At 36.2% G+C, this 288,358-nt stretch overlaps 2 protein-coding genes and 1 non-coding gene across 3 annotated transcripts in view; 2 read left to right on the top strand and 1 right to left on the bottom strand.

Moving 5' to 3' along the window:
- The first annotated feature begins 42,981 nt into the window (after positions 1 to 42,981).
- On the top strand, positions 42,982 to 43,088 carry LOC126026642 (U6 spliceosomal RNA). Its single transcript, XR_007501866.1, has one exon. It is a non-coding gene; the product is annotated as a U6 spliceosomal RNA (small nuclear RNA).
- Positions 43,089 to 53,662: 10,574 nt separating this feature from the next.
- Positions 53,663 to 230,086, top strand: MORC1 (MORC family CW-type zinc finger 1). The gene is made up of 27 exons (XM_049785605.1): positions 53,663 to 53,727; positions 56,011 to 56,064; positions 60,964 to 60,998; positions 65,510 to 65,578; positions 70,869 to 70,959; positions 71,719 to 71,827; positions 80,769 to 80,928; positions 82,924 to 83,029; positions 107,516 to 107,641; positions 114,238 to 114,317; positions 114,981 to 115,054; positions 118,472 to 118,536; positions 120,214 to 120,357; positions 122,998 to 123,152; positions 135,525 to 135,653; positions 138,824 to 138,929; positions 144,755 to 144,893; positions 167,041 to 167,106; positions 169,053 to 169,298; positions 172,777 to 172,881; positions 204,011 to 204,080; positions 209,805 to 209,871; positions 215,336 to 215,482; positions 222,050 to 222,137; positions 224,167 to 224,220; positions 227,240 to 227,434; positions 229,985 to 230,086. The coding sequence occupies exons 1-27, from the start codon at positions 53,663 to 53,665 to the stop codon at positions 230,084 to 230,086; spliced, it is 2,847 nt and encodes a 948-aa protein (XP_049641562.1).
- Positions 230,087 to 270,367: 40,281 nt separating this feature from the next.
- The window catches only part of LOC126025873 (T-cell receptor-associated transmembrane adapter 1), a 181,400-nt gene continuing 163,409 nt past the window's right edge, over positions 270,368 to 288,358 (bottom strand). The window contains exons 8-11 of the mRNA XM_049785604.1: positions 287,458 to 287,476; positions 286,241 to 286,327; positions 285,962 to 286,034; positions 270,368 to 270,482 (exon numbers count right to left, since the gene is read on the bottom strand). Coding sequence (XP_049641561.1) covers positions 270,368 to 270,482; positions 285,962 to 286,034; positions 286,241 to 286,327; positions 287,458 to 287,476 — 294 coding nt within the window. The remainder of the gene's footprint in view (positions 270,483 to 285,961; positions 286,035 to 286,240; positions 286,328 to 287,457; positions 287,477 to 288,358) is intronic.

Genomic DNA, 288,358 nt, shown 5'->3' with positions numbered 1-288,358 from the left:
AACAAAAAGAGAGATTAGAACAAATAGATTCAACATGATCAATTTCTAATAAAATATTTCTCAATGAATTATTATTAGGCTATAATTTCTACCCAGGGATCAGGACTTATGCTTTGCATGCTTCTGACCTGGGTTGATTCCTCACTACCAGATTTTCTCCTAGGAAAAGCTGAGTATGATCCTGGAGGCTTTTGAGAACCTTCTGGCTAGCCCTGATGATCTCTTGAACCCAAAAACATAAGCACTGAGCAGACTGCATTCACTGGGCCAAGTCATGTTGGTCTTTCAAATACTGAATACTGCTTGGAAGCTCCCCCCCCCCCACCTTGATTCTGGAACTATTCAAAAGCAAAAACACATGCTCTATGTATACAAGTACTGGGGAAATACAAAACTACTTACATAAGCCTTAGCAGAGAAACTTACTTTAAAATATATGACAGACATATATTTTGGATGGGGTTGGCCATACTCAGAGATGCTCAGGGGTTACTTATGCCTCTGCACTGAGAAATTACTCCTGCCTGTGCTCAGGATGTCAGGAATTGAACCCAGGGTGGTCCTGTATAAGGCAAATATCCCACTCACTGTGCTATTGCCCCAGCACCAAGTTATACATATTTAAGTTCAAATAATTATGTATATTGTAAGTTTCTTTTTGATCATGGTTAATGCTCACCAATATAACCTCTTCCCTCTACCCCAACTAAAGAATCTACCTCAATATTGAGTATCAAACAAGCATCAAATAAATATTAATTGATGGTGATAATAACATCACCCAAGAGAGACAGAAAGCAGTATTTATTATCCTACTTTACAAATGAGAAAATTGACACACAATGAAATGACTCATTCAAGGTCACATAGTAAGTTAGTGGCAGGGCTTGAAATAAAATGCAAGTAATGTAGAAGGGCATGCTATTATCCTCTCTGCTTGAGGAATTTCTCCTCCCTCTTTCATTCTGTCTGATCAACCTTGAAAGTTAGTGAGAACAAGAACAGAGTTTTTCATTTGTAAGCATATATAATACTGCTGGGGTTTCGAAAATTGAACCCTGAGTTTTATTTTCTTGTTGGTTTTTAAATAGGTATTTTAAAATAAATATATATAGGCAATATCATTGAGTCTAATTCTTTTTAAAACTTTATGACAATAAGCTATGACAAATCTTTCTTTTATTCAAACTCCCTACCTACTCTCTTTCCTTTTGTCCTACATAGTAACCAGTTTTAGCAAAAGGTGTCAAGTTCAGTTCACTAAGCATTTTATAGATCTCTGCAGAAAATTCTGTAGAATATAAACAAATCACATACTTCAGAGTATGAATCTATTGGATAGCTCTCTAGTCCAGAACTATCAGAAATCTCAAGTCTTTTGCGCCCTGCTAGTGAATAGATAGTCCACTTCTCAACTTCTTATTCACCAACCTATATTGTTTTTATATTGCCTATTGTCCTTTACTGCCTTTACTGTCCTTTACTTCTATATATGATAGAAGTCTAAAACAGAGTCTTTAAGTTAAATATGGAGAAATAATTGAGTAGTCCATACTACACACAACCATGAAAGTGATACCTGTGTTTTGAGACTTTATACTAAAAATGATAAAAAAAAAACCTAACATAAAAATTTAAATACATAATTAAAAAACTGCGTCTGATGGCATATTCTTGTATTTTTTTTTTTTTTGGTTTTTGGGCCACACCCAGTAACGCTCAGGGGTTACTCCTGGCTATGTGCTCAGAAGTTGCTCCTGGCTTGGGGGACCATATGGGACACCGGGGGATCGAACTGCGGTCCGTCCAAGCTAGCGCAGGCAAGGCAGGCACCTTACCTTTAGCGCCACCGCCCGGCCCCATATTCTTGTATTTTTGACAGAAAGAATTTATTTAATTTTAGGATTCTATCCTCTCACCCTGCCCATAGTCTCAACTCTGGAGGGGAAAGGATCTGATATGATTAGAAACATAAGCTCTTCTTCTTTCTCTTGAGCATAAGTTGCTCTCTAAAAACATTCATTTTTTATTTGCTTTGTTTTGGGGTCACACCTGGCCTTACTCTTGGCTTACTTTTGGCTCTGTGTCAGGGATCACTCTTGGTGGTATTCATGGGACTATATGTGGTAACAGATATCAAACCCATATCAGCAGTTTACTAGACATATTTTCTTCCTACTGTAATATATTTTCACCCGAGTACAACATTTATGTTCTGGTTACATACTTGCATTTAATATGAAAATTTGAGAAATACTAGAGTCCTATCATTAGCACCTTTAAAGACTTATCCTGTACTATTTTCAAAGTTAGTCTTTTGTTTGTTTGTTTTGCTTTGTTTTGGGGCCACACCCAAAGGTACTCAGGGTTACTTTTAGGATGCCAGAAATCGAACCGGGGTATGTCCAGGATTGGTCTCTTGCAAGACAAACACCCTACCATCGTGTTATTGCTCCTTCTCCCTCAAAGTTAGATTTAGAATTAAAGGGAATGTACCAGAGCAGTAGTATACTGTGTAGGGCACTCACCTTGCATATGTATGTGATTGGTCTGGGTTTAAATCATAGCCCCATAAGGTCCCCTGAGCCCCTCTAAAAGTGATCCTCAAAAACAGAACCAGAGTAATCCCTAAGAGCTACTAAGTGTGTCTCTTCTCCCAAAAAAGACCACCAACAACAGTATGTTCCATAAAATTTATGGGATTATCTTCCATAAAACCAAATTTCATTTCTTGGGATAAGCAGGATAAAGAAGAATATGTGGGCTGTTTGCTTAAACGTTGTCATTTATTGAAAACTACCAGGCCATTTTTCTCAGAGCTTCACTAAAAAAAAACTGGAAAGATAAAAGGACAGACTGGGCAATTGTAATCAGTATGAAGCTAACCATTCTTAGACAGCCTCCACTGTGATTTCCTGTTTGTGTAATCTTTAATGTCACCTATGTCTGTAAAAATAAACATGGGTGAGAGTCATTAGAGAAAGAAGATTCCAAACTTTTTTCAAAATCAACTACACAAAACAAACTGCTAGATGTTTCTTTTAGGGATTGGGTAATACTGATATTTTTTGTCTTACCTAATACTCAGTACTAGAGGCAGAGAAGCATTATTATGTTATGCCAGAGCTAAAAATATTTGAATATGGGATTTAGCAAATTACTTAGCACTCTGTATAAGAATGCATACATTTATGATTTGTGATATTTTCAATGTGAATCTGAATCTTCATCCTTTCAATATTTTCTTTAAAAATTAAAAAACTTGGGACCGGCGAGGTGGCACTAGAGGTAAGGTGTCTGCCTTGCAAGCACTAGCCAAGGAAAGGACCAAGGTTCGATCCCCCGGTGTCCCATATGGTCCCCCCAAGCCAGGGGCAATTTCTGAGTGCTAAGCCAGGAGTAAACCCTGAGCATCAAATGGGTATGGCCCGAAAAACCAAAAAAAAAAAATTAAAAAACTTATGCACATAAATGAAGTACTGAAATAAAGAATAAATTTTCAGTAGGTACGACGGGTAAAGGAAAATCAAGAGGAAAGGATAAACAGTTTTCCTAGTAATATGATAAATTTATCAAAGATTTCATAAAGTATGGGAAAATAATTTTGTAAAATAGTTAAGTACTCATGATTGGAGTAGTTTTAGACTTGAACAAGTACTTTTCTGTTGTCTTAACAAATAATGAAACATTTCATTTTATTTTAACTAGGGATTTTGTTCACTGGCCTAAAAATTGATATGAAGGGTGAAAGAGTCACATTAAGTACAATGAATTCTTGAAACTGTAGTGATGTTCTACTCATGTTAAAATTAGCAAGAGAGATATAATGGGAGAAAAGAAATTTGAATTATTTTTTATTATTGTAAGAATTTATTCAAGAGACAAAATTGATTAACATATTGAGGTGAACTAGCATAACATAATATAGTAACATAACATAACATATAATATAATTAATATCATATAATAATACATGTAAGTCAAAGAACATTTCTGATTAAAACACAATTTTTTTTTATCATAATGGCTTACATATCTTTCACAGTAGTATTTTAGGTACATATTAACTTTGAATCAGGGGAATACCCATCACCAAATATGTCTTCCCCCCATCCCAGCTCCCTTTTTGCAACCCATATCCCCCACCATCACCCCCTGTGCTGCTAGAGTAGGTGGTCCCCTCTTTGTCTAGCTTACTATTAGTGATCACATATCTGTTTGGTCCTGTTACCCTCCCTTGTTTCCCCCTCTATTTAAGAGGTAGAGTTAGATAAATCGAATTGTGTGGTTTTGTTTGAATGAAAGAAAAGCAATAGATTAGGGTACAAAATAAGAAAAGAAAAAAAAAAAAGAAGTCAAATATGCTGAAAATGGGCGGAGTCCTTCTAGAGGTTTTCAAACTCAGTTTGAGAGAGGATGTGAGAAAGGTAATTGAAACACCACAACAATACAGGAAGAAATATCAAATTAAATATCCAGTGAGCACTACAGCAATAAAGACAAGCATCACTCAATAGTCTCGGTTCTAAAATCAAATCATGCTGGAGTGCAAAAAGAAAGAGAAAGCTAAGATAAAATAAAATAATATTGGAGACGTCAACTTCAATCTCTACACCAAAATAAAGACGTCAAAAAATCGATCAATCGCTAAATAAATATGTGGAAAAATGATTGTTTTGTGCTTTTTTTTTTTCCCTTTTCTTTTCCCCCCTGCATAGGCACAGTAACTATTGGAGAAATTGTAGAGGGAATTCCCTTGGCCTAGGAGATATAGGGTTTCTCCACCCCTGAAGTATACTGTCATGGGATTAACTATAGACTCCTTGCATGATCATTAACTCTACCCTTGGTGCTTTCGTGGTGTATGGAAGACTTCTGCTTCGTCTTGGATAGTAACATCAGACTTCTGTATCTAGAGATCTTGGTGACTGTGCAGCTCAAGGAATGGAGCTTATGATGAAGTCTTTTTTTGTGGTTCTAGCAGTTATGCTTCTTCAGTGTTGTTTTAATCCATCTTCTGTAGTTGGTGGTCTTGGTCATTATGTTGCTCCTAGGATGGAGCCTGGGATAAGGTCTTTCGTTATGTTTCCGGAAGACCCGTTCAGTTGCGGTTGTCTCAATCAGACCTATGGAATTGGAGATCTTGTTTGTTGAACAAGTCTTGACCAAAAGGTAGGCTAGAGCTTTTTGCTGCTGTTGTGTTGTTGTTGGTCCCTGGATGTGTACTGTCCAGTCCTGGTTGTAACAACCAGTCATCTGTATATAGCGATCTTGGCTTTTGCACAGATTAAAGGGTGACATGTTTTCTGATTTTGTCTTATCGTTATCTGATGAAGAAGGACAACTTGCTCTTAGATTGTGAATGCCCTGGCCGGGGGGGGGGGGGGGGGTTTGGCTCCTGGAGCTGTTGTGGAGAACTCTTTCGTTTCTATGTCTGGGATCCAGGAGTCAAAGCTGGACGGTTGGTGTCTAGTTCCCTGGAGCCCAAGTTGTTTCCACAGGACATACGTTCAGGATGGGAGATGTACCTGTGTTGTAAACAAGTATGAATTTTTATCCCTAGTAGATAAGAGCTTATTTTACACATACAATTTCCCCTTTGTTTAATATGTCTTTGCAGGAGGAAGTGGTGCTACATTATATTGCTGGTGGATTTGGGGGTGGAGAGAAAAGACACCTGACAAAAAGTAAGAATATATATGCTCACACATATCTAAAGGAAAAAAAAGTTTCTTTAAAAAAAAAAGATTAAATAAAAGACGTAATTAAAGGAAGAAAGTGGGGCCGGGAGAGATAGCACGGAGACAAGGCGTCTGTCCTTCTGTAGAAGGACGGTGGCTCAGATCCCTGCATCCCCCATGGTTCCCCGTGCCCTCCCAGGCCATTCTCCAAGCATAGAGCCAGGAGCACCCTCCGAGTGCCGCCAGGAGTGACCCAAAAGAAGCAAAAACAAATCAAATCAAATAACAAAAACTAAAACAAAAAACAAACAAAAGAAACTAACAAGAATAAAAAAGAAAATAAAAAAAGAAAACAAAACAAAGAAAAAGGGAGAAAGTGATACCGGAGATCACTTTACATTTGGGGAGAAACAGGATAACAGGTTGTGTTATATAGGTTTATACTTATGATGAAAGTATAGGCCTCCCCATTGTCTTTTGAGTTTTCCTTGTGAGGTGTGGGGCCCAGACAGGGAGGTCTTGGGTAGAGTTCTTGCAGTGGAGGTCCTTTGGAGCTAGTTCCGATATCAAGCCACAGTCCACATTAGGGAGAGGTGATTAGGAGGACCACAGTCAGTTGGGGCATTGGTTGTATTTTCTTGCCGGGAGCGAGGTGAGAGTTTGAGTGTGTGTTTCTTCACTTGGGTAGTGGGTACTGGCTCGTTGGGGTAGGAAGTTGGTCTTGATGCCTACTGGATTAAGAACTGAGGGTGAAGAGTTATAGTGTGGTGGGGATATTGGGAGTGGGATTGAGGGGTGAAGGAATAGTCAGATTTCTGGAGGAGAGAGAGGAAATAGTATATGGGAGGGGTTATATAAGGTATAGGTATGGGCTGTTTGTGGTTTAGGTTTGTCCCTTAAGGAGGGTTCTCCTATCTCTGTGTGCTCCTGTGCACATATAAACAGATAGAAGTTAGCTTAGGTGTATATTAATGTAGAGAGGTGTGGGAATTTGAGTTCTAAGAGCAAAAATGATGAAGAAAAAAACAAGGATGAACAGAGAAATTAAAAAAATAGTTCAGGAGGAAAAAAGAGTTTGCAACTTTTTTTAACTGCTTATTTGTTATTATGATACTGTGGTTTACAAAGTTATTTTTAATTGAATTGTAGGCCCTCCATATTTTAGCATTACTTTCACCACCAATGTCAACATCCTCCATCAGTGTCCCCAGGTTCCTTTCCAACCCCCACCTCCCAAGTCTTCCTTTTTGACATCAATTTTTTTGGAGGAAGGGTACACTGGCAGTGCTCAGGGCTTACTCCTGGACCTGACCAAACTCAGGGATTAGTTCTGGAGGTCTTGGGGGGACCATATAGGGTGTTTGGCTTGAACTCTGTTAAGTTTTGTGCAGGGCAAGTGCCCTACTAGTTGTAACTGTATTGCTCTGGCCCTTTAAAAATTTGGGTTTTTTTTTTTTTTGTTTGTTTGTTTTTTATGGGCTACACTGGTGACGCTCCGGGTTTACTCCTGGCTCTACTCTCAAAAATAGCTCCTGGCTTGGAGGACTGGGGATCGAAAAGAGGTCTGTCCTGGGCCAGCTGTATGCAAGGCAAATGCCCTACCACTGCGCCACCCCTCTGGCCCCTAAATTTTGGTTTTAAAATTTGGTTGTGGGGCTGAAGAGATAGCATGGAGGTAAGGCTTTTGCCTTGCGTGTAGAAGGTCGGTGGTTCAAATCCAGGCATCCCATATGGTCCCCCGAGCCAGTCAGGAGCAATTTCTGAGCATAGAGCCAGGAATAACTCCTGAGCACTGCTGGGTGTGACCCAAAAAAATTTTTTTTTGCTTGTTGTAGTTTGGATCATTTTTTTTTAGTGTTACAGACTCTGTAGTGATAGAAAGATAGATGGATAGGTAGGTGGATAGATAGATAGATAGATAGATAGATAGATAGATAGATAGATAGATAGGTAGATAGATGGGTAGATAGATTAATAGATGGATTGATACATAAATACGAGGATAAATATATAGATTTATAGAAATACCAATACATTGGATATAGGGACACTTGCACACAGGCATATCAATAAAATCATATCATATCATACCATATCTTATCTTATCTTATCTTACCTTACCTTATCTTATCTTATCTTGTCTTGTCTTGTCTTCCTGACATGTTCTGTATATAAAATGTCAGTGGTACAGAAGAGTTGGTACAGCAGGTAAGGCAGGTAGCTTGTATGCAGCTAATGCAGGTTTAGTACCCATGAACCTATATAGTCCCTGAGCTTCTTCAGAAGTGATATCTGAGTGCAAGACAAGATTAAGTACTGAGCATAAATATGTATGGCCCTCAAAACAAACCCAAAAAAGAGTACAATTATTGTGTTATTTTGTTATAAAATTTATTACATTATTGTTGCTTTACTAAAGCTATCCTTGACCCAGGTAATCTTAAAATAATGACTTGCAAAATTGTTTTCAGTGAGCTTGAGGACACTCCCAATCATACTCAATCCACTGGAGCAGACAATTCAGTGCTTTGGTCAGTGATGCTGTTTCAATATGCAGTGTCCTCCAGGACTGTACCTAGAAGTGCCAGGGATGCTATGTATGTTTGTAGGAGCAATGAGTTGAGATTAAATTTAGGTCTGCATTTGCAAAGCATGTATCACTGTCCTCTCTCTCATCTCCTAAATGCCTTTTAAAAGAGGTTTTTTCAAACCTGCTTTTTTTTTTTTTTCAAATGGATCTTGATACTAGAAATCTATTTTTCTGACCAGGGAATCAGTTGCAACAACACACAAGTTACTGTTCTGAGAAAATCAAAAATGAAAAACTTTGGGACTCATCATAAATTGAATTGCTTAAGTAAGGCACTTCTTCATTTTTTGGCTTCAGCATTTCCTTTTGGGAAAAGACTAATGGGATCTCCCTTCTCTCTTCAAATTAAGTTCTAAACAAAAGTAGTTTATCAAGCAACTAAACGGTAACAGAGACAACTTTTTTAAATAATAAAAACAAATGTTTGAAATGTTTGTTTTTAAAAAATAGATGTTTTATTGTAAATATAAATCTGTCAGGTCGTATAGATAAATAGAATATATTCACAAATAATTATTGGGAGGGAGTAAAAGATATCAATAATTGAATTAAACTGTTATATCCTGCTTTAGAGCTATGCGATTGAGTTAACTTGTTATTAGTATAGCAAATGAAATTTGGCTCTAAATAATTTAGCCTTATTAGTTCTCAAACCATAAATACTTTTTGCTTGAAATTTGAGGGTTACCTAATCCTTGTCAGTGTTTCACTGAACTTAGATATTTGGAATTAAACCCATTGTCTTTATAGGTTGAGAAATTTGTATTTTATTTGTCACAAATGTGAATGCAACCACAGAGGTAATTTTGTAGTGCCATTTTCCTTTTGTTAGGTAATGCTCTCAAATAAATATGGGTCAATATCTCTGTTATTGGCCTTGCTGTCAACCACATTATATAGTTCAATGGCTTGGATCAGTAGTCAATACAAAGCATTAACTAACTAATGAATTAGAAGCAGCCTCTGATTTTAGTTTACAGTGTGTTTCTTAGATTATGAATTAAACCTAGCCAGCTCCACTTTCTTCATCTGGAAGGAGATATGAACTATAACCGGTTGTGACTGTATATGCCCAAATGATTATTCTTTAACAATAATTTGACTAAAAATTTCCAATTTAACCATTTAAATGTGTCCAAAATGCAAAGTAAAATATTGATGAGCTAAACATCATTTAAAAAATTCTTGGGGGGCCTGGAGAGATAGCACAGTGGCATTTGCCTTGCAAGCAGCCGATTCAGGACTAAAGGTGGTTGGTTCGAATCCCGTTGTCCCATATGGTCCCCCATGCCTGCCAGGAGCTATTTCTGAGCAGACAGCTAGGAGTAACCCTTGAGTACTGCTGGGTGTGGCCCTCCCCCCCAAAAAAAACCAAATTCTTGGGGTCAGAGCCGTTGGCGCAGTGGTAGAGCATTTGCCTTGCACATGGCTGACCTAGCATGGACCATGGTTTGATTCCTCTGGTGTTCTATATGGTCTCCCAAGTCAGGAGCAATTTCTGAGTGCAGAGCTAGGTGTAACCCCTGAGCATCACTGGGTGTGGCTCCAAAACCAAAAAAATTTTTTTCTTCATACATAAGTCCAAGGCTGTGACCCAGTGGTAAAGCTCATGCTTTGACAGTCTCATGAACATTGAGTGGAAATAAAAATGATCAGACCTAAATACTCAATCCAAAGTCAATGACAATAGAATCAAGAGACCCAGACCACAACAAGCTATACACAAAAGAGACCTGTTACACTAGCAGTTCAGGGGGCTAAGAGGGGAGGTATGGAACGCATGCTGGGAACAGGGACAGAGGGAAGTCAACACTGGTGGTGGGAATTGCCCTGATTGACTGTCATTATGTACTAAATATAACTGTGAAAGACTTGAAATTCAAAAATTAAATAAAGCAAATTTAATTTTTTGAGACAATTGATCTTAATAATTTGTTTCAGGAAGAACAAAGGCAAAGTTATTTAAAAAATAGAAAAACTAACAAGATGGAAGAGAAAGAAAAGATTCAGTAGCAAGTATATTTCTGAAAATCATTGAATGATCAATTAACTCAATAAAGGACCAGCAGAAGGTTTAATAAGCTTCTTCTTCTTCTTCTTCTTCTTCTTCTTCTTCTTCTTCTTCTTCTTCTTCTTCTTCTTCTTCTTCTTCTTCTTCTTCTTCTTCTTCTTCTTCTTCTTCTTTTTCTTTTTCTTCTCTCTTTCTCTCTCCCTTTTTAAGGATAAGACTTAAAGAAGTACAGTAAAAATGGTGTTAGAGTGGCAATTGTTTGCATAGGCCCAGCAAAATATGGGGGACATGAAAAGGAAATGCCTTGGCCTAAATACAAGGAGACCTTAAGTTTTTGGAAAAAGAACAACTCTAGGCTCCAGGCATGCTAGGTTGTCCACCCAAGTCATTGTCTGTAGTGCCAATACACATTTTTTTTTCACACAGTCACTGTTGTTGGTGTCAGGTTTCTGTAGTTAAAAATCCTGGAATATTTGTATATCCTACATCGAAGTCAGGATGATGTGGAGCATCCTATAGTTTCACCTTACAATTAGAGGGCAATGCAAAGAATCCTGTCCTGAAAGCAGGACGTTGTTGTTAATTCTTTTGGGTGTTAAGGGAAGTCTCTTTTGAGTAGGTTGATGCCAGAGCCATGGAAGGGTCTTCCCTTGTAGAGGATTGCTTCCAGATGATGTTATAGACAACTGTGTTTGATTCATAGATGGCATCCCTGGTTCAGGGGTGAATGGACAATGCCCGTTCTTCTGAGGCCTGAGCCAGGTCATTATGACAATGTTCAGAGTATAAGGTCCCACTGCATCACAAGATTCATGTGTTCTTATCTCTAATAGATAAGAACTTGTTTGTATGTATGTGTATATATATATTTTTTTTTTCGGGCCACACCCGTTTGATGCTCAGGGGTTACTTCTGGCTAAGGGCTCAGAAATTGCCCCTGGCTTGGGGGGACCATATGGGACGCCAGGGGATCGAACTGTGGTCACGATATTTCCTTGGCTAGCGCTTGCAAGGTAGACACCTTACCTCTAGCGCCACCTCGCCGGCCCCGTGTATATATATATTTTATTTAAACACCTTGATTACATACATGATTGTGTTTGGGTTTCAGTCATGTAAAGAACACCACCCATCACCAGTGCAACATTCCCATCACCAATGTCCCAAGTCTCCTTCCTCCCCACCCGACCCCTGCCTGTACTCTAAACAGGCTCTCCATTTCCTTCATACATTCTCATTATTAGGACAGTTCAAAATGTAGTATATATATGTATATGTATATATACATATATATACTACATTTTGAACTGTCCTAATAATGAGAATGTATGAATATATATATATATATATATATATATATATATTTTAAAGTACATGCCTTGGGACCATGAAAAATTATGAGTGCTGCCTGTGTGTGTCTGTCTCCTGTCCTGTCGCGTGAAACTCTTGGGAGTGGGCCAAAAAGAGGCTCCAGAAAACTCGCTCTCCCAGAAACTCATTTTAGGGCGGGAATACCAAGAAACTGCTTCATAACGTGAAAACCGGCTATAAGCAGTACTTTGCAGAAGCCAGGTCCCCTGTTTGTGACATCAGGCTGGGAAAATCTATGAAACTATGCTTGCCCAGTGGGGCCCGACTATGAAAAATTGTGAGTGCTGCCTGTGTGTGTCTGTCTCCTGTGCTGTCGCGTGAAACTCTTGGGAGTGGGCCAAAAAGAGACTCCAGAAGAACATAGCCAGAAGCGAAGCAGAGCTCTTTCTAAGGAAAGAACACCATTGCAACAAGAAGAAAAAATCACACTAAGAACTGTGCTGAAGCCCACCATTTCTCTCCGGACTGTCTTCTCTGCTGCGTGCTCGGGCCTAAGATTTGATCCTATGAGAGGCTTCATCCATGGAGGACTCCCATCCCTTGGAGGCAAGTCGACCCACCCAGAAAGGGTGGAGCCAGAGGAGTGTGGCTGCGTACATCATTTAGCCAATGAATACCACCACAACACGTAGAAAAATCCACAATACAAGTGTGACATTGGGGAAACAATGCAGGCCAGCATCAGACATAGAGAATGAAGATGGCAATTCTGATGACCAGATAATGACCAACCAACTAATCAACCTCTCAGATAAGGACTTTAGACAAGCAATATGGAAGATGCTCAATGAACTCAAAGAAACCATGGATCGAGTTGAATAGAACACTAACCAGAACCAAGAAAATATGAAGACAGAATTCACAAGCTCCAAACTGAAATAACATGTCAACTAACAGGCCTGAAAAACTCAGTAAATAAGGTGAATGACAAAATGGATAAGCTCTGGGACAGCGTAACAGAAGCTGAGAATAGAATTGGTGCTGTGGAAGATGAGATAAATAACAATCCCATACAGCGGGAGAGATTGGAAAAAAAACTTAAAGCAAATGAACAGACAATGGAAAAATTAGTCAAAGAATGGGAACAGATGAAAATAGAAGTCTATGATAAGCTCAACAGAAATAACTTAAGAATCATTGGAGTCCCAGAGACCCAGGAAGAAAATTTCCAGGAAGAATCAACCGTCAAGAAGTTACAGCTCACCCTATGAAGCTCACCACAAACAGGGATGAGTTTAGTTAGAGAAATAACTATGTTTTGAACTATCCTAATAAAGAGAATGTACGAGGGAAATAGAAAGCTTGTCTAGAGTACAGGCGGGGTTCGGGTGGGGAGGAGGGAGACTTGGGACATTGGTGATGGTAATGTTGCACTGGTGATGGGTGGTGTTCTTTACATGACTGAAACCCAAACACAATCATGTATGTAATAAAGTTGTTTAAATAAAAAAATAAAGTACATGCCTTGACTGTGTTAGGTGTGGAGCTTGATTTCTGACTCTGCATGCTCTCCTGAGCTCAGCTGGAAAGTGACTCCTGAGTACGAAACCATTAACAACCATTGATCAGAGTTCGATGTGACCAAACAATCAAAATTTAAAAATAAAATGAATAACTATGCATATGTTTAGAAATCAAAGGCCAATAAATTTCAGAAGCTGGTACCTCTATGACATTCTCAGAAAGGAGATGGCCAGATTTTTCTTTCTGCATGAACTAAAGCAGCCAAATCCCAAGCTGAGACATTCTGACAGAAATAGCTCTGATCCCCAACTTAAATCTACCAAGTTCCCAAATCATCAAATTTGTTTTAAATATATAAATCTTGGGCCATGTGGCCAAGTGACACCTCAATATTTTGCAGAAGTGTCAACCCAGTAGTATCACAGGACATCTGTGGGAAAGTTACATAGTGACTTACCAAGTTCAGTGAACCCTAGCAGGAACTAGAAAGCTCAAGTAGCACCAATAAATAAATAAATATATAAATAAACTAAAACACCAATAAAGTCCAATAAATCCTTAGATACCAACTTTAGTAACTCCATGAGAGGTATCACAATCACTTACTTTATTTATTTATTTATTTATTTATTTATTTTTGGGTTTTGGGCCACACCCGGCAGCAGTGCTCAGGGGTTACTCCTGGCTGTCTGCTCAGAAATAGCTCCTGGCAGGCACGAGGTACCATATGGGACACCGGGATTCGAACCAACCACCTTAGGTCCTGGATTGGCTGCTTGCAAGGCAAGCACCGCTGTGCTATCTCTCCGGGCCCTCACAATCACCTTAAATTAACTTGTGTTAGTCTAAATTTTGATCATTCTATTTGCCTTTGAGAATTAATAATCACTATGAACTTCATGATAAGGTCACACTGGATGTGGGATTGGTGTTTAAACATTTAATGCCTTTAAGGACTGTGTGAACAACTTGGTAATTTCCAATGCTATAATAAAAATTAGAAAAAAAAATAAACTGATATATGAAAAAAATAATGCTCCTCCCAATGACACCAGGATTTTGACATCAAGTATCTCTTATGGTCTAAACTAGGGAGGGAATGACAATAAAAACAAAATCTCCCTTTACTTGAAGCTTAAGAAAACAAGTCAAATATGTATACGTATTTATACCTATCTAAATTTATATGCTGTATCTACTTTTATCTGCATATATGTACTTTTTATTTGTTTTTTTGTGTCATGCCTGGCAGTGCTCAGTGGTTACCCCTGCCTCTGCACCCGGAAATTACTCCTGACAGGCTCCGGGGACCATATAGGATACCAAGGATAGGACTCAGGTCAATCTTGTGCAAGGCAAACACTCTATCAGCTGTTCTATCTCTCCAGCCCCTGCATCTTTGTGTACTTCTGCATCTCAAGAAAAATACATATTTGGGGGGGTGTGGCTTGTCAAGATTCTCATATAAGTAGAAATTGATTCATATTTAAGCATTACCATATGAAAGTGATTATTTTATTGTTTTTTGGGTCAAACTTAATGGTACTCAGGGTTTACTCTGGGCTTTGTGCTCAAGGATTATTCCTAGTGGTATTTAGTGGGCCATATGCCGTGTCTGGAATCAAACCCGAGAGGGGGGGGGAGGGTTGTGCACAAAGCAAACAAATTATCTATGGTACTTTCTCTCTGGATCCAGAAGTGTTTATAAATGATATAAGTAACTTTGCAAATAGGCTATACCTTTATATTTGCAGTTTTCGTTACAAGTAAAACAAATAACTCTTTAGTTTATTCCAGATAACAGCCATTGAGTTGCTAGGTCAATTTGGTAGCAAATCATCTGGCTTTTGTAGCCTTCCTTGATCTGTCTTCAAAACACCACTTCTCTGAGCTACAGCTTGCCCTAAAGGTTAATGAATTCATACTCTCAAAGAACCTTGAGGTCTTCATATAATAGAACTGTGTAGTGATACAATTTCTAAAAGGCATTAAAATTTTTTCTTTGTTCAAGGACACTAGAACACATCTTTGGTAGCTGTAGTGAAAAGACTTTTTAGCAACTGTAAGATTCTACCATTTTAATACATAAATATGAATAAAATTATCACACAATCAGCACTGGAATACCCAAAACCATTGTATGTTTCCACTAATGCTTTAGAATTGGTGTGGATAAAAAAAAAGGTTTGTTCATTTAATTTTTTGAACAATTAAAATGAGTTTTCAATCTCATAAGTAGTAAAAGCATGATAAAAAGAAGTGATTTCTTTTTTGTTTGTTTGTTTGTTGTTTTGTTTTGTTTTGGTTTTTGGGTCACACCGGCTGTGCTCAGGGGTTACTCCTGGTTCTACACTCAGAAATCGCTCCTGGCAGACTTGGGGGACCATATGGGATGTCAGGATTCGAACTGCCCTACCTCCATGCTATCTCTCTGGCCCACGAAGTGTTTTCTTACCTATGAATAATGTTGAATACAGAGCAACTAAAAGCATTTTATGTCATGATCTTGTACTAGAAAGAAATCATTTGATTGTTTTAAGTCAGAGTGTCATTTGGGGCATATCAGCTACTATCCAGGGTGTATAAAAACACTCACTGTGTACCTGAAAGCCCTATTTGCTGTGATAAGTCTAAGAGAGGCCAAACCTTAAGATGGATTTTTTTAATATAACCCTGCCTTTTACCCTCTGGACTGACTTTTTTACAGTCTCTTATATGGGCCATGCATTTCTTTACTAATTTTTATGTTCACATAGGTTACAATAATAAAAGAGGTAGAAAAACTGGATCCCTCATTCAATGCTGGGGAATAATAAGATGCTACAATCACTTTGGGAAAAGTCTGACAGTTCTCATTAGTCTGATATTAGTATACAATCCAGCAATTGTACTGTTAGGTTACTCAGAGAAATGAAAATGTTTGTGCACACAAAAACCAGTAGAATAATTGTAATCACAGCTTTATTAGCAATGGTAAAATGCTGGAAACAACCCAGATGTTATTCAAAAGTTGAATATTAAATAGATTGTTCTATCTATGGATTGCTATTCAGCAGTAACAATATAATCAAAATTATCCATAGACACAAAGTGAATGGGTATCAAGAATGAAGTGCAAAAGCAAATCTCAAATGACTTTGTCTTTATATGATTTTTCTCACATATCTTGAAATGACATAATTATCTAAATGAGAAATATTTTAGTAGTTGCTAGGAATAGGGAGAATGAGACAGGAGGAGTGTAGTTATAACAAGCCAATATGAGTCATATTTTATTTGTTTATATTATTTATTTTGTTATTTGTTTTTCAAAAATTTTATTGATTTTATTCTCATATTTTACAGATCACAGATATAATCTTTCCTTTTGAGGTGTTTCTAATATTTAGTTTCTATTTCTTTTTATTATAATAGTATGATTTACCACATTGTTCATAATAAAGTTGTTTTAGACATTCAATGTTCTAACAACAATCCCACCATCAATGTGACCTTCCTTCCACCAATATATCCAATTTCTCAACAACTATTCAAATCTACTCCAATAGTGACACCAACAGTTACTATATATATATTGCTTGTTACAATAGAAAGGCAAATGGAATTATCAAAAAGAACAATTATAGAAAATTTGTGATTATCTGTTATCTCACATTGGTGTTATTCAAGCTATTATCTGAGGACTTACTGAACTGATTGGTTCTCTTCGAATCTTCTGCTCATTTCGATTGATGGCTTTATTTTGTTTTCTTTCTTTCTTTTTTTTTTTTGGTGGGGCGGGTTGGACCACACCCGGTGACACTCAGGGATTACTCCTGGCTATGCGCTCAAAAATCACCCCTGGCTTGGGGGACCATATGGGATGCCAGGGGGTCGAACCACTGGCTGTCCTGGGTCAGCCTTACCACTGCACCATCACTTCGGCCCCATTTCTCTCTCTCTCTTTCTTTCTTTCTTTCTTTCTTTCTTTCTTTCTTTCTTTCTTTCTTTCTTTCTTTCTTTCTTTCTTTCTTTCTTTCTTCTTTTCTTTTTTCTTTCTTTCTTTCTTTCTTTTTCTTTCTTTTTCTTTTCTTTCTTTTCTTCTTTCTTTCTTTCTTTCTTTCTTTTCTTTCTTTCTTTCTTTCTTTCTTTCTTTCTTTCTTTCTTTCTTTCTTTCTTTCTTTTCTCTCTTCTCTTCTTTCTTCTTTCTTTCTTTCTTTCTTTCTTTCTTTCTTTCTTTCTTTCTTTCTTTCTTTCTTTCTCTTCTTTTTCTTTCTTTCTTTCTTTCTTTCTTTCTTTCTTTCTTTCTTTCTTTCTTTCTTTCATTCTTTCTTTTTCTTTCTTTCTTTCTTTCTTTTTTCTTTCTTTCTTTCTTTCTTTCTTTCTTTTCTTTTTTTTTTGTCAGCACTCAGAACCTATTTCTGGCAAGATCTGGGGACCATACAGGATGCCAGGGATCAAACCCGGATTGACTGAGTACAAGACAAACACCCTACCTACTGTGCTATCACTCCAGCCTCTGTGTGGTGGGTTTCTATGTAATTTGGAGCAACTCATACTTATGTCAGTGTCAGTAGTTTGTCTAAGGAGGTGGATATTTAAAATAAACATGTGAAATTGCATAGAACTAAAAAATAGCCATCCCTCATACATGACACACAAATAAATACATGCTTGTGGAGCTCTGGGGGACCAGAGCAATGGTACAGGGAGTAAGGTGTTTGCCTTCCAAGCAGCCAACCCAGGTTTAATCCCTGCCATCTGTATTCTCCCTCAAGCATATCATGAGCAATCCTTGAGTGCAGAGCCAGGATAAAGTCCTGAGCACTGCCAGGTATGGCCCCAAAACCACCACCACCATCACCACTACTAACAGCAAATAATAAAGTGGAGCTCTGCATAAAATCAGTAGTGTGAAATGAACACTAAATTGAATCAGTAAAACTTACCACTGCCAACAAACTCTTTGTAACATTTTATTATAGTTTTGTATGTTAAGCATTGGAATAAGCTGAGTGTAGGGGGCAAAGTGTGCATATAAAAGGTTATGCATGTGGCATGTCTGTATAGGACACAATGTGTGTGTATTTGTGTATGAAAGAATAGGAAAGAGATTCTACATCTTAAAATAAGTTTAATTAAAAGCAAAGGAATTTTTAACTACATAGACAACAGTTGTTTCAAAAAAAAGTACATAGTTATTTGATAACCCATGTGAAGCTGTTTCTAAGCTGCCTGGCAGACTGAACCCCTTAGAGCAACTCTTTTGGCAATTCTCCTTAAAGTGAAATCTTTGGAGACACTACTCTTGAGATAGGGAAAGAGAGCACAAAGAGGGACACCATTTCTCCGTAATTAGTGGTTACTCTCAGGCTTGACTCCAGGCTGCCTTTCCTCCCAGAGAGTTAAGGGAGATAGAAGTGCACTGTGTTAAATACAATACAAAAACCTCTTCATTACACCTATATTCATTGCAGCACTATTTACCATAGCAAGACTATGGAAACAACCCAGATGCCCTTCAACAGACGAATGGCTAAAGAAACTGTGGTACATATACACAATGGAATATTACACAGCTGTCAGGAGAGATGAAGTCATGAAATTTTCCTATACATGGATGTACACGGAATCTATTATGCTGAGTGAAATAAGTCAGAGAGAGAGAGTAAAACGGAGAATGGTCTCACTCATCTATGGGTTTTAAGAAAAATGAAAGACATTCTTGCAATAATAATTTTCAGACACAAAAGAGAAAAGAGCTGGAAGTCCAGCTCACCTCAGGAAGCTCACCACAAATAGTGATGAGTTTAGTTAGAGAAATAACTACATTTTGAACTGTCCTAATAATGAGAATGTATGAGGGAAATGGAGAGCCTGTTTAGAGTACAGGCGGGGGTTGGGTGGGGAGGAGGGAGACTTGGGACATTGGTGATGGGAATGTTGCACTGGTGATGGGTGGTGTTCTTTACATGACTGAAACCCAAACACAATCATGTATGTAATCAAGGTGTTTAAATAAAAAAAAAAAAAGAAGTTCACTGTGTTGCCCTTGAAACATTTCTAAGCCCCAAAATTTAGGCTTATCTTCTCCCTGGAACCACACTCCCCTCTGGCTATGCTTATGCTATGTTTGTGGCCTGGAAACCCTACTCATATCCCATTTCCTCTTGTCCTAAATAAGTATGGTTGGAATAAAATAAAGTTTCTCTGGTCATCAGTCCAGGACCTGTTCTTTCCTGGTCTTCAGCTGGGGAGCTGTTCGCAGTACTGAATGTACCAGGATGGAAGTTGACTTTTGCTGATTGACTGGGTCTGTGCACATAATAATGAAGAAATAATACTTTTTCGTTTCATTTTAATTATTTAACAAATTACCTTTTTATTGCTATCATTAACACTTAGCTCAAATAAACTAATCATGATGCAATATATGCATGTGGAAAATACCAACCAGTGCTCCAGGGCTAGGAGCCATGCCTGGTAATGTTTTCCCAACGGTGCAGCTTGTTAGTTAAATGTTCCTATGTGCATTGGACCAAATGTGGCATGGAGAGGGGGTGGATTTGGCTACAGATTCATAGCCAGCAATGCTCAGAGGTGCTAAAGGCTAGAAATCATACCACTATATATGCAAATTATCTGCTCTGCCTCATACAATATATTCTTTTAAAAATGTAAACTTATAGTTTGGTTCCAACTATAAGTTTATAGCATTGATATATTGTTACTGCATATCACCACCATTCAAGTGCCCATGGCCCTATACCAATGCCCTTATGTCAATTCTGTTTAGATCTTTCTTATGTCCTCCTGTTTCTGTTCTCATATTCATAACCCAACTCTTCCTTCCACTGTTGGTCAATAAATTTTGCAATCCAAGGCATTATTTCATACTATTTTATAGTTTCTCTATTTATAATACACAGTTGGCTAAGATAATCATATATTTGTTTATTTCCTTTGATTTACTTTGCTTAACATTAAACCATATAGGTCATGCCAAATTGCAGTAAGCTACATGATGACATCTTTCTTTTCTCCTGTTGTATTCTTGCTACTTACATAGTTTCTTCTTTTTTAGTTTTTTTTTAAATTGAATCACCATGAAATACAGTTAAACATTTTTCATGATTGAGTTTAAATGATACAATGTTTAACACCCATCTCTCGACTAGTGTACATTTCTTTCTTTCTTTCTTTCTTTCTTTCTTTCTTTCTTTCTTTCTTTCTTTCTTCTTTCTTTCTTTCTTCTTTCTTTCTTTCTTTCTTTCTTTCTTCTTTCTTTCTTTCTTTCTTTCTTCTTTCTTTCTTTCTTTCTTTCTCTTTCTTTCTTTTTCTTTCTTTCTTTTCTTTCTTTCTTTCTTTCTTTCTTTCTTTCTTTCTTTCTTTCTTTCTTTCTTTCTTTCTTTCTTTTCTCTTTCTTTCTTTCTCTCTCTCTTTCTTTCTTTCTCTCTCTCTCTCTTTCTTTCTCTTTCTTTCTTTCTTTCTTTTTTCTTTCTTTCTTTCTTTCTTTCTTCTTTCTTTCCTTCTTTCTTCTTTCTTTCTTTCATTTTATTTCTTTCTTCTTTTTCTTTCTTTCTTTCTTCTTTCTTACTTACGTTCTTCTTCCTTCCTTCTTTCTTTCTTTCTTTCTTCTTTCTTTCTCTCTCTCTCTCTTTCTCTCCTCTCTTTCTTTCTTTCTTTCTTTCTTCTTTCTTTCTTTCTTCTTTCTTTCTTTCTTCTTTCTTTCTTTCTTTCTTTCTTTCTTTCTTCTTTCTTTCTTTCTTCCTTCCTTCTTCTTCCTTCCTTCTTCCTTCTTCTCTTTCTTTCTTTCTTTTCTTTCTTTTCTTTCTTTCTTTCTTTCTTTCTTTCTTTCTTTCTTTTTCTTTCTTTCTTTCTTTCTTTCTCTTTTCTCTCTTTCTTTCTCTCTTTCTCTCTTTCTTTCTCTTCTTTCTCTCTCTCTCTTTCTTTCTTTCTTTCTTTCTTTCTTTCTTTCTTTCTTTCTTTCTTTCTTTCTTTCTTTCTTTCTTTCTTTCTTTCTTTCTTTCTTTCTTTCTTTCTTTCTTCTTTCTTTCCTTTCTTTCTCTCTCTTTTTTTTTTTTTGTTTTTGGGCCACAACTGGTGACACTAAGGGATTACTCCTGGCTATGTGCTAAGAATTCGCTCCTGGCTTGGGGAACTATATGGGTCCCTAGGGGATCGAAACTTAGTCCATCCTAGGCCAGCAAGGGAAAGACAGAGGCCTTACCACTTGCGCCACTGCTCCAGCCCCACCAGTGCACATTTCTCATCACCAATGACCCTCATGCCCCTATATTTCCCCCAAGTTCATCTCTATGGAAGATACACACTCTATTATTCACTTTTCCCTTTAAGCATTATGGTTTGAAACACTGTTACTGAAAAGGTATCGTGCATATCATTTTACTTGTTTCAGCACCGAGTTCTTTTTGAAATACTACTTTTTTATTTAAGCACCATAGTTACATGCCTGTTGGTAATTGGATTTCAGCTGTAAAATGCACAGCCCCATTCACCAGTGCAGCTTTCCCACCACCAATGTCTCCAATTTCCCTCCTCCATCATCTCTTGCCTGTCTTTAAGACAGGCATTTGATTTCTGTCTCTATCATTGCCATGATAATTGTTAGTGTAGTTATTTCTCTAACTACTCTCACTATTCTTTGTGATATGCTTCATATCATGGACTGGTCGTTCCAGTCCTAATCTCCATTGTCTCTGGGTATTATTACTATACTGTCTTTTATTTTTCTTAAATTCCACAAATGAGTGAGACTACTCCGTGTTTATCTCTTTGTCTAATTTATTTCACTCAACATAATAGCCTCCATATGTATCCATGTAGAGGAAAATTTTGTGACTTCATTTTTTTCTAACAACTGCATTAATGGTATTCCATTGTGTAAATGTACCACAGTTAATTTAGCCACTCATCTATTGGGCATCTGGGTTGTTTTCATATTTGGCTATTATAAAAAGTGTTGCTCTGAACATAAGAATGCAGAGGATATTATTGTGTGCATTTGTCCCTAAGGTATATCCCTAAAAGTGGTATAGATAGATCATATAGGAGCTCATTGTCCAATTTTTAAAGGAATATCCATATTGTTTTCCAAAAAGACTAAATTAGATGGAATTCCCACTGGCAATGAATGCAGTTTCTTTCTCCCCACATCCATGCCAGTACTGTTTGTTCTTGTCCTTTGTGATGTGTGCCAATATCTGTGGTGTAAGATAATATCTCATTATTTTGACTTGCATCTCCCTGATAATGATGTGGAGCATCACTAATCATGTCCTTTTAGCCATCTGTATTTCTGATTTGAGGAAAGTTTGTTCATTTATTCTCTCCATTTTTTGTGGGATTATATGTTTTTTTTTCTTGTTGAATTCTGTCAGTATCTTGTACATCCTGGATATTAGCTCTATATCAGAGGGTTTTGGGTGAATAGCTTCTCCCATTTCATGGGGAATTTCTTTTTACCATAGTCATTGTTTTCTTTGAAGTGCAGAAGCTTCTCAGCCATGGATTTTTGTTTCTTAATTGTATAGCTTTCCACTTTGCTATTTCAGTAGCTTTTTTTGTAGTGTCTTTAGGATTTTCTTAGTATAGTATCATGTCCTTTGCAGACTGAGAGCTTAACTTCTTTCTTTCCTATCTGGATGACCTTGATATCTTTTTCTTGCCTAAATGCTAGGGCAGTACAATGTTGAATAGGAGTGGCAAGAGGGGAAAGCCTTAGCTTTAGACAAATCTTCGGGGAAAGTCTTTCAGTTTTTCTCCATTGAAATTAATATTTGACATAGGCTTGTGCTAAATGACCTTGACTATATTGAAACAAGTTCCTTCTATTACCATTTTTTCAAGTTTATTTCTATCATGAACAGGTGTTGGAACTTACTTTCTCTACATCTATTGATATGATCATATGTTTATAAATTTTTCTTTTATTGGTATGGTGTGCTATGTTTGCTAACTTACTTATGTTGAACCATGCTTGCATCTCCAAATGAATCCTTCTTGGCTATGATGATGAAGCATGCAAGACAAATGCCCTACCACTGTGCTATCTCTCTGGTCCCTGGCCTCTAGTCTCTGGGATGTGGGTTTTACAACTCTGGTTCCCTGCCTCTGATCTTTTCAATTTTTGTAGAGAATAATCATTTCCAACTGATCATTGTCATAGTGGTCCATTCTTTATGTTTTTAGACATTTGAGTTCCTTCCATATCTTATGCTTGGATTCCAATAAACATAAAAATAAAAAGTATGTATTTTCAAATTAGCATTTCTGTAGAATAGCTGGATAACATGTGGCCTCTATTCTCAAACTACTAAGAATAGACAACAAGGTCCTCTTTCTTTATTTCTTGCAAAATATATATTATATAAAACTGTGCATATTATATACATAGGTGTATGTATGCATAAATATATGTATGTGTATTATATAATAAATACTATATATACATTGTTATTGATTGCAGTGGGTGGAGGTTTGTGCCATATCTGGCTGTACTTAGAAGCTACTACTAATTCTGTGATCCGAAGTTATTCTTGCAAGCACTTGGGATCATATGGTACCAATGATAGAGTTGAGATTGGCCAAAACAAACATCTAACCTCTATAACTCTCTGTCTAGCCTATTACATGTATATGATGATTTTTCTAGCTTATACCATGTATATATACATATATATGTATTTGATCTTAACTTCAAACTGCATTTGTTAGTCTGTCTCGTTAAAATTATACATTGTGTCAAGTAGACTCAAATGTGTAAAGTTGTAAAAGAAAGTTTCCTAATTTATCTTTGAATTTTAGAGTGTGTTTAAAAACCTGGATATGCTTAACTGAAAGCTGTGCCTCCTGTTACAGATGCAAGTTTTCAGAAGATAAACTGAAAACAATAACTTGGCTGCCTATTCCATTTGTCCTTCTGTCATAGCATTTGTTATGACAGTAGCAGCCACGGCCACATTCCTAATCCTCACCCTCCATTGCCATTTTTATTTTATAGAGAGGTAAAAACATGCAGTTTGTAAAAGAGTAATCTCCAAGGAATTTAAGAAAGGCAAATTTTTACATTTGAAATTCTCAGAACTGAAGGATTTACCTTCTCTTTCTTCCGCTGTTTTTCAACTTTGGGGCCTGAAGTGAGGGTTACCAGGAGAGAAAGAGAAGCAATGTTATATATTATATCTTATATTTTTCTCACAAAATGCTTTAGTAGTCAATTTTGATAGATATATAAAATAATGATAGTTTTCTATAATTTCATACATAGTGTGCTTTAATTCAAATGACAATATAGTGATAGATATCATTTTACAGGTGAGTAAACTGAGCCTCAGAAAAGTTGCAAGGCTTTTTTGAAGGAGTATTTAGACTTTGTAGGGTGGAGCTGCAGAAATAAAGTGGCAACTCTGCATAGAAGTTCATACCCTAGGGAAATGAAAAGAGTGTGATCCAAATTTAGAACATAGATCACAGTCAGATCACAAAATGGCTTGGCCAATAAAATTTTACAGGGACAATTAAAGTGTTTCCCTTTCAAATATTTCCCTTCTGGTGAATAAAGTCTTTTATAGCTCACTAAATAAAATTCAGTTAAACTGTCTTATGCCTATACCTTAGGCTTTGTATAGATTCTTATATTCTTATATATACCTTAGGCCTTATATGTATATAATATACATATTATATCTGTATATTTAGTGTATCTTGTTTAATTTCTAAGCACATTAGAATCTTCCTGAAGTCTTCTACTGCATAATAATCCTATTTGTTCAACTTGTTTATCTAGAAAGTGCATAATATATAATAACAGTCATAAAACACAATTGAATAGAATAATATCAATTGCTTCATATTGTTATAATACCCTTATTTATGTCAATTTTTTCCTGCCCATTATTTTCTTTCTGGACTGTCAGTACACAATCTTGTCTTACTGGTTTCAAAAATAATACATGTAAGGTAGCAGATTGTTTTATGCTGCTATTGAAATTTACTATTCACCGGTATTTGTCTTTTCTTTAGGTCTAGAACAGAAAAAAATTGACACCATGAAAAATGTCATTAATAACTCAAATCTCTTTGCAGTGAATTTATATTGTCTGCTTATTTGAATGATCAAATGACAGGAAAAAAGGAAAATGACAGGAAAATATTTATTAATGGAGTCTGTTTTATAACAATTATGCTTTAAAATTAGAAATGGTTAATTTAATATGGTATAAAAGACTTTTTAAACTCTATAGTATTTTTATATAAACAACATATAAATTGTAAAAGAAAAAGTGAAAAATTAGTTCTAAGATCAGAAGAATTTTAAGAGGAAAGACAAAATTTTACTTTACTAATTAAAGTTGAACATATTTCTGCTCTGACTCATACTATCAGTGTAATCAGATCCAATAATCTAAAAAACTTTGCAAAGCGCAATGTTAATTTAAAAAAATCTGATAACTAGTGATAGAGGGCATGGTTATTGCATGGCAAAGTAAACAATATTTATCAGTGTTGGTAAAAGGTAGAGAGTCAGATCAATATGTTGGCAGAGAAGAAGATACTAACATAAACACAATACTGAAAGTTTAAGAGCATTCAATGTACTAGCAATAAGTTGTAGCACTTAATTTTTTGAAGGTGTTTGATACTCTTGGTGAATATCTATTTAATAGAATTTTACCTTAACACTTGGTAAAAGAGTTGTGTTTTTAAACTCTTAATTTATTTATTAAATCACCATGAGATGGCTTTAAAATGTTGATAGTTGAGTTTTGCTCATACAATGTTCCAACAGCCAGTTTTCACTTCCCACCACCAATTTTCTCAGTGACTCTTCTTCTTCTTCTTCTTCTTCTTCTTCTTCTTCTTCTTCTTCTTCTTCTTCTTCTTCTTCTTCTTCTTCTTCTTCTTCTTCTTCTTCTTCTTCTTCTTCTTCTTCTTCTTCTTCTCTCCTTCTCCTCCTCCTCTTCTCCTCCTTCTGCTCCTCTTCCTCCTCCTCTTCCTTTCCATTTTCTCCTCTCCTCCTCTTCCTCCTCCTTCTTCTCTTTATCCTTCTCCTCCTTCTCCTCCTCCTCCTACTTCTTTTTCTTCTCCTCCTCCTCTTCCTTCTCCTCCTCCTCCTCTTCCTCTTCCTCCTTTCCTCCTCCTTCTTCTCCTCCTCCTCCTCCTTCTCCTTCTTCTCTTCCTCCTCCTCCTTCTCTTCTTCCTTCTCCTTCTTCTACTCTTCTCCTCCTTCTTTTCTTCTTCTTCTTTCTTTCTTTCTTTCTTTCTTCTTCTTCTTCCTCCTCCTCCTCCTCCTCCTTCTCCTTCTTCTTCTTCTTCTTCTTTCTTTCTCTTCTTCTCTTCTTCTCTTCTTCTTCTTCTTCTTCTTCTTCTTCTTCTTCTTCTTCTTCTTCTTCTTCTTCTTCTTCTTCTCCTCCTCCTTCTCCTTCTTCTCTTCCTCCCTCTCCTCCTCCTCCTTTTCCATCTTCTCTCCTCCTCCTCCTTCTTCTTCTCTTCCTCCTCCTTCTCCTCCTTCTCCTCCTCCTCCTTCTCCTTCTCCTCTTCCTCCTCTTTCTCCTCCTCCTCCTTCTCTTCCTCCTCCTCCTTCTTCTTCTTCTTCATCTTCTTCTCAGAGAATTTGTTTTAGTTTATATTCTTTTTAAAATTAATATCTATATAATAGATATCAATATCTATATTATATTATAATATCTATATTATATTCCTAATATTTAGGAACCATATTACAAACATGTTTGTTGTTGGGTTTTTATTATTAAAAAATCATACCCCCTTCACCAGTGCAATGTTCCCACCACCAATGTCCCCCACATTCCTCTTCCTCTACCCTCTGCCTGTATTCAAGACAGTCATTTTATTTCTCTCATTCACTGCCATTGTCATGATTGTTGTCAGTATACTTATTTCTTTAACTGAACTCACCACTCTGTGGTAAGCATATACTGTGAGTGTTTTAGTTTATATTCTAATGATATAATAGATCATTTCCCTCAAGTGAGAATTTGTAAGGGTGCTATTTCCTCTGAAAAATTATCTACTATATTCAGGGTTATTTAGCAGCTATTTGGAGAGAGAACCGTACAAAAATTTCATCCAAAGAATGTATAAGCTTTATTATAAGTCATTTTTTACAGTCAACTGGAACATTCGTATTTTAAATTTTTTAATGTAATCTCAGTGTCTACAAAAATCTTGATACTGTACACCACCCTTCACCAGTGTGAACTTCATGCCACCAATATACCCTCATTTTTCTCCCCCACCCAAGCCCCCCATGTCTCAGACAACTTCTGCCTCTCTCTCTCACTATCATTGCTATGGCAGTTATGATTGTTGTTAGTACTCTAGTTGCACTTACTGCTCTTTGTGGCAAGTTTGATGTATGAGCTGGTGCTCCTGGCATTCGGCTCTATTGATTCTGAAGATTATTGTCATAACATCTTTTATTTGTCTTAAATCCCACAGATGAGTGAGACAATTCTATGTATATTCCTGTCCCTTTGGCTCATTTCATTCAGCATAATAATCTCCATGTCCATGTATATATAGGAAACTTTATGACAATTTTTTCTGATAGATGCATAGTATTTTGTTGTAAAAATGTACCACAGTTTTATTAGCCATTCATCTGTTTCTAGGCACCTGGATTGTTTTCAGTTTCTGGCTATTGTAGATAGTGCTGCAATAAACATAGGTGTGCAGAGGGCATTTTTGTATTCTGTTGTGTGTTCTTAGATTATATCCTTACAACTGGTATTGCTGGATTATAGGGGACATTAATTTCCAGGTTGTTGAGGACTATCCATATTGTTTTCCAGAAAGGTTGGAAATGATGGCCTTTCTACCAGCAGTGAATGAGAGTTCCATTCTCCCCACTTCCATGCCTGCACTGGTTATTCTTGTTCTTTGTGATGTGTACCAGTCTCTTTGGTATGAGTTGATATTCATTTGTTGTTTTGATTTGCATCTCTCTGGGTATTAGTGATGTGGAGCATTTTTTAAATATGTTTTGGCCATCTGCATTTCTTTTTTCAGGACATGCCTGTTCATTTTTTCCTCCCCATTTTTTGGTGGCATTAAATGTGTTTTTCTTGTTAAGTTCTGTCAATATCTTGTATAATACCTTGGATATTAACTCTCTATCAGAGGTTTTTTGGTGAATAGCTTATCCCATTCTATGGGTGGCTTTTGTCTCCTATTTACTGTTTTCTTTTAGGTGCAAATGCTTCTTAGTTTAATGTAATCCCACTTGTTTATCTCTGCTTTCTCTTGTTTGGACAGTATTGTTTTTTCCTTCTAGATGCCTTTATTCTCAATGTTATGAAGTGTTTTGCCTATGTTTTATTCTACTTGCCTTATATTTTCAAGTTTGATATCAAGGTCTTTAATTCATTTTAATTTAATTTTTGTTTATGGTGTTATATAGGGGTCTGAGTTTGGCTTTTTTGCATGTAGTTAACCAGTTGTCCCAACACCACTTGTTGAAGAGGCTTTTCTTGTTCCACTTTGAATTTCTTGCTCCTTTGTTAAATATTATTTGAGTTATTATCTGGAGTTCATTTTCTTAATACTCCTGCCTATTGCATTGATCTGAGGGTCTGCCTTTGCTCTAATACCATGCTGTTTTGATGACTATTGCTATGTAATTCCTCCCATCTTATTTTTTTCCTTAAGGTTTCTTTAGCAATTTATAGGTGTTTGTTATTCCAAATGAGTTTCATCAGTGTTTGATCCACTTCTTTGAAGAATGTCATGGCTATTCTTAGAGAGATTGCATTAAATCTATACAATGCTATGGGAGAGTATTGCAATTTTAATAATGTTGATTCTTCCAATGCATGAGCAGGATATATGCTTCCATTTCCTGTGTCCTCTTGTATTTCTTGAAGAAGTTTTTTTGTAGTTTTCTTTGTATAGGTACGTCACCTCTTTAGTTAAGTTGACACAAATATATTTGCATTTCTGTGTTACTATTGTTACTAGGATATGTTTAAATATTTCTTCTCTATCATTATTTGCACAGAAGAAGACCATTGATTTTTATGTGTTAATTTTGTAGCCTGCCACTTTGCTATACAAATCTATTGTTTCTAGAAGTTTTTTTAATTGAGTTGTTAGGTTTTCTAAATATATTATCATATGTCATCTATGAACAGTGAGAGTTTGACTGCTTCCTTTCCTATCTGGGTGTCCTTGATGTCTTTTTTTTTTTTTTTTTTTTTTTTTTGCCTAATTGCTATGACAAGTATTTCCAGTACTATGTTAAATAGGAGTGGTGAGAGGGAGCAGCCTTGTCTTGTGCCAGATTTTAGAGGAATGGCTTTCAGTTTTTTCCCTTTGAATATAATATTGATATGGACTTGAGGTAAATGGCCTCGGTTATGTTGAGAAAAGTCCTTTACATTCCCATCTTTTTGAGAGTTTTTATCATGAGGAGGTGTTGGACCTTATAATTGCTTTCTCTGCATCTATTGATATGATCATGCATTTTTATTTTTCCTTTAATAATGTGGTGTATAACACTGAGTGACCTGTGTATGTTAAAACATCCTTGCATCTCTGAGATGATTCCTACTTGGTTATGGTGTATGATATTCTTGATGAGATTTTGTACTCTGTTTGCTAATATTTTATTTAGGATCTTTGTGTTTGTGTTCATCAAGGTAGTTAGTTCTCTTTCTTGTGGCATCTCTGCCTGCTTTTAGCCTCAGGTTGATGTTAACTTCATAAATATATTTAGGAGTACTTCTGTTTCTTCTATTTCTGGGAAGAGCCTGCAAAGGTTCTATTGAGTGATTTGAAAAAATTGGCAGTGAATCTATCTGGGCCTGAGATTCTGTTTGTGGCAAGATTTTTTAATTACCTTTTTGATTTCCTCAATAGTGTAATGTCTGTTCAGATATGCCAGATTATCTTGTTTTAATTTTGGATATCCAAAAATGTATCCATTTCTTCCATGTTCTCATGTTTTTGTGGGGTAGAGTTTCTCAAAGTTATCTCTGAATACCCTTTGAATTTCTGCAGTATCTGTAGTAATGTATCCCTTTTCATTTATAATTCAGTTTTTATTTGTTTGTTTTGTTTTTGGGTCAAACCCGATGGTGCTCAGGGGTTACTCTTGACTCTGCACTCAGAAATCACTCCTGGCAGGCATGGGGAACCATATGGGATGCCGGGGTTCGAACCACCTTCCATCCTGCATTGGCTGCATGCAAGGCAAACACCCTATCAATGTGCTATCTCTCCAGTCCCCTCTAATTCAGTTTTATTTTTTTTTCTCTCCCTTTCTTTGTGAGTTTGGCGAATGGTTTGTCAATTTTTTTTATTTTCAAAGAACCAACTCTTGTTTTCATTGATCATTAGGATTGATTTTTGTATTTTTAGTTCATTAATATCTGCTCTAAGCTTCATTATTTTCTTCATTTTGCCCATTTTTGGTTAATTTTGTTCTTTTACCAATTTTTAAGCTGTTTCTTTGAGTTATTGTTATAGGCCCCTTCTTCCTTCCTGATGAATGCTTGTAAAGTTACAAATTGTCCTCTTAATACTGGCTTTGCTGTGTTCCACAAATTTTGATAATTTTTGTCTTTATTATCATTTGTTTCAAGGAAGCTTTTGATTTCCTTTTTTCATTCCATCTCTGACCCACTGGTTTTTCAGTAGTAAGTTTTTTTAATTTCTAATTTTATAGCTTTTTCTGTGTCTGTTTTTGTTTCACCTCTAATTTCAGTGCATGATGATTTGAGAAGGTAGTTCTTATCATTTCTATCCTTATGATTTTATGGAGGTATGTTTTTGGCCCAGCATGTGGTCTATCTTAGAGTATAATCATACACATTGGAAAAGAATATGTATCATGTTTTCTGTGGATAGACAGCTATATATATATATATATATATATATATATATATATATATATATATTAAGCCATTCTCTTCCATTCTTCAGAGTTAATATATTCTTGTTGTTTTTAGCCTAGTTGATCTATCAAGTTGTAACAGAACAGTGTTGAAATCTCCTTTTATTTGTTGCTATTGATGTCTTTCTTAAGATCTATCAGCATTTATTTTAAATATTTTGCTAGTCCCTCATTGGGTGTAATTTCTTCCTTGTGCACCTATTCCTTGATTATAAAGAAGTGTGCGTTTTGTCCCCCGCCCTTTTTTAAAATCTGTAGTCTATAATCTGATATAAATATGGGAAATCCTGCATTTTTAAGACAGTTCTTTACTTGACTGATTATTTTCCAACCTTTGACTTCAAGTCTATGTTTGCTCTGACTATGCAATTGTGTTTCTTGGAGGCAGCAAAACATTGGATTAAACATTTTGATCCATTTTGGCATTCTGTCTCTCTTTTTTTTTTTTATGTGTTTGTTTTTGGTTCACACTCAGCAATGCTCAGAAGTTACTTCTGGCTCTGCTCTCAAAAATCGCTTCTGGCAGGCTGGGGGGACCATATGGGATACCGAGATACAAATCACATCTGTTCTGGGTGGCTGCATGCAAGGCAAATGTCTTACTGCCGTGCTATCTCTCCAGCTCCCATTCTGTGTCTCTTAACTGGTGCATTTTGTCCATTGACATTGAAACAGATGATTGGTATGTGATTTAGGGCCATCTTTTTTGTAAGGGTTTGGTATGTTAGCCTGCCTTGCCTTAAAATAGACCTTTCAGTAAGGTTGGTTTTGTGTCTATTAAGTTCCTTACCTATTGCCTATCTGAAACTGTATATATTTTTTCAAACTTAAATGTAAGTCTGGTTGTGTGAAATATTCTTGGCAAAGCACTCATTTTATTGAGTTTTGTCACTATATCCCACCACAGCCTTCTGATCTTAATAATTGCTCTTGACAAATCTGTTGTAAACCTTAAGCATGCTCCTTTGTACATAATTTCACTTTTTGACATTGCTGCCTTCATTATTCCATCTCTATCTGTGGGAGTCATCATTATGACTAAGATGTGTCTTAGGGTGTCTTTCTTTTGATCTATTTAAGGTGGTACTCTTGGTATGTATGTTTGGTTTCATGCACTCCTTAGCTCTGTGAGTTTTTCTGCAATGATGTCATTGTATATTGATTTTTTTATGGAAATTTTCTTCCTGAAACTCTGTTTATTTATTTATTTTTTGTTTGTTTTTGGGTCATACCCGGCAGCACTTAGGGGTTACTCCTGGCTCTATGCTCAGAAATCGCTCCTAGCAGGCTCAGGGGACCATATGGGATGCCGGGATTCGAACCAGCAACCTTCTGCATGCAAGGCAAATGCATTACCTCCATGTTATCTCTCTGGCCCCCTTCCTGAACCTCTGGCACTTCAATGATTCTTTTTTTTTTTTTTTTTTTTTTGGTTTTTGGGCCACACCCGGTAACGCTCAGGGGTTACTCCTGGCTATGCGCTCAGAAGTCGCTCCTGGCTTGGGGGACCATATGGGACGCCGGGGGATCGAACCGCGGTCCGTCTCCTAGGCTAGCGCAGGTAAGGCAGGCACCTTACCTCCAGCGCCACCGCCCGGCCCCTGTTTCTTATGTTGTCTCTATTGAGTCTATCACAGACCTCTATTTTTATCTGTTCACATTCTTTGAGGATCTTTCCAATTGTCTGATAATTTATTTTAAGACTCTTTTCCAGCCTCTTTTGTTGTATGGAGTAATTATGCATCTATTTTTCAGCTCACTGATTCTGTCTTCATTAGCTGTTACTCTGTTAGTGAGACTTCCAGTGAGGTTTTCAATTTGGCTACCACATTTTTCAGCCCTGATATTTCAGGTTGGAATTTTCTTGTTTCTACTTTCATGTAGTCTTGCTTCTTATTTGTGGTTTGTTCAGTTGAATATCTTTAAATCAATTTAATTTTTTTAAAGTCTTTCTCAGAAAATCTATGTAGGTGGCTAGTACTTGGATCTTCTGATCCATAATCTTCATGATCTAAGCATGGTGTTTTTCTGCAGTGTTTTCCCATAGTATCCTTTACAGTGTGTTTTTTTTCTACATATTATGCTTTGATTAGTAGATAGATGCCTCTGTGGAGCAAAGAGGAGCAGTTGAGCTTCTCTGCTTTTGTCTTTTTTTTTTTTGTTTTTTTTTTTTTTTTGGTTTTTGGGCCACACCCGATAAGGCTCAGGGGTTACTCTTGGCTATGCGCTCAGAAGTTGTTCCTGGCTTGGGGGACCTTATGGGACACCGGGGGATCGAACCGCGGTCCGTCCAAGGCTAGTGCAGGCAAGGCAGGCACCTTACCTTTAGCGCCACCGCCCGGCCCCGCTTTTGTCTTTTTTTTTTTTTTTTTTTTTGGTTTTTGGGCCACACCCTGTGACGCTCAGGGGTTACTCCTGGCTATGCGCTCAGAAGTTGCTCCTGGCTTCTTGGGGGACCATATGGGATGCCGGGGGATCGAACCACGGTCCGTCCTAGGCTAGCGCAGGCAAGGCAGGCACCTTACCTCCAGCGCCACTGCCCGGCCCCCACACTTTTGTCTTTTTTAAGTCTGTTGTTACAGTTCAAAAGTTGCTCTTTGGTGACAATAAATATCAGCTTATGATTTAGTAGTCATATTACAGAAATTGATTTTTAATTGCTATGTAGAAGATTATTTCTATCTTTGAAAATGTCAGCCTTGTTTTAATTTTTATCAATTTGTGAATAAAACAAAACCTTGATCAGAACAAAAAAAAATAGATTCTTTTTACTCACATTCTTCTCCACAGAAGCATTATATACTTATTATACTTTTGAGATTTCAATGTTGTTTATCCCCAATATAAAAAGGAAGCTACCATGCACTGCCATTAATGTATTAATGTAGGGACCTGGTATCATTTAGAAACATTAGCTAACGTCATCAAGCTTTTATTCATTTTTAGTATGATTAACATAGATGAATAATCTACAGTTTGAAGCCTAAAGATATCATAAAGGGTGAAAAGTTTCCTTGTATATGGATGATGGTGCTTTAATCCCCATATCTGCTTACTATTTTTCAGGAATTGTCGAGAATGATTCCTGAGCAGAGTCAGAAGTAAACCCTGAGCTCTGCTGAGTCTGACTCAACCTACACCTTTGACCTAAGGAAAAACTCAAATCCTCAGCTCTAAGCTTGAAAATGTAGCATAAGAACTGGTTATTGTCTCCTTCTTTTTGTTACTGATGCGTCTGTTCTTTTTATTTTGGAATCATACCTGGTGGTGCTCAGGGATTACTCCTGGAAAGACTCAGGCACCAGTGATTATTCTGTTTCTGTCTGTTTCCCTCTGACTTATTTAACTCAGCATAATAATTTCATGTCTATACATGTACAGGAAAATTTTATGACTTCATTTTTTTCTGAGGGCTGCATAGTATTCCATTATGTATATGTACCACGGTTTCTTTAGCCACTCATCTGTTGTTGGGCATCTGGGTTGTTTCCAGATTCTGACTATTTAAATAGTGCTGCAATGAATATAGGTGTGCAGAGAATTTTTTTTTTGTATTGAGTTTTTGTGTTCCTAGGGTATTTACCTAAGAGTGGTATGGCTGGATCATATGGGAGATCAATTTCCAGTTTTCTGAGGAATCCTCATATTGTTTTTAAGCACCAGTGCTCTTGTGCAAGGCAAGAATCCTGCCTGGTGTCCTATCTTTCTGAGTCCCAGGTCTAATCATAGTTTCCTTACTTTATATAAGAAGTTTAGGATTTAAAAAATTGATATATTTTTATTTGGTTTTAAGAGGAAAAGAACAGTTTCATTATATGAGGGCTTATTCTCTAGATAGGTAGATCACTGGGTGACTTGGGCTTATTTCTCTTCCCTTTTTATCACTGATTTGTTAATTTGTATACCAACCAGGCATTATTCAGAACCATAGGGCTTTTTATTTATTCTCAGGACAGAAAAAAATTTATCCAAAAAGATGTGTGCACACAACTATTTATTACAGCACTCAATACAATAGCCAAGACTTGGAATTAAGCCAGATGTTCACCAACACATGAATGGATCATAAAGATATGGTATATATATATACAATGCAATACTACATAACTGTGAGGAATGGTGCAATCATGAAATTTGAAGCTACATAGATGGAACTGAAATATATTATGTTCAATGAAGTAAACAAGAAGTACAAAATAATACAGATTATTACTTACAAGTAATATTTAGAATAACTGTCTGAAGAAATGCAATGATCTTCATGAGAGTTGCCTCAAACACCCTTGGCTCCAGAGTGTAGGGAGGAGAAGGAAAGAAACTAAGTGGAAGATGAGAAACACAAATATGAAAGGATGGGAACCAGGGGCCAAGTGGTTTCAGGTGCATCAGTAGTGTTAGAAAAGGACAGAACTAAATATCCAAGCCCAAAGCACCAGCAATGGAATCAACAGTGCCAAATCTTAACAATCTTAAACAAACTTAAAATGGGCCTGTTATAATGGCAGACTGGGGGTTGGAAGGGTGATATAGGATGCACTTGGGAACATTGATAGAAGTAGAAAACTGGTGGTGGGATTTGCCCTTATTCATTGTATGTCTGAAACCCAACTATGAAGGACTTTGTAAATCACACTGATTTCAAGAAAATTAAAATAAAAACAAAATATATAGAAATATAAATTAAGTGCAAAAGAATGAGTTAATTTGGAATACATTTCTGAAGCAGATATGCTTCTAATGGGTGTGGTATTGGAATCATGTTTATGATATGAAAAAATACCTTATTACTAGTATTATAAATCATAGAATTTCAATGAAAAATTAAAATAGAATTAAAATTAAATTAATCCTTACATCATATTCCACATCTTCATTTATGAGCCTTAAGAATCAAGAGTCTCGGGGGCCGAAGAGATAGCATGGAGGTAAGGCGTTTGTCTTTCATGCAGAAGGTCATCAGTTCGAATCCAGCTTCCCATATGGTCCCCCGTGCCTGCCAGGAGCAATTTCTCAGCATGGAGCCAGGAGTTTCCCCTGAGCATTGCTGGGTGTGACCCAAAAACCACACACACACACACACACACACACACACACACACACACACACACACACACACACAAAGAATTAAAAGTCTCAGAATGTAAATATTTATAAATGAGTCAAATAAATACATTATTTTAATTAAGTAATTTATTTTTTTAGCCACACCCATTTGATGCTCAGGGGTTACTCCTGGTTATGCTATCAGAAATACCCCCTGGCTTAGGGGGGACCATATGGGACGCTGGGGGATTGACTGCGGTCCATCCTAGGCTAGCACTTGCAAGGCAGATGCCTTATCTCTAGTGCCACCTCTCCAGCCCCTAATTATTTTTATTTTTAAAATTAAACAAAATGGGGCTTTAATAGACATATTTTAGGTATTATTTAATTATTTAGTAACTATTAGGCATTTCCTATATTCCTTCCAAAGACTTGTCACTTTCCAATAAAATTTGTTTTTTTGTTTTTTTTTGGGGGGGGGCACACCCGTTTGATGCTCAGGGGTTACTCCTGGCTAAGTGCTCAGAAATCGCCCCTGGCTTAAGGGAACCATATGGGACACTGGGGAATAGAACCGCGGTCCTTCCTTGGCTAGCGCTTGCAAGGAAGACACCTTCCTCTAGCGCCACCTCGCCGGCCCCTAAAATCTGTTTTTAATACATTTGATAAATACTTTTTTAAACACTAGAATTACAGAGATATATGGAAATCCTAATTTTGTGAGGTTAAGAAACTTGAGTGGGGGGAAAAGATAAAAATCAGCAAAAAATTTCCCAGTGAAACGAGTTGGATTTCAGAAGACCAAAACATGTCAGAAATGAAAAACATTCAGTTTAAGGGACTTAAATGTCAAGTATCTTTTACTCAGCCTTGATTTGTGAATACTGCTGGCCTATTGAAAATATTCTTTGTGTTTTTATCATCATGAATTGAAATGATGTTTTTTTATTAGTTCTCACCATAAACAAATTAGAGTGTAAAGACATGGGATTAATATAAACACATACAATCTAACAGTTTAAGTTAAACGGCCAATCTGTTTGATGTTATGGTGTTGGAATCACACAACTTCTTGATTAAGGTTTTGGGTAATGCATGCCAAGGCATTTTCCTCATTATACTCTGAATAATTGATAGTTGACAATATGTGACATTTATTGAGCATCAGCAATATGCTTGCTAGTTTACAGTGCACCAAATTATCAAGGAGCCCTGCCCAACTGGCTCACTACCAAAACTTAGTCTGTCATTTGCTAAGTCTTCTATATTTTGCCAAGCTGAAGCAAAGACAGCAGTTCCAGAAATTCATCGCAGAAGTAAAGGGTCCATATTTTCTCTGCAGGTAACTCTGTGGGTATTAGTATTAGTTCTATAGGGAGGCAATCTGTTCCCCTCGTTGATAATCTAGCAGAGATCTGAAATAAAGGCTATTCTCTCATTTTATGATACCTTTTCCCCTGCTGTAAGCTGTAATTGAACTTTAACCAGTGCTACTCTGTACAGTATCAAAGTTTAAGTACATGGGTTTCTATCTAACACATATAAAAACAATAGTTGTTTTCTCACAGGGAACAGAGCTTTAAAGGATTTAAAATATTTACTGAAATGCTATTTTGTCGAAGAAAAAGATGGGAGAAAAATATAGGACAAGTAGATAAAAATAAAATACTGTGGATAGATAGAGGCTTTGGAGATAGCTAACACAGTTTGAGTTCTGTGTTGGAAGGAGAAAGGTTAAAGGTAGCAAAAAAATGCTTTTGGGTGGTTGTATTAGTTTGCTAGGACTGTCAGAGTAAATGTCACAGATTTGGTCACTTCAACTCTATAAATTTATTTCCAACTATTAAAGGCTTGAAGTTCAAGATGAAGTGTAGATCAATTTGGTTTCCTTTGTGATCTTCCTTTTCCAATTGCTTTTGTTTGCTTGCTTTTTTGTTTGTTTAGCTTGTCTTTCTCTTCTGTTTTGCTTATTATTCACATGGTTGTTCTTTCCTACACATATACAGACGTGTCACTCTGTAATAGACATACTTTAGTTATTATTTAGTTATTTAGTAACTATGTCATTTGTAAGCTCCAGTTATCACCTCTGATAAATAAACCAGTCACATCAAAGTAGATAATAATACAACAATAATATAATTTTTAAACTTAATTGCTGGTTTTTCCTATGCTCTGTAAGAAAATATTCTATTGAGGGCCTGGAGAGATAGCACAGCGGCGTTTGCCTTGCAAGCAGATACAGGACCAAAGGTGGTTGGTTCGAATCCCGGTGTCCCATATGGTCCCCCGTGCCTGCCAGGAGTAACCCCTGAGCACTGCCGGGTGTGACCCAAAAACTAAAAAAAAAAAAAAAAAAGAAAATATTTTATTATTTTATTTATTTAATTTTGTTTTTTGGGTCACACCCGGCGGCGTTCTGGGATTACTCCTGGCTCTGCATTCAGAAGTTACTCCTGGCAGGCTCGGGGGACCATATGGGATGCTGGGATTTTAACCTGGGTCAGTTCTGTATTGGCCGCTTGCAAGGCAAAAAGCCCTATTGCTGTGCTATTGCTCCAGCCCCTGAATATTATTTTAATGGGCCACTTTCAGATGCTTTAATATGTTCATAAGAGGCCATAAAATTTATCACTAATTTCCTACTTAAAGAGAAAAATTTTGAACATATTCTATTAGGACCATACTTGTACTTATTCCTATACTACATTATTTTATTTGTTTCAGGTCATAAAACAGGTATCAAATATAGCACTATTTTTTCTTTAAATTTATTTACTTTCTTTAAAGAGCAAATATCACATAGATGGACATAGTTGATCGTAAACATTTGTTTTCAGGAAAGTGGGATCTAAATAATTAAAAAATAAAAGCCAGGAAGTAAAAGAAGGAAGACAACAAAGAGTACAGCGACAAGAAAATTTGTGAAAATTATTGTATCTCCAATGAGTTCATTAAATCATTGTCAGAAGATATAGTAAGCTCTTTCTGCTAGTTGACCATTATGTTACTTCATTTGTTTCTAAACAGTAGGTGGATTCAGATACCCAAATACTAGCATAATTGGTGTTTTTGTCAGATTGGTGTCTTTGCAGAGAGTCATAGAGGAGTGTTAAGACAGGGCCACTGGCAAAGCAGCAATTGTGGATGATGAGTGCAGCAGGCTTGGATTTGGGAGGGTGAAGACTTGGTCCAATCTCTCCTTTTGAGATTGCCAGTTTTTAGCTGTGTGTTTCAGCTGGTGTACTCATAAGTTTTTATGGGTTGGTATACATCTCTTTCAATAACAGAGTAAATATTTGGAGCTAGTGATGCCTTTTCTTATAAATTATATATTTTAAGTAAATCTGAGAACACTATCAAGGAAATAAACCTTCCAAAGTTCTTGAAATTATATCTCATGCCGAGAGAGTTAACTTTTTGTAATTCGGTGATTATAAACTTTGAAACATTTAACCTTTTCCTCTATTCTTGCTCTTTTATGTTAAAAGAAGATCGCATTATTTATTGCTACCAATAAGAGTTATGTAATTATTAGTTAACTGTTAAATTATATTATTAAGATTATTTCAATTTAACTATTTATTTACTTATTGATTCCCCAGAATCAATTATTTACTGGTCATTACAGATGAGAATTGAGATGGATTAGAAAGAGAATTTTGAACACTATACTAATGAAGAGATGGTCTTGAAAGAGAATATTTAAGAAAGAGATACTACAAACTTAGAACGAATAAGCAGGGTCTGGAGAGAAGTAGAGAAGCACTTGGCTTGCTTTAGCCAACCTGGGTTTAAGTCCTGACTTCACACGTAGTTGCTCAGGTACTGCCAATGGTGACTTCTGAACACAGAGTCAAGAGTAAACCTTGAACACAGTTGGATCTGACCACCTATAAAATGAAAGAAAACAATAACCAATATTAGCTTTCATCTACATTTCTTTTTTTTTTTTTTTTTTTTTTTTTTGGTTTTTGGGCCACACCCGGTAACGCTCAGGGGTTACTCCTGGCTATGCGCTCAGAAGTCGCTCCTGGCTTGGGGGACCATATGGGACGCCGGGGGATCGAACCGCGGTCCGTCTCCTAGGCTAGCGCAGGTAAGGCAGGCACCTTACCTCCAGCGCCACCGCCCGGCCCCTCATCTACATTTCTAATTAAATGAAGGTAATTCCTGATTGAGAACAGATATAAAGATGTGATTATAACAGGAATTTGGGTACTCGTGTATATCCGTAGAAGGTAAAAAAAAGGAAAGGTGATATATGACATCCTTTATGTGATATCTATCTATGTATATATATGATAACCTATATACTATCATATTAACATATGATATTACATATATAATTATTATAATCATTGATATCATTAATAATGTGTAATTATTCATATATTACATATATCATATTATATCATAATATTATCATATTATGCTCTGTTGAAGAAAGTTTTGACCTGAGTAAAAAAATAACACCAATGGAAAATAATAAATTCAGCCAAGTCTATTGAGCCCAGTTCCTTCAACTTACCATATAAGAGCATGCCACTTTTTGGGGGAAAGTGGGACATTTCAAGTGGAAAATTTTCAAGTGGGAAATTCATAATAATTTTTCAATGTCTCTGGTATTTATGCATTTTAATATGAAGAATTAGAAGAGAAAAGAAAATAACACATTTTAATAATAACAATAATCTAAATAGCACAATTCATTGGTGAGCAGCTGCTGAGTGCTGTGGATTTCTTAAATTAGTCCTGATAAAATTTGATGGCTTAAATGGCAATGGCATTCCAATCAATGTCCTATTTGATTGAAATTCATCAGAAGGCAGAGACTTTTTTTTTTCTAGGACTGGAGAAGACAAAAAGAAGAATTGAAGACAAATATATCATCCCCAAAAGAAAAGAGGGTTTGAAGCCTTCTCTATCTTGGATATTAACCTACATCTCAACCCAAGATATATACTCAACATTCTACCCTCTGGAGAAGCCTGCTTTTTTTTAAAAAAACATTTCTATTGCATATATCTCTAAGTAAATTTTTCTTAAAATATAAAGTATTCAATGCCTTTTTTTGGAAGGAAAGGTAACAATTCTTAAATAACTGGGCAGGGGTAGAACTTACTTTTCTGTTCTGGCATTAAACATTCCTCACTCCAGCCTGAGTTTATGGCTTGCCAAGAACTCAGGTGGTGAAGATCAATTTCTATATTGATCATATCATAGATAGTGGGCTTTGAATACAGTTTGAAAGCTGATTATTCAAGCTCATAGCAGACTTTTTTATCCTCAATAGCAACATGTAATTTTATTGTGATTACATAAGTTAATCAGACTGCAATACCACTGTAACCAGGACATTTACTATATCTCAAGTTCACAAATAAGCAGAGGGCCAATCATTAATAAATACAACATAGAGGTTTCAGAAATGAAATCCAGGTACAAATGTACTCATTTGGCTTTTTTTTTTTTAAATGTGGCAAGGAATCAGGGAGCTAGCTCTTGGGGCTGGAATGTGTGACTTGCATAAATGAGGCTCCGTGTTCAAAACCTATCACCTGCATAACCATGTCATAGCAGACATTTTTAGATCTAACCAAAAGCAGGGACTTCCTGGGGTGACGAAAGTGTATTGAGAAGAGAGGTAGATGGAAGATGAAACTTTTTTCTTAAATATCACTTACATCATATGCAATACTTGGCTAGATCACCAAGAGTCAGTTGATCTGGAACATATGTAGAGAGCTAACCACTTCCTTTAGTAAAAGCTAATTTTTATTCATGTATTATTAAGGGACTGTGATTCACAAAATTGCCTATGATTTTGGTGTTTTTTTAAGATAAGATCTAATCCTTAATTTTGGCTCTGCACTCAAAGATCACTCTTGGTGGCTTTTGGGGGACTATAGGTGGTGATGGGAATCTAACCATGATCAGACATGTGCAAGACAAATACCCTACCTGCTGTACTATAATTTTAGTCCCTGTTTATAATAGAGTTTTAGGTATATAATTTTCCAACACTAATCCCAGCACCAGTATGAATTTCCCTTGTTTAGAGGCTTTTTCCCTTTTTGGAAGATCATGTGCTCTCTTGAACATCTCTCTCTCTCTCTCTCTCTCTCTCTCTCTCTCTCTCTCTCTCTCTCTCTCTCTCTCTCTCTCCTCACATATTTTTATAAGCAAACTTTTCCAAATAAAATCATTAACTTCTTTTAAAAGACCAAAGCAAGAAAAAGTAAGAGAATTGCATTATAGGAAATGATGCAAAGGTAGAAAATCATCATGGTGGCAAGAATTTTGTTTCAAACATACAACACATTCCTTACTCTCAACCTCACTGTGCCATACCAAAATAGAATGAGTTAAGGCAAGCAGTGTGCAATTTAGAAACCAGAAAAAAAATTATGGACTATAAATATTAAGAAGCACATTTTATATAAAAATCTGTTGACATGTTTTGTTGACTCAAAGTTGACTAATATGATATGTTCTCATTCATAAAACTCAAGAAAATGTTCTATTATGAATCTAAGAGTAGGCCAGTCCTTCAGGACTAGGCCTGAGACACATTCAAAGGTAGGGAGAACAAATGTCTCTGAGACAGAAGAGCAAGGTACCATCAATGTTCCAATTTTGAAAACATAAAAGCAGTCATAAAACTAGCCCTTTTAACATGCTTATATTGTGATTCTCTTCTGCTATACCTTATTTATCCCTGTAGGATGTATGAAATGAAAGGCTTATGCATTGTTGAAGAAGGGTTAGGTCAGAAATATAGTGTGCTAGAATGCTGGGTTGATTGTGGAGAATCCCTGAAATCAATGGGTCATTTCTTTTTAATGTTGCTTATTTTCATTTGGGGGGGGGTCAAATTGTATTTGGTGAAACCAAAACACTCGTGCTCGCTTCGGCAGCACATATACTAAAATTGGAACGATACAGAGAAGATTAGCATGGCCCCTGCGCAAGGATGACATGCAAATTCGTGAAGCGTTCCATATTAAAAAAAAAATAAAGAAACCAAAACAATCCAAAGTCAACAATAAAAAGAAATAAAAATTAAATTCTTTATCCTTTGTAGATTTGAAAATAGATAAAATCTCTACCTGCCATACTTTTATTACAACATTATTTGATCTAACCTCAAATAACAGTAGGTGGTCATTTTGACATGCAAGGAATATGATAAAAGATTTTTTAGGTGATCACAACAACCCTGCTGTGTTCAGGGTATACTCCTGGCTCTGTGTGCAAGGATCATTTGTGTTAAGTTCAGTGAGTGCTGGAGATCAAATCCGGTAGACTGTATAAAAAAGCAAGCACCTTGTCTGCTGGCTGGCCTATCTCTCTGGCCCCAGGAGAGTAATGTGATAATAATAAAAAATAAATATATTGAGTAGTCAACATATTTTATTTTAGGAAAAGCCTTTTATTATAAAAATATGCTCATGTAAAGTAACTTTAATTTTTTTTTTTTTTGCCACAACATGCTGCTCAGGAACTACTCCTGGCTCTGCACTCAGAAATTGCTCCTGGTTCGGGGGGACTATATGAAATGCTGGGAATCGAAACCACATCTGTTCTGGGTCAGCTGCATTCCAGGCAAACACCTTACTGCTGTGCTCTCTCTCCCCAAATAACTTCAAATTTTAAAGTGTTTATATGAGTGCTTAAAATATACTGGGCATTTTCTCATTTTTTGACATTGTTGTATAAGAGAAAACAATAAATAAATTCATAAATAAATTCATAAAATAAAATTCATAAATAATAAAAAATAAATGATAACTCAGGAAGAAAGTTTCCTATGTTGAAAATTGTCTATTGGTGAACATACAGGATCATTTCCTTCCTTTTGTAGGTCTCCAATTTGACTTAAATAAAATCATTTAAAAGTCATATCTTCTTTCACAGAAGGATAAAATGTGCTTACCTCATTTTTTCGAATTTCCAGTGATTCATTGCACATCTCTGCCCAAGTGCTCTGTACAAAGGTCAAGGTACAATCTTTCTTACCTGTGTGAGGAGTTTTTCCACCTATGAACTTTTAAAATCTTTTTATTACAGAGTTCCCCAAAGATCAATGTTTCTTCTTACCTTACTTTGCATACTAATAATGCACTAAAACCGATTTCTTGGAATGTTTTATTTAAAGGGTTTCGCTAAAAGAAGAGGAAATAAATTTGAGAGGTATCTGGATGCATTATTCCCTCTTTATATTCAACGAATGTTGATCATACACTATATGTGATAACTTGTGCTGTTTAGTTCCTTTTTAATAGTTTACTTCTTTAGTCCCTCCTGCTCCCTCTTCCTCCCTTTGTCCCTCTCTCCCTTCCTTCCTACAAATATGATTGTAGTTGGGTTTCAGTCATGTAAAGAACTATACTACCAATAACTTTATTGGTAGTAACTTTCTCCCCCTCCTTCCCTCCCTACCTTCCTTCCTTCCTTCCCTCCCCCCTCCCTCCTCCTTCCTCCTTTCGTTCCTCCCTCCTTCCTTCCTTCCTCCCCCTTCCCTCCTTCCTTCCTTCCTTCCTTCCTTCCTTCCTCCCTCCCTCCTTCCCTCCTTCCTTCCTTCCTTCCTTCCTTCCTTTCCTTCCTTCCTTTCCTTCTTTCCTTCCTTTCCTTCCTTCCTTCCCTCCTTCCTTCCTTCCCTCCTTCCTTCCTTCCTTCCTTCCTTCCTTCCTTCCTTCCTTCCTTCCTTCCCTCCCTCCCTCCTTCCCTCCTTCCTTCCTTCCTTCCTTCCTTCCTTCCTTCCTTCCTTCCCTCCCTCCCTCCTTCCCTCTTTCCTTCCTTCCTTCTTCCTTCCTTCCTTCCTTCCTTCCTTCCTTCCTTCCTTCCCTCCCTCCTTCCTTCCCTCCTTCCTTCCTTCCCTCCTTCCTTCCTTTCTTCCCTCCCTCCCTCCCTCCCTCCTTCCTTCCCTCCTTCCTTCCTTCCTTCCTTCCCTCCCTCCCTCCCTCCTTCCCTCCCTCCCTCCTTCCCTCCCTCCCTCCCTCCTTCCTTCCTTCCTTCCATCCATCCTTCCTTCCTTCCTTCCTTCCTTCCATCCATCCTTCCTTCCTTCCTTCCTTCCTTCCTTCCTTCCTTCCTTCCTTCCTTCCTTCCTTCCTTCCTTCCTTCCTTCCTTCCTTCCTTCCTTCCTTCCTTCCTTTCCTTCCTCCCTCCCTCCCTCCCTCCCTTCCTTCCTATTGTTCTCACTTTTGGGTCACAGGTAGTGATGCTCAGGGGTTACTCTTAACTCTGCACTCAAGATTCACTCATGGCCTGGCTCAGGAAAATATTTGGGACACTAGAAATTGAACATAGTGTAAAATAAATGCCTTAACCAATGTACTATCTGTCTGGCACAATTAGGGATATGTTTAATCTTTCTCTCCCTTAACATCAAGATTCTCTGTGGCCAGAATACAATACAAAAATCCCTTCCTCACAACTATATTTATTGTAGCACTATTCACAATAGCCAGGCTCTGGAAACAACCAAGATGCCCTTCAACAGATGAATGGCTAAAGAAACTGTGGTACAAATACACAATGGAATATTATGCAGCCATCAGGAGAGATGAAGTCATGGAATTTTCCTATACATGGATGTACATGGAATCTATCATGCTGAGTGAAATAAGTCAGAGGGAGAGAGAGATGCAGAAATAGTCTCACTCACCTATGGGTTTTAAGAAAAATAAAAGTCATTTTTGCAACAATCCTGAGATTGGGGGTGGGGTGGGATGGAGGGAGATTTGGGACATTGGTGGTGGGAATGTTGCACTGGTGAAGGGGGTTATTATTTCTTTACATGACTGAAATCTAATCACAATCATATTTGTAATCAAGATGCTTAAATAAAGATATCATAGAAAAAAAGATTCTCTGTGGCCTATGCCCTTTTTCTACTTCCTATCAAAATCATCTAACTAGATTCCCTGCTTTTAGTTTTGCATTCAGATGCTTCCAGGGTGATTCTTACACAGCAAGTGAGTTTATTCGTGTCACACTACTACTCAAAGCCTGAATCTGATTTCTTACTCCTTATAGGATACATTCCATATTCTTCTGCAGAAAATGTGGAGCCCAACTTATTTGAATCCTTCCTTTTCCTTCCTGAGTAAATTTGTATGCCTATCTATTTTGCTCTACTTTATACTTCTTCTGTAAAGAGCTACATACAGAGCCTTTTTTAATTTAGAATTCTACTTAGAGAAAATTGCAGTTGTGCTCACCTAGCTAACATACGTACATCTTTAAAAGGCAATATACAGTGCTGTAATTTCTTTGACATTTTTTGCTTTTATTTTCTTATTTGAGCTTAAATTTGGCTAACAGGACCTATAATCATCTAATGTATTAACAGATGCTTTTAAAAGCACACACACCAGTGTGGTAGGAAATGGTATTGCCTCCCTTAATCTATATGTATCCAATATCTCCACACAAAGAAAAAAACTAGAAGCATTACATAGCCTTAGTAGTCAAGTTTATTAGTATGGAACAATAGTTTTGTTTTATTTTATTGTTTCATGTCAGGCATAAAATATAAGTATGTAGAAGCAATGGGCATCCCCAATATACTTTTAAGCAGAAACCATCCTAGTTCTGGGTAAGTGTAGAAGTGGAATAAATAGATCACTATCTTCTGTTCTGTGCTTCATGATCTAATGGCACATTTGTGGTTTGAATTTTCTATGCTTCTCAATAGTCTATAAATGCCCATTTCCCTGTATTATATATTTTTCTGATTGCTGTACCTGGAATGGATTCTGCTTCTTATGTTAAAATCCAGTTTAGTATGCTTGTCTTAAACTAGATTTCTCTCACAGTAACAAGATATTGCAGTATATTCCTAGGATGTATCATAGTTCTGGCTTTTGTGAAGTTAGGGACTTCTACACTGGATGAGCCAATTAGGGCTCTAAGAATATAACATTAAAAATAAAGTCCTCCTACTCTTTCCCTACACATCTTTAATACTTTCCTGCTTTATCTAGCCAAACTATCTCCACTTATGCTTCAGCTAATGATTAGTTTTTGTATTTATATCTATTTTTCTCTTATGAATAATGTCTCCTCTATGAAATAACTTCCTTCTCTGCAACTCATATTCACTGCTGTTGGCAATAAAAAACACATGGCAATCCAAAATAAAAAAAAAATCTTCTGCCGGGTTGCCCAAAGATGGAAAGAAAACATGTCACTAATATTCTGATAGGTTTTATTGCATTTTCTTTATATTGGTTAGGAATTTTTAATATAGATAATATAGATGATAAAATTATAATGAATCAAAACAGTAAAAATTTATTTTAGCCTTTTTTTCATAACAAAAAAATAAAAAAATAAAAAATAAAAATAATCTGAAGATTAGTGACTATTAGTATTAACAATTCAAAAATATTTAGGACAATTTCATGTGATTCTCCTGTTTGTTTTTTATAAATGCATATGGCACTCCAACATCTAGGTATTCTGTTTATATTTAAGACAAAAATAAAAAAATAATGGAGTAGAGTCAGCACTGTTTGTCTCTCTTTATAAGGAAAGCAAAGATTTTTCTAAAAATAATTATATAATTCTTTGTATATTATATTTATAAAAATTGAGTCAGGTTGGGGCTGGAGCGGTGGTCAAGCTGTAGGGCGTTAGCCTTGCACACGCTAACCTAGGACGGACCATGGTTTGATCCCTGGTGTTCCATATGGTTCCCCAAGCTAGGAGTGATTTCTGAGTGCATAGCCAAGTGTAATCCCTGAGTGTCTTCAGGTGTTGCAAAACAAACAAACAAACAAAAACAAACAAAATCCAAAAACTGAGTCAGGTGGACTTAACATGCTATAAAAGTATGTAGAAAAACAAATTTCCATCTCTGAGAGCAGTAAAAAGAGAATTGATAAAATGACTCAATGGTGAGGTGATCCCAAGGATCTGCCATACATTCTAATATACATCTGCCATTCTAATATGCCATCTAAAGAATAAAAATATATTCTTTTATTTTTTCCTTTTTATTTTTTAAAATATTTTATTGACATTATTGTGATTTACAAAGTCCTTTATAGTTGGGTTTCAGACATATAATATTTCAGAGCCAAATCCACCGCCAGTGTCCACCTTCCTTCACTAATATTCCCACAGAGCATCCTATGTTAGGTATACCTTATTTTACCCAAAACAAAGATCCTCCCTGGTATCTTTGCATATTTATTTACAACCCCAAAACAGAGACTGTCTTGTAAACCTGGGTGGGTTTACTGCCTCATCCAGGGTGATCGCTGTACTCAATAAAAACAGTAGTTCTGGCAGGCAGCAGGAGCTCCATACTAGGAAGAAGACTGCCAGACTACAGGTGTTTCACATTCAGCCTGGTTTGGATTATTTTATCTGTGACCTTACTCAGACTCATTTAACTAGGCTTGGAAATAAGGCGTGTGGGGTGATACTACAACCACTCTTTTGCCTCCAGCATTCCAGCATCACAGGCACATTTTAAGTTTTGATAGTTAGGAGCCAAAGTGGTGGTGTGGAACAGTAAGGCCTTGCAAGTGCTAGCCTAGGATGGATCTTGGTTCGATAACCCCAGAGTCCCATATGGTCCCCCGAAACAGGAACAATTTCTGAGCACATAGTCAGGAGTAACCCCTGAGTGTCACCGAGTGTGGCCCAAAAACCAAAAAAAATATTTTGATAAAGTTTGGGTCTCATGATTTCATTGTTGTTGACTTTGGCTTGGATATTTAGTTCTGTCCTTTTTAATACCATCAACGCAACTGAGCCCTCTTGCCCCCTGGGCTCTATTTTTTTTATATTTGTGTTTTTCCTCTTCCACTTAGTTTTTTTCATTCTCCTTACTATAGTTTGGGGCCAAGGGTGTTCAAGACAAATATGATTTAGGCCATTGCATTTCTACATGCAGTTATTCTAAATACCACATATAAGTGATATAATTTTGTATTTTCTTTCTTCTTCTGGCTTACTTCATCTAACATAATATCTTTCAGTTCCATCCATGTTGCTGTAAATTGTATGATTGCATTATACCTTATATCTATGTAGCATTCCACTGTGTATATGTATAACATTTGTATGATCCACTCAACTCATTTGTTTTAGGGCATCAATAACAGGTTGATTCCAAGTCTTGGCTATTGTACTGAGAACTGCAATGAATAGTAGTGTGCATACATTTTTTGGATCAATGTTTTTCTGTCCTGGGGATAGATAACCAAAAGCAGGATTGCTGGGTTGTAAGGCAGCTCAATTTTGACCTTACTGAGAATGCTCCATACTGTTTTCCATAGGGGTTGGACTAGTCAGCATTCCTATCAGCAATGGACAAGAGTTCCTTTCTCACCACAATCCAGCCAACACAAATTGTTCCCAATATTATTGATATGTGTCATCCTCACTGGTGTAAGATGATACCTAATTATTGTCTTGATTTGAACATCCCTAATAATAAGTGATCTACCATATATATATTTAAGACCATCATTCCTTTTCACTTTGTTTCTTTCTTTTTTTTTTTTTTTTGCCACTCCCTCAGTTGTACTCCTGGCTCTGTTCTCAGGGACTCTTCCTGGTGGGGTTCGGGAACCGTAAGTGTACAAGGGATCTAACTGGGTTCTGCCATTTGCCAGGTAAGTACCTTACCCTCTGTACTATCTCTCTGGCCACCCTCGTTATTTTTGAAAAAAATTATACATTTTATTTTCCACAGTCTTCAATGATGCTTCATACATGAAATATAATAACTACCTATTACAATAATAACTGAGAGCTGACATAACAAAAGCCTCATTATAATCTAACATGGACTAGATTGGAAGAGATGAAAATATTTTACCCAGGTTGTCTTGAATCAACAAAGAGAATAAGGTGAAGATTATTTGTTTTCAGAGATACTTAAATATTATCAACTGAAATATTAATATTATCGATGCAAAAGCATTTTCTTTTTGAGCTATTGTAACACTTATCAGCATCACTTTCTTCTTTAAGTTCTTAAGAAATGGCTCCTTCTCTTAGCTAGTATTTCATAGTTGGTAGACACAAGAACCAACTCATGTTTATGCACTTTATCTCAAATATAAACAAGTTAAGAACAGTAATAAAATCTTTATTTGTACATTATTATAGAGCATCACTTTGATGGCTCACATTTGAATGTGGCTTTATTAATATAAATTGAAGTGCCATCGACAACAGAGAATGCATTTAATAAGAGAGGGAACCTAGTTTTAAAATACTTCCTCCAAAAACTGGAAATTGAGCTCCCATACGATCCAGCTATACCACTCCTAGGGATATACCCTAGGAACACAAAAGTATAATTCAAAAATCCCTTCCTCACACCCTATATTCTTTGCAGCGCTATTTACAATAGCCAGACTCTGGAAACAACCAAGATGCCCTTTAACAGATGAATGGCTAAAGAAACTGTGGTACATAGAAACAATGGAATATTTTGTAGCCATCAGGAGAGATGAAGTCATGAAATTTTCCTATACATGAATGTACATGGAATCTATTATGCTGAGTGAAATAAGTCAGAGGGAGAGCCATGCAGAATAGTCTCACTCATCTATGGGTTTTAAGAAAAATAAAAGACATTGTTGCAATAATTTTCAGAGACAAATGAGAGGAGGGCTGCAAGGTCCAGCTCACTACATGAAGTTCACACAAAGAGTGATGAGTGCAGTTAGAGGAATAAATACATTGAGAACTATTATAACAATATGAATGAATGAGGGAAGTAGAAGGCCTTTCTAGAGTACAGGTGAGGGTGGTGTTGGGAGCAGGGAGACTTGGGACATTAGTGATAAGAATGTTGCACTGGTAAAGAGGGGGCTGTTCTTTCCATTACTGAAATCCAACCAACCACAATCATGTTTTTAACTTAGATGTTTAAATAAAGATATTAAAAAATGGTCTCTCTTTTCTACTTCCCCAATATTCTAATTATAAAATTATAAAAAATATAATAATAAATTGAATATAAAATTTAAACAAATATAATATAAATTATAAATGATATAGTTATAACTATATAACATATATGTATAATTATGTGAAATAATATAATTTTATTACGTAATAAAATGAAAATGAATCTTGAAGGTGATTCAAATAAGAATTAAAAATAATTTTCAAATAAAATAAATTTTAAAGAACTTGACATAGGGCCGGAGAGGTGGCACAGGGCGTAAGGTGTTTGACTTGCCAGCGCTAGCCTAGGACCGACTGCAGTTCCATCCCCTGGCATCCCATATGGTCCCACAAGCCACAAGCGATTTCTGAACGTATAGCCAAGAGTAACCCTTGAGCATCACTGGGTGTGGCCAAAAAACAAACAAAAAAGAACTTGACATAAAAATTTTTTGACATAAATAATTTTTAAAAAGAAATGAAGAACTTGTCTTCAATTGTGTTGGTGATAATCAAATAGGTTTGTAAATGAAAAAAAAATTAAAAATAAGCCTTAAAGGGAAACAAGATTTGCCTTTATAGCAGAAGAATAGTTTAACAAAGTTGACATGGGGGAAAGGCAAAGTAGATTTTGTAAACTGTGTGCAATTATTCTCAAGCCTTTTTTGCATCATCTAACAAATCCCCTTGCATGCCAGCCATCAGAGCTAACCAGTGATGTCTAGTGCTTTGGATTGGCCCTTTACTATTGTATAAGAGCTCTGTGAGGATTATTAGAATGAGTGCTTCTGTCATAATCACATCCTTCCCCTCTCTCTGGTAGAAATTAGATATTATAGCCTTTACTAATTACAGACTAGTGGCTCCTGTGCCCTCCCCAATAGTAAATTGCTTTGAGATAGCAGCTGGAAATTGAGGGTAGTAAAAAAAATCCAGAAGAGGCCCATCAAGATTTTCTTGCCCATAAAATGAAAGTAAACTATCTTATTTGTAAAATTCAATGTAAGGAAAAATTGGAAAGCAGCTCAATTTCATAGTAAAGAGAATTCTGCTCTCAAAACACCACATATCAGCTGCTGGGAAGACAAACATGCAATCAGGAAAATTACTCGAGGTGTTTATGTTTACTTTTAGTTTTCAAATTAAAGTTAGAGCATCATGTTCCCTTGGTTTGCTATTCATATTCTCTTTTTCTTTCTTGATTATTTTAAATGTAGCAGCTGAAAAACTTTCTTCAAGAGCAGAATGGCTTTCCCAAAATTGACTCTTTTCTTTCTTTCTCAAGGCTTCTAGGCCTTTAAGATATGGCCAGAAATCATAAGCACATCTAGTTTAAGTTCTTTATCCAGTAGATGTTTATTTCTGATTTTAGAACTGCATTGTTAGACGACTTGTTGAGTTCTGTCTTTATTTGTGACTTATACAGTCCTAATTATAGTTTGAAACTTTAAAAGTTTACCAGATAAACCCGTTTTCATCTCAATCAAGATCTTTTCATACAATATTTTAGAGGAATTCTGTTTCCCTTGAGTCTGGGTTCTTCAGTATTCAGTGCTATGTGATAGACACATCTGGGCAGTGGTCCTATTCAATTCTTTCTTATATTATTCATCTTCAATCCACTCTACACCAACATTCTTTAGTCTTTTTGGAAGATATAATATATCTGCTTTTTGTGCCAGGCTTTGACATCAAATAGTTGCGTAGCAGTTGATTGGTGGAAATGATTCTTATGGATTTTAAGTGTCCACAAAATAGAAAATAGCAAATTCTATTTTGGTTGCTTTTAGACGGCTAACTTAAGAGGCACAAGGTAAATCCTGGTGTTAAATTACAACACACCTTTGTACCTTTGGTGCTGAGTTAAAAAAAAAAAGGCAAAACCAAAATGAAACTATTCATTAGCTTCCCTACACTCTTTTTATTTTAATTTTAATTTTTTTATTTATTAATAACTTTATTGTGATACAATTAACTTTAGCATAATTTGTTTTAAAACTTATATAATCCACCAATTTTAAGTTATATAGCCCAGTGCTTTTTAGTAGAGTCATAGAGTAATGTAATTACTATCCTCTTCATTTCAGATTCCAAAGAAAAATCCTATATTCATTAGCCATTACTGTTTACTTCTGTTTTTTTATATAATTTTATTTTTTATTTTATTGCTTAAATATATGATAATGAGAAAAAATGTCATATTCCCTACACTCTTGATTTACAAGCTCAGATTCTCATTAGGTGGGAGTGGAGGAATTGGGGTGTGGGGGATCAGGGATGGGGGGGCGCATGCGCATGTCTGATCAAATGCCAACTTCCTCTTTAGATTTTGTTTTCCAGATGGGGAGTGATGGAAAGACCTGTTGAGAACATGAATTGCTCAAATGTGGGAAGAGGAGTGTGTGTGTGTGTGTGTGGGGGGGGGGCAGAGTTTTAAGCCAGTGGCTTCAGGATCAGAAAAAAGGACTTGAAAACTGGTGCTGGGGGTGGGGAGGTAAGGGTGGGGTGCGGGGGTGGGAACTGAGTAGGGTGGACTCACACTCCCTGAGAAGGGGCGTGGGTGGGAGTTGGAGTGTGGGCGTCATTGTGGGCGTAACCAGCTGCTGCCAGGTGTTCCAGAGTGTCTCCGGGGTCCATTGGAGGACAGACAGGAGGACATGGGTGACAAGTATGCGTCTCTGCAGAGGGCCCAGCTGCACCTGGATTTCATCCATGCCAACTCGTGAGTGTTTTCTATATATATAGAGAGAGATAGCAAAGGATGGCATCATGTAGAATTTTCTAGAACACTTAAACTTTTATCAGTTTGGGATCTGGGATTTATTGAAATATTTGAGTGGTATTTATTGACTGTAATAATGAGTCGTTTCAGATGGCAATCTCTCTCTCTCTCTCTCTCTCTCTCTCTCTCCTCCCTCATAATGTAGAATTTTTTCTAGAACACTTAACTTTATCAGTTTGATTTATTGAAATATTTGAGTTGTATTTCTTGACTCTAATAATAAGTTGTACCAGATGGCAATCTCTCTCTCTCTCTCTCTCTCTCTCTCATTCTCTCTCATATTGCAGAATTTTCTAGAATACTCAAACTTTATTAGTTTGGGATCTGTGATTTATTGAAATATTTGAGTTATATATATATATATATATATATATATATAAATATTCAAATGATAAGTATTTCCAGAAAGAACCTCTCTCTCTCTCTCTCTCTCTCTCTCTCTCTCTCTCAATGTAGAATTTTCTAGAATACTTAAACTTTATTAGTTTGGGATCTACAATTTATCAACATTTGAGCTGTATTTATTGACTTTAATAATAAGTCGTTCCAGAATGCAATCTATCTCTCTCTCTCATTTGTTTTTGTTTTGTTTGGGGGTCACACCCATGACGCTCAAGGTAACTCTTGACTGCACTCTCCTGAGAGCTCCAGGGATCTCTCCTGGCGATTCTCTGAGGATCATATATATGGGGTGCAGGGAATCGAACCCAGGTTGACTGCGATGCAAACATTTTACCTGCTGTGCTATGGCTCTGCCCACCCTAAGATCAGAAACTCACGGTCTAGTCTATTTCTAAGGCACTCTTGCTTCTTGGTCCAGTTCATTCCTGTCTTCTCACTTGGTGTGGCTTCCAAGACAGATTAAAGAGGCAGGTCTCGGAGGGTTTTTATAGGGATTTTACTGGCTCTGTGCTTTAAGTCAGTCTTGGTGGTGTTGAGACAATCATATATGTTGCTGGTGATTGATCTGGGGTTGGCCACATGCAAGGAAAACAACACCTTACCCTGTACTATCTTTCTGGCCATCCTACTTTTGATTTAAATGTACAAGATAATTTTGATTGAGATGACTTTTTGATTAAAAAAAAATTTGGTACTGCTTTTAAAATTTAGAGATTTGAAACTAGCTTGGGTCTACCTCCTCATTAAAGTATTTGACTTTTAAAATCCCAAAGAGATTTTTAAGTACATTTTTAAAAATAATCTAATAATTTTATACCATTTGTAAACATTCATAATCTACTATGAATAATGTAGTAAAAGAATTTAAAATGTATTTTAAAAGATACAGTTTAAATGATCAAGCTGTCTTATGCCCTAAAGCCTCTTCAGCCTCTGGGTCATTAGAGAGATGATCTATCTTTATGTATGAATGAGCAGATTTGTTTGTTCTTTCTTTGTATAAGTAGGTCTCTGTTGCTTCTGTTACCTGTTTACTAAGTCTAAAAAAAAATCACATACTGAATCTTCTCTTAATGCTATAAAGATTGCTTATTGAAATATTCATATCAGGAAATGAAAAGCAAGCATGGCACCATGAAGGCATACTAATGGCACCCACAGTTTGGTGTTAGAATGAGTGATATGTTTTAGTATGTTCTCTTACCCAGCACGAGGTTATAGAACAGAGTGACTGTAGGGAATCCACAAAGTTGTTTAGGTAATAGATTTCAGAGGTGAAATCATTCTGCAGATCTGAGGTACAAATAGGGAACTCTACTAAATCCTATAGATTTTACAGCCTTTTGTGGGAGCAAGGGATGTTTTATTTTACGGCAGACTGAAGATAGAATCCAAAGGCATCACATATACAAAACATATGCCTTACTATTGAGCTACATCCCAGGCACCCCTGGGCCAGATTCTCATAAAATTTTCAGAAGCAATTTGACCTTAACAATTAATAAAAATTCTGCCATGTGCTGAATGCTTATAAAGAAATTTTAAAAACATTTACATTTTCTCTACATGTAGAAAGTTCTTTAAAAAAAAAAAAACTCTTATCATTTACAGGCTATTTTCGACCACGTTGATCTTAGTTTTGTAATAAAATGAGCCTAACTTCGAATATTCAGATTCTTGACTATGCTGAGAAAGCTTTTTCTAGAATAATCTTTTAATTGATTTTATGTCTACAACTGGGGAACGTTTGTTTACAAGTATTTACAACCTGTTATACTTTTACAGAATTCATCCAGCTTTCCTTTTTTCTTTCTTTATTAGCACTACTCACAGTTTCCTTTTTGGAGCACTAGCTGAGTTGCTGGACAATGCAAGGTAAGGCTTATCTGTGAAGAAAGATTATGGGTCTAACTAAAATCTAGCTACATTTAAAATTAAAAATATAGTGCCGGGGCCGGGAAGGTGGCGCTAGAGATAAGGTGTCTGCCTTGTAAGCGCTACCAAGGAACGGACCGCGGTTCGATCCCCCGGCGTCCCATATGGTCCCCCCAAGCCAGGGGCGATTTCTGAGCACATAGCCAGGAGTAACCCCTGAGCGTCAAACGGGTGTGGCCCAAAAACCAAAAAAAAAAAAAAATAAAAAAAAAATAAAAATATAGTGCCAAATTTACCCCTTACCTGGAATGTTTTGTGGCTTGGTGTTCTAGAAAATCAAGAGAAGACAAAAAAAGTTAGAAGGAATTATTCATCTTCATATTGTATTTATGATCAAACTGAAGTACAAATTATATCTTTTTTAAAAGTGATATCTTTGTTTGAATAACCATGTATATGAATAATAGGCTTACATGTGAATATATAGTTATTACTTAATCTTTACAACAATGCATTGAAATCATAATTTCAAGTAGATTATATGTAACATATAAAATAACTATATATATTATATATGAAATTTTGCTATAATATGATATAATTATATATAATTTATATATCTAATATGTAATTTATTATATATAATTGCATCAGATTATAATGTAGTTCTACAGATGCGGAAATTAATTTATAGAGAGATTTCTTCAGTTATACTCAGTTAATATTTGACATCTATAATTTAAATTTGAGCTGTCTGGCTATAGAAGGACATTAACATAGCCCATTGTCTCTTTCATTGTTACTAATGTTTAAGGAAAATTTTTAGCAATTTAATAAATTCCACTTACACTTGAGTGTACATTTTTTTTAAAGCTCACTTGAGATAGAGGTTAATTTCTTTTTGTATTTATATGTCCCTATAACAGAGGACTTTATCAACTTTCTATGCAGAAATCAAATTCAGCAGAGAAATATTTGTGTGGAAAACACAGTGGTTTCTAGGTCAGAAATCTCAGGGAATCCAGGTTCCCTATTGTGGCTGATAACTATGATTCAGTTTTTTGCCTTTGTCCCATTTTATAATGGAATGATAATTTATGATCACTTACCAAGCCACTAAGAACTTCTTGCATAGTAATGCTCAATATTATATAAAAAGTCACTTGTTTCTTCTATAATACTTCTTCAATGAAGAACTAAAAGCATCACAGCTATCAAAGAAATAAAGAGATTCAAAAGAATAAAGCTGGTTGGTCAGGAGAGGTACAAACTCGACTTAAAAGGAACTAACAGAGATGGGGCCAAGAAAGTGATTCATGGCTCCTTTTGTACATCTATTTTCAGCAACTTGGCTTTTGTTACTCTGAAAGAAAGCATGTCTGTTTTGCCTACTGTCTTTTCTTCTCCAAAGTTATCTTATTATACAAAGGAGAATAGATGCAGATAGATACTAATGTAGAGGAAATCAAATAATGGGAGCATTTTAAATAGCAGAGGTGAATGGGAAAGATAGATTTTAGATTCAGGACTATAAGAAATGTGATCAATAAAGACTTCTTAGAGCAGCATTTATAATCTGACAGCCCCTAAGCAAGTCCAGTCTGGCTAATATTTGAGTTGTAGTGAAAGTTTACAGTGTGTTCATAAGAAAAAAGGAAATGGTTCTCAAGTTTAAAAAAAAAGCAGTACCAAATTTAAAAGAATCTGCATCTACTGATTTTTTTAAAAAAAAATGATCAGATGTAAATTTTTGCTTTATTGTTTTGGTTTATTTGTTTGTTTTGTTTTTGGGCCACACCTGGTGACACTCAGGAGCTACTCCTGGCTATGCACTCAGAAATCGCTCCTGGTTTCAGGGATCATATGGGATGCCAGGGGATCAAACTGAGGTTCGTCCTGGGTCAGCCACGTGCAAGACAAATGCCCTACCACTGTGCAATCGCTCTGGCCCCTGTGTTTAATGTTTTTTTTTTTTTTTTTTGAGACCATATCTGGTTGTGCATAGGACAATGCCCTACCTGCTATGCTAGATTGTGCTATTACTCTAGCCTAAGAATAGTAATAATCTAAGGCCACATTCCTCTGTAAATTCAGGTGTCAGAGAGTAGCAGGTTATCTCTGAGGTTCAACCTGTTTCTTCAGCCCTGTTTCTGTACTGTCTTTAGTTTGCTACTACTACTGAGATGCTTGTATCTGACATCATGAAGCTATTTAACCAATTTACTCAAGATGTAAAGTTGTATTGTCGTAGTGTTTTCATTGTGTCCCTGTGTACCTAAGACATGTTATAAAAAATTTTTTTTGGTTTGTTGGACACATCCAGCAGTGTTCAGGGGTTACTCTGGCTCAGCACTCAGGGATCACTTCTGGTAAGCTTAGGGGAACATAGGACATGCTAGAAATGGAACCGGGTTGGACACATACAAGGCAAGCACTCTCCACCATGCTATCTCTGAAGCCCAATTTTAACCTATTATATTCAAGATTTTGGTAAGTCCCTGTAGTTTATTAAAATTAAAACTTTCTGTTGTAATATAAATATAGAGAAATAAAACTGTAGAGTGAGGAGGGAAAATTCTGGTGGTAAAAGATTAGGGGTATCTTCCTAATATAATAGCTATTTAGAAAGAAATTACCTTGTCTAACATACAAGCTTGTTATGAAATGCCTTAAGTTGCTGTAAAAGTGAATGATTGTTCTGTTCCTTATTTCAGTAAAATTTCTGTATGAATAAAACTCTTCGAAAATGATTTCAATATAGTGAAGCTTATTTATTGCTGCTTTGTATAATGCAAAATTATATAATGGAAATAATGATACATCTGTGTCATGGGATTTTTCTAAAAGTGGAGAGAGGGCTCAAATACGTCATTCACAAGAATTGAGTCCTGAAAGGAAATAAAATGATATGCTTAATACCCCTTCAATAACAATATTGCAAACCACAGTGCCTAAAAGTATAAAAAATGTGAGTGACATATAGATAGAGACAGAGAGAGATGAAAAATGTGTGTCACAGAGGCAGACAGGGAATAGGGTAGGGGATATGGCAGGGGTGAGTGCAGGAGAAAAATGGGACATTGGTTGTGGGAAGTGTGGACTAGTGAAGAGTTGAGTATTGGACATTGTTTGACAGAACTCAATTATGAACAAATTTGAAACTCTAGCTCCACAGTGATTCAAATAAATAATTTGTTTATTAAAATATATCTTCTGGTATCTTGTTGATACATAGATTTAACAGCTTATCTAGAATTTCAGTGATAACTAGAATTTCATATGGTAAAGCTTAAATGAGGCAGTGGGGAAGAAAGACAGAGGGGGCTAACTTTGAAATGATGGTGGTTAGCCAGTCTAGTGTGCCTCTTAGATTTATATATAAAAAATAGTTTTAGGTTAGAACTGATGAAAAAGTTTAGAGAGATTCATCTCTCACACAGACTCCCACTATATGCTTTTATTTTGAGCTTCTTTTTGGAATCTCACCTTCCTTCAACATTCTTTCCATATTAGCTAAACTAAATCTTATAGTTTTCCTCCTTTTCATACTCTTCAGATTAAAACTAGAATCTCTTGATCTTCTTGCTAGAATCTGACTCTTCTTGCTCTTTTTTATGTAACTTTTTCCCTTGAAAATAATTTTAAAAGTATAGTTTAAAAATTCATTAGAAGGTATTTATAAAAATCATATCTGTGAGTTATAGACAATTGAGATAAAAAGAAAACTCACCAGTAATCTCATCACAAGAGTGGAAATCATGTGTAAAGGACCAAGTAGTGAGTGGTTTTATCTTTGAGGGTCATGTTTTCTCTGTTGAAACTGTTCAGTTTTGACACTGTAGAGTGAAGACAGTATAGGTACTATGAATAGACACAAGTATAGTCCAGTGAAAGTAAATAAACACTGCTGAGAAAGGTTGGGGAGATATAGCACATAGGTCAGGAGTACATGTTTGCATGAGCAAAAATATGGTTCCATCCTCAACATAGATGGTTCTTAACCAGCACTTTGTGGTTCCAGTGCTGCATGTACCTGAGCATTGTAAAGGTAGTACCAAGCACCACAGGCCTAACAGCACCCGTCTTTGAATTCTTTGATCCCAGTTTACCAAGTATTGCCAGGAGTGGTCTCTGGACCCTCAGTGTATTTATATGGAGGCCCCCAAATAATGAAATGAACAAACAACAACAAATTACTGAGAGGAGAAACTTGTTATATGTTACAATTTGTAAGCTTCTACCTTGGGAAAAATAACATTTTTATTTCTTTCCTTAAAGATATGTATGTCATATCATAAAAGTTCTTTAAAATGTGACAATTCAGTACATATTATCTAAAAATTGGTACTTCCGAGTTTTTTTTTTTTACTAAAATGTGTCATGAAAATCTTTTAATAAAATTTAGCTTATTGTCCAACTAATAAAAATTCATACATGAGGGGCCGGGAAGGTGGCACTAGAGATAAGGTGTCTACCTTGCAAGCGCTAGCATAGGACGGACCACGGTTCGATCCCCAGGCGTCCCATATGGTCCCCCCAAGCCAGGGGCGATTTCTGAGCGCATAGCCAGGAGTAACCCTGAGTGTCAAACGGGTGTGGCCCAAAAACCATAAAAAAAATCATACATGTTTTGATGAGCTTTTTGTGTAACTCCTATGGGTCACATCTGTTCTTGTAATTATATGAGTTTCAGTCGTAATAATCTCAAATTATAAGTTCTCACTGATTTTGATATATAAATGCACTGCAACTGTCTTAGTGACTGTGTTGAAAGCAATTTAAATAAATCACTCTGTTGTTTGCCACCTGACAATATACCTTACATAAACTATTCGGATTAGTGTAATTTATTCAAATACAATTTAATACTGAAGCAAATAATTTTTTTATTGTTTCTAGAGATGCAGGAGCTGCAAGAATTGATGTGTTCTCAGGTGAGCAAGTTTGCTTTCTTAGTTTTTTCCTCTTAATGGAAAAGCCTGTCGTTTATTTTTGCTTTTTATTTTACTTCATGAAATCAAGCCACTTTTCATAGATTTTTAATGCAATCTAAGTGCTTTGTGAGTACAGTAACCCTATGGAGAGCCAGGTTGAGCAAAGAACACTCCAAGGGTGAAATTGTTCACTTGTTGGAGGTCCCATTTGCAAAATTAGATCTTCCAAGATTTTGTGAAAGCAGCAGAGTGATTTGGAGTAGTCAATTTGTCTGTGATGAGAAAACAGTTTTACTTTTAAAAACATATTAACTTAATGGTTGTTCCTAATGATGTATACATCACTCCCAACGTACCACAGGTTTAAAATTCTTAAGTGGCTGTGCAATATGAATGTTTGAAAGCTATAAAATACGGACCAAATATGCTTTTTATGAACTTTATTTTTAGTCACCAAGAATTTATTGCAGCTAGTAGTTCATTTCATTAAGTATGATACAAATTAAGTTGAGTCCCATGATCCAGTTCTTCAGCTAATGATAAAGAAAAATGCCGGTGATATAAAAAAATGATCCCCTATCCCTCACACTATCAACTCTCCCATAAATGCTAACTATTGATCATAGATAAGAGGATATAGTCCAAGAAGTCAATCACTATCTGTCTTTTAAAAGAAATTTAAGTTCACTTTGTTTTCAATTTCTTTAAGATCCCATGCTAGGTGGATAATTATGATTCATAAAGGAGTATTTGAAGAATTAAATAACCAATAAGCCACTCTTAACTTTCTTTTTATCTATCTTCCAAAATAAAGGAGTTGGCATTAATTACTGATAAAATCTTTAGCTAGAGAATCAGTTTAGTGTGATACAGTAAATGAACATGATTAAATCTAAGAATCAAACATTCACCCACTCAGTGGAGTCAAGATATTACCCTCAGAACTGGCTTCTCTGGGAGCAGTTTTATGCCTGTTTACAGAAAGTCTGCTTCTAAAAGACATGCACAATTCAAACTGAGCAGCCCCAAATTACCAGGCAAATGAATGATTTATTTCTCAGTAGAAAAGTGTAAAGGCTTTACACTTTACTGTTGATGCTTTCATATAAAAAGAAAGAAAATTGTGAAGAAGTGGAATCCCCTTACATATCCATTAAATAGAGAAAAGAAAAAAGGAGCAAACATCATCTCTTGCTTTGAAGAAATTCAAAAATATGAGAAAACACAGAAAAAAAGGTTTTATTTTAAAAAACAAGAATATGAAATATTTAGGTCATTTTTTTTCAGGCAATAGCTAGAATAAAAGAATATTACTGGGGCCCGGAGAGATAGCACAGTGGCGTTTGCCTTGCAAGCAGCCGATCCAGGACCAAAGGTGGTTGGTTCAAATCCCGGTGTCCCATATGGTCCCCCGTGCCTGCCAGGAGCTATTTCTGAGCAGAGAGCCAGGAATCACCCCTGAGCAACGCCGGGTGTGGCCCAAAAACCAAAAAAAAAAAAAAAAAGAATATTACTGTCTTAATAATTATGTGAGAAAAGAATTTAGGTAGACTAATTTAAGGATGAATTCATTTATATATAACAATTATGTATTATGATTGAGCTAAGTAATTACTGAGAGTGCTAGGGACAAAATTTTGATTGAAATTCAAGCTAAACATGGGGTTTTTGTTTGTTTTTTGCTTTTTGAGGTTACTACTGGTTATGTGCTCAAAAATCACTTCTGGCTCAGGGGACATATGGGATCTAACCCAGGTTCATCCTGGGCAGCCGCATGCAAAGCAAACACCCTACCATTGTGCTATTTTCAATAGCCAGAATCTGAAAGCATCTTAAGTTTCCAAGAATGATGAGTGGATAAAGAATATGGTAGTTATATACAGTAGGTTTCTACTAAGCTATGAGAAAAGATGAACTCTTGCTACAACTTGGATGTAATCAAAGGGTGATGGTAAATTAAATAAATCACAAAATAAATAAACTCCCACTCATAAAGAAAGTATAAAGAAAGCAGAAGAATAGACAGTTCATTGGGTGAGAATGCTTAGAATCTAGCAAAAAACTAGGATCCCAAGGGTGTTGTTGTTGCTTATCTGAAAAGCTCCAATGAATGATACAGGCACTTTGGTGATGGGTGTGGTACAGAACATTGTGCACCTGAAACATAGAAGTTTACATTCTTGTATGTCTTGCATGTTTAAGGAGCATGTAGGAACATGTATTTTAATAGGGAGATAGACTTTAAATAAATGAATAAGTTAATGATATATCTGACAATGTAAAGTACTAAAAAATTAAGTTGGATAGGAGAACATAGAAAATATCGAAAACCATAATATTTTTTATGGCATTACCAGGGACATTTACTTAATTTAGTGAGATGCCATAAGAGATTTGAGGGATATGAGAGAATTAGTTATGTAGATACTTGAAGAAATAACACTGAGGGAATAATGACTGGGCTAGACAGACTAGAGTTAACTATTAGAGAAGTATAGATGAACATTCTAAATAGTGTATTAATTTTTATGTAAAGTAGGCATTTGGAGAATTTTGAGACATATCATTTTAAATATTAAGATGTAATTGAAAAAACTAAATTAAAAAAACTATTTCAGCAAGGACAATAGAAAGTCTAAAGATGTGTGAGAAAAGAGAAACAGTAGACTGATACTGAAAAATGATCAATTTGAAAGAGAAAAATGGTTTTAGAAATGGAGAAGGAAGAATAGATTTAAGCTTCATTTCATTTAGGGCATGTGAAGTATTGACTACTTGAAAAGAATTATTTGGAATTATGATATATAATAAGTGCAATCAGGATTTTGGATTTTGTGGCAGCAGGGCATTGTCTATTTACCCATTTTTTTTAAGCTTTTGGCATTTGTCACATAAAAATGAATCTGCATCTTGATTTGAAGGAGTCATATGTCTTTTTTCATGATATGTATTTCTCAAAAGCCACATTGAGGGGTTTTCATTTTTTTTAATTTTTTTGATTTATTATTTTGTTAATTTTAAAATTTATTTATGACGTGAATATTTTGGCATTTTTTTTGTCTTTTTGTTGTTGTTTTTTATTATTATTTTTTATAATTTTTATTTTGGTCGTAGTGGTTTACATATTGTTGACAATAATATTACAGGTTCACATTTACATAAAATCAGGGGGGTCCCCATCATCGATTTGTCCTCCCTACACCTTCGTGTTCGTCCTACCTCCCATATCCTCCTCCCTCTCCCCCGGGGTTGCGAGAAATTGTGGTCCCCTCTGTACCTAGCTTACTACTTAGTAGTCTTGGTCTTGGTAGGGGTTTTCATTTTTATGACCTTCTTTAGTCAAGGAAAAAACTGAGAATAATTTCCTACATGTGAGAAGGTATGTTCTGTAACACAATTTGAGGCAAGCAAATCAGGATCAGGTAGAAAGAACTAGAATTGTTAAATGGGAGGATACAAAGAATCTATAGACATTAAGTGAATCAGAAAAGGGAAATTGTAAACATCTGCCCATTGACCATAATTATAGTTATGAATTTCATACTTTTAGGTATTATAAAAATCTTTGTGGTTTATATGAACAAAATTTTAATTTTTTTAAATATGAATTATAAGCAACCAGTAAACACAGGGGTTCACTTAATAGATATACTAAATGAATAAATACAAAGTTAGCAACTTAATGGTTGCTTGGAGAAGAATTAAGGGAGAGCATGGAAGGACCTGAGAGACAAAAGAGAAGCATATAGAATTAGAGATATGTTCACTTGTTTGAAAAATTCACTATTTTGATTGTTTTATAGGTATGTACATAAGGTAAATTTACGAGGTTCAATATTTGAAACATTAGAGAAAGAGAGAGAGACAGTGTCAGCATGCTAAAACTCATAAACCTAAATAATGAAATTGTTTTCAGAGCCAGACTACATACTGAGTTAAAATTAAATTTTAAGAAGGCTATTAATAATTATGCTTATAATTATCAAATTGATTTCAAATAGGTTTAGCTCTTTTCAAAAATCAAATATATCTCCAAAATACAGAAGCTCACACAAATTGTTCTTATTGGGATTAACTATTTAAAACGGATCCCCTGAAGGATGTTTATTCAGAATGGCTTACATTGATTTTAGAAGCTTTGATAGAAGGGCAGAAAGGTTGATGAGTTTGATAGAGGGATGCTGGGATTACATTTTCATCTTTGGTTCCTTTTTTAAGGAGGAAATGCATCTTCCAGAGATGACATGTCTTGCTATAAATGTAATTTACCAATGTATATATGTTTTATATTTATTTTAAAGCCCTTTTAGTTGCATAAGTGTTTTTTCTTTGCAGTTTTTTTTTTTTTATGAAGCTATGGCCAAGACGCCTTTCTGTGCTCCGTCACCATGCCATAACTCTGTCACTCTGTGGCTGCATTTGAGGAAGACGAATAATTATGTGAGCAGCATGCCTTTCTGATGAACAAATTAAGCCCAATATTTATTAGTAATAACTGCTTTCTTTTACAGTGGATAATGAAAAACTGCAGGGTGGATTCATGCTGTGTTTCCTGGATGATGGATGTGGTATGAGCCCTGGTAAGTTAATTATCTAGGTAACTAACTGGCTGTTAGAGAAAATAGTCTAAAAAATCCATAAAGTAATATAAATAAATTGAGTTCTAGATGCCCAAACAGGTATGGCATTATTATGGGAATCAAACCCCCAAAATTAACAGATTGTTGAACTTTTTTATTGAAATATCCTGACAGTAAATTCACTGTAACTATACCAAACTAAGGCGTCAATTTAAGAAAATATTGCCATAAAAGTGAAAGACATAGCTACTTATTACTTCCAAGATAAATATCTGGGAAGAAATAGCTTCTGGTTGAACTCCAGATTATTTTTAGATTGCCCTTCAGGTATTGTTTGGAAGAGCCCTAACACAGATTCCATTGCCTTTATGCTATTTTTAATTTTCTGCTCAGCCTTGAGGTAGAGGTTAACCATTCTTATTTCTAACAGTTCCTGGACTGATGTTGATTCTCTGTGGAACCAAAGATTTTAGTGGTTGCCTTTAGATGTTCTCTTTATAACAAATATATCAGTAATGTGTTACATGACGACTCTTTATCTTCAGGATTAGCAAAAGTCAGCACGTACTAGGTATGCGATACTTGTTTGCTGTGGATTTGAAATGTTGTTGCCTTGGAAAAGAACTTTGAAGTTATTTGGATTAATTTATCCCAGCATGTTTATTATACTTGCCTCTGTACCCCAAGCCAGAGATTTTGATCTCTAGGCTTTAGAAAATGGTAATATGCAAGTCAGTCCCATGCCAGAGGAATGATGACTGGTGCTGATAGAAATTAAATACAAAAGCAAGCAATTATCTTCTTCCCAGTTTCTGAAGTCTCCTTCTTCAGTCTGAATGATCAAATGCTATTTGTTAGCAACATTGAGAAGATGCTAAAATATTTCACTCAGTTCTTGCTCTATTTGGAAATGTGAATTTGTCTGTGTCCCTTAAATTATGAATATTTCTGGTTCCTTAGTCTTTAAATCAGAGATAGAACAACTTGTGAAAAAACAACTCTGAGAAAGCAGCTTCATCTCGATCTTTACATTCATTCTCCCTCATTCTTAAAATAGCTAATAGGTAATGTGGAACATTCTCAAGTAATTTATTTTCCAAAAAAGTAACTCCTTTAGTGTTATAGCGAAATATCCAAACCACAGACTCAACAACCAAGAAAACAAGAGTCCATACATTACCAACCAGACTTACAATATGTCTGCCAATGTAGCAGACTGGGGATCAGAGCTAGGGTTAGGGGTGACAATCATAGGGATTTAATAAAATTTCTAAAAAGTACCTAATTTTTTCTACCATAAGAATTACCTTTTCCCCCACCAAAGATGGGGAAAAATGTCTGTGCATTTTATGGAGCAAATACTGCCTGGAGTTGAAGCCTGAGTGCAGGGAACTTTTTTTATATTAATAAAATATTTTAAAAATGTCTTTTTTATTTTCTGAAGTATAAAAAAAAAGTTAGGTAAATGTATTTAACCCAGCTGTGGACTGGTGTATTGGAAATATGCTTTGGCCTCACAGTCTGGTTCTTAGCCCCAGATGTTTCCTGATGGTGTCTCAAGTTCCATTTATTAAATAAATATTTTAGTACACCATTTGCTTTATAATATTTATTTCTCTTGTTTTCCTCAGACCGGCTCACAATATGAAGCTCACTGCAAAGAGTAGTGGTGCACTGAGGGAAATAACTACACTAACAACTATCATAATAATCTTAATGAGTGTGAGAAGTAGAATGCCTATCTGAAATACAGGCAAGGGTTAGGAAGGATGTGGGGGGCATTGGTGGAGGGAATATTGCACTGTTGAAGGGAGATGTTCTATATATGACTGAAACCCAACTACATTTATGCTTATAATCATGGTGCTTAAATACAGGTTTTATATATTAAAAATACCCAAACATGTTAAAAACAAACAAACAAACAAACAAAATCTCTATGTGTCTTATGGTTAGCTGTGTCTTAGAGAGTGAAAAATATGGTAACTCCTTGTATATGAACTTATGAATAAGATGACCAGATCTTCAGAAGAAACTCAATAATAGTAGTAGTTAAGAAAATCCAGGGTGCTAACATAAAGGACTAGTGTTTATTCATTGGATGCTTGAGACCTGGTACTATTTCTAGCACCTCATGCACTCCTCTGTACCTCAGTACCCCAAAGAGGAACCCCCAAGAACAGAATAAGCCCCAATTACTGCTGGTTGTTTCCTTCACAAAGCAAAACAAAAAGTAAAGTTCTATCAGGGTTGTGATGAATTCTTTATTTAACTTTGTGGTAGAGAAATATTGCTAATCTAGTGGTGGTTGTGCTGTGGTAACATAAAACTTGTAGACATTCCAAAGTCTCCTCTGAAACACCACATTAAGTGGTGTAAATGCTACCTAAACAGAAAATAATTACAGAAAATTGATTGGAGAAAGTTTTAGTGAGGAGTTTATGGGATTTATCTATTTTCAGAAGTGAGGAGGATCAATCTTGATTTATAAAAGATGGCAGCGATCATTTTCAGTTCATGTATCATTGGGAATCAGGAAATTTTTTTTTCATGGCAGTCTTTTTTTTTGTTGTTGTTCTTTTTTTCTTTTCATGGCAGTCTTAGGATACCAGTTCCTTGCTTAAAACCCTTAGTAGTTTTTTATTATTTTACAATAAAATACACACTGCTTGAATAATGGGAAAAATGTTGACATTAATACCCATATTCTACAGATAAAGAGTTCAGTTTCATAAGACTGCCCTCTCCAGTCTTTGAGTTGTCCATTAGAAGAGTCACTTATTGGGGCTAAAGAGATAATGCAGTGGTCAGGGCCTTTGCCTTGTATACAGGAACTGGCTTTGATCCCTGCCACCCAACATGGTCCCCTAAGTCCATCAATAATAGTGAGCCCTGAATGAAAAGCCTGGAGTTAATACTGAGTACATCTGGATGAACTCCTTTTTCCCAAGAAAAAAAGTGCGGATTGTTATTCATACTTTTAACTAGATATTAACTGGGTTCTTATGACTCCCTTCCAGGGTTTAATTAATATTCTAGATTTTATAAGCAACCTTTGAACTCAACTCAATAAGTTTGAACTCAATAAGTTACCAACTTATTTTAAAATGTATTAGATATTAAAGGATGTCACTGGTGGCATGATACATATAGCTAGGTACTAAAGAGACTTTGTATTCTTGTGGATTTTGGGGTATTTCTTGGTGGCAAATAGAAGAGTTATTCTCTTAAACTGTAAGTTCTCCTCACTCCAATTTTTTTCCCAAATGAAATTTTAAAGATTAATTATATATTGGCCATTGGTTATTGATACAACTTCTTAATTTTTTTCCCTTTCTTTGAAGTTAAGAGATTGAACTGAAAAGTTTCTACTCTTATCCAGGCTGAGGTTACCTGACATTTTGTTGCCATCATTAGCTGCTCTCAGGAAATCACCCCTTTAACAAAAACCAGGTGGTAGAAAGATATTATAAGTAACAAGACATCAGTTTTATGTTTGTATTTCTGAAGTGCTAGACTTTGAGGACAGGAGACCAGTTATATAACATAAGATGCTCCCACTATTTTGGGGAGAAGTGTTGTTATTTTTATTGAAATAACTTTGCATTTAAATAAATATATACACATTCCAGATATCTGTCATTATAAAGCAATGTCTATATATAAACTATGTTCTATTTATGTAATTCTATAGATATTGGGCTTGAAATTATGGATGAGGACAAGATATGAGAAGTATGCCTTGAAGAATGATGAAATTTGCATTACAAGTTATAACACTGTATCAATAATTTTTGTGTTTTTTTGGGGGCCACACCTGGTGACACTCAAGGGTTACTCCTGGATATGTTTTAAGAAATTGCTCCTGGCTTGAGGGATCATATCGGGTACCAGGGGATTGAAACGCTATCCTAGGATAGCATAGGCAAGGCAGACACCTTACCTCTTGCACCATTGTTCCGGCCCCTGCATCAACAATTTTTAATTGTATGCATATATAGGGCATGATATATATAGGCATGTATGTATGTATAGGTATGTAATAGAACATTCAAATAGTCCAAGAAGAGTGCCTGGAATCTTTGCCTGCTCCTTATATTACACTACTGAGCCATATTTCATATCTACACCCAGGCTAACTTAGGGACATCAAGACAATTCTAGAGCATGTATTCAGATATTCAGACAGCCCCAAGAATTCCTTTTCCTGTTTTGTGGGAGCATTCCTATTTATAGAGGTAAATTTTGAAGTTCAGAGATTCTTCTCTAGAGTTTATTGTTCAGGAGACATTAGGAGAATGAATCTGAGAGTTTGAAACACATGCCTTTCATTCTCCAGTTTATATTATACCAGAAGCCATTCTGATCTTTCTAATCTCTCTAAGATTGAATAAGGACCAAATCAATGGAAAATTCCTTATAGTATAAGAATCATACTTAACTGGTTTTGTTTTGAGTCCCACATCTTGCTGTTCTCAGGGCTTATTCCTTGCTCTGCACTCAACAATCACTCGGCATGGCTCTGGGGATCACGCGGGGGTACCTTGGATCAAACCAGTGTTAGTAGTATACAAGGCAAGTTCTCTGTGCACTGTAATCTCTGACCCCAAAACAGTTTTTAAAAGACATATTACCGAGGGCCATTTATAGCTCTAGGGTTTTACAGATTCATCATCTAATTCACTTTATTTATCTGTATCAATAGCTCTAATATAGTTTCCTTTCTGAGTTGAATAAATGAAGGATCAATATGTCTTTATTTGTATTTGAAGTCTTTATTTTATTTCATATATTTTATTTTTTGGTTTTTGGGCCACACCTGGTGATACTCAGGGTTTACTCCTGACTATGCTCTCGAAAATCGCTCCTGGCTTGGGGGACCATATGGGACACCGGGGGATGGAACCATAGTCCATCCTGAGTCAGCAGAGTGCAAGGCAAATGCCCTACTGCTGCGCCATCACTTCGCCCCTGGATTTTTTTTTATTTTTTTTTTTTGCTGGGGATGGTACATCTGAGAGTGCCTAAGACTTACTCCTGGCTCTGTGCTCAGGGGTAAGCATCTTAACTTCTCCATTATCCTCTGGCCCATACTTAAGAGTTTTAAATTCTATTCACACAAGTTCATTTGACTATGTCTCTATGTCCTTTAAGTGTAATATTAAGATCCTGGTCACCTACTATGGAATTCAGCAAGAATTCTTGTCTTAGGTCTGACCTAGAATTATAATATTTTCCCATTCTCACTGGTCGTGATTTCTAAAGAACTAAATATCTCTTTCATTTATAGAGGAAGCTATGGATATAATTTATTTTGGAACATCCAAGAAACGGGTATCAAACCTGAAGTTTATTGGACAGTATGGCAATGGGCTCAAAAGGTGAGAATTTTTTAAATGTATGTATTGTTAATATTGGAATACCATTTAAAGATAGTGCTATACAGGGAATCCATGTTTGGAAGCTTAAAATATAATTTGAGAATTCTACCTTGATTTGGAATTTTTATATCCAAAGCTATCTTCAATCTCTAAAAAAATGTAATTATCAGATAAGGGAGTGAATGACTTTCAGAAATTGCCTAGGCAACCTCCTTGTATTTTAGAGAGCTTCTTATATCTTTATGTCTTGATTCTTTTCAAAGAGTATTTATTGTAATTCTTATATGTATCTACAATTTTTTCAGTAGTCTGCTTAAATGTAATATGAGGATTCTAGGCTACTATCACCTTTTTGATACCTGTCAGGAACAGATGATATTTTTTCTTGAGCCTTGGATAGTATACATCTCAAGCAAGATCGTAGGTGTGACCTAAATCAAATCTTGATCAATTTTTGTTGTTTTGGGACCATAACATAGGTGCTCAGGTATGGTATACCTGTAAGGTATACTGGACCATATGGGATGCCATATGGGATGTTGGACCTGCACCCTACCCAATTTAATATTACTCAAGTCCCCATGTGCTTGACTAAAACAACAACAACAACAACAACAAAAACCTTCAACCATCTTGGGGATAGGTTGCCAAACGAGTGGTTATTTTTGTGAAAATAAAAAAATCAACCCATTACAGTATCAATCATACAACTCCGTTTTTGTGCTTGATATGTAAACATTTGTATTCTTTTTTCTATAGTGGCTCCATGAGGATTGGGAAAGACTTTATTCTTTTTACAAAGAAGGAAGAAACAATGTCTTGTGTGTTTTTCTCTCAGACATTCTGCAAAAAAGAAGGTCTTAATGAGGTAAGAGATGAGGTCTGCTTTTGGTTTACATCATAATATTGTTTACCTTTGTATCTCAGGAAGATATGTGTCTCTCAGTTATTTTTTTCATTATGATATATAAAATATAGGAATCATTTTATGGATAAGAGCTGATGGGTGAGTATTCTGGGTATTTGAACCCAAAACAGTTTTTAGAACTTGACTTTGGTATTCATGTGTCAGAATAATAAACACCCTTTCATTTAATCAGCCTTTTAAAACAAATGTGTAAAATGTATTTTCCATTTGTGCCATCAATGGTTAATATTTAAAAAAAATAGAATATCAGATTCAAAGCTGTGGAATACAGAATTGAAAGAAATTAAATACAGACTATAGCTCTAGTGACTATAATTTCCACTCTGTTTGGTGACTTAATCATTTTAGTGAATTTCTCTGTTTGAATTTTATAATTATAAAGGTCAGTTATAATTCAATATAGCAGAAACATGTGGAGGAACCCCAGTTCTAGCCAGACCCCAAGGAAAGTAGAAAAGAAGTAGAGCATCTGAGTATTAAAGTGTTTTTAGTCTTGTCACAAAATAGGCAGATAGTAACAAACTGGGTGGAAAAAAATACCCAAGGGGATTAACATGTTATTCTTGTCTAAAACTCAACAGGGAATGGCTTTGTAAATCATGGTTTCTTTAAATAAATTACATTAAAGTGTTTTTAAGTGAGTATATGTATCTCCTATTGCAAGGTTATAAAATACAATTCTATATATTAAAGCACCTTCAGTGTCACTTAAGGTTTTATAGAGAGCACAACTTAAGACTAGAAAAGCTGGTATGAAGAGAGAAATGTCAGCAGCAAATCTTTTACCTGCAAATGTATTTGAGGTTTTCTCGGAGAGGATAGAGATTTGGACTATTTAGCAAGAGCCAGTCATGGCCACAGGCACCAATGTTAAAGGATGGATAATAGAATAGTTTGTAGGCATTAGGGAGCACCTGAGTGGGATTCTCATACATGGGAAAGTGGCCTGGGAAATTGGCTCAAAGCTGATATTTAGCTTTTTAGAAGTAATCTATTTCCTTTTATTTACCTTTAGCTTAAACTAGAAATCCCTCTCCATTTTTACTTCCGGAGAGGGCAAAGTCTTTCAACTAACAAAATTATCTTATTTTTTTCATCTTTTTCCTACACAGTTCTGTCTAACATGCTTATATTATTACTTTGATTTGTGCATCATCTATTAAACTCCCACTATAACAAATAAGGATTTGTTTTTCTCTGCTCTTCTATTTTTGTTTCTCGGGCACTCACTCTCTGACTTTCTTTCTTTCTTGGCATTCTTTCTCTCTCTCTCACATACACACATACAAAATGCACACATTTTTCATTCTTTTCCCTTAATTCAGCTCAGTTGTAACATTGGTTATCTCCACATATCCTGCTTGCATTATAAGGTTATATACTCAAAATTTTATTATGTCTAAAATATTATCTCTGTTCCTTCATGAATTTTTCCCTAAATTTATTATTATCTTTTTAGTGTTTTATGTGCATATCATTATCACTAGGTATGTGCTTTTTATGTCTTTTTATCATTATTAAAATCAAAGCCTTGAAGAGCTTTTTATTATTTCTTTTTTTTTTTTTTTGGCCACACCCGTTGGATGCTCAGGGGTTACTGGCTTGGGGGGACCATATGGGACGCCGGTGGATCGAACCTCGGTCCTTCCTTGGCTAGCTAGCGCTCGCAAGGCAGACACCTTACCTCTAGCACCACCTCTCTGGCCCATTATTTATTATTCTTGAAGAACTTGTATCTGTAGTCTTTTCATGTGCAGATCCTAAGCCTCATGTCTTTCTTAAGTTTGCTCTATTCTTGGTTTAGACCTCAGTGATGGAAATATTTTCCTACTAGAACACTTAATGATAACTTGTCTTGGTGTTTTTTTCTGGGTTGGAATGGTTTTGAAGGTATTTATCCCAAATCTTCCTAATTTGTCATAGCACTATCCTTGTTTTACTATGCTTCAAAAATACTGTACTTTCTTGCTTTATAAAATGAAGTTTTGTAGTAATCCATGCCAACTGAAATTGTGATATATGTTCATTTTATGCCTCAGTGCCACATATAAAGAAGGGGTATACCTTTTTGTATTATAAGGAATGTTTATTGTTGTTTAAATATAAATTAAATTTATGTTTAATTCAATTGTTTAATTAATTAATTAAAATATAAATTAAATTGGGATGGGCGAAATGAAGGTTTCAGGGTTAGATAGTGGCTGGAGATTTTAAGATTAGCATAGTTTTCGTTTCTAAAGTACTAAGCAATGTGGTTGTGAGGACTATAAGAGGTGGTTACACTCTGTAACCTCATCTTCTGAATCAGGGTTCCTTTCCTAAAGAGGAACTGACAGTGTGGGGTTTATTTAACATAGATTAAATTGATGAAGAAGAGGAAGAAAGGAGAGAAGGAAAGAGGAAGTAGGAAAGAAAAAAGAGAAAGAGAAAAAAAAAAAGGAAATGGCAATTTGCAAAATGTATTCTACGAATGAGACCTGTAATCTAAGTCTGTGGTGCACCATTGACTGCTTCAGTGGTCTGAATGATCAATAGCTTTAGGTTTTAATAGAAGACATAAACAAAAGGAAATTGGTGTATTGGAGTATTTATCGAGTCATTGTCATATGAGCATTGTATATGGTATCTAGTGTGATTTCTCACCAAGGTGTAAAATTAGGGTGTCTACCCTTTGTTTCTAAGAACCACTGTGGCAAAGAAGCTGAAGGTTTATTTTATACCTAGTAAAATTAAGCCATTAAAACAAATTGTTAGTTATCACTGCAGTGGGAGTCCCTGGCTTTTAATCATATTCTGCACCTGGTTCTGTGGATAAATATATTAGGACATTATAGACTTTTTTAGGTAGAGGTTGATTGCATACCTGTTCACTCAAAACTGATATTTCTGTTGTTCCTGGTTTCTTTATGGTATAATGGATAATCAAGGCTTTCTATTGCCCCTCTTCCACTTGATTTGAGCATTTCTTCTAGCTATATGCTGAGATCTATGGTGCTTGGAGTTTCTACCCTTAGAACATTGTATTTGTTCATGGTGTATTGTATGTATATATGGTATATATTCTAATAACTCAGATAAGTGCTATTGTTCTGTTTTTATCCTTCTTCTGGCTTACTTTATTTGACATAATATTTTCTAGATCCATCCATGATGCTGCAAGGTTCATGATTTTTATTTCTAACTGCTATGTAGTATTCCATTGTGTATAAGTACCACATTTCCATGATCCACTCATCTGTTGTTGTGCATTAAGATTGGTTCCAAATCTTGGCTATTGTGTTGAGTGCTGAGATAAATAATGGAGTGCATACATATTTTGGAATGAATGTCTTGGGGATAGATACCCAGGAGTGCTATTGCTGGGTCATATGACAACTCAATTCTTAGTTTTCTGAGCATCCTCCATACTGTTTTTCATAGGGGTTGGACTAGGCAGCATTCCCACCAGCAGTGGATAAGAGTTTCTTTCTTATCACATTCCTGCCAAAAGAGATTAATCACTTTGTTTTTGATGTGTGCCATCCTCACTAGTGTAAAGTGGTACCTCGTTGTTGTCTTGATTTGGATTTCCCTAATGGTGAGTGATGGTGAACATGTTTTCATGTGTCTATTGGCCATTTGTTGATCTTTCTCAGAGAATTTCTTCTCCCCATTTTTCTATGGCTTTATTAGATTTTTTGGAGCTCACCTTTCTGAGTGCTTCGTATATACTACATATCAACGATTTATCTGATGTGTTGAGTGAAAAATGTTTCCCCATTCCATTAGCTGTCCTCTATTTTTAACCAGGATTTCTTTTGCCATGAAGAAACTTTTTTAGTTTGATGTAGTCCCATTTATTTAAGTTTGATGCTAAAGTTCTTGCTATTGGCATTCTATCTTCAAAGGATTTTTTGATATATAAGTCTTGAAGTGTTCTGTCTATTTTTTCTTTCTTTTTTTTATAATTTTTATTATGAATTATGACAACAAAAGATGCAAAGAAAGAGGATAAGGTAAAGTTACAGTGGAAGGACAATCACCCATAACATAATTATCAGAAGAAGTCCCCTTGCTGATATCTTAACTTTGAATTTTCACCAAAGAAAGTTAAGATAAATAAAACAGAATCCATGTGCAATTACTTTTTCCCTCAAGTCCCCAGATTGTAGCACATTATAATATTTCTTAACAGCACACAAGGCAATCTAAAGCCATCAAACTTATGTAACTCCTTAAACATTAGAGGCATGGTATTTTTTACATTTCCATGTACATGCATATTAGCTTAAGTTAACCTCGAATTTTAAGTGGGTGTGTTTTAAGGATTAGAGTCAAAGGAGCACAGTAAAAACGGTGTTAGAGTGGCAATTGTTGTTTGCATAGGCCCACCAAAATATGAGAGGCATGGAAAGGAATAGCCTTGGCCTAAATACAAAGAGATCCTACCCCTGAAGTTTCCTGGCATAAGACCAGCTCTAGGCCTCAGGAAAGTTATCGTTCGCTCCAAGACATTGTCCGTAGCGCCAACACACTTATCACACAGTCTCTGTTGTTGGTCTCATGTTTCTGTATTAAAGATTCTGGAATCTGCATGTCCTACATTGAAGTCATGATGTGGAGTGCCTTTTCGTTTCACCTCACCATGAAAGGGGAATGCAGGAAGCCCTGTCCTGTAAGCAGGTTGTTAAGTTGTTAAGTCTTCTCAGTGTTAAGGGAAGTCTCTTTTGAGCAGGACGATGTCTGAGCAGTGGTAGGGTCTTCCGTGGTAGAGGATTGCTTCCAGGTGATGTTATAGACAAACCTCACCATAAAGGGGCAATACAGCAAGCCCTGTCCAGTAAACAGGTCATTGTTCTTGTTGTCTTCTCAGTGTTAAGGGATGTCTCTTTTGAGTAGATCGATGTCTGAGCAGCTGTAGGGTCGTCCCTGGTACAGGAATGCCTCCGGGTGATGTTATATACAACCTTGGATGTTTTGTAAATGTCTTCTGTAGATCAAGGGGTAAATGGAGAATGCCCATTCTTCTGAGGCCTGTGCCAGGTCTTTATGTCAATGTTCAGGGTGTAAGGTCTCATTGCACTACAAGATTTGTGAGTTCCCATTTCTATTAGATAAGAACTTATTGGTATGTATAGTATTTTCCTATGTTATTGTGCCTACGCAAACAAGATATAAAGCCATGTGGTGCTATCAGATATATGGGGGCATAAGAACATTTCCAACAAGACCCATGACTTGGTTCAAACATAAGTATTAAACTGAGGGATTCTTTCACACCAAATTCCATATTGAGCAGTTCATAAAGAGAAGATAAAAAACATGGGGGGGGGATCATCACTGTATAAGAAAGTATTTAGCAAAAGTTATAGCCGTCAAAGAAAACACCCATAAAATGTTGAAAAGATATGTGTCCTTTTTATGCCTTTTAAAATAGTTGGGTGGGTGTTAACTCTAGGGCACCACTTTGGTCTGTGAATTAGGACTCAACAGTACTTAAGTTAGAAAGGGTAAAAAAGGAGTAATGATGATAGGAGTTAAAGAAGTTAAAGAGAAATATGAACTTATGAAGGGGTATGCAAAAGGGCAGAGTACAAAATGGACATTCTGCATACATAAAAACATAATTCAATGATAGTGAGTACTATTAATGTTTCTTGTGCGCGCGGGGGCTATTGCCCCCGCGCGATTTTGAAAATGTAGACTGGACAGAGATTACCAGTGCCAGCCAAACCTCCTCCTGCTAGACTCCCGGCTCCCAGGAAGGAGAGATCTTTCAAGAAGCTGGGAGAACAGAAGTTCAGAGCCCCACCCAGACCCTCCCTAAGGAGCCGCATGGATAGTGGGGGAAGGCCTAGGGTACCTTCAAACTCCACCAAGGGACCCAACTCACCGGCTTGCCCAGGGGTGTGGCCCGGGGAAGCCCTGGAGATCTGGAGCAAGGCGGCAGAGGGGTGCTGGGGTTACCCAAATCCCGCACCCCCCCTAGGCCTGACCAAGCAGGCCTCCGGCATGGCGTGGGCCTGCCAAACCTCTTCCTGCTAGACTCCCGGCTCCCAGGAAGCTATTTTTTCTTAATGAACTTTATAGTTTCAGTTCTGATTTCAAGGTCTTTAATACATTTTGAATTGATTTTTGGGTAAGGTGTGAGGTATGAATCAATCATTAATTTCTTACAGGTGGTTATCTAGTGGTTCCAACACCATTTGTTGAAGAGACTGTCTTTGGTCCATTTCAAGTACTTGGCTTCTTTGTCAAATATTAGTTGACTGTATAGTTGGGAGTATATCCCTGGATATTCTATTCTAACCTACTAGTCTGAGACTCTGTCTTTGTTCCAGTACCATGCTGTTTTGACACTATGGCTTTATAGTAAAGCTCCAGATTAGGTAAAGAGATGCCACCCAGCTTCTTGTTTTTCAGAATGGATTTGGATAACCTAAGTCTTTTGTGGTTCCATATAAACTTTGTAATTGATTGTTCCAAGTCCTTAAAAAGTGATGTCTAAATTTGGAAAGGGATTGCATTGATTCTATATAGAAGTTTAGGAATGATAGTCATTTTGATTATGTTGATTCTAACTACCCATGAGCATTTGATGTTCTTCCATTTTCTTAGGTCCTCTTCAATCTTTTTCTGAAGTGTTTTGAAGTTTTCATGGTATAGATCCTTCACGTCTCTTGTAAGGTTGATTACTATATGCTTAATATTTTTGAATACTTTTTAAAATAGAATTGACTCATTAATCTCTTTCTTCTCTGCTTCTTTATTTGTATAGAGGAACGCTACTATCTTTTGTGTATTGACTTTGTAGATGGGCACTTTGTTGTATTAGTTAATTGTGTCTAGGAGTTTAACCGTGAACTCTTTAGGGCAGGGGTCTTAAACTCGAGGCCCGCTGGCCATTTGCAGCCCTCCATACAACATTTTGTGGCTCGCGGCCAGCCTTCAAATATCACAGTATTTGCAATTATTCGCTTACTGAATAATCACAATAAAAATCGCATTAGTAAGAAAAAAATCGCATTAAACATTCACATACCCCAAGCAGTTCCCTTCAGGGTATGCAAATGTTTAATACGATTTTTTTTCTTACTAATGCGATATTTTATTGTGAATATTCAGTAAGCGAAAGCCCTTATGTGGCTCTGCCTCACCCCAACTTTGCCTCCTGCGGCCCCCAAGTAAATTGAGTTTGAGACCCCTGCTTTAGGGTTTTCGATGTATATCATCATATCATCTGCAAATGAAGAGATAGTTTGACTTCCTCTTTCCCTATTTGGATTCCGTTGATTCCCTTCTCTTGTCTGATTGCTATCCTAGGATTTCTAAAACTATGTTGAATAAAAGTGGAGACAGTGTACATCCTTGCCTTGTTCATGATCTTAGTAGAAATGCTTTCAATTTTTCTCCATTAAGGTTAATGTTGGCTGTGGGCTTTATATAGATAGCTGTAAATACCTTTAGGAAGGTTCCTTCCAGTCCTATTTTGTTGAGTGTTTTCATCATGAATAGGTTTTAATATTTTGTTAAATGCCTTTTCTGCATCGATTGATATAATCATGTGATATATTCATTACTGTTGATGTGTATGATGTTGAATGTTTGCATATGTTAAACCATCTTTGCATCCCTGGGATGAAACCCACTTGGTTATCATGTATAATCTTTTTGATATATTGTTGGATTTGGTTTACTAAAATATTGTTGAGGATTTTTGCATCCATGTTCACTAGTGAGATTGGTCTGTAGTTTTCTTTCTTGGAGGTATCTTTGCCATCTTTGGGAAAGAGTGTGACATTAGCCTCATAAAAGGAATTAGGAAGGATCCCTGTATTTTCAATGTTTTGAAAGAGCCCGAGGATCAACAGTAGTAATTCTCAGAATGTTTGATAGAATTCACCAGTAAAACCATCTGGTCCTGGACTTTTGTCCTTGGGGAGTTTCTTAATTACTGTTTCAGTTTCCTTAGATGTGATTGGCCTGTTTAGGCTTCCTACTAAGGACAAGTTTTCAGTTTCTTTTCTCTTTGAGAAACTGCTTTCTTACTATGTTTGTTTATATCCCACATAAGAGAAAACTCATTCTTTATCTTTTGAATTTCTTCTGATTAATTTAATTTCACTTGGAAGGATTTTCTCTAGATCTATATATTTTGTGCTCAGGGACTACTCCTGGTAATGCTCAGATGGCCATTTGTGGTAGTAGGAGTTAAACTACGATTTCCTACAGTTTTATGCTTCAAGTCTAGTGGATATATTTCTAGGATCCAAATGGGCAAATCCTTAGTTTCCAATAGATATATATTTACGAAATTCCTCTAAGCTCAGTAAATTCTCCTGTACAACTGTGTATGGTACGTCATCTAACCTGGAAACATTATTTGGGCAATTTCCTTAAAACAAACATTGAATCTTTTTATATGTGGTGAAGGAACTTTTGACAAATGGGAATCTAGATGCTACTTCTATCTTTATTCCTTTGTTATTTGACCTCCAGAGTTAACAGATCCCATTAATCTCTGAACCTTTAGGGGATTCTAAAATAATCATAAATCAGGTTGTATTGCAAATAAGGTTTAGTATTTTCTTTATAAGTGTTCTTAGTAGGTTTTCTTCAATCTATTGTCATCTACTTTTTAACTTATAAAATGCTGAGACACTGTTGTTTCTTGTTCTGCCACATTTCAGTAAGGAATTGCAATTCTTATCTGCTCCCCACATCCTATAATGGAGTAAAACCCTGTGTATCCACATATATTTTATATCTTTTCTTTATATAATAAGACTATATAAGAGAAATTTATTTTTTAATTTTGTTTCTTCGTCTGAAGAGTGTACTGATTCAGGATTAAACAAGAGAATGATGGTTTTTATTGTATATTTATGTGTTTACTTTTAAGGTCGTTGTCCCTATACCTTCATGGGTAACGAGAACCAGAGAATCTCTTACAGATGATCCTCAAAAAATGTCATTGGAGTTGTCTATAATTTATAAGTATTCTCCATTTAAGAATAAAGATGAATTGATGCAGCAGTTTGATTTCATCTATGGGAAATGTGGTAAGATGATCAAAACTTGGATACTTTAATTAAAGCATTTATTTTTACACTTTGTGAATCATACATTGTTTTATGTTTTTCTGTTTAAACCTTTGTGAAAGCTCACATGGACACAGTCAGCTTTTTATCTATATTACTTTTGTCTTGAGAGTAAACATGATGGATTCTAAAATCTCTGACACAGAAAAAGGTTTGTTTTTACATGGACTTACTGAAACTGGGTGCAGGCTATGACCCGGTGGGTAATAATACACAGTTTCTACAGCAAGTAGCAAAGTTGGGAGATATTTTTCTCAGTGTCCAAGATTAGATGCTTCCTTCTTTATTAGGTATTAGGGTTAATGAAATGTAATGTAACCAGTCTAAGTAAGTTTCTTTGGAAGAGATAGAAAAAGCCATGTAGCCAGATACTTTCACTTTAATTTAACAGCAACAATTTTACTTTTATCTCTTTATTTTACAGTATTAATCTTGAGTTTATGTTCTCCTAATATATATATAATTATATGTGCTTTATATTTTTGTGACTCCATGATTAATATGGGGTGAAGGTCTGATAAATTTGTCTCTAATTTGTCATATCTTGTCTTCATATTTTCCTTTCTAACCTATACATTTTTCCAATAAGAGTGATTCTTTTATAAGTGCCAGAATGATAGTAAAGTGGATAAGGCCTTGCATGTGGATGACCTGGGTTTGATCTGTATTATCCCATATAGTCAAGCACCACCAGGAGTAGTTCCTGAATTGCAGAGCCAGGAGTAACCCCTGAGGATTGCGAGTGTAGTTCAAAAACAAAAAATAATGGAGGGAAGTGATGCTTTATGCTGTTAATTTCCCTTTCCTCACAGAGGTGAAATGGTAGCAATTTAATAAATATTTATTGAATTAATATATTCTCTGTAGTTTGATATAGTTATGCAGGCTCTGACTTCTAATTATGAAGTGCTCATATGAATAATGACATATATTCTTTCTTATATAAAATTTTTTCTTAAAATGGTAAATTACGAAAGATTGAGATTTGTAGAAATTTTAATTTGACGAACTATGATGATTCTCTATAAAATGAATCCCCTTAAAATTCAAAGCAACCTTATTATGTCTTGCTCATGACCTTCATTATATAAACTAGAAAATTTAATTTTAGAGAACTTAGAAAATTTATGTGGATCTTTACACCAGTAAATTGTGATGTAAGTAGTAGGTGCAGACATTTATATTATATGTAAATTATTAGCCACTGTATGTTTCTCCCATGTGTTTAACAGCTAACTGTAAAGCAAAGGTGTAATTGACATCTCTTTTAATTTCTATGACAGTCTTTGTTGCTTCTTTTAATAATTAACCTTTTGGTTAGATTTTTAAAACAGCTAACAGGAGTCAAAAAGCTAAGGGTCACATGCCAAAGAGTTTTATTCTTGTTTTTATAAAGGCAGTTTATTAAAAGAAAATCACACACACCCATCCATGTAATCACTGCCCAGTTTTTATCTTATAATATTAGAAAGATCTATGAACAATTGTGTTCAGGCAATAATGGTCTGCAAAGCAAAAATATTCATTACTTGACCATTTAAAGGAAGTTTACCAACACCTCTAATAGGATCTAAATGCCGATTTCATAGTTTTACAAATTAAAAAAAATAACCTTTACTCTTACCCATCAATGAAAACATTGTCTATAATATAAATTTGACTAAGACTCCTAGCATTTTATGTAATGTGAAACATGAAAAGAGTGCCCAGTTTAAGAATTTACTCTGAAAGACATTATGGAACTGTATAGCAGTAAGAAGCTCAATATTGCAGAAATTAGCATCTTTGGGCAGAGAGTTGAATTTACTGTAAGAGATATGGAACATTACATAAACATTATTTACTAATGTACAAAAATGAAATTATATACAGCAGAATTCTATAATGAGACAGTAGCACCATGTTTAACAGTCCATGTAGTTAAATTATTGATAAGCCAAACATCTTTTATACCAGGTACTTTGCTGGTTGTTTTTAATTTGAAACTTCTGCTTAGCGGAGAACCAGAGTTGGATGTTAAAACTGACAAAGAAGATATCCTGGTGGCTGGAGCTCTTGAGGAGTGAGTACTGCATATGTCTTGACAAAATGACTTACTAGAACAACTGGTTTCAAGTCTGAGGCCACTGGACCCTTGTGTGGTGACAATTCGTTTCACTCTACATCAAGCTAGTCTGCCGATTCCTAACCAGGGATTTAAATAACCAAGAAACTTCTGTTGTTGTTGTTGTTGTTGTTGTTATTGTTGTTGTTGTTAGGAGGGTTGGCAGAAAAGAAGGGAAGAGTGGAATTATTGTGACATTTTGTCTTTGCTTTTTATTATTTTGTGGAGACAGAGATTGAACTCAGGGTTTCACATACACTCTGACTCTGAACCATATCTCTGCTTCCTGGGTAAGATGTGTAGGAACCTGTTTGACCCCATATCTATACTGGAGCAGAATCTGTAGATATCAAGTCTGTGAATCAATATTTTTTATTATTACCAGAGGATTTGGAGCTGCTCATTGGAATGTAAGATCTCTGTTTTCTTTCTTTTTTTTTTTTACTTTTTTATTTTTATTTTAATCATAGTGGCTTACATATTGTTCACAGTAATACTTTAGGTACATATTAACACTGAATCAGGGGAATTCCCAACACCGAATTGTCCTCCCTCCACCTTCGTTCTGTCCTGCCTCCCATATGCTCCACCCTCACCCCTGTGGCTGTTAGAATGAGTGGTCCCTTCTGTGTCTAGCTTACTACTGAGTGATCTTACAACTGTTTGGTCATGGTACCTCCATTGTATCCCCTCTAATTGGGAGGTGGGACTAGATAGTTTAAAGTTATGTGGTTTTGTTTGAAGAGGAGAAAATTAATGGGGTAAAAATCATATACCCTGAAAATGGGCTGAGTCCTTCTAGAGGCTCTCATCCTCGGTTTGAGAGACAAAGGGGAAAAAGAAAGTGAAACACCCCAACAGTATAAAAAGAAGTATTGAATTAAATATCCAGTGAGTACTACAGCAATAAAGATAGGCACCATATAATAGCCATGGTCTTTAAATATAAAACATGACAGAGCACAAAACGGAAGAAGAGAAAAGAAGAAAGAAAAATAAATAAATAAAAATGGAGAAAACAAGTTCAATATCCACACCAAATCAAAGAAATCGACAAAAACTAGATAGATAAATTAAAAAAAAAGATTATTTTGTGCTTTTTGTCTTTTTGTTTTCTCCCTCCTGCATAGTCACAGTAAACATTGGGGTCATTCGAAAAGGTCCCTTGGCCTAAGAGATACAGGGTTTCTCCACCCTTGGAGTATATTGACATGGGATTAACTATAAACTCCTTTCTAGTTCATTTACTCTCCCATTGGTGCTTTTGTGGTGTATGGAAGACTTCTGCTCTGTCCTGGGTTGTAAAATCAGATCTCTGAATCTAGAGATCTCGGTCTCTGCACAGGTCAAGGATGGAACTTATGATGAAGTCTTTCTTTGTGGTTCTAGAAGTTCTGTTCCCTCAGTGTCATTTTAATCTGTCTTCTGTGGTTGGTGGTCTTGGTCCTTGCACTGATCCTAGGATGGAGCCTGGGATAGCGTCTTCCGTTATGTTTCCAGAAGACCCATTCAATTGCTATTGTCTCAGTTAGACCTCTGGAATTAGAGATCATGGTTGTTGTGAAGGTTGTAAGAATCTCTGTTTTCTAATTCCAATTCTTTGATATTTTTATTTTAAAGTATTTCTTTAATTTTTATTTTTTGTATTATGGGTTTATTTTTTTTATAAAATTTTTATTTACATACCATGATCCACGTAGTTGTTTATAATAAGTTTTTAAATATATAATGTTTCTGCTTTAAATCCTATCACCTCATGTCCCTATCCCTTCACCACTAATCCCAAATTCCCTCCCACCACATATACATTTTAAATTTAATTTTGGGAGTATGAGTCTCATGTTTATAAACATGTTGGATCTAGTGGTTTATATATAAACACAGATATTTTTTCTGTATACCAGATGATACTGAGGGGTTACCATTCTCTGTGCTCAGAAATTACTCCTGGTGGTGGTAAGGGAACATGTCAGATACTGACACTGAACCCAGATCAGCTACATACAAAATAAGCGTCCTACCCACTGTAGCATCACTCCTGCCCGGTTTTTAACTATTATTCATGCAATGTGGTATTTACATATGTATAATACAATCCTTTTTTTCTAGTGTCTACTAGCCATTCATGACCAATTCACTCATAGCCATTCATGTCCAATTTAGGGATTGGACAGGACAGTTTTAGACAAAGGTTTTGAAACCCATTAATTAAATTATTTTTATTTTGCCTTTAAGGCAAAAATTCTAAAACTTTTTTTTTCCAGTTAAAGGATTTGTTTGAGAACATACACTTATTTTTCACTGTAATTTGGAGTGTCTTGTGCCAAACATGGTATTGTTTCAAGGCTCCTCCTGGCTCTGTGTTGAGGGACATGCTCAGGGGACCACATGGTGCTGGGGATTGAACCATGGCTGGCCACTTACAAGGTGGGTACATTAACCTCTTTGCTGCTTCTTAGGCCCTGATCAACTACTTTTAGATGATACTTTCTAAATTTTTCTTTTTTTTTTTTTTTTTTTGGTTTTTGGGCCACACCCTGTGATTTGTAAAATTTATTCCAGCATAAAGAACTGCTGAGATTACACAGAAAAGATTACTTTTATTTTTTTCTCTGGAATAAAAATATACAAGCTCTGGTTGTTTCATACAAATGTTGGGATCATTCAAAAAAAATTATTTGCCATTAACATGCCAATATAAAACATGAGACCAGAATCGTTCTAACACATTGTTACTATCTTATTTTCTCCCTGGTCCTGCCTTTCTACTTAAAAAGTTGCATCCAAAATCCAGTATCTCATGCTATTTAAAAGCTTTGAATATATATTTTCAAATACTTATCTGTCAGAATGCCTTGCCATTTCAACTCTAGCATAAGGAAACAATACAGTATTGTAGGAATAATTTGACAGCTGTCAAATTAGCCAATTATATGGGGAAAAGTTCTTACTGTTCCAGATTATTTAATAAAGCCAGAAGTTTCTTAAGCTGCTTCAGCAGCTAATTACAAATAAAAGAAACTATATCAATCCTGTTTTTTCTTTGAAACATGACATTAGAGTTGTCTTGTTTTTAAACAATTTTTTTCTGAGATTTCATAAGATATAAAGTCTCTTAAGACAGAGATGAAAGGTTATGAGGAAGGATTATTGTTAAAGAAATTTATTTATCCTATATGTTTTCATGGGTACTAGTATTAGTATTAATGTTAGATGGTGTCTGAAGAAGAGCAGCAGTAACATCTACTGGGGAGTAAAGCCACCTTGGTTTTTTTTTGTTTGTTTGTTTTGTTTTAATATGTTTTTGGTTTGGGGGCCATACCTAGTGGTGCTCAGTGCTTACTCTTGACTTTGCACTCCCCTGGTGGGGCTAGACCAACCATATAGCATGCTGGGGATCAAACCATGTCTGAAGCTTGCAAGGCAAATACCTTACCTGCTGTAGGCTAATGCCCTCTGTGGCCTCAAATTTGCTTTTCAGAGTTAAGTGGGTTCAGACTTAACACCTAATTAATCTGATCTGAAGAGGGACCAGAGAACATTAAATTTGGATATGGAAAAATACTGTTTATGTAAAATAAATTGTATTTTGTTTCCTACTCTTTTTATAACTTATGGTAGTAGTACTTATGTTCATCAGGAATAGTTTATTTAGCCTAGGTTTAAAAAAATGTCTTGCTGAGGCCGGTGAGGTGGCACTAGAGGTAAGGTGTCTGCCTTGCAAGCGCTAGCCAAGGAAGGACCGCGGTTTGATCCCCCCAAGCCAGGGGCGATTTCTGAGCGCATAGCCAGGAGTAACCCCTGAGCGTCAAACGGGTATGGTCCAAAAACAAAAACAAACAAAAAAAAATGTCTTGCTGTAGTATAATAATTTCTTTACTGTTTGTTTTCTTTGTGGTTCTATCCTCGTAAAGTGCCTAAGTTAGTACATCTGTCCAAAAAGTCGGTTTCAAATCTTGGAACTGTAAATGGTCCCCTTTGATTGTAGTTTGTGTGGTTCTGCTGATCGTAAAAGCAATTTAATTTTTTGTGCAGTAATAGAGAGTCAGGATTTCAAGCTTTTATTCTCAGAGAGAAACTTTTTGGTATTGTTTATTTTCTCTCAATTTTGTTTGTTACAGAACAAAAAGTGAAATTCTAGTTTAAAGAAGATAACTTGTGTGATTATTATTAATATTTTTATTTCATTGTATTGTTCCTCAATTGCAATTTTTCTTTGTCTGTTCATCTATTATTTGCATGTATATTTTATCCTAACATATATAGTTTTGGGGTTTTTTTTGGTACCTGGCAATGTTTAATGCTGTGATAACTGAAGCAATAGAAAAAGTAGCCAAGTAAAACTTGGGCTTTCCTCTGTAGGTTTTTTTTTTATCTTAAAAATTTTTTTAAAAAACTTTACTGTCACTGTAAATTACAAAATTGCAAAGTTATTCATAATTGTATTTTAGACACACAACCTAATATATATAAAGTTAAGATAAAGTTAAGGTATTTAAGTAAGTGGCTTTATAAAATTATATTGAATTAACTCATCAATAGTTAGGTAATTATTTATAGATTGTAGAAACAATGTTTGATATTATTTATAGAGTTTCTTAAACATTTATGCAGAGGTGGGTAGTGTTTTTATATTATTTTTGGTTCATACCTATTGGTGCTCAGGGATTACTACTGGCTCTGCACTCAGGAATCACTCCAGGATGGCTCCTGAAACCATATGGGCCACCCAGGATTAAATTTGGGTCTGCTGCATGCTGCTAGCTCTTTGCAGATGTGTTTTGAAACTTTATTTTTAAATTATTTTTAATACAAACTTCTAGAAAGTGAACTACTGAGTAGTTCAGTGTTGAAATTTTATAAATCCTGTGAGTATATGACAAGAGTTTTAAATTTAGCATTGAACTTAAATAAACCCTTTATCTCTCACTTTGGGCTGAGGTTCTCACAGTAGTAGTCAGATCGCTAGCATAGTTTTACTTTAAAATGATAGTAATGTAGTGAAAATATGATTTAAAGTTACATTCAAGCACAGAGACAGCGATGGTATGCTTTGGCAGAATTAGTCTAAAGACTATCTACTTTTCATTTTTAAAAATGTGTGTATAGTCATGTTAGAATTCCAGAATGCAGAAAAAGTTGAAGTTTTGCATTTAACATGTGATATATTAAATCAGAATTTGAATCTGTAAGGGAGGAATGTGAAAAATGCCAAGGCATCAAATACAATTTTCAAGGTTATGAGCACAAAGTGTTGAAGTGCCCTAAAAGGGAAGAGATAGCATAAAAATAACTGCACTGAGGAGATAATAAGGCTGATAATGCTGAATATTAACAAAGCATGAGCTTATAATAAGAAACAGGAGTGCTCTTTTCAGGACCAACTTAGACAATGTTTATTAATTTAGGTTGTGTTAATTTTAGGAACCTTGGACCAAGTTCTACCTACGTGTCAACTCTTTTTACTTACTTGTAAACTTTCTTCTTAACATTTTGTACTTTTTTTTGAAATTGTTCTCGTGTGCTACACAAAAGCTTTAGTTTATTTTTCCTTCTCACTTGATAGTAACCTCCAATCACAGTCACACAGATGATTATAATTTAGACTCATTTCCAATGATCTTATGTTGATTGAGTGCAGAAAGACTGTGAAAAGAAGGATTACAGGCTGGTGGGATATGCTTTGAAATGAATCAGTGTCCATCATAACGTCATGCCTGCTTTATAGAAGTTTGCATCTGCCAAGTCTACAGGGTTATAATTCTGTTTCAACAGCTTTCACCAGATAGTTTATATAGATACCAGGTCAGAATCGCATTTGTATAATTAGGATGTTTTAAAATTTATTCTTAGGGCACAGAATTCTTAACGTAAAACCAGAATCCAAATTATAATTTCATAATGAAGGCTTTACATTGTATGAAATTTCTTTTTAATGGATTCTGGATCTAAATATTAGTTTTATTTATTTTATGCTGTATCTCATTCTTTTTCTATTTTGCCTGATAATTAAGTACCTGTTTTGGGTGTTCTTAATCTTTGGAATAGAGGCTAGAGTAAGCATGAATAGTGGAGCTTAAAATACAATACAAAAATCCCTTCCTTACACCTATATTCATTGCAGCACTATTTACCATAGCAAGACTCTAGAAACAGCCAAGATACCCTACAACAGATGAATGGCTAAAGAAACTGTGGTACATATACACAATGGAATATTATGCAGCTGTCAGGAGAGATGAAGTCATGAAATTTTCCTATACATGGATGTACATGAAATCTATTACGCTGAGTGAAATAAGTCAGAGAGAGAAAAACTCAGAATGGTCTCACTCATCAATGGGTTTTAAGAAAAATGAAAGACATTTTTGCAATAATAACTTTCAGACACAAAAGAGAGAAGGGCTGGAAGTTACAGCTCACCTCATGAAGCTCACCACAAACAGGGATGAGTTTAGTTAGAGAAATAACTAAGTTTCGAACTATCCTAATAATGAGAATATACGAGGGAAATAGAAAGCCTGTCTAGAGTACAGGCGGGGGTTGGGTGGGGAGGAGGGAGATTTGGGACATTGGTGATGGGAATGTTGCACTGGTGATGGGTGGTTTTATTTACATGACTGAAACCCAAACACAATCATGTATGTAATAAAGTTGTTTAAATAAAAAAAATAGTGGAGCTTCAAGTAAACATAAACACTACTTAATGAAAATATGTTAAACCTATATGAATAGACAAGCCAATGTAAATAATGCTTCTTTATTATATTCTACAGTTTCCTTAGTCCTCTTAGGTAACCTCAGTTCTTTTATTGAAGTCTAATGATTTCTTTTCTTTGTTTCTGTTTTCTTTTCATTATATTTTCACTCTTTCCTTTTCATTATATCATTATTTCTTTTCTATTGTTTTTATGTTTCTTTATATATTGCCAATGGGTGATATAATTATACATTTATATTTTATGATTTATGTATTTTGCTTATCATTACATTTTTTAATTCCATGCAGTTTTCAGAAAACTGCACAGTTACATTTTATTACTCATACCTGAGTAAGATTTCATTGTATATACACGCCTTAATTTCTGTTTCTGAGCACTTGGGCTTTTATTTTTAGATCTTGTCTATTGTATTTATTGCTGCAATGAACATAGGTATGTATATCTTCTCAAATACTGTTTTTGTATATTTTTTTGTATTTTTTTGTTTTGTCTTTTGGGCCACACCTGGTGATGCTCAGGGGTTACTCCTGGCTATGTGCTCAGAAATCTCCCCTAGCTTTGGGGGACCGTATGGGATGCCGGGGATTGAACCAAGGTCTGTCCTTTGTCAGCCATGTGCAAGGCAGATGCACTACTACTGTGCTATTGCTCCAGACCCTGTTTATGTATTTTTTGGATAGATATGTTGGAATAGAATTACTTGATCACGGGGCCGGAGAGATAGCACTGTGGTAAGGCATTTGCCTTGCATGTGGAAGGTTGCTGGTTTGAATCCCAGCATCTCATATGGTCCCCTGAGCCTGTCAGGGGTGATTTCTGAGCATAGAGCTAGGAATAACCCCTGAGCATTGCCGGGTGTGACCCAAAAACCAAAAAAAAAATAATAATAATAATAATAATTACTTGGTCATAGTAATATTTTAAAATATTAGTTCTATTTTAAATATTTTGAGAAATTTCCATACAGAGTTCTTGTAAATTTTTCTTTGGGAATGATTTATATTTTTCAAAAGGTTTGCAAAGTTTATTGTAAGAATTCTAATATACATTTTACTTAGATTTTCCAAAATTAATATCTTATCACACTTGCTTTGCAATTAATTTTTTCTTTCCATTATATATGGTATTGAACTCATGGGTTCTATTTTTAAATAATTATTGTATCATTATAAAATAATTTAATTTTGCTTATTTTGTTAATTAAATAAAACTTAAAATAAAGTTAAATTTTAATTTTTAATTCAAATATATTTATTTAATTAATTATTAAAATAATTATTTTAAATAATTATTTTATTTAAAGTTTTGTGATTTACAAAGTTATTCATAGTTAAATTTTAGTTTATCTTAGATAAGGTTACTATTTTTATTGTAAGCAATATAACCCATACTTTTTTTTGCTTTTTGGGTCATACCCAAAAACGGCTGCGCTCAGGTTAATCCTGGCTCCAGGCTCAGAAATCGCTCTTTGCAGTCTCAGGGGACCATATGAGATGCCGGTATTCGAACCACCGTCCTTCTGCATGCAAAGCAAATGCCTTACCTCCATGCTATCTCTCTGACCCATAACCCATACTTTCAATATTACTTTTGTGTTCTAAAGTTGCCCTGATTTGGGTAACAGGAGTCTGTTCAAGCAGTAGCATGTGATTTGTTGTCAAAATCTTTTTTGAGCATATTGTGCTTGCTGGTACCTAAAAATCTTCTAACTTGTCTTCTATTTATACTTACACCTGTTTATTAATACTACAGTCTGTAGTTTCTTCACAAACCTAAATTCATTTGATTAATAATTCTATACCTTACTTTTGTTTATGTTTTATTTTGTTATATTGTTTTGTTTTAATGTATTTTGGGGCTTATACCCTGCTGTGCTCAGGGTTTATCCCTACTTTTATGCTTTGAGATTAATCTTGATTAGGCTGTGTTAACATACATTTTAAACATACATGTTAACATACATTTTAACAGACATATTAACATACATTTAAAACAGATATTATATATTAAAATGTATGATTTTCTAAAATAAATTTTGGTAAAGTTGACATAAAATTTTATATTTTTTTGTATATAACATAATTTGACATCTGAATATCCTAAATTGTCTTTCTCTGATTCAGTATTTTTGTTTTGTATTGTTTTTTTTAATATAATTTTTATTTTGATTATAGTGGCTTACATATTGTTGACAAAAAAAAAAAAACACACAACGGGGAGAGTAATGATCCTGAGCAAAGACTAGAGCTGATCCCATGACAGTATACTCCAAGGACGGAGAAACCCCATATCTCATAGGGCAAGTGAGTTCCTTTTCGAATGACCCCAATATTTACTGTGCCAGGGCAGGAGGGAAAAAAAATACAAAAAACACAAAACCTTGGTTATTTATATATATATATATATATATATATATATATATATCTTACCTTCATTTATTATTGTTATTATTATTTTTATTTACCTAGCTATTTTGGTCGATTTCTCAGTTTGGATGTGATTATTGAAATTGTTGTCCCCAATTATTCTTATTTTTTTTCTCTTCCTTTCTTTTCTTTCGTTATGTGCTACGCCATGTTTCTTATTTCAAGACCACGGCGTGTTATTTGTTTGTTTGTGTTTGTTTTTTGTTTGTTTTGTTTTGTTTTGTTTTTTATCTGTTTTTTTGTGGTGCTTATCGTTATAGCTGGAGTCCTCACTGGATATTTGACACTTCTTTTGGTACTGGTGGAGTGTTTCAACTTCTTTTTCTCCTTCATTTCCCAAATCGATGAAGAGAACCTCTAGAAGGATTCTGCCCATTTTCGGGGTATTAAACTCTTACCCCAGTTTATTTATTTTCTCTTTTTCAGGCAAAACCACACAACTTGAACTAGCTACCCCTGCCCCTACTTAGAGGGGGAAATAAGGGAGGCATCAAGACCAAACTGATGCAAGACTACTAAGTAGTTGGTTAGAGACAGAGGGAACCACATATTCTAGCCGCCCTGGGGGTGAGGGAAGAGGAAATGGGAGGTAAGACAAAAACGGAGGTGTAGGGAGGACAATTTGGGGATGGGAATCCCCCCTGATTTTATGTAAATATGTTTTGTATTGTTTTGTTTTGCATTTTTGCCTACACACAACAGAGCTCTGAAATTACTCTTGGCTCTGTCAGGAATTACTCTTGGCAATGCATGGAGAACCAAATGGGGTGTTCATTGTTGAACCCAAGTTGGTTGAATGCAAGGCAAGTTGCCCTGTCAGTTGTCCTATCACTCTGGCCCCTGGCTGATTCAATTTTTATGCCCACCAACAAATTTTCTTTTCCTTGACATCCTCACCAACATCATTTATAATTTAATACCATTTGTTTTTTAACAAAAACTTTCCTCATCAGTGTAGCTCATTGTGGTTTTAATTTACATTTTCTTAATAATGAGTAATGTTGAGAATTGTTTATCTGTCTATGGACTATTTATATTAGTAATTAGAAATTCTGTACAGATCTTTTGCCAATATTTAGATGAGTTGCTTGCTTTTTAAATAATTTGTGTCAATTCTTTATGTATTTTGATTATTAAATACTGTCAGACATTTGATGTGTAAGTATTTTTTTCTAATAGCTAAGTGGCATTTTTGTTTTTGTGGTAGTTTTCATTTTTGATTTTGTAGAAGCTTTTAATTTGATGCAGTCAGCTTATTTCCTTGCCATCAGATTTGTTTTCAAATAATGTCAAGTTTATGTTTAGGAATATATCTCCTATTTTTATCCACATATTTTATTTTATTTTACATATAAATATGGATTATTTTTAGTTTATATTGGTAAATAACATTAACTTAAATTTATTTTTATTGTTTATCTTTACCTTCATTTTTTTTGCTACTGGGGACTGGAATTTCAAAACATTCTCAGACTAAAACCATGAAATGTAGGGGCTGGAGAGACAGCATGGAGGCGGCATCTTTGCCTTGCTTACAGAAGGACGGTGGTTCGAATCCCGGCCTCCCATATGGTTCCCCGAGCCTGCCAGGGGCAATTTCTGAGCATAGAGCCAGGAGTAACTCCTGAGCGCTGCCGGGTGTGACCCAAAAACAAAAAAACAAAACGAACAAACAAACAAACAAAAAACCCCATAAAATGCTTCATTTGTATTATAGGACATGCTGTAGTATGTGTATTATATGAATGTTTCACCTGTATGATATGATATGCATATGTATTATATGCTTTTATGGTACTATCACTAGACATGCTTAATAGTAAAGTAATGGTATTTTGTTTATTTCTCATAAATTGCACATGGATATTTAAGGACTTAAATTTAAGGACTTCTGTCTTTTATTTGAAAATATATTTAGTTTATATGAATTTGACATATGCTGGGCCATTACTCAATCTTTTTATTTCATGTTTTATACTAACATTGATTTTTTTAATTTTTTTATTTGTGCATACTTTTTTTTGTCATTTTCTTCAGCTTTAATTTTACTTTCCCTGACTTTGATTAGTTGAGTTGTGGTTGTTTTTCAAGGAGGAACAATTTTTCTCCATTGTCATAGTTTGAAGAACATTTATTCCATTACATTATGTAAATAGGTTACCTATATATCTTAAATAAACTATAGTCTTTTTCTATAAATTTTAATATTATTTAATAGTTTATATAATTTCATAAATAAATCAATTTATTTTTCTTTCTTACCATTTCTACCATATTTATTTAATTTGCATATGTTCATAAAATTCTATAATATTTTCTCATGCTCTAAATAGTTAAATTTTACTATATTTTTTTATTTTCTTATCTTAAGCTTTTATACTATGTTTCTATTTCCTTAAACTTGATTTTCTGAATTATAACAAGAAACATTTCAGAGACATTAAAATCTGAAACACATCTTTGTATAAGACTATATAATGATTTACCATTTCACTCAGAAAAATTCAAAGCCTTTTACATTATTTCTGATTTAAATCTTGTCTCTCTGATCTCATTTACCTTCTCCTACTCCTCTTTAGGACACAGGTTTCCTTGTTGACTAAGGAAACTAACCTAGTATATTGAGCTGATTCTATTCTTTTTTTTACTTTTGTATTTGTTTTTTTTTTTCTGTTATATACCTTTTTAAAAGGCTGTTCATTGTCATTATTTTGCATATTATAACCATATTGAAGTACTGGGAATCTTAACATCACTACTGCCAGGATTGTACTCCACATGTGAGTTTACATTTCAGACTCTGTCCTCTCTGTCTCTGTCTCTCTCTCTCTCTGTCATTGATTTAAAAATAACCCTAAATTTATTCACATGAAATACACAGAAAGAATATTGGGTTAATAAAATAGTTGAGGGTACTGGTAGTTCAATACAATGTACTTTATTCTGTGTATATTAAGGTCTGTATGAATTTGAAAATGTGTACCAAATCCTTGAAATTAGTCCTATGACTTACGATGAATGAGCCAGATCCATAGGCTAAAATATTTACAAGACTAGAAGTGATGAGGTTTCCAGACCCTTTCTTAGGTCTACAAACTTACCAGCTTTGGAAATAGAATGGTACATTATAGATAGAGCAGACTTTGTGTGGCTCAGAACTGTTTTCTAATCCTGCTCTATTGATTAGAAGGCCTCTGACTCTACATAGGTTCAGTTTATATTCACTCATTATAGGAACATTTATAGAGGATCCAGCTGTTTTGGGGGCTGGGAATAAAAAAAAGGGAACAAAATACACCAAATATCTGCCCTTTAAAATTTTGTTTCGGTATGGCCTTTATTTTAACAATTAGTTATCTGTAGACTTTAAACTTGTCATCTTAAAAAGCAGGCTATCACTTCTACTTCACATGATTGGAAGAAAACATATGGCACTAAATTATATGGGTACTAAAGTTCTAAGAGAATTTTCCTTCTCTTTGTAATGTATTTTTCTTCACACTTTTTCTAGCACTTACTATCATACTCAGGAAATTCACTCAGTATTTGGTACATAGAAAGCCTGAATAAATTGCATCCAGGTAGACTGAATTCAATACCAGTGTTCTGGAATGTTCTGAAGATACTGCAAATAATTTCACTAGAAGGTGCAGCATTACTAGTAATGTGTTTTTCACTCCTTCCCTAAAGATAATGGATTTTTTTTAGTAGGGTAAAATAGAAAATTTTGGAAAGTATTGTAAAATGTTCTTGCAATCTCTGAAGTTTATCTTAAAGTTTCTAACAGTGAGAACTTGATTACTCTTTTTTATTTTTTCATTTAAAGTATTGTGATATACAAAGTTATTCATGGTTGAATTTTAGACATACTATGTCTTTGCACCAATCCCACACCAGATCCCACACCAAAGAACTTTCCATGCTCTTTCCCTTCCCCCAACAACCCCTAGTCTGCCATAATAATAACAGGCACCATTTTAAGTTTGATTGTTAAAGTCTGGATCTTTTGATTTAATTCGTGGTTTGAATATTTAGTCTTGTCTTTCTTTTTTTTTTGTTTTTATTTTTTTTGTTTGTTTGTTTTTGGGCCACACCTGGTGATGCTCAGGGCTGGCTATATGCTCAGAAATCACTCCTGGCTTGGGGGATCGTATGGGACGCAGGGGGATTGAACAAAAGTCCCTCCTAGGCTAGCGCACGCAAGACAGATGCCTTACGCCCTTCAGCACCATTCTGGACCCTCTGTCTTCCCTTAACACCATCAGTGTACCTGCATTTCCTGGACTCCTGTCTCCTTATTTCATATTAGTCTCTCTCTCTCTCTCTCTCTCTCTCTCTCTCTCTCTCTCTCTCTCTCTCATCTCTCTCTCCCTTCTCTCTTTCACTCCCTTCTCTCTCCTCTCTTTCTCTCCCTTCTCTCTCTCCTCTCTCTCTCCCTCTCTCTCTTTCTCTCTCTCTCCTGTGTGTTTCTTTCCTTATCCTCATTGTCCTGTGGACAAGAGTGTTCTAGGCAACCACATTTAAACTATTGTATTTCCTCATGCAGTTATTCTAAATACCACATATAACTACCTAAATAAATAAATAATAAATCTAAATACCACATCCTGTATTTATCCTCTGGCTTATTTGATTTAATACAGTATCTTTCAGTTTCATCCATCCATGTTGCAGCAAATTGCAATGATTGCATCATTTCTTATAGCTATGTTGTATTCTATTGTTATATGTATCATATCTTTATGATCTATTCATTTGTTGTTAGAAATCTAGGTTGTTTCCCACTCAGCTGTGACCCTGAGGACTGCAACATATAGTTGTTTGCATATGTTCTTTTGAATGTATATATTTTTATTCTGGAGATAGATACCCAAAAGTAGAATTGCTGTGTCATAACGCACCTCAATTCTGAGTTTACTGAGAAACCTCTATAATGTTTTCCATGGTGATTGAACCAGACAACATTTCCACCAGCAGTGCATTAATGTTCCTGTTTAGCCACATCTCTACCAACACACATTGCTCCTAGTATTTTTCATATGTGTCATTCTCACCGGTGTAAAATGATATCCCAGTGTCTTGATTTTTATTTTCCTAATGATAAATAATGATGAGAATTTTTTTCTTTTGCTATTGACCATCATTGTTCTGCTTTGTATATTATGTGTTCATTTCCTTTCCCCAATTTTAATGGGGTTTTTAGATTGGGGAGGGTTAATCTTTGTGAGTATTTTGTTTATTCTGAACTTCAAACCCTTTATCAGATATATTTAGTGCAAATATATTCTCTCACTCCTGTCTTTTGCCATATAGAAACTTTTAATTTGATATAGGCCCATTTGTTCAGTTTTGGTTCTGTAAACTTTGCCTTTGTAATCCTATTGTTAAAACCTCCCCAGAGATCTAGGTCTTGGAACATTCTGCCGATGTTTTCCTCAGTGTAGTTTATAGATTCAGGTTTGATCTCAAGGTTTTTGAGCCACTTTGAGTAGACTTATGTGAAGGTGTGAAGTATGGGTCCAACTTTAATTGTTTTACATTATCTTTTTTTTTGTTTTTGTTTTTGTTTTTGGGTCACACCCAGCAGTGCTCAGGGGTTACGCCTAGCTCCACACTCAGAAATTGTTCCTGGCAGGCTCGGGGACCATATGGGATGCTGGGATTCAAACCAATGACCTTCTGCATGAAAGGCAAGCACCTTACCTCCATGCTATCTCTCCGGCCCCGTTTTACATTATCTTAGCTTCTTGAAAATGTTTGCCATAGAGGCGGTGGTGGATGTTAAAGGGAATGATGGGAAGGAAACGTGGGGGACATTGGTGGTGGAAAATGTGTACTGGTGAAGGGTCAGTTGTTGGACATTGGATGACTAAAACTCAATCATGAACAACTTTGTAACAGTATCTCATAGTGATTTAATTAAAAATTTTAATTAGGGGACTGGAGCGATTGCACAGTGGGTCTGGCATTTATTTGCCTTACATGTGGCCAACCTGGGTCTTATCCTCAGCATCCCATATGATCCTCTGACTCTGCCAAGAGTAATTTCTGAGCACATATCCAGGAGTAATATCCCTGAGCTCCGCTGGGAATGGCCTAAAAACAAAAGAAAAAGCTTCTTAAAAATTAGTTGACCATAAATGTGGGGGTTTGTTATTGGATTTTCTACTTTGACCCACTGGTCAAAAAGACCCCATTGCCTTTATCCAATACCATGCATGCTATTTTGATGATTATAGATTTCTGGTAGAGCTTCGAGTTAGGTAATGAGATGCCTCACAGTTTCTTGTTTTTCAGTCAAATTTTGCCTATTCTGAGTCCTTTATGATTCAACACAAACTTTGTAATTGACTAAGTCCTTGAAAAATTTTGTCTGAATTTTAATAGGGATTTTGTTCTAGCTCTATAGGAGTTTATTTTGAAATATTGATTCTTCCAGTCCATGAGCATGCAATGTTTTCCCATTTCCTTAGGTCTCTACCAATTTGTAGTGGGTATTATTCAAAAGTGTTAATATCTGTAAAGTAGAATAAAGTTTTAGCAGCAGTTATAGTTCTCTTAACTCCATATAGAAAACCTTGACTTCCTGTAATTTTAGTGTTTAATTTTCAAAGAACACCTAACACCTAAGAATATTTTTCTGTTTTGATCATATATTTTCTTGCTTAAAACACAACTCTCAATTTTTTTACATATTCCTTACATTTATTCTGTTATAAACCTTTATTCCAACTCACACCAATCTATTTTACTTTTTTTTGGGGGGGGTGTCATATCCGGCAACACTCAGGGATTACTCCTGGCTCTATGCTCAGAAATCACTCCTAGCAGGCTTGGGGGACCACATGGGATGCCAGGATTCAAATCACCAACCCTCTGCATGCAAGGCAAATGATTCACCTCCATGCTATCTCTCCGGCCCCAATCTGTTTCACTTTTAATCGGATTCCTTTCTTTTCCAATATTTATATTTTCATCAATTATATTTTTTTTGCTTAAAATAATTATCTACATTCCTTATAGCTATATCTTGTAAGCAACATATAAAGACACTGAGGACAACTTGATTTTTCTAAGAAATTTAGAAGCCAGTTGCTTATCATTCTCCCATTTAACAAGACAAAATGATACAATTCAGTACTTGTTCAAGATTTTTTCTGCAGAACATTTTTGTTTTCTTTGTTTTTTGGGGGTCACACCTAGTGGTGTTCCAGGACTACCCCTGGTTCTACACTCAGGATTTACTCCTGGAAGGCTCAAGGAATCATGGGATTCAGGGGATGGAACCTGGATCTACTGGGTACAAGGCAAGTGTCCTACCTGCTGTACTATTACTCTGGCTCCTATAGAACTTTTCTGCATTTAAGACATTAGCACAGTCCTATAAATTGCATAAGGCTTCAGAATACTCACAACCAAAGATGTTATAATATCTACTATACTTGGTAAAAGGTTTTCTTCATATTGTAAATTAACCAAGAAGATATTTTTTAAGAGTATTATCCTTAGCATTTTGTTTTCTAGAAAAAATAAAGACATTAAATAGTTTAAAAACCCATATAGGGGTCCGAGAGATAGCAAGGAGGTAGGGCATTGGCCTTGCATGTAGAGGACGGTGGTTCAAATCCCAGCATCCCATATGGTCCCCTGAGCCTGCCAAGAGCAATTTCTGAGTGTAGAGCCAGGAGTAGCCAGCCCCTGAGCACTGTCGGGTGTGACCCCAAAACAAAAACCAAATAAAACAAAACAAACAAAATGTGTAAAACACCCATATAGATTGCCATGAAACAGCAAGAATTTTATGCCTGTAGATAAGTTTTAGTTTTCGTAAGGTCAAGAGTAGGTTTGATACCTGGAGACAAAGCTGCCATGAAATAAAGTTATCTTAATAATAGCTTGCATTTTCATATACTGGGCAGACTAACAGTATGGTTTGAAAAAAATTTGATCACAGTAATTTAGCATATTTCTGCCCAATTTCCATTCTTAGAAACTACTCAAGTTAAAGCAATTTTTTCTAGCAATGGGGATAAGAGTTTTAAAAGGCATATTATTTTTTCTTCTTTAGTTATCAGCATCTGATTCATTAACATACAAATTATAACTTCTCCTGGTTGAAGGATCCCCTCTGGAGGGGAGGGTTAGAAAAGAAGTGTTAGTGCAGTTCCTAGATACATTTGAGTCTCTGAAACTTCCAGTGTCTTTCTTTTACATCTTAAAATAGGAGTATTTTGAAATTGAGGTCTAATGTCCATACTACTTATGTGTAGCAGCAACTTCTGGAAAAAAAATCGTAAAACAGGCAGTCTTTGCCATTCTCTTTCTTAGATTTTCTTTAATTTATTTTCTTGAGGGGATTTTATTTCTTTCTGATTTAACTTCTCCAGTGTAACGTTCCATTACCTGCTGTAACTTGTGTGGCTAGGAGCTTTTAATCTCTTAAAGTTGTAGGAAGGGATGTCACCCCAATCCCTGCAAAGGTTACCTAATAGATACCAGGGAGTCATTGAATTGCATGTCTCCATCAAAGACCTTGGCACTGCACCCCAGATAAGCTCTGGGTTCTGATCTGGCATCGGACATGGGACATAGCTGTATGCCAAGCCCAGTCTAGGCTGTGGCTTTTGGAGGACCTTGCTTCTGGATAGTGAGAGATAAAAAGTTCTAAAGTTCAGCCTCAAGAGATCAGCAAGTTAGTTGTAGTTGTTTCTGCCAGGTCTTGTGGCTCTTTCAGAGGAGGCCTGCTGTGCAGGCTTCATTTACATCTCAATTGTCGCCTGTTGGTCTCTGTAGTTTGTTCCCCCTAGTTGGGCTGAGAGTGAGATATGAGAAAGGATTCTTGGCTGATGTTTATTTTATTAGATAATCCCCACCAAAATCTTAAAGTTCTTCCACTAGTGAGACTTATAAGGGGGGTTGTCTTCTAACGAGGATCAAATATTCACTGAGGTTATTACAGTCCTCCCACAGCCCCTTAGATGTCCAAAGAGAGCATACAATCTCAGCAGATTTTTAGTTACTTCCTTTCTCTTGAGGATCTTCACTGCAGGTCCCTTCCTGGTCACCAGTTAATGATTTTGGTTGGAGGTGCCTGAGTTACTTACGTGAAGTGGGAAGGAGAGAAGTGGCCATCCTGAGAAGAATTACTCCTTCTCTCTCTCCACCTTTGGTCATCCAGGGAATGGCTAGTTAGATCAAGAATTATGGGCCTTGCTGTGTCAAGGAAAGCCAAATCAGTCCTAGATCTTTTCAGGTCTTTTGAGTTGTCTTCCATCACTAAAAAGAATTTCAGGAGGAGATGTCAATGAATTTGGAAATTCTGAGGAAGGGGAGGGAAAGGAGAAGAGAGAGAAAGACATGCTTAACAGAAATTACAGGCTTCTCTAAAGGTGGGGAGAACCCCAATACACAACCCAGCATGTAAGTAGGAAAATACAAAACTCAAGAGGGAAGATACAAGCAACACTTGCATGCAAGAAATATGTCCATAGACCCAAGGAGTACATACATGTACAAAACTCTATCCAATGGCAGAGAAAGCCCTTGTATACATTTCAGAGTGAAAGTATGAATGCGTAAAAATACACATCTCAAGAGGAGAGATGTGAGCAACATGTGTTCAGGTACCACGTGTCCAGGAAATACATTTTCGCCGCAAAAATACATGGTCCCAGGAAGCTTATGTAAACCACATTTGACTCTTGCAGCAGTTCTAAATGTCCATTTAGTGGGTCAATAAGTACTGTGTGTACATTTTACCTGGTCTGTTGTGCATTTTATCTCCTTGTGTGTCCATGCTGCTTTTGATGAAAGTCTCTTATTATTGTAAATACTTCACATACTTAGTTTTCTGAGAAAAATACTAAAGAAAAGTATAGAGTCTAGTTTTATTAGAAAGGGGCATGTCATGCCATCAAAGGGGGCTGCTAAATCTCCCATGTGGTGGCTATTAATCTCAGGCAGCACAGGGACTCCACACAAAATAACAACTCAGATGATAAAAAAATATGAAGTAATGGAGCTGGAAATTTTTGAAGTCAGGTTTCAAAATTCAAAATTTGGTGCTGCATTGCCAACATATTTCTAAAATGACAGTCGCTGGGCAATATTCCATAATTTTTATGATTTATGTCTTAAATGAGATGACTGGGAACATATCAAAATTTATAGCCTCAAATTGTTACATTGTGCTGCTCTCAATACTGGTTTATATGATAGAAATACTTTCACTGCTTAGCTTATACTTTTCTTTTTAAATTACCTTTTTGAGTTTACATTTCTTTTATATATAACCTTCCCTAAGATTAAATTCAGTTAGTCTCTTCATATTTCAATATAATACTTGTTCTTTTCAACTGCAAAAAATCCTCAGAGATTTTGTAGGTACTTTCACAATATATTTAGAAAGTGAATTTGGTTGTAGTACATAGTATTTTCATGACAAATGGCTCTTGTAAGATATTTCAAAATGAATTTGATTTAGTTGGTGCGTGGATTTTCAAGTTATTTTCTCAATTCTGAGCCTTATCAGTGTTGAATAATAGTTGACTGAATGAGAGTATATTGTCTTTGTAGCCAGTAGGGAAACATGTAGAAGATGTCCTATGTACAAACAACCTAAGAGAATGTTATACTTTCTCTTTTAGATGACTTGTTTTGCATATGAACTTTGTTCAAAAGGTTTGCCAAACAGTGGTTCTTAAGCAGGGTTAAAGTATTCACCTGGGAAGGTTAAAAAAATTATATTATCAGACTCCAATCACAGATAACATGAATTGCAAAATAAAGTCACCATGCTTCCAGATTCTCTTTTCTGGCTCATCTCCTTCCATAATGCAGTTTAATGACACTCACACACCAGTCCAATCGTTGATGATGCAGATTGTGGAGCATATTCTAAAACAGCAGCAGAACAACATGAGAAGGTTGGGAGAAGACTACAGTCATATCTTGAAGATGAATTCAGAACTTTGAGGGGGAAATGTTGCTTATATAGAAAAAAAATCTTTCATTATAATCCACAAACATTCAACCTAGTTTCTAGTTTCTGTCTAAGGAAACTCCCCCCCCCCCACTATATATCCCGTGACTGTATGCTTCTTGTAGTGATAAGGGTGTGTGTGTGTGTGTGTGTGTGTGTGTGTGTGTGTGTGTGTGTGTGTGTGTGTGTGTGTTATTGTTATGTAGTAAGGGTATTTCTCTTCAACATCTAAGTATATTGTAGCTTATAAAAAGTGAGAGCAAGAATTTTATGCGGAAAGGGATCTGAGCACTTCTGGCAAAGTTTAAGAAAGAAAATAGATATTCAGAAAGAAGAGCAGAAAACCTGTAAATATCTATGTGAAGCAGTTCCTGATAGGTGGATAATAACTGGTGTTTTTAAAACAACTGTAAGTAATCTAGGTTATTTAGTACATTTTATGTTTGTTTTCTTAGTGAATTATTTTATTTTTAAAGACTCATAGCATCACTGAAGACTATCAGTGATTTAAAAATGTTTTTACATAGCCAACTCTCTACGATTCATTCTTTTTGTTTTGTTTTGTTTTGTTTTGTTTTGAGGCCACATCCAGTGGTGCTCAGGTGCTCAGGGGTTACTCCTGGCTCTGGGCTCAGAAATCACTCCTGGCAGGCTTAGAAGGACCATATGGGAACTCGGGTCTGTCCCAGATTGGCTGCATATAAGGCAAACATCCTACCACTGTGCCATCACTCTGGCCTTACTGCAATTCATTCTTAATTAAGCTAAGGAGGTTATGAATAATATGTATAATATGTATAAACAATAAGAAATCATTTATCATATGAATCACTCATACTGGTAAATAGAACACTTATTGAAAATCATGTCTTACTTATGAAATAATATATAGAAAGCTTTATGTATTATATTGAGTGATATTTAATATTTACATCTTCTATAAGTCTTACTTAATACTTTATGCCACTAAATTGTTACTCCTATTTATCAATAAACTTTGCAATAGCAATTTTTAAAATGTTTTCAGTTTTTGAGAACTTATCTATGTTTATGTATTGTATGTATGTGTGTACATATCATAAATCTTTGTCCATTATCCACTGATGGACTCATAAGCCATTTTTAATTTCTTCTTTATTAGAAATAATGCTACTATTGCCATTATAGTACAAGCATAATATCAAGCTAGTTTCTGTTTTTTATTGTTATATTTCCAGAAATGGGTTTGCTACATCATATTGCATTTCTAGTATTATATTTTTAATTACACACAATGTTTTCCATAATGGCTATATGAATTTATAATCTCATTAACAAGGGTGAGGTTCCACAAGGGTTCCCTGAACTATTCATACATAAATAACAAAAAAAAATGACAATTTTAAGTATCAAGTTCTGTAATAGGAAGATGCAAAAGACAAGAAAAAGATAAGAGTAGAGTGAATCATCCAATTTGGGATGTAATAAATAGTTTTTTTTTCAGTTTTACAACAATAAAAGAAATTACCAAAGGCTTGACTATAGGCAAGAAAAAATATATTTATTGAGTACCTTTCTAGAGGGCAGTGGGCAAGACTGAAAAAGACAATTTGCACAGCTTGTGGGGTTGCTGGATTTAAACAGCCTTAGAACAGAGATGTTGCCTGTTGCTTTTTTCAAGATCTAAGTTTAGTGGAGCTTATGGAAAGGGAGATATAAAAATTAGGAGTTATAAAAATTTTACAGGGAATTTTCTTGATGTGAATTTTCACAGTAGACAATGTTCCCTCTGGTCAAAAGATGTTTTGAGAATGTGACTGTGTCAACTAGTCTGCACAGTTTAGTTCAGGATGTTATTTTGTGGTTGATATTGAAGCCCAGTTTTGGGGAGTGAGGAAGATTGAGTGCAAGTGAGAACTAAGAGAGCATCTCTAGAGAGAAGTGGAACTAAGCACCAATTTGCAAGGAACTGAATGTGCCATAGTGTGAGATTAATAAAAATGATCTATGTTTTTTTGAACATTACATTGGATGGGCCATGCTGCGTGCAGATTTTATACTTAGGCTTCTTTGTTTTCTCTATATCACATACATCACAGTAGCATAATATTGCCATTCTGTTTGTGACAAATAAATAAGAATTCTCAAAAGAAGTCATGTATGAAGAAAGTTTACTCTCAAAACTTGTTTAAGATAGGCTGTTAAGAATTTGGCTGGTAAATAGTTTTCACACCAATATAAGTCTTTCCTAATAAGTAAGGGTAGATAGCTTATTGCATATAGGCTAGCATTGTGAACTATGCTGAAAAACTTTCTTTGAATCTGGAATTTTGATATATGCTAAGCAGAGGGCTACAGCCCTCAGTTAAACTAACAAACAAGCAATCAAAAGGAAGCAACCTTTGCTACTGAGTATATAATAGGTTTCCTTAGGCATAAACAACACAAGATGTTCCTACAATTTTTTGTAGTCGGGGTGAGTGTGCTGTGTAACTTAATGAGAGGGAAAATCATACGTTGATTCCTTCAGAATCTAAATGTTTTCTTTATGATCCAGTAAAGCCTTACTGCTTGGCAACCATAAATATTACCTGAGTGCAATTATATGATAAGGGTAATCATGAGACAATCTAGAAAATTTTGTAACACGGTAGATCTTAAGTATTTCCAGTGTATATTCTTTGAATATCTAGTTATAAAATTTGTTGATCAAATAAAAGAATTGACTTAGCAATAAGTAGAAGCATTAGTGTCCTTATTTTTGTATGATCTTTTAAAAAGTTGGAAAATACTCAGCCCAGTTTGATGTTATAATATATCTCAAGTTCTCAAATTTGGCTCTGAATTACTTTTTTTTATTTTTTTAAGTTACTTCAAATGACAGATGTGTTGACTTCGAGGGGTGTTGAAACAAAGGTACTAGCTGCAAGGTATTTTAACTCAGAACTAGAGAAGATTCAATAATGAACTATTACACAAGCTTCAGAATATTGTAGTTTGTATTTCAAGGTGACCTTTTTTTTAAATGGATGAGAACTTAACTTGATTGTCTATGACACATGAAAAGCCAACCATAGTATTGCAGAATTACACTTAAAAAATGTATTATTACTTGCAAGTGACCCAACTGGGGTTCAGCACCACCAGGAATTTTCCCTGAATACAGAAACTCCCCCAATTATATTATGGAATAATACCACACACCAGATATTTTATATAATTTAAGTAAGAAAATTCTATACAAGGCTTATTTGAAAAGAAAGTCCTAAACAAAAGAAATTTCTGAAATTTTAATGAGCTTCAGATCCTACCCAAAGGAATTTCTGATCAACAGGGGAATCTTTGAATTTTGTATGGACTACATCTTTGTAGTTTTATAATTTGCTTGACTTTTTTCTCTGTTTAACTGACTAGTGTTGTTATGATCTTCCCAGGCAGTCAGTCCCATTAGGCAGGTTTTATGTTTCCTTTTAATTGTTATCTCACTCTGGAATGAGACAGAATCATGAAAATGACTATTCTGATTTCTCCTGATTATTATTATTATTTGTCTTAATAACACCTCAAATAGCCTTTTCTAAGACTCAGTAAATTTAAGAACAATGCTTCTTAAGTATGGTTGGGCTTGGATTTAGCCTTTATTTCTTGTATAACAGGAGAGGATTTATAGTTCATACATGGACTTTTCCTGGGAGTTGTTAATAGATCTCAAGACAGTGACTCCACGACAATACAGTATTTTAAGTGTGGCTTGCTTCAGAAACTACATTGTTTTGTTGTGCTTATATCCTTGTATGTTTTTGTGCTTTTCTCATATTATTTTCTCTTAGCTAGCGATAAATCTTACAATATTTATTACATTTGCAAAACAAATTTGTGTTATTTATATTTATAAAAGCAAGCAAAACCTTTTTGTTATATTCTTTGTTTATGATAGAGTCATGAAAATGTGGGCCTTATACATGTGGCCTAGATCTTTCTGTTATGTTAGAGTTAGGGTAAGAAATTGTTTTGTATGACAAGTTTAATCTTTTGGACAAAAGCTGGAATGGAAATTTCAGTTCTATTGCTGATATAAATCTACCTAGACAGTGTTACATGCAGATTTAAGTTCATTTTTAATCATTGTGTAGATTACTCATGTAAGCTTTTGTTTTTAGAGGCACATTTAAGGCATGTGAGTGTTGTTTGGATATGCTGGTATTTGTTTGTCATTACGTTTAAAAGTAAAATTCCTGAAGTAGTAGTGGTAACCATCATAACCTGATTTTTTCGACCTAAATACATGATAATATTTTATTTTCTATAGCATGATATTTGACATCTTGCTTTTCAGTTTTCCAGAGAGGTGGTCACTCAGAGCCTATACGTCTGTTCTGTATTTTGAACCTTGGATGAGAATATTTATTCAGGCCAAAAGAGTAAAAACAAAACACTTATGTTACTGTCTCTACAGACCCAGGTAATTTATCTAGTTTTGATTTTTTATCATGTAGAGTTAATGTGAGGACTGGAATAAAAATATATTGTTTTTATTTTTGCTCTTTTTTGGTCTTTGGGTCACATCCAGCTACGCCCAGGAGTTACTTCTGGCTCTGGGCACAGAAGTCACTCCTGGCAGGCTCAGGGTTCCATAAGGGATGCTGGTATTTGAACCAGGGTTTGTCCTGTGTTGGCCTTGTGCAAGACAAACACCTTACTGCTGTGCTATCTCTCTGGCCCCTAAAAATATATTGTTTTTAAATATGAAGATGTTTAGCACAGTCCCTGCCATGTTGAGAAGCAAGTGTGGTTACTATCTTAGAGTAGTAGCAAGTTGATGGGATAAACACCAGGTATAAGTCAATCTTGTAGGAATTTGGGGATTCAATAAAAGTCACAACAAAACAATGTCAAAAAATGTTCTGACATCATAAAGCTTACATTCTAGTGTGTGTGTGTGTGTGTGTGTGTGTGTGTGTGTGTGTGTGTGTGTGTGTGTGTGTATTGTAATTAGCTGGAGCGGTAGGATAAAAAGAAAATAATAGGTAATCCAAAGAACCATGGGGAAAAAAAGTCAGAGTCAATAAATCAGGAGTTGGAAACATAACTGGGACATTTGACTCTTAGAAAATAGTTACCTTAGAAATTTTGAAATTCTGGAAGTTAGAGGATTCTCTCCAAGATGGATGATACCCATGTCTAGAAGACTGGCTTCTGTTTTCTAGGATTTCTGCATCAAGTCTCTGAGAGTTTTTTATATTGCAGGACTGGTTCCAATTAAAGTAAATAATTCAGTAGAATGAGGTAGAAACTACAGTCTTTTAGAAGATCCCCAAAAGTCTTTTAAAAGACATAGTCACGCAGGCTAGCCTAAATCTCATCTGGATGGTTACATAAAGGCCGATCTATAGTGTCTCTTACCTAAGAGGTTGGATACCACAATAAGTCAGGTGAAATTTTTATGAAAGCTATTTGACAAGAAGAGAGGAAAATACATGTAAAGATTGGAGAATGGCTAATATTAGCAGTCACAGTGACTGGAAAGAAATTAGGCAGATGAAAGCAAATCCAAGAGGGCCTTAAGCAATATGGCTGTATTGACAGTACAAAGATTTTTTAAAAGGGAATGAAAGTCGTGATTTATACTTTGTATACTTTGAAAAGATTACCCTGGGTGCTGAGTATAAAGTTGATTTTTATGAGGCAGAAAAGAAGAAAGTAAGATAAGATAGATACTATTATTATAGACAAGCTTAGAAATTATATAGTCTCTTGAACTAGACTGATACTAATGAAAGTAATTACGAGAAGTGCTCAGATTACTGATATGTTATAAAGATAGCACCTAAAGAACTTGCTTATGGTTTGGATATGGGTGGAATGAGATTGAATAATGTCTTGGACTTTTCCACCCTGAGCAGAGCAAAAATTGAGAATGATCTAGGAGGTGCTGGTTTGGGGCAGGGTTTTGGAATAATGATGTTCTCTTTCCTTATTCTGGATAAACTAATTTGAGAGATACATTAGATATTCACATATAATTGTCAGCATTAGATTACCCCCCAAAATTCATGTCCATGCAACACTGCATTGAGTAACTCAGAGTTATAACTATTTTCCAGTGTGAATGAATGAGGTAAGCTTTCATAATTAAAAAAATACTGAAGATTATGCATTTTTCAAGTGTAGCTTTGGTGGTTAGGATGATTTTTTTTTGTCAACATAAATGAAAGTTTATAACTAGAGCTTTCTTCTAATCTTTTAAATCAAATTAAACTTTTTTTTTGGTGTTTGGACACACCTGGTGACGCTCAGGGGTCACTCCTGTTTATGCACTCAGAAATCACTCCTGGCATGGGGGATCATATGGGACACTGGGGGATCGCTAACTGACCTAAGTTAGCACATACAAAGCAAATGCCCTACCACCTACACCACCACTCTGGCCCCTCAACTTAAAATTTTAAAGTAGTATATGTGCTAAGCAAAAAATATTTTATAAAGTTTTACTAATATGAAAGTTAAATGCTAATAACAGTCTGAAATTTTTCAGTGGGTTCTGATTGTGATAGGTACTCAGGCTTCTCTATATGCTATATGCTGACTTCCACATCCAAAAACCTTCACATTTAAAAAATTTAAATAATTTTATTTCCATTGAAAAGTAGTTCCTTATAATTTTTAATACAGTGAAAAGAAATAGAAATTCACAATACAGAGTTACATATTAGAAAAATGCAAAATGACCAAAGCCCCCTTTGCTACCTGCCATTTACTTTGTACTCTAGCCCTTATCTCCCTGTAAGGGAACTTCTGTTGAGTTGATAAACACAATTTTGGACTGTCTTCTTCACACATACACACATTTTACACACACACACACACACACACACACACACACACACAGACAAACACACACTTGATAACTACCTTTTTTTGCTTATTTGTTTGTTTAGGGGCCACACCCAATGACGCCCAGGGGTTACTCCTGGCTTGGGGGACCATGTGGGACTCTGGGGCGATCAAACTGAGGTCCATCGTGGGTCAACCGTATGTAAGGCAAATGCCCTACCACTGTGCTATCACTCCGGCTCACACATACACACATATACTTTTTTATAAAAAAAAATCATATATAGGGGCCCGGAGAGATAGCACAGCGGAGTTTGCCTTGCAAGCAGCCAATCCAGGACCAAAGGTGGTTGGTTCGAATCCCGGTGTCCCATATGGTCCCCCGTGCCTGCCAGGAGCTATTTCTGAGCAGACAGCCAGGAGTAACCCCTGAGCATCGCCAGAAACCAAAAAAAAAAAAAAAAAAAATCATATGTAGCTTGTCTTCATTTGGCAATTACTTTGAATTCATTATGTCATTGTTAAATAAAATACACATACACAAATATACTTAAATGCACACATACACCATAGACTTTTTTTTAAACAAGATCATGTAGATCTGTCTTCATTTAGCAACTATTTTGAATTCATCATCTGTCATTGTTAAGGGAAATTCAACAATGACATTTATTTAAACATTGTTAAATGTTTAGTTTATCTCTGTTGATTTATATTTAGGAGTTTAGGGTTTTTATTGTTCATACTTTGCAATAATTGGACATACATATACTTGTGCTAATATGTAATAATTTCTACATAGGTAATATGCAGAAAAATATAAAAATTAATTTGTAGGTAGAAGTTAGGTGCACTACTAATTTTGATGGTGCTATTAATTATCCTTACTACAATAAGTAAAACCCCAATTTAATTATACACAGATAATATATTAGTGTCATTTATCCTGGTTTCGAAACCAAAGTTCCTATTAACATTAATTTTATTTTTCAATTTTTACTACTCTAAAGAGCAAGCCTTTTATATTGTTTTAATTTTCAATCCATTCAATATTTTTCATTGATCTTATTTTTAAAGCTCTTTATAAAAAATATTCAGTACTTTGTATAGAATGTAGAGATAGCAAAAAAAATAATGTTATTAAACTGATAGAATAAGGTAAGAACTAGATGTGAAATGTCCTAGTAAGAACAGAGTATGTACTAAAATGTGACAGAACAAAATGGAGTTTAGAGAGAAAAGAAACACAGTTTGGAGATGGAGGCTGAACCCAAGGATTGTGGGCAGCAGCAAAGTAAATCAGTTTTGAAGATAAGTTTGGAAAAAACCATCTGATTGCAGAAAAACTGGAGGCCGAATTCTCGAGAAACACAATTTCTTTGACTTCGATTGCCAGCTCTAAGACACAGAGTCAGGTGGATTCTCTTCCTGTCTTTCAGTGCATTTATTGAAGGCGTTCTCAGTTCACCCAGAGGAAAAATAGGTTTCTTGGGCTGATGGATGCCCCCCATTAGGATGGGTTGTAACTGAACTTATTCTTTTGTAAGAATGGGCTTAATAGATTTTTTTTAGTCTGTTTTAATTGCTCTGCACAATAATAAAATGTTAAGTTGTAAGCCAGCATGCAATCATCTGAAATGTATAAATCATCTTAAATCCGGTTAGCTCAATAATGTAAACATGCAAAGTCTATTTCTTTTGGTCTTTCTTGTTTAAAATCAATGTAGCACTAGCACTTTTGCTTTCTGCCTTTGCTTTCTGTGATTGCCAACACATAGTCTGTTTGCAGTGCCTTAATTGATAGCGTCTTGGAAGGCTGTCTCATTATTTCATTTTTCCTTATTTTTCACTGTGGTTAAAAAATTGATTTTGATCAACCATTTTAACCAGCTTATGTTATTAATATATAAATGTTTTTGGAATTTGCAGATATAGTTTACTTTTTTTTTTTTTTTTTTTTTGGTTTTTGGGCCACACCCGGTAACGCTCAGGGGTTACTCCTGGCTATGCGCTCAGAAGTCGCTCCTGGCTAGGGGGACCATATGGGACGCCGGGGGATCGAACCGCGGTCCGTCTCCTAGGCTAGCGCAGGTAAGGCAGGCACCTTACCTCCAGCGCCACCGCCCGGCCCCTGATAGATATAGTTTACTTTTATTTAAAATATTTAATTAAAGTATGATGATTTAAAATGTTTTTCATACCTAGATTTTAGACATGCTGTTTCAGCACCAATCCTACCACCAGTGTCTTCTCTCCAGTAGGGCTCCCAGGTTCCTGCTCCCACCTCCCATCCCCAGCCTGCCATCTTAACAGGCATTAACATGGGTTTTATATGTATATGTATGTATATATGTAAACAAAAATAACCCCCAGATAATTCCAATGTTATCTTAGATAATAGAAACTATAATTTAATTAAATAAGTGGTAATTCCAGTATATAATGGCCAGAAATTTGTTCTTCAAAACATAGAAAAAATGTTTTTAAAATGTTCTGTTAAATGTAATGAAGTTAGGGCTGGAAAGATAGCATGGAGGTAGAGTGTTTGCCTTGCATGCAGAAGGATGGCATCGAATCCTGGCATCCCTTATGGTCCCCCAAGCCTGCCAGGAGTGATTTCTGAGCATAGAGTGCATAGACCACTGCTGGGTGTGACCCAAACCAAAAAAAAATGTAGTGAAGATAAATTAAAAATAAACATAGGTTTTGACCTAAGTGAATAATATTTATTGTAAAGGAAAATTAAGACAACAAACTGAGTTACTTTAACTTGAAATGTATGAGTCTTTTTTAAATATAATCTTAATCTAAATTTGAACATTATTAATAGCAAATAAAGGCAAAGTTATTAATATTGAATGGTTTATTAAGCCATTAAAATGGTGAATACAGAATGACAGTCTTGTTTTGTTTTTAACATTAACGGGAACATTTTTACAAATTCTCCAGATTCTTGAAAGAAAATGAATTTATTCAGTTAATCACTTTATTTTCTCTTTTTTTGTTTTTTTTTTCTTTAAAAAACAAATTGAGCAAATGATTACTCAAGATGCTTATTAAATATCAGTATTTTGTACTTTGAATCAGCACTGTTCTGAGTTCTTTAACTGTATTGACACTATTAATAAAATTATGGAGTTTTCTCTTTTGCCTAAACAAATGCCACCTTTATGCCTTAAGATACTTTGACATCAAGGGGCTGGAGATATAGTATAGCCAGGAAGGTGCTTACCTTGCAGACTGCAGACCCTAATAGCCTAATTGGTCCCCTGAGCTCTGCCAAGAGAGATACCTGATTGCAGAGCCAGGAATAAGCCCAGAAAATCCTGAGCACAGCTGGGGCAAAACAAACAAAAGGCATTTTGACTTCAATCTATGTTATATAGCTAATCATATACCACTGAGAATATAAGAGAATGGTGCAAACAGTGAGTTTAGAGTGTTTTAGGCAAAATTTATAGACTGAAGTATGTAGACTTGAGAGTTTTCAAGCTAGATAACCTTTTGCTCTGTGTGTGTGTGTGTGTGTGTGTGTATGTGTGTGTGTATGTGTGTGTGTGTGTAAGAGAGAGAGAGACCAACATTTTAAATCCTGCATTCCAGGAATTCAATATAACAAATATACATAAATAACAGTATTTCAAAATTATTCAATTTTGCTTCATTGAATTGATGAGTACAAAAATATATAGCTCTTTTAAAAATGGTCTATTGTATCTTTGTGTCATTAAACAATGTACCTAAAAAAAGCCTTCCTATATCTCAAACAAAAAGATAATAAAAATAAATTGTAGTAGTAAAAATATATAGTAATGTGTGTGTTTCTGAGCATTTAAGTTACAGATAAATATTTTATAAATTATGAAAAGCAATCTATCAAGTGATGACGATTTGGTAAGATAGCTACATATATAATAAAAATTCCAATATAGTAGTTGCATAGAAAAATGTTCTTTCAAAATTATTTTATATCATAAGTTAATATTTGTAAAAGCTGGAAATTTTATGTTTCCTGAAATTCCCCTACAGAAAAAAAAACTGCCTTATGTTAAATTACAAGGCAAGAAGCATCTCAGTAGGTGATTTATTAGCTAGATCCAACATACTTCAAGACTCTATTAATAATCACATAGCTTTGATATTACTATCTTCTTAAGGATGATTCTCATTTTATACTTTACATCGATGACTTTAGATTGTATTATTTTCCCATTTTCCTTTCAGAAAGTATCAGTATGCCACATTTTCTTTTAAGGGAGCACTTAAAAAAGAAGTTCAAAAGGCTGAAGAAGCAGTAAAATTTGGTATGTCATTACCTACCTATGATTCCACCATTATTAGACATCCAGCAAATAATTGAGTGATTATCCAGAGACATAGCACTGCTCTAGGTATTATAGGAATGACTGTCATTAATCAAAAGTACTTCCTGCTTATAGGAACCCTTGTATTCATTTTTCCATCCTAGATTTGTTTTATTATGATGTTATTAATTATTATAGGAATAATCATGAACACACTGACATGTGATATCTATTGAAACCCCAAAGGTCATAATGCTAACTTCGATCATTTTAGAGACTATTGGTATATTAGCTTTAAGGTAAAATCATCTATAGACTGATTCCTGTCTCAGCTAGGACAAATCTTCCCCAATGATCCTGAGTGTGAAAGTACCTTTTGAAAACCCATTCTATGGAATGCTGAAGATTTTTAGTCACCTAAATTATCAGGTGGGACTTTTGCTTGTGTATAGAGATTTTCATGTTCCTTTCATTGCCATGTCTAGACAATGGCCCAGGAGGGTCTTCTAGATTTAAAATGTGTTAGAGCTATGAAAGAAATGTAGAATTTTCTGCTGCTATTATCTGTAAGCCATTTGTTTCCAAGCGTGGGTCTTTAGATAAAAAATCTTCACTTAATTAAAAAAATGTATTCCGTTGTAATTACCTTGCTTATATTTTTAGCGGAACTCAAGTTGAAAGAAAAACAAACGGAAGTTAACCAGCCGGGTAGGACATCTTTGTGCTCTCTGACCAAGGTATGACACAGAAAGCGGTGTTCTTAAAAGGTTATTTCTTTCCATGTCCCTCATATTTTGGTGGGCCTATGCAAACAAAAATTGCCACTCTAACACCATTTTTAATGTGCTCCTTTGACTCTAATCCTTAAAAAGAACCCACTTAAAATTTGAGGTTAATTTAAGCTAATATGCATGTATATGGAAATGTAAAAAAAATACTATGACTGTAATGTTTAAGGAGTTATGTATGTTTTATGGCTTTAGATTGCCTTGTGTGCTGTTAAGAAATATTATAATGTGTTACAATCTGGGGACTTGAGGGACAAAGTAATTGTACATGGATTCTGTCATATTTATCTTAATGTTCTTTGGCTAAAATTTCAAAGTTACGATATCAGCAAGGGGACTTCTGAGATTATGTTATGGGTGATTGTCCTTCCACTGTAACTTTACCTTGTCCTCTTTCTTTGCATCCTTGTTCTCATAATTAAAAATAAAAAAATTAATAATAAAAACAAACAAACAAAAAAAAAAACCATCCTCTTTTTTTCCCTTATTGCACATGGTGTCTCATAATTTAATTCTTAAACTTTTAAACACAGACAGGCTTACAAGATTATGTGTATTTCAACACAGGTAAACAGAATAGATGAGGGCAGAGAAAAGAGAGGAAACAGCAAGTGAGGGTGAAACTGAGGCAGAGCAAAGAGAAGTAGAATTGGAACAGTGGGAAAGAGCAGCACAACTTATTTCTTGACACTGAAAAGTAATATGGGAAAAGGAGAACATAACGAAAAGTTCACAGAAAAAATGGCGTATAAAGTTTCTTGAAAATATATTTTAAAATTAGAGCTCCCTCTGGTCTCAAAACTTGAGGAGAGTAGAAAAAAGACTAATAAGTGATCCTTCTTGCTTGTGCTCGGAATTATGTACTATCATTATGAATATTAATAACAATGCTTCCAGCTTACAAAGCTCTTTTATAAGTTGCTCCACACAGTTCATAAACATTCTGTGCCATCCTTGTCCTGTGCCCATGAGTAAAATGGCTTAGAAGAGCTATTATTATTAATCATGCTGCGTGGCACCTAAGAGAAAAAGAATGTTGCTGCAGACATGTATTGCAACTTTGCTAACCTTTACCAAAATATAGCACGAAGTTTCTACATTGGCTGTTGTTTAACATTTATATGCTACATGCGAAGTGGTAACTAGCAATCTAGAAAAAAAATTGCATCACTTTCCTTTCCTTCATCCTCTTATTTGATTTTACTCAATATGCGAATTACTTCTGTGATTTGCCAGTGACCTTTCAAGGACTAAAGTTGTACCTCATGAAGGGCTCTCATATCTAACAATTAGGAACAGGGGATAAAATCAAAGTGTAGCTCATGACAATGCCCCAAAGCTATCGATGGCTGTCCTAATGTTATCTTATTTTTTCTTTTCATTAGTTTTAAGTTAAAGGCAGATCTAGCTTATTGTTATTGATCCAGTTATAAGCTTTTGATAGTTTGTCTCTAAGAAATCAATTTGCTGGGCTTTATTTATTTGAGTGACAAGAGAACCAGATTCTCTCAAATGGGTCAGGAACTTGCTTTCTTCTTACCTTAGCCCATTAGTTCTTACTGCCCTTTTGCTTTATGGCTCTGAATACATTGACAAGAAGGGCAGGTAAGTCTGTGCCCAGCTTTCTTTGTGTGACTCTAAAGCAGTTAGTTTCTTTAACATAGAGAAGAGAGCAAAGTAGAATGACCTCAACTTTTGACCTTTCAAATTCCTCTGGGCATTTAGGCAGTTGGATTAAACGTGAAATACTTACCAACCATTTACCGTTTTCTTTTACGTTTGACTTTGTGGAAATGAAATGCCTCCACCGTGAAATACTTACCAACCATTTACCGTTTTCTTTTACGTTTGACTTTGTGGAAATGAAATGCCTCCACCTCTTTTTGTCCATTTTAGGAAGAGGGGGCTCCTTTAAAGTTCATTTTTACTGATTTCACCAAGTTGAAAGAGAACTTAAGCAGAATTGGGCCCTCATAGAACTTCTAAAGGGAGAAAGTATGGGATGTTTTAAAGAGAGAGGACCGGAATTATTCGGAGTTTCTGGAACTTGATATAAATGAGACATTTTATTTTGGCTGCTCATACATATTTGGGCCAAACTCAGTATAATATGGGTTCCTCCTGACTCTATTTTGGGCTCTTTTCCAGCTAAACTTGGGATACCAGGTGGAGTAAAAATTGAATCAGGGCTCCTGAACAGAAAGCATGTTGTCAGCCCATCACAAAACTTTTTGGTTTGGGTTTACACATGGTTGTACTTAGGAGTTACTCCTGACTCTGCCCTCAGGAATTATTCCTGGTGGGCTCAGGGGACCATTTGGATATCAGGGATGAATTGCAAGTTGTCTACATGAAAGGCAAATACCCTATCTACTTTATTATCCTTTCAGTCCCTGTTCACAAAACTTTGTAATTGAAATATTTTCAATCTGTAAAACAATGATTATCATTCAATTTTCTGTTCTTATAGACAAAAGTAAGAGCATAGGCACATTAATAGTTTACCCAAGTGTAGTCTGTGGGAAGCATATTCTGTAGAATATATACAAAACAATGGACTACAAGTATTTATTGAATAGAGACTGTGATAGTATGCTGTCAGATATTGTGATCTATTGTTACCATTTTTCCAGGTCACAGAGACTAGAAGACCAGTGGATGTTTTGTTTTATTGTTTCAGAAGAAAAATTTAAAATACAAAAGCGTTCTTTCTAATGATATGGAATTGAAGTGGGTTGCTGTTGGAATATAACTGGGATTTTTTTTCTTTTTTTCTTTTGGGTCACACCCAGTGGTGCTCAGGGGTTACTTCTGGCTCTGAGATAAGAAATCACATCTGGTGGTACTTGGGGACAAGATGGGATGCTGGCGATAGAATTTGGTCAGCTGTAATGCAAGACAAGCACCCTACCCTGTCCCCTATTACTCTTGTTCCTGACTAAAGGTTTTACTTATATGCGTTTTCTTATTTTCTTGCCTTTGCTTCAGATGTGATTATGTGGTTTTACTGGAAGTTTATTGGTTCAACACCTAGTACAGTGTACTTGAAGGTTCAATTCGAAGGCTGGGTACATATTTCTACCTTCTAAGAAAATTTCTTTCTGTCATGTGTTTCCTGAAGGCATGTGTATATAAGGAAGAAGTTGTTAAGAGATTGTGTTTCTAGTATTATGATATCAAGCCATCAGAGAAGATATGTTGATGGTGGACATGGCAGGCATGAGCCTTGAGCATTTTTGCCCTGTGCACTGTCCCTACCTCATTATCATTGTTGGCCTATGAAATCTTCTAATATTAATATTATGAATGATTGACTCTTGTTCATTTTGGTATTTTATTATCTCCTAACTAAATGTACTTTTCCAGGATGTACTGCAGAAAGCTTTGGAAGATGTAAAAGCAAAGCATAATATTCTCAAAGAGAAAAAGAGGTAAGGGTAGAATTTGGGTTTGCTAAAATCCTGTGCTTCACGTCAAAAGAAATTCTGTGTTTGACTAGACAGACATGGTGCTTATTTTGACATTTTCTGAGTCTGTGACATCTTATGGTATTATCAGTCAAAATTTCCCAACAAATTTAATCATCATAAAATATATGTGTTATATACTAAGACTAATGAATAGAGAGAAAAATAATTTTGCTCTCTGACTGGTCTGGTTGAAGACATGAGCTACCAAGTATCAGCTAATAATTTCTCTTTTTTTTTCTGTAGGATTTAATATTTAAACTCTGAAGGATCGGTCTCAACTGCAAAATCCTAATATTGCTAAAAATAAAGATGAAATATTTCTAGTCAACATATTGTCACATAGAGTTAAAACAAAAAAACAGCAAACAAATTGTACAAAATCCTTACAAATATTTTTTGTTTTGAATTTGGGTCACACCCAGTGACACTCAGGGGTTACTCCTGGTTATGTGCTCAGAAATCACTTCTGACTTGGGGGACCATATGGGACCCTGGAATTGAACCCATGTCCGTCCTGAGCAGCATTGTGCAAGGCAAGCAGCCTACTGCTGTGCTATCGCTCTGACCCCATCTTCATTATAATTTAAAGGCAATTTTGACATCCATGTTAACATGTGAAGCAAATTTAAACCCCCCAAAATTGATGTTGTTCAGAGAAAGTTAGATTTGGAATATAGCAGTAACTTTGGAAAAAATAGGGGAATTAATTTCTTTTTAATTTTAAAAATAGAAAGGTTTATTGCAAGGTAGAAAAGAAAGACACTCTTTATCTGGTGAGGAAATCAGCATATTTGTGAATCATGAAGTTTTGCATCTCAGAGTTTTTCTTAACTTAAATTTGAATTTTATATAATTATCTACAGTAATATTAGGTTTGTGTTATAGAAATATTGAAAGAGCAAAGCCTTTAAAAGGTCTTCATAAAAATTTAGATTTATTTGTAATAATAAGGTATATAAAAAGTAAACAGCCTTTGATTTTAGCAAAAAAAGCTAAATTATATATATGACTTAAATATATAGATAATGTATGTATTTATATATGTCTGTCTATCTTTTTATCTATCAATCATCTATTTGTCACTATCTATTAATCACATTTTGTATTAGAAATATCTGTTTAAGACTAGTCAAATTACTATTTTTCAGAAATTCTGTAATGTACATATTAGAGCAGTTAATATTTTATACCTTCTATATTCTGTAGTCCTTTTAATTTTAGATTTACTATGTAGGTAGGGTATTTGCATGTAGTCAACACAGGTTTGACTCCTGGCACTCTATCTGGTTCCCAGAACCCAGCAGGAATGATCCCTGAGCTCAGTGTTAGGAGTAAGCCCTGACCACTGTTGGGTTTGACCCAAAACCAAATGTCAAACAAAAATTTAAATTATAAACTCATTTTATAATCAAGGACTGTCAAAGGCTGATGTATTTGGTATGGTTATTAGTAAATATCTTTATGTAAAATACATGGTTATAAGGAAATATTGAGTGTACCCACTGAATTTTGTAAAATATCTAAAGTATTTTGCAAAAATTTTTATTTAATAGATCTTTAATTTTGGAGATTAAATTTTAGTAATTAAAATGTGTATTTTTATTTAATATACTTTAATGTTTTTTTTAAATATTTTAGAGAATTAAAGAAAGCGAGAACTCTCTCTCTGTTCTTTGGAGTAAATTTAGAAAGCAAAAACCAAGATGGAATGTTCATTTACAGTAATAATCGCTTGATCAAAATGCATGAGAAAGTGGGCCCACAGTTGAAACTGAAGTCCTTGTAAGTATGTTTTTATTTTCAGAGTCACACTGTTAGAGGGGAAATATGGTAAGATTCTATCTGTGGAGTTAGATGATTAATTATAATGGGACCAGGCATCACGTCCTCCTTTCACCCTTGCCATCAGTGTGCTGGCATTAATCTACGTAATTTATAATCTCACTAGCACTTGCATGTGTTCCATGAGGAGAAAACACAGTTTGAGAAATTCATTATATTTCCTAAACAATTTTATTATTTTATTATTCAGGTTAAGTTTTTAATATTTCCCCAATATAAAAATAAGGCAAAGAAACCTCTGCCCCTGCAATGTTCCAGAACCCAGGAGGCAGCTGAATGGGCTGCAAAGGATATTCCAGAGCATAAATCAGATAACCCCTTTTCACCACAAGCAGTGTCATACTCCTGTGATGCTCCTAAATCCCAAGAGCTTGAACACACCATAAACGGACACCCAACAAGCCAGCAGTGCCACCAAGAGATACTTATTTGCTACTGCAAGAAAACCAACATACCCACATCAGCATGATTGGTACCAATTACCCTGATTGGAACCCTTTCCCACCACAAGGATACCTCCACATCTATACCTTCCTGGACTCCTCAGGCAGGTAGCTTGGTGGAAAGAGTATAAGCAAATCCTCAGGTTTAAAGTAAAACCATAAGGCCAGAGTGATAGCGCAGCAGTAGGGCGTTTGCCTTGCACGTTGCTGACCCAGCTTCCCATATGGTCCCTCCAAGCCAGGAGTGATTTCTGAACGCATAGCCAGGAGTAACTCCTGAGCGTCACTGGGTGTGGCTCAAAAGCAAAACACAGACAAACAAAAAGTAAATAAAATAAAGTAGGACCATGTGGTTTTATAAATAAAGTTACGTTATGGGAACTAGTCACTTCCTGGAGCCCTGTGTGGCCAATCTCACCATGCAATTAGGGAGTTGGTCTTTAAAACATTTCCGTCCGCCCAGACCCTAACTATGGAGAGAGTTGAGATCTACATACAGAACAGAAATTCTCCAGAGACTTTAGTAACCAGTCTTCTACCCCTGCTGATAACATAGTATTAGGGATTCAGCTATATGGTGACAAAGGTCCAAGAAAATCCCTAACTCAGTTGCATTGGATTCCCAACTACTGTCTGAATGACACTTTAGAATGGCAAACCTATTGATGTTTAATGATCTGGGAAAATTGACTAGATAACAAATAAAGTTGAAGAGGGTCTGATTAGTAAATGAAAGAACTCATTCAAGTAGAAATAAAGGGTCAGGAATCTTTAGCAAGTTTTAGTAGCAGAATGAATGAAACTGAAAATTAAATCAATAGCCTCAGAGACAAGTTACACAGCTCCTTGAATTAAGAGGTAATAGAAAATAGATGTGGGAAAAATGAGATATTCTTGTTGATACCAAAAAGAACAGCCTGAGTATCAGGAACTCTAGAGAAAGAAAAGGGTAAATAAAAGAACAACCATCTATCTATCTATATGTGTGAGTATATATTTCGTAATGGGGACTTTCCATTTCTTGTTCATTGCTGTATTCCTAGAATAAGACCAAATATAATCTTAAATGTATTGGTAGATGAATGTATGATTATAGATATGAAGTAAGCATTGGCTGTAAAAAGAACATGTTATATGGGGTAAACAAAACCAGGAGATGTCAAGACAGACTTCCTAGAAAAAATGATACCAAACTTAAGCCTTAAAGAATTAATAATGCAGGGCTGGAGAGATAGCATGAAGGTAAGGCATTCATTTGCCTTGCATGCAGAAGGTTGGTGGTTTGAATCCAGGCATTTCATATGGTCCCCTGAGCCTGTCAGGAGCAAGTTCTGAGTGTAGAGCCAGGAGTAATCCCTGAGCGCGGCAGGGTGTGACCCCAAAACCAAAATAAATAAATAAAATAATTAATAGTGAAGGACAAGAGGATTAAAAGAGGAGACTGGTGAGATATATGGTAATTAAGGGCTGCAAACTGGAAGTTTTTAATTTGCATACCATGTCGATGACAGTGGGGAACCTCTAAAGATGAACATTCTCAAGACAGGTTGTATCAGTAAGTAGTATATACCAGCTGTATCTATCATGCAGGAAAATGTGGAAATAAATATAATTTACTGATCTCACTAACAATCAGATATCTGTTACTTTCTTAGACAATTTCTCTTTAATTTTCTAGTAGAATTCACTGAATACCTTGTGTATCTCCACAAAGATGAGGAGAAATCTGTTCTGGAAAACAAAATTAGGATGAAGAAAGTAATTATTGGGCCATTATGTTTACAATGAGCATGAAATTTTATTTTAGGATGTAATTTATCATATGTATGGCTAAATGGTCTTCCCTTCCCACCCATCCTGATTTCCCATAGAAAGTGATAGGTTTGGGAGAGGATTAATGTACTTTCAGTAATAATGTATTAGAGTGGGTTGTATTTGTATAACGAAATCATTGATTTAGGTAATAAAATACAATGGAAATATAACTAGTTTTATTTTTTTCCCTTCCCTGCCCCACTAGTTCTATTTTTAAATGGATAAATTCATTTAAAATTTATTTCTGAAGACAGAATATTAACTATTTCTTTTTTTTTTTTGCTTAGATAAATTTTACAAAATTATGTATTTATTTTTCCAGACTTGGTGCAGGTGTAGTTGGAATTGTTAATATACCCTTGGAGATCATGGAGCCATCTCACAATAAACAAGATTTTCTCAATGTTCAAGAATATAATCATCTACTAAAAGTCATGGGACAGTACTTAATCCAGTACTGTAAGGACACTGGCATCAGTGAGTATCCATTAGTTATAGGTAAAAGGTACTAATTTGGGGATCAACATGCACTATTTCTTTAAGCTCATTTGGTTAAACTGTAAGTGTAAAAGCCAGAAAGAGAACACTTGTCTTAAAAACAAAAGGGAATCAGAGGAAAATCAGTGTCAGGATCTTTCACAGATTAGTATGTGAAAACTCAGAAAATAAATTAGAAATTGTAAGGCCAAAGGCAGTGAATCAGAGAACAAAAATAGCTGGAGGATGTGGCTGAAATTTGCCTCAAATAGGTCAAGAAATTCTGAGAGCACTCAACTATTAGGAACACAGTCTGACTTAGACCTGAGGAGCTTCTATACATTTGTATATTATGTGAAAATGATCATCATTGATTTTGGACAATTGTATTTATGTTCAACTTTTTGGTGTATCTAGTCTTGATTATGCTAATTCTAAAAAAGATTTTGAATACAAATACTTAGAATAAATATGTTCAAAAACTAAACAAGTTGTTCTGGAAATTTGACTTCCCACATTATCTCATTCCCCAAAGATCTGAGCAATTAGGTACATTGATATGCCTGAATTAAATAAGCTTCTTTCTATTTAGCTAATTAATTTACTTTTTCAATATTTATTCAAATACTGTTAAGTGTCTTCTGTGCTCCTAATAGTTTAATTATAGTCTGTCAGTGTACTAAAGAATTTGGATCTAATAGTAGTAGTATATTTGATTTTTTTATTTTTATAGTTCAACAGTTTCCTATCGCTTTATTTAGTGAATGTGTTTGTTTTTACTTAATGAGGGATTGTTCAACTATAAAGAAATATGAAATTCAGCCATTTGCAATAATATGGATAGAACTGGAGCAGAAATAGGAAGCATCATATAGTACTTTATAGGATTGCTTAACATTCTTCTTGATTATTGCAGTCCACCTGCCTCAATTTTACAACCCAAAATAAATATATAAATAGACCTTATCCAAAAAGTTATCCGTCCCCTGAGTCCTAAGGGTATTAAGTGAAATGAGTCAGATTGAAAAAAGGGAAATATTATATGATCTTACTGTTATGTGATATATGTAGAAAATCTACAATAAACTTCTTGTGAATTACATATTAGTCATAAGACTTCACTTAAGAAAATACATGGGATAGTATACATTTATTTTATAGTTTGCATTAAATATGTATAAATCACAGTAGGATAGATTAGTACAAGGGTTAAGACATTTGCTTGCACACAGCTGACCTGAGTTTGTTCCCTGGTACCAGTTATGTGCCTTTTAGGAATGGTCCTTAAGCAGAGTCAGTAGTAAGCACTGAGCTCTTAAGGGTGTGACCCAAAAACAAATAAAAAAGCTTATATTCTTTTATATATATAATTATCTCTACTCCTGAAGACAATTTAAACTAAAGAGATATTCTTAAATATTAACTATAAAATTATTACTGTCACTAAAAATTTTTGTTCATATTTATTTTTATAATCATATTTTTATCGATTAAAATTTTTATAGGATTGCCATTTACCAAGTTGTTCATACCACAGTTATTTCAGGCATTAAATGTTCAAACACTAAGCCCAATACCAGTGTGACCTTTCTTTTTCCAGTGTCCCTAATTTCCCACTCACCACTATAGCCTGCTTCCCGATGGGCACAAACAAGTTTACTTCACATTGTCTATTATGCCACAAGTCAAATGGAATTATCAAAACTTAGATAAAAGAGGGTCAATTTGAAATAATTTTTTTATCTCTCCATGATGTCACTAAAATCAATGTCTAAGGATTTACTGGGCTGTGGTTGGTGCTAGTTGGGCCTTTTGTATTCCTGTTTAGGGATCACTGAGGTTGGTAGGTTACTACGTAACTTTTCTATCAGATTTTTGGTAATCTTACTGGACTGATACTACTATAAAATTTTGAGGTGTTGACTGAATGTTCCAGAATGTATAGACCTGAAAAAAATTTGGTGCTTAGCAGTTTGATAAGGTTAAGTCACTGAACTAGACCATTTTTGTCATAAGGTATAGGGCGTGGTGCTTGACCGATGTGGCTCCTACAGAAAGGAGAATCTATCCCCATCCATTCTGAGAATTCCTCAGAAGTATCAGCCCTTACCAGACTATCTGGGAAGTATCAGTGTCTATTATTTTCTTTTTGAAAAAGGAGATTTCTTTTGGGTGAGGAGATAGGCTCTTTTTCTGCAGAGAAGATGGTGGGTAGTTTTGGAGGCTATTGTTTTCAATAACAGGATGAGTGTGTGTGTGTGTGTGTGGGTGGGTGGGTGGGGGCCCTGAGGGTGAATGAGTTTACTTGCTGTAGAGTATCTTTTTAAATACATTTTTATTTTTTATTAATACTGCTCAGTTTTGAAATTTCTCTTAGCAGAGTGGAGGAAAAGCCCTGTCAAGATCAAAACTTTTAACCCGGCCCTGAAAATCCAGATTCTTTTTTTGGGGTAGGGTACACCCGGTGACAATCAGGGGTTACTCCTGGCTATGCACTCAGAAATCACTCCTGGATTGAGGCACCATATGGGATGCCAGGAAATCAAACCATGGTCTGTTTTAGGTTAGCACATGCAAGGCAAATGCCCTACCACTTGCGCCACCACTCTGGCCCCGAAAATCCAGATTCTTGACTTGTTATCAGAAAAGAATTCAAAGAAAAGCAGAAAAACAAATACATCAAGAAATTTAATAAAATGAAACAATATATTCAAGAATTTGAGTGGTAGATATAACTAAAGAGAAACATTGCATATAAGTGAATATGCCATATGTTGTCTAATTTCAAAATTTTAATATTTTAGGTTATAAACTATGTGAAAAATTTTGTCCACAAATGGTGATTTTCATGACTTACTCTCAGCTCTGGGCTCAGGGTTCTTTCCTGAAAGGACTCAGAGAAGTATTTGGGATGTCTGTGATCATAATCTGGTTTGCAAGACCAGTGCCTTAATCGCTATACTATCATTCTGGACCCAATTTTTAAGCTCTTTAAAGTTGTAGAAATGTGGTTAAACAGATTTCACAGTCAAGAAAAAGATCTGAGTAGTTGCAGAGTGGAAGCAAGGAGAGAAATTTTTCATATCCCTCTGCAGGTAAGCTGTGTTTTGTTATGGAGGTTATTACCACATGCCTACTGCTGATAACACGAGTTAAGAGGGATCAGTCAGGTAACACCCACCTGCTCTTCATGTATTCAGTTCATGCCAAAGAATTAATCTGGGCCAATGTCTCTTAAACTTAGGCAAAAAGGAGGCAATATAATCTACTGAGGAAGTTTCAAGCCCAACTGCCCAGGACAGGAGGCAAACAATGAGTTTGATCAACTCTGTTCATCCCACTTCTCAACCAAATTTCTCCCCAGTAGCTTTATTGGCTTTAACTTTGTTGTACTGCATTGGCTAATTGCTCTGACTATTGGAAATTGGATAAGTCTTGGTTATTCAGGGTCCAGGACATTCTTGAATGACTCATCAGAAGAAGATGTTTTAGGAAAAATCTAGTCTGAGTTGGAACTGTTAGTCCTTCCTTGGGAATTCAAGCTTTTGAATTCACTGCAGGAAAGAACTTAATGGTCAGATAGCTAGAGTTGGAAAAGATGTTTACTGAAAGCTTAAAGGGCAGATTCAAGAATCAGATTGCTGACAAGATATTTACTTAAACAGAAAAGTACATTCAAAGAATCAGAGTCTGAGCATGCTCTGGAGAGAGTAAGGAAGTTTCTGCACAAATTGCTAGGTTTTATAGGCAATCAAAATAGTATCAATTCAGATGGGGCAGAATATGCACGAGATATAAGAAAAAAGGGAGACTTGTATAGTGATTGCTCAGTGGCACCATCTATAGCTTATATTTGATAATTTCCTTGAGTTGCCATGGTAATTATAAATTGTCAGGGTATGCTTGGTGATTTATATTTAATTTAAATGCACTATTATATGCTTAAGAAGAAGTTGGGGTTATTTGTGGTCCTTCTTGCTGATCCAGAATAGAATAATGCATAAGTATTATTATTTTCACATGTCAGTGTCCCGCATTGGAAATTTTGTTAGCAGAAACATACCACACTTCAGAACTTTGGTATGGGCTTGCAACAAAAATCTGATCAAAGATGCTAATTGATCAAAGGTCACTTTCCATTGAAGTTGATTTGTTAAAGGCAGGGCACAACATTTATGGGTCTTGGTGTCATACTATAAATATTACTTTATTTGATTTGATTTTATAGTTGTTTAACTTTGCAGTGTCTGCACAAGTGAACATTTCCCCATGAAAAGCAGCTGTTTTTTATTTCTTCCTTTTAGATCAGTTGTATACCACATTCACTCTGGCCATTCTCTCGTCACATGGAAATGACTGCAGAAACTCAGGACCAAGGGGGAATGAAATGAGGTTGAGGGCACAGATTTTCTATCAAAACTATATTTACATGAGTAGTTTAAAACTTCCTCAAAGTATGTCCCGTATAACAGATGCACTTAAGAGCTAATTAGAAATCAGACTTTAGAGTTTGGAGTGATAGGTTACAGATTAGGGTAAAGCCTTGCATATGCCTGTCCCTGGTTTCATCCCTGGAACAACCTCGTTTCCTGGTCATTGCCAAGCATGGCCTAATTGTCCCCAGCTCTGGGGCTTTAGGGTATCATATCCTTAGACATAAAAGCATTCAGCTTCATTGTTGGTTATATATTGTTGGAAGTGATCCCTGGTTTTCTGAGAAACTCTTGAAGACCCACCTTCCAAAAATAAAAGAGAAGAAAATTTAATGGGAACTCATGCCCCACCCAAGTTTTAATGGATTAGAATCTTGTTAGCATGACCTCTCAAAGTCTCATAATTGTAATCGGATCCAAAGCAAAGATACTATATTTTAGTTATTGCTGGTTAATTACATATTATTTCCTGAAATGCATAATTATCTCTGAATTGATTTCGGGCCAGAGGATGCTGTCATGGAAAGATGCCTTCTTTGAAAGAAGGAAAGTAAAAACTCCACTATTATGTGTTCGCATATCTCGCAACTTCATCCCCAAAGTATCAAGCTGAATCAAGTAATCAAGGTCAGAATTGATCATCTCAGGAACTGTGCTGAGGAGATTGGCCTTCTTCATGGTCTTTGCTTATTAATTCCCAAAGGAATAACCAAAGTGCTGTAATGCTTGATGATTATTCTGAATGCCATATTATAGGGCACAGATTTTAATGAAAAGTATTTGGGTAGAATTTTTTTTTTGCCTTATAAATAAAAGATGCAATCTTTGTATTTGCTGTAAATCTGATCTGTTTCTGTGGAAATTGTACCCTTATAAAAATTGAATCAGGAGAAAGGAAAATGGAGAGCTAATGACTTTGTGTCATTAATCAAATCAGCATTTACTGTTAGCACAGTTGATGCTAAGAATCTCTAAAGTATTTTTTTTTGTCTTTGTATCTGGCATACATCAACTTTCTATATTTCCTAAAGCTTTATACTTTCTTATAGTAAGATAGATATATTAAACATTAGCCTTTTATAAAAGGGGAGAAGAAAAATAGAAAAAATGATATTTAAGTTTGAACAGAAACAAATATGTATACATTATCAATAAAGCTTTCTAAAATGGTCAGAATACAGCTGCTATGCTCAAATAAAATATATGGAATAATAAGCATAACATCTCCAAACAGAATTCAAATTATAGGGCCTCGTATTGGTAAGGAAATTAAAAATAACTTGTCATCCAATATCCCCTCTACCTCACTCACCCAAGGCAACCGAATTGCAGGTCGAGGAGCCCCACAAAGGAAAAATTAAAACTGTTATTTCTTGAGGCAGCTTGTACAACTATTAGAAAATACATTTTTGTGCTACAATCAAACATATTTGCCGTATGTTCTTTTATTCATCTATGTTAGGGACTTCATATTATATAACTAACAAATCAGGCATGGTAAACTCTCTGGGCATTATAATATAGTGGGGCTAATATAACTTGACAAGTAAAAATAGGATTGCTACCCAGAAGAGAAGCATGTATGCTGGTGAAAGATGCAGCTCTTTCACAGTAGTCTAGAAGCTAGAGAAACCTCCACAGGAAGTAATATATCCTGAGGGATGGGAAGGGCTTAGTCAGGCCAATTTAATTCTTCATTTAACTTCATTCTCAATCCTTCTTGGATCGATGAAGCTGATAAGCCTCTAGTCTTACCAAATGATAGTTTTTGCAAATTTTCTCCTCTATTTCAGTCTTATAACTAACATTTCCAAGTTCAATTGCTATTCTCCATTTGAAATGACATTAATATAGCCGCTATGTAATGTTTTAACATTTATACTTTATAAAGAATCACATCTGGGAAACAAAAATTCCAGATGAAATCCGAGCAGCCTCAAATAAAATGAGATCATACCTCAAATTTAAGTTGCAATTCTATTAATGTGGTAGTAAACATACTATTTACCTCCTGTGTTTTATTACTAATAAAAATTCTTAATAAAATGTTTATTGGATATTCTTATTAAGCCAGTCTTGTTAGTATTTTCAAGTATTTTTTTGAACCTTTGGGTAGAATTTATTTCTCTTTAATTTTATCACTATATTGAGTCCATGCTTTAAGTTTATTAGTAAGTACCTTTTGGAAATTAAGTGTTGACTTCTAACTGCTGTGCTATTTTTCTAGATATATTAAGCTTGCCAGTATTTTCTATTATTTTAATCCCATTTTTCTGCATAGTACTGGGAAATCAAATAGTTGGTCTTCTACTGAACACCTTTACTGAATCCTGAATGAAAGAAATTTACCAATCAGAAATTTCATTTTTTTGGGGGGTGGCTACACCTGGAAACACTCAGGAGTTACTCCTGACTGCGCTCAGAAATGGCTCCTGGCAAGCTCAGGGAACCATATGGGATGCTAGGGTTTGAACCCAGGTCCATCCCGGGTTGGCTGCATGCAAAGCAAACACACTCTATCATTGTGCTATTGTTCCAGCCCCACCAATTATAAAATCTCTTAATAATGTTCTCCTCTAACTGAAAATTTTAGTTTGTGTTTAAGTTTTTAAGTGACAGATGGCAATTGTTAGGTGAAAATTTCCTTCAGAAAACAGACAAAAATTTTTGTCTTAGTTTGGTTGATATGACAAAAGATCACAAGTGAGGTCACTTAACAAAAACAATTTTCATCATATACTGGAGGCCTTAAGTCTAAGATCAGGATATGAATATGGTCAAGAACTGGTTTGCACACTGTTCACTTTCCCTGGATCCTCACAGGTTGACCAAATAGTGACAACACTTTGGTCTCATCTTATAATGGGATATGTACCATATACCATTCATTATTAGTCAACCTTAATTTTATAAATATATAGCCAAAGGCCTAATCTTTAAATTTCACAACACTGAGAATTGTTTTTAATGTCAGAAATAGAAGTGGCACAAACATTCAGTCTATAATCTTATAGTTCATATGACTAACTGCACACATTTTATTTTCATTATGATGCATATTAATATTAAAGATCTCAGCAAATATTATAAGAAAATAAAGCATTTATTTCTGCTATGAATACCCATCAAGTGATTAGGTCTGTGTAAATATTAAAAGATGAGACTATTTGACAACTTTATTTGATAATGTGGCCTCAGAAACAATCCATAGCCTTTTTTTGTTATTAAAGTTAGAAATTGTATTTTTAAATTTTATATATTTAATATTAATTTTTAATTAAGAGAATTTTATTATGATCTTATGCATTGAATTGTGTCATATGAATATGTTTTAGATATAAATATCTCAAAAGGTAACTTTATTTGAACTTTTAGTGAAAATTATTTCATTATCAGTGTGGTGAAATTGGTGTTGCTAGCATTTATTATCTTTTTTAGCATATCATGAATTACGGTGTTTTACAAAGGGTTTATTTGTATGTCCTTTGTTTTTATTAATATCTTTATTTAAACACCTTGATTACAAATATGATTGTAGGTGGGTTTCAGTCATGTAAAGAACACCTTCCCTTCACCAGTGCAACATTCCCATCACCAATGTCCCAAATCTCCCTCTTCTGTTATATTTCATAGCCCTTTTTCCTCATCCCCATGTTTTTTCTTTATTCTTATTCTTACTTCTGGCTCTGCATTTAGGAACTGCCCCATGACAGTGCTCAGAGGACCATCTGGAATACCAGGGATGCAGGCCAAGTACCCTACATGCTATGCTATCTGTCCAGCCCCATTGTCAGAATCACTTCTATTTAAAGAAAGAAGATAAAAGAACATTATTAGTTAAAAAACAAATTTCTGAACACCACAGCCCCAATCCCCAGTAAAAAAATCTGCTGAATTTCTTTGCCGTGATAGCTAAGTAGAGTATCTTTTTTTTATAAAATATTTTATATTGCTTGTTTATAGGTAAGGATAAAATTATTTTTAAAGTACAATAATAAGAAATTTGTGAAAATTAATGCATCTCGCAACAAAGTAATTAAGTTGCTGGAAGGTTTTCCTTTCTTTTTTACCTCCATAACTTTTTCTTTTTCTTTTTATTTATTTTTAATATTTTTTATTGTGACCAAAGTGAATAACAAATCTTTCACAGTAATATTTAAGGTACATAGTGACAATGAATCAGGGCCATTCCCACCACCAGTGTTGTCCTCCCTTCACCCCTTTTCCCAGCATGTGTCCCATATTTCCCTCCTTTGCCCTCCAGACTGCTAGTGTAACTGGTCCCCTCTGTGTATAGCTTATTGTAGATTGAGTATTGATTCTGTTGTTGTTGACTTTGGGTTTGGTGTTTAAGTCTGATCATTTTTATTTCCACTCAATATTCATATGGCCGTTTGGTCCTGGTACCATTCTTTTAATCTGGTGATTAAATATTCAGATTGATGAATGCTGCCTTGGATACATTCTTTGGTATTATTTATTCTTACAAATAAGAGCAAATGAAGTTTTATGTGTCAATTACGGAAAACGAGCTCTAAACATAGCCACCGTCTTTAAGGATTTCACTCTCCAAAAGGACTAAAGTGAACTCAAATGCAATGTGTCAGCATTATGAGTGGTGTGATCACAGAGCAACTATCACCCCACCAGTGAGGAGTGTATGTGTTTATATTTCTAGCATCCCAGTAGTTTTAGCACTTTTAAAATGTTTATATTGGGGGTTCACGGTTGGTATTCGTTTTATGTTAACTAAACACAATATTTTCAGGGAGAGTCATTATTTCACCTTCATTTTGTCCCAAATAGCACAGTAATGAGATATTTTGTCAAGAGAATCAGAAACAATGTTTTTTTGAAGGTTGTTAGGTACAGAATGCTGAGTTTTATGTTCAGAGCATGCTTAGTTATAACAGAATTCTTCTTTTGAAAAGTTATAGTCCTCTCAAAATAACATTTGGAGAGAAGAAAATACAATACAGCAAAATTTCTGCAAGGCAGAATTGTTTTTAATGTGCTTTCACTCTTATTCTTTTATATAAATAAATGAAACCATTTTGATTTACAAAGTCCTTCATAGTTGGATTTCAGACATACAATGAATCAGGGCCAATCCCATTACCAATGTCCATACTTCCACCAAATTCCAAGAGTACATCCTATACCACCATCCTTTGCCCCATGGCCTGCTAGTATAACAGACCCACTTTAAGTTTAGGTTGCTATGATTTGGGTCTCTGATTTTATTATATTGACTTTGGCTTGGATATTTAGTCTGTCCCTTTATTTTTTCTCCACCAAAATGCTCCTGAGACCACTTTCCCTCTGGCCCCCATCTTTCTTTCCTTCTTAATTTTATAGAAAAATACAGAAATATGAGGTAATACACCATAATCTGTGTCTCCAGGTTCTATGAAAAAGGTGGGAGCCCCTATCTAAAAGATAAAAAAGGAGGTGGCATTTTTTTTTTTGCATAGCTGCAGCAAAAGTTGAGGAAAAAAGAAAGGAAAAAAATCTTTGGCCTAAAAACAGGCTGTCCCTACCCATGAACCATCCTGCCATAAAACCAACAGGCTCCTGGCATACTAAGTTGTCTAACTCCAAAGGCTTTCATCATGCTCCCAGGAAATGTTCTCATTTAAGATGGTTATAGTCAGACTTCTGTAATTAGAGATCTTGTTTTTATGCACAGATCCTATGTTGAAGTCATGGGTATCATGGAGCACTTCTGGTTTCATGGAAACCTGCCCTAAAAGCAAGTTGTTGGTGTTTCTAAGTTGTCAAGGTATCCTATGAACCACTTTGGAGAAAGTTGGTGACAGGGCAGCATTAGGGTCTTTCCTGGTAGAAGTTCTATTTCTGCTGTTGATGCACAAAACCAGGCCAGTTCCAAAGATGGGATCCAAGGTTTAGGGATGAAGGCCCCATGTTTAGTCTACTGAAGCCTAAGTCAAGTCATTATCACATATATTCAATCACCATTATTCTTTATGATAACCCTACTAGGCAAGTTGCAATGCTTTGTGGGTAATAAAATTTAGTGGTTTCTCACACAGTTACACCTTTGCTATGTGGCAGGGATGGCACTTGAAGCCTCCTGGCTTTAGTTTGTAGCACCTTCTGCCTTAATTTAGCTAGTAAGAACTAGCTTATGTGGAGATCTGTAAAAAAGGTTTTAGGAATTCTGTCCCAATTCCAAGAAATTTTCATGATCTGATGTGCACAGAAGTGGAGTTAGGCTGGGTTAAGACCAAAAAAACAGAACAAATAGCATAAAATTGAAAGTCTGAGTTCAGAAAAATTTAGGGAACTAAAAGACTTTAGAGGAAATCCCAATCAAGTCCTATTAAGATTTTTGTGAAAGGGCCAAAATGAAGGCTTGGGAATGGTGAGAGAAGTGTCTAAACTATCTCAGTCACAATGATGAGTTTCTTTCTTGCTGGTCGTAAGGGTATGTAGTATTCTGAGCCCAAACTTAAATAGAATAAGAATGTGTGCTAGGAATGTGTAAATAGGATGTTTATTTGTATTTTGTATAGAGTGAAGTTTTTATGTTAGGTATTATAAAAGACCTTTTATTTCACATATTTTATTCCTAAGGTTTAAACATTAGAACCTCACTTCTTGTTCCTGTGTGTTGGAGAAAGATTCTAAAATGTCTTTCAGGTGTTTATTTTAGACGTTGATTAGCTACATATGTTTCAGGATTACCATATGAACAGTAATATGTATATATATGTACATATTAAAATGTTCAGGTTAAAAGTTAAAAACAAATTCATTGTCTTCCTCTCAATCAGTTTCTCTATTGGAAGCCACTATTAAACACTTACTTTTCTATATTTTCAGAAAAATATAAATATATATACCCACAAAGTTTTATGCATATATGTTTATTATAAATTGTAAAAAAATTTTACTCTAGGTATGGTCTTTTATTTTTGTTATTAAAAATACCTTACAAATTTTGACACTGCTATACATTGAGTTCTAATTCCCTGCTTGAAAGGTTGATTATTATTTCCTACCTAATTTTAAAATGTAATTGAATCAGTTGCCTAGTGTAGACTTTTACATTGTTTTTCTTTTTATCTCCCTGCTATTCAAATAGTATTGTGATATTCTTGGGTATTAGCAGTGCAATTCTTTGGGGGGGGGCACACCTGGAGGCACTCTGGTTACTCCTAGCTCTTCACTCAGAAATTGCTCCTGGCAGGCTCAGGGACCATATAGGATGTCAAGGACTGAACACAAGTCCATTTGTCCTGGTCGTCTGTGTGCAAGGCTAGCACCTTACAGCTGTGTTATCGCTCCAGCCCCAAGCAATGCAATTTTTGAATCAAATAGTAACATAACCCCTCAAAGACAACTCATGAATTATATTCCATAATATATGCTGTTTTAAAGCAGAGAGACACTATAGAATCTAGGATGAGCATAGGGCTTACATAATAAAAGCTCAAAGGAAAGTGAACAGGAGATAAAAATAAATACAAAGAAACTTTAACTGTGAGACAAGGTTGATATATATTTTTATCAGTCTTAAGGGTGACCTTTTAGTTTAATCAGTACATTTCCTCTTTGGAATACTTAAGGAAATGTGTCTTAAATGTCAATGTATTTTATTGAAACAATAAAAATATATATATGTATTTATAGCTGCTGTTATATTTTAATTTTATCACAGTTATTGCATGTATATGTAGTTTAAAATTGTAAGAAATTATAAAGTAAAAAACAAAATTCACTATTCTCAGAACAAAAATTAATATCTTAATTTCTTATTTTTATGTATGGATTAGTTTTTACTTAGTTGAATTCAGATGGCCTGTTCCTGTATTTTTATTTAACTTTCCTATGCTTCCATTTTTATATCATTTAATTTTCTTTCTGTATAGCCTTCTATATGTTAATATTCCTTGTATGCCTTCTTTATTTCTAGGTAACAGAAATCTCACTTTGTTTTGCAATGTTTTGAAAAGCCAGAATAATGAAGATAAAGGAGAATACTTAGATTCTATTAACTGTCAAAGAAGAGAAGCAATGACTATCCCATCCATTATTCAGTGTGGTAAGTGTTGGGTTCTATTCTAGTTAGCAGCATTTTGATTTATTCAACACACATTCATTGGGTTTTAAAGAAAGGAACTGGAAGCAGACAAAGGTATTAGGAAAAATATGCTTATTTTCAAGAAAAGTTTGGTCCAGGAAAGAGGTTCTGATAAATATAAAAGGGGCCAGAGAGATAGTGTAGCAGGTAGGACACTTGCCATACATGCAACTTACTTGGATTCTACCTCTGGTCACCTGCAGTGATTCTTGAGTGCCATTCCTTGAGAATGACCTAAGCTTGTCCAGGTGTGACCCAAAAACCAAAACCAACATTTTTCCTCAAAAAAATTTTTTTGAAAAAAGATATGCATGAAAAGTTAATTTAAAAGTTATAAGAAGATCAGGAGAACTGACCCTTATAGTGAGAAGGAGTAGGTTGGGGAAGGAACCATAAGGACAATGATAGAGGAAAGAGGTCATTCTGGGTGAGAATGAAGCGTTGAAAGGAATTGAAGTGATATGCATGATATCTGTCAAAAACAGTAACCACAGTGCCTAAAAGGAAAAAAAGAAAAAGATAAAACTGCCTGCCATAGAGGCAGGCTGGAGGTTGAGAGGGAAATTGGAGACATTAGTGGAGGGAAGTGGACATTGATTCATGGACTGGTGTTGGTAAAATTGAAATTCAACCATGAATAACTTTGTAATTCATGGTGATTCAATAAATAATAATAATAATAATCAGGGGCCAAAGCAATAGCACAGCAGTAGGGCATTTGACTTGCACGCTGCTGACCCAGGATGGACCTACATTCAATCCCCGGGGTCATATATGGTCCCCCCAGGAGCGACTTAGGAGTGTATAGCCAGGAGTAACCCCTGAATGTCACTGTGTGTGGCCCCAAAACAAAACAAACAATAAAGAAATAATAAATGTATGATATATTATATTAATATATATTATTATATATAGTAAATAATAAATCAATTATGATAGAAAAGGTAGTATGAGAAATGACATAAAACAGGAATAAGTGGTCTTTAGATTTTCTTTTTTTTTTGCCCCAAAACAAAACAAACAATAAAGAAATAATAAATGTATGATATATTATATTAATATATATTATTATATATAGTAAATAATAAATCAATTATGATAGAAAAGGTAGTATGAGAAATGACATAAAACAGGAATAAGTGGTCTTTAGATTTTCTTTTTTTTTTCTTTTAGTATGGCTCTTATAGTGATCTGGCTCTTCTCTTAGTGATCCTTCCTGATTTTGTTTGAGGGACCATATGGGATGGTGCAAGGGATTAAAATACCTTGGCTAGCCATATGAAAGGCAATTTTCTTATTAACTGTTCTAACTTTCTGGCCTCTGAAGTTTCAAAGAAAAGGAGGAGGAAAAAACAGACAACCTTTCTTATGGCCTTTAAAACAAAATTTTGATAGAATGTAGTAGGTATCTTGCACTCTTCTCAAGTAGCTACTTCAGCTAAAAGTTTTGTCATAAATTATAAGAAGCAAGTTTTTCATCATTTTTAATACCTAGAACTGTGTTTAATATATTCAAAGTTTTTAGTGATTGAGTCCTGAATGAATGATGAATAAGTAAGATGAAATAAAATTATCAGTTGAGTAAACATGTTAGAGGATCTCAAATGCCAAGATAAGAAGTTTTTATTCCAAATAAAATGTAGAGACAATGGAAGTTTTTCAGTAAGAGAATAACATCATTGAAACATTGAGCATTTATTGTGAGCTTCAGACACATACTCTAGTCATTACACAAAGGATTATAGAATTAAATATAATCTTCCTTATATGCAACGAATCTGCCATCAGTGAACAAGATAAACAAAACTACATGTAAACTTGCAGTAAATTATAGTCATAGTCCTTGAAGTCAGTTATTGCATACAGTAGTTGATTTCCTAAATTATACCTTGTAAGTACCTATCAGTCACTTTTCTCTTAATTTTACTACCATGCCCATATTCAAACATTTAAAATGTTTACCTGGATCCTACATTATGACAGAATTCTGTCTCTACAAAGGCCTGACACATCTCTTGGCTGTGCTTTTCTCCATAACATCACTGATATCAGCACAGAAGCCTTACTACTACATCTGATCATTTAGATTCTCCTTAGGCAATCTCAGTTAAGGCTTAGAAGATGGTTCTCTTGGCACTAGATAAGTAATGTATTCATGCTCTTATTTATTATACAGACTTCTTTAAGAGGAACAAGTAATTACTTAAGAACTATTTGTGGGAATCTAGGATAAAGTTAAGTGTAGCTTAGAGAGAATAAAATACTTTAGGTAAAGGTACATAAAGGTAAGGAAAAATTATAAGGGAGACATGGAAAAAGAAGTAAAACTATGAGCTGGAGAATGTGATAGAAACGGAAACTGAGAAAAAGAGGCCAGAATAATAGCACACCAGAAGGGCATTTGCCTTGCACACAGCAGATTCAGAACAGATCTTGGTTCGATCCCTGGCTTCCCATATGGTCCTGAGCCAGGAGCGATTTCTGAGCACATTGCGAGGAATAACCCCTGAGTGTCACCAGGTGTGCCCCCCGCCCCCCAACCAAAAAGGAACTAAGAAAAATATAAAAGAAGTAACTGTGCAAATGTTTTTGAGAGTTAGATTTCCCTGTGCTATATATGTGGTATTTTCAGAAGATTATAGGTACGAGAAAATGAAGAGATAAGTCATTGGAAGTCTATATAGATCAGGAAGTAAAATTCCCTTTTATTTAAGAATCTTTTGATGGGGCCGGGAAGGTGGCGCTAGAGGTAAGGTGTTTGCCTTGCAAGTGCTAGCATAGGACGAACCGCAGTTTGATCCCCCGGCGTCCCATATGATCCCCCCAAGCCAGGGGCGATTTCTGAGCACATAGCCAGGAGTAACCCCTGAGCGTCAAACGGGTGTGGCCCAAAAACCAAAAAAAAAAAAAAAAGAATCTTTTGATAAGAACTTTATTATCCAAATGTTTTTTGGTGGTTGCTCTAATTTAATTCTAGAGTCCTTATGCCATAAAATACAAAAAAAGTAAATGATTAAGAATCTATTTGGGTTTTGATCAAAAGATACTTCAGAGTTATGATATTTGATAATGTTTTGATATGTCAGTTTTATTGTGCTATTTCTTATACATAATATTATTATAATTCTCAGATCTCTGCCTTAAATGGAGAATTTTGCCTTCTTCTACTAATTATCTGGACAAAAATGCTTTTGACATCTGGATTTGTGCTCATAATCCTAATCTCTCAGAAAACAGGTAGCCCTTCATATTTTTCTCAAACTCCCTATCAGTTTTTTTTTATTCCTAAAGTACCAATTTACACAACTAGAAAATGGTGTCTCTCTATAGATTTGGACTTAGCAGATGTCAGATCTTACGACTCTTTGTAGCCCCTTACCTTGTAGAAGAAGTATTTTGTTATATACTTTTCCATCAAGAGAGAAAACATAGATATAACTCTTTTGCAAGCACCGAGGTGTGCAACTCAGTGCTTCCACTGCCAGGAGATCATGACCTAACATTTAAGAGTTCTGCTTTGTAGTTCATTTTCACGCAACATACAACCCTATGGTACAGTAGTTTTATCCAGAGGGTGTCTCCAGGGCACTAAACTGTTACACCATGTGCTTTTTCTATTAAAGTCATATATTGATTTTGTTGCTTTGTGCTTTTGGAGGAAGACGTTCAGACTAAGACAGGAAAAATACCTATTAAATATTGATGAATGTCAATGTTATTACAAGTCCTCTTAGACATATTATTTCCCTGGGGGAAAAAGGAAAGTTAGTTTTCTCTTCTGCAAAAAGAACTCCTATGACAAGTACTGCTTTGCTATGGACTTTATTCTAATTTCTTAGCCCTGAGTATGTAGATCAGTATTATTGAAACAAATATTAGTGTAATAATTCTTATTTGACACTTCTATCAAGCCCTGAAAAAGAAAAGAACAAAGATTTTAAAAATTTTAAAAAGAGGAAACATTTAAGAATGGTTACAAAAACTTGACCTATCATAACCCACAGGTTAATCATATTTAAAGATTAAATAAAAATGTCAGCATTACAGTCATTTTTTTAAATTTTACTTAGCCCAGGGCTTTTTAGTCTCCCTTTTTTGGTTTGCAGCAGAACTTGTCCTTATTCTCATTAAAAAATCTCTCTCAGTCCCAACTACATAAAATAGGCGAATGCAGTACCATCTGGATTGAAAGAAAACAGAGGCCAACCACTTCTTAGTGTTATTCCCTACTTTCTACTAAAAAAAAAATCCTATTGCTCCAGGCTACACTGATCTGGCCTTCTGTCTTTTAGAAAAATGAGGCTTAACTTTTCTATAGGGGCTGAGGAACCTATTCATGAAGTCAGTGCTCAGAATCTTCTGAATCCTAACTCAATTCCACCTCTAACTTGGAGCTCAAATATTTATCAAATGAAAGCAAAGTGTTGGCTTAGCTTCAAGATTAAGAACGGCTAATAAAATTGATTATGTACTATGAGCTGAGAACTTTTCATATAACACAGTGTAATGTTTAATGGAGTTCAGGAACTGGGCCCGGAATGTCTGGTTTTGACTTCTAGCTCCATTAGCTGAGAATCTTAGGCAAATGTAATGACCTCTCTTTATCTTGTCTTCCCATCACCTATAAGACAGCATAATTATAGTACCTGATGTATCATTCTCTGTGTCCAACTGACTTCCTTGTGAGAATAACCTGCTAAATGCTGATCAAAGGGCTTATCTAAGTCCGTGGGAATGTACGTCTTTCTCCAGAGACATAATCATATATCTGTGACTTTTTAGACCACTGTTGGATATTGTCAGACTCACAAACCAATAAACCTGACCTCTACAGATTCTCTTATTTCCAACTTACTGAGTCCTTAAACTTGGACTTATTAACCCTCTTCTTCTGCGATAATGCCTTAACAGAGCACTGTAAAATTAATTATATTGCTGGTGAAGATCCCTGAGTCACTTAGTGATATGGGGAGGAGAGAGGCAGCAGCCTAGAGAAAAAAATCTGTTTTTTTTTCTCCACTCACCTTTGTTACTCTGGATAAACACCTAGAAGACTTGAGACTGGTTAAAGTCTGTACTAATTCCCTGTATTGCACAGATGGACACTCATGTCCTTCCAGCTCTGTCAAGTTGCACCTAACATCCACTTGTTCTGTATAGCATGAGACATGATCCCTATCACTAGATTTCTTGGGGACCCAGGGACTCAGGCTAGAGCAAGGAATTATTCTTTGCAAGAAAGTCAGTCCTGAATATTACCTAGATTTTGGGATCCATTGCCTTGCTTTTACCTAAAAGGATTTCAGCAAGAAATAAGAAGTGAAATGAAACAGCTTTTATTTAGAAATAAAGGGAAGGAGGAGAGAAAGTAATGTATTTAAGAGAAAGTGCAGGTTTCTCCAGAGATTGAGAGAGCCTCGATTGGTTTTTAGGACTGAGATGTGATTCTTGATCTTGGCCAAGGTTGCCATATCCTGGAGATTTCTGTAGACATGTGCATTGACCAGGATATTGTCATAAAGGAAGGCTTTTTAAAAGTAATATTTTTACTTAAACACCATGATTATAAAAATGACAGTAGTTGGGTTTCAGTCACAAAAAGAACATCCCCCTTCACCAGTGCAATATTCCCATCACCAATGCCCCCCATCTCCCTACTCCCACACCCCCTGCTTGTATAAGAAACAGGTATTCTACTTCTCTTACTCATTAACTATGTCTTGGTAGTTGTTAGTGTATTATTTCTCTAACTGCACTCATCCCTCCTTGAGGTGAGCTTCATATCATGAGCCAGTTCTTCTGGCCCTCATCTCTGGGCATTATTACAATAATGTCTTTTATTTTTCTTAAAAATAGAAACGTCTTAAGACTTAAAAAAGGAAGACTTTTAAACTTTTTAAACTTTTACTGGTTTGTCTTCTTCCTTGCAGTCAGGTGGGGGGTAGTCTTCTCCTAAGCCATCTCAGGTGCCAATTTGAGTTCTTAAAGGCCTCAGATTCTCTGTCCACCAAGAGGGTCCAGCATAATGCTTTTAGCAGCTTCAGGTCTAGAGACAGGGTTACTTCTTCACATCTCATCTTGGTTTTATTACATCCCCAAAACTCATTGCTAACCCTCTCTATCCCTGTAACTACCTGCCTGCTTGCTTCAGTTGTTACACAGCTGAACTAATTCTGTCTCTTTTTTTACACATCAAAAACAGTGCCACTTGTCATAACAGGCAAGATATATTTAGCCATGTTGACAGAAAATTGATGGACCTTAAAAATCCTAAAATGCAAGAAATCCTTATATTTAACATTATTTAAGTTTTTAATTCTCTGAATATACTAATATAGTATTGACTGTGTTTCATATCCACTAAATAAGGACAATTTAGAGAAAAACTGATTACACGGGCAGTAAATTGAGAGTTAATCTTTTCTTTGTGGGAGATAAATAACAGCTATGTAAATTTGATTCCAGGGGAAAGACAGAATAATCTTATGACCTCACTTCCTTTTCTGACCCAATATTATGGAATGGATTATATATTTGTTAAGAATATGTGATAAAATATTTGTCAGACAAAACACTGATATACATATGGTCTATTGATTTTTTATAGAATTGCTTATAATATGTGTATTAAGTATTGTTAGCAATTAGGCAGAATTCATTAAATAGTAGCACAGAGTAATATGGTCTATAGTGGCCCTCTTTATATTTACAGCAAATGCAATTTATTGTCAGTGGACAACATTTGAATAAACAGTATCTAAGTACAGAAAACCTGATATTAGCTGTCTTTTACATAACAATAAAATCAAGTATATTATTTCATTTTGCAATAAGCCTATGTGTTTCCTCATTTACTCAGAAGAAAAAAAAAAAAAAAAAGATAGCATCTAAGACTTTTACAGGTGACTTTCTGCCCTACAGCTGAAACTTCCAGCCATGCATTTTGATGCAAAACTTCTAACTTAACACAGCCACTGTCTGAAGCTACTTTTTTACATTCTGGAAGTCCAAATACAACTGAATATTTTATGGTTACACATCACATCATTTCATAAATAAATAAATAACAAATAATTTTTTAAAAGGACTGGAGAGAGTATTGTGAGTAGGGAGATTATCTTGTATCCAATCAAAGCTGGGCTTGATCCCAGGCACCTACCAGGAGTGGACTCTACCAGGAGTAATTCTTAAAGCACAGAGCTCACTGGGTGTGAACCTAACCTCCAAAAAAAATCATAGTAAATTAATAAATATAACAAACTCATTTTGTAAACGATAACACACAATACTGAAAATCCAGAAGGGCAAAATGGAGCCCGTCTTTCTCAAACCACTGAATCCTCTTTTCTTTTTCTACCATAAGTAGAGAGTAGTATCAAACTTTACTCAGGAAATAGCTTTCATCAGTCTCCCATTACATTCCTGCTATGCATTTATCTGCATTTGAAATATGAATCACCAGCTATGTAAAAATGATGCTAATCATTTGATTGAATCTTTTTAAAAGGATGCTAAAAGTTGTGAGGTTTATACAATGTTATACATATTAAAATTTTGAGGTTTACAAAAAGTTCCTTTGAAAACAATTGAACCTATTTTATTTTAATATAATATTCAAGGCTCTCTTATTTCAATAGAAGCTTAATGCTGCCACAAGGTTCTTCTGCTAAATGAAATAGCTATATTGAAGGAACACACCACAGATGTCTTACAATGAACACTGCAGGTGGATTATAGCAGGTGTTAGCTGATTTGTTTGCCTACCGCCTTTTAAAAAATAACAAATACCATATTAGAGGTTGGATTAAGGTTTTTTTTTGTTTTGTTTGTTTCAAAAGTATTTGTGTTGATTGTAGTTACAGATTCTTTTCTCTTAGTAGAGTGCAAAAATATTCCCTGATGCAAATCTGAAAAAAAAAAAAAAAAAGAAATAGTGGGTTTGAGCTGCTTTACTTAAATGGGAAGAAAGCATTCTCTATTCTCAACTGCTTCTTCCCTTTTCTAGCATATCAAATATTTATTTCATAAAAATCTATCCCTTCCAGGTTTTTTATGGTACCCATCAATAATAGAAAAACCTTTGTGTAAAGCAGACGCTAAAAACAATGACCTCCCTTCCCTGCCCCACCCTCCATCATAGACTTATGTAGGAGGAGCTGAACTTATTTATATAAGCCTTAATGCCAATGTGAACAATATAAAATCTCATTTTTTTTCAGCATCTTGGCTACCAGCTCCCTAGAACATAACCATGAAACAGAGTAGAGGTAGGCAGGTTTCAAAACCGTTCAAGCCATATGTCACTATAACAGAGGACGTCTTAATTCACTTTATTATCCATTTATTGTCTTCTACACACAATTCTTGACTATATAATAAGATGTTGCTCTTTTAATAAATGTTTTGGTTATATAAAACATAAATGCTATGATTTATTAGTTAGTGTTTGGAAATAGAGTATTAATAAGATCAGGTAACAAAATGATGACCAGAAGCAGTTATACAGACAGAAGCAGAAAAGAAGGATGTTGAAAATATGGCATTGGGCTATTGGATACAAGATTCAAAAGGGCCCAATGAGTACACTGAATACCAAATTGTAATTTATTTATATTCATAGTGATCCTCAGTAAACAAAGTATTTAGGCTTAAGAATCAAGGAAATTGCTATAACTATTAAGCATATTATTTGGTGATGTTAAAAAGATATATGCTTTTCTTTCCCAATCGGGGTGGGAAATGGCCATAGTTACAAAGATCCAATTATTTTCTTAAATGTCTCCTTTTAAGATAATTTAAAACAAGTAGAGCAGCAAAATAATCAATATTTTCTTACTTTTGCTAACTCTCTGCCACCTTCCACATTTTTTCTTAATATTTTTGATTCAAATGGCAGATTTCATATTATGCATTAACTAGAGCAATTAATAAAAACCCTTATATAAAGTATGAACATAAACTATAACATGTTAGTACCTATAGACTTGATTCAATTCTTGCAAATACTAAGTACTTACATATTTCCACCTTAATGTGATTTCTTATACTTATCGACTGAAAAGTTGTAATAAGGCTCAACGCTTACCTTCCATACCTATGGGAACCATGAACATTGTGTCATCATCAAAGCATGAGAAAAAGAAGCAACTTCAAGACTTTGTCCAAAGGCATCACAACCAACTGGATGAATGGCAGCCACAGGTGAGCGAGTAATTATTTTTAAGATCTACCCCAACTTCCAGCTTTATGTGTGAAATTTAACTAAAGTGACATTCTCATAACATGTGGCATTTTATTTTTGTTTGTTTGTTTTATTTTTACTGGAACATATTTTTATTATGACCTTTTAATTTCTCACACCAGGACTATACTAGAGGTGAAAATTGAAGTAAGAACATGTGGAGAATTTTTCAGAAACAACTATGCAAATTAGATTTGTCTAAATTTATTTATTCAGCAGTGTGTAGAGAATTTATTTCTTTTCTATAGAGCACATAGATTCTCATGGAGATCAGCTGGTGGACAAGGTCAAAATTAAACCATTATTCTGTATTACTCAAAAAGCTAGGCTCTTTTTATTAGGATTATGCCCTAATCACCAAGGGTACACTTTTTTTTTTTTTTTTTTTGTTTTTGGGCCACACTTGGTGATGCTCATGAGTTACTCCTGGCTATGCTCTCAGAAATTGCTCCTGGCTTGGGGGACCATATGGGACTCCGGAAATCAAACTGAGTTCAGTCCTGGATCAGCCACTTGCAAGGTTAATGCCCTATCACTTGGTACATTTTTAAGGTAAATAATAATAATAATAATAATTTTTAGAGAGTAGTAGGCTGCTATTACAGAATTTCAAAGTCATGTCTATGTTAAAGATACTCAATTAAGCATCGGCATCAATGTAGGTAGCCATGATAATTTCAAGTCAGATAGGTGCCATGAAGAAATACTGTTTTAATTTCTGAAGTAAGAAAGTTATTTAGATCCTGTTTGTTTTAGAGTTTGTACCCAATTTCAGCATTTTTTAATTTTTGTAGCATGTGAGCCTCAAATGGAACTTGAAGAGGTCAGGGTATAAGTCCAAATGTGTTGATCTTTATGTAGATGTCAGAAAATAAAATGACCTTCCAGTAGAAAAATTCTCCATATCAACCACAAGCTAAGACTCATAGGCAGCACACTTGATCATTTTTATTCCTGGGGAATTAAGAAAATTAGCTTTAATTTAATTTTTGTTGGTTTGCTTTTGTTTGGGGGCAATGTTCAGGGGTTACTCCTAGCTATGCACTCAGGAATCACTCCTGGGTGTCTTTAGGGAAATTATGTGGATGGCAGCCAACAAACTTGCAAGGCAAGTGTACTATCTCTGTCCATATAAGCTTTAATTTATAATCTGGTTTTATTTTCCTACCCCGTCTATCTTGCAAGTGATCTTCTTTAAAGTCAGCTACCACCTGTGTTCACCAGCTTCTCTTTTAGCCAATTATTTTGTTATCTCTTCAGGAAGAAACTGAATCACTTGGAAGCACACTCTCCAAAGATTCCTAGACTTCCACTCACCAGCACACATGAAGAAGCTCAGATTTCTAAGCATAGAGCTTGTAAATGTAGGTTTGATAACACATAGGTCAGAAACAAGGTCATTGCATCCTCTGGTTCTTTAAATACAATTACAGGTAAAGTGTGCAATATCTTAACTTTATAACTCTTTATAGCTTTGTGAGGACATTTGGCATGTGCTGAATTGATATTATCTTTATTATAATTTCTATGTAATTTTTGCTTCTAATAGAAGCCAGAGTTGACTCTTTGGTAGTAATAGTGCCAGTCACAAAGTCTTAATTTCCTTTTTGTGCCTTTAAGATTGGATATTTTTTTCCACTTTAAGGTAGAGATTTTAGTGATCACATAGAATAATAGATTTGTTCCATCAGTCCTGCTTCTTTCTTCATTTTAAAAACTTTACTTATTTTTTTGTGAAAATTGAAACAGCTTTATGACTTATTGCTTCAGACGTAAACAAAGACATTCAACAGTTTATAAATAGAAATCAGCTCCAATCAGTTCAAAGCATACAAGAACGGTCACCATTTCTCTCTGTAAAAAAATAATCTTAGCAACTTAAATGCTACCCAGTACTTCTTTCCCTTACCTGAACCTGTTATTGTTGTAGACAAGGAAAAAGTGTTTTTTTTTTTTTTGGTTTTTGGGCCACACCCAGCGTTGTTCAGGGATTACTCCTGGCTGTCTGCTCAGAAATAGCTCCTGGCAGGCACGGGGGACATATGGGACACCGGGATTCGAACCAACCACCTTTGGTCCTGGTTCGGCTGCTTGCAAGGCAAACGCTGCTGTGCTATCTCTCTGGGCCCAAGGAAAAGGTTTTAATGATCATCTACCTCACTGTGTACAACTACTTAGTGTTGAGGTGGGCAGTGAGTGCATACTTTCTTCTGGACTGTTCTGTGCTTGGATTATGGGCAAAACTCAGCAACCAATCCTGTAATATCAACTCTATGGGGGCAGAGAAAGTCTTGAGAATATGTAAGAATTTGTTATATAAGAATCTTTATTGCCTAAAACTGTCTGAGATGTAATATGTTTATTATATTGACAAATAAAGCTTACTCTTGGGTAAGCTTACATCTTACAGATACTTAAAAATATACTATGAAGCAACTTTAGTTTATAACTTTGATCATAACTGACACTACAATGCAAATTTATTTATTTTTGTTTTTATTTTGTTTTTGGGACCACACCCCCTGATGCTCAGAGGTTACTCCTGGCTATGCACTCAGAAATCGCTTCTAGGGGGACTATACGGGATGCCCGGGGATCCAACCGTGGTCTGTCCTAGGCTAGCGCTTGCAAGGCAGATGTCTTACCTCTAGTGTCACCACTCTGACCCCTACAATGCAAATTTATTATAAGAAAATTAAGGTCCATTTGAGATCAAGTTTTGTAGAAAAAAAGTGTCATCTTATACCTTAATGTCTATTTGGGATAATTAGAGGAAGATGACAGGTCATTTTAGATAAGAGCATTATATATGAAACTTAAAGAAGAAAATTGTTTAAAAATAGGTTCTAGAAAACCTATATTTCTATTTTTCTAGAAAACTTAAGATTAGAAGGAACTTAAATAATAGGTTCTAGAAAATATCTAAAGTTTGTTCTAATCTTAAATTTTAATTTTTTACGAAATTTTTTTGGAGGGAATGTTAGGCAACATCTGGCAATGCCCAGTAGATCAAGTGGTGCTGGGTTGGGAATTTTTAGTGGCATGCAAGGCAAACACTTCAACCATAGTATAATGGAACTCATAATCATTTAAATTTGAATAAATGCAATATATAAAGATGTTTTTATAAATATATATTTATATCTCAGGACTGGAGAAATGGTGTAAAGGCATAATATACCTTGCATGTGACCAACCAGATGCAATCCCTAGTGTTACTTGGTTCTCTGAATATCACTAAGTCCAACCCCAGAGGCCCTCTGAATGTGTACAGGGTAATGCCTACCATTGCAGTCCAGATCAGCAATGCAACCTCAAGTCCTCACAGTGAACCACCAACCAAATGGGCCAAGTATTGCCATGAGTGCTTCTCCATCTATCTATCTCCTGAGCAGTGCCTGGAAAAACTCATTCCAGAAAACATTAAATTATGCAATTTATTATAAATATGGTAATTAAATAGAAGACATCTGAAAAATAAATTCAGTTTCCTATTTAAAAAAGTAATCAGTAAAGATGTTCAGAAGCTACTTAGCTGTTAGTTAGCTACCTTACTTTGGAAGTAATACTCAAAAATCATCTAATATTCAATGTAGATTTTTTTTTCTTCTTGACTGATTTTTGGAGGAAGTGTCATTGAATATAGCAGAGGGAAAAGGGGGAAAATAGGAAAAATAAAGCCTCAGCGCCCTTCAAGACCAATAGAAATGATTTAAATATAGCCTGGTCACCACTTGGAAATAGCGAGCTAACTATCTAGCTCCATTTTATACTCTGTTGGTGGTGTCCATCTTTCAGCATTGGAAAATAGTACAATGCATGATATGTAATTACAGTTTGCATACCTCCTGCTCTCTTCTTCCATTAATACCCACTAATCCACTGGCCAGACCTGGGAAGCAAATATAAACCTGACCTTAGTCTGCATATCTCATTTCTTATTCTCCAGTTTTAATGGTGCAGAAAGCATGCTGGACTGAAAAATGAAAAGTTGGCTAGGTAAATCCAAAATGTCTGCACCTTCCATTCTATGGTTTTGTTCTTTGCATTTTTTTTTTGGTACTCAAAAGTCAGAATAATGGTACTAATGATTTGTGTGCTAATATTAGTATCAGAAATCAGTAGCTACCCTTCCATTTCCAATGTGTGACAAAATCTTTTCTCTAAGAATGCCATTCACAGGATGCACTCATTAGCAAAGACAGTGGAATAAAAGAGGGAACCCAATAATTATCTTACCCACTAGGACATAATGAAGTACCTATCTTAGTGGTTGTAGAGTGGGCAGAGTGATGGTCAGCCTTAAAACGTGGCTGTCTCTGGTTCCATCCCCAGCACCCCCTCCCTCCAGAAAAAATAAAAGAAAATGAAGCAGCTAAGTTCAATCTATCATTCACACTTCCTCCTTCCCTCCCTCCCTGCCTTCCTCCCTTCCTTCCTTTCCCTTCCTTCCTCTCTCCCTCCCTACTTTCCTCTCTCCCTCCCTCCTTCCCTTCCTCCCTCCTTCCCTTCCTTCCTTCCTTCTTTTTATTATAGTCTCGCAGGCTAAATACACTAAAAAAAGACAGAAATATGTACAAAGGCTGCAAACTGATATATTGTAAATCATATTTGTCAAGGGAAACAATATAAGTTTGGTAATCCTTATGAGAGTTCAGATTCAATTTATAATACATAATATGTGTAAGCAAGGTAAGACCTGCTGCAAATTGTTCTTATCACTCCATTCCACAATTTCTTCTTTCTGAAAAAATGACTACATAATCTGTCCCTAACTCCAGCCTTCAAAAGCCTTTCATTGCCGTCTGTGGTTTTTTATATCAAGTGGCAGGTGCCACCTTCTGGCCAAGTGATGAAGCACTGTCATTTTTTTTTTTAATATTTTTTAAATTTTATTTAAACACCTTGATTACATACATGATTGTGTTACACCTATATTCATTGCAGCACTATTTACCATAGCAAGACTATGGAAACAATCAAGATGCCCTTCAACAGACGAATAGCACTGTCATTTTCATTCTGTCACTTTTCATTGCTCGACTGCCACAAGTGCCATCATATTTGTGTAATTGTTCTGTATTTTACTAAACCTATACAATCACTTGAAACCATAACTTAGAGTTACAAAATACTTTTTCTATATTTTAAGTATTTCCTTAAAGTCTTTCTTATAACGTATCTTAGATCTTTTCTTTCTTGCATGAAAATTCTCTCATTCTTCTTCTTCTTCTTTTTTTTTTTTTTTTTTGTGATTGTTGGGTCACACCCGGCAGTGCTCAGGGGTTACTCCTGGCTCCATGCTCAGAAATTGATCCTGGCAAGCACGGGGGACCATATGGGACCCCAGGATTCGAACCGATGACCATCTGCATGAAATGCAAACGCCTTACCTCCATGCTATCTCTCCGGCCCCAATTCTCTCATTCTTATGCACAAAGAATACATAACTAGTAAACCCATTCAAACTTTTGGTACCACTTTAAATAAACTTCATGCCCTCGATATTGCAAGACATAACTCATATTTTTATTTCCAGAATTAAGCATACTCTATGTTTTCCCATTTGAGTATAAGTAATGCTACATTTGGTATATTTATGTAATCAATATATTTATGCAGTAAATGCTATAGTACTTATGTATTCTCTTCAGTGATGGCTAACCTTTTGAAGTCCAAGTGCCCAAACTGCTGCACAAAACCAAAGGATTTCCTCAAATTTTCCCAATGGCCAGTCCGGCCCTGTTGCCAAGTGAACTGCAAAACAGACACTGACACACTTGTCTCCTACTGCGCTGCATAACTTAATTGCGGACCTTTCTGCATGCCAGCTGCAAGGCCTTCAAGCGCCACCACTGGTATGCGTGCCATAGGTTCGCCATCCATTGAGGCTCTAGTTTTTCTGGTGTAATAGTTTCTAATTAATGATCAATTATTATCTGTAGTCCAGGATCTCTTTAATCTGATACAGTTGTTTTGTTCTATTATTTTCTTCTCTTCATTATTCTCCTACTAAGCTATTCCTGCTCCTTAAATATGTACTATAAGCTGCTTTGAATTCCTTTATTCCTGTCAGAGTGCCTCGAGTAGTCTCCATTGTTTCTCCATTCATTTAAGAATGAATGTCATTCTTAATATATCATTTTATATCATTTAATATCATTCCTATATAAAATTACTCGTGTTTCTCTACTTTTGAAAATATGTTTCTTCCAGTTCCCTTGTTCTTCATGCATATCTTTCTTAAAACAAGCTTTACTTTGTACCTAGAATTGTAGTTATTTGTATAATTGTCTCTGGAAGTGTCATGTTATTAGATTTTCACCTTTTTTGAAAGAAAATACCTTTTAAAATTGATCTTTTTCCCCCCCTAAAAATTTATCTTTATATTTACAGTAATGCCTGGACATTTTATTTAATAATTTATTAATATGTAAATATTAATAACTGTTCATTAATGATAACTAACATTGATTTTATTAATAATTATTTATTATTAAAATAATGAACTGAAGGAATAAACTTATTTATGCATAATTCTTCACAATTGGCCATAAAACAAACATTTTTTTATTTAATTGGGTTGATTGACTCTACAGTGTAGAGTCTACACAGATTAAATATAGTATATCTTCCTATATTATTGCAGATTCAAATGCCCTTATACATGAATCAGAGTGTTGCTTTTGTAGGAATATAAAGACTATATTTAGATTACATTCGTCATCTTCATAGTCTTAGTATCAAATGAGTGGCTTTTATAAAATTGCATGCCTGTTAAAAATGAATTCTAATAATAGCACTCTATTCTTTGTAGGGTTCATGTGGACACACATAAAATATGAAATAGTATAATCTGACAATTCCCACTCTGGTTGTTCAGCAGTAGATGTAGGGCAAATAAATATGGCTGAATTTTTAGCTGTGTTTTTTTTTTTTTTTGAATTGAAACGACATATCTGGGTACAACTATTTAATGTAGAATGTGTACTCATTTCTTCATTCAGATATAATAAGTTTAATACATCATTATAGTGTAGGCTATTTGAGATTTCAACTATACATAACTAACAGGAACAAATGCATTAAAATATTTGTATTCATTTCAACATTTATGAACTGCTATGATCTATAATTTATAACATCCAAAGATCCTTGATTAACAAGAAACATTTTTATTCACCATGCTTGAATTATTTTTATTTTATTACTCTTGCAATAAAGATTTCTTTTCTCTGTTGGTGACACATTTCTTTTTTGAAAGGGATAATGCATAATATATTTCCATATTGACCTTGTGTCTGTAGCATTGTAAATGAGACACTAAAAAAAATTGCTTATGATGAACTAGTTTAGACTTTCTGTGAAGGAAACTGTCGGTTTTTTTTTCTATTGTACTTTCCACCAACAGACTTGAATCAGTCTTCAACACAATGGATTTCTTCTAAAAGCTTGAGTTATCCATCCAAGTAATTTTCTGTCTCATTCTTTTTTGAGAAGCTGATATCACATTATCTGAGAGAGCATCATTCTTTATTTAGTAAATAAACCTGGGCAGTGCCAGCTGTTGGAGAGACATCAGAACAGTTAGGTGCAGGGTACCCTGTTCTGCTGGAACCTCAGGATAGTTACTGATCTTGATTAATTAGTTAATAGTTATTGCTTCAAGTTTTTTATTCTTCCCTGGAGAATGCTTATCATCTCTGTTCCTGGCATCACAGTGCTGTTGAGGGTAGGGGTAATAAGAAAGTTTGTCCATCGAAAATCTATCTGTTCTTGAAAAGGGAGGGTAGACATATATTTAAGAGTGGAAGAAAATCTTGCCACATCGCATCACTGTCTTTACATTTCAGCCATCATTTCTATTTACATCCAAAAAGATGGAAAGGCGAGTATAAATTCAGGTGTGCCCCCTTAATTGATTTTAATCAGAAAAAAAACATTTATTTTTGTCATTTCATATAAGTATACTATTTGATCTCTGCCTAACAAAAATTCTTTAAATCCAGGAACTGTATGAATAACCACTTAGAAATTAGTGTGCAAGCTAATCAAAGGAAGTCAAAGGCTTCCTGGTATCCTGAGTGAGTATTTCTCAGGGCCTTTTCCCTGAAATGCTCAGGGTGGAATTCTGTATCTTGAATCAGTACCACTATGAACCATCTCTCCTGTGTCCTCTCTGAGCTCAAATCCTCTTTCATGTCTACTTGAAACTAATTTTTCCTCTTACTCATGACCCAAGCGTACTGTGTGCGTTGTTCACTTTCAAACTCAGAGCCTCATATGTACTCTAACATTGACTTCATCTTCAGCAAAACTTCACTGTTACATTTTGAAATCTAATTCAGGATTACAGTACTTTCAACAGTGTTCTGACTTTAAAGGAAGTTCCCGAACATCTCCTGTGCTCCTTGATTTAATCTTATCACACCTTTTGTCTCCTGATAATATTCTTGATCTGAATCTGCTTCTTTCCTCTATGCTAAATTTAGTAGACTCAAGTAAAACTTGATCTTAATTGCATTTGAACTCTTTTTTCCACTTTATGCATTGCCAGCATTCATGTTAGCATGCTTTCGTCAGCACTCATTTCCTTCACTGGGTTCAGCCTTCAAATGAAGTCATGGGGGTTCTTGACACCTGAGGATTCTAATTCATTTCTGGCAAATGAATTGGTTTGTCCGTGGCCATTGCTTCACAATGATCTAACAATATTTGCTATTCAAGGAGGTTTACTGGAAGAATATAATGTTATAAGGTGTGGAGTTAGTAGTTTTTCTAGTTTGGGGTGTATTTGAGGCTGCTTTCTATGTATTCTCTTAAAGAATGTAGATTTCCTGGGAGACATAGAGTTTCTTCTTTCTTTCTTTCTTTCTTTCTTTCTCTTTCTTTCTTTCTTCTTTCTTTTTTCTTTCTTTCTTTCTTTCTTTATCTTTCTCTTTCTTTCTTTCTTTCTTTTCTTTCTTTCTTTCTTTCTTTCTTTCTTTCTTTCTTTCTTTCTTTCTTTCTTTCTTTCTTTCTTTCTTCTTTCTTTCTTTCTTTCTTTCTTCTTTTCCTTTTTTTCCTGAAAAGGGACAATAGAGCAAATAAATTTGGGAGTCTCTGGATCTTTCCTTTTCTCAGTGAATCCTCAAGAATATCTGGTCAAAACCACTAATATTAATAACTATTAGTTTAAATATTTACAGACTTTCAGGAAGCTAGGTTTATTCAAGATTGTAATGTCATTAAATACAAAATTTTGGGCCTGCTCTTCAATCACATGTTCTGTCTTGAACATGTTTCTCAGTTGATGGTTTCTGTGTACCACTGCTTGCTTGTTTTTTCCACTCTGGAGAAGCCCGTGTTCTATCTTGAAGATGTATTCTCTCTTTCTTGCCCTCCTCAAATCTTTATAAAAATGTTGCAGTAAAAAGTATTAAAACTATGAATAAGAAGTTAAGGACTGGAATATAGAGGGCCTATATATATGTATATATATATATATATATATATATATATATATATATAGGAAAGCCTCCAGAAATCAAAATTTTACTTCCTTTGTGGTTTATTTGCTATCATTTCTGCTCTTAGGGTGCATTTAAAATAAGCCACTGCTTTTTGTAGTAAAAGATAATTGCATACCTCCCTTGTTTTCATTAAGCTTTCTTTTCCAATTCTTGTTAAATTTTCCATTATTATGCCTGATTTGATAAGTTTCAAAACTATCCTGAATGCTGACTTTAACTTTTACATATTAGAGCAATGAGGAGACTTAAATGAAAAAGATTAAATGACAACAAAATATGGCACTTAGAATGTGGCACTCTTAGAGATGTACCAACCTATTTAACCCTAATGAACTAAATGATAACAAAATATAGCACTTAGATCATGGCACTGATCCTTATGATAATCCTATGATGGTCATATATCCTGTTTCATAGTTGGGAAAATGGAGATACCATATTAACTTGCTGAGTATGAAACTAGGAAATGTGATTTCAGTCCACCCATTGTCAGGTTCCAGCCCCCTTAATCTTTTACTAACCTGTATTGCTTGTCTGCCAAGGTCACAGAAACAAGGTAGAAATTGAGCTCAATCTATAATGTAAGATTGATTTTCAGCTCAAAGTTATTTCAACTTCTTTGCTATCCTGCTTTCAGTTTGGATTCTGTGTGGGAGAAATTGTGAAATTAATGTCTCATGGAATTTTTTTTTCTTTCTTGAGGAGCTCTGTCTATATCAGGACTATTTGGAGGGTGGAGTGATTGCTTTTGAAAGCAAGAAAGAGGCAAGTTTAAGGACATTTTGAAGAAGACTGAGGCAGGGGCCAGGTAGTACAGTGGGTAAGGTACTTCAACAAACAAAGTAACTAACTACAAAGGACTGAAGCAGCAGATGTGGTAGTTCAGACTGGCATCAGGATCCCAGTGTTAGTGTTTATGAGCCAAAAATCTTCATATCTTGAAGTTTTTTTATTGTTTGTGCAAAGACCTCATATATGCGAAGTTTTTAGTCTTTGTTCCATGTCAATCTTCTAGCCCAGTGAAAATAAGGAAACCAACCCAAAGGTTTGCAAAGATCATTTCAAAGTGTAGAAATTGCAAATGTTAGTCATGGCAGGCTGTCACAAGTTTAAGTACTTACATTATTTTTTTAAAATATTAACATGAAGTTTCTGGTGCAGAGCAGATTATTATTAAATTATTACAAATAATTTTAATGACTCCCTTCTTTTTCCAATTTCTACTCCTGAGACAGTGAGGGAAATGAATCAAAACAGATGTTATAAAACATATGTTTAAGTTTGTACTGATATCTAGGGGGAAATTAATTTGCACACATTTATATAGAAAAGTGATATCCCTAACTTCTCCCTGTCACCTCTGTCCTAGCCCCCTCCTTGTGCACACACATTCTTATATTTAGAAAGGGTCTTGGAGTCTCTTATTCTTACCCTTTAGAATATAAATAAGTCTTTTTGAATGAAGATAAATTAGCTCATACAGCCAGTGTGCTCATACAGACAGATCACATTCTTCCCTGAAAGGGAACTGTGCTTTTGCAAGGAGTCAATCTCTCCAGAGATCAATCTTTTCAGATGCTCTTTAACTGATAACTATTCAAGTTCCCAGAAGTTAGTAATATTTTATCAAAATATTTTATCAAATAGGCATTCATGGTATAGAAAGTTAAAAACATTGTTATATCCCCATGCAAAACTAAGACCCAATTAGAGAAGATTACCCCTACCTTCTAGTGCAATGAATTTGTGATGATTGGATCATCTGTCAGAAAACTAAATGGAGCCTCATATCTGTAGAAAGGCAGATTCCTGATATGTACCACATCTTATGAAACCAAAATCTCTGGGGCTGTGGTTTGGAATCTACATTTTTGCCTTATTTCTCATACCATCTTTATGCAATACAAATAGTATCTCCTTATTCTTTCCTTAAGGATCTGTCATATTTTCTGTTGCCAGAGATATTTCATCTTTGGCAGTTTTTGCTTCCTCGGTCTGTGATTTGGTAGGCATTTCAAACTTAGAAATAAAACAGACTTCTGTAGTAGTCTGAATGTCACATCAAACTGGATACGGTTATTATCAAGCTTTCTTGGGTGTTTATGATTTTTTGAAGATTAAAAATGAGACGGTAATGGTAAAATGTGCTAGTGGATAATGACTTCTTAAAGCAACAGACAAAACTTAAACATTTTTTTGTAGTTTTGTTTCTTTCCTTGAGGTAATATTGCATTATAATGTCTAAATTTCAGGTGTACATAATTGAAAATAAATATTTGTTCATATAAAATTTGGTACTAAAATGTCAAGTCTTACTTTCATCATTCTTTTTGTAGTATAAACCGAAGTCAATAGAACATGTTACTTTCCTTTTTGTTCTTGGCAATTTTGGTACTTATTCAAGGCCTTTTGTAATTTGAGACACATTTAGGAGTTTTTTTTTTCCTATATATGAAATGTTATAAAATAACTAATCTATAGTTTCCACATATGTGAAATATTATAAAATAACTACATAATAGAATATCTACATACTTTTAGGTGGACTAAGTTACAGTTGCTGGTTTCGAATTTTATGTCTACATTCAGCCATTCATATCTACCATCATTATAGTATTGATGAATCAATAATAAGCTAAAATGTGATTTAATTAAGGAATATTTAAGAAGTCAATTTTTTCAAATAAATTTCTTTCTTTTTTATCTTTATTTAAACACCGTGATTACAAACATGATTATAGTTGTATGATTACAGTCATGTAAAGAGCACCCCCCTTCACCGGTGCAACATTCCCACCACCAATTTCCCAGATCTCCCTCCTCCCCACCCCCCTACACCTGTACTCGAGACAGGCTTTCTACTTCCCTCATTCATTCACATTTTATGATAGTTTTCAGTGTAGTCATCTCTGCAACTGCACTCATCACTCTATGTGATGAGCTGCATGTCCTGAGCTGGACCTACCAGCCCTCATCTCTCTTGTCTCTGAGATATTGTTAAAAATGTCCTTCATTTTTCTTAAAGCCCATAGATGAGTGAAACCATTCTGCGTCTTTCTCTCTCCCTCTGACTTACTTCACTCAGCATAATAGATTCCATGTACATCCATGTATTGGAAAATTTCATGACTTCATCTCTCCTGATGGCTGCATAGTATTCCATTGTGTATATGTACCACAGTTTCTTCAGCCACTCATCTGTTGAAGGGCATCTTGGTTGTTTCCAGAGTCTGGCTATTGTAAATAGCGCTGCAATGAATATAGGAGTAAGGAAGGGTTTTTTGTATTGTATATTTGTGTTTCTTGGGTATATTCCTAGGAGTGGTATAGCTGGATCGTATGGAAGCTCAATTTCCAGTTTGTGAAGGAATCTCCATATCGCTTTCCATAAAGGTTGTACTAGACGGCATTCCCACCAGCAGTGAAAAAGAGTTCCTTTCTCTCCACATCCCCGCCAGCACTGCTTGTTTTCCTTTCTTGTGATGTGTGCCAATCTCAGTGGCGTGAGGTGGTACCTCATAGTAGTTTTGATTTGCATCTCCCTGACGATTAGTGATGTTGAACATCTTTTCATGTGCCTTTTGGCCATTTGCCTTTCTTCTTTTTCAAAGTGTCTGTTCATTTCTTCTCCCCATTTTTTGATGGGGTTAGTTGTTTTTTTCTTGTATAGTTCTGTCAGTACCTTGTAAATTTTGGATATTAGCCCTTTATCTGATGTGTATTGGGTGAATAATTTCTCCCACTCAGTGGGTGGCCTTTGTATTCTGGGCACTATTTCCTTTGAGATGCAGAAGCTTTTCAGCTTAATATAGTCCCATCTGTTTATCTCTGCTTCCACTTGCTTGGAAAGTGCTGTCTCCTCCTTAAAGATGCCTTTAGTCTCAATGTCCTGGAGTGTTTCACCTACATGTTGTTCTATATACCTTATAGTTTCAGTTCTGATATCAAGGTCTTTAATCCATTTGGATTTTACCTTTGTATATGGTGTTAGCTGGGGGTCTGAGTTCGCTTTTTTGCAAGTGGTTAACCAGTTGTGCCAACACCACTTGTTGAATAGGCTTTCCCTGCTCCATTTAGGATTTTTTGCTCCTTTATCAAAAACAAGGTGGTTATATGTCTGAGGAACCTTCTCTGAGTACTCAAGCCTATTCCACTGATCTGAGGGTCTGTTTTTATTCCAATACCATGCTGTTTTTATAACTGTTGCTTTGTAATACAACTTAAAATTGGGGAAAGTAATGCCTCCCATATTCCTTTTCCCAAGGAGTGCTTTAGCTATTCGAGGTTGTTTGTTGTTCCAGATGAATTTCAGAAGTATTTGATCCACTTCTTTGAAAAATGTCATGGGTATCTTTAGAGGAATCGCGTTAAATCTGTACAATGCTTTTGGAAGTATTGCCATTTTAATGATGTTGATCCTGCCAATCCATGAGCATGGTATGTGTTTCCATTTCCGCGTGTCCTCTCTTATTTCTTGGAGCAGTGTTTTGTAGTTTTCTTTGTATAGATCCTTCACATCTTTAGTCAGGTTGACTCCAAGATATTTGAGTTTGTGTGGAACTAATGTGAATGGGATTGTTCTCTTAATGTCCATTTCTTCCCTATCATTATTAGTGTATAAAAAGGCCATTGATTTTTGTGTGTTAATTTTGTATCCTGCCACTTTGCTATACAAATCTATTATTTCTAGAAGCTTTTTGGTAGAGTCTTTAGGGTTTTCTAAGTAGAGTATCATGTCATCTGCAAACAGTGAGAGCTTGACTTCTTCCTTTCCTATCTGGATTCCCTTGATATCTTTTTCTTGCCTAATCGCTATAGCAAGTGCTTCCAGTGCTATGTTGAATAGGAGTGGTGAGAGAGGACAGCCTTGTCTTGTACCAGAATTTAGAGGAAAGGATTTTAGTTTTTCTCCATTGAGGATAATATTTGCCACTGGCTTCTGGTAGATGGCTTTGACTATATTGAGAAAGGTTCCTTTTATTCCTATCTTGCTGAGAGTTTTCATCAAGAATGGGTGTTGAACCTTATCAAATGCTTTTTCTGCATCTATTGATATGACCATGTGATTTTTATTTTTGTTGTTGTTTATGTTGTGTATTATATTGATAGATTTACGGATGTTAAACCATCCTTGCATTCCTGGGATGAAACCTACTTGATCAAAGTGGATGATCTTCTTGATGAGGCACTGGATCCTGTTCGCCAGGATTTTGTTGAGGATCTTTGCATCTGTGTTCATCAGGGATATTGGTCTGTAATTTTCTTTTTTGGCAGCATCTCTATCAGGTTTTGGTATTAAGGTGATGTTGGCTTCATAAAAGCTATTTGGAAGTATTCCTGTTTTTTCGATTTCATAAAAGAGCCTGGCCAGAATTGGTAGTAGTTCCTCTTGAAAGGTTTGAAAGAATTCATTCGTGAATCCATCAGGGCCTGGGCTTTTGATTTTGGGTAAATTTTTGATTACAGTTTTAATTTCCTCAATAGTGATGGGGGTGTTTAGATATGCTACCTCTTCTTTATTCAACCGTGGAAGGTTATATGAGTTCAGAAATTTATCCATTTCTTCCAGGTTCTCATATTTAGTGGCATAGAGTTTCTCAAAGTATTCTCTGAATACCCTTTGAATCTCTGCAGTATCTGTAGTGATCTCCCCCTTTTCATTTCTAATATGCGTTATCAAGTTTCTCTCTTCCTTTTGCTTTGTGAGTTTTGCCAATGGTCTATCAATCTTGTTTATTTTTTCAAAGAACCAACTTCTGCTTTCGTTGATCTTTCGGATTGTTTTTTGGGTTTCCACTTCGTTGATTTCTGCTCTCAGCTTTGTTATTTCCTTCTGTCTCCCTATTTTTGGGTCCTTTTGTTGAGCACTTTCTAGTTCTATTAGCTGTGTCATTAAGCTACTCAGGTAAGCTCCTTCTTCCTTCCTGATGTGTGCTTGCAAAGCTATAAATTTTCCTCTCAGTACTGCTTTTGCTGTGTCCCATAAGTTCTGATAGTTTGTGTCTTTATTGTCATTTGTTTCCAGGAACCTTTTGATTTCCTCCTTGATTTCATCTCGGACCCACTGGTTATTGAGTATGAGGCTGTTTAACTTCCAGGTGTTAATTTTTTTCTTCTGTGTCCCTTTGCAGTTCACATCTAACTTCAGAGCCTTGTGGTCAGCAAAGGCAGCCTGCAAAATGTCTATCTTTTTTATTTTATGGAGGTATGTTTTATGTGCCAGCACATGATCTATTCTGGAGAATGATCCATGTACATTGGAAAAGAATGTGTATCCAGGTTTCTGAGGATAGAGTGCCCTATATATATCTACTAGGCCTCTTTCATCCATTTCTCTTTGCAGGTCTAGTATATTTTTGTTGGGTTTCCATTTGGTTGACCTATCAAGTGTTGACAAGCCTGTGTTGAGGTCTCCCACAATTATTGTGTTATTATTGATATCCTTCTTCAGATTTGTCAACAATTGTATTAAATACTTTGCTGGACCCTCATTCGGTGCGTATATGTTTAGGAGAGTGATTTTTTCTTGCTGTACAAATCCCTTGATTAGTACATAATATCCATCTTTGTCCCTTACAACTTTTCTGAGTATAAAGTTTGTGTCATCTGATATTAGTATGGCCACCCCCACTTTTTTAAGGGTGTTGTTTGCTTGAATGATTTTCCTCCAGCCTTTGATTTTGAGTCTATGTTTATTCTGACTATTCAGGTGAGTTTCTTGTAGACAGCAGAAGGTTGGCTTCAGTTTTTTGATCCATTTCGCCACTCTGTGCCTCTTAACTGGTGCATTTAGTCCATTGACATTGAGAGAAATAATTGTCATGGGATTTATTGCCATCTTTGTGTAGAAGTTTGGTGTGTTTTTTGTTCTGTCTTGTTTTTAGAGTAGATCTTTCAGTTTTTCTTTTAAGGCTGGTTTTGAGTCTGCAAAGATTTTGAGCTGTTGTTTATCTGTGAAACTGTGTATACATCCGTCAAACCTGAAACTTAGTTTTGCTGGGTGCAATATTCTTGGCGAAGCATTTATTTCATTGAGTTTTGCCACTACGTCCCACCACTGCCTTCTGGCCTTGAGTGTTTCTGGTGACAGGTCTGCTGTAAATTTCAAGGATGCTCCGTGGAATGTAATTTCCCTTTTCGATCTTGCTGCTTGCAGTATTCTATCTCTATCGGTGGGTTTCATCATGGTGACTAGGATGTGTCTTGGGGTGTTTCTACTGGGGTCTTTTTTAGCTGGTACTCTTCGGGCATGCAGGATTTGGTCACATGTTTTCTTTAGCTCTGGTAGTTTCTCTGTGATGATGTTCTTAACCATTGATTCTTCCTGAAGATTTTCTTCTTGGGTCTCTGGAACTCCAATGATTCTGAAGTTGTTTCTGTTGAGCTTATCAAAGACTTCTATTTTCATCTTCTCATATTCTTTGAGTAAATTTTCCATTGTCTGATCATTTGATTTGAGGCTTTTTTCTAATCTCTTCTGCTGTGTAAAGTTGTTATGCATCTCGTCTTCTAAAGCACTAATTCTATCCTCAGCTGCTGTTAACCTGTTGGAAAACTCATCCATTATGTTCTTCAATTCGTCTATTGAGTTTTTCAGACCTGTTATCTGATCTGATATTTCAGTTTGGAGTTTTCTGATTTCTATCTTCATATTCTCTTGATTTTTATTAGTGCTCTGATTTATACTTTCTTTGATATCTGTTAGCAACCTCCATATTTCGTCTCTAAACTCCATTTCTGAAAGACTGCTTAGGTAGTTGGTCGTTGTTGGGTCATCAGAGTTTCCATCTTCATTCTCTATGGTTGAAGTTGGTCTGCGTAGTCTCCCCATTGTCTCGCTTACGCTGTGGGTTTTTCTACGTGTTGTGGTGGTACTCATTGGCGAGGTGGAGTGCGCGGCCGCGAAGCGCAGCGGAGCGGCTGCGCTCCGGCCCCCAAACACTCACCTCAGCTGAGGCAAGCCGTCAGGGGATGCCTGGGGAGGCCCCCAAGTGTCTGCCAAGCAAAGGAAACCAGCACAAATACATTTAGGAGTTTTATTCCTTTGCAGGTCTTTGGAATTTTAATAAAGATTGCACTCAATTGTAATTTTTATTTAGGTAAAATTGATTATAAACAATGAGTTTTTAACCCTTTTACTAATCTTTCTGACTTAGAAGTAGGTAATTTTCAATATATAGAATGAGATGTATAAACTGACCCAGTCAACCCTTATAGTTATAAAGTTAAGGCAAGAATAATAAATTTTTAAAAAGGAGGTAAACAGAGCTATGTTGTATGGAATAACGGGACCCAATATTTTTCTGTACTTCTATTTTTTTCATAAAACGAATTTTGCTAAGAAATTCTAATAAAGGGATGAGAAAGAGAGAGAGGAGAGAGGAGTGAGGAAAAAGAGAGGAGAGAGAGAGAAGCATGCTCAAGAGATAACGTGGGCTTTTCCAAAGGTGAATAGAGACAGAAATTTACTATTCTAACATATCACTTTGCTGTAATTATGATAAATTATTTATTGACTGTTTTTGAGTGTGGAAGTAAAAGGAAAGGGTGGCTAGTGAAACTTTCTTTCTTTGTATTTGGCCAGACCCAGCAGTACGCAAGCACTACTCAATCTTTGCTTGCTGCTCTTGATAATGCTCTGCGAACCGTGTGGTGCCAGAGATCAAATCTGGGCCCTCCTGCATACAAAGCAAACATTCTAGACTATAGACTTCTTTCTCAGGCTCCATTATGTAACTCTGTCTCAGTTTTTCTTTCTCCGTTTCTTGCTGTGTGTTCTTCCAGTTATGAATGAATTCTGCCTTTATCCAGTAATTACCAGAGGTGATTTCACTGTCTGGTATCGGCTTTTGTATTGCTGTAAAACGTTGTGTTTTAATGTCTTTATTGATGTTTCTCTATTCAAAATGCAGTCGAGAAATTTTTGCCTCCTAGAATGTTGTATTTACAATTTTAGTTTATGGATGTGACTCGGAACAAGTCATTACACAATATTACTGCGTAGCAGAATTTATTTCTGAGCTAATTTCAAAGGTTATGATTCAAAATGATATAAGTTTAGTTATAAAAAATTATATGTAATAGAGTATTACTGACTAGGTTCAATCTATTTTGCTACATCAGGATCAGGTTTATCTCTGGGTAACAGTCACTAAAAGAAATGACATATACTAGCAATTGATATAAAGCTTCAGAAATATCTGATAATATCTGACAGGTAGTAGAGAAATAGTCACAGTAAGAATACAGAATAGATTTGTGGCAGTGTTTCAACGATGTAAGAGATGAGTAATACACTCAGGGAATATCTGTTTTTCCTGCCAATCAACACTTTATTGAGGATATATAAAGTGCTAAACATTATGCAAGGTGCTACAGATAAAAAAATGAGTTTGGGAATTTACAATCTATTGAGATAGACACAAATGCTAACTATAAAACAGGGTGATATATACCTTTTTTAATAGGGAGCTAAACATTTTATAGAGGTTTCTGATATAAATATGGCTTATGGATTTAGCATCTTCTCATACTTTTTAATAGATAGTTTTAAGAGCATCAAGAAAAAAGAAAACAAAACAAAATTCAAACACAAATTCAATCCAATTAGAAGATATATACATTTATAGATCGAAGAATCCTCAAAGCTATTAAACTAATATGAGAATTCTATGAGATGAAAGGAAAAGAAATGTAGCAAGATGTTGAAGAGACCAGAGAGACGAGTAGACAGACCAGTAGAGAGGTTGGTTGTCTGACCCACATTTGCCTGGATTTGATCCCTGAAACTCTCTGGTTCTTGAACACTGCAGGAGTAATCCTTGAACACAGAGCCAGAAGTAAGCCCTGAGCACCACTGGTATGGATCCTAAACAAACAAACAAACAAACAAACAAAAAGCAAATGGGATGTAAAAAGAATTAATAGAGAGGCACTTGCTGAAGAATTTACATTTGAGGGGCTGAAGCGATGGTGAAGTAGTAGGGGGTTTGCCTTGCATGCTGCTGATCCAGGAAGGACTGTGGTTTGGTCATCCATAGTCACATATAGTCGCCCAAGCCAGGAATGATTTCTGAGCACATAGCCAGGAGTAACAGCTGAGCATCACTGGGTGTGGCCCAAAATAATAAAAAAAAAAACTACATTTGAAAGAAAAGTTCGAGTTATTACTTAGTTCTAGATATTATTAGCTTGAGAAAAGCAGGAGGCAACAGGAACCGTATGGATTTCCTTTGGTTCACAAAAGTAGATGTGGGATACATAATAAAGTGTCTCAAACCCTCAGAAGTTTTTGTAGAGATAATAGGTTTATCATGGGGGTGTGTCTGAAAAAAAAAAAGAAAGCACTTGCCCCAAATCTAACCCTTTTTACCTATCCTTCCTATAAAAAAACTGGTAAAATAACTTTTCTTGGAAAACCTTACATGTTTTAGAAATAACTTACTTGTAAAGAGTTATAAACAAAATACTCAAAGAATAAAAGGACATTCAATTATCAAAATAAAACATACGTATTTTGCTAGAAAAAATTAGTACATGTAAATAATAAAAAGGAAACATTATCTTTTTAAGTAAGATTTTTGGCAAGTTACAAGCAGAAGAAAACTCATTCAATGTGAGGAATAATATCTGCCAAATACATGTAGCTAAAATCATGTCTTTCATTGTGTGTGGGATGACTCACACCTCTTTGTGCTTAAGGTTTATCTCAGAGGGTAAGATGGAGCAATAAAAGTCTCTCAATGAATGTTGATGGACAGTTGTTGCAGTCACATATAAAAGAATGAAATATCTACTATCTTACACTACACACAAACATCAATTCAAAGAGCATTAATGACTTCAATGCAAAGCCTGAAACTTTAAAATTTCAAGAGGAAAGAATCAAAGGTAAACTCCTAGCATTGGTCTTTTTGATGAATATTTAGATTTGATACCAAAAGCTAAGATAACAGAAACTTAAATGATCATGCGGGACTGCAAGCAAACTAAGAAGCTTCCACACAGGAAGGGAAATGATTTATAAAATGAAAAGACAGTTTACCAAGAGGGAGAAAACAGTTGAAAATAAGAATATTATATAGAATTAACACCCAAAGTATAAGGGAATCATTCAAAATAGTCATAAACAATTTTTAAAAATCTGATTTTTAAAAAAATGGTCAGAAAGGTAGTACTGGGATGGAGAAATATTTCAAATGGATAATTTATATGCTTTACATGTGGAGGCCCATATTCAATACCAGGTTTCTATGGCCCACTAAGCAGTTCTTGGGGTAACCCTTGAACAGAAAGCTGAGATATCATGACACACCCATTAAAATAGTTTATAGCTAAACAAGAGTTTTACTGAGCATGAGGAGAAAGTATGTGTGTACTTCTGGTTTGAATGTGATGAATGCATTCACTATAAAAAGTAGTTCCGATGAATGAACTTAAGTTGAATAGTTTCTATATAAGTCTATATGCTGGGCACTACCAAAATAGGATATTATTGTTAGTGGTTCTCTGTTGTATATTACAACCACTTAAAGCTAAAATTTCTGATGCCAGGCCACATACCACACAAATTAAAAATTCAGGATAAAAGCCTTTGGCACCAATCATTCTTAAAGGTTTTTGTTTCTGTTCACATATATCCAAATTTGAGAAGTTCATTGTACTATCACTTCATTTTTTCCTTTTAAGAAAGAAAGTAACATGTCGGGCCTGGAGAGATAGCACAGTGGCGTTTGCCTTGCAAGCAGCCGATCCAGGACCAATGGTGGTTGGTTCGAATCCCGGTGTCCCGTATGGTCCCCCGTGCCTGCCAGGAGCTATTTCTGAGCAGACAGCCAGGAGTAACCCTTGAGCAATGCCAGGTGTGGCCCAAAAAACCAAAACCAAAACCAAAACCAGAAAGTAACATGTCTAAGAAGACTGAACTAAAAAGAAAAAAAAATGAGTTTTCAGGATAATTCCACTTAAGGATGATTTTAGTTTTGTTTTGTTTTATTTCCTTTTGGGGGTTACATCCATTGGTGCACAGGAGTTGATACTAGTTTTGCACTGAGAGATATTTCTGGTGGATTTAGGGGACCTATGGGATGTCTAGAATCAGACCTACATCTACCACATGCAAGGGAAATGCCCTAGCTATAAAACTATTGATCCAGCCTATGATGATAAAGTTTTTTGAGAAAGCTCATAACTTGAGGTTAATGCAAAACTTTGAACAAAATAAAGAATTCCACTTGGGAAGACTGTGTCGAGCATACTTGCAATTTACCAGATGCCCCATAGGTGCATTTGGAGATCAAGAAAAGGAAAGGGTACCACTTGAAAATCAGATGCCCCATAGGTGCATTCGGAGATCAAGAAAAGGAAAGGGTACCACTTGAAAATCTATGTGAGTCATCTACTTTGTAGAAATGTTCAGCAAAGAGAACTGACCTTAAACAAAGGAAAGACTTTGGAGTATGTTATTCACAAAAGCAAGGGGAGTTTTCTGTCTGAGTGTCTGGATTCCTCTTAAGAACGAAAGAATATTTAATTTTAATAATATTCCATAAAAAGTATTGTTATTTACATTTGTTTCATTTTTTTTCTATGAAAGTCTCAGTTTATACCAACAAGTAGAATCTCTGAGTTCACTGCCACTTGCCAAACTTCATCTCCTAAGGTAAGTGATTTTGAGTTGTGCTATTTATGTCATGTTTACTTTTTTTTTTTATAAAATCTTTATTTAAGCACTATGATTACAAGCATGATTGTAGTTGGGTTTCAGTCATAAACAGAATGTTTACTATTTGAAGGATAATTGTTACTAAGACCAAATGTCACCATGATTAATTAACTCACAGCAGATATTTATATCTATATTTATAAAAACAATTAGTTTACATCTTCATATGGTTCAGAGTGCTTTTTATATATCCATTTAAAATAAAAGTGGCCCCACTTGGCCCACAGCCAACTTGCAAAACTTTCCCCAGCTCCATTTATTAAGTTCACTCCATTCTTCCCCTCCCCACATCCCCTTCTCCTCTGACTATTTTAAAATTGTGGTTAGATTCAAGGGTGAGATTTGGATTGGTTTTGTGTTTCCTCTTGCCTTTTTTTTTATATAACCCATATATGACTAAGATTGCCTGGTATTTATTTCTCTTTCTTTCTGTGAGTTATTTCATGGCCGCAAATTGCAAATTTTTATCTTTTCTAATAATTGAATATCATTCCATTGTGTGTGAATGTGTGTGTCTGTATCTATGCAACACTATATTTTCTTAATCCACTTAACCCATAAGAGTCTTATCTTGCCTCTTATCTTGGCTATAGTAAATAGTGAATAGTCTTGCCATAAATACAGAAGTGCATATAACCTTGTCATATGAGTGTTTTTATATTCTTCAGACAGGTGCCTAGGAAGTAAGAAGTAATGTTTCATTTTAAACATTTTACTTATTGTTTATTTATTTTTATATTTCTCTTTGGGAATCATTCTGTGCTGAGTTTAGTTCTGGCTTTGTACTCAGTAGACATTCCTGGTGGTAGTTGGAGATTATGTTTGATTTTTGACTCTGTGCATGGGAGGTGTCAAAATTCTTGTACTATCTCTCTGGCCATGTCTTAGTTTTCTCACTAGAGTAATACATGCTTATTAAGAAAAGACTTAGAAAATAAGATATGCATAAAAAATTAAGTTACCACTCTAATTCAGGCTCAAAGGTGATGACTTCTAAAATATTTTAATATAAATTTTATTAGATTTTAATCTATTTTAATATAGATTATTTTCAATTTACTGTATTTCAAAAATATTAATTTATATTAATGTAGTTGGAAGGTGAGTTGTTGAATAATTCTGTGAATTTATTTAGAAATCACTTGTTGGGGGCCAGAGAGATAGCATGGAAGTAAGGCATTTGCCTTGCATGAAGAAGGATGGTGGCTGGAATCCTGGCATCCTATATGGTCCCCCAAGCCTACCAGGAGAAATTTCTGAGCAGAGAGCCAGGAGTAACCCCTGAGTGCTGCCAGGTGTGACCCAAAAGCCAATAATAATAATAGTAATAATAATAATAATAATAATAATAAAGAAATCACTTATTTTCTACAGTTTCTTATACTTCTGAAATATTATGTTATTATGTTTAGGTTTATTCTTTAAAATTATTGAACATTTTAAATTTAGTGGGTATATTTTTGAATGCTTTGAGAATTTTCAGCTATGTAAATCACACATACAAAACTAAAAATTTATTACTTTAGCTATTTACATTTCTTAATGGCATGAATAAAACTCAACCAGCTTTTAACAAATAGATTGCTGATAAATTTGCAGCAGGCAGATAGACAAGAAAATCTTCCTTGGAATGGGAGGTGTCAAGAAGCAAAATATGGCCTCATTTTGAGCTTTCCTGCGTATCACATGGATGTAAGATTTCTGACTGTCTGTCTTTGTTAATTCTCAGTAAGCCATATGGCATTGTACATTTTTCAAAGTCTGTTTCCAAAGCTTCTTTTACAAATATTAGTGTTAAATTTAACCTAATATTTAAGGTTAGGAGAGAACTGATAATTATAAAAATCAGTCTAATTACTAAAATGTGTTCTTTATTATTCAAGGAAAATATGAAAACTCAGAAAACCCGGCCTTTAGACCAAGACTTGAAGCTTGACTCCCTTGCATCCAACGAATTGTCTGTCAGTAATAGAGGCTGGAAAAGAAATGCAGAAGGGACACACTCTGATAAAGAATATGTCTCAGAGACTAATATAATGAAGATGTCTGTGTTGAAGAAAGTGAAATTTCAACAGCCAAAGCACCCAGCAACTGAATCAGAAAATGTCAAACTAGCTAAGAGATACCAGGTGTCGTTTTCTTTCTTATTCACGAAGTCGTGAGTCACTTGATCCATAAGTAGCAGAAAGTGTTTTCAGCTGAGTTTCATGGACCAAGCCCCATTTTTCTCCTCCTCCTCCTCCTCCTTTTTTCCCTCCTGTGTTCTTTCTTTGGAGAAAAAAAAATTGTGACTATAAACAGATCATCAGAGTATCATCATCTTTTTCCTGCCTGGATGATAAAAGGATTTTTAATTTGTATTTAAGTGATAAGATAGACATGTAATGTTGAGGATTTTTCATCTAATATTTTAAAGAAAAAAGCTTAGACATATTTAGTGTAGATATTTATTTCTGTAGTCTTAAATTCCGAGATATTTTAATGTATTAATTGTTGAAAATGTAACTAAGTACTCAGACTAAAGTTAACAAAGAAACTACAATTTCAGTATCCAGATGAATTGTTATTTGTTGCTATTGTTTTTTTGTTTTAAAACATACCTGGAGGTGCTTAGGGTTTATTTCTTACTCTGTACTTAGAAATTACTCCTGGCAGGGATTGAGGCCATATGGCTGCCAAGGATTGAACCCAGGTTGGCCTCTTGCAAGGTAATGGTGCTGTCTATTTGACTGTATATTTGACTTCAAATTTGATACTTTTTGAAGAACAACTGCATATTGACTTTCACCATATTGATTTTGAGAATATGGCTTCAGATTAAATTAATAACAGTAACATTCCTTGCAACTGAGCGAGCATTTGTCCTGTCTAGATCAGTGCTAAATGATGACATAAATTGTCTTACAACTATTTAAATCTTTTATAGGCCAAAATTTATTTCCTGGATTATTGTGTTGATCAAATTTAACTCTAGGTGCCTTTCAGTGTTATTCAAAATTAAATATTTGCCCTTAAAATGTGAATGCGAGCCCATCTGAAAAATAATGAGTTACCATTGGCTCTGAAAGGAATCAACTAATTTCATCAGCAATTATCTTCTAAAGTTCTGTCCTTTGTGTGAGACAGTGTGTTCAACATTATGCAACACAAGATATTCTAGGCTTAGTTCATTCAAATGGATTTATCCTGAATAATAGATTACAGAAATATTTTACCCTTTCTTTTGTGATATTTTTGGCAACAGTGTATAGACTCTTTTAGAAAATCTTTTGTGATGGAGACTCATTACCTCCCAAAGCAGTATTTTCTCATTCTAATTTTGGGTAACTCATTATCCTGATATATTTGAAACCTAGTTTCCAATACTTTTACAGTCTGGGTCTTACAACTTTCTAAATCTAACTGTAATTTTTAGGATATTATTTGAATCATATCCTGTATTTGATTGTAAAATCTATGTTCAGCAGTTATTCATTCAAATACTGCATGTAAGTAAGCACTTGTAGGCCTACCCCCCTTTAACCCTAGTTTTACTTATTAACTGTGCAATTTCAATATTTGAACTATTCTTGCTTATGTTATGAACAGGTTGTATGCTCCAAAAATATACACATGATACAAAGCTGAAGTATGCTCATGTCTTAGAATAATACATCTTAGTCTTTAAATATAGATTCACTTACATTCAAAAATATAATCACCTATTGTGTGCTATTCTATATAGCAGCAGCTACAAGGTAGTCTCCATGACTTTTAATGGTCCCTGCCCCATTAAACTTACAGCTAAGTAATTGAGGCAAATGACTCACTAATTAGACAGAAAAACATAAACTCTGCTAGTACACTTTTTATGACAAGTAGCACATCTTCTACAAATTCAACTTTATCAGAGTGGAGAAATCTCAGAAGAAAAACAAATTTTAGAATTGATTTTCAATAACATCAGCAAAAAGAGAAAAAGAATCCGTCAACACAGTGCAATCATTATTTGCTAAAAAGGAAGCATTAAGTATGAAGAAACTGGGAAGACAAAAAAGCTAGACATTGAGAAATTGAAAGGAGCTGTTGCATGAAATAGGAATAGGGAGGGTCCAGAACCACAAGGGTCTTACAGACTCTGATAAGGGGGATTGCATTTATCCTGAAAATAAGGAAAAACTATTGAAAGTCTTCAAGAAAAGTAGTTTTTCTTGAAATGTTTGCTTTGACTGAGTATGATAAAAGCTTAATAGAGAACAGAATGCAATGAAGTTAGCTTACCATTCCATGAGTGTTGATTATTGTGAAGTTTGAATCCTCTATCAAATAGACATACTAGGGTTACTAAATAGAGAATGCAAAGGCAATGTGGTTAATATCATTATTAACCTAAGTAGGTAAAATTATGCAGGCGTATATGCTTTAAATAAATCTTGTCTATTCCAATAACAATAAAGACTATGCTTAATAAATAATACACTGTTATTTATTCATTTACTGTTATTCAAAGTTATAGAAATTATATGTTAATGTTAGTTAACATTAATAGTAAATTAATTTAGCTATTCTTTACAGAGAATGTTTTTCACACCCTTCTATTTTTTTACAAGGTTTTCTTTTCTTATCTCTTAAAAATGGTACTGACAGAAACAATATAGTTACTGTCATCTCCTACACATTTCAACTTAACACCTTAGTACTCCTTCAATATCCTTTGTTAATTTATTTTACAAAATATCAAGTACATATTCTTTGTCATATGCTGAGGACATAGAGAATACAGCCAGCCCTGACCTAAAGAAGCTACCGTTAAAAAAATACAACCATCTGCTTCTGGCCATTATAATCAAAGGAGACAGTTCCCTGAGTTATACACCATTCATTCTAATGATTTGTTGCCTTTTTAAGTGTAAGAATATTCTTTTGATGCAAATATCAACTCAGAGTGTAGTATCTATTAAATTCAAAATACATGAGAGAAGGCCAATATACATGTTTTGAAATAAATGTATATCTTATTTCTCCCAATGACAACAGCTGTTTCAAAGAACAGCATGTATATATATATATATATATTTGTATATCCATACAAGATGTTATTTATTTAGCAAGTTAATAGTTATTGATGTAGATCCTTTGAAAAGTGCTAAAACGAGGCCGGGCGGTGGCACTAAAGGTAAGGTGCCTGCCTTGCCTGCGCTAGCCTTGGACGGACCGCGGTTCGATCCCCCGGTGTCCCATATGGTCCCCCAAGCCAGGAGCAACTTCTGAGCACATAGCCAGGAGTAACCCCTGAGCGTTACCGGGTGTGGCCCAAAAACCAAAAAAAAAAAAAAAAAGTGCTAAAACACCTTGACTAATTCTTAAAAACAATGGCTTATAGCAATAATTATACATTTAATTCACCTTATGATTTTTGAAATCATTACATACAAATAATCTTTATTTTTTTCTTTCAAAATCGTATACTTCTTGGAGGCCATAAATTGAAATTTAACTAGTTATAATTTATAATATAAAAGTCTATCATTAATAAGAGCCAAATGAAGGAAAGAATGAGGTGAGTTAATGTATATTATTGATTGCTACTAATCCTTGTATTTTTTTTTTTATAATACTGTGCTGTAGGCTCCTTCAGGGGAAATGAACATGAAGCAGAATCAAAACCTTGAGCAGGACTGTACAGCTTTGATTGAAGTTAAAGACAGCATCGGCTATCCAGATGTAATCCTGGTGAGATAAAGTTTACTGACTAAGTGACAGTTTGAGATTTATTTACAATCCCAAAGATTAGAGGAATCCAAGAAGCATTTCACATTAATGCTTCAAAGCCACCGGATTATTTGCTGAATACGCTAATTTGAGGTGAAAAATTAAACTCAGGAACATTAGTTACTTTTCCAATGTAACATAAATATATGAAAATATATAGAAGGAATTCATACCTCCTGATCTGTAACTTGTGCTGTTTTCTATTTCATTTATTGGATGAGAAGGGTTTAACATTTCATAAATATATCAAATATACATTTTATAAATTCCTCTAGAAACATTTATACATGTCTAAAAAACTTGAAGAATATCTTGTAACCTGCATATGCAAATCCAGAGCACATGAAATCTTTTACCATTCATAATATAGACTTTTACCATAAAATATAATTTTAGATTGGCAAATTAGCCTATGAGCTAATATGAACATGGGCAAGAGAGATAATATAGTGGGTTAAGTGCTTGCCTTGCATGCAGTTGACCTGTATACTATTTCCAGCATCCTATATGGTCCCCTGAATACCAACAAGAATGATTCCTGAGTTCAGAGCCAGGAATTATCCCTAAATACCACCAGATGTGACTCTAACACCTAACTAAATAAATAAATAAATAAATAAAACTATTAACATATTTTTCCTATTCTCTACTACTAGGTATTCCTAATTCTTATTTAGTAGTAAAGATCAAAGTTCAGTTTATCTTTCATAGACCTCACTAGGCTGCCTTGTTTCATTGAATTAATTCTGAAAGGTCTTGATATTTACAAAGTATTATCTCAAATCCTGGCCGTATGTGGAATGTTTGACATGTGAAGATACATTAAGATACTGTTAATTTATGTTTGTGTTGTACTAAAAATTAATTTATATGCAAGAATTTTATGTCAGGAAAATGTCCTATTGGATATTTTCTTTATTGTAATATGAATTTTTTTATCCATGAAGGTTCTATTTTTACCTTGATTACCTAGAAAATTATAACTAAAATTTAACTTGGAGAACAGTAACTGTATTCATCTTGATAACTGCAATTTTCTGATATGAGAATGTAAACAAAATATTTAAATCTGGGCTGGTTTCATTGCACATGCCATTCAGGTAAGGTATCACAAGTGTTAATTGGAACTGTGGACTAGGTTTTCATTACAAATGAGCCAATAAAGAACATACAATGCCTTCAGACTTTAGCCTAAATTTTGTACCCCTCAGAAGAAAAACACAGAGAAAAAATATAAATTATACCAATAATTAAGGCATAATTTACTTTTTATTTTGGAGATTTTTAATTATAGTACAGTCAGCTCCAGCGTGCTCATTTCCCCTTCCCAAACAATGACCACTTAGAGAATAATCTTCCTTCTCCTTTATCCCCACTTTGCCTTTCTTGCTTTATACTCCAAAGCATCATCCAGTTTTATCCATTAACTATAATTTTAGAGTTTTGTTGTTGTTGTTGTTTTAGGGTCTCACCCGGCAGCACTCAGGGGTTACTCCTAACTCTGGGCTCAGTAATCACTCCTGGCAGGCTTGGGAGACCATATGGGATACTAGAATTCAAACCACTGTCCTTCTGCATGCAAGGCAAACACCCTATCTCCATGCTATAACTCTGGTCCCTATAACTCCTTTTTTTTTAAGTTTAAACATTGTAGTTACAATTTGTTCATAATACAATTGTTATTTTTCACAAAGTTGTTCATGATTGAGTTACAGTCATACAATGTACTTGACTAGTGCACATTTCCTGCCACTGTTCCCAGTTTCCCTCTAACCTTTTCTGTTTGTTTGTTATTATTTTGTTTTGGGGGGCCACACCCAGAGGCACTCAGGGGTTATTCCTGTCTCTGCACTCAGAAATCGCTCTTGGCTTGGGAGACAATTTGGGATGCCAGGAATCGAACCATCATCAATCCTGTGTCAGCCACTAGCAAGGCAAACGCCATATCACTGTGCTATCGCTCCAACCCCTCTTCTCACCTTTTCTGATACCTTTTCCCCTTCCTATCTCAGGACATAAATTTTTCTTCTCTCTATCTTTTACCTCTTCCTTTTATTTTTCCTTTTATACACTTTGATTTACAATACAGTGCACATTTTTATTTAAAGAAAATGCATCATCTATTTGACAGTTGATCATAATAATTTGTTTCCAGATAAGTGAAAGCAAAAGATTAACCATAATACTTTGAAGATGTTCTCTAAAGAACTAATGAGAAGGTGTAGGAGTGATTTTTGAATGAGAACAGAAAAAAAAAATTCATGTTAACAATAAAGAACCGAATCCAGGATATAAAACAAGGAAAAACCAAAGTATTTATTTTTTTACTCCCACCCCCGAAAACCAAAGTATTTTCGAAAGCAAAAGAGACAAGATTTAATTAGAGACCAGAAAGAAGGAAAAACCTGCAGCTAGTGTTGTAAATAATGACAGTTTGATTTGCTTCTTTGAAGCGAAACGTGGCATAGCTGTTCCTGTGAACAGTTACTATCTACCCTGTAGAATCTTCAAAGTCTTTGAAGGTTTTCATGTTGCCTTTCTTTGGCACCTCTGTAAGATTCGCATAAGCTTTTAGCTGGTCCTTTTTCATAAATTAGGTATGATATTTATATTAAAATGGCCATTGCCTTTTTTCTATAATAGTTCTCCTGTTCATATATTGTTGGTATATAAGTGTGTAGATTGAGATATTGTGTCACTGTGATCTTAACAGGACTACCTGTTTTCAAATTTGTGGCAATTAATGTGAATAAATATGCTTTATCCAAAGATGCACATAAATTTATCTGTTTTACTGTAGTGAATAGTAATTCAAGTAGGAAGTAATTGCTTATGAATGCTTGTCTAACTCTACTTTCTTAAAATCAAAATTTTTTAAAAAAAATCTTAACTCCTGACCTCCTAGGTCCTAATTATTTTCTGATTATGGTGATTATGTGTGTTGGTATTGTGCACACATACAATCTTTTTTTTATTGTAAGAATTTATTCAAGAGACAAAATTGATTTATTCAAGATTTATTTTCAAGATTTATTTATTTTTAAGATTTATTTTCAAGATTTATTTTCAAGATTTATTTTCAAGATTTATTTTCAAGATTTATTTTCAAGATTTTATTTTCAAGATTTATTTTCAAGATTTATTTTCAAGATTTATTTTCAAGATTTTATTTTCAAGTTTTTATTTTCAAGATTTATTTTCAAGATTTATTTATTCAAGAGACAAAATTTATTTATTCAAGATTTATTTATTTATTCAAGATTTATTCAATATGTATTTATTCACGATTTATTCAAGAGACAAAATTGGTTAAATGTGGAGTAATGATGATAGGGGGTGAGAGAGTTAAAGAGAAAAATGATTTTTGTAGGTATGTGCGAAAGGGCAGAGTACAAAATGGACATTCTGCATACATAAAAACATAATTCAATGATAGTGAGTACTATTAATGGATACTGTGCCCCTGCGCGGTTTTGAAAATATAGACTGGTAAGAGATTATCAGTGACTGCTTCAAGAAACTGGGAGGCCGGAAGTTCAGGGAGCCAAGTGGGAAAAAAAAAACTTACCCTTTGAACATTATATATTTTTAGCTCTTACAAATGAAACTGCTATGAAAATATGTCTAAGTTTTTGTGTAAACATATATTAACTTTTCTTGGATAAATGTCTAGCAATAAAATTTCTGGGTCATGTAGTAAGTAAGCTTAACTTTTATGAGATCATTCAAACTTGCTTTTTAGAGTGGCTATCCCATTTCCCATTCTTACTAGAAATATCTGCCTGGTTCAGTTTCTCTGAGTTCTCACTAATTATTTTAGGAGTTGTCACTTTATATTCTTTACCATTTTTTGTTGTAAGTTTGTAGTAAAGTCACATTCTATTTTCATTTTTTCCATTTTCCTGAACAGCTTACAAAAAAAAATTTATCCAGGAGACAAAATTGATTAACATAATAAATAAGGTAAACTAACATAACATAATATAGTAACATAACATAACATATAATATAATTGATATAATAATAATACATGTAAGTCAAAGAAAGTTTCTGATTAAAAACACAATTTTTTTCCATAATGGCTTACGTATCTTTCACAGTAGTATTTTAGGTACATATTAACATTGAATCAGGGAAATACCCATCACCAAATATGTCCTCCCCCATTCCAGTTCTTTTTCTACAACCCATATACCCCACCATCACCCCCGGGCTGCTAGAGTAGGTGGTCCCCTCTTTGTCTGGCTTACTATTAGTGATCACATATCTGTTTGGTCTTTGAACCTTCCCTTGTTTCCCCCTCTATTTAAGAGGTAGAGCTAGATAAATTGAGGTATGTGGTTTTGTTTGAAGGAAAGAGAAGCAATAGATTAGGGTACAAAATAAGAGGAAAAAATAAAAAAGAAGTCAAAAGTCAAATACGCTGAAAATGGACGGAGTCCCTCCAGAGGCTTCCAACCTCAGTTTGAGTGAGGATGTGAAAAAGGTAATTGAAACACCACAACAATACAGAAAGATATATCAAATTAAATAACCAGTGAACACTACAGCAATAAAGACAGGCACCACACAATAGTCTCAGTTCTGAAATCAAATCATGCTCGAGTGCAAAAAGAAAGAGAGAGACAAGACAAGACAAAATAAAATAATATTGGAGACATCAACCTTAATCTCCACACCAAAATAAAGACGTCAAAAAAATCGATCAATTGATAAATAAACATGTGGAAAAATGATTGTTTTTTTTTTCCTTTTCTTTTTCCCCCAGCATAGGCGGGAATATATTGGGGATATTGTAGGATATTGGGGATATTGTAGAGGGAATTCCCTTGACCTAGGAGACACAGGGTTTCTCCACCCCTGAAGTATACAGTCATGGGATTAACTCTAGACTCCTTGCATGATCATTTACTCTCCTCTTGTTGCTTTTGTGGTGTGTGGAAGACCTGCTTTGTCTTGGATGGTAAAATCAGACCTCTGTATCTAGAGATTTGGTGGCTGTGCAGCTCAGGGTATGGAGCTTATGAAGTCTTTCTTTGTGGTTCTAGCAGTTATGCTTCTTCAGTGTCGTTTTAATTCATCTTCTGTAATTGGACACACACAATCTTTAATTAAAGCACTGTACCTTTCACATTTAAAAAAAGAAAGGCACTCATAACTGGCAGTGGTATAATAGGTTATCACGTAAGGATGAACAATTAGCTAGTATACTGGGCATACCATACACCTCCCTACAATGAGATGGTAAATTTTCAGAGATTCTTGTTGGGCCTTATTTGCAAATATAATTGTTTTAGTATTGAGGCTCTTAAATACACTAAAAAAAGTCCATCTAGTAGGGATGCTTTCATGATAAATTATTAAGAGTTGCATAAAAAATATAATAATGGCATCTGCATCTACTTCATAGGTAAATAGTGCTTCAGTTAAGTTGAACACATCTGACTTAATGCTGTGCCTTATGACAATTTCACGATCTGGGTCATTACAATTTGACAGTTGTGGATAATCTATGTGTAGAGTACTTCAGTTTTCCTTAAGCAGCCTGCTGTTCCATTTCCCTAAAAGAGACAATGTTATCAGTGTAACTATAGCACTAAAAGCACTAACCCAGGATCCTTTTTTATATCACTTATTCACTGAAATTTTATTTTAGTCACCATGGTTTACAATACTGTTAATGATAGAGATTTGTGCCATTTTCCAACACAGTACTCAATAGGAAAGCATACACGTCCCTTCGATTTTGTTTCAGAGTGTCTCCATCATAGTAACTTCAATTCTATAGAACAGTTTTCAGGTTGTATCATGTTTTTGGCTATTTGTTCATCACTCATTATGCTTTATATACCACATAAAAGACATCTTTTTTCAATAATATATTTTTTATTTTAATCATAGTGGCTTACATATAGTTCACAGTAATATTCCAGGTACATATTAACATTGAATCAGGGGAATTCCCACCACCGAATTGTCCTCCCCCCACCTCCGCTCCCATCCTGCCTCCCATATCCTCCACTCTCACCCCAGGGGCTGCTAGAATGAGTGGTCCCCTTTGTGTCTAGTTTATTACTTAGTGGTCTTATAGCTGTTTGGTCTTGGTACCTCCATTACTGCCCCCTCTAATTGGGAGGCGGGACTAGATAGTTCAAGTTATGTGGTTTTTGTCTGAGGAAGAGAAAAGTAATAAAATGGGGTAAAAATCAGTTATGCCGACTATGGGCAGAGTCTTTCTAGAGGCTCTCCTCCATGGTTTGAAAGACGAAGGGGAAAAAAGAAGGTAAAACACCACAACAGTTCAAAAAGAAGTATCAGATAAGATATCCAGTAAGCACTGCAGCAATAAAGATATGCACCACATAATTGCCATGGTCATGAGATAAAAAACATGACAGAGCACAGAAAGGAAGAAGAGAAAAGAAGAAAGAAAAAGTAAATATATAAATAAAAAAAATGGATAACTCCTACAATATCCACCCCGAAACAAAGAAATTGACAAAAACTAGATAAAAGAAAAAAAAAGATTATTTTGTGCTTTTTGTCTCTTTATTTTTCCCCTCCTGCATAGGCACAGTAAATATTGGGGTCAATCGAAACAGGAATTCCCTTGGCCTAAGAGATACAGGATTTTTTCACCCTTGGAATATATTGTCATGGGATTATCTATAGACTCCTTTCAAGTTCATTTACTCTCTGCTTGGTGCTTGTGTGGTGTATGGAAGAATTCTGCTCCGATCTGGATGATAAAAACAGACCTTTATATCTAGAGATCGCAGTCTGTGCACAGGCCAAGGAGTGGAACTTATGATGAAGTCTTTCTTTGTGATTTTAGAAGTTCTGTTTCCTTAGTGTCATTTTAATCTGTCTTCTGTGGTTGGTGGTCTTGGCCCTTGCACTGAACCTCAAATGGAGCCTGGGATATTGTCTTTCGTTATGTTTCCAGAAGACCCATACAATTGCAATAGCCTCAGTCAGGTCTCTGGAATTAGAGGTCATGGTTGTTGTGCAGATCGTAGGACAAACCCTAGACTAGGGCTTTCTTATTGGTCCCAGAATACATACTGCCCAGTCATGGTTCTATCAGCCAGTCATCTGTAGATCATGTTCTTGGCTTTTGCACAGCCCACAGTATGACAAGTCTTCTGAATTTGTTTTATCGTTAGTTGGTGAGGTAGGATAATCTGTTCTTATGTCCATTTGCTCCCAATTTTATCATTGTCAGGATATCATATTAGAACTGGCACGTGTTGGTGTTTGAGCAGTATTCAGGATGTCCCAGATGGGATTTGGTTCCTGTAGCTGTTGTGAAGAACTGTGTCGTTTCTATGTCTGGGGTTCAGGGTTCAAGTCTGGACAGTCAGTGTCTAATCTCCTGGATTCTAAGATGGGTTCACATGTCATATTTTCAAGGTGGGATATTTCCCTGTATTGTAAATAAGTATGAGTTCTTATTCCTAGTAGATAAGAGCTTGTTTATATACTTGAAATTTCCCCTTTTTTAGTGTGCCTTTGCAGGAAGAAATGGTGCTTCATTATATTGCCGGTGCATTTGGGGGTGAAAAGAGAAGAACAGAGAAACAAGTCACACACCCAAAAAAGATAAAAGTGGAAATAAAAAATATATTTGCTCACATATGTATAGTAAAAAATGATTTTAAGTAAAATAAAATAAAAAATAAAGAGGTAGTGTTATACAGGTTTTTATACTTGTGATGGAAGTATAAGTTTCCTCCATTGTCTTTTGAGATTTTTTTTTTGTGGGGTGTGGGTTCCCAGGTGCCTTTTCATCGCACACCTTGCCCTTCTTGAGATTGGTAAAAGATTTGCAGCAGGGGGGTCTTGGGTAGAGTTCTTGCATTCGGAGTCCTTTTAGGGCTAAGTCTGGTATCCAGCAACAGTCCACGTTAGGAAGAGTTGGTAGGGAGGGCCACACAGCATGAGTCAGCAGGAGTGTTGGTTGTCTTTTCCTGCCGGGGGCCAGGTGTGGGTTTGAGTGGATGTCTGTTCACTTGGGTGCTGGGTACTGGTTCATTGGGGTAGAAGGTCAGTCTTGATGCCTAATAGATTAAGAACTGAGGGTGAAGAGTTTTAATAAAGTGGAAAATCTGGATGGGATTGAGGGGTGAAGGGATAGTTGGATTCCTAGAAGGGGGAAAAAGGAAAGTATATGGAAGGGGCAGAAAGGAAGAAAGCAGAAAATAATATTAAATAGAAGAAGAAAAAGAAAGAAGAAGAAGAAGAAGAAGAAGAAGAAGAAGAAGGAGGAGGAGGAGGAGGAGGAGGAGGAAGAGGAGGAGGAGGAAGAAGAAGGAGGAAGGAGAAGGAGGAAGAAGAGGAAGAAGAAGAAGGAAGAAGAAGGAAGAAGAAGGAAGAAGAAGAAAAAGGAGGAAGAAGAAGGAGGAGGAGGAGGAAGAAGAAGAAGAAGAAGGAGTAGTAGTAGTAGTAGTAGTAGTAGTAGTAGTAGTAGTAGTAAGAAGAGAGGAGAGAAGAATGTGGGCATGTTATTTTGGTTGAATATGTTCAATGAGTAGGCCCCGTAGTATAAGTCTGTAGGTCACAGATGCTGCTTCGGTGGTCTGGCTGGTCACATGCTTCAGGTCCTAAAAGAAGGTATAACCTAGAGATAAAGGGTATGTTAAAGAGTTTTATTGAGACAATTTTGTAACGCAACCTGGGTATGGTATCTCGTGTGGCTTAGATCCGAGATGCCATCTTAGGTTGTCCATCCTTTGTATCCAAGTTCGCCTGTGGACAGAAAAGCTGGGAGGTTACTTTAAATATAGTAAGCTTAAGGCATTAACACCTATTATTTTGAAATACTTCCATTGGAGTCATTGATTTCCCGTGGTATTCTTTACCTGTAATCTTATATAAGATCCCTAAGAGATTATTATGGGCCTTTGTAGTAACAGGCTGATTACATGCCGGTTCTCTCTACGCTGCTGCTTCTGCTGTTTCTGGTTTCTTTATGGTATAATGTGTGGTCAAAAGTTTATGTTGTTCTTCTTTCATGTGTTTTGGGCTCTTCTGCCCAATATATGTGTGATGTACAGTGTTTGGAGTTTCTACCCTGTTAAATTCTGTTATTTGATCTTTGAATATTAGTTGTATATATGGTGTAGTTTCTAGGTGCTTCAGAATAGTGCTATCATTCTGTGTCTATCTTTCATCTTCTGGCTTACTTCATTTAATATAATATGTTCTAGGTCCATCCACGTTGCTGCAAAGTCTGTGACTGAATCATTTCTGACTGCTATGTAGTATTCCATTGTGTATAGATACCACATCATAATGATCCATTCATCTGTTGTTGGACATCGAGGTTGGTTCCAAGACTTGGCTATTATACTGAGTGCTGTGATAAATAGTGGGATGCACACATATTTTGGGATGAATGTCCTTCTGACTTGGGGGTAGATACCTAGAAGAGCAATTGCTGGGTCAAATGGCAGCTCGATTCTGAGTTCCTTGAGCACTCTCCAGACTGTTCTTCATAGGGGTTGGACTAGGGGGCATTCCCACCAGCAGTGGATGAGAGTGCCTTTCATACCACATCCCTGCCAACATAGATTGTTCCCATTATTTTTGATGTGAGCCATCCTCACTGGTGTCAGGTGGTACCTCATTGTTGAAAAGACATCTTTTGTTTTGTTTTGGGGGAGGCACCAGGTGGCACTCAGGGGTTACTCCTGGCTATGTGCTCAGAACTTTCTCCTGGCTTGGGGGACCATATGGGATGCCAGGGTTCATCCTAGGTTAGCCACGTGCAAGGCATAATCCCTACCTCTGCACCACCGCTACGGCCCCAGAAGACATCATTCTTTTTTTTGATGAGTGGTACCCTTTACAGCATGAATTTTTAGCTTATTTGAAAAACTGACCTGCACTGAACTTCGCTGGATCTCAGATGCCAGCACCCTTCTGCCTCTCTACTCTGCTGTCCTGCATTTTCGGCCTGATTTCACCCTTGGTGCGGCTCATCAGCCAGCCTGCCTTCCTGTGAACTTTCCGGGGAGTCTGCCTTCCCGTGAGCCTTCCGTGGAGGTGAGTCGACACGCCCAGAAAGGGAGGAGCCACTGAACTTCGCTGGATCTCAGATGCCAGCACCCTTCTGCCTCTCTACTTTGCTGTCCTGCATTTTTGGCCTGATTTCATCCTGGGTGCGGCCCATCTGCCAGCCTGCCTTCCTGTGAGCCTTCCGTGGAGGTGAGTCGACACGCCCAGAAAGGGAGAAGCCAGAGGAGTACGGTTGCTCCGCTCCCCTTCGCGACGGTGCACAGCATTTAGCCAATGAATACAATCACAACACGTAGAAAAACACGCAGTACTAGTGTGACAATGGGGAAACAACACGGGCCAGTGCCAGACATAGAGAATGAAGATGGCAACTCTGATGACTTGAACATGATCAACCACCTAGTCAGTCTCTCAGATAAGGAGTTTAGAGTTGCAATATGGAACATGTTCAAAGAACTCAACAAAGTATAGAAGAGAAAACTAAAAAGAATCAGGAGAATATGAAGATAGAAATGAGAAAACTCCAAACGGAAATTTCAGATCAAATAACAGGTCTGAGAAACTCAGTAGATGAATTGAAGAAAAACATGTTTGAGATTTCCCACAGGTTAACAGCAGCTGAGGATAGAATCAGTACACTGGAAGATGAGATACATAACAATTACATACAGCAGAAGAAATTGGAAAAAAGCCTCAAAGCAAATGATCAAACAATGGAAAAATTACTCAAAGAATGGGAACAGATGATAATAGAAGTTTATGATAAGCTCAACAGAAACAACTTAAGAATCATTGGAGTCCCAGAGACTCAGGAAGAAAATCTCCGGGAAGAATCAACAGTCAAGAACATCATTAAAGAGAAACTACCAGAGATAATGAATACATGTGATCAAATCCTGCATGCCCGAAGAGTGCCAACTAAAAGAGACCCCAGAAAAAAACACCCCAAGACACATCCTAGTCACAATGACGAATCCCATAGATAGAGACAGAATTCTGAAAGCAGCAAGATCGAAAAGAGAAATTACATTTAAGGAACATCCTTGAGATTTACTGCAGACCTGTCACCAGAAACACTCAAGGCCAGAAGGCAGTGGTGGACATAGTGACAAAACTCAATGAAATAAATGCTTCGCCTAGAATACTGCACCCAGCAAAACTCACTTTCAGGTTTGAAGGAACAATACATAGTTCACAGACAAACAACAGCTCAAAAACTTCACAGACTCAAAACCATTCTTAAAAGAAAAACTGAACGGCATACTTTAAGACAAGGCTTACCAACAGACACACCAAACTTTAATATAAAGATGGCACTAACTCCCAGGACAATTCTTCTCTCAATGTCAATGGACTAAATGCACCAGTTAAGAGACACAGAGTGGTTAAATGGATCAAAAAACTCAATCCAACCTTCTGCTGCCTACAAGAAACGCACCTGAATAGTCAGAACAAACATAGACTCAAAATAAAAGGCTGGAGGAAAATCATCCAAGCAAACAACACCAAAAAAAAGCAGGAGTGGCCATATTAATATCAGATGATGCAAACTTTATACTTAGGAAAGTTGTAAGGGACAAAGATGGACATTTTGTATTAATCAAGGGATATGTACAGCAGGAAGAAATCACCCTCCTAAACATATATGCACCGAATGAGGGGCCAGCAAAATATTTAATACAACTGTTGACAAATCTGAAAAATAATATCAATAACAACACAATAATTGTGGGAGACCTCAACACGGCATTGTCAACACTAGACAGGTCAACCAGACTGAAACCCAACAAGAATATACTAGACCTGAGGAGAGAAATGGAAGAAAGAGGCCTAGTAGATATATATAGGACACTCCACCCCCAGAAGCCTGGATACACATTTTTCTCTAATGTACATGGGACATTCTCTAGGATAGACTACATGTTAGCACACAAAACATATCTCCATAATATCAAGAGGATAGAAATTTTGCAGGCTGCCTTTGCTGACCACAAAGCCCTGAAATTATTTATAAACTACAAAGGGACACAGAAGAAAAATTTTAACACCTGGAAGTTAAATAGCCTCATACTGAATAATCAGTGGGTCCGAGATGAAATCAAAAAGGAAATCAAAACCTTCCTGAAAACAAATGACAATGGAGACACAAATTAACAGAACCTATGGGACACAGCAAAAGCAGTACTGAGAGGAAAATTTATAGCTTTGCAAGCACACATCAGGAAAGAAGAAGGGGCATACCTGATAGCTTAATGACGCAGCTCATAGAATTAGAAAGTGCTCAACAAAAGGATCCAAAAATAGGGAGGCAGAAGGAAATAACAAAGCTGAGAGCAGAAATCAATGAAGTGGAAACCAGAAAAACCATCCAAAAGATCAACGAAAGCAGAAGTTGGTTTTTTGAAAAAATAAACAAGATTGATAGACCACTGGCAAAACTAACAAAGAAAGAAAGAGAGAGAAACTTCATAACTCGTATTAGGAATGAAAAAGGAGAGATCACTACTGATATGGTAGAGATTCAAAGGGTAATCAGAAACTACTTTGAGAAACTCTATGCCACTAAAAATGAAAACCTGAAAGAAATGGATAAATTTTTGGAATTTTATAATCTTCCACGATTGAATGAAGAGGATGTAGCATATCTAAACACACCCATTACTATTGAGGAAATTAAGAAAGTAATCAAATGTCTGCCCAAAAACAAAAGCCCAGGCCCAGATGGATTTACTAATGAATTCTTTCAAACCTTTCAAGAGGAACTACTACCAATCCTGGCAAGACTCTTTCATGAAATTGAAAAAACAGGAAAACTTCCAAATAGCTTTTATGAAGCCAACATTACCTTGATACCTAAACCAGACAGAGATGCTACAAAAAAAGAAAATTACAGACCAATATCGCTGATGAATGCAGATGCAAAGATCTTCAACAAAATCCTGGCAAATAGGATTCAATGCCTTATTAAGAAGATCATCCACTACGATCAAGTAGGTTTCATTCCAGGAATGCAAGGCTGGTTTAACATCCGTAAATCTATCAACATCATACACAACATCAACAGCAAGAAAAATAAAAATCACATGATCATATCAATAGATGCAGAGAAAGCATTTGACAAGGTCCAACACCCATTCTTGATCAAAACTCTCAGCCAGATGGGAATGGAAGGAACCTTTCTCAATATAGTTAAGGCCATCTACCACAAGCCAGAGGCAAATATTGTCCTCAATGGAGAAAAACTGAAAGCCTTTCCTCTAAATTTTGGCACAAGACAAGGCTGTCCTCTCTCACCACTCCTATTCAACATAGCACTGGAAGTACTCGCTATAGCGATTAGGCAAGAAAAGGATATCAAGGGAATCCAGATAGGAAAGGAAGAAGTCAAGCTCTCACTGTTTGCAGATGACATGATACTCTACTTAGAAAACCCCAAAGACTCTATCAAAAAGCTTCTAGAAACAATAGACTCATATAGCAAGGTGGCAGGCTACAAAATTAACACACAAAAATCAATGGCCTTTCTATACACCAATACTAATAAGGAAGAAATGGACATTAAGAAAAACAACTCCATTCACTATAGTGTCACACAAACTCAAATATCTTGGAATCAACTTGACTAAAAATGTGAAGGACCTATACAAGGAAAACTATAAAACTCTGCTCCAAGAAATAAGAGAGGACACGCGGAAATGGAAGCATATACCCTGCTCATGGATTGGCAGGATTAACATCATTAAAATGCAATACTCCCCAATGCACTGTACAGATTTAATGCGATCCCCCTAAAGATACCCATGACATTCTTCAAAGAAGTGGACCAGGCACTTTTGAATTTATTTGGAACAATAAACACCCTCGAATAGCTAAAGCAATCATTGGGAAAAAGAATATGGGAGGAATTACTTTCCCCAACTTTAAACTTTACTACAAAGCAATAGTTATCAAAACAGCATGGTATTTGAATAAAGACAGGCCCTCAGATCAGTGGAATAAGCTTGAATACTCAGAGAATGTTCCCCAGACATACAATCATCTAATTTTTGATAAAGGAGCAAAAAATCCTAAATGGAACAAAGAAAGCCTCTTCAACAAGTGGTGTTGGCAAAACTGGGTAGCCACTTGCAAAAAATTGAACTTAGACCCCCAGCTAACATCATGTACGAAGGTAAAATCCAAATGGATTAAAGACCTCGATATCAGCCCCAAAACCATAAGATATATAGAACAATACATAGGTAAAACACTCCAGGACATTGAGGCTAAAGGCATCTTCAAGGAAGAAACTGCACTCTCCAAGCAAGTGAAAGCAGAAATTAACAGATGGGAATATATTAAGCTGAGAAGCTTCTGCACCTCAAAGGAAATAGTGCCCAAGATACAAGAGCCACCCACTGAGTGGGAGAAACTATTCACCCAATACCCATCAGATAAGGGGCTAATCTCCAAAATATACAAGGCACTGACAGAACTTTACAAGAAAAAAACATCTAATCCCATCAAAAAATGGGGAGAAGAAATGAACAGACACTTTGACAAAGAAGAAATACAGATGGCCAAAAGATACATGAAAAAGTGCTCCACATCACTAATCATCAGGGAGATGCAAATCAAAACAACGATGAGATACCACCTCACACCACAGAGAATGGCACACATCACAAAGAATGAGAATAAACAGTGTTGGCGGGGATGTGGGGAGAAAGGAACTCTTATCCACTGCTGGTGGGAATGCCGTCTAGTTCAACCTTTATGGAAAGCGATATGGAGATTCCTCCAAAAACTGGAAATCGAGCTCCCATACGATCCAGCTATACCACTCCTAGGAATATACCCTAGGAACACAAAAATACAATACAAAAACCCCTTCCTTACACCTATATTCATTGCAGCACTATTTACCATAGCAAGACTCTGGAAACAACCAAGATGCCCTTCAACAGACGAATGGCTAAAGAAACTGTGGTAGATATAGACAATGGAATATTATGCAGCTGTCAGGAGAGATGAAGTCATGAAATTTTCCTATACATGGATGTACACGGAATCTATTATGCTGAGTGAAATAAGTCAGAGAGAGAGAGAAAAACGCAGAATGGTCTCACACATTTATGGGTTTTAAGAAAAATGAAAGACATTCTTGCAATAATAACTTTCAGACACAAAAGAGAAAAGAGCTGGAAGTTCCAGCTCACCTCAGGAAGCTCATCACAAAGAGTGATGAGTTTAGTTGGATAAATAACTACATTTTGAACTTTCCTAATAATGAGAATGTATGAGGGAAATTGAGAACCTGTTTAGAGTACAGGCGGGGGTCGGGTGGGGAGGAGGGAGACTTGGGACATTGGTGATGGGAATGTTGCACTGGTGATGGGTGGTGTTAAAAAAAATGCAGAGGAGAGATAAACAGAAACTTCCTCAAATAAGACATACAGATAGCCAATAGGTATAAGAAAAATTCTCTTTATCAGGAAATACAAATCAAAACAATAATGAGATATCCATTCATATCAGTGAGACTGGAACACATCACAAAGAATAAAGAAAAAGCAGTGTTAGACAGGAATGATAGCACAGCAGTAGGGCATAAAAAAAAAAAAAAGAAAAACTGACCTATACAATGCAACCTACAGCAGAATATGTTTTAATTTGTGTCAGATGTAAAAGAAAACCATAGAGGAATGCCCCCCCCATCATTTTGACCCATATTGAGAACTGGATATATTGTAGAAAAGATGAGACAGTTCTAGCAATATCATTGTACCTTTTTTTTATTTTTGGTTTTTGAGCCACACCTGGTGATGCTCAGGGGTTACTCCTGGCTATGCGCTCAGAATTTGCTCTTTGTTTGGGGGACCATATGGGACACTGGGGATAGAACCGTCATCCATCCTAGGTCAGCTGAGTGCAAAGGAAATACCTTACCTCTGTGCCATTGCTCCACCCCCCCTTTTTTTTATTGTACCTTCTTTTGTTTCTTGTGAAGAGTGTGTTTTGACTAAAAAAGACATCACTTTTAATCTCACATAATTCTTAATCTCTTTTGGATTTAATTCGTTCTCCCTGAAACTCCCCAGTTCCATTTAGATAGCAATAAATTGCATTATTTCATATTTTCTTATAACTAAATTGTGTTCACTGTATTTACAAATAAGACTCCATAGTTTCTTATGGCATTAGAATTATTCACTGTAAATAAGAATCCTTAGTTTTTTGTTTTTTGGGTAACACTCACTGGTTCTATGGGTTACTCTTGAGTGTCTGCACTCAATAATTAATCCTGGTGATGCTCAAGGAATATATAGGGTACCAGGTTCTAACCCAATTCAGCTGTGTGCAGAGCAAACACTCTAGCTAATGTACCATTGCTCTGAGTCCATGAATCTGCTTTCTTATATAGTCATCTATTATTATTATATACTTAGGGTGTTTCCAGATTTTGTTTATTGTGACTAGTGCTTCAGGCTCACGGTATATAGGCACACTATGCCTTTTATTTTCTATATCTTTTCTGGATAGTCTTTTGGCCCTTGGGTAGATGCCTAGAAGTACAATTGCTGGATCATATGGAAGCTCAAATCTATTTTTTTGAGAAATATCTTTTGTAATCCAAAATGGCTAAACCAGTCAATATTTCCACTAGCAGTGCCTGAAGGTTCCTTTTTCTGAAGATCACTGCCAACATTGTTTATTTTTTTGTTCCTTTTGCTGTGCTCACATATCACTGTGATAATCTCATTTTTTCTGTTTTGACTTGCATTTCTGATGGTTAGTGACACAGAACATTTTTGATATATCTACTAGCCATGTTTATGTCTTCTTAAAGGAAGTTTCTGTTGATTTCTTCTCCCCATTTTTGATACAATGGTTTTAAATTCCTTTTTAAGTTTTAAAAGTGCTTTATAGATCTTAAACATGAATGCTTTGCCAGATGAGTTATGTAGCACAGTATCTTTTCCCTGTCCTAACTGTTATCTTGTGAGTGTATTATTCACATGTTGTAGGAAAAATGACTCCATTATAATCATATATCCTTCCTCTTATTTACAGGTAATTATCATTACCTGTCAGTCTGCTTTTTGAAAGGATACTTTTCATATCAGACACTATATATCCCTCTTCTGAGTTTTGGGCCTACTTTACTCTGGTACTTGCGCTGGCAGTTATGTAATTTCTAGACTGACTCTAGACCTTATGACATCCTGTCAGATTTGTATGTTTGTTGTTTGTTTTTTGGGCTACCTCAGTGATGCTCAGGGGTTACTCCTGGCTATACACTCAAAAATCACTTCTGGATTGGGGGCCCATTTGGAGACCAGGGGATAGAACTGCAGTCTGTCCTAGGTCAACTGTGTGCAATGCAGACGCCCTATTGCTGCACCACTGCTCCGACCCCATTCTCTCAGATTTATATTGAATCTGACCACCACTGGGTAATTTTCAGTCTTATTTTCCTCTGTCACCTCGTTGAGGAGATAGTGGCTTGACAGTGTTTTAACCATTTGTTTTCCTAATTGCTTTCTCCTGATTTGCTATTGAACGTCATACTTTCTCTTGTTCTTCAATGTCTGGTTGAAGCTTTTTTGGGGATAAGGGAATATTGGGCCACACTTTTGGTATTTGAGGGCCCAGGGATTGCTCCCAGTAGTACTTCAAAGACCACATGGTGCTGGGGATAGGACCAGCATAGGCTGCTCGCAAGGCAAGGTTTTTAACCACTACGGTATCTCTCCTGTCCTTGTTATTTAAAATCAATGTTTATTGGTGTCTTCTGTTCTTAGTGAGATAATCCTATTTTCTAAGTAATTTTGAATATTTGAGTCTTGTTCTCTCTTGTGTATTACTTGTAATATGGTCCCAAATCATTTATGTGGTTTGAGATTTATTTTCCAAATTTCTAGGTACTTCTGATCAGACACTTTGTTAGTATTACATCCATGGTTTTCCTCCTCATTTTCTTATATTAGAAATATCTGGCATTATATTAGAATATATATTGTATATATAATACATATATTATATAGAATATTATATTAGAATATCTGGCATTTTAGTCAGCACTGGCCTTTTAGTTTTAAAGTGTTCTTGGTAAAAACTTTTGGAGCAGTGGAAATCCCCAACAGTGATTCAGCTTCAATTTTAGGAATTCTTTTTGAGATTAAAATCCTGTCATGAGAATAATATGATTCTTTTCTAAGAACATCTTAATCCTCTTCAAAATGCCCTAGATAGTATCCTAGTCAATTCATTGACAATGTCGTAGCAAATGTTTTTTCATTATTTTTTCATTTCCTTTCCCCCATTTCACAGTAACAAGAAATTGCTTTATTGGTCTCTGATACAAAAAACTATTTTTTTTTCAGAAATTTCTCACTGTGTGTGCACACATCTTTAGTGGCATTATTTCTTTTCTTCTTTATATGTGGCCTCATATAATTTACATATTCTTCACATGTCATCTTCTCTGATCCTTGTAATGATTTTAGTGTTAGTACTATTTTAATCCTCATTTTATAAATGATAAAAAGTAATTAATTTAGGAACACATTAAGAAGAAATGTTACTTTCAAATTTTTTGTTTAGATGAAAGTGTACTTTTTAAAAATTATTTTATTAAGGGACTAGAGTGATAGCACAGAGATAGGGAGTTTGCCTTGCATGCAGCCGATTCAGGTCAGATAGTGGTTCGATCTCCCAGCGAATATGGTCCCCCCAAGCCAGGAACAATTTCTTAGCCCATAGCCAGAAGTAACCCCTGAGTGTCACTGGGTGTGGCCCAAAAAAACCCCCAAAATTTATTGAAACCATTGTGAATTATTGCCCTTCATAGTTGGTTTTCAGACATGCAATGAATTAGGTAAAATCCCACTACAAATTTCCACCTCCCTCCACATATGTTCCCCATACCTCCCTCTACCCTTCAGCCTGCCATTATAACAGGCCATTTTAAGTTTAGATGGTTGAAGTTTGGATCTCTTGATTCCATTGTTGTTGCCTTTGGCTTGGATATTTAGCTCTGTCCTTTTTTAGCAATACCAAATGCACCTGAGACTGCTTGGCCCCTGGCCCCCATCCTTTTTTGTATTTCTCTGCTACCACTCAGTTTCTTTCCTTCTTTTTGCTATACACTGGGGCCAAGAGTATTCGAGGCATTTCTTCACATAGTTATTCTAAATACCACATATAAGTGATATCATTCTGTATTTATTGTTCTTCTGGCTTACTTCATTTAACATGATAGCTTACAGTTTCATCTATGTTGCTGCAGACTGCATGATCGTATTATTTCTTACCACTATGTAGTATTCTGTTGCAAGTCAGCCCCTGAAGAGGTTGACTGATGGAGGGATGGAGGATGAGGTCTTCCCCTCCAGCTCGGAGCACGCATCTGCCACCTTGTTCAGCCGGCAGTTCTGAGGCGAAGCGGTGGGTAAACAGCTCGCAGACAGTCAGGCTTTTGGAAATATTACCTTTATTCAGTGGACAAGACTGAAGTCCAAAGTCTCAGCCTTAGTTCCAGCAAAAAGCCTCTCGCCTTCCACAGACCCTTGTTTTTATCCCCAAGAATTAGGTACCAACCAATGGTGGGATCAGATACCACCCAATGGTGGAAGCAAAATCAGGTACCACTCTAGGGTGGGAGCAGAATGCCTAGGGTAGGGCACAATCACCAATCAGGGTAGGGTCAGTAACATAATAATCCCATAAAATATTTACATACACAACAGTATTCCATTGTGTGCACGTACCACATCTTCATAATCCACTCTTATGTTGTTGATCATCTATTTGATTCCAAGTCTTAGCTGTTGTACAGAGTGCTGCAATGAATAACATTGTGCATACGTTCTTTTAGATAAATGTGTTTTTAATTGGTTGTTTTATTGAGGGATCATTAGGTAAGGAGGGGAGGGAGGACTGTGAGAAGGGAGAAAGCTGCTAGAGGAGAGGCTAAAGGCTCTGCCAATACTGTCAGAATCCAGGTTTCTCTGGGTATTTCCGTGGCTGGTTTCTATGGGTTCCTTCCCACTCAAAGGACACTGGAGACCTAATGAGTGAGGATTCTTTCAGCGGTCAACCCAGACTCTTTAGGTCTTCTCTCTGCCAAGGCAGCCAATGAAAATATACTTTATTTCTCAGTTTTCTCTGGATTAGTCTCTTTCATCTCGTATTACCGTGCTCCCTGTTATTGATCCTCTTTTCCATGTAATTTTTGTGATATTCCTTAAGCAAGTTTATCAAGATGTTGTACTCTTCAGCATGCAAGTGTGGAGATAAGTCAGGTAGCATCTTTTGGAGGAGGCCATGGAATACAGCAGAGCAATCTGAAACGGGCCTCTGAGAAAGGTTGCAGCGGGTTCCTCGCACCCAGCTTCTGCCCTCGAAGCCTTGGGCATGGGCGGCGGAGGTGAAGGCTTGGTGCCCTCCAGAGCTGACCCCACCAGGCCCAGCCTAGATAAATGTTTTTCTGTCTTGGGGATATATACCCAAAAGAAGGACTCTGGGTCATATGTCTAAGCCAGCATTCATAAATAAGTCAACAAATAAAGGACCTTGAAATATTTTTTTAAAAGACTTTTTTTTTTTTTGGTTTTTTTTTTTTTTTGGGCCACACCCGGTAACGCTCAGGGGTTACTCCTGGCTATGCGCTCAGAAGTTGCTCCTGGCTTGGGGGACCATATGGGACGCCGGGGGATCGAACCGCGGTCCGTCCGAGGCTAGCGCAGGCAAGGCAGGCACCTTACCTCTTGCGCCACCGCCTGGCCCCAAAAGACTTTTATTAATTAGTTGATTGGGTTTGGGGCCATACCTGGCTCAGGGGATACTCTTAGCCCTGTACTCAAGAAACTCTCCTAGTGGTATGTACTCAGAGGACTATATAGGATGCCAGAGACTGAGCCCAGGTCAGCTGTGTACTTGGGTTACCTTGAAATTTTAAGTATTCAACACCAGCTTCTAGTTTCTCAATCACTAGTCACTATAAACACTATCAGCATCTATCTTCTTATCCAATTGATTTAACCAACCAGTTCTATATAGTTTCAGATGGGAAGATCTGAGGGTATGGATACAATACTTCAGTAACTTACACTCAGCATTTAGATTTATACAAGTTTCAGAGTCAGCATTTATCTACTTATTGCTATAGTCCCTCTTTCCTGGAATAGTAGGTGTGATACTGTTGTAATTATGCAATTATTAATCCATAGTCAATTAAAAACTATCCACTGCAATGTGATAAACTGGAAGTTTAACTTTTTCCCAGGCCAAAAAATATGTCATATTAGGTATATATCAACATAGTACCAGAATGTTTTGATATTGGAAGTGCTGGTAAAAATTCCATCTGATCAGCTTGCCATTACATTATGCTTAACATAAGCTTAAAAGTTTTAAAACACGAAGAGGACTCGATCACCAAACATCTCTCAGAAAGTGAAGCAGACTCAAATTATTCAATCATGTGAGATACAAGCAGCCACTCAACAGGTTTAACATATGAGGAGGTCAGTTCTAAAAGGTGACCAGGAACATCAGGTTGCTCATCCTAGCAAATGGTTGGGAAAGCAAATAATCAATTGGAAGGAAGTCTTGCAATTCAGCAACACAGAGATAATAAAATTAAGTAAAAATGGAATAATTTTCTGGGACTTGAGTTAGATAAAAGCAGTCTGTGATTACACATTGAGCTTGCTTTTATCTTGGAACAGCACACATTCCAAAGTGACATTATGCAAATGTTCTGATTCTAATGTGAAACGGCATCTACTTTCTCCCTAAATACTGACTGGTGTTGGTTGTTTTCTATGTTTTAAAGTAATCATCTTTCAGTTACTGATTTGAGTGTCAGTGATAAAATACAAATTGCTAAGACAACAAAATAATATTTATGTATGGTGTAGTTGATATAATGTTAGGTTTTACATGCCTACTTACTAAAGATAATCCATTCTGCTTTTTTGACTGGACTGATTTTGATCCCTCTTTTCTTCTCTTGGTTCTCTAGTTTAGTTGTTGTTGTTGTTGTTGTTGTTGTTTGGCTTGCTGACCTCAAGAACGTTGGCAGATGAATTCATTTTCCAAACCTGCAGCTACTTTTTCAAAACATGATAATAACCATTGACAGATGCATTTTAAGAGTTTGGCAATGGAAACTCTTGTTTTGGCTATGAAAAACATAATGCGATATTCAGTGTCTAACTTATACAGCACAGTACAGCACAGAGGCCCTAGGCAAATATTTGAATCAAGGAATGAGTGAATTGTTTTTCAATCTTAGAACCGAATTGAGTTCTACCAGTTACACCTAATTAACTCTTGGAGGCATCTTTCAAAAGAGGTTGATTCCAGGGGCTGGAGCATAGCACAACAGTAGGGCATTTGCCTTCACGTGGCTGAACTCGGGTCCAGCCCAGGTTCAATTCCCAGCATCCCATATGGTCCCATGAACTGGCCAGGAGCCTTTTCTGAGTGCAGAACCAAGAGTAACCCCTGAACACCCTCAGGTGAGGCCTCCAAACAAAGCAAATAGCAAAAAAAAAAAAAAATGAGGTTGATTCTAGCTCTGGAAAGGGAAAAGGGATAAACATGCCACTCAGAATTCCTCAGATCATTGACAGGACCTCTTGATATTTATAAAGACTGAGGAACATCTAAAGAAAACAGTGAGTTTCTATCATATAGACTTTGTGGTGCTATGTTGTCCAATATCAAGCTAACCTAAGAATAACTTCAAGAGCTCTCTTTTGAGTTCAATATTAACAATGTGAGTGAATTGATCCAGTAACCCAAAATCAGGCAAGAAGAGCAAATAATTTGCAAAACAATCTATAACCCAGCTGTATTCATCCTGATAACATGCAATTTTATTTTTTCCTAATAACTTGTTTTTTTTTAAATAGGAAACTATAATAATATGACTTCAGATTATTGATCATTCCTCAGTTTTAATGGCTAGAGATATTTCCATTGCTGTCAACAATTTATCATAAATGTTATGGGCAGACCCAACTCTTGTTTCTATAAACTACAAAGCAGAGTTGCCTTGAGGGCTTTGAAGGAAAAATTGTGCCACTTTTCACAGTGTCATTGATCAAACAAACTTTTGTTTGAACCAGAAACAATATGATCCAGACCCTCACCAAAAGGAAAACTGTATAAGTACAACTTAAATGAACTTAGATAATAAATAATAAAGATAATAATAATAGTGTAGTATGAACCATGAGCAGCATTGCTCTAGTTAAAATTTTGATGTATTTTATACTGCTATTAATTAGATTTGAAGGATATGTAAAAAAATTAAATATAGACTTCTTCCTCAAGAAAAGCAAGAAAGTGAAAAATAAAGTTTTCAAAATGATAAACATTGTGTCATTGTAGTACTTCTGCCCTAACGCATGGCCCAATTTCAAATTCAAAACTGTCTCATGTTATTTGTGTTGACTTTGGTATTCTTTTCTTCTTTAGAGAGATGAAGATAAATATGCCTAAAGATAATTTTATGTTTAAAAGTTTGTTACAAATAATTAGAAACTAAGGTGACACTTTTTTTAATTTTTATTTTGACCATATTGGCTTATATATCTTTCACAGTAGTATTTTAGGTACATATTAACATTGAATCAGAGGAATTCCCATCACCAAATTTGTCCTCCCTCCACCTCCATTCCCTTCCTGCAACCCATATCCCCCACCATCACCCCCCGAGCTGCTAGAGTAAGTGGTCCTCTCTGTGTCTAGCTTACTACTGGTAATCATATATCTGTTTGGTCCTGGTACCCTCCCTTGTTTCCCCCTCTCTTTGTGATGTGGAACTAGATAGTTAGAGCTATGTGGTTTTGTTTGAAGGAAAGAAAAGCAATAAAATGGGGTAAAAAAATCAAATAAGCTAAAAATGGGCAGAGTCCTTCCAGCGGCTTTCAATCTCAAAGAAACTAAGGTAACATTTTGGGTATAGTAGATAGTAACATTATTCTATGAAGATTATCTGCTGTACTAGATTGTTAATGATTGATTTTTATGCACATAATTCCAACACCAGCCTCATTACCAGTATGCCCATCTCCCCGCCACAAGAACTCTAATACCCTGTGCTTTCAACCTCCAAACTCAGTATGTTTGTGTATATCATTCGTTTTCAAATTTTTAGAATTTAACTATTATGATGTTTTAATATTATATTAATTCCAGGTATGCATCACTGAAAGTTAACATATAACTACATTGAGAACTATCCTAACAATGAGAATGTATGAGGGAAATGGAAAGCCTGTCTAGAGTACTGGCAGGGGTGGGGTGGGGAGGAGAGAGATTTGGGACATTGGTGATTGGAATGTTGCACTGGTGATGGGGGTGTTCTTTATATGACAGAAATCTAACCACAATTATGTTTCTAATCAAGGTGTTTAAATAAAACATTATTTAAAGAAAAGAAAGTTACCATATCTTGATTTATTCTCCTGCTCTCATTTTAGCTTTTCCTTTTTCCATCAGGTAATCATTAGTGGGTCTTATAGTACAAAATATTGTTATTCTATTTAGTTTATCTCTTTATTATCTGTATATATAACATATGATTGAAAATAGTTATTTTTTATTCTTTGGAATATTTTATTTAGTATAAAAGCTTTTAGATCCATTACTGCTGATACAAATGGAAAGATATTTTTTATTTAATTAAATAATTTTTATTTTGACCAAAGTGGATTACAATTCTTTCACAGTAATATTTTAGGTACATAGTGACATTGAATCAGGGCATTCCCACCACCAGTGTTGTCCTCCCTCCACCCCGTTCCCAGAATGCATCCTATATCCCCCTTCTTTGACCCCCGGGCTGCTAGTAGAAGTGTGTCTAGCTTGTTGTAAATTGGGTTTCGATTCTGTTGGCTTTGGATTTGGTGTTTAAGTATGATCATTTTTTATTTCTATTCAATGTTCATACATACCTGTTTGGTCTTAGTACCTTCCATTATTTTCCCCTCAATTTGCGAGGCAGAACAAGATGGTTCAAGTTATATGGTTCTGTTTGGAGGGAAGAAAAAAGAAAAAAACGGGGGGGGGGTAAAAATCAAACAAGAAAGAAACAAGAGAAGTCCTTCGAGAGGCTATGAATATATCAATTTAAGAGAGGAAAGGAAAAAGGGAAGAAATATTTTTTATAGGATGTTACTACTTCATTGTGTACATATCACATGCTATCCTTATGTGTTTGTCAATCAATGGACACTGAATCGAACTGCTGTCTCCTGTTCTTGTCAATGTATAAAATGATTCAAGAAACTTGGGAATCTATATATCTCTTTGAAATGTGGCCTTTCATTTTGGAAATAAATACCCAGAAGGATAACTGAATCATGTAATTTCTGTTTAATTTTGTTTTTGTTTTTGTTTTTGGGCCACACCCGAAGGTGCTCAGGGGTTACTCCTGGCTGTTTGCTCAGAAATAGCTCCTGGCAGGCACTGGGGACCATATGGGACACCGGGATGGGATTCGAACCAACCACCTTTGGTTGGATTGGCTGCTTGCAAGGCAAACGTCGCTATGCTATCTCTCAGGGCCCAATTTCTGTTTAATTTTTAAAGGAATATTTACACTGTTTTCTAGTTTACATTCTCCCCAACAGTGACAATGGATTCCATCCCTGCACCCTTTTTCTGATACTTATTACTTGTCTTCTGAATAATAGTAATTATTAAGGTCATGTTTTGTTGTTGTTTTTATTTATATAAAAATAGATGATTAACCATGTGTCGTTACCTAATGGCCATCTGTATGCTGTATTAAAAGACGTGTCTTTCTGATAATTTCTCTTAGTTCCTTGGTTTTTATTTTTCAGTTTTATGTACACAAAGAAGTCCTAAAACTAAAAATAAAAAACTCAGAACATCAAGCTCAGAGTAGCCCCTGAGCATTATCTTTGTAGGCCCACAGGATGCAAGTATCTTTTCTCACTGAGTAGCATGTCTTTTGGTTTTGAGAGGTTTCTTTTGCTTAAAGAGGGTTTTTAGTTTGAGGTCTCATTTATTTTTAAATTCATTTAATAGTAATATTAATTCTTCTTTATTTTAATGTGGATCTCACATCTTGTGGTAAATGGGACATAATGCAGTTCTAGAGATTGAACTGGGATCCCTCATGCAAAAGATATAGTACAGTCTATGAAGTCATCCTCTCATATTTAGTGGCAAGTTCATATACTTATTAATTTTTGGTTGTGATCACACCCGATAATGCTTAGGGGCTACTCTTAGCTTGATGTTCTGAGATTGTTCTGATGATGCTCAGGGAACTGAATCTAATACAAGGATTGAGCTTGGGTTTCTTTAGACAATATCTGTGCTTCTGTCCATTGAGTAGAATTTCTCTCTTAACCCAAATGGTATTTCTACATTGATCCTGCCCATAAGTAAGTATTTCCTCCATCATTAACATTATCTTTAGTAAAATATGTGTATTTATTAATACATTGTAGAGTTGGATTTGCTTTGGTAGATAGTCCCTAGTTTTTTAATATAATTTTTATTTTAATCATAGTGGCTTACATATCATTGACAATAATATTTTAGGTACATATTAACATAAAATCAGGGGAATTCCCATCACCAAATTGTCCTCCCTCTACCTCCATTCCCGTCCTACCTCCCATATCCTCCTCTCTCACCCCCCGGGCTGCTAGAATGAGTGGTCCCCTCTGTGCCTAGCTTACTACTTAGTGGTCTTACACTTGTTTAGTCTTGGTACCTCCCTTATTTCCCCCTCTAATTCGGAGGCGGATAGTCCCTAGTTTTTAATTGTGGTTTGAAGTATCATGGCAAGAGTCAATTCTACTACAGAATACTGGCCTTCTCTGTGCCATATATGTAAGGTGACTGCTGATTCATAATAGTATTAATAAGTTGTAATGTATTTAAATTTTTTCAGAAAAATAAAACATTGTATTGTACTAAAATAAATATTTTGGAATTTTCTAAGTAGTGGTACCCATTTTAAAAAGTAAGAAAAATAGAATTATTTTTGTATTACAAGTGTTATCAGTTTCAAGACTGAGGTAAAATTATATGAAAGAGATATCCCCAAACTGCATGGGCAAAGATCTGATGTGGAAACATGAATATATGTGTATATATATATATATATATACATATGTATGTATAATTCTTACAAAAATTTTGTTGTTGTTGTTGTTTATATTTGGGTCACACCCATTAAGGCTTAGGCATTACTCCATGTTCTTTGTTAAGGGGACTGTATGGGATGCTGGGACTCAAACTGAGGTTCGTCCTGTGTTGGCCGAGTGCAAGACAAGCATCTTACCGCTGTGCTATCTCTCCAGCCCCTCTTACAAAAATTTTGAAGAAAATATTTTTATTACAACTGTATTTGTAGACTATAAATCAGTATCCTACAGGAATGTGGACTTTTGTTAAGAAAACTACAGGTAGATCCAGCTAACTTAGAATAAGAGGCAGTTTTACATAGAATGGCTGAGAATTGTTGACTAAGGGGATATTTAAGGAAATCAGAAAAGCAGTTTAGAAAACAAATGTTTTTCTGATCAAGTCAAATGTGGGTTTATTTTTTTTAGGGGTGATGCACACCTAGTGATGCTCAAGTATCATGGCTCTGCACTCAGGAGTTACTCCTGGTGGTGCTTGGTGGGCCATAGGGGATGTCAGAGATAGACTCAGGGATAGGTCAGGCATGTGCAAGGCAAATGACACATCCACTGTACTGTCTTTCCACAATTCAAAGGCTTTTAGGGAGGTTTGTGCCTAGTATATTTGCAAAACTAATAGCCATGAAAAAGAATGGAGTGTGTGAAATGAGAACAGTGAAAGTTCGAGGGACAACTGGCCTCAAATTCTGAGAGAATTGATATGCTTTTTTTTCTACTATGTCTTTTCTGCCCAAATTTAGGTTCTGTGATATTAAATCTCATATCTGTCTTTAATTTTTCTCTATCCTTCCTAAGAAGATATATGTTATATGATGGCAGGATTATTCCTGACCATATTCTTTATGATACATATTTTTAACCTTCTACTTACCATATCTCTCCATCTTGTATAGTTACCATACCTTTATTATATATTCTTTACCATGAGAACCCTGGGCCATACTTAGAACTCATTTTTTAAAATAAATTAATGAATAAAAAGAAAAAGCCTCAAACAATTTTGTCTATAGGAAAGTAAAAAGAGTGGAGACAGTTGAATTGGTATAAAAATATTTATAGGGTTGGTAGACATTATGGGTCTTGAATGTCCTTGATGATAGTGAATGGTTGTGGTGGAGATGGAAGGACAAAATAAAAACGAGAAACCAGATAGAGTAAATAGCATTTAGTTCTTAAGTTTTCTTACCAACAATCAAGTTAAAGTTAATGCTACACCTCTTACTGTGTTATTTTCTTTTCTTTTCCCCAGTTTTTATATGATCTATTTATCCTCTTAAAGTAGCTCTTTTACAGTGCTGACTGTGTTATTATGCTGATCTGTGCATTCTTTGGAGAACTGGCAAATCCCATTCTGCTCATTATTAACATAAATTTAATTAAGGTGTCTTAAACACCATGTTAAGACTTAACTATAATCTCATTTACTGTGTGGGAGGTGTTATCAGTTTCAAGACAGAGGTAAAATCATAGGAAAGAGATATCCCCATACTGCCAAGTATGAAATACAGCTAAGCCAAAGTGACTGGAGAACATTTATATAATTAAATGAAGACATGTAAGTGAAAGAAATGTGTCAGTTGTATTAAAATATGCAAACGGTTTCATAGAAAAGAAAATTACATATTTTGTTATAGCATGAAAAAATTCAAAGTTATAAGTACTGTTGCAATTGAAGAGGCCATCCTATGAATTAAGCTACTTGCACAATTTTATTTTAGAGAGATGTTAAAGCCTATGAATTATTTATCCAAAATACTTTAAATATTTGTTCTTTTAATATAAAGAATAAAGAAAATACAATAAAGAAAAAAAATAAAAGAAAGGAAGTTTCTCACATACTAGAGATGGTAAAGCTCTCTTTTCCCCTTCATACCTTTCTTGGGGTAAGAAAGTAGGTCTGATTCTTATGGAAATAGTCCTAACAAGGCTGAACTTAATTTAAGAACTTAAGAATGATATGAAAAAGCTAATTTTATGAAGGTATACTAATAACACAACTAACAATATTCTTTTCCGGGGAGAATGGCATCATTTTTGCTGATGATTAGTATTTCCATTTTATTTGTTTATTATCATAAGAAGTTACCAAGAAAAGGAACATATCCTGATCAGAATCATCATGAATAATAGTAAAATAGTTATAATAAAAGGCATGTTTTTGCAAGATGTATATAAGTTTAACTGGAGTTTGCTATTTACTGCTAGGGAATATTATTTAAGTACTCTCTATATGATAAACATATCTAGTCCAAAGTTAAAAATAATGGGTGTATAAATTTTCTTCCTTATCAAGATAATCTGAAAAAAGCTTTAAATTTTGATACATCAGAAATATTATTATTATTTTAAACAATTTTGTAAAATGAATTTTTAAAAAATCATTTTATAACATTCTAAGACATATATGTATTTACAGTGTTAAGTATAAAGATATTTTGACATACCAAAGTAGTTTAGATTTTGTTTTACTTTTTACTTTCCTAACTATGTCTTCTTGATTTGAGTAAAACAGAAAATAGCATTGACAGGCAAAGTTCTTCTGTTGCTAGGCTACATGTATGCCCATTTAACCTGCTTCCTGACAATGTAATTTTAGAAATAAATATATATGAAACTTTCTCCGATCCCAGAAGGCATAAATATACATATGTATTTAATAAATATATTTATTATATCTTTAATATATGTATATATGTTATATATAATATAGATCACATATTATTATTTATATACATGTATGTATATAAGTATCCAAATGTCCCAAGTAGTATATATGCATACACACACACATATATATACATATATATATGGCTTCTATATCCCACATTTGTTTAACCAGTTAGAGGGGGAGTAAATAGCAGGTGGTACATATACGATAAGACTAAATAAAAACAATAGCTTCGTGTCTTCCAATAGATAATGGGAGTAGTTAACCTGACTGTTAGCCAGGGGTATATAGATTAAGTTGCATATAGGAGCTTTTGCTTTATCTCTGCATATTCCATTTTTGTTTTTTACTGTTTTCTCACCTCATCAGAGATTTACCAAATACATAGACTATTCTGAGTTCATTTTTTTCTATGGTAGGAAACTAATTCTTCAACTCTGTCCTTCCTTTCCTTTTTCATTCTCAACCATTTTCAATAAGTATATTTTGTAAAGTAGAGTTATTTTGTGGAGGTCTTATAAAATGAATTTTAAGAGGACTTCCCAAATTATTGTGGACTGGTCTGGGTGACAGGATCTCACGAATCTCCCACCCCTCCAGGTTCTCCCTCCAAATATCACATACATCTGCTCATTTTCAGGCATCACTAATCCTTCCAGTCTTAAATTCAACACATTTAATACTTTGCAAAGAGATTCTGTCAAAATGTCACAACCTTCAATGTTCCAATTGAATTTCCCATTCCAGTAATCTTCCCCATTATACTTTGGGATCTCATGTCCCAGAATTCAACCACTCTAAATTTTTCATTGCATTGATGTTTAGGTAGTACTTTGGTCTCCTTTTTAGATACAGAGCAGACTCCATGGTTGCTTCTGGTGAATAAGATATGTGGTTCATTAGTTGGAGGTAGTTTACATCAAATATGGATTAAAAGCATGTCTACAAATAGTTAGACATGCAAAATATCCATTTAAAGAAATGTTTAATGTAAATGTATTGGCTGTAATGAGATGCATTCTTGAGACGCATGTTAAAATAACAATATATAATAAATCCTAGTGTCTCCCTTCATAATTAATATATGAACTATACACCTAACAATGTTGTGATTTCTCTTATTTATATAGTTACTGATGATCAATATCCTTTTATACCCAGTAATATGTCTTAGGACTTTGTACAGCATTACAATAGAATTTTTTTCTTCTTTCAGATTTTGGATGACAATGAAGCTGATCTCTCATTGAAAGAGGAAGAAAAGGAAACTTCTCTCATGGTAAAAGGTAAAAAATGATTTCATTTCACATAGATTAGCTGTTATAATGTTTGAGTTATTTTCAACAGGACATATATTTCATATAGTATATATAGTTCAAAAAGAAGGCAATTTGGATTTTTTTTTTTTAGAAAATCAAATTTGTTTCCAGAAGTGGAATGAGGTGGGTAGAGAGTGACTTGTCAAAATTTTGTTTTGAACACTCCTTGCTTGGGAAGAATGTTTCTCAAGAATGTCATCTACACTGCCTCAAGTTCAGTAACAGGGTACAGATATAACCCTCTAATCTTGAATTCTACATAGAATTTTCCCAAGTACTGTTATCAAATCTATAATTTCCAGAATATTCTTTGAAATATATGATGTTATTCCACTATTTGCAACAATTTAGTCCTTTTTCTACTTTTCTGATCACTAAGAAACAATAAAAAACACAACAAACTGTACTCTTAATGTTCATTGTTGGTTTTTCTTTCTATTGTATATTTTGTGCTATGTATCTCCTACTTTTATTTAAGGGAGTTTATTATTTTTGTTGTCATTTTTTTCCAAAATAAGTATGTTTTGGCTTGTTTGTATTTTTAGTGTAGCAATATAGTTTATATTGAAAGAAATTTACTCAGAAAAAAAAGGGCTGGTGAGGTGGCGCTAGAGTTAAGGTGTCTGCCTTGCAAGCGCTAGCCAAGGAAGGACAGCGCTTCTATCCCCCATCCCATATGGTCCCCACAAGCCAGGGGCAATTTCTGAGTGCTTAGCCAGGAGTAACTCCTGAGCATCAAACGGGTGTGGCCTGAAAAACCAAAAAAGAAAAAAATGTGAGGAAAAAGAAATGTGTTTAAGAGGCCCAGAGCTTCACCAGAGTGGAAAAAGCCTCAGCAGAAAAGAAAAGTTTGAAAGAACTAAGCTGGAACTTGGGACATTGGGTGAAGGGAATGTTGCACTGGTGATGGGTGGCGTTCTTTACATGACTGAAACCCAAACACAATCATATATGTAATCAAGGTGTTTAAATAAAAAAAAAAAGAAAAGAAAAAGAAAGGGCAGCTTCCAATAGCTCTGAGGAGGAAGTTATACCTAGTTTCCTCAATTGATTTTGGCCTGGAGTTCTCTGCATACATAAGAGTTATCCTTGGTATTATCACAGAGAAAGATTTGCACTGTAGGTAACTCCTTTAAAATCAAATCACAAGTCTCTCCTTTTCTGAGGAATCAATCCACCATTCTCTGAAATTCAGTTTCTCATCTCCAAAAGAGCTCCTGTTTTGTATCTCAAAGAGAAGTGTCCTTCTTTCATATGGGCAACTTTAGTGCTAGGTAATTTGTTCTTAAATTTTTTAATTCCCCCCTCTTTTTAAATGATTTTTATTACTTAATTTTATATTTTCCTAAAAGCTCATTACCAGGGTTCCCCTACCTACAACATCCTCCCTCACAGATTTCACCCTTTAAATATTTAAATGGTACATGAGTGAATGTCTGTCTTTGTACCTTCATGCTAACAAATGGTGCAACTCCTGTCTAGGTAAGGGAGATCTTATGCTATCTCAGTATTAATGGGACCCAGACAATAGGTCTCAGAATTGTCTGAAAGACAAAGCAGATAAATTAGACAACTTTTAAAAGCATTAAAGCCCCTGAGGAGAAGAGTTTTTTTTTTCTGGTATAAAAAGGGCAGAGTGTTTAAGGAAACAAGAAAATAATGACCATAACATAAATTTTAGTTTCTTTATTTTGCATGCTGATAAAAAGAACATGTTATTTTTCTAGCTTTTCTAGCCACTTTTTTTCCTGCTTATTCTCACTTCTTGTAAGATATTCAAAGTTAACAGGCTTATATCTTAGCTTTTAGTATTGGGTTTGTTAGGTTCCAGAGTAGAAGGACAAGACCACACAATTAAAATAAAGCTAAACAAAACTTTAATCCGTCTACCAACTCCAACCTGGTCAGTCTTTTCTCAAAGGAGACAACCCTTGCCCAAGGTCACAAACCAATTTATATAGGAAGGGGACGAGAAAATTCTACCATATACTGATCTAATCTGATCAGATTGGCTATTGTCTAGGGTACCTTCCCACCACTTCACTGTGTCCTTTTCAGATAGGCTTCCTGGTATGGCCAGATAGCTTGGGGTGGTGTTTTTCTTTTCTTTATTTAAACATCTTGATTACAAATATGATTGTGATTAGGTTTCTGTCATGTAAAGAAAACCCCCTTCACCAGTGAAACATTCCCACCACCAATGTCCCAAATCTCCCTCCATCCCACCCCACCCTCCCCTGTACTCTAGACAGGCTTTCCAGTTCCCTCATTCATTCACATGATTATGGTAGTTCTCTGTGTAGTTATTTCTATAAGTGCACTCACCACTCTTTGTGGTGAGCTTCATGAAGTGAGCTGGAAGTTCCAATCCTCCTCTCATTGTCTCTGAGGATTGTTGCAAAGATACTTTTATTTTTCTTAAAACTCATAGATGACTTAGACTATTCTGCATCTCTCTCTCTCTCCCTCTGACTTATTTCACTCAGCATGATAGACTCCATGTACATTCATGTATAGGAAAATTTCATGACTTCATCTCTCCTGACAACTACATAATATTCCATTGTGTATATGTACCACAGTTTCTTTAGCCATTCCTCTGGTGAAGGGCATCTTGGTTGTTTCCAGAGCCTGGCTATTGTGAACAGTGCTGCAATAAATATAGGTGTGATGAAGGATTTTTTGTATTGTATTCTTGTGTTCTTATGGTATATCCCTAAGAGTGGAATAGCTGGGTCAAATGGGAGCTCAATTTCCAGTTTTTGGAAGAATCTCCATATCACTTTCCATAGAGGTTGGACTAGATGGCATTCCCACCAGCAGTGGATAAGAGTTTCTTTCTCTCCACATCCTCGCCAGCACTGATTGTTCTCATTCTCTGTGATGTGTGCCAATCTCTGTGGTGTGAGATGGTATCTCATCCTTGTTTTGATTTGCATCTCCCTGATGATGAGTGATGAGGAGCATTTTTTCATGTGTCTTTTGGCCATTTGTATTTCTTTTTTATCAAAGTATCTGTTCATTTCTTCTCCCCATTGTTTGATGAGATTAGACTTTTTTTCTTGTAAAGTTCTGTCAGTGCCCTGTATATTATGGATATTAGCCCTCTATCTGATGGATATTGGGTGAATAGTTTCTTCCACATGGTGGGTGGCTCTTGTATCCTGGGTACTATTTCTTTTGAGGTGCAGAAGCTTCTCAGCTTAATGTATTCCCATCTGTTTATCTCTGCTTCTACTTGTTTGGAGAGTGCAGTTTCCTCCTTGAAGATGCCTTTAGTCTCAATGTCATGGAGTGTTTTACCTACGTGTTGTTCTATATACCTTATGGTATCAGGTCTGATATCAAGGTCTTTAATCCATTTGAATTTTACCTTCATACATGATGTTAACTGGGGGTCTATGTTCGCTTTTTTGCAAGTGGCTAACCAGTTCTGCCAGCACCACTTGTTGAAGAGGTTTTCCCTGCTCCACTTAGGATTTCTTGCTCCCTTGTCAAAAATTAGGTGATTGTATGTCTGGGGAACATTGTCTGAGAACTCAAGCCTATTCCACTGATCTGAGAGTCTGTCTTTATTCCAATACCATGCTGTTTTGAAAACTATTGCTTTGTATTACAGTTTAAAGTTGGGCAAAGTAATGCCTCCCATTTTCCTTTTCCCTAGGAGTGCTTTAGCTATTCGAGGTTGTTTATTGCTCCAGATGAACGGGGTGGTGTTAATGGAAATTTAGGCTTGAGAAAGAGGAGCTTAAGAGGTTTATAACATGTGGTCCTTTACAAAATAGCACCCCTCCTTGTTCAGAACCCAGAGCCATGCAGGTTTTCTTCAAAAGAAGTTATATGTCCCTGACAAATTCACGATCTGTCAGAGTCATCCCTGGCAACATGAATGGAGTTGGTTTTATCCTGGAGAGATGAATTCAAATAGGGATTTTGTTAAGTTTTATAGTAGTGAGAGTGGTTAAGATAATTGGAGAAAATCCCTTCCTTTAAGTCCATATTTGGTCCATAAGGATCCAGTTGCCCAGGTTTTTAATATCAAGTTGAACTTTCATTGGAGTTATATTTCTTATATGAATAAGGTAAACTGGCATTTAAATATTCTTGAATTGTCTGCCATACCTGACCTATATTAATAATATACTTACATGACTGTGTTGAAATAAGCTTTAAAGGCTTTCTTGGTCTCAGCAAATCACAGTTCACTTTGATTTCATCATTCATAATCTTTTCTGTACCATTCAGGCCATCAGTTTGTGTCTACTTTTGGTTGTAAGCTCTGCTGTTATCCATACATCCTTACTTAGTAAACTTAATTGTTTATCCATTCACATCTCTGTATTTGGACCTATTAGTAAAGCCCCCCAAAATTCGTACCTTTTCTTTTTAATTGTAATTAGGATAATTTGCAGTTCCATAATCTGAATCTCTTTTGTAACAGTCTTCTAATTTTAAAGTCAATTTTTAAAGATATTTTAAGCTATTAACATGTCTTCAAAAAAGTGCCTTTTCGATTCCCAAACTAATAGAAAAACTGTATTATGATTTTGATCCTAAAATTAATATTTAATCTCAAATACTTATCCAAGATTTAGAAATAACAAGTAGTGAAATAGTCTCAAATGACTGTAATTATCTATTAGTTGGTTGTTGGGTTAAAAACGTTCACTTTGAATGCAAGCCAGTGAATAAGACCAATAGTGTTGATAACATGTGTTGGAAAATTCTCATATATTCTATGTTTTGTTAAAGAATTCAAGACAATATGTAATATTTTACTCATTATCTAAAACCCTTCACCTTTTAACCATCAATAGTTCTGAACTTTTTGGCAAAAGTTTTCTTTTGGAACAAAATATTTGGCCAGTTGTCACAAAGAATTGAAAGAGATGGAAGATGGAATTATTGGCATTGTTCCTGAAATTCTTAAAAAAGGAATTACACAAGGATAAAAGCATTTTTGCTTTTTTATAGACCATAATAAAGTCATTAACATAATTTAATTTATGTTTCTGAGGTTTCCAGATTGAGAAGATCATTAGATGATGCTAGATCTCTTCTTGATTTAAATTTTGACTCTGCCAGAAATATATTACTGATATATATGTATATACTGATATCCTCTTTTTTTTTTGTTTTTTGGGTCACACCCAGCAGTGTTCAGGATTACTCCTGGCTCTATGCTCAGAAATCACTCCCGGCAGGCTCGGGGGACCCTATGAAATGCCGGGATTCAAACCACCGACCTTTTGCATGCAAGTCAAACGCCTTACCTCCATGCTATCTCTCCAGCCCCTATTACTGATATTCTCTACATACTACTGATTGGAATATTCTAATCAGTGTGTCTTTGAATATAAAGCTGAAGCATAAGACAGTAGGATATAAGGTCAGCTGGTAATAGAAAGACTGTGACCAGTCTCCACCTCTTAGCCCAGGCACACCGATAACAGACAAGAAGAATCATTAAAAAGGATTTGTTTAAGCTGCTGAAGCTCTTAGATAATTATATATACTATCTACTATTAAAAGGTTATTATGAGTTCCCCTGAGAACATGTGGCACAAATTTCTTAAATTATGCTTGAATACATAAATAAGTGATTAATAAACTGTTAACATTTCTTTTGGGTCATTTTACAATATGATCATAAAATGTGACTATCTTCATTTTATTCATGTTCTTTAGAAGAAAAACAAGACTCACATAATGATACTCTAGAAATAAAGAGAAATTTTTCATTACTTAACTGGGAAAGGTAAGTGTATTTCAATTATTCAGGTTCCACATGAATGCAATTATATTGTTGAAAAGTAATTATCAATGTTTAAATACAAGAAGAAAGAAAATAATAGCATCAAAGCAAAAGCAATTAAAAATAAGACCAAATTTGACAAAGAAAATGAGAGAAAGAAATACACTCTGGTTCCTCTTCTTTTCTCCAAACCTTTCAATTACTTTTGTAGAAATTTGGAAATAAAGAAATGGAATAGCATTGCCTTCCTACTCACAGCAAGTGACTCATTTAATTTACTATAATAACCAAAGAATTGAAAATAGCACATCCACATATGTGGTATGACTATGAAACCATGAGTTATTTTTGTGTGACTCATTCTTGTTTATATACTAATAAATTTAATAATCTATTATGACAAAATTTTCTTAATGTAAAACTTTTGTCACATTCAAATAAAATCAGGGGTCAAAGTGGTGGCACAATGGTAGGGCATTTGCCTTGCATGAAACTGACCCAGATTAGACCTTAGTTTGATCCCCAGCATCCCATATGTCCCCTAAGCCAGGAGCGATTTCTGAATGCATAGCCAGGAATAACCCTGAGCATCACTAGTATGCCCCCCAAAAAAAACAAACATAACACCCCCCAAAAGCCCTAAATAAAATAAAATAAAATCAGCTAAATATTTTAGATTCCCAATAGGAAGGAAAGACATTTTTCAAGGAAGCAAACTTATTCTCACTCTAATACACACATAGCTGCTTCCCAGACATTTAGGCCTAGTTATTTATGTCCCTCTTCTATTCACGTAGGACCAATTTGAATTATGTGCAGAAAAATCATCAAGGAATTTTTTTCTTCCTGCTAGCTGAGAGTAGTAATTTTTTACTGAACTTTTTCCTCAAAAGCTCTTACCACCCTATGTCTTTAACAATAAGTAAATTCTGGGAGAGATAGTATAGTGGGTAAGACACTTGCCTTGCACACAGCTAGCCCGGTTTCCATCTCTGGCTGCTCATTTGGTCCCCAAGCAAATTCAGGAGTAGTTCCTGAGCACAGAACCACGAGTAAACCCTAAGCATCACTAGTTGTGGCCCTAAAACAAAACAAACAAAAAAATTATAAGCAATGTTTTGGGATAAAGCAAATTGCCTTCACTCTTCTTTCAATCCCTATTTTGCTTTTCCAAGTTTTAAAATTATATTTGTGTTTTAATACATGTTTCAATCTATCTTTTTGTTTGTTTGTTTGTTTGTTTTTTGTTTTTTGAGCCACACCCGTTTGATGCTCAGGGGTTACTCCTGGCTATGCACTCAGAAATCGCACCTGGCTTGGTGGGACCATATGGGGGATCGAACCGCAGTCCTTTCCTTGGCTAGCGCTTGCAAGGCAGACACCGGCCCCTCAATCTATCTTTGAGAAACCATACTAGGTAGTGCTCTGAGACTATTCTTAGCTGTGTTTTGGGGGCACCAGACAGTGATGGAGACAGAACTTAGGGTTGGCGTATTAGGGGTCCTCAAACTTTTTAAACAGGGGGCCAGTTCACTGTCCTTCAGACTGTTGGAGGGCCAGATTATAGTAAAAACAAAAATTATGAACAAATTTCTATGCACACTGCATATATCTTATTTAGAAGTAAAAAAAAACAAAATGGGAATAAATACAATATGTGGCCCGCGGGCCGTAGTTTGAAGACCCCTGACACGTCAGCCCTTTGAGCTATCTTCTGGGCCTACTCCCATCTTGTTGTCCACGCTATTTTCTTTACTTGAATGATCTTTTTTCAATTTATAAACTTTCTATTTCATTGAGATCACTATTTAAATATTCTTTCTGATTGTGACCCTTGACATTGTTTAGGCACTGTTTAGTGATCAGATGACCAAGTCATTCAACTTAGGTAATTATTTGTTAAATACAACTATATTCAGATACATGGTGAGAAGAATTTTATATTTTCATAGTCATTTAGAATCATGATTCTGAATATTGACTTTCAATTGCCCGTGAACCTCCTTAAATATAGTTATACATTTTATTTCCTATAATATTAAATTCTGTGTGGTCTTAGACTAGACCATATAAAAGAGCCCACACTGCTTCTGGAAGGGCACTTAATCATACTAAATATATCCTATTAATCTTTTTCCCTAGATTATTGATCACTTAAAGTATCCTCCATGCATCTCTCTCTCTGAATATTTTACATTATATCCTGCTAATTTTATAATTAATGTTTTATATTAATTAGTTCATTTTAAATTAACCTTTAGTATAATTAAAGTTCTATTAGGGGTTAATTCAGTCCTAAAAAACAGGGTTTGTCTTGCTCACCATTGTGTCCCTGGTATCTAAAATGGCATCTGACTCAAAAAATAAGATTTGTCTTGTCTTAGATTCTTCTATAAAATTTAATGGTTGATTAAGTGATTTTATTTTTCCTAGTGGTATAGTTATACTTAGAGAATTTATTAAATTTAGTTTAGATTGGGAAATCTTAGAAAGGTAGGGTACTCTATGTGTGTTATTTTATACATTATTATTTGAGATATTTATGAATTATGATTTTTTAAATTATTGTTTGAGTTTCTGTTAATGTTTTCTCAGGCACAGAATTTCAACACTATTCCCATCACCAGTACATTCCTTTCTGTCTCACAAAGATCCTTCCCTTTGAAACTCACCCTTTCTACCAACTCAATTGTGTGGTTAATTGTATGGTTTTAAAAATCACATTGTGGCTGTAACTACAGTATAAATATTACAATTGCAATTCAGTTGAAGAAAGTAATGGTGTAATATTGTCAAAATCATATTTGGTAATAATGATAAATAAAGTATGATAAAAATATGATAAGAATTTGGTATAATTCACTGAGGACTGAGTAGGTAGGTATGCTAAATTTTTTATATCTTATTTAATCCACAGTACAGTAAAATAAAGTAAATATAAATATATTTTAATCATAAAACAAACCTCTATTTTATTGTATTATATTAATGTAATTACTTTATTTAAGCACCATGATTACAAAATTGCTCATGGTTAAATATCATTCATATAATGTACACCAACCTCTACCAGTGCACATTTTCTGCCACAAATACCCTCAATTTCCCTCCTACCCATCCTCCTCTGCTTGCATCTGAAGCAGGCACTTTATTTATCTCTCTATTTCTCTCTAACTCTATCTCTTTTCTATCTCACTCTCTCTTTTCTTTTTTGACACTTTGGTTAGGCAAGATTTTTTTTTTTTTGGTTTTTCGGGTCACACCCGTTTGATGCTCAGGGGTGACTCCTGGCTAAGCGCTCAGAAATTGCCCCTGGCTTGGGGGGACCATATGAGACGCTGGGGGATCGAACTGCGGTCCTTCCCTGGCTAGCGCCTGCCAGGCAGACACCTTACCTCTAGCGCCACCTCGCCAGCCCCTAGGCAAGATATTTTTTAAAATTTTCAATATATTTAGATACATAGGGATTTTTTGTTTGAATTTAATTCAACTTTCTTGAATCCATATCCAATAATAAGAACATTTAGGCAATAAGATAACTTACTGGACCTACTTATTCATGGGAGACTCAAATGTTCCCAAGTTTTTCTCTTTTTTTATTTGTTTGTTTTGGAGCCGCACTTGACGGTACCCAGGAATCAGTCCTGGTGATGGCCAGAGGTCATATGGGATAGTCAAATTCAGGTTGGATATATGCAAGGCAAGTACACTACCTTCTCTACAATAGTAGATTGTGGTTTATCCGATTACTTTTATTCCCCCCCCCCCCCCCCCGCATCAGAGTGACAGTAGGAGAACTGGAGAAAATAATGGTTTCTTCTATTTGGATCTATGGGTTCTTTGAAATAGAGTGTTACAAATTTGAGTATTTGAGGGAAGGATATTTGTTCTAGTTATTGATTGGGGGTAGAGTTAACTTCTTATTAGAAAATGTGATATCATTATCCTTTTGCATGGATCAAGAAATCTAGTAAATAAAAGAGAAAAAAATTGTAAAATTGGACAAAATGGAAGGGTTAAGTGAGAGTGTTCCTTGTGAACTAGTGTGGTATAGTCGGCTAAAGTTTATTTCATGACCTGGGGTATCGATGCAAGTTGTATGATATTGGTCATTAGCAGGAGAAAAGTTAGAGAAATCCTTTGTATTCTGGGATAATGCATTTTACCCTTTACTATCAATAGTTGAATTTCCAGCAACCATTAAATAATAAAAAAGACAAAATTTTTATCATAAAGCAGGTTATAATTCATGGGATTTCAGACATTGTACAAGTGTTAACAGACAATTAAGCTTTAGTCATAATGTTCTTAATCTTAAGAAAAATATCAGTTGAAATCAGTATAATTAATGTCAAAAGGACTGTTGACAGTAAAAGTACATTCATTTGATAAAAAACTATTATACAATTTTAGGAGAGCTGTTCAATATAGACAGACTTTTACATTGTTACAATGTTAGATTAAGAGCATAAGCATTTTTTAAAATATCCTTTTTACTTGGTTCACAAATTCATGCTTGATCGGACACCTTCCTGCCCAATCAGCTTTATCTTCCATATTTCATGACTCCCATCAGCCATTATGTAGTTCTTTTGTTCCCATAATATTGACTGAACTCTAGAGGTGTCATTAGCACAGTATTCCATGCATTTTCATGAAGTTATTTTTCATTCCACCACCAATTATCCTATTAAACACCTATCAGATCATCAGGTTCTCCTGCATGATAAACCCTTCTACGTTAGTGTCTGCTCTGCTTCAACTTTAGTCTCTTAACTGCACTCCTTCTCAATGTCTTTCATATCTTCTCTCTCTTTTTTTTATATTTTGTTTTTGAGCAGTGCTCTGAAGTTACTCCTGGCTCTGCTCTCAGGAATCCATCAGCCGAGTAGGCTAGGGCAACAATATGGGATGCTAGGGATTGAATCAAGTTGGATGTTTGCAAGGCAAGCAACCTCCCTGCTGTACTTTCCCTCTGGCTCATTCTTATTCTTGTTTGGAAAGCACTACATTATTTCTACCCCAAGATTAATACTCTTTACCTGGAATACTCATCTTCCAGATCTTGATTAAATTTTTTTAATCAACTGGCTTTATCTCATTTTGCTTTTATTTCTGTGTATATATTTATCCCAGACAAAAAGTTTACTTAAAATGCCTTTCAGCAAATAAGAGATCAATGGTGTATGATTACTATTATTTAGGATAAGTGACCATCAATTCTATTTACTCTTGGTACCCAAAAGCCTCAAAGAAAGATTGTTCTTGAAAAATTAGTAGTTGTTCTCATCAAGAAATGATTTGTATAACTACATAAATGAAAAATTTCAACATGGTTATTATGTTCTTGCCTTAGTTTGTTGTATATAACACTTTATTTGTTGTATTTTAATGTCTATGAATTTATCAATCAATGTGGTTTCTGCTCAAAATGAAAACCACTGCTTTTTTTTTTTTTTTGGCCCAGTGAACCAATAGAAGATTTTAATTCAAGTCCTATAAACAGTGCTAGCATGTCTGTGAATGGTGCCTGTAGAAATGCTTCTTCACTGCCAGAGGCTCCTAAAAGCACATTTATCAAGGAAACGGTGAAAAAATTGTTGTGTAACTTAAGGTAAAGATATTTATTTGCATATATCTCCTTGTTTTGTGGAACTTTCTCAGCAGCAACAACTCATGGTTTGTTTTCCACTACTGGTAACATTATTGAGAAAATTTGATAGAATGACTTTAATCCTTTGTCTCTAACTACATTGAGTTGAGAATACCATGGAATAAATCACCATGAAATAAATGTTCCTTCACATGGAATTATGCTCACTACCTATTATTTCATGGCTCGGCAATATGATAGATGTTATCATCTCACAACTACAGATAATTATTTTAACTATATCTGCATGCTTCTTGGTGTATTTTCCTTTTTTTATCTCTCTTGCACAGAAAATTGGTTTGATCTTCTAAAAAGTTTCTTTATAGGTTCAGATATTGAATTTATGGAACCTAACTGCATTTTCCTTTCTTGCTAATTGTATACTTCTTGATGTGGCTTTTGGGGACATTTAATTGCATAAATCTCAATTTTCCAAAGAAGGAAAGGGAAGCTAAATTTAAGATTCAGAGTTTTTCCCAGTAGAGAGGAATGACTGGAAAAGGAATTTTTTTTTTTTTGATAAAGACAAAGATCCAGCAGCATGGAAAGTTAGGAATGGGAGGAATAAAAAGTAATAGATTGGAAGGGTCCTATAGATAGTGGTGGAAGAATATTGGTACTTTGGTGATTGTTGTGTTGTGGTACTATTGTATCCATAAAATAGTTGTACCTTTGCCAATTATTTAAATACAGGTATATATGAGGAGCTAAACATATATTTATATGCATCTCTATATATGTAAAATAAAGTGGATTACAGGAAAGTACTTTAAAATTAGAGTGACAGAGTGAGTTTGGGGCCATTACTACCTCTAAATTAGTATAAAGTTTACAGACTAATATGGCACCTGTGTAACATAAATTTCTGAGACAATAAATGTACAGAACATTCTCTAGTGCTATAGTATTTGTTCCTTAGAACATATATCGATGCTTTTGATTAGTGACTAACCAAAAGGAGAGAGTTGGCACAAAAAATGTCAAAGTAGAATGTAAGAGAGAGGACAGCAGAGATGAGACAATATGCACAGAGCTGCACGTTCATTTAAATCTAAACTAGATCTGTGTATGAAGGAAAATGAAACACTATGAAAACAAGAATTCAGTTCTGCAGCTGTCTCAGGATATATGACATTTTTGTTGCAATATACAAAATTCTGGTATTTACTTGGGCATGAATTCTCTACCTCTGCCTCTTAATGAACACATTCCTAACTCACAATCTGCCCAAGGAAAACTAAGGCATTTTTTTATTGCATGTAAAAACCAGTCCAGTTTTTCACTATTAATATTAAGGATCCAGAATATAGCCAGAATGGTACATTTCTGAACACTAAATGTTGACCACCCATATCATAGTGTTTGGACTGCAATAAATGAAGGTGACATTTGTCTGGGAATGGAACAGAAACAGACAAGATCTCAATTCTGTATAGCTACCATAAGGATGAAAAAGGTCACTTGTTCAAAAGTCTGGATTGTCTTCAGACTCAGATGGCCATAACTGACAATATACTCCCTGAAATAGGGATCCTTAAGTTTCTTTCCTTCTGTTAGTGTTTTTCAAAAGTGATATTTAAGGTTTATAGTTTTGAATCTTGCTTTTACTTACTAATTTTTAGATTTAATCATGTCAGTGAAACAGTATGCCATGAATTACATATGCCTGCGTCTGTATATATTTGCTTTTTTGGGGGGCGTCACACCCAGCAGCACTCAGGGGTTCCTCCTGGCTCTATGCTCAGAAATCACTCCTGGCAGGCTCAGGAACCATATGGGATGCCAGGATTTGAACCACCAGCCTTCTGCATGCAAGGCAAATGCCTTACCTCCATGCTATCTCTTCGGTCCCAGCACCTGTATATATTTGAATAAATGTGTGAATATCATCAAATATATATGTTGATCACATGTCTAATGATTGGGAAATTGCTTCAACTATTTTTGTTTATAATGACTGTTGGTTAATAATAACTGTTGGTATTTAATCATTATTGTATTTTAGACAGTTACCTAATTGCTTTGCATATTAAGCTCTTTTATCTCACAAACTTAAGTGGTTGGCTTATACATTATTTTAAAATATTATTATTTTAGTTTTGAGTTCAAAACTAGTCCTGTATTCAGTGGCCAGGTAATAGCTGTGCTCCCATACAAATGCTATACAGAGCTGGAAATTAAATCCAGAACTCTCACATGCAAACCCACTAGAAGTTAACAGTATTTTTTATGTTTTAAATGTACAAGAAAGCTGATATTTCAAGAAATATCAATGTCACAGTAAACCATAGAAATTACCTAACAGCTGAGGGCGATGATGGGTTTAAGTCTAAATTTCCTAACTCAAAAATACATTGCGCTTATACCACCATTTCTTATATATAAATAAGAATAGTAAAGTATACACACACACACACACATACATTTCATATAGACCTAGAACAGTCTAACTGACAGTATGGATTTCACCAGTTTGGCTGCAACACTGTCATTTTTCTTAGTTTTTTTACTTCAGTAATTTTTGTTCTGTATCTAAGAGTTTAACTGTTATTAATTTTAATAAGTTCTATGTGATCAAAAAGGGACTAATATGACTGAGCACACTAATACTTTAAAGTGCTTTCACTTCTATAATTAGGCATCAAAGGGAAATTAAAATTTCCCAGAAATCATCACCATAATGAGCATGTAAAATATTGGTGCTTGAAATCATTATACTGTTATCAATAATGTACACTGAAATCTAAATGTATTAACATATCAGCTCTTTTCTACATTGGCTTCAACTTTTTTGGGTGAAGATTAATTCTGAGTAAAAATACATCTCATTATGTTCATTATGTTCATATGTTCGATATTATTTCCCTAATTATATTACTTTTTGTTTTATGTATATCAGTTTATTTAAGCCCTAGTCATAGAGAAATTTCTTGAATATTGTGTTTTTCATACTGTATAAATATGTTACAGTATAAATACTTACATAATCTATATATATGTACATTTTAAAATGATACTTAATATTATTATAGCTAAAGTAATAGTGATGTTAATATAGATATTTATATGTCTGGAATCTAAAATTATTGCATCCCCCCTAAAATGCCTAAGATCTTCCCCCCACTGCCCGTGTCATTAGATCTACCTTTTCTCCTCTCTACTGCTTGATAATTTCAATTCTGTTGTTAAAATCCAAAGATTTATTATCATTTGATACAGTCTATTTCCTTATTTTGTTAAAGAATATTTTAGGGGCTAGAACGATAACACAGTGGAAGGACATTTGCCTTGCATGCAGCTGACCCAGGATGGACCTGGGATTGATCCTTGGCATCCCATATGGTCCCCCAAGCCAGGAGCGATTTCTGAGTGCATAGCCAGAAGTCATTCCTGAGTGTCACTGGGTGTAGTCCAAAACAAAACAATAAAAAGAATATTTTCAGTTCATTTGGTAGAAATTAATGGCATAGCTGTCTCTAATACTGCTGTGTTAAAGAATTTTCAAATAATGGGGTATGACTTTTGCAAATTTCAGAAAAATACTTTCAACTAGAACCCAGATTTTCTACTTATCATATGCTTTTACATATCAAAGTAATATGCAATCTGAAACTTTTTCAGTAATAATAACAACATAATAATAGAATACGTTAATGTATTTTCAACCTGTCAAATCCTAAATATTTTTTTTGTTTTGTTTTTTGGGTCACACCCAGCAGCACTCAGGGATTACTCCTGGCTCTATGCTCAGAAATCGCTCCTGGCAGGCTGGGGGACCATATGGGATGCCGGGATTTGAATCACCGTCCTTCTGAAAGCAAGGCAAACACCTTACCCCCATGCAATCTCTTTGGCCCCCTTTTTGGGAGGAGGTTTGGTTTTTGGGTCACACCCAGTAGCCTCCAGGCTCTACTCTCAGAAATTGCTCCTGGCAGGCTCGGGGGACCATATGGGGTGCGGAGATTCGAACTACCATCCTTCTGCTATCTCTCCAGCCTGCAGATCCTAAAATTTTGTCTATATTTTTTACTTAAAACATTGGACATCAGGGCCAGAATGATTGTAATGCAGGTAGGGTGCTTGCCTTGCACATTGCCAACCCAGGTTCAATCCTCAGTACCCCAAGCTTTCCAGGTGTTTTTCATGAACATAGAGAAAGTAGTAAGTTATGAACACCACCAGGTGTGCCCCCCATAAATATATAGATTGTATTTTGACACGAGAGCAATAGGATAGTGGGTAAGGCATGTGCCTTGCATGTTACCGACCTGAGTTTAATCTCAGGCACACCACCAGGAGTGATCACTGAGTTCAGGATAAAGAGTAAGCCCTGAGCACTGTTGAGTATCCCCCCACAAATAGCAAACAAAATAAAATATTTTCAGCAGCACTCTGAGTTTTTGTTATTCCCATTTTACAGATGAGGAAATTGAGGACTATAACATTTGAGTAATTTATATAGCTCTAAATCAGTTCTGATTTGTGTTCTAATTCATTAAGTTGGGCTCTAATAAAAATGTACAATTAAGTTAGCAGATATGGACATAGAATATATAGGAATCCAACTGTTATGGACTATTATGCTGAGTGAAGTGAGCCAGACAGAGATGGATAGACATAGAATTTTCTCACTCATCTGTGGGATATAAGAAAGAAAAAGACAGTATGATCATAATATCCAGAATCAATAGAGCTGAATGCCAGAGGACCACCTCATGATATGAAGATTGCCACAAAGAGCAGTGAATACAGCTAGAACACGAACTACATGACAACTACCATAACAATAATAGTGAGAAATTGGTGGTTTGTGTAAAAGACATCTCACCCCTTCCACTGTGCACTCTAGCCATTTAGTTGCCCTTTCCAAGGTCTCATTATAATTATAGCATTTCTTTATATACACCCAATACACATCACATATATATGGATGTCCATTTCAACCTTCAAAAAGAAAAACTTCATTTTTCTTCCTAGACAAATAATTGTACATAATTCATAGGAGTCTATGTGCGTGTGTTTCATTTGATGTTTGTGGCATTGTACAGGCTTTTAAACTTTTAAATTGAATACCCATAAAGAAATTTATATAAAAGGTATACCTAGAAGACAAGTAATTGAATATATAAAAAAACATCTGTTCTATTTGTGCAATATATTATTTTAAAATTAAAAAATTAATTTAAAATTGAAAAATTTTGTAACAATTTTGAATAATATTCAAGAGATTTTCGGTCCACTTCAACATGAAGGTATAATACACATTTTAATGATGGGGGGCCATAAATTCTCAGATATTATATCCTCTCAAAAATGAAATATATATCTCTAGGTGCTTAATCATAGAAAAAGATGTAAATTTAGAAAGTTGGCTTATATTTACCTTTCAAAATGCAGCACCTGTCAAGAGCAATGATCATCACTGTTTGGAAACCATTCAAGTTTTCTGACAGTGATCATGAGGGTGTGATTCGGAGAATTATTCTGGAGAGTTAATTATTTTGATTTTCTTAGGAAAAAGCCCCCAAGACTCTGGTCACACTTTTCCTCAAGGAATATTACTATTCTTTTTGTTTGTTTATTTTATTTTTGGACTACATCCAGTGACGCTCAGGGGTTACTCCTGGCTATGCACTCAGAAATTGCTCCTGGCTTGGAGGGTTCATATGAGACAGAGGGAATTGAACCAAGGTTCCTCCTGGGTCAGCTGTATGCAAGGCAAATGCCCTGCCATTTCACTATGGCTCTGGTCCCAACTATTCCTAGTTCTCTTGACATCATTCTATTAGGTACAGAACTTTCCCTGCCCTTCTCAATTAAGATAAATATGAAACCAGACATGCTTGTTTACCTGTCTTTTATAATTAATGTTATTTTTATTTTAAGGCAATAAACTTGCAAATACTTAGAAGGAATAATACACAGTAGTTTACCTAGCTCCTACCAATGGTTAACATCTTTTTGCTTTGTTTTCCATTTTAATCATTTTTTGTTGTTGTTGAGGCACCTTGATGTAAAATACGGTTAAATGCAGGGTTTCGTGTATGCAATGTTTCCACACCACACCCTCCTCTTTCATCACCACCTCCACCCTCCCCATGGTAAACTCATTTTTATGGACCAATTTTCGGGCTCTGGAGCTCAGTACATCTGGGGCTCAGTAAATCTTACTAACTATGTATATTAGTCTCACCATTAGGACATGGGCTTTGATAAAGGTCAGTTGGTCAAAGCACTGAAGAGTTCTATTTTCATGACTTCTCCTGCTTCCCTTTTATAATTATGCCCACTTCCCTCTCCCAAGTCTGCACTATCAAAGTGGTAAAAACATTGATTGGCAACCTTTAATGCTGATCTTTGCCAAGCATCCAGGAAGTAGAACCAGTTTTTGCAGGGAAATGCTACATCTCTTTTCCAAATAGATTACTAAAGATTCTGTTAGTTATTTTATATGCAACATATAATACATAAATTATATGATATATGATATATTATATATAATAAATAACATATTATTTATTTTTCTAGGGAGATTTTTCTGCATTTTTCCCCAGATAATCAGCTACCATCAGAATTTGGCTTTACTTCTATGGAGGAACTTATACAAAGTTCTGAGGTAATTTGCTCTTGTTATTTTGTAATTGTTTTTAACTCTGAGGAAATGACAAAATAGTTCAGTCTTCAGCAAAGAAAATGCCAAGGGTTACAATCATGAGGACTAAAGTGAGTTCAGTAAATGAAAGTGGGAATCAACACATCAAATGGATTATTAAAATGAATATACTTTTTGAGTCAATATGGAAAAGGTTCAGAAAAACAGGGGGGGGGGGCGCGATAGCACAGCCACACGGCATTTGCCATGCACAATGACTGACCCAGGACAGACTTGGGTTCTGTCCCTAGAATCTATATGGTCCCCCAAGGCAGGAGCGATTTCTGAGCACATAGCCAGGAGTAACCCCTGAGCGTCATCCAGTGTGGCCCCAAAATAATAAATAAATAGATAAATAAAGAAACCTTGGGAAGATTGTCATCTGAGAATAGTTGTGATTTTCCTGCCTATACCAAAACTAGTTAGTGGTTGAATGACCTCAAGTTGTGATGAAGCTAGATAAAGCTAGGAATGTAGCCCAGGTCTAGCAGAGAGCTTCTATAAAGGAGGACAGAAGGTGGAAGGGCTCCATCTCTATCTACATGCTCCATGTTTTTTGTAGAAAAATCAGTCTATATATTTATGTGAAATACATATCAACAAGAGATCTTTCAGCAAATGATTAAATCGAGTGAAGTTAGCTATTTTCGTAAATCTAATCCTGAAAAAAAAAGTCATAATTTTCTTTTTTGGGTGTAGGATTGAGTTAGCACCACAGCAGTGCTCAGGACAATCCCTGGCTCTCTGCTCAGAGGTCAGTGCTAGTGATGTTTGGAACAGCATATGACCATATATGGTGCCAGGGTTTGAATAAGGGTTAGCTACATGCAAGGCAAGCATCTTGTTGTTTTGTTTTTATTTTTTGATCACACCCGGTGGTGCTCAGGGGTTACTCCTGGCTCTGTGCTCTGGATATCAGGGATCACACACGCATCTGTCCTGGGTCAGCCAAGTGCAAGGCAAAGGCACTACCACCGTTCTACTACTTTGTCTCCAAGACAAGCATGTTAACCCCAGTATTGTCTCTACAGAAATCTTAATTTTTCCTTCTATTCTATTTTTCCTTTTTTTCTCTTATTCCCACCTTCTCCTTCCCCAATCAGGCTTCCAACCACACTACTTCTCTGATCTGATTAATCAGGCTACTAGAGACCACTGTGCTGACCAATGTAGTAGTCACTGATTTTACTGACCCTTGTAGGCCGTTAGGCATTTGGCCACTTTCTCCTTCTTGAAAAAATTGTGTTGCCTTGCTTCCTCACAACACAAATTTCCATTTCTTGTCTTAGTCTTCTTCCCTCTTTCTTGGCAACACCTTTTCTGTTTGGATTCTAAATGCTGACATCCCTGAGTGCCTATTTTCTTCTATATTAAATTCTATTTCTTGATTTTTTTTTTTTTTTTTGGTTTTTGGGCCACACCCGGTAACGCTCAGGGGCTACTCCTGGCTATGTGCTCAGAAGTTGCTCCTGGCTTGGGGGACCATATGGGACACCGGGGGATCGAACCGCGGTCCGTCCAAGGCTAGCGCAGGCAAGGCAGGCACCTTACCTTTAGCGCCACCGCCCGGCCCCCTATTTCTTGATTTTAATAATCTCTGACTTTTAAGATTATCACATGTCCACTGACTCTGAAATTATTTCTCTGGCTTTGTTTCCAATGGAAAAAAAATAAAACCTCAGATTTCAACTGCCTCCTACCATTTTTTAAATATTCGTTCTTTATCATTTATTTTTCCTTTTCCGGGTTTTATTTTCCACAGATTTTTGAACCATTTTGTATTCATTCTGTAAGATGCCTTAATATTTTTGAATGACACAATGTAAACTTTAGTCCTGAGTTAAATTAGATGGGTTTAAAAGATCCAGCAAATATATATTGGTCAGATTTTAATGCTTTTAAAACTGTAGATACTTAATATGTTATAGCTTTGTGATGGACAACTCTTTCTCCAAAAGCTAATTGCCTCTTCTTTTATCATTTACAAAACTAGCTGAAGCAAGGTCCAGAGCACACAAATAAAAAGCTGAAAATGTGTCTAAACCAGGTAAGCTTCTTTTCAAGGTAGTCATTTAAATTTTCAAGGATCCAGTATTCCAAAGAAGAAATACTACACATTTCTAAATGTTAAGCTTGGAAGGAAATCAAATTTACACGCACTTTTAGAGACTTAAATTAATGTGTAACATGTCACATGTCACAAAGCAACATATTTTTGAATTATGAAATCCAAATTTTTCTACAGCATAAAAAACTTTAGAGATAGTTGGAATAGGACTATATTTTGAAGAAGAAGCATGACGTTTTCTTTAAGAAACAAATTCACTGAATCTTCAATAGGGGATTTTTATACCAGAAGCCAGACTAGACAAATAATTTTAGATTAATTTTATAAAGTATTTGTAATATATAAATATTATAAATTATTCTCTAATCATTTTAGTATTACATCAACTATTTTAGCTCATAATTCTTCACTAATAAAAATAGTTTTAAAATAATGTTAATGAAAGTAAAATAAATTTTGAAAAATTTATTCATTTAGAAGTTTCACATATTTAATATTTTGGTACAATTCATTGCAAACTATACTGTTCATTTGGGTAGATATTGTTAAAAGTCTTTACATAATATCATGTGTCCAGTTAATAAATATTTTTCAAAGGGAACAAACAATAGAAATCTTCGACTCTTTAGAGAAATTTCTAAAAACTAATATACTCTCAACTTCCCTACTTCAAATTCAGGAGTGCCAAAGTGAGAAGTTGCAATTTTTGCCTTTGGGAGTAGCAAGATAGCATGACATTTCTGGGCTTATCAGCAAAACCACAAAAGTCTAGAAATTTTCATGTTATTAGAATTAATATTAGATGTTATGCTTTCACTGACTAAAAAGTGAATGGCAAATCCCTAATTAAACTAAGCAGGTGCACTGTTTTAGAAAACAAAATGTACTTGGATATTTTTATTTTCTAAGTGAAGAACATTTCACAAATAAAAACTAATTTAACGTTTTCAACTTGAATACTTGTTAACATTTTTCTAACCAGAATAAAGACAAATTTTACTATCAAGATATTTCACCCTATTCTGGAACTAATGCTTATCACCAGGGAATGTAAAAGTATGATTGATGAAGAGTGATTATAAGCAAGGTTTGACCTGGGCTTTAAAATATATATACATTAATTCAGTTCTGGCAACAATTTTAAAACATATTTGAGGCTACCTATTTTTTATTAGAGATAGTGATTTAAAAGAGTAATACTAAGGGGTAGCCTCAAGAATTAAACCCAGAAATGCCATATTCTGAAAATCTTTCCACTATATTGCTTTTCTTTATCTTTTAAATTTTAATTAAAAATGTAACATTGCATTATAAGATTATATAATTTATATGTTTTGCATCTTTTATCTATAACATAATACTTCATTCTTGTGATAGAGCTTGTACCTATGATTTAAAATGTTTACTATAATACAGCTTCTCAGACTTTTGGTGTGAAAGTATTGCATATACTGACTAGAAATCTGAGTGTTACACAAGACATCAACAGAGGAATGTTAAGATTAAGGAAATGAGCGAGATGCTTCCTATCTCATCAAGAATTATAACATTAAAAGTTTATGTGACCAGCTTAAAGAATTATTCATAATGCTCCTAGACTTTCCCAAATATTTTCATTTTCTGATCATGTACCTCTAATTTAAATACTTAAAATAAAACCATAAATTTAGAAATATGCTAGTAATAAAATGTTTATCTCAGTTGATCCAAATATGTCTTTTTAAATGAAACTTTTTCATTGTTTGCAATGTAAGTGGCAGACCAGATTGCTAGATCCATAGAAGATCAGACCGAATAAAGTATCTTGTCAGAGTGATGAGTTTAACACAGACGATTCCCCAGAAGGTTTAGAGAAGGTGAAATTCAAAAAATCAAAGCAAGATAAGCAGGGCTGAAATAATGTGTTAATATTGAAACTGACCTATCACAAAGTGGAACAGAATAATTGAAATCATGACACCTTTATCATACTGCTTGATCATATGGCATTTAACAGTTAGTAGATTTAGGTGGATGCTAACAAAACTATTGATATTGTTTCTTGAAATCCATGTAAAGGACAAATCTATAAGTTTCTGGGGCTGGAGCTGTGGCACAATGGTAGGATACTTGCCTTGCATGCAGCTGAGCTAGGACAGACTGCAGTTCGATCCCTCAGCATCCCATATGGTCTCTTGAGCCAGGAGCAATTTCCGAGTGCATAGCCAGGAGTAACCCTGAGCATCACCTGGTGTGGCGCAAAAACCAAAAGAAAAAAAAATTATGTTTTCTTGAAAGTGAAGCTTTTAATTCAGAGAGTCACTTCAAAAGATATGACTTTTGGTAAGTGGCAAGCATTTGATCACTTCTACCCTAACCACATCTGTGGTCCCATAAGTGTTATTAGAGCAGCCTATGATTCAATCAATATCTTTGATTATTTCAGAACCATACCATTTGTGTATTGATGAAACTGAATGTACCTAGTTGTAGTACCTGCTCTTTAAAACACTCAGTCCTATATACCTGTTTGCAGAGTACAAATATAAGCCTATCTCATTTTTTGCAAACTTGTTAGGATTTTGGAGCCCAGAGCTGTTGACACTTGAATTTCAAAGAAGAGAATTAAAGTCTCAGTTGAGTAGTCATTCTTCCCATCTTAATTCTATTTTGAATAAATGGAGTTAAAAGAGAATTCTATTTTTTGATCTGCCACAAATACCTCAATAAGAGTATGTTTAAACAATAGGACTAGGTATCTTATCTTATTACAGTTTTTATTTTTTTGGGTTTTTTTTTTTGGTTTTTTTTTTGGGGGGGGAGGAGGTTACACCCAGCAGCGCTCAGGGGTCACCCCTGGCTCTATGCTCAGAAACCTCTCCTGGCAGGCTCAGGGGACCATATGGGAAGCCAAGATTTGAACCACCTACCTTTTGCATGGAAGGCAAACACCCTACTTCCATGCTATCTCTCCGGCCCCTATTATTTTAATATATAAAACATTTTTTTTTAAATCCAGATCCAGAAAATTTACATGGTCCAACATGAAACAAATGTAAGGAGAAAAATGCAATCCATTATCTGTGATGCAAATAGAAAAGAAATGAATATCCAAGTATCACTTGGGAAGTGTGAAGAAAAAAGAAAAGCTGCTGAAGAGAGACTGAATAATCTTCGCAAAAAACTAGCATTGTTGCTGCAGAAACATCAGTTGGTAAGTGACAAAATTTATATGAATAGTTGCCAAAATATATTTTTTGAAAGTACTCAGCTAGTGTACTTCACTGCACTTCCTAACTTTATCATCTATTTACTGACCTTGATCATTGTACACAATCTCCTCCCTACTTTCAAATATATTGAAATCAGAAAAGTGAACCTTGGAAATATATATATTTTTAGAGTTTTGGATATTTTGGATAGCAATAAAACTAGGATAATTGTGTTTTACTCTCAGCATACCTTTTATAAGTCCAAAAGTCTTCACATAGCATGTTTCTAAAAGGAAATGTCTTTCAGATATCTTAGACACCAAATTATATTGATTTATTTGTATCCTAATACATAAATAAAAAAAGACTCATAATCTTCCAGAAGAGGTTGAAGAATTCAGGAACTAGTTAGCTAGCTAGCTATCATCTATCTAGTACTTTTCTCCAGTAATTTTTCTCTAATTTCACATGGAACATTAATTTCAGACATTTCTGCACTAAATGGGTAGGTTTTCCAGCCATATCAAGAGATTTTTTTGATTTACAAAAATAGGGAAAAGATATTATTTCTCCCATTTGAATGACCTAGGTGACAATAGTTAAAAGTATCACATAATTAAAATATAAAAGAACATTTTATGTGGTTTCAGGTAAAGTTAATTGTATTTGAGGGTCTTTCAACAAGACTTCATAAGAGGATTGAGTTTACTGTCATGCAAGTTTAATTTCTATGGACTCTATATTTCTTCTTGTGACTATAAAAGGTGTCAATGTTTTTATGTAAAAAACCTGTTAACCTGACACATGGTAGAGTTTCATAAATGACTAAGTTTAATTTCTATGGACTCTATATTTCTTCTTGTGACTATAAAAGGGTGTCAATGTTTTTATGTAAGAAACTTGTTAAGATACCTGACACATGGTAGAGTTTCAGAAATGACTAGTGTCTCACCAACAAGAAAAAAGCATGACCAAAGAAAATCTTTATCATATAAATTAAAAACCACCTTATTTAAAAGTACATAATATAATGGGAGATAGAGTACAATACAGAGTTCTTGACTTGCACACAGCTAACCTGGATTCAATACCTGGCACTCCATATGGTCCCATGAGCACCACCAGGAGTGGTCTCTGAGCACAGAAGCAGGAGTAAGAACAGAACATCACCAGCCCCAAAACCAAAACCAAAAAAATTATATTATTAGTTTATCTAATCAAAAATCTATATTTGAATAAGATAAAATGGGGTAATATTAATCATTTACTGTTCCTTATATGTCCTTAACTGCCAGTGCAGTTAAATTAATTTAATTTGCTCTTTTTTTTTTTTACATTTTGGTAAAGCAAAGAGCAGGGCTTTAATTTGTAAATTAAGAGGTTTTGTACCTAGTATCAGTGAAGAAAGTGTTCAGAGGACCCCTGCCCATATATACTTACTGTCATTCCTTACTTAAAATTTCCATTTTTACTGTCTCTGACTGCAAAATAACTGAAATGGAAAAGAGCACAGACCTAAAATGAGGAGGATCCAAGGCATGTGGAGTGAGGCAGGCATGGCATAAAGAAGCTGGAAATAGAACCCATCCATACTGTTAAGAGGAAGTCTAGTGTACCAGACAAAAGGCAATTGGAACCAAAGGATTAAACTCCCAATAGAATGAGGGCACCCAATGTCAGAGTATTTTTTAAGATCATGTATATTTAGAAATCTAGATAACTGCAATGCTATAGAAGTCTCTTCAGGAACAGGCTGGGACTCAGTATAATTTAGTTTTGCTAGAATATCTAGAAAATATAGGACAGAGCGAGTAAAGACAGAGGCACATTTAATAGAATCATATAAGGAATGCAGAAACTAGTATGGTAGTACCAAAGGAAAGACAATACCAATAAGATTGTTTCTGTTAAGTCCTTCCTAGAATTTCTCTGAGAATTCTCTCCAAAAGCTATGTTGGAGATATAGTTGACTTCATGATTGGGAGTGAGTGAGATTTTGTTGGTAAAGCAAGCATTTACCAGAATGTTCCATGGGTCAAGCAGTCCAGGGAAGGAGAAATTACATCAATTGAGATTTAAGAGAAAGGGTGAAAAGTGTAAGATATGGGCTGGCAGCAAGCCCAAATGTTAAGGGAAAAGATATTGTGGAAAAGAAGCAGCAGAGACGCCACAATTTTCTGCTTCACTTGTTTTGCCTGTAAATCTAAGTACTCATTGTTTTTAATATTGGGACATGAAAGCCTACAAAATAGAGAAGTATGAAATGGAGTGAGGGGATCTTGAGGAACATGGGAAGAAATTAAATTGAAGGCAGGAAAACAGTTGAAATAACTTCTACTGGAAAAGAAAAATGATCCAAGTTCCCAGTCACTTGTGAGCATAAAATGAGATTAAGTAGGGAAACATTTTAAAAGGTTAAAAGCATTATTCAAATGTGAGGTACATCGTGTTGCTACATAAATCATAGGGGAAACTATTAAGATGCCACCCAGATTACTGGAATAAACCCTGTAGTCCTTTCTTTGGGTATGATTGCTGCTTCTCTTTTTCAGGGTCATCCAGAAGATCTAGAGCAAATTGACAATTATTTAGAAACCTTCCTTCTAGAAGATGGCTTCCTTTCCCGAATTTCTATAAATAGACTGCAGAGATAGGAAATAATCTCTCTTTAGAAAAAAATTAAAAGTACTACTCAAAATTGAAAAGCAAAAAAGATATTTTCTTTTAGAATGCTAATAAAAATTCTTCTTTCTTTCAAATAAAAATTTTACCCTTTTATTGTGAAAATTTTTAATACCATAAACCTGGAGAGTAATTTGCAACTTTCACATTTCTTAGTCCCTTTCGCCTATATATATATATATATATATATATATATATTATATATATATATATATATATATATATATATATATTTGTTATTTTAGAAAATATTTCTTTGTTTATTTACTTTGTTTTATTTTGGGTCACACTCTGCTACACTTAGGGATTACTCTTGGATCTGCACTCAGAAATCACTCCTGCTGGCTCAGGGGATCATATGGGATGCTGAGATTTGAACCAGGGTCTGTCCTGTATTGGCCGCATGCAAGGCAAACACCTACCGCTGCACTATAACTCCAGCTCCTAGAAAATATTTCTGAAGTTGTGCAATTCCCATATCTGAGGTGCTGAGAAACAGGGACATGCCATTTAGGCTTATATTTTGTCTTAATTAAAACATAAAACCTGAAAAATAATTGTGTTCAGTCATTATACAAAGGATTATATAATTGTTGTTGACATTTGCTTTGAAACTATTTTATGTTCTCTATTGACCACAGTCAGTACTCTGTAAAGCAAAAAATAGAAATGTCCACCAAACTGTAAGACATATGGTAAATTTATTATTGGATTATGGTAAAAGAATAAATCTAAGTATGAATACATAATGTAAATATTGTGTTTTCTTTGATAATTTGTTTTGTTTACTTAGAAATGTATGTCACTTTGGACCAACAATAAAGTTTCAGTTTTTGTGTAATTATGTAATTTAAATTTTATGAACATACAAGAACCAATATCAGACTATTTGAACTCAAGTAGACATAGAATAATCCTTAGGAGTTTTTAAAAGTGGTTGTAGGATAAGGACATTAATATGTTTTTCATTCACAGAGAACGTTGTTTTTAATACTTAAACAAGGGCACAGATCTTTGGTTCATTGTCTAACTTCTGAAATTTATTGGCCATTCAAACTTGGTTGGGACAAGAATAACTCAAGACATACAGTAGGATAAACTCATCAGGTAAAGAGTAATGACAAATACAAGCTTTTTAGTCTGAAAACCTAGAGTGGAGACCAAGTCAAGAAAAATATCAGAAGAAACAGCCCATGATTCTTTTCTGCACATCAAACTTTATTGCTTTTTTACCGATTGCCTTACTACCAATCATTTATTACTTTTATTCATTTTCTTCTTATAATTTTAGCTGAACAGTACTCAGAACATTTACTTGTACTACTTATAAAATGAGTTATTTGAAATTAAGGAGGAGCAAAATAAAGAGGTAATAGAGCAGATAAGGTGCTTGCAAGTGCCCTGCTTGGGTTTAGAGATAGGACTTTAGGGGTCAGAGAGGTGACACTAGAGGTAAGGTGTCTGCCTTGCAAGCGCTAGCCAAGGAAGGACCACAGTTCAATCCCCCAGTGTCCCATATGGTCTCCCCAAGCCAGGGGTGATTTCTGAGCACTTAGCCAGGAGTAACCCCTGAGCATCAAATGGGTGTGGCCCCCCCCAAAAAAAAGAAATAGAATTTTATCTGTATCTGCATAGTACTGATAGTATTTAAGTGTAAGAAGAGAAACATTCTCTATGCTCTCTGTATTTCACAGATGGAGAAATCTGAGGCATAAAATGTTAAATAGAACTTTAATGACATTGATAGTGACAAACAGCCTAGAGTCTAGGAGTACTGTATCTCAAAGTTCTTTGAGATCTCACTGTACCACTAAAAATATAGGCATCACTTATGGCTAATAGTATGACAAGAATTATCCTCTCTAAAATATTTTTCTAATTTCCATGGAAAACTCTCTTTTGTGTTTTAGTTTTGTTTTTTCGGGGGGAGGATATACCAGGTGACGTTCAGGGATTACTCCTGGCTCAGAAATTGCTCCTGGTTTGGGGACCATATGAGACTCTAGAGGATCGAACTAGGATCAGTCCTAGGTTAGCCACATGCAAGGCAGATGCCCTACCACTTGCACCACCAATCCAGCCCTTCATGGAAAACTCTTAACTAACATAAAAAGGCAATACCATTAATACCAGTAATTGGTAAATAATTGTCTTAAAATTGTACAGATGACTTAATCTCACTAGTTTTATTTCTTAGGCTGTAAAAGGCTTAAAGTAGTAGTTTTTCAAACACATATATTGGCCTCAAGTTTTTGTAGAGTGAGGATCTTCTCTGAAGTGACCATTCATGAAAATAGCTTAAGAAAAAACTGTATCTTGTGAGTCACAAGGGAAATAAAGAATTTGTAGCTTCTGGTCAGACAACAATTTTTGCTCAAGAGGCTTAGGGATGATACATACTATTCATAATGGAATATCCATCAACTCTGCTAATATTGCATCAACTTAAGGTATCGCATTTTCCGGCAAATAAGATGACCGGGCGTATAAAACAACCCCTAATTTTGCAGTTAAAACATAGGTTTAGGCCTATATTTGCTGTACCAGACAGAACGTTCCTGTGCTGCAACTGTATGTACCACAGTGAGCCAATCCCAACAAGCAAAGGTTCAAAGGTTCTACTGTCATAGACTTCCTCTCTGACTCTGGCCAATCTGAGTAGGCTTTTTACAGTGTAGATTCGGTACAGAACATTGTCTAATTTGCATGCATAAAAAGCCTGCTTGGATTGGCTGAGTTAGAGAGGCAGTCCGAGCAGCCTAGCAGTGATTAGTGGAGGATGGAGTTGGAAAATTTGTTTTGTGGCAATATTCAGACCATTTTTGTTTAGTGGCATATTGAAACATTTTTCGAGATATCTCAGCATATAAGACGACCCCCAATATTCGGTTGACATTTTTTTGTTTCAAAAGTCGTCGTATATGCCGGAAAATACAGTACTATTTTTGTCTGTAAGAGTTGAATCAAAAGGCTAACATTATAGTCCAGTCTGTAATGCCTTTGATCTTAACAGGTACATTCTTTTAACTTTTTATTTATTTAACACAGACTAGGCAGTTTTGCCTTTTTAAAAGTATAAATTAGCCCAAAGTTAGACATGTACATACCACAGAACAGGAAAATATTCCAGGAACATACAGCTTGTAGGTAAGTGAAGCCATTAAACACATTTAGCACTGATAGCATGAAAATAATTGAGAACTCGCCTTTCCACCCTGGAAATGTTCTGCATGGAGAGAGTCATTTTAAAGTCAAATTAAATCTCGGCATGGAATTCTAATGTTCTCATTTAAACAAATCTAATAAGTGCAGATTGATTTACAAAAACTGTTTCAAAGTACTAAATGCATTGGTGACATTTTTTAAGAAAGGAAATTATTGAAATCTGCTTTAAAAAGTGTGATTGCATCTAAATTGGCAGATAAAATCAATACAAATTAGCCCACATGGTGTCTGTACTCAAATCAAAAGTTAAAATGTTTTATGAGACATTATTTTCATATCTGACCAATTTAGTATTGGGAAGAAAAACCAAAATAATTGACAGTATTTGGGGAGGGCCTTTTAAAATCAATATATAACATTGTCTTAAATTGGATATCAATTTCACAATTTTAAATTCAGATAAGTCTTAGTTTATAAAAATTGCTATACAACTGTTACCTTGAATTTATCCATTCTTGTCCCACATTCTTGTGAAGTTACAGCACATTTGATTTTAATTCTTAAAAAAAGATTAAGACTATAGGAGCAAAGGATAGATGAAAGAAAAAAATAAGAGAAAAGTAACAGAAAATGTCTAAGATCTTTCTGCCTGCCTTTCCTTGTGAATTGCAGATCTTTTTTTATTTATTTAGGGGCCACACCTTGTAATTGTCCAGGGTTCCTCCTGGCTTTGCGCTCAGGGATCACTCATGGCGGGCTTGAGGAAATCATATGGGATACTGGGGATCGAACCTGGGTCAGCTGTGTGTAAAGCAAATACTCTATCCTGCATTCTATCACTCTAGCTTTTGTATTGCAAATTTTTTGCTTATAGGTCTGTGTATTTGAAAATATGTATTCTTGGGGCCAGAGCTGTGGCACAAGTGGTAGGGCATCTGTCTTGCACTCACTACCCTAGGGTGGAACATGGTTTCCCCATATGGTCCCCCCAAGACAGGAGTAATTTCTGAGCACATAGTCAGGAGAAACCCCTGAGCATCACCAGGTGTGTCCCAAAAGAACCAAAAACCCAAAAATATGTATATTTTGAAATAATATAAAGACAAAAATAATATTCAGGAAAAAGTAAAGAAAAATTTGATAATATAAAAGAAGGTATCATATTTGCCAGCATATAAGACGACCCTTCAACCCATGAAAAACTTTCTAAAAGTCGGGAGTCATTATATGCTGGTATATGCCATGCTGAAACTTGTTCCAGCTTCAGGGACCAGTGATCCGCACCCCTCTTACTTTTAAGAAGCAACTTAACTTTTAAGACTTTTAGGAAGTTTTTCATGGGTTGAAGGGTCATCTTATATGCCGGCAAATATGGTATAATTCATTGATAATGTTAAAATAACAGCCCATATTTTGGTATATATAGTATTTAGCACAACTATTTGAGCTACTTTCCAAACACAAAATTAAAAAAACTTTATAAAAGGATATTAAGAACTGGGGAAAATTCATATGGTCCCCTGAGCCTGTCAGGAGTGATTTCTGAGCACAGAGCCAGGAGTAACCCCTGAACTCTGCTGGGTATGGCCCCAAAAAACAAAAAAAAAAAAAAAAAGAACTGGGGAAAATTAAAGTTGCAAGATCAATAGTATTTTTTTTTTTTTTTGGTTTTTTGGCCACACCCGACATTACTCAGGGGTTACTCCTGGCTGTCTGCTCAGAAATAGCTCCTGGCAGGCACGGGAGATTATATGGGACACTGGGATTCAAACCAACCACCTTTGGTCCTGGATTGGCTGCTTGCAAGGCAAAACGCTGCTGTGCTATCTCTCCGGGCCCAGATCAATAGTGTTTTAATTTGTATACCAATGACAAGAATGGATTTTTTTAAAGACATTATTGATAGTTTGGTTATCATAAATTGATTAACACTGTTAAGCTGAACTGTTTTCACCTTCTAAATTTTACTTACTGTAGATTTAAGCAAAGAAGTTCTTCCCCCCAAGGAGCTTATAAATCACCAGGAAAACACAGCAAGTTATACTGTATTTGTTCTAAATTCTAATATGTGCTTTAGCCTATCAGTTACAGCTGAAAGTGACTCCCCTTCACACTCTTTCCAATTCATATGTTGAAACTGAAACCTCAATATTATGGTACTTGAAAATGGGCAATATTTGATTTGATCAAGTGATTAGGTGCAGAGTTTTTCATGAATGATATTTGTGTCCTTTTTTTCTTTTAAAGAGGGACCAAAATGATAGTACAGCTGGTAGAAAGCTTGCTTTGCACAAGGCCAATCTCTGTTTGATCCCTGGCACTTTCTATGATCCCCTGAATCTGCTAGGAGAGATCCCTGAGCACAGTCAGGTATGGCCCAAAAAAGAAAAAAGGAAGAAAAAAAGAGACCTCACAGTGCTTGGTTGTCTTTTTTTTTTTATGTGAGGATAGATAGTGAGAAGATAGTTGTCTATAAACCAAGAGGACCCTCAGTCAACTATCTACTTGTGCTCTGATCTTGAATAGCTCAATCTCTAGATCTTTGAGAAATAATATTTCTCTTATTTAAGCCATCCAGTCTTAGTACATACGCATGTTATCATGTTGTCTTGGTGTCTGTATCTCTCAGTGATTCTATCTCCCTCCCTATTTCTTTTCCTTCCTTTTCACCTTAGCTTCCTCCTCCCTTAGTCTGACTCTTAGTTTTTTCCTCTCTCTCTTGTTCTCTTTTCCAATATTTGTGTGATTGCTGCTAATTGACTATTCATGCTGTGAAAAACCCAGTTTTACCAGAAAATTTTTCTAGACAGCTTCTCAGGCTCTAATTGCACCTGGTAGATTTAGAAGACGAACTGTCAAATGTTCTAAAGGTGTTAATGTCCTTTCCCATGCCAACCATTTTGTTCTTCTTTCACTATTTACAAGAGTCCTGTAATTCACTGTGGTTTATATGTAAGAATAGAAATACAAGAAAAGAAGTGCAGGGCAGGAAGAGAACATATTGTCAAAATGAAATTGACTCTGAGTTTAACGGAGTTTTCTGGAATGTACGTGACAGACCCTCTCAGTAACAGTAATAGGCTACATCTAGCAATGCTCAGGGTTTATTCCTAACTCTGTGCTCAAAGATCATTCCTGGAAGTGCTCGGTGACAATCTGCAATGCTAGGGATAAAAGTAGGGTCAATTGTGTGCCAAGTGCCTTATCTAATGGACTTTCTCTCCAGCACCAGAAAAAAATTTTAATTAGAAAGCAAAGCAATTGTCCAGAATCCTAAAGGACTTTTTCTATAGAGCTCTCTGTTGTTTTGTCTGTGTAAACATCATTCAAAAATGCATTTCCTGCCTCTCTCAAGTGCTGGCAAACTTTCTCTTGACTTAGAACAAATTGTTTTGAACGTTGGTCCTTATGTAATATCATGGAGGACCCAAGCTTTGCTGAAGTTGGTAAAGGAAAACCACCTAAAGCTAAAAATCCTGCAAATGTCTTTTCTTATCCTTTTTTATTTTTTCCTACTATTTTGCTGTAATGATGACATTATTTTTATTAGCTTGATTATTATAATACTCAAATAATAAGCTTCTAAATGCTTTTTACCTGTATTTATATCCTGGTTTTGGTTTGTATTCAAGTTCACCGAGCCTGTAAAAATAGTTCTTAAAAAAAAAGTAAACCATTTTGACAAAGTTTATAAGAATTACATTATCTAATCACACATGCTGTGTGAATTGCTTGTTTCCCAGTGATAATATTTAACACATTCTGCATGCTCATGATATGCCAAACACTTTCCTACATTTCTAGACACTTTACTAGTACTTTTCATCATCATTATGATAGTAGAAATGATTAGTTCTGCTTACAGTCCTGACCCGTGAAGCTGGACCATCAGACCCCAAATGTATCATATCACTTTAAAATTCATTGCTGCATTTACACTGATCATGTACTCTCCAAGCTTAGATTACTACCAATGATTGAGTATTGGATTGAGCACTGGATTGCTTACAGATTTTGATTATTGTAAACAGTGCTACAGTAAACATAGGAGTGCAGAAAACTTTTTCGAATAGTGTTTTTGGATTCCTAGGATATATACCTAGAAGTGATATTGCTGGATCATACGGAAGCTCAATTTCCAGGATTTTTTTGAGGAATCTCCATATTGTTTACCATAAAGGCTGGACCAGTCTGCATTCCCTCCAGCAGTGAATGAGAGTCCCTTTCTCCCCTCATCTGCACCAGCATTGGTTGTTCTTATTTTATTGTGATGTGTGCCAGGCTCTGTGGTGTAATGATATCGTGCTGTTTGGCTATCTGTATCTATTCTTTGAAGAGATGTATACGTTCATTTCTTCTTCCCATGTTTGGATGAGGTTAAATTTTTTTTTTCCTTGATGAGTTCTACCAGTGCCATTTTTATCTTAGATATTAACCCCTTATTATATAGATATTGGGTGAATAGTTTATCCTATATTATGAGTTATCTTTACATCCTAGACACTCTTTCCTTTGAGATGCAGAAACTTCTCTGTTTATAGTTATTTGTTTATCTTTTCTTCTATTTGTTTGGCCAGTGGTGCTTTATCTTTGAAGATTCCTTTAGCTTCAATGTCATGAAGGGTTCTGCCTACATTTTCTTCTATGTACCTTATTATTTCAGGTCTAATACCAACATATTTTATCTATTTTGAATTGATATTTGTACATGGCATTAAATAGGAGGATTGAGTTGACTTTTTTCCATGTAGCTAACCAGTTTTCTCAACACTGCTTATTAAAGAGACTTTTCTTGTTCCGCTTTAAATTCTTTGCCCCTTTATCAAGGATTAATGTATTGTATACCTTGAGGTCAGTCCTAGAATAGTCAAGTCTATTCCATTAATCTGAGGGTCTGTCTTTATTTTAGTAACATACTGTTTCAACTACTACTGCTTTATGGAACATTTTAAAGTTTGGGAAAGTGATTCTTTTCTGAAAGATTGTTTTAGCTATTCGTGGACATTTACTCTAACAAATGAATTTCAGGAGCTTTTGGTCACTTATTTTAAAACTGTGTGTACTCTTATGGGGATTGCATTAAATCTGTACAATGTTTTGGGGAATATTGTTATACTAATGATGTTAATCCTACCAATCCATGAGAAAGGTATATATTTTTATTTTCTTGAATCCTCTTATTTCTTGAAGCAGTGTTTTATAGTTTTCTTTTATAGTTCTTTCTCTTCTTTAATTAAAGTGACTCCATGTTATTAGATTTTTTTTAATAAATTTTATAATTTTTTTCCCAGAGCAACCTTCCTGCCACCTTATCTCCTACCTCCCCTACCCTCTGCCTGCCTTTGAGATAGGCATACTATTTCTCTCATTCACTACCATTATCATAATAGTTGTTAGTGTAGTTACTTCTCTAACTGCACTCACCACTTTTGTGGTAAGCTTCATTTCATGAGCCAATGCTTCTAGCCCTCATCTCATTGTCTCTAGATATTATTACAATGCTATCTTTTATTTTTTTCTTAAATCCCACAGATGTGTGCGACTGTTATGTGTCTGTCTTTCTCCCTATGACTCATTTCACTCAGTATAATAGTTTCCATGTTCGTTCTTGTATAGGAAAATTTCAAGACTTCATTTTTCCTGATGGCCACATGGTATTCCATTGTGTATAGGGACCACAGGTTCTTTAGCCAGTAATCTGTTACTGGGAATCTAGGTTGTTTTCAGATTCTGGCTATTTTAAATAGAGGCATGCAGAGGGCATTTTTCTATTGTGTTTTTGCGTTCCTACGGTATATCCCTAGAAGTGGTGTAGCCGAATCATATAAAAGCTCAATTTCCAATTTGTTTGTTTTTTGAGGAATCTCTATATTATTTTCCATAAAGGCTGGACTAGATAGCATTCCTACCAGCAATTAATAAGAGTTCCTTTCTCTGCACATTTCCACCAGCACTGATTGTTCTTGTTTTTGATGTGTGCCAGTCTCTGTGATGTGAGATGGTACCTCATTGTTGTTTTGACTTGTCTCCTTGATGATTAGTGATGTGGAACATTTTGATTTCCTGAGGCATAATTGTGAATGGGATTTTTAAAATATATCTTTCTTCTCTTTTATTATTTGTATATAAAAAAGCCATGGATTTTTGTGTATTAATTTTAAGCCTGCCATTTACTATACAAGTGTATTGTTTCAGAAGCTTTATGGTAGACTCTTTATGAATTTCTAAATATAGTATCATGTTATCTGCAAACAGTGAGAGCTTAAATTCTTCCTTTCTTCTCTGGATGCACTTGATACTTTTTTTTTTTGAGTAATTTCTATAACAAGTACTTCCAGGACTATATTTGAATAGAAGTAGTGATAGCTGGCAACCTTGTTTTGTGCCAGATCTTAGAGGAAAGGCTTTTTTTGTTTCCCTATTGAGTACAATATTTGCAATAAACTTGTGGTTAATGGCTTTGACTATATTCTGGAATATAGTCATCTTGTTGAAATTTTTATCATAATGGGTGCTGGATATTATCAAATGCTTCCTTTTCTTCTATTGAAATGATCATATGATTTTTGTTTTTTATATTTTATTGACATGTTGTATTATATTTATTGACTACTTATATTAAATCATTCTTGCATATCTGGAATGAGTCCTACTTGTCATGTATATAATTGTCTTTTTGAGTTATTAGATTTGATTTGCTAGTTTTTATTGAGGATGTTTACGTCTGTATTCATCAAGAATTTTTATCTGTAATTCTCTTTTTTTGTGGTTCTTCTCTCTGCTTTGGTATCAAGATAATGTTAGCTTTAAAAAATTATTTGGGAGTATTTCTGTTTCTTCAATTTTATAGGAGTAAAAAGAATTTACTAATATTTTAAGGTAGGTCCTCTTTAAGTATTTGAAAGAATTCACCAATGAATCCATCTGGGCCTGAGTTTTTATTTTGGTGAAACCTTTTGATAATCATTTAAATTCCCTTAATTATGAAAAGTTTGTTCAGGTAATTCCATATCATCTTGATTTAAGCATAGAAAGTTTTAGGAGTCCAAAAATTAAACCATTTCTTCCAAGTTTTCTTGTTTTGTGGCATAAGATACTAAAAATAATCTTGTTTCTCTTTGTATCTCAATAGTTTCTGTAGTGACACTCCCTTTTATTTCTAATTGCTTATTAAATATGTCTCCCTTTCTTTATGAGTTTTGCTAAGGGTTTACCAATCTTGTTTATTTTTCAAAGAACCAACTCTTGATTTTATTGATCTTTTGAATTGTATTTTGGATGTCCAGTTCATTAGTTTCTACCCTAAATTGTATTATTTCCCATGTATAACAAAAGCCAGAAATAATGTGAAAATATAAAGGTTGCCACTGGTGACTGGTTGCTAAACTACTGTGAAAGGGTAAAAGGATGTATATTTCTCACTTAAGTACCCATATGCCTAACCTGAAGATCAAGGTAAATAAATACTCATCTTGAAAGTACTTCATGTCCTAGGCATGTATCTGCACTCTGGGTCTAGGCAGACAATTGACAATAAATTATCTGCTACAAGTCATGCAGAGGCTAGCTCTGAGACACATGCACTCTGCAGTTTATTCCATACTCTTTGCTCTTCAGCCACATTCTTTTCTACACATTAAGTCCTCATTTTGTTCTTGTTTTATTTTCTCCTTTTGCAATGAGTGACTAGGAAATTTATCTCTATTAAGAAACAGTGCAGATATATGAAGAAAAAAATAATCATCCCATATATCTCTCCATACCTGATAACTAGCACAGAGCTATAGAAACTGAACAAATACTTAATGTGATTCAACTAAAGAGTAGAGAAAATGACCAAGTTAGAAGCTTCCATTTTATAAATGTAAATTTTTCCATGTTGATCAGCTCTCCACTTTTTCTTATATGTATACCAAAGAGGACTGCTAGGATTTTCAAATTCTAATAGAGTGCACCACTGGAGGGAAAGTATAAAATTTATTTCTTTTTCATGTAACTTCTAAGAATTACAGCTCCTATAATTATACATTCAAGAATTATAACTAACTTCCAACAATGTAAATATTCACTTTGAGTTTCTATCTCAATGTGAAGAGGTTTGTGTCACTTTTCATGGTGGCATGTAAACTCGGAGAGTGCATCTGCAACTAAGCCTCCAAAGAACCTGCCCATTCTGTGTTTTGCTAGGCCATCCTTCCTAATTCACTCAGAGATCTTTGTCTCTACGTGGATAAGTCTACAGTTTCTCCATCTTTACACTCCTAGGCACAAAGTCTATCTGGGTAGCTTACGAATATCTAGTTGGATGTCCTTACAGTTTTTTCTCCTAATCTGTACTAAGTTGAAGTAAATTTCTACCACCCAGTAAATCTCAACTGCTTTTGTTCTTATATCTGTTACCCGCATTATCCTCCAACCATTTCTGGTCTTCATAAATCAGTGTCATCTCCCACCATCTACTGTCTTGTCTTGAAATTCTTCTTTCACCAGGTCCCAACTCTTCAGCAAATGGAATCATTATCTCATTTTGGAGGTGCCAAGAAAATCTAGAGAAACTGATTCTTAATTATTCATTCTTTCATATATTTTATGTATGACATAATTTAATGCTCTAAATTATAAGTAACTATATTTCTTAAACTCCATAGCTAAGAATAATATCTTGATATCTGACTTTATGCCATAATAACTCTTCTTAGTAAATGTGTTGAATGTCAAGGGGTTAGGTGATAAAAGGATCACTGGTAGGTAGCAAAGCTATGTCCTTAACGCACCATAATAAATACCAATGCAGAGCCAGAGCAGTGGTGCAAGCGGTAGGCTTCTGCCTTGCACACACTAGCTTATGATGAACTGCAGTTTGATCCCCCGGCATCCCATATGGTCCCCCAAGCCAGGAGCGAAATCTGAGAGCACAGCCAGGAGTAATCCCTGAGTGTCACCGGGTGTGGCCCAAAAAACAAACAAAAAACCCCCAACAACATGCATTTGCAAATGTTTATTGAGCATATTGAGACACGGTGGAACAAAGGGCTTCTCAAAGATGAATAGGAAACAACCTCTGTCCTCAAATGAGTTTTCAGCAGAGTGGGATGACAAATGTGCCCTTAAAAATTAAAGGTGATAAAGAATAGGGAGGGTGAAGCATTTTATTAGCACCTTAGTTTCAAGATTCCAAATGAACCTTGATATCATAAATTTTACTTACCGTATTTTCCGGCGTATAAGACAACCCCTAATTTTGCAGTTAAAACATAGGTTTAGGCCTATATTCGCTGTTTCAGACAAAACGTTCCTGTGCTGCAACTGTATGTACCACAGTGAGCCAATCCAACAAGCACAGGTTCAAAGGTTCTACTGTCATAGACTTCCTCTCTGACTCTGGCCAATCTGAGCAGGCTTTTGACAGTGTAGATTGGGGTCCAGAACATTGTCTAATTTGCATGCATCAAAAGCCTGCTTGGATTAGCTGAGTTAGAGAGGCGGTCCTAGCAGCCTTGCAGTGATTGGTGCAGGATCGAGTTGGAAAATTCCTTTTGTGGCAATATTCAGACAATTTTCGCTTAGCGGCATGTTGAAACAATTTTTGGAATATACTCGGCATATAAGACGACCCCCGATTTTCGGTTGACTTTTTTTTTTGTTTCAAAAGTCGTCTTATATGCCAGAAAATACGGTAGATACTGGTCCAGCTCCTTGCTAGCTAGAAAAATTCAGTGGAAAGCCAAAATTCTAAATTACGTTCAAGAGGTAAGATAGTGATAGAAAACTCAATTTCACTCAAGGTTTTAAGGAATGGGGGTCACAGGTGGGCTAGTATTAGACATGAATTTTGGGAACTTTAGAAAGTTTTTAATCTGAGAAGAAAACTTTAATATTAAATGCTCAAGGAGGAAGAAGGGCTGGCAAAGGGGTATAATATAAAAAATAGCAGGATCATGAAATTCAAGGTACGTTACTGGAATCAGAAAATGCAATGAAAGCAAAGTTGTAAAGTTAGTTAGGAAAGACATTGGAGAAGCCAAGGCATTTGGAGAAATTTTAAAGGAAAAAAATAATTTACATTATTACTATGCAAATCTAATATTTCTGTGCTGTTTCCTTTTGAACCCCTTATATTTATTATCTCATAGAATTCTAATGAATTCTATTAGAAATTCTAATAGAAATAAAGAAGGGACTGTTTTAATCACCCCTCTTTGTCCTGTATCATCATTTTGCAGATAGGAAGTAATTTCGAAGAAGTAAAAGTATATATCAAACTCCACAGTATATTTGGAATGCTGGAAATATGATTACCAGGGCTGTACCCTAAGCCATTATTGTATTTCACCATTAGCATTTCAGTTGAGAACTGCTATGTAGAGAACAAGAACAGCTGAAATTAAAGTGTGAAGAGGATAAAGGCTTTTTGAGGCCTAAGAGGATAAAGGCTTTTTGAGGCCTAAGAAAGACAAAGAATACTACTAATAGCATGCCAAACTCTCAATGTAACTTGTTGAAATTACAATTATTGTAACTGAAAAATGAGGCATCCAGAGCTCTGAGGTGCTTCCAGTGACTTGACTGGAATAACTCAGACCCAAAAGTCAGTCCTCAATCTCTCTGGCTCTGAGGCCACATTTTGCTGTTATAACAGGTATGAAGGTAAATGTAAAAAGCCCAGGGTCATACCTTGGCATCTGGGTTGTATTCAAATAAAGAGCCATTGTAGGCTCTTAAATGGAATCCAAAGTACTCTAACAGTACTCATTTGTCAGATTTTGACATGCAGGAAGGCAGCTATGATGCCCTTTCTAACAGGCAAAAATGGAATAATAAAAGTCTTATTACTGGCGCAGAATGTTCAGAGGTAGTAAATTGATCTAAAAGCCCTGTCAGAAGGTTTGTATCTTGAAAGGACCCTTCTAAAGCAATTCACTGGAATTGTGGGGTTTAATTCAAGTCACAGAGTGAAGATTTAGGGCAGAACACCAGGATCCATCTAAATTCTGGGATGAAACGAAACAGCCAAAGCAAGTTCTCACGATATTTAAGTTAGCATTCTTAGAGCAATCCTGAGAATTAAGATTAAGGAACACAGAAGTAAAATATTAGGCATATAGCTCTTTAACCTGTTCTTCAGCCCACGTTGTCACTGGCCCCTGTCTCAGATCCGACCTTCTTTGCTGGATTTTATCTTGGACAAGCCTCTTCAGTTTCTGTCAATGTTTAAATTTCTAAAATGGATAGTCTTCTATTCTCTTCTTTATTACTAAGCTCATGTGAAAAAGCAAAGGAGAAACGTTGGAAAAGTAAAAGAAGTTATAGACCACAGGGTGCATATTTACCTATAAAATGTAGATTCTTCTTAAAATAGATTTGATAACATTAAAGACTGTAGTTTTCCTGAAACTCAAATTATTTTTTCAAATGAAAAGATGGTTCTAAAACTGCAGGAGTTGGTTTCCTGCCAGTTCTTGTCTTTCATCGATCCTAGTGCTTAAGACATTCATGCGTGCTGTTTGGAGTGATTCTGGCCCCTTACAATGCTTACCAGTAGTAGAATAAAATTAATTAAATGGGAATCAGAATCTAGACTGTCATCTTAATCTAACCCAGGACACCTTTATGGGAGCCTCAGCTCTACTTGAAATTCAGACATGACCTTTGGTTATCTGGTTTCTCAACTTTTCTTTGTGCAGAGCCTTTTAAAAGTGGTTCCAGTGACCTGGAATTTAACTTGTGTCATAATTGCTGCTGCTCATGAACCCCCCCCCGACTTCCCTGCAGCCTATAATACTGTTTCTAATTGCATGACTTACAAGGTGACAGAAATTTATTAAATTATTTAGGAGACATTTGTAAAAACATATCACTAACATTTATAAGATTGCAAATCATTTGATTATAATTCCTTAGTGTAAAGAACAAGACCACTAACTTTAGAACTAATAGCACAGAAGATTTCAGGAAATATTGGCTGGTAATTAAAAACAAAAGGTATACTTTTAGCACTTTCTAAGTTATCAAGCATCCTCATACATATCATCAATGTCAACATCTCAGATGAGGGTCTCACAGATTTTTTTAACCTGCTCAAGATATTAAATTACTAGTTCACATATATTTAAATTTAAGCTGTAAATATAAATTTTAACTCATTTTTGAATTGTGGTTTTCAGCTCTGCCTAAATATTTGAAGCACCTGGGAGTAGTAATATCACAATGGATAACTCTTTAGAACTGAATAAGCAATGTTTTATTTTTATTTTGAGCTACATTATGGTTATAAAGTATGTTTCCAAAAAGGAGGACTGGTGATGAACCATAATCACCATAGTCTTAAATGGCAGAAAATTGGATTCTAGGCCAATTTCTAGCTCCCAAAAGCTGTGTTTGGCTATATACATTTATAGCTATATCTTTGTCTATTCTGTATGTCAAATTATTGATTTAGAAGCAGCTTCTCAGTCTGTCTTTTAGTTAGTCAGAGTAAACAATACAGCATTGAAGCAAATAATACAGCTACAGTATATAGCGCCATAATCAATTCTGTTATTGTTATAATTGTTATAATCAATATAGTTATTTTCTATAGCCACTTTTCATCTCTTTTGTTCATTAAGTCATGAACAAAATTCCAAACTCTTATATCAAAAAGTAAACAACCTCATAAAAGGCTGAATTGGGGTGAGGCTGAATTTTATTTTATCCATTGCCAAATCAGTTTTGGAAAAAGCTACTTCTAAGTGAAGCTCACTCTGTCTACATGGGAGAGGAAAATGCTGGTAGACCATGGACATAGGTATGTAAACCATCCTTAATTCATTCAAAAGTGAGCAAAATCAAACAATAGCCCTACCCAAGTTCACCAGAGATTGACTTCTAATTCGTAGAGAATAAGATAATTGTTGACCTTGTTGCATTCTGAGAGTTTTTTGATGTGCAGAAAACCTATTAATAATAAAACTTTATTTGGTATAAATATTTTGAGAAATCTTTTGTCTCAGAACTCTCATATTTTTAAATCATAGTGGAGTCAAGAATAACCATGTCTGTTCTGCATAATAATCACATCATAGGACCAATTTACCAAGTTAGCAGTATATCTTTCATTTTTCAAAGGCAAGTTGCTCCTCAGAACGTACTAGAAAATAATGGTTGATAGAGATGTTCATGTGTTTGTAGGTAAAAATGGGCCAGATGATAAGTGGGCTAGCATTTCCTTTGAACATTTTAAGATTTCACAGAAGTATTTAACAAACATTTATAGGTATTTACCATGAAAGAAGAGCTCCATGGATTAGCAGCTAATCTATTGCCTACATTTATGCGGTTCTCTAAAATACAAATTAATTACCCCTAACAATTGTTAAATAAAAAAAGTGCTTGTAGTAATTCTTTGCGTTTTCTTAATTATGACTGAATAAATGCTTCAAGGTAGACATTTCAATTCACGTCTTGCTACACATTAGTTCTGGCAAATGTCAGAAACTGAAGCATCCCATGGTTAAAAACGATGAAGAAAAACATCTAAATGTTTTTGGGCTAGGAGCTATGACAACTCATGATTTTTTTCAGTGCTTCTGAATAGCAGATATTTTATTCTGTAAAAGGAACTAGTGCTAGTTTGGGGGGTATAACTTAGTGACTGTTGAATTTGTATTATTTGTTTTCATAAGAGAACACAGAATAAATGTGGTCTTATGAGATGTGATGGCAATATTTTTTATATTTTCATATATGTAATACCAGGTGCATCTTGTTATTGTTATTTTTATTTAATTATATTTTGTAATTTTAACTTTCTGCCTGCATTTCAAGTTGATAATATCATAAAAATCATATCCTAAAAATAATCATGTTTTTGAGCATTATGTCTAATATGAATATTGACTAGAATACATTTATTCCATAGATTTTTCTGTTAAATTTTTTAAAATTTTACGTTAGGCTTTTAAATTCTATCATAATGTTAAAAGGAAAAGAAACATATTAAGGTTTTTTTTATTTTGGGAGACCACACCCAAAGGGTTACTCCTGGCTGAGTCAAGAATTACTCCTGGCTTCCTCAGGGGATATTATGTGATGCAGGGTTTGATCTTGGGTCAGTTGCACGCAAAGCAAGTTCCCTACCAACTGCATTATCTCTTTGGTCGTTAATATTTATTTATAGTTGTAAAAAGTATACCTTGTTTTCCATACATTTTAGAAACCACAGGAAGCTTATATTTGAGGTATATGAATACATATAAATGTTTTACCTATCACTTTTTCTTACACTTCTATCTAAATAATGGTGTATAAGAGGATATTAAAGTTAAAACTTTGTCCATAACCTGGAAAATTGTCGTGTTTTTATGACTTTGTCCCTATAAAATATTCCCACACTTTGCTCTTTGGTTGTAGTAATCCAAAGAACATTATTTATAAGTATATTTCAACTAAAATAATTTGAACCAGTGATAAGTCAGTTCCAGCATGTATTCTTTGCATATAGAGTGCTTTGGGTTTCAACATCAGCATTGGCCCCAATTTTTGTTTATATAGTCTCAAGCCTACCTTTCAAAAGGCTACAAAATGGATGTTATCCCAAAACCCCTTCTCCCTCAATCTTGATGAAAGATATTATTATTAAAAGTATTTTTTAATTTTTAGAATTTTATGGTGCAGAATTATGGGATTAATTGGTGGGGTAAAATGATGAAATGTTTTTGTGCCAGAGTTGGCAATGAAGATTGCTGGACATTAGAGATTTTTGAAGATTGAGCAGCAGGATGTAGGAGATGAGGAGCAGATGGCAGAGGAGGTGGGGATTGTGAAGAAATTTATAAATTTTGTGCAAACTGTGTTTCTTCCAGAAATGAAATAACATCTCTTCTAATAATTTTGAAATTAAATTTTGATTGCTGAATTATATTTGCATGGCATTGTCATCATTTTCAGATCTAACTAAGTGAACCATCCTTTTTATTATTATTTATAATAAAGTTGCATAATTTCATGTAAGAATAAGTCACAGAGGCTGAAGCAATTGCCCAGAAGATAGGGGGTATGCTTGCATGCAGCTGTCCTGGGTTCAATCCCCGACATCGCATATGGTCTTCAAGCCTGCTAGGAGTAATATCTGAACACAGAGCCAGGAGTAACCTTTGAGTACCACCAGGTATGGCCCCAAAACAAACAAAACAACCAAAAGAAAAGAATAAGTCACAATTAAAATCACCATTTGGAGCAATTGTTAGAATGGTTAGATGATAATTGCCTACCCAAAAGGACATGGATAACAAAAACCTTTTAGGTTCATGTTTCCTAAATATTGTATTTACATATCATCTGGATGGGGACAGTAAAATATACAGACCCTGGATCTCATCTTCAATAGTATTGATGTTTTGGGGGAGACAATGGATTTAAGAATCTTAGCCAATATGATCCTGGTTCTAATTTATAATACTATTCTGATACAGGATACTTAGAAACTTTGCTTTCACTTAAGGCCAATAGGTATCCAATATCCCCAGTAATTCTTAATGCCTTCTGTAGTTCACCTACAGATATATGAACTTAGCCATAGTGCTTTGAATAGGTTCAAAGAGTTATCTTTTGAAAATTGTTGCATCCTCCCTTCATATTTGCAGGAAAATCTATGATGCCCTGTGACTTGTATCATCCTCTCCTCTCCTTGAAATCTATAGATGAACTGAAGATGGTTATTACCTTTTCTTTTGATTTACAGGATAAAAATTTACCAAAAATATTCCCCAACACAACATGACTTATTTTGTTGTTGTTACTGTTTTTGTTTTGGGGCTACTTCCAGTGGCTCTCAAGAGGTACTCTTGACACTGCACTCAAAAATTACTTCTAGCCTACTCAGGAAACTATATGAAATGCCAGGGGGCAGAACCTAGGTCTACAGCAAAGCAAACACCTACCTGCTGTGCTATAATTGGTCCAGTCCCAACTTTCAACATCTTAACCAAAAGAATTGACTGTGGATAGTGATATTTTCATTTGTATCACTGCATAAAAGAATGCCAAAGTGAAATCAAGAAATGCTTTGTCTGAAGAATTTTTTGAAAGAGATTTTAGCAAACTTAGTAGAAAAATGTCCTCACTTGTGAGCAACTTTGATTAACTCTTGTCAAATAATATAGGGAAATATTTATGTTCATTTCCCATTGGGGGTCACCTAGATTTACATAGTTAATTTTGAAGGACCCAGCCCTTGCTCATGCCAAGTCATCCAAAGCCTAGAATTCTAAAGGCAATACTATTCAAGTTAAGCTTCATCATACAAATAGTGACAAATACATAAATAATAAATAAATAAATAAATAAATAAATAATAAAATCATTGAAATGGGATTTGCAAAGTCATACAAATCATAATGAATTATGGTAATTTTTCTTTGAAAATTATAAAGGATACTACAATGAGCACTATCATAACAATGCTAGTGAATGAGGGATGTAGAAAACTTGTCTCAAATACAGGTGGGGAGAAAAGAGATGTGGGCTTTGGTGAAGGTTGCATGGTGAAGGGGGGTGTTCTTGTTATGACTGAAATCCAACTATAATTATTTTTATAATCACAGTGTTTAAATAAAGAAATTATTTTTAAAAATAAAATTATGAAGGATTATTTTATAGAATACCAGTTCAGTCTTCTCAAGGAACTTGCTTCTGTAACCTGTTCATAAACACACAATAACTGGGGAGGATAGAATTGCATTGACTGGTCTGTCTTGGAGAAAAACCTAGAAGCAGATATGTTCCAGGTTGGATATGTCTTCTGAACCTCTCAGCCCTCTTTCTGAGAAATAATGGTCACATTTTCTGAATCTGAAACGATTATATCTTAAGGTCATCTTAAATAGAATCTAGCTATTTAAAAATAGCATATTTTCCTTGCTTTGGGCATACTGTTAGGGGTTAATGAGGTAAAGTTAAAGTAAGCAGTAGAAGAAGATAAATGGAGATGGTGAAACCACTAATACTTTGTATACTTAAGTGAACTTTCTTTATGAGATCTATTCAACCAAGTTTCTATCTGTAGCATAAATCTGATTTTATAGAGGAAATCTTAATGTATTAATAGAAGACTAGAGAGATAGAGTAAGGCAGGGAAGTTGCCTTGCACATGGCTTACCTGGATTTGATCTCTGATACACCATACAGTGTTCTGAGCATTGCCAAAGTGATTGATGAGCGCAGAACCAGGAGTAAGTACTGAGCACCACTAGGTGTGGATCCAAAACAAAATAAAAGGTCAATAGATTCAATGCCTAGATTGTAAAATGTAAAATTGTAATACCCAAATGCCATTTAATAGATTATTTTCTAACTACAGATGTAAAATAGTGTAGAGAATTACAAAAAATGATTAATTATAAAAACAATGGATTATAATTAGTTCATCGTCACCCAATATCTGAAGTGTTTATCTTAATGAGAGATAATATTTATTAAGAATACTAAAAGAAGATGTCTGTGAGGCTTCCCAGGCAGAACTCGTCAGGGGACCTTCCTTTGCTTCTGCCTCCTGTCGCGTCTGTGAGGTTTCCTGGGATGGCACAAGGTAGGTTGTGAGGTCTCCAAGGGTGGCACTCGCCAGGAGACCTTCCTTTGCCTTTGCCCTCCCCTGTCGCCTCTGTGAAGTGTCCCAGGGTGGCACTGGTAGGAGACCTTCCTTTGCCTCTACCCCTCCCCTGTCATGTCTGTGGCACAAGGTAGGAGACCCTCTGCTGCCTCTGCCCCTCACCCGGCCGTGTCTGCGAGTCCCGGGTGGCATTGGCCAGGGGACTTTCCTCTGCCTCCTCCCCATCCCTGACCACATCTCCAAGGTCTCTGGCGCCCCCTGCTGGGACAGTATAGGAACCATAGACTAGAGGGTTTTCCGACAGAGGCCTGGAGGAGGTGGAGCTTCGCTGACTTCCAGGTAGGGGAGGAGGGCAAAGGAACCAGGCTCAACAGCACCCCCCACCATTGTGGCTAGAAGCAGTACTGCACTGGCTGCCAGCAAGAGCAGGGAACACTATACAGGCTCCCGCTAGAGGGCACGCTAGAGGCCAAACTTCAGACAGCCCACCCAACAGTCCCACCCAGAGCTGCAATCTAGAGAAGGGACCAGCCCCACATCTCAGGGAGCAAAAACAGGCCAAAATCGGAAGGCACTGCTCTCCAAGCCACACCAATAAATGCATAAAAACATGTTAGGAGGGCCCTAACAGCTGGAGATATGGAAAGAACTCCTACTAAGTTCCCAAGTCCACCAAAATGCACAGATCCAAGAGATGAAAATTTAAAAGCAGCCATGAGAAAGGAAATGCAAGCCATGGTACTGGAAATAAGAGAATCGCTAGCCACCGAGTACAAGAAATCCATGGAGGAACAAATTAGCCAAATTAAAGAAGATCTGATACAGAAAATGAGAGACTCCATACAACAGCAATTAAAGGAATTAACAGACACCATAAAAAGCCAGATGAGAAGAATCACAGAGATGGAGAAGCACATAGTACTACCTGAAGGAAAACTGCAAACCAAAAATGACCAGAAAACCAACAAGGAATTAAGAGGCAAGACACTGGAAGGAAAAGTCCAGTACTTAATGAACAAAGACAAAAGAAATAATCTAAGAATTGTAGGTATACCAGAAGGGGAGAAACAGGGAAAGGGGAAGAACAAGTAGTTAGGGAAATAATAGCAGAAAACTTCCCCACCCTTTGGAAAGAGGACTCCCTGCAAATCCAGGAAGTGAAAAAAGTCCCTAATAAAATAGACCCTAATAAACCAACACCAAGACATATATAATAATCCAAATGGCAAAAAAAAAAAAAAAAAAAAAAAGAGAAAGATGAACTCCTTAAAGCAATAAGGGAACAAAGGAACCTCAAGTACAAAGGAAGGGACAAAAGAATCAAACCAGATCTCCCATTTGAAATAATTCAAGCAAGAAGACAGTGGAATGAAATATTTAAGCGACTGAATGAAAGAAATTTCCAGCCTAAGGTACAATACCCAGCAAAACTGTCATTTATAGGGGATAGTAGCCTAAAAACATTCTCAAACAAAAATGAACTTGCAGTATTTGTGCAAACAAATACTAAATGACTTACTCAGACAAACTACACAATCCAAATCCCTGATTGTAACAACCACCTTACACAACATAACGGCACAACAGCCCTTTCTGCCAATAATCTCCCTAAATGTTAACAGACTAAACTCTCCCATTAAAAGACACATAGTAGAGAACTAGATTAAAAAACATAGACCAGACTTCTGCTGCCGGCAAGAAGCACACCTACAAGTACAGGACAGGCATCGGCTTAGAATAAAAGGATGGAAATAAATCTTTTTTTTTTTTTAATTTTTATTTTGATCATAATGGTTTACATAGTGTTGACAATAATATTTTAGGTACATATTTACATAAAATCAGGGGGGATTCCCATCACCAAATTGTCCTCCCTACACCTCCATTTCTGTCCTACCTCCCATTTCCTCTTCCCTCATCCCAGGTCGGCTTGAATATGTGGTCCCCTCTTTATCTAACCCACAACTTAGTAGTCTTGCACCTGTTTGGTCTTGATGCCTCCCTTAGTTCCCCCTCTAACTGGAGGCAGGACTAGCTAGTTCAAGTTGCGTGGTTTTGTTTGAAAAAGAGAAAAGTAATAAACTGGGGTAAGGATCTAATACCCCGAAACTGGGCGGAATCCTTCTAGAGGCTCTCATCATCATTTTGAGAGATGGAGAAAAAGAAGGTGAAACACTCCACCAGTACCAAAAGAAGTGTCAAATATCTAGTGAGGGCTTGAGCTGTATCGATAAGCACCACACAAAAAAAAAAAACAGGCAAACAAACAAACAACAAAAAGCAAGACAAGCAAAAACAAACAAAAAAAAAAAACACACCATGGTCTTGAAATGAGAAACATGGCATAGCACATAACGAAAGAAAAGAAAGGAAGAGAAAATATAAGTATGGTTGGGGACAGTTTCAATAATCACTCCCAAACAGAGAAATCGACCAAAATAGATAGGTGAATAAAAATAATAACAACAATAATAAATGGAGGTAAAAAATATATAGATAATAACCAAGGTTTTGTGCTTTTTGTATTTTTATTTTTTCCCTCCTGCCCTGGCACAGTAAATATTGGGGTCATTCGAAAAGGAATTCACTTGGCCTAAGAGATATGGGGTTTCTCCGTCCTTGGAGCATACTGTCATGGGATCAACACTAGACTTTGCTCAGGAGCCTTTACTCTCCCGGTGGTGGTTTTTTTTTTTTTTTTTGGTGTGTGGAAGACTTCTGTTCTGTGTTTAGAGGTCTCAGTATCTGCACAGCTCCTGAGGTGGGACTTATGATGAAGTCAGTCTTTGTGGTTCTAGAGGTTCTGTTACCTCCGTATCATTTTAAACCATCTTCTGTGGTTGGTGATCTTGCTCTTTGCCCTGATCCTAGGGTGGCACCTAGGATAGCATCTTTCTTTGTGCTTCCAAAAGCCCTGTTCCGTTACAATTTTCTCTGCCGGACCTTTGGGACTGGGGATCCTGGTTATTGTGCAGGTCATAGTTCAAACCCTAAACTAGGGCTTTTTTTTTTTTTTTTGGTCCCAAGATGTATACCGTCTGGTCGTAGTTCTAGCAGCCAGTCAACTATAAATCACGATCTTGGCTTTTGGACCTACCAAAGGGTGCCGAGACTTCTGGTTGTGTCTTGTCGTTAGCTGGTAAGGTAGGTTAATCTGCTCTGAGGTCAGGATGTTCAGATTTTCCTCATTGTCAGGAAATCATGTTAGAGTTGGCCCTTGTTGTTGACCCCGCAGTATTAAGGCAGTCCCGGCTGGGATTTGTTTCTTGCCACTGTTGTGAGGAACTGTGCCGTTTCTATGTCTGGGATCCAGGGTTCAAGGCTGGATGAATGGTATCTGATCACCTGAGGTCTAAGTTGATTCCACATGACATATTTTCAAGGTAGGAGATATCCCTGTTTTGTAAACAACTATGAGTTCCCATCTCTAGTAGACAAGAGCTCTTTTTTTTTATATGTAAGATTTCCCCTTTATTTGGTGTGCCTTTGCAGGGGGAAGTGGTGCTACATTATAATGTCTGTGTATTTGTGGGTGGACAGAGGGGATAACAGAAACAGGTCACATACCCAAAAGCGAGGAAAAGAAAAAAAAAAGGAAATAAAAATGTATGCGCTCACAAATGTATATGTAGGACAAACATTTAAAAAATAAATTAATTAATTAATTAAAAAAAATAAAAAAATTAAAAAAAAATTTAAGGTGAGTTAGTGAGGTTTTTTAAGGGACCAAAGTGGTGCAAAAGACTACCTTACATTTGGGGGAGAGTAGGTAAAGAGGTGGTGTATTACCAGTCTTATGCCTATGTTGGAGGTACAGTTTTTCCCATTGTCTTTTGGGTGTTTCCTGTGGTGTGTGGGTTCCCAGGCATCTTCCTATCCCACCCCCTGACCTTCTTCAGATTGGTAAAAATTTGTGGCAGGGAGGTCTTGGAAGAGTTCTTGCGTTGGGGATACTTTTGGACCTAGATCCGGTTTCAAGAAACAGTCCACGTTAGGGGGAGTTGGTAGGGAAGGCCGCACAGCATGAGTCCGCAGGGAGTTGGCTGTCTTTTCTTGCAGGAGACGAGGTGTGGGTTTGACTGGGTGTCCCCTCGCCTGGGTGCTGGGTACTGTTTCGTTGGGTAGGAGGTCGGCCTTGATGCCTAATAGATTAAGGATTGAGGGTGAAGAGTTTTAATATGGTGGGAGATCTGGATGGAATTGAGGGGTGAAGGGATAGTTGGATTTCCAGAGGGGAGACAGGGGAAGGTATATGGGAGGGGTATGCAGTGAGAGGAAAGAGAAAATACCTTAGAAAGAAAAGGAGAAGAGAAAGGGGAAAAAGTAAAGAGAGGAATAGAATTTAAAAAAAAAAAAGTAGTGAGAAGAGAGGGGAGAATAGCAAGGGAATGCTGGTTAGGTTGAATGTGTTCGAAGAATAGAGCCTGTAGTTTAAGTCTGTACATCACAGGCACTGCTTCGGTGGTCTGACTGGTCACTTGCTTCAATTCCTAAAAGAAGGAATAACCTAGAGATAAAGTATATGTTAGAGAGTTTTCTCGTGGCCCTCTCGTAGTGCATGCTATGTATGGTATCTCGTGTGGTATCCCGAGTTGCCATCTTAGTTTGTCCGCCCTTTGTATCCAAGGGCGCCTGTGGACAGAAAAGCTGAGAGGTTATTTAAAATATAGTAAGATAAAGGCATTAAAACATAGTGCTATGGTATGCTGCCATTGCAGTCGTGATTTCCCTTGGTGTTCTATACTTGTGTTCCTGTATACGAACTCTAAGGGATTATTGTGGGCCTTTGTTTTGGAAGTCTGATTACTTACCTGTTCTCTTAATGCTGTTGTTTCTGTTGTTGCTGCTTTCTTTGTGGTATAATGTGTTGTCAAGTGTTTGTGTTGCTCCTTTTTCATGAATTTTGGACACTGCTCCCACGTATATGTTGAGTATTACAGTGTTCGAAGTTTCTACCCTGTTAAACCCTGTTATTTGATTGTTAGGTATTAGTTGTGTTTAAACTATATGTTCTAGGTGTTTCAGAATAGTGCCACCATTCTGTGTTTATCTTTTGTCTTCTGACTTACTTCGTTTAACATAACATGATCTAAGTCCATCCATGTTGCTGCAAAGTCTGTGATTGTATCGTTTCTGACTGCCATGTAATATTCCATTGTGTATATGTACCACATCTTAATGATCCATTCATCTGTTGTTGGACATCGAGGTTGGTTCCACGATTTGGCTATTATACTGAGTGCTGCAATAAATAGTGGGGTGCATACGTATTTTGGAATGAATGCCCTTCCATCTTGGGGGTATATGCCTAGGAGAGCAATTGCTGGGTCAAATGGCAGCTCAATTCTGAGTTCTTTGAGCACTCTCCAGACTTTTCTCCATAGATGTTGGACTAGGGGGCATTCCCACCAGCAGTGAATGAGAGTTCCTTTCATACCGCATCCCCGCCAACAAAGGTTGTTTCCATTATTTTTGATGTGAGCCATCCTCACTGGTGTAAGGTGGTATCTCATTGTTGTCTTGATTTGGATCTCCCTGATGATGAGTGAAGGTGAGCATGTTTTCATGTGTTTGTTGGCCATCCTTCTGTCTTCCTCAGAGAAGTGTCTATTCATTTCATCTCCCCATTTTTTATGGCTTTATTTGGTTTTGAGGGTCTCAGCTTTCTGAGTGCTTTGTATGTTCTAGATATCAGGCCTTTATCTGATATGTCGAGTGAAAAGATTTTTTCCCATTCTGTTAGCTGTCTTCTTGCATTAAGTAGGGTTTGTTTTGCCATGCAGAAGCTTTTTAGTTTGATGTAGTCCCATTTGTTTATATTACATGCTAAAGTTCTTGCCATTGGTGCTCCATTCTCAAAGACCTTTTTGATATATAGGTCTTCGAGTGTTCTGCCTATTTTATTCTCGATAAACTTTATAGATTCGGGTCTGATTTCAAGGTCTTTGATCCATTTTGAGTTGACTTTTGTATAAGGGGTGAGATATGGGTCGATTTTCACTTTCTTACATGTGGTTTTCCAGTTGTACCAACACCATTTGTTGAATAGGCTTTCTTTGTTCCATTTCAGATTCTTGCCTCTTTTATCAAATATTAGTTGGCTGTATATCTGGGGGTTTATGTCAGGGAATTCTGTTCTGACCCACTGGTCTGAGGTCCTGTCTCTGTTCCAGTACCATGCTGTTTTAATTACTATGGCTTTATAGTATAGTTTCAAGTTAGGTAAGGAGATGCCTCCCAGCTTCTTGTTTTTCAATATGTGTTTGGCTATCCTGGGTCTTTTGTGGTTCCAGATGAATTTTGTGATTGATTGTTCTATTTCTTTAAAGAATTGTGTCTGGGTTTGGATAGGGATTGCATTAAATCTATATAAAAGTTTGGGTAAGATAGTCATTTTGACTATGTTAATTCTACCTATCCATGAGCATGGGATGTTCTTCCATTTCTTTAGATCGTCTTCAATTTCTTTCTGAAGTGTTTTGAAGTTTTCCTGGTATAGGTCTTTCACTTCTCTTGTAAGGTTGATTCCTAGATACTTGATATTTTTTGATACTATCTTGAATGGAATTGTATTTTTAATCTCTCTCTCCTCAACTTCATTGTTTGTATATAGAAACGCTACTGTCTTTTGTGTATTTACTATGTATCCAGCCACTTTGCTGTATTGGTTGATTGTTTCTAGGAGTTTTACTGTGGACTCTTTAGGGTTTTTGATGTAGATCATCATATCATCGGCAAATAGAGATAGCTTGTGTTCCTCTTTCCCTACTTGAATTCCTTTGATTCCCTTCTCTTGTCGGATTGCTATTGCTAGGACTTCTAAAGTTATATTGAATAAGAGTGGAGAGAGTGGACAGCCTTGTCTAGTTCCTGACCTTAGTGGGAATGCTTCTAGTTTCTCGCCGTTAAGTATAATGTTGGCTATAGGCTTTTCATATATAGCTGTAACTATCTTGAGGAAGGTTCCTTCTAATCCTATTTTGCTGAGTGTCTTTAGCATGAAAGGATGTTGGATTTTGTCAAACGCCTTCTCTGCGTCAATTGATATGATCATGTGGTTTTGGTCTTTCATGTTGTTGATGTGATGTATCATATTGATTGATTTGCGTATGTTGAACCAACCTTGCATTCCTGGTATGAATCCCACTTGGTCGTGATGAATGATCTTTTTGATGAAGTGTTGGATTCGGTTTGCTAAGATTTTGTTGAGAATTTTTGCATCTATGTTCATTAGTGAGATTGGTCTGTAGTTTTCTTTCTTAGTGGTGTCTTTGCCTTCTTTGGGAATGAGTGTGATATTAGCCTCATAAAAGGAGTTGGGGAGGATTCCTGTTTTTTCTATGGTTTGGAAAAGCCTATGGAAAAGTGGTAGTAAGTCTTCTTGAAATGTTTGATAGAATTCACCTGTAAATCCATCTGGGCCTGGGCTTTTGTTCTTAGGGAGTTTTTTAATTACATCTTCAATTTCCTCTGAGGTGATTGGACTGTTTAGACTTTCTAGATCTTCCTTTTCCAGTTTTGGAAGAGGGTGTTTGTCCAAGAATCTGTCGATTTCTACTGGGTTCTCTAGCCTAGTTGAGTATAGTTGTTCATAATATGATCTCATGATATGTTGTATTTCATGGGGTTCTGTTGTAATCTCACCCCTTTCATTTGTGATCCTACTGATTTGGGTGTTTTCCCTCTTTTTTTTGGTGAGTCTTGCCAATGGTTTGTCTATCTTGTTTATTTTTTCGAAAAACCAACTCCTGGTCTCATTGATTTTTTGTATTGTTTTCTTAGTTTCGATGTTGTTTATTTCTGCTCTGGTTTTTATTATTTCTTGCCTTCTGGTTGTGGTTGGATTTCTCTGTTGCTGTTGCTCCAATTCTTTGAGGTGATCTTTTAAAATGTTGGTTTTGTTATTTTCCTGTTTCTTGACATAGGCCTGTATTGCTATGAGTTTCCCCCTAATTACTGCTTTTGCTGTGTCCCATAAATTTTGACATGTTGTCTCTTCATTGTCATTTGTCTCAAGGAATCTTTTTATTTCTTCCTTGAGTTGTTCTTTGATCCAGGTGTTGTTGAGCAGCATGTTATTTAATCTCCAGGTATTAGTTTTTCTCCATTGCTTCTTCTTGATATCAATTTTAACCTCTGTTGCATAGTGATCTGAAAGGGTACTTCTAATGATCCTTACCTTTGTGGTCTTATATAGGTTGGCTTTGTATCCCAAGACATGGTCTATTCTGGAGAAGGTTCCATGTGGGCTTGAGAAGAATGTGTATTCTGCTTTCTGGGGATGGAGGGCTCTATATAAGTCTATCAGCCCTAAATCTTCTAATTTTTTATTTAGAGCTCTTATTTCTTTGCTATTTTTCTGTTTGGTGGATCTGTCCAGTGGTGATAGTGGAGTATTCAGGTCCCCTACTATTATCACATTTCCCTTCATGTGTTTCTCCAGGTTTGCCAGTAGTTGCCTCACATATTTTGCTGACTCTAGATTAGGTGCGTATATATTGACCAGGGTTAGTGTTTCTTGATCTAATGTTCCCCTGATCAGTAAGTAGTGACCCTCTTTGTCTCTGATCACTTTCTTGAGGTTGAATACAATTTGATCTGATATAAGAATTGCTGTCCCTGCTCTTTTTTGTTTTCCATTGGCCTGGATGATTATTTTCCATCCTTTTATTCTAAGCCTGTGCTTATCCTGTAACTGTAGGTGTGTTTCTTGTAGACAGCAGAAGTCCGGTTTATTTTTCCTAACCCAGTTCTCTACTATGTGTCTTTTGATTGGAGAGTTTAGTCCGTTTACATTTAGGGAAATTATTGATAGAGAGGACTGTTGTGCAGTTGTATTGTGTGGGGTGGTTGTTGTTACAATCGGGGGTTTGGATTGTGTAATTCGTCTCTGAGTAAATCGCTTAGTATCGGCTTAGTTTGCACAAATAGTTCAAGTTCGTTCATATTTGAGAATGTTTTTAGTCTGCCCTCCCATATGAATGATAGTTTTGCTGGGTACTGGACCCTGGGTTGGAAATTTCTTTCATTCAGTCGTTTAAATATGTCATTCCACTGTCTTCTTGCTTGAATTATTTCAAATGGGAGATCTGGTTTGATTCTTATGTCTTTTCCTTTGTACTTGAGGTTTTTTTCCTCCCTTATTGCTTTCAGGAGTTCCTCTTTCTCTTTGTTTTTTGCCATTTGGATTATTATGTGTCTTGGTGTGGGTTTATTAGGGTCTATTTTATTAGGGACTCTCTTGACTTCCTGGATTTGTCCTGAATTGTCTTTCCAGAGGGTGGGAAAGTTCTCTGTTATTATCTCCCTGACTACCTGTTCTTCCCCCTTCCCTATTTCCTCCCCTTCTGGTATACCTACAATTCTTAGATTGTTTCTTTTGTCTTTATTCATTAGATATTGGACTTTTCCTTCCAGTGCTTTGCCTTTTATTTCTTTGTTGGTTTCTTGATCATTTTTTGATTGCAGTTTTCCTTCGAGTTCTTCGATGTGCTTCTCCAACTCTGTGTTTCTGCTTGTAAGGCTTGTTACTTTGTCTTTTAAATCCTTCACTTCTTTTTGTATGGAATCTCTCATGTTCTTTGACATTTCTTCTTTAATTTGGCTGATTCTTTCATCCATGGCTTTCTTATACTCGGTTGCTAGGGTTTCTTTCATCTGTTTTAGTAATTCTTGCATTTCCTTCCTCATGACCGCTTTTAGGTCTTCTTCCCATGGATCTGTGCATTTTGGTGGACTTGGAAATTTAATAGGGTTTGTCATGTTGTCTCCAGATATTAGGGATTTCCTTGATTTACGCATAATTCTTTGTATTTAATGGTGTGTTTTGGAGTGCTGTGGCTTCTAATTTCGGCCTGCTTTGGTCCCCTTCCTGAAGGTGATTCTAGAGGATGCTGTTGGGTAGGCTTGTTGAACCTGGCTCTTTCTCCTCCCCTTTGCTACCTAGAGTTCGGCCCTCCTGCAGTGGGTATTATTGCTTTTCTATTCCTTATTTCTGTCGGCGGTGCAGTTCTACTCCTGGCCACACTGGTTGCTGGCGCTATTGAGCCTAGCTCCCAATCCCCCCTCCTTTCTCTGGGAGTCAATGGAGCTCTGCCCCCTCCAAGTTTCCCTTGAAGGAGTTCCCTCAGTCCGACCCTTCAGGCTCTGCGCTCGCCCTTGGGGAGTCCCTGGTCCACTCCAGGGTCCAGGGGGGTGGACTGCTCTAGGTCACCTACGAGTCCAGAAGGGTGGCCCTATCTCCCCCCATCTATTTGGGTTGCTCAAGTTGCCGTTCCAGGTGCCCACCTGGGGGAAGGGACTTGCCCAAATCACTCTCGCAGGCGCTCGTGGTCCCTGGGATGTGCTGGGCTAGGCTCCCGCGTGAGGCAGCAGGGACTCACCCAGGCCTCCCAGGCTGGCGTCTGGGGTCTCCGGGGGATGTGGTGGGCTAGGCGCCCGCGTGAAGGAGTAGGGACCCGCACAGGCCTCCCGGGCCGGCGTCTGGGGTCTCCGGGGGATGTGGCGGGCTAGGCGCCCGTGTGAAAGGGCAAGGACCCGCGCAGGCCTCCCGGGCCGGCGTCTGGAGTCTCCGCGGGATGTGGCGGGCTAGGCGCCCTTGTAAAGGAGCAGGGACCCGCGCAGGCCTCCCGGGCCGGCGTCTGGGGTCTCCGGGGGATGTGGCGGGCTAGGCGCCCGTGTGAAAGGGCAAGGACCCGCGCAGGCCTCTCGGGCCGGCGTCTGGGGTCTCCGCGGGATGTGGCGGGCTAGGCGCCCGTGTGAAAGGGCAAGGACCCGCGCAGGCCTCCCGGGCCGGCGTCTGGAGTCTCCGCGGGATGTGGCGGGCTAGGCGCCCTTGTAAAGGAGCAGGGACCCGCGCAGGCCTCTCGGGCCGGCGTCTGGGGTCTCCGCGGGATGTGGCGGGCTAGGCGCCCGTGTAAAGGACAGGGACCCGCGCAGGCCTTTCGGGCCGGCGTCTGGGGTCTCCGGGGGATGTGCCCAGCTAGGCTCCCGCGTGAGGCAGGAGGGACTCACCCAGGCCTCCCGGGCCGGCGTCTGGGGTCTCCGGGGGATGTGGCGGGCTAGGCGCCCGTGTAAAGGAGCAGGGACCCGGGCCGGCGTCTGGGGTCTCCGGGGGATGTGGCGGGCTAGGCGCCCATGTAAAGGAGCAGGGACCCGCGCAGGCCTCCCGGGCCGGCGTCTGGGGTCTCCGGGGGATGTGCCCAGCTAGGCTCCCGCGTGAGGCATGAGGGACTCACCCAGGCCTCCCGGGCCAGCGTCTGGGGTCTCCGGAAATAAATCTTTTAAGCCAATGGAAAACAAAAAAGAGCAGGGACAGCCATTCTTATATCAGACCAATTTCTATTCAACCTCGAGAAAGTGATCAGAGACAAAGAGGGTCACTACATACTAATCATGGGAAAAATAGATCAAGAGGTACTAACCCTGATCAATATTTATGCACCTAATGTAGAGTCAGCAAAATATGTGAGGCAGTTGCTCACTAACCTGGAGAAACACATGAAGGGAAATGTGATAATAGTAGGAGATTTTAATAGCCCACTATCACCACTGGACAGATTCAGCAGAAAGAAAAATAGCAAAGGAATAAGTGCCCTAAATAAAAAATTAGTAGGTCTAGGGCTAATAGACTCATATAGGGCCCTCCACCCCAGGAAAACACAATACACATTCTTCTCAAGCCCACATGGAACTTTCTCCAGAATAGACCATGTCCTAGGATACAAATCTAACATATATAAGACCACAAATGTAAGGATCATTAGAAGCACCCTATCAGATCACTATGCAACAGAGGTCAAAATTAACTGCAAGAAGCAATAAAGAAAAACTAATACCTGGAGATTAAACAACATGCTGCTCAACAACAGCTGGATCAAAGAGCAAATCAAAAAAGAAATAAAAAGGTACCTTGATACAAACAATAATGAAGAGACAACTTGTCAAAATTTGTGGAACACAGAAAAAGCTGTAATTAAGGGGAAACTCATAGCAATACAAGCCTATGTCAAGAAAGAGGAAAATGACAAAATAAACAGTTTAAAGGATCATCTCGAGGAATTGGAACAACAGCAGCAAAGAAATCCAACCACAACCAGAAGGCAAGAAATAGTAAAAACCAGAGCAAAATAAACAACATAGAAACTTGCGGGGTCCTGAAGCACAGGCAAAATAAGTACCATTGGGAGCTAACAGATAGATTTCTGATGAGGAAGAATTAGAGAGGTCAATAGTGTCGTTGCACACATCAAGTAGTTGGCTGGGGAGCAGGGAGTCATTAGGCTTGAGGCAGAGGCCAGAGCCCACGACTTGACCGACCGTAATGCCTTGTTGAGGTTGTGTGTTCCAACGGAGGTCAGAGGGGTTGGAGGTAGAGGAAAGGTTGCCAAAAACTGCAACACCTTCATAGAAGGGGGGTCGAGGAGAAAAACAAAGCCAACAGCGTTCATAGGTAGGATCTGTAAGAGCAAGAGCAGAAGCATTCATGAGATTGAGAATAACCTGAGAGGACGGAGAAGGGCCGGAAGGCATAGTGAGTTGCCGGAGAGAATGAGATGCAGAAGGAAGAGGAGAAGGAGGAGAAGGCACGCGAAATGGAGAACCTGAATTAGGATGAAGAAAGGTATTGGGACCAACGGCGAGGGGGTGAGAAATCGGCAACTGTTTAAGTAAACGGAGGGAAAAAAGAAGTCCAGGGTCGGTACCCCGGATGTAAAGTTTGAGTCCCCATTGGGCAGCTTGAGTCCAGTGATGCTGACGTCCAGCAGCAGTAAAGTTGATGAGGATGGGGTTACACCAACCACGGGTAGCAGAGGATGCATCACAGTTCAGGAGAGGAGGAGTTAGGGGGCGTGAAACGGTGATGAAGTCCCAGGAGGAAGAGGGCTTCCAATAAGCAGTTCCGGCGGTTTCACAGCCCCAGGAGGCGCAAAAGTGCTGTTTATGAGAGCCGCATTTGTAATCGCTGGAGCGGGGCCGGTGGTGACCAGGGAAAACGTAGAAGGTGGTGAAGGGGTGGCGCAGGATGTCACGGCGAAAATCAGAGTCGCAGCCACCGGCAGCAGGAGCGTAATAGTCATAGTGGTCAACCGCGCGAGGTTGAGGCAGGTGAAAATTAGCGGTGCCCCAGAAAGCGCTTGCACCCATGGCTAGGGCGCAAAGGTCGACTTGTAGGACAGGCCAAGGAATGGAAGTGGAGAGGATGGAAGTTTGGTTAGCGACGTCACCAGCCTCATTGATGATTTGCCAAGTGTAGTTGAAGACTTGGTAGCGTTTGTTGTTCTGGGAGTGGCAGACAGAGGGGATCTGGAACAGCAACAGCAACAGGAGGGCATGCATTTTCGACGGGGGTGGATGAAACAACTATGTCGGCGGCGATGGGTTCTGGAAGAGAAGGAGGAAGGGGGTTCTCAGGGCTGGGGGCCCTGGGCGAGTTATAGTGCTTGACCAGCCGGTCTGGAAGCCAGCGGGTGTTGCCCGTGTCTATGTCATGGACACAAGCATGGCCTTTACCCCAGATGAGGACGGGGTGTGGCCCTTTCCAGAGTCCAGTGCGAACATCTTTCCAGAGGACTGACTGGAAATCAGAGGCAGTGTTGGGATGCCAATAGCGATCAGCCGCAGAGCGGTTTTGGAGATCGAGTGACAAAAAGTTAAGCACAAAGAGTGCATGTGCAAGCAAGAGGCGGTGCCTGCCGTGGCGAGCATACAAGGTTTCACTTTCGCCAGAGAGCTTTATGAGCATGTTTTTTAAAGTTTGATTAGCTCTTTCCACAATGCCTTGACCCTGGGGGTTAAAGGCAATTCCTGTTTTGTGCTGGATGCCAAACTTAGCACAAACGTTTTGAAATTTTTGGCCAGTGTATCCGGGGCCATTATCAGTTTTAAGAACCTTGGGCACTGCGAGTGTGGCAAAGCAGTGCAGCATGTGAGCAATAACATCAGCTGAGGACTCTCCAGTATGTAAGGAGGCACAAATAAAACCACTGAAGGTGTCAACAGCGACATGAATGAATTTAAGTTTGCCAAACGCCGGGTAGTGGGTGACATCCATTTGCCAGAGTTCACCAGGCACAAGGCCGCGAGGATTAACTCCAACGTGAGGTTCAGGGAGAAGAGAAAGACAGGATTTACAAGAGCGAACAATTTCACGAGCTTGATCACGAGTAATAGCGTATTTAAGACGCAAGGTTTGTGCATTGAGATGATGAAGTTTATGGGCAAGAGTAGCTTGCTGTAGAGGGGTATGAGTAGGGGATGGAGTGGAGGTGGAGAGAAAACAAATAGCTGAAGAGGGGGCACGGGTAGCTTCATCTGCAAGGGCGTTGCCGAGCGTAAGGGGGCCAGGCAGACCTGAGTGTGCGCGGATATGCGACACATAAAAGGAATTGGTGCGTTGCAGAATGAGCTGTTGAATGTGGGAGAAAAGAGTAAAGGCGGGAGTAGAGGGTTTAATAAAGGGTACTGTTTCTAAAAGTGGCAGAGAGGATGCAATATAATGGCTGTCGGTATACAAGTTAAAGGCTTGGGGAACAGAAAGAAAAACTTGATGAACGGCCTCCAATTCCACAAGCTGAGCAGAAGTGTGTGAAGTAGTGAGTGTGCTTGTGGAACCATCAACTGAAAAGGAGGCAGTACCATTAGAGCTACCATCTGTAAAGACAAGAGAAGCGGAGGGAATGGGTTGATGCTTAGTGAGCCTTGGGAAGACAACAGGATGTTTGTTAAGGAAATGCAACAGTTTATCAGCCGGCATGTGTGTAGATAGGGTTCCCTGGAAATAGGTGAGAAAGAGGAGCCAGGCTTGATCCATGTTTGCTAGCCAAGCCAGCTGATTATGTGTATACGGAAGAATAATTATGTCAGGGTGTTTAGCGAAGAGTTTGAGAGATGCCTCGCAGCCCTGATGTAAGAGATGGAGGACAGAAGAAGTGTATGTAGAAAGATCCTTGGAAGGTGAGGAGGGAAGATGAATCCAATAAAGGGGGGCGGATTGCCAAAGAACGGCAGTAGGTGTGAAAGCTGTGGAGCATACAATAAGTTGGAGATCAGCAGAAGGGTTATAGTAGGTAATGAATTGATTTTGGATGGCATGATTGACAGAATCAAGTGCGGCACGAGCTTCTGGAGTAAGAGAGCGTGGGCTGGAGGGGTTGGAATCTCCTTGGAGGATATCAAAAAGGGGCTTTAGATCACCCGTGGTGAGTTTAAGGTAAGGGCGAAGCCAATTAATGTCACCAAGCAGGCGTTGGAAGTCATTAAGTGTTTTAAGGTGGTGTGTGCGAATTTGAACCTTTTGAGTTTTTACTTGAAAGGGCAATAATTCAAATCCAAGAAATAAGTGAGGCGGAGAGGTTTGTACTTTGTCTGCAGAAATTTTGAAACCTTTCGAGGATAAGAGAGAAATTAATTTTGTAGAGACTGAGTGTAGGAGAGACTCATTAGGACAGGCAAGAAGAATATCATCCATGTAGTGAAGAATATAAACTGAAGGGTAAGAGTCGCGGAAGGGGTCAATAAAGGAAGCAACAAATTTTTGGCAGAGTGTAGGGCTATTGGCCATTCCTTGAGGTAAAACTTTCCATTGATAGCGCGGGCAGGGGCCAGCACAATTGGGAACTGGGAGGGAGAAGGCAAAACGTTTACAATCTTCTGGGTGAAGGGGGATGGAAAAGAAACAGTCTTTGAGATCAATAATTATTTTAAATGTTTTAGAAGGGATGGCAGACGGCACGGGTAGGCCGGCCTGGGTTGCTCCCATGGGAATCATAGTTTTGTTAATGGCTCTAAGATCATGAAGAAGGCGCCATCTGCCGGATTTTTTGCGAATAACAAATATGGGTGTATTCCAGGGGGAGGTGGAAGGTTCTATATGTCCAGCCTCAAGCTGTTCTTTTACAAGAGCCGAGGCGGCCTGGAGTTTTTCACCGGATAAAGGCCACTGGTTTATCCAAACAGGAGTGTTAGAGTGCCAGGTGATTTTTTCTACAGGAGGCATAGGGGCTTTTTGGACTGATACAGTATAAACAGAGCTGAAACCAAGACCTTGGCGGCCAGGATTAGGGGAGGGCTGAATGGGCTTAGAAATGCCCTGCAAGGTTTTCCCGAGGCCTTTAGAGGGTGTATACCCCTGTTTCATCATTTGAGCGAGAGCAGCAGGGTTTTTGCACTTTACAATATAAACACCCATTTGTTCCATAATATCTCGGCCCCACAAATTAATGGGCAAGTCGGGAACTATGTACGGACGGACAAGCCCGGTGTCCCCGTGTTCGTCCTGCCAGACCAGCTTATTGGCGCTAATCAGGACTTGCTTGACTGTGCCCGTGATTCCAGAGACAGAATCAAAAGAGGCTGTGGTGGGCCAGTCTGGAGGCCAGTCAGTAGGAGAAAAGCAGGTGGTGTCTGCACCGGAATCAAGAAGACCCATGAAGGGCTTACCTTCAATAGTGATAACAAGGGGGGGCCTAATTTTACACATGGCTCGTACCCAGAAAATGTCTGAGGAGCCAGGGTCCGAATTACGCGGACTTCTGGAAGAGAAGGCAGAGTAACGTTAAGGGGAAGCGGAAGAGCTTGCGCGATACGCTGCCCAGGTAGTACCTGAACTGGATAATAGGGGGCGACTGCTAGAAGTATAATTTCCCCAGTATAATAATTATCCACAATGGAGGGCTGAATAATGAGGCCTTTAATAATAGTTGAAGCACGCCCAATGATCATAAAGATGTGACCGGGTGGCGGAGGGCCAAAAATGCCTGTGGGAATTTGATAGACGCCGTGCTCAGGAGTTAATAAGTGGGGGGTGGAGGCGCACAAGTCCAGTCCGACGCTTCCGGGGGTTGCCCTGACAAGGGAGGTTGCTGGGGTGGGAGCATATTGGGGGGTACCAGTGGTTGTTGTTGGTAATGAGGTTGTTGTTGGCAAGGTGGCTGTTGTTGTTGGTAGTAGGCCCGGGGGGCTGGGTTGGGCTGTGCTGGCTGACGGGGCTCCGAGGCCGGGACAAAACGTTGGAACTGACGGCGTGGGGCCCGGAGCTGGCCCCTGTTGGAGTTTCCCTGAGCCGGAGAGCGGTGATTAGGTTGCAGGGGATTGCCATGTATGTCTTTAACGGAATGGCATTCTGCGACCCAATGGCGGCCGCGGCGGCAGCGTGGACAAAGTGGAGGACGGGGATTGGCCGTGCCTGTTTGCATGGTAGGAGCTTGGCGTAGAGGGCAGTTGTTGTCAAAATGGCCAGGCTTGCCACAAGAGTAGCAGATGTGGCCTTTATTTTGCCCTTGGAAAGCAACTATGGCGCCAGCCACTTGGGTGGCAAAAGAATGGGCACTTTTGCAAAGGGAGATCATTTCTTCAAGGGATCGAGACGGCTTGGGGGATTTTAAAATCTGACGGCAGGCGGGATTGGCATTCTCAAAAGCAAGTTGTTTAACAAAAGGGTTGGAGGTGTCTGTAATGCCAGTGGTACGGTCAATAGCTTCAAGAAGGCGAGAAATAAAGGCATGATAGGGTTCATCATGAGCTTGTTGAATTTTAGCGAGTGGAAGAGTAGGGCCAGAAGAGGAGGGAATAGCTTTCCAGGCTTTAAGAGCGGCTTGAGAGGTGAGAGAAAGCAGTTGGTACGGAAGAGAGCGCTGAGCTTGAACAGTATCATATGGTTTGGAGCCTGACATTTGCAAAAATTCAAGCTCATTGTCACGTGCAATGTCCTTGCAATTATTAATAAATTCAGCCTCCCAAAGAATAATATGTTCAGGTTTAAGACAACGGCGAACAGTGATGCGCCACTCCATGGGAAAAAGATTACCACCATAGGAGAAACTTTCCAAACAGGATAGGGTATAGGGCGCTTGGATGCCATAGTCCAGGACAGCCTTGCGAACCTCCTTAAGGGAGGCCTGATCGAGGTCACGAATTTCTATATCCTCACGGAGGACTGAACCAGGGCCACGGTGGTAAGAGGGTACGGGTGAGATAGGGGGTGCTAAAGGTGCATCACCCGCTGCCTCAGGGGCAGAAATGTTTACGCTGTCTGCGGTTTCAGTCCCTGTTGAGGAGGAAGTCGGAGCTTGGGGACGGGAGGGAGTGCTGAGAACAGCATCCGTAGTACGAGAGAAACGCTGTCTGAGGGATTGAATGCCCCCTGTAGTCTGCGAGCGGGTGACCATAGGGTGAGAGGAGGCAGACGAAGAGGCAGGGGAGGCCTGAGGAGGTTGTGGAGCAACCGGCAGGGCAGGGATGCCCGAGGGAGGATGTAAAATCATGGGATACGCCTGGGTCCCATAAGTTTTCGCTGCTTGAAGCAGCTCAGCAAGATCTCTTTCGTTAATAGTAACAAAGCGTAAAGGAGTCTCACCCTCCGGAGGTCTAGTATCGCTTGGTTGGGCGTCTTCTTCTTCCACATATGAATCGTGCTGGTTTGAGTCGGCCGTTACGGAAACTGTGTCCGCAGCGGCTGGTGCCTCGCGATCACGCCGCGCCCTCTCATGGGTGCGGGGACCAGCGGGCGGAGGGTGGGGTAGGTTAGAATGAGGCGGTGGAGGCCGCTGAGGCGGAGGCGGAGGAAGATCCTCGCCATCAGGAAGGAGAACAGGAAAGGTAGCAGCGTAAGCAGGTTTTTGTTCACGAGACTGATGAAACTCATTAGTAAGTTGGGAAATCATGGACGTAATAGTAATAAGGTGAGAATCTAAAGCAGTAGGCTTAGGGGGATCAGGAAAGGCACATTTTGGAGGAGCAGGACAGTCATAAGGAGGAGGAAGAGTTTGTGTGGCTTGCGTGACTAACGGACCATGACAGACATCAGCTTCTTCTACAGGGTTCGGGGTGTTTTGAGAATTATGTTCTTGAGGCGGAGCAGAGGCACGGACAGAAGCAGAGGAGGGATATAAGCGAGAAGCATTAGAGAGATCTTTAAGAGCATTTGTTACTTTGGAGACAAAGGTAGAGGTAGAAGAGCCAGTGGTAGAGGGAAGGCAAGAAGAAGGATTTTGAGAGGTAGAAGGGAGATGAGAGACAGAATTAGAACGAGAGGGAGTCCGGGAACACTCACGGGAGACTTGTTGTACATGAGACTCAATGGCATGGATGATGTCTCTGGCGGCTTTGGCATTTTTAGTTACAATGATGTCTCTTAACAGGCTCCAATATTGGAACATAATTTTTTCTTTCTGTGGCTCATCATGATTTACAAAATGATCACTCATTTCTTGTCCTATTTTGTCCCAGTGGACGCAACAATTTCTGGACAGTAAACGAACCAAGGACACACATCATGAACAAACATAAGAAAATTACAAATATCTTTTTTGGTAACCTCTACATGTCTGGCTTTCAACTCAGACTATATATCTTTGATGAATTTAAGTTCAGTACTCAGCGAAGCACCCATGGTAGCGGATCCAATGGGTGAAGCCCCAAAAGCCAATCAGGGGCGGCGGTCAGAACGACTGGAAAAAACTGCAGTTTAAATTTATTGATCAAGGCTAACTCGTTTCTACGCTTACCCGGATGGGGTCTTCTCGCGATTTACGAAAGAGCTCCGGATTCGCCGGCCAGTAGTCATTCGAGTGTGGTGGTGGTCTTCGGCCCCAAGTTGGGCGCCTAAATGCGGGGTCCTGAAGCCCCCCAGAGGGGCCCGGCCAGCGGGGATCTACTGGGAAGGCTCTCAGACGACCGCACCTTTATTTAGCAGAGCAGAAGTACAACCACACCTGTAAGAAATCTGAGAGAGGTTAATAGTAACGACCTAAGGCAATGTCTCACTGCTCAAAGGCAATTTTATTTGACTACAGCTCCTTCTTATATAGTGAAGGAGAAAGGGGCAGTACAAAGGTAATGTCAATCACACTTTTGGCGCGAAGGTCCATACAAGGCAAGAATACATTTCAGGCTACAAGGAACAAAGAAAGTAAATCATTCTCCACATAAGGAAATGGGCAGTGGGCTAGGAGGCAGGATGACCTGCAAGTCATGATAAACGTGCTGTTTCCATGGAAACTTCTTGTGACCTTCTAGCTGCATTCCTAACTGCTTAACTATCAGGAGGTGGTGGAAGATGTGCTTGCCTCAATGATCTTGAACAGACAATGTAACATACACTTATTGATAACAGCCTTGTTGACTCCGGAATGTAGTCTTAAGGAGTGGGGCCCTGTCTCTGAAAATGGTGCCGGGTAGTGTTGCTCTCCTCCGGGCTAAAATTAATTATCTCCTGCAGCTGCACATTCCTTTCTCTTTGGCTCAAGAACTTACAGCAAGACTGCACGTAGCCTTTAAGTGAAAGGCTGAACTAAGGCAGAAAGAATAGCAAAATAACCTCAAACAAGTCACAGTCCCCAACAGAAACTAGGAAAACAATACAAAAAAATCAATGAGACCAGGAGCTGGATTTTCGAAAAATAAACAAGATAGACAAACCACTGGCAAAATTTACCAAAAAAGAGAGAAAATATCCAAATCATTAGAATCACAAAAAAAGGGGGAAAAATTACAACAGAACCCCAAGGGATACAACATATCATGAGATCATATTATGAAAAACTATACTCAGTTAGGCTAGAGAACCCAGTAGAAATCAACAGATTCCTGGAAAAATACCATCTTCCAAGACTGGAAAAGGAAGACCTAAAAAGCTTAAACAGACCAATCACTTAAGAGGAAATTGAAGATGTAATTAAGAAACTCCCTAAGAACAAAAGTTCAGGCTTAGATGGATTTACAGGTGAATTCTATCAAACATTCCAAGAAGACTTACTACCACTTTTCCACAGGCTCTTCCAAACCATCAAAAAAACAAGAATTCTCCCCAACTCCTTTTATAAGGCTAACATCACACTTATTACCAAAGATGGCAAAGATACCACCAAGAAAGAAAAGTACAGACCAATCTCACTAATGAACATAGACACAAAAATACTCAACAAAATATTAGTGAACCGAATTCAGCACCTCATCAAAAAGATCATACACCATGATCAAGTGGGTTTTATCCCAGGAATGCAAGGTTGGTTTAACATATGCAAATAAATCAACATCATAAATCACATCAACAACAAGAAGGACAAAAACCACATGATCATATCAATCGATGCAGAGAAGGCGTTTGACAAAATCCAACACCCTTTCCTGTTGAAGACACTCAATAAAATAGGGTTAGAAGGAACCTTCCTCAAGATAGTTACAGCAATCTATGAAAAACCCACAGCCAACATTATCTCTAATGGCAAAAAACTAGACGAATTTCCACTGTTAGGAACTAGGCAAGGCTGTCCACTCTCTCCACTCTTATTCAATATACTCTTAGAAGTCCTTGCAATAGCAATCCGAGAAGAAGGGGGATCAAAGGAATTCAAATTGGGAAAGAGGAACTCAAACTATCTCTTTTTGCAGACGATATGATGATATACACCGAAAACCCTAAAGAGTCCACAGTCAAACATCTCGAAACAATTAACCATTACAGCAAAGTGGCTGGCTACAAAGTCAATACACAAAAGACAGTAGCGTTTCTCTATACAAATAACAAAACTGAGGAGAGAGATTAAAAATACAATTCCATTTAAAATATTTTCAAAAAATATCAAGTACCTAGGAATCAACCTTAGAAGAGAAGTGAATGACCTATACCAGGGAAATTTCAAAACACTTCAGAAAGAAATTGAAGAGGATCTAAGGAAATGAAAGACCATCCCATGCTCATGGGTAGGTAGAAACAACATAATCAAAATGACTATCCTACCCAAACTTCTATATAAATTTAATGCAAACCCCATCCAAATCCAGGCATCATTCTTTCAAGACTTAGAACAATCAATCATAAAATTCATCTGGAACCACAAAAGACCTAGGATAGCCAAACAGATACTGAAAAACAAAAAGTTGGGTGGCATCTCCTTACCTAACCTGAAGCTGTACTATAAAGCCATAGTGATCAAAACAGCATGGTACTGGAACAAAAACAGAGCCTCAGACCAGTGAGTTAGAACAGAATTTCTAGACATAAATCCCCAGATATACAGTCAACTAATATTTGATAATAGAGCCAAGAACTTGAAATGCAACAAAGAAAGTCTCTTCAATAAATGATGTTGGTACAACTGGAAAACCGTCTGTAAGAAATTAAAAAATTGACCCATACCTCACTCCTTATACAAAAGTCAACTCAAAATGGATAAAGACCTTGAAACTAAATCAGAATCTATAAAGTTTATTGAGGAAAAAATAGGCAGAACACTCGAAGACCTATATATTAAAAAAGTCTTTGAGGATGGATCACCAATGGCAAGGATTTTAGCATCAAACATAAACAAATGGGATTACATCAAATTAAGAAGCTTCTGCATGGCAAAGGAAACCCAACTTAAAACAAGAAGTCAGTTAATGGAATGGGAAAAAATTTTCACTCTCAACACATCAGATAAAGGGCTGATAACCAGAATATACAAAGCACTCAGAAAGCTGAGTCCCCCAAAACCAAATAAAGCCATAGAAAAATGGGAAGATAAAATGAATAGACACTTCTCTGAGAAAGACCAAAAATGGCCAACAAACACATGAAAACATGCTCACCTTCACTCATCATTAGGGAAATCCAAATCAAGACAACAATGAGGTAGAACTTTACACCAGTGAGGATGGCACACATCAAAAATAATGGGAACAATCTGTGTTGGCGAGGATGCGGTATGAAAGGCACTCTCATCCACTGCTGGTGGGAATGCCCCCTAGTCCAAAACCTATGGAGAACAGTCTGGAGAGTCCTCAAGGAACTCAGAATTGAGCTCCCATTTGACCCAGCAAGGGCTCTCCTAGGTATCTACTCTCAAGTCAGAAGGACATTAATCCCAAAGTATGTGTGTACCCCACTATGTACTGCAGCATTCCATATAATAGCCAAGTCTTGGAACCAATCTCGATGTCCAACAACAGAAGAGTGGATCATTAAGATGTGGTATCTATACACAATGAAATACTACATGGCAGTCAGAAATGATACAATCATGGACTTTGCAGCAATGTGGATGGACCAAGAACATATTATGTTAAACGAAGCAAGCCAGAAGACGAAAGATAAACACAGAATGATAGCACTATTCTGAAGTACCTAAAATATACACCAGATACAACCAATACCCTGTGATTAAATAACAGGGTGTAACAGGATAGAATCTTCAAACACAGTAATAATCACCATATACTGGGAAGTAGAGCCCAAAACAAAGGGGAGAGAAACAACACAAAGCCCGACTACACATTATATCATAAAGAAACGAGCAACAACAGAAACAGCAGCATAGAGAGGACAGTATGTAATTATCGTTTTACTACAAAGGCCCATAATAATTTACTAAGTATCTTATACAGGATTACAGGTAAAGATTAAGATGGGAACTTACTGAGTCCAACGGAAATACTTCAAAACATTATATTTGAATGCCTTAACCTTACCACATTTAAAATAACCTCTCAGTTTTTCTGTCCATAGGGGTTTCTGGATACAAAGTGTGAACATCCTATGATGGTACCTCGGTGCTCAGTCACAGAGGCACCATACTCTGCAAATGGCCAGATAAAACTCATTAACATACCCTTTATCTCTAGATTATGCCTTCTTTTAGGACCTGAAGCACATGACCAGCCAGATCACCAAAGCAACAACTGAGACCTACAAATTTTTATCACAGGGCCCAAGTATCGAACCCTTTCAGCCAAACTAACATGCACTTGCTCTTATACCCTCTCTTCTCATTACTTCATATTGTTGTTGGTGGTGGTGCTTGATTGTTGGTTTGTTTTGTTTTGTTTTTCCTATTCTCTCTTCTAGTCTCCCTCTTCTTCCACCTTTTCCTCCTCACTATCATCAACTCAATCTATGTCAAATAAAAACCACAGGGTTACCTCCTCTATAGGAAAGGAAAGCTGACATATAGGGTGCTGTGGACAAAACTGAAAAGGGTAAACACCCATATAGATAGACCTCACTAACACAATGGTCAGTACTCGAGACATGAAAGCTATACATATCCAAAAGTTGATCTACTAGTTTCCTTGTCTTACAAGTACTATACTTAGTACTCAGTGCACCTCTTGCACTCCACACCTCTCTGCATTAATATACACCTAAGCTAACTTCTGTATGTTTATATGTGTGCAGGAGCACACAGGGATAGAAATCCTCCTTAAGGGACAAACCTAAACCACAAACAACCCATACCTATACCCTATATAACCCCTCCTATATACTGTCCCCTCTCCCTCCTCCAGAAATCATACTATTCCTTCACCTCTCAATCCCACCCCTAATATCCCCACCACACTATAACTCTTCACCCTCAGTTCTTAATCCATTTGGTATCAAGACAGACCTCCTACCCCAACAAGCCAGTACCCACTACCCAAGTGAAGGGACACCCACTCAAGCTCTCACCTTGTTCCTAGCAAGAAAATACAACCAACACCCGACAGACTCATGCAGTGTGGCCCTCCTAATCACCTCTCCCTAATATGGACTGTGGCTAGATACCGGAACTAGTTTCAAAAGACCCCACTGCAAGAACTCTACCCAAGACCTCCCTGCCTGGACCCCACACCTCACAAGGGAATCTCAGAAGACAATGGGGAAGCCTATACTTTCATCATAAGTATAGACCTATATAACACTACCTCTTAACCTGTTTCTCCCCAAATGTAAAGTGATCTCCTGTATCACTTTCTCCCTTTTTCTTTGTTTCTTTTTTCTTTTCTTTTTTATTCTTGTTAGTTTCTTTTGTTTGTTTTGTTTTAGTTTTAGTTTTTGTTATTTGATTTGATTTGTTTTTGCTTCTTTTGAGTCACTCCTGGCGGCACTCGGAGGGTGCTCCTGGCTCTATGCTTGGAGTACGTCCCTGGTGGCATGGGAGACCATATGGGATGCCGGGTTTTGAGCCAACATCCTTATACAGGAAGGACAAATGCCTGGTCTCCATGCTATCTCTCCTACCCCCACTTTATCCCTTTAATTATGTCTTTTATTTAATCTTTTTTTGTTTGTGGTTTATTTGAGGGGGTGTCACACCTGGCAGTGCTCAGGGGTTACTCCTGGCTCCATGCTCAGAAATTGCTCCTGGCAGGCACGGGGTACCATATGGGACACCAGTATTTGAACCGATGACTTTCTGCATGAAAGGCTTACCTCTATGCTATCTCTCCGGCCCCTCTTTTTTTTTTTTTTTTTTTTTAAGTAACTTTTTTTCCTTTAGATATGTGTGAGCATATATATTCTTAGTTTTTGTCGGGAGTTTCTCTCCACCCCCCAAATCCACCAGCAATATAATGTAGCACCACTTCCTCCTGCAAAGACATGTTAAACAAAGGGGAAATTGTGCGTATAAAAACAAGCTCTTGTCTACTAAGGATAAGAGCTCATACTTTTTTACAACATAGGGACATCTCCCACACTGAATGTATGTCATGTGGAAACAACTTAGGCTCCAGAGAACTAGACACTGACCTTCCAGACTTTACTCCTGGATCATAGACATAGACATAGAAACGAGAGAGTTTTCCACAACAGCTCCAGGAACCAAATCCCCTCCAGGGCATTTACAATGCTGCTCTGACACCAACATGCGCCAGTTCTAAATTGATAACCTGACAATGAGGAAATGGGAACTACTTGATCTAAGAGCAAGTTGTCCTTCCTCATCATCTATCAATAAGACAAAATCAGAAAACATGTCACTCTTTGATCTGTGCAAAAGTCAAGATCACTATATATAGATGACTGGTTGTTGCAAACAAGACTGGACAATATGCATCCAGGGACCACCACCAACAACAACAGCAACAAAAAAGCTCTAGCCTAGCTTTTGGTCTACGATCTGTTCAACAAACAAGATCTCAAATTCCAGAGGTCTAACTGAGACAACCGCAACTGAACGGGTCTTCTGGAAACATAACGAAAGACTTTATCCAGGCTCCATCCTAGGAGCAACATAATGACCAAGACCACCAACTACAGAAGATGGATTAAAACGACACTGAGGAAGCATAACTGCTAGAACCACAAAGAAAGAGTTCATAAGCTCCATTCCTTGAGCTGCACAGTCACCAAGATCTCTAGATACAGAGGTCTGATTTTTCCATCTAAGACAAAGCAGAAGTCTTCCATACACCATGAAAGCACCAAGGTAAGAGTAAATTATCTTGCAAGGAGTCTATAGTTAATCCCATGACAGTATACTTCAGGGGTGGTAAAACCCTATATCTCCTAGGCCAAGGGAATTCCCTCTATAATATCCCCAATAGTTACTGTGCCACATATTTATCGATTGATCAATTTTTTTGAAGTCTTTATTTTGGTGTAGAGATTGAAGTTGATGTCTCCAATATTATTTTATTTTATTTTATCTTTCTCTTTCTTTTTGCACTCGAGCATGATTTGTTTTTAGAACCGAGACTATTGTGTGGTGCTTGTGTTTATTGCTGTGGTGCTCACTGGTTATTTAATTTGATATTTCTTTCTGTATTGTTGTGGTGTTTCAATTACCTTTTTCACATCCTCTCTCAAACTGAGGTTGGAAGCCTCTAGAGGGACTCTGCCCATTTTCAGCGTATTTGACTTTTTTTTTCCCTCTTTTTTGTACCCCAATCTATTGCTTTTCTTTCCTTCAAAAAAAAAAAAAAACACATACCTCGATTTATCTAGCACTGCCTCTTAAATAGAGGGGGAAACACGGGAGGGTTACAGGACCAAACAGATATATGATCACTAATAGTAAGCCAGACAAAGAGGGGTCCACCTACTCTAGCAGCCTGGGGGGTGATGATGGGGTATATGGGTTGTAGAAAGGGAACTGGGATGGGAGGAGGACATATTTGGTGATGGGTATTCCCCTGATTCAATGTTAATATGTACCTAAAATACTACTGTGAAAGATACGTAAGCCATTATGAAAAAAGATTGTGTTTTAATCAGAAATTTGCTTTGACTTACATGTATTATTATATTATATTAATTATATTATGTTATGTTACTATATTATGTTATGTTAGTTTACCTCATTATGTTAATCAATTTTGTCTCTTGAATAAATTCTTACAATAAAAATACTAAAAAAATTTTAACCAATTAAACAAGCTTTGTTCTACCTTAGGACTATTGTTGATTTCTTAATTGCTGGCTTGCTAGTTCTATCAGGATTGGTTGAACTAAGAATAAAAATGAAAGCTTTGGAAAAGGTACATATTACAGTACAGACCAGTAAGTATAAAAGTCCTTTATTTAAAGAGATAGAAATGCATTTTTGTAATATCCAGTTTGTAAGTAAAACTTGACATCCCAAGTATTCAAAAAATGCTACTGACAACATGTCAGCATTTCTGTATTTTGTATTGGTTGTACATATTACCACAGGCAGCGGAGTGTCAATGGGAAAGGTCACATGCCTTCCTGGAGCAGCCCACCTTTCTTAAGATAGGTGAGGATTTGGACAAGCAAAGTTTGAAATATATATTCTTAAAAGTTCCACAAACATTCCTGTTTTGAATAAAAATGTTTTACTAATAGGAAAAGAAATGAGGAAAATTACCTAATCTTGCAATTCTTCAACAAGCTTTTCAAAGTTTAACTACTACAACAAAATCTTTATAGAAAAAGAGACTCATACATTTGGATGCATGCTAAAAGTGATGTAAGTCTTTCAGTTTAGCAGTCCAGAAAAGATTGACTGAATTTTCTCAAAGGTAATATGGAATTTACCTACATCTATCTATCTATCTATCTATCTATCTATCTATCTATCTATCTATCTATCTATCTATCTATCTATCTATCTATCTATCTATCTATCATCTATCTATCATCTATCTATCTATCTATCTCTATCTATCTACATATATATATATATATATATATATATATCATTTTCTTCTATTAAAAACTAATTCCTGGAGACTGGAGAGTTAGTATAGTAAAAAGGAGACTTTCTTTGCATGCAGCAATGCGGTGTAAATTCCCTTAAGCCCTCCTAAAGTAATCCAGGAGCATAGAGCCAGCATTAAATCCTGATCACTGCTGAGTGTGTCCCTTATTCCCACCCCCTAATAAAAATAATAATTCTTGGTCTTTTCTCATAGTAAGAGACAAAGCCTGTGATCTCTCTGCACCATATTATTATATGTGGCCCCTTGAGATATTCATAAATAAATTTTGATAATATGAAAAGGCATTTATGTTAAAAGTAAAAAGTAAATGAGAATATCAAATTTTTCATGTTATTCTCTTCAACATACTTTTAATTAATAATTATTTCTTTGTTTCTGCTTTTTTTGTTTGGGGGCCACACCAACCAGTGCTCAAAGGCTACTTTGGGATCTGTGATTGGGGTATTACTCTTCAGAGTTTTCAAAACACCATGTGGTGCTGGTGGCAGCTTTTGTCCTACAGTGCCAGTCGGATTTCAATGAATCCACTTCAGGGAGAGTGGGTTGCATTGGCTGAAAAATGTGAAATATAAAATAATGAAACCACACACAAGTACGTGGGGTCAACACATCTTCTGTGCGACAATCTTTAAGCAGGGGGATTTATAAGGGTTAAAACCAGTCATAGGTATAGAGAATAATATTTACAATCAAAAAGCAAAGTTTAATAGTAAATAATACTCTAAGCTATGGGTGTGAGCTGTAAGAATTCTGAGTTACAAAGGAGGTCAGAACTCAAGACAGCTCTTTGCAAGCTAACTTCAAATGCAAAATAAGGAATTATTAGGAAGTAAAAAGAACCTAGGAACATGGTCTTCACTGAGCAGGGCTTTATTGTTTTAGAGGTCAAATAAAGAAAGAAGCCAAATCCCCTAAAGTGTGGCTCCCGTTTTCTGAGAAGAGTCAATAGCACAGGATCTGTATTCTGGCTATGCCCTTGATTACCAGAAACTGAAGCTGCAAGGACATATTTGAAAAAGAGAAAAATATTGTCTTTGCCTTTAGGTGCTAAATATTATCCAGAAAAGGGGTTCTCTTAGTAATCTTTATGCTGGAATTTCTGAGCCAAATTATTTAATAAAGACCATAATTTTGCCTGAGATTTTACAAAGGAGAGATAGCCAAATAATGACAGAAAATGTAATACCAAGCATGGACTTATCTCTTCTGGAATCCCTCAACAATACATGCAGGGGAAAAGGCATCCACAGCAGGCTTTTTTGAGGAACCCCCCGAGGGGAATATTTTAACTCTCCACACCAGGGAAATTTAGGAATATATCTGGTGTGCCTCCTGAGTTTCCCTTAAGTTTATGCATGCTGTGGCAATGTGGTGCTGGAAATAAAACCAGAGTCAGCCACACGTAAGATAAGAACTTTAACCTCTACACCAGGGGTCTCAAACTCAATTTACCTGGGGGCCGCAGGAGGCAAAGTCGGGATGATCCTTGAGTGCAAAGACGGTAGTAAGCCTTGAACATTGGGGGGTGTGACCCAAACAACTAAAACAAAACAAAACAAAAAAAGATTCCTCTAGGGCAGGGCCACAAAATGTTGTATGGAGGGCCGGGAGTTTGAGACCCCTGCTCTACACTATCTCTCTGACCCCACACTTCCTATCTGAAGATCATTTTTTCTGAAATTAATAGTAGGTGAGCAGCAATTATTTTTAAATGTAAATTACTTTTACATGTAATTTAATAGTAATGCAAATTATTTTTCAACTTTTGTTCTCAGTAGGTGTCTACGATCTCTGTATTTTATATAATAAACATTTAAAAATTGAGAACACAAGGTCACAGAGGATTAGTATGGAGGTTAAAGGTACTTTCTTTGAAAGTGGAACCACATGCTCCACATTAGCATTGCAGTCCTGCATGCCTTGGAGTCATGCTGAATGCAGCACTGGAGTTCTAAGCGTTGTTTAGGTGACCCATGTCATCCCCAGTATTGCTAGATCTACCAAGAATATATCCCAAGGCTGAATTGGCCTAAAATTGCTGGGAGGAGTCCTAAGGCCACCTGAGCTCTGATTAAGAGCTGCTTCATTCCTTCTGGAAATAAGAAGATACAGTGTCATTAAAAAAAAAAAAAAAGAATGAAATTTAAAAACTAAAGATACGAGACAATAATCACTATGGAGACTCAGCAGGTCTGACTCAGCCTTCCATCATGCAATTTCAGAAGAATTTCTTTGCCACAATAAATAGATATTTTCAGTAAAATGTCACTGTTTGTTCTGTGATCGCACCCAGCTGTGCTCAGGGCTTATTCCTTGCACTGTGCTCAGGAATCTCCCCGGTAGTGCCAGGGATCAACTCAGGTCAACTGAATGCAAGGAAAGTTCTTAACCATAGTACTGTTAGCTCTAAAATGTCACATACTTATTAGACTAAATTTACTTGTTTCTATACCTATCGCCCATGTATTATTACTACCTTATTTTTATTATAATTTAATTAATTATTTATTTATTCTGTTTGTTTGGGCCACATCTTGTGATGCTCAGGGGTTACTCCTGGCTCTGGACTCAGTAATCACCCTGGCTTTGGGGGACCATATGGGATGCTGGGAATTGAACCAAGGTCCATCCAAGGTCAGCCATGTGCAAGGCAAATGCTCTACTGCTGTGCTATCACTCTGGCACACTATAACTTAATTACTTTTTAATAGGAACCACTCCTGGCAGATGCCCACCAAGAGCCAGGCATTCAACAAGGACATACTCAGTAGAGCAGAAAAAAAAACAATGCCAGGGATCAAATTCAGGGCCTTGTACAAGCTAGACTTGTTCTCCACCATTTGAGTTATCACTCCAGCTCTTCATGAATAATTTTTAATAAAGCATCAGAGAAAACTTACATGAGAAAATCTTATGAACTATATTAAGTTTAACTAAAGGTCTTGTTTATGGATAATAAGTTTTTCATAATTTTTATTGTGATTAAAGTGAATAGCAAATCTTTCACAGTAATATTTAAGGTACATAGTGACAATGAATCAGGGCCATTCCCACTATCATGGTTGTCCTCCCTCCACCCCTTTTTTCCAGCATGTGAACCACAACTCTCTCCTTTGCCCCCTCTGGAGTGCTAGTGTACTATTCCTCTCTGTGTATAGTTTGTCATAGATAGGGTATCAATTCTTTTGAATGACAGATTTTTATAAATAATTTCACTTCTTAAATATTTATTTCCTTTTCATCTTGCTTTTTAGAGGATGGATTTATTGACTTTTTAGTGTTTATTAGTGCTGTAAATTAAGTGGTATAAGGAAAATGGAGCAACAGTTATTTTATGTATTTATTTTTTTGGAGGGATCACACCGGTATTGCTCAGGTATTACTCCTGGCTCTACACTCAGAAATCACCCATGGCAGTCTCGAGGGACCATATGGGATTATGGGATTCAAACTGGGGTTTGTCCTATGTTGGCTGCATGCAAGGTACACGCTTTACCACTGTGCTATTGTCTGGCCCTCAAAAACAGAGCAAAAGTTAATAGTGTTTTAAGCTACATTATGAGAATGAAAATGGTGACAAAAATGTTGACAAAAATGAGCCACTAAACATCTTTATGGGAACAAAGCAATAAAGCCTCCTGTACAGGACATTATCTTGTTAATCCAAATTTCCTCCCCAAGGAGTTGTTAATACCTCTCTCTGTGGTGGAATATTATAAATACATGTCTTTTAAATTGTGAAAACAAAATATGTCTCACCATACTATTTCAAAATGTTTACTGAAAACCAGCATTTTCTTCCTAGTGCATTTTATACTCTGAAGTTTACAAATTTAGAGAGCATTGGCAAGAAAAATGAAATAAATACGATGTTCAAAAACAACTTATCTTTTTCCTTACATCCCTGCAGAACACCTTACGGGGAGCAACTGACATACAAGGTAGTTTACACAGCAGTAGATATAGACTAAGAATGAAGATATCTGAAGATTTATCTTTTTAGGAGCTGGACTGAAATATTTCTAATCGATAGCTCAGGGATCTCAGAACTTTTCTTTTTGTAAAATTCAGGGAGTGCCTTTATAAATCTTATCTCACATACACCCTTATCAACAAAAGAGAAATATTTATCTATACTAGGACAAAAATAAATTCCATAGTATAAAATACTTTATGGCATTGTAATTAAAATAATACTGCTATTAACATTTATGTTCGGTGTGTGCAAAATTTTGGCATCAATACCACCCCAATGCCAAAGACTCTTTGTCCTTGTGTCACTTCTAGTCTACCTAGAGTAAAATATATTACAACAAATGCTATATCTTAGCAAAATATGAAGCAAAATTAATATTCTGAATATGCTATATCAAATTGTAACATAGAATTTAAAATGGTAATATATTAGAAATATATCATATATTTATATATTATATATGTAGAAATATGTTAGAAATATATTTCTTTTTGTTTTTATGGGCCACACCTAGTGATGCTCAGGAGTTACTCCTGGCTATGCGCTCAGAAATTGCTCCTGGCTTGTGGGACCATATGGGACACCAGGGAATCGAACCATGGCCCATCCTAGGCTATCACCGGAAAGGCAGATACCTTATCGCTCCACACCACCTCTCCAAATCCTAGAAATAGTTTTAAATGGTAGAAATATTAGAGAGTGAGTTAACAAGCAAGAGAGAGAGAGAGAGAGAGAGAGAGTGAGAGAGAGAGAGAGAGAGAGAGAGAGAGAAAATAAAGCTGATAAGGCACTTGCCTTGCATACTTCTAACCCAAATACAATCAGAGACACCACATATAGTACTTGGAGCTCTACCAAAAGTGATCTTTCACCACAGAGCCAGGAGTAAGATCTGATCACTGCCATGTATGACTCAGCCACTTCTGCTTAAAATCAAAACAAGAAAGAATAACTACAACAATTATGATTAACATACTAGTTTATCAGCTAGTGAACAAACTTGTCAAAACTTTATTAGTAAGTTAATAGTCAGCGTAGGATTTATCTACAACTTGTACTAAGAATTCAAAGGAATCTTACTATAATATTACTACCACTTGAATATAATATAAATTATAGAATCTAGAAGTAAAAATAGGGACGAGGAAACAGCTTAGATAGTGGAGCACATGCTTTGCTGTAGAGGACCTGAGTTCAACTCTCAGTAGTGTGTGGTCTCTTGGAAGCTGCAGAATATGGCCATGAAGTAAAAAAGAACAAATTCTCAAAACTAGTAACATAAAAAGATGAAAATAATTGTGTCTTAGGGCTAGAGAGATAATTTGGGGATAATACATATGTGTGCATGTGGCAGACTCAGGTTTGATTACTGATTATCAAATGGCCTTTCATAATCACTACATATCACCATGAAGGCATACATGTATCACTGCATGTTCTAAGTAACATTATAGGATCTTTAAATGAAACAACAGACTGATTAGTCAAACATTGCATTGAAAGAGGCAGGAGTGGTGGCTCAGTGGTAGGGTATTTGCCTTGCACGTGCTAACCTAGGATGGACCACGGTTTGGCACCACCACCACCACTACCACCACCCATGTCCCATATGGTCCCTCAAGCCAGGAGCGATTTCTGAGCATATAGCCAAGCGTAACCCCTGAGTGTCTCTGGGTGTTTCCTAAAAACAAAACAAAAAAATTGCATTGAAAGACATATTAAATAGAAAATTTTACATGGATTTTAATTAGTTAAAATGTATAAATTAATAATTATAAATCAGTAACAAATACATACTGTATAAATTTTTTTTACATACAATAGGAAGATGCTAGAGAAAAAACTCAACCTAGACTTTAAGAGAATAAGTAAAACTCATAAAGCAAGTGTTTGCATCTCAATTTCACTTTAGGAGTATAGAGAACAAGAGGAATTTTGTGTGTTAGCTTGTGTGTGTGTGTGTGTGTGTGTGTGTGTGTGTGTGTATGGCAGGGGAGGCACATCTAACACACTCAAGGACTGTTCCTGGCATTCTGCTCAGGGGAGAAGACCTCTGGTGTTGCCTTGAGGACCACATGTGATGCCATGGATTCAAATTTGGGTCAACAATATGTTAGGCATGTATCTTAACCCTGAGCTATCACTCCAGATCCAAGAGAAATATTTTTAAGAAGGTTTATTTCTTGGGTAAGAACTGTCAAATCAATAGAGTAGGGAATTTATCTCAGATGACTATTGAAATGTGATTATATTATGTGGTTTGGGGAACATGGTGCTACAGAGTTTGAGTTTTACTGAGAAATTTAAGAAATCAAACTGTGATAGTAAAGTTGAGAGATAAACTTTAGGAAGCATTTTTAATTTTTGAATTTATTGGGGCAAAAGGTACTGAGCATTTGCCTCAAATCAGATATAGGGACAGGAGCATAGTGGTAGGGTGTTTGCTTTGTATGTGGCTGACCCGGTTCGAACCTGGGTTAGATCTTGGCATCCTAGGATCTATATCTAAATACAGAGCTAGGAGTAGCCCCTGAGCACCCCTGAATGTGGCCCAAAAAACAAAGATCAAATCAGATATAGGCCACTGTGAGAATAAGCTGAGATAGAGATTTCATGGATTTCCATTCTTGATCTACAGAAGTTCTTGATGTAGAGAAGTGAAGGAAACTCACAAGAAAGCTTTTAGTTAGGGTTCAGAGTCAAAGGAGGAGAACACACAATTGAAATAAGGTGGGAAAAAAAGCTTTATTTAATTTAGCCCAAATTATATTGAGCTAAATGTTGAAAGTCTTGACCTTTGAGTTGATTCGTTGTTGTCTATGGTGTTTCTAGGATATTTCATCATGTCCTTTTATGGCTAGATGTTTAGGGCTGTATACTGTGGTTTATAGGGCCTTGGGGTCTGCATCATTATTGTTGGTATACAATCTTAACACTTAAATGAAAACTTAGCCTTATTAGCCTTAAATGGAAACTTAACATTGGTTCAATAAAATAGAGTTCTTCTGCTCTAGACTTCACACCTTTGAGAATGATATTGACTGAGTGAATTTTTGACTTTATCATTTAGGAAATATTGGTAAATTTCTGATACACTTTGGTTGTCAACTGAGAATGGAGAAGGGTGTAGTGCTATAGATATCAACTGACTACATTATTGGAATGCTGAAAAACATCTGTAATGTATAGGACTACCTTGAACAAGGAACAGTTGTTTGAGCTGGCCGCGGTTCACAGTTATTCTTGGATGTGGAAAGGACTTTTTTACCTGAAAGAAAGAAGGGTGGGAGAAAAAGGACACCAAGACAAGGATGCTGATCAAGGTGTCAATTTTATTTCAAGCAAGCAGGGCTTTTTATAGGGAGTGAACAATAGTGGGAGATTTCATAACGGTGGTTACATGAACAACGCAATCTCTAGATGTATTCATAAAAATCACAATGCTCTGCCAGCATACCTCCTGCAAGCACATACCGTAGTTAAATATATCAAGCCTTCCTGTGTGGTCAAATTCTTGCAGGGCAGTCTGTGTCAACTCCTGCCCATTTGGCAGGTACACATCTTGAGTTCAGATTAAGGGCAATACTGAGACAAAATGTCTGTCCGAGGCAAAATGACTGTACTTATGCTAAGCTATATTTCAAAGGATCTGGCTACCAACAATTCCCCCTTTCTTATATAAGCAAAAGAAGAGCAATATGAAGTGACAAAAATTCTGGCGATGCGCCTGTCTTAGGCTATCTGGGGGGCTACCTTAAGTGGCACCTGAAAGGGGAAGGTGGGCTTCCACTGTTAGGGACCCAGACTAATCCAGTCTTCCACAACACCGCAGCCTAATCCACCACCATTTTGAAGTGGCAGCCATGCACTCCAGTTCCTCAAAATTCAATTGTACCTGAGAATGGGTAGCCAGTTGTTGATAATGTACAGCAATATGTTTTTTGGTAGCATTATCCACTTGACTTTTGACAAAATTTGTCAATATTTTAAATGCCCATGGGCCGAAGGAGATGAGGCAGAGAAAACCCAATACTGGACCCAAAATAGTGGGAAGGAGAGTGGTCAACCATGGAGAGGCAGAAAACCAATTACCAATTTTGATAAAAAGATTCACTTTGCGCTCTCTCTCTCTCTCTCTCCCTCTCTCTCCCCCCCTCTCTCTCTCTCTCTCCCTCTCTCTCCCCCTCTCTCTCTCTCTCTCTCTCCCTCCCCCCCCCTCTCTCTCTCTCTCTCTCTCTCTCTCTGTCTTTCTTCTAAGCTTAATTCCAATTGTTTAACACTGTCTCTAACCAGACCCAATTTATCTTTGAAGAAGCAACATTCTTCCTAAGTGCAACACAAACTCCTCCCTTTCTCATAAAAGCCAAATCAAGGCCCCTACGATTCTGCTGAACCATTTCAGCCAAGGAGCTCAAAATAGAAACATTGAAGATGTTGAGAAATTTAACTCTGGAGCCTCAAGGTAAGAAATGTATGATTCATGTTCTAAAAATTATTGATGAGAAAATTTCCATAAAGAAAAAGGAATTTCCAAGAATAGACATTCACATGTGTTATTTAGAGAGAATAAATTCTAGGTAAGACAATACATATCAGCTTCTTGGATGTTCTAATGCTAAATGTTACCAATGACAGCCCTAGCAAAATGAGGACAAAAGAGTAAATGTGCTTATTAAGAGAACAAGTCATACCTCCTTGCCCATGCTTCACCTAAAAAAAAAAGGAAAAACATAGAACAGTGAGACTCACTCCCAAAATATTCTCTCAGATCACCTCAATCTTCTCATTAATCTTTAATTCTCACAAATATTATCTAGATACAAGTTATGGTTATATTTTTTTTTTTTTGTTTTTTTGGGGCCACACCCGGCGTTGCTCAGGGGTTACTCCTGGCTGTCTGCTCAGAAATAGCTCCTGGCAGGCACGGGGGACCATATGAGACACCGGGATTCGAACCAACCACCTTTGGTCTTGGATCGGCTGTTTGCAAGGCAAACATCGCTGTGCTATCTCTCTGGGCCCTGGTTATATTTTATAAAGTTAATAATATTTTAATATGACTTAACCTTGCTATATCTCCAGCATGTGGAATTCTAAGTACCTACTCAAATCCCTAAATTTTGGTGCCTCTGACAAAATAATACAATAATAGAGAAACTATAAACACTTTATTTAATATGATTCTAAATTAATGCTTACTATCACTCTAAGTATTGTCATATATTTAATTATGAAATTGCAACTTACCAAGGTTGGGAGTTGGACTATTTTTATATACATTATTTAGTATAATTAATCAGGGTGATTATTTCTTAAGAAGCATCAAAAAAGAAAGTCATATTATATACATATATAAGACCATTCTCATTAATTACTATATTTTGCTAATATATTTTCTAAAGATCCCTTCATGTTCAATCATAATAGTTATGTTCAAAATCCCAGATAGCTAATTCCCTCCCTCCTCTTTTATTTTATTATGAAATTTTCATCCAATGTGGGTCATTAATTTAATGACAGGGGATTGGGGTGAGGCTGTTAAATATTTCCTCTAGGAAAGCTGAAATGTCATTTCCCTGGGTGCCCTGACAG

This window comes from Suncus etruscus, chromosome 13 (genome assembly GCF_024139225.1).
Source record: "Suncus etruscus isolate mSunEtr1 chromosome 13, mSunEtr1.pri.cur, whole genome shotgun sequence".
In the NCBI taxonomy this organism is placed as follows: Eukaryota; Metazoa; Chordata; class Mammalia; order Eulipotyphla; family Soricidae; genus Suncus; species Suncus etruscus.
The sequence above is the reverse complement of the archived record's forward strand: the minus strand, read 5'-3'. Positions and strand labels throughout refer to the sequence as shown.

What these genes read in the sequence shown, in the direction of transcription:
- MORC1 (XM_049785605.1), top strand. Translation starts at nt 53,663, where the DNA reads ATGGGTGACAAGTATGCGTCTCTGCAGAGGGCCCAGCTGCACCTGGAT. An exon ending in GAGTTGCTGGACAATGCAAG is followed by an intron (nt 56,065 to 60,963) that starts GTAAGGCTTATC and finishes TATTGTTTCTAG; the next exon opens with AGATGCAGGAGCTGCAAGAA. An exon ending in AACTTCTCTCATGGTAAAAG is followed by an intron (nt 204,081 to 209,804) that starts GTAAAAAATGAT and finishes GTTCTTTAGAAG; the next exon opens with AAAAACAAGACTCACATAAT.